This window comes from Dendrobates tinctorius, unplaced genomic scaffold (genome assembly GCF_039654945.1).
Source record: "Dendrobates tinctorius isolate UK_male_01 unplaced genomic scaffold, ASM3965494v1 ptg000245l, whole genome shotgun sequence".
Taxonomy (NCBI): domain Eukaryota; kingdom Metazoa; phylum Chordata; class Amphibia; order Anura; family Dendrobatidae; genus Dendrobates; species Dendrobates tinctorius.
Window position 1 is genome coordinate 9,819,344 of NW_027361912.1, and position 227,883 is coordinate 10,047,226.

Below are 227,883 nucleotides of genomic sequence, written 5' to 3' on the forward strand. Positions count from 1 at the left end.
GAAACCACATGGACAAATATCAGATATTAGAGAACACAAATCAGCAATACAGGCAGGAGTGAGGGCCTGATCCCAGGAGCTTACACTCTGAGAAAATGGCTAAAAAGCCTTCACTAGACCCCTGTACAGCTGTATACTGAGGCCCAGGCTTTATAGTTGAGAGATTGGAGTGATAAAAGTAGGGAAAGTTGCACTTTTTGCAAGAAGAGCCGGCTCTTTTTGGTGAGCAGAGCCGAGTGAGCCAGATCACCAAAAAGAGCCAGATGCCCATCACTAAGGGCCGGGGCCGCATGTGACAGCAGGTGTGTGATGTGGATACTTCCAGTCACATGACGACTAGACGTGCGTCACTCGATTCCTGGCTCCCGGCCCTAATCCTGACACTTGTGACAACTCCCAGGTCACATAGAGCGACTGCAGTGAACCCCGAGCCTGGACAACCCCTTTAAGCCACTTTTCTTGTCTTGCATTTATAGCCTGGGGTTTTTCTTTCCTCCAAATTTTTCAAAATGGCGCTCGGGCTTCATGAATTTTGCAAAAAGTCCAAAAAATGCTCTTTATTATTGCCTTCAACCTTTTTTTGTTTAAGGTAAAAAAATTCACATTTCGCAATATTATTATGCCACAAAAAACAGCGTCAAATCAGTAAGGGAGGCAGAAGGCTGAGGAACATTTACAGCAAAATGGGAAACCATCTGGAAACCTCAAACCTCGTCCGAATATGAAAGACGAACACATATAAAAGAGAATTAAAAAAGGCGAAGACGGAAAAGCCGTAAAACACTAAAAAACTCACCAAAAAACGATGAATCGGGCGTTGACAGAGACTTATCGTATCTTTGTGCGTCAAGCGCCATGTTTTCATTTGTAAGGAACCCCGACTGTAGCAGCAGATGGCACTTTTCCCATTTTATACCATAATTCACCTCAAAAAAATACATTTGAAACTAGTAAAAAATAAAAAAAAATCCGTATTCCCTGACCGGGAATAGAACCCAGGCCGCGGCGGTGAGAGCGCCGAATCCTAACCACTAGACCACCAGGGAAGATGAGAGTGGAAGACTCAAACTCTAACGCCCCTTTAAACAGGAGCTTGGAGGAGAAATTAGCTGTGTCTAGTAGGCCCCCTCCGATAACCACTAGACGGGGGCGTTTCCCGGCCGCTGTGGGCACTGGTTAGCGTGGTGCCCAGTCTGCCGACAACGGAAGCAGACTGGGGGTACCCGCACGGACCGGGCCCTGGACCCTGTGCGGGACACCTCCATGGCCTCTGGAGGCTCAGGCGGTGGGCCGAGGGGTTCCAGCGGTCTGGCAAAATTTGGAGCCAACTTATAGCGTTGGCGGGACCTGGAGCGCTCCAACCCTCGCTCAGTGAAGCGAACGTCAATCCGGGTGGAGACTGTAATGAGCTCCTCTATGGTGATGGGCACCTCCCTGGTGGCCAGGGCGTCCTTGACATGATCAGCCAGGCCTCTCCAGAATATGGGTATGAGCACCTTATCTGGCCACTCCAGCTCAGAGGCCAGAGTTCTGAATAGGATGGCATACTGGCTGACCAAAGACGAACCCTGGGTTAGTGCCAGCAACTGGAGTGCCGTATCGTGTGACCTGAGGTCCCAGGAACACCTGTTTCAGAGCGACCAAGAAGTGGGTGGCACTCTGTACCAGGGGATCCCCACGCTCCCACAGTGGAGTGGCCCATTCCAAGGCCCTGCCCGACAGGAGGGAGATGATAAATCCCACCTTGGCCCGCTCAGAGGGAAATCGTGTAGCTAGCAGCTCTAGGTGAATGGAGCACTGACTCACGAAACCCCTACACGAAGCACTATCCCCTGAGAACTTCTCGGGCAGCGGGAGGCGGGACAAGGTCGGGGCAGGACTGGCCGTGGAGACACGAGCGACAGCCTCTGTAGCTGCCTGAACGGCGACCGAGGTAACATCCGCAGCTGAGGTGGAACGCTCTAGCGCTGCCAACCTACCCTCCAGCTGCTGGATGTACCTATGCAGTCGTTGTTCATCCGCCATTATCGTCCAGACCCTGACGCTAAGATAATGTTAAGGGCTGGCGGAACACACCAAATAATAAGATGGTGTTTAGGTGCGTTCGCAGCCCGAGGTCCACCGTGCAGAGGTGTTAACTGCTGCTCGGTAATGGTGGACGCGATATGGCGGTGAAATAACGGCACACACGGGGTTAACCTCACCCAAGGTGTACCGAGGCGAACTCTTATGACTTAGAGCCGCATTACCGCAAATAATTGATGCCGTAGCCTGTTTTCGCTCACAGAGCTCGGCAGGTTAAGCGCTAGCGTAACGTCACAGAACTCAGCCCTTAGACAGCAGGACTGAAGTCCCTCTAGACCGCTAGCGCCCGGCACCGCGACTGCGATACCAACAGGGATCAAATAAATGGCGTGTGCAAGTGTGCAGACGGCCGGTATGCACTGTGGCCTACAGGCTAGCCACTAGCAGGCGCTGACTCAGTCCCTAAACCCTAACAACAGACGTATCAAAGGGTAGGGGTTTCATAATGAGTCAGACACCAGATACATGCATCCATCATCATACACACGAAACTATTTGAGTCTATCTTAGCGCATGGCCGAGCGGCCATGCGAACCTTTTATAGCCGCAGGCGTCCGTGATCCTCCTTGCTTCTCGGATGGGCCAATCCGAACACGAGCAGGACCTGAGCACATGACCTTTGATCTCCAATGGGAGATCACTCCACAGGCATGCTCAGTGGCCCGATATGAGGACTTAGTCCCTGGAGGATCTTGCTGCTGAGCAGCATGCATTGCCAAAGCTGAACCAGGGGTGGCAACAGCAAGCAAACCCACGGAGCTGGTCTGGACAGAGCACCGGGACCGATGAGTTTGATGAGCAAGCTCCTCTGCGGCTGGGGAGGAATGGGAGACCGTCGGAGGCAAGGCTCGGGATTCCCGCTGTCCAGCGCCGGAAATCCGACGCCTAACAATTTAGGTCCATCAGGGGCTCTCCGAATGTGACATGGCGTCCGATCTGAATTCCAGCAAATTTTGCATTGAAAAAGTCAAATGGCGCTCCTTCCCTTCTTAGCTCTGCCATGCGCCGAAACAGTGGTTCCCCCCCACATATCAGGTATCATCATACTCAGGACAAATTGCACAATAACTTTTCCAGTCCAACTTCTCCTTTTACCCTTGGTAAAATAAAAAAAATTGAACCTGAAGTATTTTTTTTGTGAAAAAAAGTTAGATCATTTTTCTTTTAAATATTCAAAAAATTCCTGTGACGCACCTAAAGGGTTAATATACTTCTTGAATGTGGTTTTGAGCACCATAAGGGGTGCAGTTTTTAGAATGGTGTCACTTTTGGGTATTTTCTATCATATAGACCCCTCAAAGTGGCTTCAAATGTGATGTGGTCCGTAAAAACAAAATGGTGTTGCAAAAATGAGAAATCGCTGGTCAATTTTTAACCCTTATAACTTCCTAACAAAAAAAAAATTTGGTTCCAAAATTGTGCTGATGTAAAGTAAACATGTGGGAAATGTTACTTATCAAGTTTTTTTTGTGCTGTATCTCTGTGATTTAAGGGCATAAAAATTCAAAGTTGGAAAATTGCGAAATTTTCAACATTTTCGCCAAATTTCCATTTTTTTCACAAATAAACGCAAGTTATTTGAATGAAATTTTACCACTGAAGTATAATATGTTATGAGAAAACATTGTCAGAATCACCAGGATCCATGGAAACATTCCAGAGTTATGACCTCATAAAGGGACAGTGGTCAGAATTGTAAAAATTGGTCCGGTCATGAATGTGCAAACCACCCTTGGAGGTGAAGGGGTTAAGCCATGGTGAGTTCCAAATCACCACTAGCCCTCCCACGCTGCTTCCAGGCATCCTGGGCTTCCACATTCTAAGGGCTCAGGAAAGACATAATTTTTGGCAATTACAGGCAGATCGCCTCACTCTCTTCTTCTGCTCCAGGTAACAAACATCAATCCATTGCTGGAGGAAGCAAGCCTTCTCTTCCACACTGGGAGGAGCTAAGGCTCTGTCATTTGCATACCATGGATTGAGTCTCCTGAGAGACGAACAAAAATTGCCAAAGCTGACTGTATTTCAAGTCATCATGGCGGAGTATTGGGAAAAATTTTCAATTAACCCCTTCACCCCCAAGGGTGGTTTGCACGCTCATGACCGGGCCAATTTTTACAATTCTGACCACTGTACCTTTATGAGGTCATAACTCTGGAAAGCTTCCATGGATCCCAGTGATTCTGACATTGTTTTCTCGTGACATATCGTACTTCATGTTAGTGGTCAAATTTCATTCAAATAACTTGCGTTTATTTGTGAGAAAAACGGAAATTTGGCAAAAATTTTGAAAATTTCGCAATTTTCCAACTTTGAATTTTTATGCCCTTAAATCACAGAGATATGGCAACCAAAAAACTTGATAACTAACATTTCCCACATGTTTACATCAGCACAATTTTGGAACCAAATTTTTTTTGTTAGGAAGTTATAAGGGTTAAAAATTGACCAGCGATTTCTCATTTTTGCAACACCATTTTATTTTTACGGACCACATCACATTTGAAGCCACTTTGAGGGGTCTATATGATAGAAAATACCCAAAAGTGACACCATTCTAAAAACTGCACCCCTTAAGGTGCTCAAAACCACATTCAAGAAGTTTATTAACCCTTTAGGTGCGTCACAGGAATTTTTTTGAATATTTAAAAAACAATGAACATCTAAATTTTTTTTTTTAAAAAAAATACTTCAGGTTCAATTTTTTTTATTTTACCAAGGGTAACAGGAGAAATTGGACTGCAAAAGTTATTGTGCAATTTGTCCTGAGTACGCTGATACCTGATATGTGGGGGGGAACGACTGTTTCGGCGCATGGCAGAGCTCAGAATGGAAGGAGCGCCGTTTGACTTTTTCAATGCAAAATTGTCTGGAATTCAGATCGGACGCCATGTCACGTTTGGAGAGTCCCTGATGTACCTAAACAGTGGAAACCCCCTACAAGTGACCCCATTTTGGAAACTAGACCCCCCAAGGAACTTATCTAGATATGTGGTGAGAACTTTGAACCCACAAGGGCTTTACAGAAGTTTATAACGTACAGCGGTACAATTAAAAAATCATATTTTTTCCACAAAAATGATCTTTTCACCCCAATTTTTATTTTCCCAAGGGTAACAGGACCCTAAAAGTTATTGTGCAATTTGTCCTGAGTATGCTGATACCTTACATGTGGGGGTAAACCACTATTTGGGCGCATGGCAGAGCTCGGAAGGGAAGCAGCGCCATTTGACGTTTTTGGCTGGAATTGAGATCGGACATCATGTCGCGATTGGAAAACCCCTGATGTACCAAAACAGTGGAAACCTCACACAAATGACACCATTTTGGAAACTAGACCCCCTAAGGAACTTATTTAGATGTGTGGTGAGAACTTTGAACCCCCAAGGGCTTCACAGAAGTTTATAACATAAAGCCGTACAATTAAAAAATCATATTTTTTCCACAAAAATGATCGTTTCACCCTCAATTCTTATTTTTCCAAGGGTAACAGGACCCTAAAAGTTATTGTGCAATTTGTCCTGAGTACGCTGATACCCCACATGTGGGGGTAAACCACTATTTGGGCGCATGGCAGAGCTCGGAAGGGAAGCAGCGCCATTTGACGTTTTTGGCTGGAATTGAGATCGGACACCACGTCGCGATTGGAAAACCCCTGATGTACCAAAACAGTGGAAACCCCCACAAATGACACCATTTTGGAAACTAGACCCCCCAAGGAACTTATCTACGTTGGAGCTCGGAAGGGAAGTAGTGACGTTTTGGAATGCAGACTTTGATGGAATGGTCTGCGGGTGTTATGTTGCCTTTGGAGAGCCCCTAATGTACCTAAACAGTGTAAACCACCCACAAATGACCCCATTTTGAAAACTAGACCCCCTAGGGAACTTATCTAGATGTAAGGTGAGCACTTTGAACCCCCAAGGGCTTCACAGAAGTTTATTATGCCCGGGCATGAAAATAAAAAAATCGTATTTTTTCCACACACATGATCAATTAGTCCCCAATTTTTTATTTTCCCAAAGGTAACAGGAGAAATTGAACCCCAAAAGTTGTTGTCCAATTTGTCCTGAGTACGCTGACACCCCATATGTGGGAGAAAACTACTGTATGGACACACGTCAGGGCTCAGAAGGGAAGTAGTGACGTTTTGGAATGCAGACTTTGATGGAATGGTCTGCGGGTGTCATGTTGCCTTTGGAGAGCCCCTAATGTACCTAAACAGTGGAAACCCCCCACAAATGACCCCACTTTGAAAACTAGACCCCTTAAGGAACTTATCTAGATGTGAGGTGAGCAATTTGAACCCCAAAGGGCTTCATAGAAGTTTATAATGCCCGGGCATGAAAATAAAAAAATCGTATTTTTTCCACAAACATGATCAATTAGTCCCCAATTTTTTTATTTTCCCAAGGGTAACAGGAGAAATTGAACCCCAAAAGTTGTTGTCCAATTTGTTCTGAGTACGCTGATGCCCCATATGTTGGAGAAAACTACTGTATAGACACACGTCGGGGCTCGGAAGGGAAGTAGTGACGTTTTGGAATGCAGACTTTGAGGGAATGTTCTGCGGGTGTCATGTTGCCTTTGGAGAGCCCCTAATGTACCTAAACAGTGGAAACCCCCCACAAATGACCCCATTTTGGAAACGAGACAACCTAAGGAACTTATCTAGATGTGTGGTGAGCACTTTGAACCCCCAAGGGCTTCACAGAAGTTTATAATGCCCGGGCATGAAAATAAAAAAATCTTATTTTTTCCACAAACATGATCAATTAGTCCCCAATTTTTTTATTTTCCCAAGGGTAACAGGAGAAATTGGTCCCCAAAATTTGTTGTCCAATTTGTCAAGAGTACGCTGACACCCCATATGTGGGAGAAAACTACTGTATGGACACACGTCGGGGCTCGGAAGGGAAGCAGTGACGTTTTGGAATGCAGACTTTGATGTAATGGTCTGCGGGTGTCATGTGCGTTTGGAGAGCCCCTGATGTACCTAAACTATTGAAACTTCCCACAAGTGACCCCATTTTGGACACTAGACCCCCCACGGAACTTATCTAGAAGTGTGGTGAGCACTTTGAACCCCCAAGTGCTTCACAGAAGTTTATAACACTCGGACGTGAAAATAAAAAATTCATTTTTTTCCTCAAAAATGATATTTTTGCCCCCAATTTTTTATTTTCCTAAGGGTAACAGGAGAAATTGGGCCCCAAAAATTGTTTTGCAATTTGTCCTGAGTAGGCTGATACCCTACATGTGGGGGTAAAACACTGTTTGGGCGCATGTCAGAGCTTGGAAGGGAAGGAGCACCATTTGACTTTTTCAACTCAGAATTGGCTGGAATTGAAATCTGACACCATGTTGCATTTGGAGAGCCCCTGATGTGCCCAAACAGGGGAAACCCCCAATTCTAACTCCAACCCAAACCCCAACACACCCCTAACCCTAATCTCAGCCCTAGCCCTAACCCTAGCCCTAACCCTAGCCCTAACCCTAACCGTAATGGAAAAATGGAAATAAATACATTTTTTCAATTTTATTATTTTTCCCTAACTAATGGGGTGATAACGGGGGGTTTAATTTACTATTTATGGTGGTTTTTATGTTTGGCGGCTGTCGCACGCTAAAAGACTCTATTGAAAAAATAGTTCTTGCATCACCACATATTGAGAGCTATAATTTTTCCGTATTTTGACCCATCGAGTCATGTGAGGTCTTATTTTTTGCGGGACGAGTTGATGTTTTTATTGGTACCATTTCCGGGCACGTGACATTTTTGATCGCTTTTTATTCCGATTTTTGGAACGCAGAATGAACAAAAACCAGCGTTTCATGAATTTCTTTTGGGGGCGGTGCGCTTACACCGTTCCGCGTGCGGTAAAATTGATAAAGCGGTTTTATTCTTCAGATCAGTACGGTTACAGCGATACCTCATTTAGGTCGTCTTTTTATGTTTTGTCGGTTTTATGCAATGAAAACTATTTTTTATAAAAAATAATTATTTTTGCATCGCTTTATTCTGCGAGCTATAACTTTTTTATTTTTTCACTGATGATGCTGTGTTGTGGCTCATTTTTTGCGGGACAAGATGACGTTTTCAGCGGTACCATGGATTTTTATATGCGTCTTTTTGATCGCGTGTTATTACACTTTTTGTTTGGCAGTATGATAATAAATCATTATTTTTTGCTTCGTTTTTTATTTTTATTTTTAAGGGGTTCGCTAAAGGGGTTAACTAATGGGACAGTTTTATAGGGCGGGTCGTTACGGACATGGCGATACCTAATATGTGTACTTTTATTGTTTGTTTTTTTTTTATTTTCAAAAAATGGATTTATTTGGGGGAATATTTTTTTTTTTTTTCTAATTTATTTGGCGATTTTTTTAAAATTATTTTAACACTTTTTTTTAATTTTTTTTTAACTTTATTAAATAGTCCCAGGTGGGACATCACTGTTCTGTGACAGATCGCTGATCTGTCACATCACAGATCACTGTGACAGATCAGCGATCTGTCACAGGCAGTGCACAAGGCTTTCTCATGCCTGCGCTTTGCAGGCACTGAGGAAGCCAGCTTCCTGCAGGCCCCCGTCGCCATCTTGGATTCGGGGGCCTGCAGGAAAGGAGCCCCCGGCAGCAGCGCTGCACATTGCGCTGCCGTGGGGGGCTCAGGGAAGCACGGAGGGAGCCCCCTCCCTGCCGATGCTTCCCTTTAACTCCTGGTACACCGCGATCATGTTTGATCGCGGTGTGCAAGGGGGTAATGTGTCTGGGGCGGTACGTGACCGCCCCTGACACATTGTGTCGGGTGTCAGCTGTGATAATCAGCTGACACCTGGCCGCGATCAGCGTGGGCGCCGCTGATCGCGGTAGACGTACTATCCCGTCCATGGGCATAGGGGCCCGGGTCCCAAAGATGGGATAGTATGTCTGATGTCAGGAAGGGGTTAACAATAATCACGCCTCGGTTAAACCTCATGAACTACGATATTGCCACTGCGCAAAGTTGAAGGAACTGAGGTGACCAAGGCCTTCCCGCATCCAAGGCAGAGCTTGTTTAAGCCATGGTGAGTTCCAAATCAAAACTAGCCCTCCCACGCTGCTACCAGGCATCCTTGGCTTCCACATTCTAAGGGCTCAGGAAACACATAATTTTTGGCAATTACAGGCAGATTGCCTCACTCTCTCATTCTGCTCCAGGAAACAAACATCAACCCATTGCTGTGAGAAGCAAGGCTTTTCTTCCACACTGGGAAGAGCTAAGACTGTCATTTGCATACCATGGATTAAGTCTCCTGAGAGACCAGCAAAAATTGCCAAAGCTGACTGTATTTCAAGTTATCATGGCAGGGTATTAGGAAAATATTTCAATTAGCAATAATCACGCCTCGGTTAAACCTCATGGGTTACGAAATTGCCAATGCGCAAAGTTGAAGGAACTGAGGTGATCAATGCCTTCCCGCTTCCAAGGCAGAGCTTGTTTAAGCCATGGTGAGTTCCAAATCACCACTAGACCTCACAAGCTGCTTCCAGGCATCCTGGGCTTCCATGTTCTAAAGGCTCAGGAAAGACGTAATTTTTTGCAATTACAGGCAGATCACCTCACTGTCTCCTTATGCTCCAGGCAACAAACATCAATCCATTGCTGTTTGGGGAGTTCCAAATCCCCACTAGCCCTCCCACGCTGCTTCCAGGCATCCTGGGCTTCCACATTCTAAGGGCTCAGTTAAGACATAATTTTTGGCAATTACAGGCAGATCGCCTCATTCTCTTCTTCTGCTCCAGGAAACAAACATCAACCCATTGCTGTCAGAAGCAAGGCTTCTCTTCCACACTGGGAGGAGCTAAGACTCTGTCATTTGCATACAATGGATTAAGTTTCCTGAGAGACCAACAAAAATTGTCAAAGCTGACTGTATTTCAAGTCATCATGCCGGGGTATTGGGAAAAGTTTTCAATTAGCAATAATCACGCCTCGGTTAATCCTCATGGGCTATGATATTGCCACTGCGCAAAGTTGAAGGACCTGAGGTGACCAAGGACTTCCCGCTTCCAAGGCAGAGCTTGTTTAATCCATGGTGAGTTCCAAATCACCACTAGACCTCCCAAGCTGCTTCCAGGCATCCTGGGCTTCCACATGCTAAGGGCTCAGGAAAGACAATTTTTTGCAATTACAGGCAGATCGACTCACTTTCTCCTTCGCCTACAGGCAACAAACATCAATCCATTGTTGTGGGAAGCAAGGCTTCTCTTCCACGCTGGGAGGAGCTAAGACTGTCATTTGCATACCATGGATTAAGTCTCCTGAGAGACCAACAAAAATTGCCAAAGCTGAATGTAGTTCAAGTCATCATGGCAGGGTATTGGGAAAAGTTTTCAATTAGCAATAATCACGCCTCGGTTAATCCTCATGGGCTACGATATTGCCACTGCGCATAATTGAAAGAACTGTTGTGACCAAGGCCTTCCGGCTTCCAAGGCAGAACTTGTTTAAGCTATGATGAGTTCCAAATCCCCACTAGACCTCCCACGCTGCTTACAGGCATCCTGGGCTTCCACATTCTAAGGGCTCAGTTAAGACGTAATTTTTGGCAATTACAGGCAGATCGCCTCACTCTCTTCTTCTGCTCCAGGAAGCAAACATCAACCCATTGCTGTCAGAAACAAGGCTTCTCTTCCACACTGGGGAGAGCTAAGGCTGGTTTCACATTAGCGCTTTTTAAGCGCACGCACGGCCGGGGGTAGCTCCGCCCCCAAGCCGGCTCTCTGCCCGGCGTGCCCGCCCCTTGCTTGTCATTTAGCATAGGGTGCACAGATCGTGCGCAGGCCGTGCGCTAGTTGCGCTTTGACCTGCGCTGCGCATTTTTGACAGTGCGCCGAGCACGCCGAAATCCAAATAGTTTGATTTTGGCGCGCTCGGCGCACCGTCAAAAGTGCGCAGCGCAGGTCAAAGCGCAACTAGCGCACGGCCTGCGCACCCTATGCTAAAGATAGGGTGCGCCGATCGCAGGCGCCGCTGCGCGCTAGGAGGCGGCGCTAAAAGCAAGGGGCGGGCACGCCGGGCAGAGAGCCAGCTCGGGGGCGGAGCTACCCCCAGCCTTGCGTGCGCTTAAAAAGCGCTAATGTGAAACCAGCCTTAGACTGCCATTTGCATATCATGGATTAAGTCTCCTGAAAAACCAACAAAAATTGCCAAAGCTGACTGTATTTCAAGTCATTATGGCGGGGTATTGGGAAAAGTTTTCAATTACCAATAATCACGCCTCGGTTAACCCTCATGGGCGACGATATTGCCACTGTGCAAAGTTGAAAGAACTGTTATGACCAAGGCCTTCCCGCTTCCAAGGCAGAGCTTATTTAAGCTATGGTGAGTTCCAAATCCCCACTAGCCCTCCCACGCTGCTTCCAGGCATCCTGGGCTTCCACATTCTAAGGGCTCAGTTAAGATGTAATTTTTGGCAATTACAGGCAGATCGCCTCACTCTCCCCTTCTGCTCCAGGCAACAAACATCAATCCATTGCTCTGGAAAGGAAGAATTTTCTTCCACAATAGAAGGAGCTAAGACTCTGCCATTTGCATACAATGGATTAATTCTCCTGAGCGACCAACAAAAATTGCCAAAGCTGACTGTATTTCAAGTCATCATGGCAGGGTATTGGGAAAAGTTTTCAATTAGCAATAATCACGCCTCGTTTAATCCTCATGAGCTACGATATTGTCACTGCGCAAAGTTGAAGGACCTGAGGTGACCAAGGCCTTCCCGCTTCCAAGGCAGAGCTTGTTTAAGCTATGGTGTGTTCCAAATCCCCACTAGCCCTCCACACTGCTTGCAGGCATCCTGGGCTTCCACATTCTAAGGGCTCAGTTAAGACGTAATTTTTGGCAATTACAGGCAGATCGCCTCACTCTCTTCTTCTGCTCCAGGAAAAGAACATCAACCCATTACTGTCAGAAGCAAGCCTTCTCTTCCACACTGGGAGGAGCTAAGACTGTCATTTGCATACCATGGATTAAGTCTCCTTAAAGACCAACTAAAATTGCCAAAGCTGACTGTATTTCAAGTCATCATGGCCGGCTATTTGGAAAAGTTTTCAATTAGCACTAATCACGCCTCGGTTAATCCTCATGGGCTACGATATTGCCACTGCGCAAAGTTGAAGGACCTGAGGTGACCAAGGCCTTCTCGCTAACAAGGCAGAGCTTGCTTAATCCATGGTGAGTTCCAAATCACCACTAGACCTCCCAAGCTGCTTCCAGGCATCCTGGGCTTCCACATGCTAAGGGCTCAGGAAAGACATAATTTTTAGCAATTACAGGCAGATCGCCTCACTTTCTTCTTCTGCTCCAGGCAACAAACATCAACACATTGATGTCAGAAGCAAGGCTTCTCTTCCCCACAGGGAGAAGCTAAGACTGTCATTTGCATACAATGGATTAAGTCTCCTGACAAACCAGCAAAAATTGCCAAAGTTGACTGTCTTTCAAGTCATCATGGCGGGGTATTGAGAAAAGTTTACAATTAGCAATAATCATGCCTCATTTAAATCTCATGGACTATGAGTTGAGGGAACTGTTGTGACCAAGGCCTTCCTGCTTCCAAGGCAGAGCTTATTTAAGCTATGGTGTGTTCCAAATCCCCACTAGCCCTCCCACGCTGCTTGCAGGCATCCTGGGCTTCAACATTCTAAGGGCTCAGTTAAGATGTAATTTTTGGCAATTACAGGCAGATCGCCTCACTCTCTTCTTCTGCTCCAGGCAACAAACATCAACACATTGCTGTGGGAAACAAGGCTTCTCTTCCACACTGGGAGGAGCTAAGACTTTGATTTGCATACCATGGATTAAGTCTCTTGAGAGACCAACAAAAATTGCCAAAGCTGACTGTATTTCAAGTCATCATGCCGGGGTATTGGGAAAGGTTTTCAATTAGCAATAATCACACCTCGGTTAATACTCATGGGCAACGATATTGCCACTGCGCAAAGTTGAAGGACCTGAAGGCAGAGCTTGTTTGATCCATGGTGAGTTCCAAATCACCACTAGCCCTCCCAAGCTGCTTCCAGGCATCCTGGGCTTCCACATTCTAAGGGCCCAGGAAAGACATAATTTTTGGCAATTACAGGCAGATCGCCTCACTCTCTTTTTCTGCTACAGGCAAAAAACATCAATCCATTGCTGTGGGAAGCAAGGCTTCTCTTCCACACTGGGAGAAACTAAGACTGTCATTTGCATACCATGGATTAAGTCTCCTGAGAGACCAGCAAAAATTGCCAAAGCTGACTGTATTTCAAGTCATCATGGCTGGGTATTGGGAAATGTTTTCAATTAGCAATAATCACGCCTCTGTTAATCCTCATGGGCTACGATATTGCCACTGCGCAAAGTTGAAGGACCTGAGGTGACCAAGGCCTTCCCGCTTCCAAGGCAGAGCTTGTTTAATCCATGGTGAGTTTCAAATCACCACTAGACCTCCCAAGCTGCTTCCAGGCATCCTGGGATTCCACATGCTAAGGGCTCAGGAAAGACATAATTTTTGGCAATTACAGGCAGATCGCCTCTCTCTCTCCTTCTGCTCCAGGCAACAAACATCAATCCATTGCTGTGGGAAGCAAGGCTTCTCTTCCACGCTGAGAGGAGCTAAGACTGTCATTTGCATACCATGGATTAAGTCTCCTGAGAGACCAACAAAAATTGCCAAAGCTGACTGTATTTCAAGTCATCATGGCGGTGTATTGGGAAAAGTTTTCAATCAGCAATAATCACGCCTCGGTTAATCCTCATGAGCTACGATATTGCCAGTGCGCAAAGTTGAAGAACCTGAGGTGACCAAGGCCTTACCGCTTCCAAGGCAGAGCTTATTTAAGCTATGGTGAGTTCCAAATCCCCACTAGCTCTCCCACGCTGCTTCCACACATCCTGGGCTTCCACATTCTAAGGGCCCAAGAAAGATGTAATTTTTGGCAATTACAGGCAGATCGCCTCACTCTCTTCTTCTGGTACAGGCAACAAACATCAATCCATTGCTGTGGGAACCAAAGCTTCTCTTCCACACTGGGAAAAGCTAAGACTGTCATTTGCATACAATGGATTAAGTCTCCTGAGAGACCAACAAAAATTGCCAAAGCTGACTGTATTTCAAGTCATCATGGCGCAGTATTGGGAAAAGTTTTCAATTAGCAATAATCACGCCTCGGTTAAACCTCATAAGCTACGATATTGCCACAGTGCAAAGTTGAAAGAACTGTTGTGAGCAAGGCCTTCCCGCTTCCAAGGCAGAGCTTGTTTAAGCTATGGTGAGTTCCAAATCCCCACTAGCCCTCCCACGCTGCTTCCAGGCATCCTGGGCTTCCACATTCTAAGGGCTAAGTTAAGACATAATTTTTGGCAATTACAGGCAGATCGCCTCATTCTCTTCTTCTCCTCCAGGAAACAAACATCAACCCATTGCTGTCAGAAGCAAGGCTTCTCTTCCACACTGGGAGGAGCTAAGACTCTGTCATTTGCATACAATGGATTAAGTTTCCTGAGAGACCAAAAAAAATTGCCAAAGCTGACTGTATTTAAAGTCATCATGCCAGGGTATTGGGAAAAGTTTTCAATTAGCAATAATCACGCCTCGGTTAATCATCATGGGCTACGATATTGCCACTGCGGAAAGTTGAAGGACCTGAGGTGACCAAGGCCTTCCCGCTTCCAAGGCAGAGCTTGTTTAATCCATGGTGAGTTTCAAATCCCCACTAGCCCTCCCACGCTGCTTCCACGCATCCTGGGCTTCCACATTCTAAGGGCCCAGGAAAGATGTAATTTTTGGCAATTACAGGCAGATCGCCTTACTCTCTTCTTCTGCTACAGGCAACAAACATCAATCCATTGCTGTGGGAACCAAAGCTTCTCTTCCACACTGGGAGTAGCTAAGACTGTCATTTGCATACCATGGATTAAGTCTCCTGAGAGACCATCAAAAATTGCCAAAGCTGACTGTATTTCAAGTCATCATGGCGGGGTATTGGGAAAAGTTTTCAAATAGCAATAATCACGCCTCGGTTAATCCTCATGGGCTACAATATTGCCACTGCACAAAGTTGAAGGACCTGAGGTGACCAAGGCCTTGCCACTTCCATGGCAGAGCTTGTTTAATCCATGGTGAATTCCAAATCACCAGTAGACCTCCCACGCTGCTTCCAGGCATCCTGGGCTTCCACATTCTAAGGGCCCAGGAAAAATATAAATTTTGGCAATTACAGGCAGATCACTGTCTCCTTCTGCTCCAGGCAACAAGCATCAATCCATTGCTGTGGGAAGCAAGGCTTCTCTTCCACCCTGGGAGGAGCTAAGACTTTAATTTGCATACCATGGATTAAGTCTCCTGAGAGACCAACAAAAATTGCCAAAGCTGACTGTATTTCAAATCATCATGGCGGGGTATTGAGAAAAGTTTTCAATTAGCAATAATCACGCCTCAGTTAAACGTCATGGACTACGATATCGACACTGCGCAAAGTTGAAATAACTGGTGTGACCAAGGCCTTCCTGCTTTCAAGGCAGAGCTTGTTTAAGCTATGGTGAGTTCCAAATCCCCACTAGCCCTCCCACACTGCTTCCAGGCATCCTGGGCTTCCACATTCTAAGGGCCCACGAAAGACATAATTTTTGGCAATTACAGGCAGATCGCCTCACTCTCTTCTTATGCTACAGGCAACAAACATCAATCCATTGATGTGGGAAGCAAAGCTTCTCTTCCACACTGGGAGGAGCTAAGACTGTCATTTGCATACAATGGATTAAGTCTCCTGAGAGACCAGCAAAAATTGCCAAAGCTGACTGTATTTCAAGTCATCATGGCGGGGTATTGGGAAAAGTTTTCAATTAGCAATAATCACGCCTTGGTTAAACCTCATGGGCTACGATATTGCCACTGCGCAAAGTTGAAAGAATTGTTATGAACAAGGCCTTCCCGCTTCCAAGGCAGAGGTTGCTTAATGCATGGTGAATTTCAAATCACCACTAGAGCTCCCAAGCTGCTTCCAGGCATCCTGGGCTTCCACATGGTAAGGGTTCAGGAAAGACATAATTTTTGGCTGGCAGATCGCCTCACTCTCTCTTTCTGCTCCAGGAAACAAACATCAATCTATTGCTGCGGGAAGCAAGGCTTCTCTTCCACGCTGGAAGGAGCTAAGACTGTCATTTGCATACCATGGATTAAGTCTTCTGAGAGACCAGCAAAAAATTGCCAAAGCAGACTATATTTCAAGTCATCATGGCGGTGTATTGGGAAAAGTTTTCAATTAGCAATAATCACGCCTCGGTTAATCCTCATGAGCTACGATATTGCCACTGCGCAAAGTTGAAGGACCTGAGGTGAGCAAGGCCTTCCCGCTTCCAAGGCAGAGCTTATTTATGCTATGGTGAGTTCCAAATCCCCACTAGCGCTCCCAAGCTGCTTCCAGGCATCCTGGGCTTCCACATTCTAAGGGCTCACTTAAGACGTAATTTTTGGCAATTATAGGCAGATCGCCTCACTCTCTTCTTCTGCTCCAGGAAACAAACATCAACCCATTGCTGTCAGAAGCAAGGCTTCTCTTCCACACTGGGAGGAGCAAAGACTTTCATTTGCATACCATGGATTAAGTCTCCTGAGAGACCAACAAAAATTGCCAAAGCTGACTGTATTTCAATTCATCATGGCGTGGTATTGGGACATGTTTTCAATTAGCAATAATCACGCCTCGTTTAAATCTCATGGGCTATGATATTGCCACTGCGCAAATTTGAAGGAACTATGGTGACCAAGGCCTTCCCGCTTCCAAGGCAGAGCTTGTTTAAGCCATGTTGAGTTCCAAATCACCACTAGCCCTCCCATGCTGATTCCAGGCATCCTGGGCATCCACATTTTAAGGGCCGAGGAAAGACGTAATTTTTGGCAATTACAGGCAGATCGCCTCACTCTCTTCTTCTGCTCCAGGAAACAAACATCAACCCATTGCTGTGGGAAGCAAGGCTTCTCTTCCACATTGGGAGGAGCTAAGACAGTCATTTGTATACCATGGATTAAGTCTCCTGAGAGACCAACAAAAATTGCTAAAGCTGACTGTAGTTCAAGTCAACATGGCAGGGTATTGGGAAAAGTTTTCAATTAGCAATAATCACGCCTCGGTTAAACCTCATGGACTACAATATTGCCACTGCGCAAAGTTGAAAGACTTGTTGTGACCAAGGCCTTCCCGCTTCCAAGGCAGAACTTGTTTAAGCTATTTTGAGTTCCAAATCCCCACTAGCCCTCCCACGCTGCTTCCAGGCATCCTGGGCTTCCACATTCTAAGGGCTCAGTTAAGACGTAATTTTTGGCAATTACAGGCAGATCGCCTCACTCTCTTCTTCTGCTCCAGGAAAAAAACATCAACCCATTACTGTCAGAAGAAAGGTTTCTCTTCCACACTGGGAGGAGCTAAGACTGTCATTTGCATACCATGGATTAAGTCTCCTTAAAGACCAACAAAAATTGCCAAAGCTGACTGTATTTCAAGTCATCATGGCGGGGTATTGGGAAAAGTTTTCAATTAGCAATAATCACTAGAGTTGAGCGACTTTTGGTTTTTTAGGGTCGCGTTTCGTTTCGTGAAACCCGACTTTTCCAAAAGTCGGGTCGAGCAAGATCGTCCGATTATAGGGAAAAGTTGGGGTCGTCCCGAAACACGAAACCCAATGTAAGTCAATGGGGAATAAAAGTCGGCAGTGAGAGGAGGACAGGAAACACACCAACAGTGCCCATTTGAATGCCAAAAGCATCAATTCTTCTTACTTAAGCTTGTCAACCTTAATTAACTTCATATACAAGTTACGCACTGAAAAATGGGGGTTATTTGGCTACAGTCTGTGGGGGGGAGGGCTGGCTCCAGGTTTTCATGTTCCCTGGGCGAAAGAGCGCCCCTTTAACACATACCACAACTCATCATGCTCCGATACGGCAGAGAAATAGCGGTATAGTACAATGAAAAATACTTCACTTTTTACATCTCATGACGAGGCCCATCTATTTCTCCATACAGAATCATTGGTCCCATATAATGTTTGAAACAGTATATGATGAGCTCCACATAATGCTACAGTATATGTTGGTCCCCATGGATGAAGCTCCACTGTCTTATGGGCCCAAATAATGCTCCAAACATAATGGGCCCCATTTCTAATGCTCTAGTGTATAATGGGCCCTGTAAATGCTGCTCCAGTGTCTGATGTCCACCTTTGGAATGTTCCAGTGTATGGTGGGCCCCATCTATCATTCTCCAGAGCATAGTGCTCCCCAAAAATTGCTGTCCCAACATTGAAAACAATCAAATAAGTCTCCTCGCTAGGGAATCCCTGTACTTGTCTGGACTCCTCGTCGTCCCCATCTTCCATCTCACTGCACAGTATTTCAACTTTGCAAGTGCTGTGATCCTGAGCAAGCAGGGGGGGCCCACTCGTTGGCGACGGCACTGGCACAGGGCCCCTGATAGTACGGTGGTGTGTCTGATGGCGGGTGGGCCGAACCTGCACTTTCATCTGCAGCTTCCTCTTTGTCACCGTGTAAGATGGAACTGTATATGGGAAGGGTAACCTGAGTTTCATCAGGGTCAGATTCAGGCCGTGTAGCGTGCGAGGGGAATGTAGTGGTCTGGGTCAATGTACCAGCAGATTCATCGAGCAGTGGCTGGGCATCAGTGCACTTGTGTCGCCCCCAGGAGTACGGTCGCCACAGTGGCATTACCTTCTTCCTAGGGAGTGTGATGTCATGCTTGGGAGCAACGAACGATCTCTCTAGCAGGTTAACTGATTGGGCGGCGTTATTCCCACGAGTCATGACCCTCCAAACAGCGTTCATGAAGGCAAAGTGTTTGTTTTACGTGGGCAGTATGGTTGCAAAGCTGAACCTTAAAGGAATGTCCAGAAGGGCACCACCAGGAGTGGAGCCTATGGTTAAATTCGACTCCACCTAGGAAACCTCAACCATGCCAGCTACAGAACAGATGCACACATTGCAAGCTTAATTCCGTTAATGAACGAGACTCCGTCATGCCCCGCGGTCCGAGTCCGGCTTACTAGAGGGACACGTGAGGCTCTGGCACATGAGATTGGCCAGTAACTGGTGTGTCATGCCCTTACATGTCCGTGGCTGCATGTGCACTACACTGAAAAGGCCAGCGTTTGTCGCTTACAGGTGCAGATAACCCGCTGAACAACGTTAGTGACGGGGATCACTGATTACAATTATTACCCGCGAACAATGATTTCCCAGTAAGTGCAGGTCAACCGCAGTTCCGGAATTAGGCCTAACCGTCATTCCTGAAAAAATGAAAAACTTACGTGTGCAAACCACAGGTGCTGTAGCTTGCTTAACAGCTCACCAGCCATTCTCACGCCCAGTATGGATTACACGTGATTGCACAAAGGTGAGAAAGGGTACCGTATCCCCGGATAACATGTATGGATAGCGTACACATTCAAAATATATGTCTATACATCAGGAAACAGGCTCAGACGGTGTTAGGCCCAGTATGGATTGCACGTGATTGCACAAAGGTTAGAAAGGGTACCGTATCCCCAGATAACATGTATGGATAGCGTACACATTCAAAATATATGTCTATACATCAGGAGGCAGGCTCAGACGGTGTTAGGCCCAGTATGGATTGCACGTGATTGCACAAAGGTTAGAAAGGGTACCGTATCCCCAGATAACATGTATGGATAGCGTATACATTCAAAATATATGTCTATATATCAGGAGGCAGGCTCAGACGGTGTTAGGCCCAGTATGGATTGCACGTGATTGCACAAAGGTTAGAAAGGGTACCGTATCCCCAGATAACATGTATGGATAGCGTACACATTCAAAATATATGTCTATACATCAGGAGGTAGGCTCACACGGTGTTAGGCCCAGTATGGATTGCACGTGATTGCACAAAGGTTAGAAAGGGTACCGTATCCCCAGATAACATGTATGGATAGCGTACACATTCAAAATATATGTCTATACATCAGGAGGCAGGCTCAGACGGTGTTAGGCCCAGTATGGATTGCACGTGATTGCACAAAGGTTAGAAAGGGTACCGTATCCCCAGATAACATGTATGGATAGCGTACACATTCAAAATATATGTCTATACATCAGGAGTCAGGCTCAGACGGTGTTAGGCCCAGTATGGATTGCACGTGATTGCACAAAGGTTAGAAAGGGTACCGTATCCCCAGATAACATGTATGGATAGCGCACACATTCAAAATATATGTCTATACATCAGGAGGCAGGCTCAAACGGTGTCAGGCACAGTATGGATTTGACGGCCCAGACTACACAGCGGAGGAGCAGGGAGAGGTAAAGATTGCAAATGCTGGGGCCCTGCCCAAGCAAGGGGGCCCACTCATGGGCGTCGGTACTGGCACTGGGCCCCTCATAGTACGGCGGTGTGTCTGACGGCGGGTGTGCACCACCACCGTCAGAGACACTTGATTGCACTATGAGGGACCCTGTGCCAGTGCCCGCGCCCAAGAGTCGGCCTACCCACCTGTCCAGGGCAACGGCACTCGCACGGTGTCGTGCGCTAGGTGGTGACCCCGGCCATGGGGGGGGAGGCAGCACAGTTAGGGAGTTTTAGAAAGTGGCATATGTTGATGTTGGACATTCAGCTGATGCAAAAGGTGAAATAGGTCAAGTCCCAGGAAGAGGTGGACCAAAGCAAGCCATTTTTCTGTCACCCTATGTGTCATCAGGGGAAGGTGGGACAAAATCCTTGGAAACCCATGCGTGGTTCATTTTAATGAAGGTTAGATCATCCACATTTTGGGTTGACAGATGGGTCCTTTTTTCTGTCAAGAATGATCCAGCTGCACTGAAGACTCTTTCCGATAGCACACTTGCAGCTGGGCAAGCGAGCTCCTGTAAGGCATATTGTTCCAATTCAGGCCAGGTGTCCAGTTTAGCGGCCCAATAGTCAAAGGGGAATGACTTGTGTGGGAGAACATCGATATGGGAGGAAAAGTAGTTTGTAACCATAGTTGACAACTGCTGTCTCCTGTCACTTTCCATCGATGCAGTATTACCAGTTGTGTGAGCGGTACTTGAAAAATCAGTCCACAACATTGTCATGAAACCCCTGTCTCCAACGCCACTTCTGCTGTGTGCACCATGAACACCTCTGCCAAGCTGCCCCCGGCCCGTACGGCTCGTGTGAGAACCATCACCGCTGCTGTGTGCTGGGAATGCCTCAAGCAACCGATTTACCAGAGTTGCTTGTTTATTAGCCAATATTAGGTCAAGGTTCTCCTGTGGCATGATGTTTTGTAATTTACCTTTATAGCGTGGATTCAGGATGCTGGCCAACCAGCAGTCATCATCGTTCATCATTTTGGCAATGCGGGGGTCCCTTTTTAGGATCCGCAAGGCATAATCTGACATGTGGGCCAATGTTCCCGGTGTCAGTGATGCACTGCGAGTGCTGGTTGGAGGAGCACTTTCTGGCAAATCCACATCCCTCCAGTCACGCACAAACCCTGTACCAGACCTTGCCACGCCAACATTTTCACTTGCCCCACGAGATGCATCCTCCTCCCCTAAGTAATCATCCCCATCATCCTCCTCCTCCTCCTCCTCTTCTTCCTCCACCTCGTCCAGGATAGGTCCCTGAGCAGACAATGGCTGAATGTCATCAAGGATTCCCTCCTCCTCTTCCTCCTCATCAACATTGGCTGCAGAAGCCTGCTCCTTAAGGTGCGTCAAAGTTTGCATGAGCAGACGCATAAGTGGGATGCTCATGCTTAGGATGGCGTCGTCTGCGCTTACCAGCCGTGTGCATTCCTCAAAACACTGAAGGACTTTACAGAGGTCTTTCAGCTTCGACCACTGCACACCTGTCAACTCCATGTCTGCTCTCAAAGTGCCTGGCCGTGTATCCTCCCACAAATGCATTATGGCCTGCCTCTGCTCGCACAGCCGCTCCACCATGTGCAGGGTGGAGTTCCACCTTGTTGCAATGTCGATAATGAGGCGGTGGTTGGGAAGGTGGAGCAATCGCTGCAGCTTCTGCATACGAACGGAGTGTACAGGCGACCGGCGGATGTGCGCGCACAGTCTTCGCACCTTCTGGAGCAGGGCTGTTAACTCCGGATAATTTTTGAGGAAGCACTGCACCACCAGGTTCAAGGTGTGAGCCAAGCAAGGTATGTGGCTGAGTTTTGAAAGGGCTATGGCTGCCACAAAATTACGGCCGTTATCACTAACTACCTTGCCTGCCTCAAGATGTACACTGCCCAGCCATGACTCAGTTTGTCGCTTCAAGTACTCGGCCAGCACCTCGGCGGTGTGTCTGTCGCCCAAACACATCATCTGCAACACAGCCTGCTGACACTTTCCACTTGCTGCTCGATAGGGGGACACCTCGTGTGCAACAGTGGCAGCTGCAGATGGAGTGCTCGTACAACTGCGCTCTGTGGACGACCTTTCGCTTCTGGAGGAGGAGGAGGAGGGTGGAACGCCTACAGCCAACTGTTTCCTATACCGTGGGCTAGGCAGCACTGTCCCACCACCGCTGTCCCCTGTGGACCCTGCATCCACCACATTAACCCAGTGCGCAGTGATGGACACGTAACGGCCCTGGCCATGCCGACTGGACAATGCATCAGTTGTGAGGTGCACCTTTCCGCTCACTGACTGCTTGAGTGCATGGACAATGCGGTCTTTCACATGATGGTGGAGGGCTGGGATGGCTTTGCGAGAGAAGAAGTGGCGACTGGGTAGGTCATAGCGTGGTACTGCATAGGCCATGAGTTCGCGGAAAGCTGCGCTTTCCACCAACCGAAAGGGCATCATCTCAAACGAGATTAGTTTGGCAATGAGGGCGTTCAAACCCAGTGTACGCGGATGAGAGACTGAGTACTTGCTTGACCTACTCATAGTGTCTGGGAGGGTGAGCTGGACTTGAGAGCTGCATATGGTGGAAGTAGCGGTGGACAGGGCGGACTGAGAGAGGGTTGATGATGGTGATGGAGTTGGTGTTCTTTCTGATGGCCTAGAATCAGTCTTTCGTTGATATAACAGTGGGATTCCCTGACTGCTGTGGCCTAGCAACGACACCTCAACAATTGCTGCTGTGCTAACCGGTGGGCTTACAGTGGGGGAAACAAAATAGCGTTGCTGACTACCTTCGTTGTGATCAGTTGCACATGTGGCACTTGAGGTTTGGTGTTGTGTCCACGCTTGCAAGTGCATGGTGTTTAAATGTCTAAGCATGCAACTGGTATTCAAATTTTTCAGATTTTTCCCTCGGCTAAAGGTCTTTGCGCACTTCTTACAGATAACCTTGGCCTGATCATGAGGATTTTGGTCAAAAAAGTGCCACACTGCACTCTTCCTACTTTGGCAGACATTTTGCGGCCTAGCACGCTGTGATCTTTTGACCCTCTGGACAAGCTGTCCAGCAACTCTTTTGATTTTTGGAACCTGTCTTTGGAGTGCTCCGGGCCTGCCAGATAACAGCTGTTGCGATGTCGATGTCTGCTGTGGATGCTCCTCATCTGAGCTATTGGAAGCAGCACCCTCTTCCCCCAGTGGATGCCAATCTGGGTCAACAACTGGGTCATCCATCACCTCCTCTTTATTGTCATGTGCACCTTCCTCTGTGTCACCGTGTATGGTGGTATAGTGTGCGGGAAGGGGCACCTGAGTCTCATCAGGGTCAGAATCTGGCTCTGTACACTGCGAGGACAATGTAGTGCTCTGAGTGAATGTACCAGCAGAATCATCCATCAGCGGCTGTGCATCAGTGCACTCCATGTCAGATTCATCTTGGCCTGGGTAATTCACCATTTGACTTGATAATCCAGGCATGGTATGTGAAAACAGCTCCATGGAGTAATCAGTAGTATGGCCTGCGTCATCCTTCAATCTTGATTGGGGTGAAGGACACAAGGAAAGGTGTGGTTCATGAACATGAGCCTCCAATGACGACTCAGTGCTTTTACTTTTTACAACTGAAGAAGAGGAGGCGATAGAGCTGGAGGCTGAGTCAGCAATGTAAGACAAAACTTTTTCCTGATGCTCTGGCTTTAAAAGCGGTTTGCCAACTTCAAGAAAACTAAGCCTTCGAAGCCTTATGGAGCCAGACGATGACGCAGGCTCAACACCTCCTGCATTCGGTCCTATTTTGCTCTTGCCACTACCATCAGATCCACCACCAACACCATCGTTACCAGCTACCAACCCCCGCCCAATTCCACGGTCTCTTCCACCAGCCTTCCTCATTTTTGGTAGAAATGTAGACAAAATCCAACAAACTATATAGTAATGTAAAACAAGGTACAAGGTGTCTATAGGACAGGGGAGATTTTGAATTTCTGCTCACACTAGTGGATACTGGACACTTTTGGATTGTGTGAGGCCCACTGAATATCTGAGCGCTATGTCACAGGCTCGATGGCACAGCTGTGACCAAAGTGACTAGAGGATAAGTGAGATTTTGAATTTCTGCAGACACTTGTGGACACTGGACACTTTTGGATTGTGTGAGGCCCACTGAATATCTTAGCGCTATGTCACAGGCTCGATGGCACAGCTGTGACCAAAGTGACTAGAGGATAAGTGAGATTTTGAATTTCTGCAGACACTTGTGGACACTGGACACTTTTGGATTGTGTGAGGCCCACTGAATATCTGAGCGCTATGTCACAGGCTCGATGGCACAGCTGTGACCAAAGTGACTAGAGGATAAGTGAGATTTTGAATTTCTGCAGACACTTGTGGACACTGGACACTTTTGGATTGTGTGAGACCCACTGAATATCTGAGCGCTATGTCACAGGCTCGATGGCACAGCTGTGACCAAAGTAACTAGAGGATAAGTGAGATTTTGAATTTCTGCTCACACTAGTGGACACTGGACACTTTTGGATTGTGTGAGGCCCACTGAATATATGAGCGCTATGTCACAGGCTCGATGGCACAGCTGTGACCAAAGTGACTAGAGTATAAGTGAGATTTTGAATTTCTGCAGACACTTGTGGACACTGGACACTTTTGGATTGTGTGAGGCCCACTGAATATCTGAGCGCTATGTCACAGGCTCGATGGCACAGCTGTGACCAAAGTGACTAGAGGATAAGTGAAATTTTGAATTTCTGCAGACACTTGTGGACACTGGACACTTTTGGATTGTGTGAGGCCCACTGAATATCTGAGCGCTATGTCACAGGCTCGATGGCACAGCTGTGACCAAAGTGACTAGAGGATAAGTGAGATTTTGAATTTCTGCTCACACTAGTGGACACTGGACACTTTTGGATTGTGTGAGGCCCACTGAATATCTGAGCGCTATGTCACAGGCTCGATGGCACAGCTGTGACCAAAGTGACTAGAGGATATGTGAGATTTTGAATTTCTGCAGACACTTGTGGACACTGGACACTTTTGGTTTGTGTGAGGCCCACTGAATATCTGAGCGCTATGTCACAGGCTCGATGGCACAGCTGTGACCAAAGTGACTAGAGGATAAGTGAGATTTTGAATTTCTGCAGACACTGGACACTTTTGGATTGTGTGAGGCCCACTGAATATCTGAGCGCTATGTCACAGGCTCGATGGCACAGCTGTGACCAAAGTGACTAGAGGATAAGGGAAATTTTGAATTTCTGCAGACACTTGTGGACACTGGACACTTTTGGATTGTGTGAGGCCCACTGAATATCTGAGCGCTATGTCACAGGCTCGATGGCACAGCTGTGACCAAAGTGACTAGAGGATAAGGGAGATTTTGAATTTCTGCAGACACTTGTGGACACTGGACACTTTTGGATTGTGTGAGGCCCACTGAATATCTGAGCGCTATGTCACAGGCTCGATGGCACAGCTGTGACCAAAGTGACTAGAGGATAAGTGAGATTTTGAATTTCTGCAGACACTGGACACTTGGATTGTGTGAGGCCCACTGAATATCTGAGCGCTATGTCACAGGCTCCATGGCACAGCTGTGACCAAAGTGACTAGAGGATAAGGGAGATTTTGAATTTCTGCAGACACTTGTGGACACTGGACACTTTTGGATTGTGTGAGGCCCACTGAATATCACAGCGCTATGTCACAGGCAGAAATTGGCTAGTATATCACAAACTACAAGGTGTATGTAGAATTGGGCAGAGTAGGAATCTCCCTAGAGTGCAGGTCTGTAAGAACGGACCATGTCCTCGACTTATTCTCACAGAGTGACACAGATAGCTTCACTGTGGCTGTGATAACAGCCCTTACACGGTACTGTGTGAGGAGCGTACACCGCTGTATGGTGTGAAAAAATGCACGCTCAGTACCTCAGCAGGACAAAAAAAAAAATTGGGATTGCTTTTAAAAAAAGCAGTTTGCAGAGCAGTGGGTGAACAGCAATGCAGCTGTCAGGAAGCCTTAGAAGGCAGCCCAACAACCAACACCACTCATACACCACAATATAGCCTCCCCTTGCACTGCACACACAGTGACTGGTGTGTTGTACAGGCACAATCGCTAGCAGCAGAAGCAGTTTTTTTTTCTTCTTCCCTGCCTAACACTCTCCCTACAGAATCAGCATCAACCTCTCCCTATGCTAAGATCGGCAGAAGTAAGATGGTGGTCGGCGTGCACGCCCTTTTATACCCCCTGTGATGCCCACCAAAGCAAGCCAATCACTTGCATGACCTTCTGAAAGATGGTGGTGACCCGTGCCTATGTCATCACGTTGCCCACAGTGTCCGTGGATCCTGATTGGCTGAAAAAGAGCGCAAAACAAACTTTGGAAACGCGACTTTGGCGCGTAAGTCATCGACCTCGTGGCCGACCTCATCCTAAGGTCGGTTTCATTTCATGACACCCGACGCTGCCAAAAGTCTGCGACTTTTGAAATTTTTCGACCCGTTTCTCTCAACTCTAATAATCACACCTAGGTTAATCCTCATAGGCTACAATATTGCCACGGTGTAAAGTTGAAACAACTGTTGTGACCAAGGCCTTCCCGCTTCCAAGGTAGAGCTTATTTAAGCTATGGTGAGTTCCAAATCCCCACTATCCCTCCCACGCTGCTTCCAGGCATCCTGGGCTTCCACATTCTAAGGGCTCAGTTAATATGTAATTTTTGGCAATTACAGGCAGATCGCCTCACTCTCCCCTTCAGCTCCAGGCAACAAACATCCATCCATTGCTGTAGGAAGCAAGGATTTTCTTCCACGCTGGGAGGAGCTAAGACTCTGTCATTTGCATACAATGGATTAAGTCTCCTGAGAGACCAACAAAAAATTGCCAAAGCTGACTGTATTTCAAGTCATCATGGTGGGGTATTGGGAAATGTTTTCAATTAGCAATAATCACGCCTCGTTTAAATCTCATGGGCTACGATATTGCCACTGCGCAAATTTGAAGGAACTATGGTGACCAAGGCCTTTCCGCTTCCAAGGCAAAGCTTGTTTAAGCCATGTTGAGTTCCAAATCACCTCTAGCCCTCCCATGCTGCTTCCAGGCATCCTGGGCTTCCACATTCTAAGGGCTCAGTTAAGACATAATTTTTGGCAATTACAGTCAGATCGCCTCACTCTCTTCTTCTGCTCCAGGAAACAAACATCAACCCTTTGTTGTCAGAAGCAAGGCTTTTCTTCCACACTGGGAGGACCTAAGACTGTCATTTGCATACCATAGATTAAGTCTCCTGAGAGACCAACAAAAATTGCCAAAGCTGACTGTATTTCAAGTCATCATGGCAGGGTACAGGGAAAACTTTTCAATTACCAATAATCACGCCTCAGTTAAACCTCATTGGGCTATGATATTGCCATTGCGCAAAAATGAACCAACTGAGGTGATCAAGGGCTTCCCACTTCCAAGGCAGAACTTGTTTAAGCCATGTTGAGTTCCAAATCACCACTAGCCCTCCCACACTGCTTCCAGGCATCCAGGGCTTCCACATGCTAAGGGCTCAGGAAAAACAATTTTTGGCAATTACAGGCAGATTGCCTCACTCTCTCCTTCTGCTCCAGAAAACAAACATCAATCTATTGCTGTGAGAAGCAAGGCTTTTCTTACACGCTGGCAGGAGCTAAGACTGTCATTTGCATACCATAGATTAAGTCTCCTGAGAGACCAACAAAAATTGCCAAAGCTGACTGTATTTCAAGTCATCATGGCGGGGTATTGGGAAAAGTTTGCAATTAGCAATAATCATGCCTCAGTTAAACCTCATGGGCTACGATATTGCCACAGCGCAAAGATGAAGGAACAGTAGTGACCAAGGGCTTCCCGCTTCCAAGGCAGAACTTGTTTAAGCCATGGTGAGTTCCAAATCACCACTAGCCCTCCACGCTGCTCCCAGGCATCCTGGGCTTCCACATTCTAAGGGCTCAGTTAAGATGTAATTTTTGGCAATTACAGGCAGATTGCCTCACTCTCGCCTTCTGCTCCAACAAACAAACATCAGTCCATTGCTGTGAGAAGCAAGGCTTTTCTTCCACACTGGGAGGACCTAAGACTGTCATTTGCATACCATAGATTAAGTCTCCTGAGAGACCAACAAAAATTGCCAAAGCTGACTGTATTTCAAGTCATTATGGCGTGGTATTGGGAAATGTTTTCAATTAGCAATAATCACGCCTTGGTTAAACCTCATGGGCTACGATATTGCCGCAGCGCAAAGATGAAGGAACAGAAGTGACCAAGGGCTTCCCACTTCCAAGGCAGAACTTGTTTAAGCCATGGTGAGTTCCAAATCACCACTAGCCATCCACGCTGCTTCCAGGCATCCTGGGCTTCCACATTCTGAGGGCTCAGGAAAGATGTAATTTTTAGCAATTACAGGCAGATTGCCTCACTCTCGCCTTCTGCTCCAAAAAACAAACATCAATCCATTGCTGTGAGATACAAAGCTTTTCTTCCACACTGGAAGGAGCTAAGACTGTCATTTGCATACCATGGATTAAGTCTCCTGAGAGACCAACAAAAATTGCCAAAGCTGACTGTATTTCAAATCATCATGGCGGGGTATTAAGAAAAGTTTTCAATTAGCAATAATCAAGCCTCGGTTAAACCTCATGGACTACGATATTGCCATTGCGCAAAATTGAAAAAACTGTTGTGACCAAGGCCTTCCTGCTTCCAAAGCAGAGCTTGTTTAAGCTATGGTGAGTTCCAAATCCTCCCTAGCCCTCCCACACTGCTTCCAGGCATCCTGGGCTTCCACATTCTAAGGGCTCAGTTAAGATGTAATTTTTGGCAATTACAGGTAGATCGCCTCACTCTCTTCTTCTGCTCCAGGCAACAAACACCAACCCATTGCTTTGGGAAGCAAGGCTTCTCTTCCACACTGGGAGGAGCTAAGACAGTCATTTGCATACAATGGATTAAGTCTCCTGAGAGACCAACAAAAATTGCCAAAGCTGACTGTATTTCAAGTCATCATGGCAGGGTACAGGGAAAAGTTTTCAATTACCAATAATCACGCCTCAGTTAAACCTCATTGGGCTACGATATTGCCACTGTGCAAAGATGAACCAACTGAGGTGATCAAGGGCTTCCCACTTCCAAGGCAGAACTTGTTTAAGCCATGTTGAGTTCCAAATCACCACTAGCCCTCCCACGCTGCTTCCAGGCATCCTGGGCTTCCACATGCTAAGGGCTCAGGAAAAACAATTTTTGGCAATTACAGGCAGATTGCCTCACTCTCTCCTTCTGCTCCAGAAAACAAACATCAATCCATTGCTGTGAGAAGCAAGGCTTATCTTCCACGCTGGCAGGAGCTAAGACTGTCATTTGCATACCATAGATTAAGTCTGCTGAGAGACCAACAAAAATTGCCAAAGCTGACTGTATTTCAAGCCATCATGGCGGGGTATTGGAAAAAGTTTTCAATTAGCAATAATCACACCTCAGTTAAACCTCATGGGCTACTATATTGCTACTGGGCAAAGTTGAAAGAACTGTTGTGACTAGAGTTGAGTGAAACGGGTCGAAAAATTTCAAAAGTCGCCGACTTTTGGCAAAGTCGGGTTTCATGAAACGAAACCCGACCCTAGGATGAGGTCGGCCACGAGGTCGGCGACTTACGCGCCAAAGTCACGTTTCAAAAGTTTGTTTTGCACTCTTTTTCAGCCAATCAGGATCCACGGACACTGTGGGCAACGTGATGACATAGGCACGGGTCACCACGATCTTTCAGAAGGGCATGCAAGTGATTGGCTTGCTTTGGTGGGCGTCACAGGGGGTATAAAAGGGCGTGCACGCCGACCGCCATTTTACTTCTGCCGATCTTAGCATAGGGAGAGGTTGCTGCTGATTCTGTAGGGAGAGCGTTAGGCAGGGAAGAAGAAAAAAAAAACTGCTTCTGCTGCTTGCGATTTTGCCTGTACAACACACCAGTCACTGTGTGTGCAGTGCAAGGGGAGGCTATATAGTGGTGTATCAGTGGTGTTGGTTGTTGGGCTGCCATCTAAGGCTTCCTGACATTCCTGCATTGCTGTTTACCCACTGCTCCACAAACTGCTTTTTTAAAAGCAATCCCAATTTTTTTTTTTTGTCCTGCTGAGAAGAAAAAAAAACTGCTTCTGCTGCTAGCGATTTTGCCTGTACAACACACCAGTCACTGTGTGTGCAGTGCAAGGGGAGGCTATATAGTGGTGTATCAGTGGTGTTGGTTGTTGGGCTGCCTTCTAAGGCTTCCTGACATTCCTGCATTGCTGTTTACCCACTGCTCCGCAAACTGCTTTTTTAAAAGCAATCCCAATTTTTTTTTTTGTCCTGCTGAGAAGAAAAAAAAACTGCTTCTGCTGCTAGCGATTTGGCCTGCACAACACACCAGTCACTGTGTGTGCAGTGCAAGGGGAGGCTATATTGTGGTGTATCAGTGGTGTTGGTTGTTGGGCTGCCTTTTAAGGCTTCCTGAAAGGCTGGCATTGCTGTTTACCCACTGCTCTGCAAACTGCTTTTTTAAAAGCAATCCAATCTCCCTTATCCTCCAGTCACTTTTGTCACAGCTGTGCCACCGAGCCTGTGACATAGCGCTCAGATATCAGTGGGCCTCACACAATCCAAAAGTGTCCAGTGTCCACAAGTGTCTGCAGAAATTCAAAATCTCCCTTATCCTCTCGTCACTTTTGTCACAGCTGTGCCATCGAGCCTGTGACATAGCGCTCAGATATCAGTGGGCCTCACACAATCCAAAAGTGTCCAGTGTCCACAAGTGTCTGCAGAAATTCAAAATCTCCCTTATCCTCTCGTCACTTTTGTCACAGCTGTGCCATCGAGCCTGTGACATAGCGCTCAGATATCAGTGGGCCTCACACAATCCAAAAGTGTCCAGTGTCCACAAGTGTCTGCAGAAATTCAAAATCTCCCTTATCCTCTCGTCACTTTTGTCACAGCTGTGCCATCGAGCCTGTCACATAGCGCTCAGATATCAGTGGGCCTCACACAATCCAAAAGTGTCCAGTGTCCACAAGTGTGTGCAGAAATTCAAAATCTCCCCTGTCCTATAGACACCTTGTACCTTGTTTTACATTACTATATAGTTTGTTGGATTTTGTCTACATTTCTACCAAAAATGAGGAAGGCTGGTGGAAGAGGCCGTGGAATTGGGCGGGGGTTGGCAGCTGGTAATGATGGTGTTGGTGGTGGATCTGATGGTAGTGGCAAGAGCAAAATAGGACCGAATGCAGGAGGTGTTGAGCCTGCGTCATCGTCTGGCTACATAAGGCCTCGAACGCTTAGTTTTCTAGGAGTTGGCAAACCGCTTTTAAAGCCAGAGCATCAGGAAAAAGTTTTGTCTTACATTGCTGACTCAGCCTCCAGCTCTATCGCCTCCTCTACTTCAGTTGTAAAAAGTAAAAGCACTGAGTCATCATTGGAGGCTCATGTTCATGAACCACACCTTTCCTTGTGTCCTTCACCCCAACCAAGATTGAAGGATGATGCAGGCCATACTACTGATTACTCCATGGAGCTGTTTTCACATACCATGCCTGGATTATCAAGTCAAATGGTGAAATACCCAGGCCAAGATGAATCTGACATGGAGTGCACTGATGCACAGCCGCTGATAGATGATTATGCTGGTACATTCACTCAGAGCGCTACATTGTCCTCGCAGTGTACAGAGCCAGATTCTGACCCTGATGAGACTCAGGTGCCCCTTCCCGCACACTATACCACCATACACGGTGACACAGAGGAAGGTGCACATGACATAGAAGAGGAGGTGATGGATGACCCAGTTGTTGACCCAGATTGGCATCCATTGGGGGAAGAGGGTGCTGCTTCCAATAGCTCAGATGAGGAGCATCCACAGCAGACATCGACATCGCAACAGCTGTTATCTGGCAGGCCCGGAGCACTCCAAAGACAGGTTCCAAACATCAAAAGAGTTACTGGACAGCTTGTCCAGAGGGTCAAAAGATCACAGCGTGCTAGGCCGCAAAATGCCTGCCAAAGTAGGAAGAGTGCAGTGTGGCACTTTTTTGACCAAAATCCTCATGATCAGGCCAAGGTTATCTGTAAGAAGTGCGCAAAGACCTTTAGCCGAGGGAAAAATCTGAAAAATTTGAATACCAGTTGCATGCTTAGACATTTAACCAGCATGCACTTGCAAGCGTGGACACAACACCAAACCTCAAGTGCCACATGTGCAACTGATCACAACGAAGGTAGTCAGTCACCACTTCTTCTCTCGCAAAGCCATAACAGCCCTCCACCATCATGTGAAAGACCGCATTGTCCATGCACTCAAGCAGTCAGTGAGCGGAAAGTTGCACCTCACAACTGATGCATGGTCCAGTCGGCATGGCCAGGGCCATTACGTGTCCATCACTGCGCACTGGGTTAATGTGGTGGATGCAGGGTCCACAGGGGACAGCGGTGGTGGGACAGTGCTGCCTAGCCCACGGTATAGGAAACAGTTGGCTGTAGGCGTTCGACCCTCCTCCTCCTCCAGAAGCGAAAGCTCGTCCACAGAGCGCAGTCGTACGAGCACTCCATCTGCAGCTGCCACTGTTGCACACGATGTTTCCCCCTATCGAGCAGCTAGTGGAAAGCGTCAGCAGGCTGTGTTGCAGATGATGTGTTTGGGCAACAGACACACCGCCGAGTTGCTGGCCGAGTACTTGAAGCGACAAACTGAGTCATGGCTGGGCAGTGTACATCTTGAGGCAGGCAAGGTAGTTAGTGATAACGGCCGTAATTTTGTGGCAGCCATAGCCCTTTCAAAACTCAGCCATATACCTTGCTTGGCTCACACCTTGAACCTGGTGGTGCAGTGCTTCCTCAAAAATTATCCGGAGTTAACAGCCCTGCTCCAGAAGGTGCGAAGACTGTGCGCGCACATCCGCCGGTCGCCTGTACACTCCGTTCGTATGCAGAAGCTGCAGCGATTGCTCCTCCTTCCCAACCACCGCCTCATTATCGACATTGCAACAAGGTGGAACTCCACCCTGCACATGGTGGAGCGGCTGTGCGAGCAGAGGCAGGCCATAATGCATTTGTGGGAGGATACACGGCCAGGCACTTTGAGAGCAGACATGGAGTTGACAGGTGTCCAGTGGTCGAAGCTGAAAGACCTCTGTAAAGTCCTTCAGTGTTTTGAGGAATGCACACGGCTGGTAAGCGCAGACGACGCCATCCTAAGCATGAGCATCCCACTTATGCGTCTTCTCAATCATACTTTGACGCACCTTAAGGAGCAGGTGTCTGCAGCCAATGTTGATGAGGAGGAAGAGGAGGAGGGAATCCTTGATGACATTCAGCCATTGTCTGCTCAGGGACCTCTCCTGGACAAGGTGGAGGAAGAAGAGGAGGAGGAGGAGGATGATGGGGATGATTACTTTGGGGAGGAGGATGCATCTCGTGGGGCAAGTGAAAATGTTGGCGTGGCAAGGTCTGGTACAGGGTTTGTGCGTGACTGGAGGGATGTGGATTTGCCAGAAAGTGCTCCTCCAACCAGCACTCGCAGTGCATCATTGACACCGGGAACATTGGCCCACATGTCAGATTATGCCTTGCAGATCCTAAAAAGGGACCCCCGCATTGCCAAAATGATGAACGATGACGACTACTGGTTGGCTAGCATCCTGGATCCACGCTATAAAGGCAAATTACAAAACATCATGCCACAGGAGAACCTTGACCTAATATTGGCTAATAAACAAGCAACTCTGGTAAATCGGTTGCTTGAGGCATTCCCAGCACACAGCAGCGGTGATGGTTCTCACACGAGCCGTACGGGCCGGGGGCAGCTTGGCAGAGGTGTTCGTGGTGCACACAGCAGAAGTGGCGTTGGAGACAGGGGTTTCATGACAATGTTGTGGACTGATTTTTCAAATACCGCTCACACAACTGGTAAAACTGCATCGATGGAAAGTGACAGGAGACAGCAGTTGTCAACTATGGTTACAAACTACTTTTCCTCCCATATCGATGTTCTCCCACACAGGTCATTCCCCTTTGACTATTGGGCCGCTAAACTGGACACCTGGCCTGAATTGGCCCAATATGCCTTACAGGAGCTCGCTTGCCCAGCTGCAAGTGTGCTATCGGAAAGAGTCTTCAGTGCAGCTGGATCAATCCTGACAGAAAAAAGGACCCGTCTGTCAACTCAAAATGTGGATGATCTAACCTTCATTAAAATGAACCATGCATGGGTTTCCAAGGATTTTGTCCCACCTTCCCCTGATGACACATAGGGTGACAGAAAAATGGCTTGCTTTGGTCCACCTCTTCCTGGGACTTCACCTATTTCGCCTTTTGCATCAGCTGAATGTCCAACATCAACATATGCCACTTTCTAAAACTCCCTAACTGTGCTGCCTCCCCCCCCCATGGCCGGGGTCACCACCTAGCGCACGACACCGTGCGAGTGCCGTTGCCCTGGACAGGTGGGTAGGCCGACTCTTGGGTGCGGGCACTGGCACAGGGTCCCTCATAGTGCAATCAAGTGTCTCTGACGGTGGTGGTGCACACCCGCCGTCAGACACACCGCCGTATTATGAGGGGCCCAGTGCCAGTACCGAAGCCCACGAGTGGGCCCCCCTTGCTTGGGCAGGGCCCCAGCATTTGCAATCTTTACCTCTCCCTGCTCCTCCGCTGTGTAATCTGGGCCGTCAAATCCATACTGTGCCTGACACCGTCTGAGCCTGCCTCCTGATGTACAGACATATATTTTGAATGTGTACGCTATCCATACATGTTATCCGGGGATACGGTACCCTTTCTAACCTTTGTGCAATCACGTGCAATCCATACTGGGCATGAGAACGGCTGGCGAGCTGTTAAGCAAGCTACAGCACCTGTGGTTTGCACACGTAAGTTTTCATTTTTTCAGGAATGACGGTTAGGCCTAATTCCAGAACTGCGGTTGACCTGCACTTACTGGGAAATCATTGTTCGCGGGTAATAATTGTCATCAGTGATCCCCATCACTAACGTTGTTCAGCGGGTTATCTGCACCTGTAAGCGACAAACGCTGGCCTTTTCAGTGTAGCGCACATGCAGCCACGGACATGTAATGGCATGACACACCAGTTATTGGCCAATCTCATGTGCCAGAGCCTCACGTGTCCCTCTAGTAAGCCGGACTCGGACCGCGGGGCATGACGGAGTCTCGTTCGTTAACGGAATTAAGCTTGCAATGTGTGCATCTGTTCTGTAGCTGGCATGGTTGAGGTTTCCCAGGTGGAGTCGAATTTAACCGTAGGCTCCACTCCTGGTGGTGCCCTTCTGGACATTCCTTTAAGGTTCAGCTTTGCAACCATACTGCCCACGTAAAACAAATACTTTTCCTTCATGAACGCTGTTTGGAGGGTCATGACTCGTGGGAATAACGCCGCCCAATCAGTTAACCTGCTAGAGAGATCGTTCGTTGCTCCCAAGCATGACATCACACTCCCTAGGAAGAAGGTAATGCCACTGTGGCGACCGAACTCCTGGGGGCGACACAAGTGCACTGATGCCCAGCCACTGCTCGATGAATCTGCTGGTACATTGACCCAGACCACTACATTCCCCTCGCACGCTACACGGCCTGAATCTGACCCTGATGATACTCAGGTTACCCTTCCCATATATAGTTCCATCTTACACGGTGACAAAGAGGAAGCTGCAGATGAAAGTGCAGGTTCGGCCCACCCGCCATCAGACACACCACCGTACTATCAGGGGCCCTGTGCCAGAACTGTCGCCAACGAGTGGGCCCCCCCCTGCTTGCTCAGGATCACAGCACTTGCAAAGTTGAAATACTGTGCAGTGAGATGGAAGATGGGGACGACGAGGAGTCCAGACAAGTACAGGGATTCCCTAGAGAGGAGACTTATTTGATTGTTTTCAATGTTGGGACAGCAATTTTTGGGGAGCACTATACTCTGGAGAATTATAGATGGGGCCCACCATACACTGGAACATTCCAAAGGTGGACATCAGACACTGGAGCAGCATTTACAGGGCCAATTATACACTAGAGCATTAGAAATGGGGCCCATTATGTTTGGAGCATTATTTGGGCCCATAAGACAGTGGAGCTTCATCCATGGGGACCAACATATACTGTAGCATTATGTGGAGCTCATCATATACTGTTTCAAACATTATATGGGACCAATGATTCTGTATGGAGAAATAGATGGGCCTCGTCATGAGATGTAAAAAGTGAAGGATTTTTCATTGTACTATACCGCTATTTCTCTGCCGTATCGGAGCATGATGAGTTGTGGTATGTGTTAAAGGGGCGCTCTTTCGCCCAGGGCACATGAAAACCTGGATCCAGCCCTACCCCCCCACAACTTTAGCCAAATAACCCCCATTTTTCAGTCCGTAACTTGTATTATGAAGTTAATTAAGGTTTTAATGCTTTTGGCATTCAAATGGGCACTCTAGGTGTGTTTCCTGTCCTCCTCTCACTGCCGACTTTTATTCCCCATTGACTTACATTGGGTTTCGTGACGACCCCGACTTTTCCCTATATGGAAAAGTCGGTTTTCACGAAACGAAACGCGACCCTAAAAAATCAAAAGTCGCTCAACTCTAGTTGTGACCAAGGCCTTCCCGCTTCCAAAGCAGAGCTTGTTTAAGCTATGGTGAGTTCCAAATCCTCACTAGCCCTCCCACACTGCTTCCAGGCATCCTGGGCTTCCACATTCTAAGGGCTCAGTTAAGATGTAATTTTTGGCAATTACAGGCAGATCGCCTCACTCTCTTCTTCTGCTTCAGGCAACAAACATTAACCCATTACTGTGAGAAGCAAGGCTTTTCTTCCACACTGGGAGAAACTAATACTGTCATTTGCATACAATGGATTAAGTCTCCTGAGAGACCAACAAAAATTTCCAAAGCTGACTGTATTTCAAGTCATCATGGAGGAGTATTGGGAAAAGTTTTCAATTAACAATAATCACACCTCGGTTAAACCTCATGGACTACGATATTGCCACTGCGCAAAGTTGAAAGAACTGTTGTGACCAAGGCCTTCCTGCTTCCAAAGCAGTGCTTGTTTAAGCAATGGTGAGTTCCAAATCCTCACTAGCCCTCCCACACTGCTTCCAGGCATCCTGGGCTTCCACATTCTAAGGGCTCAATTAAGATGTAATTTTTGGCAATTACAGGTAGATCGCCTCACTCTCTTCTTCTGCTCCAGGCAACAAACACCAACCCATTGCTTTGGGAAGCAAGGCTTCTCTTCCACACTGGGAGGAGCTAAGACAGTCATTTGCATACAATGGATTAAGTCTCCTGAGAGACCAACAAAAATTGCCAAAGCTGACTGTATTTCAAGTCATCATGGCAGGGTACAGGGAAAAGTTTTCAATTACCAATAATCACGCCTCAGTTAAACCTCATTGGGCTACGATATTGCCACTGCGCAAAGATGAACCAACTGAGGTGATCAAGGGCTTCCCACTTCCAAGGCAGAACTTGTTTAAGCCATGTTGAGTTCCAAATCACCACTAGCCCTCCCACGCTGCTTCCAGGCATCCTGGGCTTCCACATGCTAAGGGCTCAGGAAAAACAATTTTTGGCAATTACAGGCAGATTGCCTCACTCTCTCCTTCTGCTCCAGAAAACAAACATCAATCCATCGCTGTGAGAAGCAAGGCTTTTCTTCCACACTGGCAGGAGCTAAGACTGTCATTTGCATACCATAGAATAAGTCTCCTGAGAGACCAACAAAAATTGCCAAAGCTGACTGTATTTCAAGTTAACACGGCAGGGTATTGGGAAAAGATTTCATTTAGCAATAATGACACCTTGGTTAAACCTCATGGGCTACGATATTACCACTGCGCAAAGTTGAAGGAACTGAGGTGACTAAGGCCTTCTCACTTCCAAGGCAGAGCTTTTTTAAGCTATGGTGAGTTCCAAATCACCACTAGCCCTCCCACACTGCTTCCAGGCATCCTGGGCTTCCACATTCTAAGGGCTCAGGAAAGATGTAGTTTTTGGCAATTACAGGCAGATCCCCTCACTCTCTCCTGCTCCAGGCAACAAACATCAATCCATTCCTGTGGGAAGCAAGGCTTCTCTTCCACACTGGGAGGAACTAAGACTCTGGCATTTGCATATCATGAAATAGGCTTAAATTCCCCGCACTTCAGCAGTGAGCTGCTCCACACGATCAGACAATTGCTTAATCTCCATTAAGAAAAAATTACCCCTACGGCCTCAGAGAAATAGAGGAAAAAATACACACAAAAAAAAAAATTCTGACACTCTTTTTTTTTTTCTCCCTCCTACAATTCTCTCCTGCTATTGAGTACCGTAGAATCTGCGGTATGGCTGGTGATTCTGTTATGAATGAGTCACCGGAGGAGGAAAAAACAAAAATAAAAGCTACGTCCAGAAAACCGGAGAGGTTGGTAACTAGCGGATTGCAGACCCCTGATCCTATTCACCACAGCTAACAGTAGCCGTGTGGGGTTCCTACGGTGGTCCTAGACCCCTCGTCACAGCCGGAGAACTAAATAAACCTAAAGAAAGAAAGGGGAAATCTAAACTGCCCCAGAGCAGACTCCAAAGCAATAGACAGCCCCCAACATGTATTGTTGGTGAAAAACAGATGAAAACACAAACACAGACAGAAAGACAGGCTGAGCAAATGATGGGGCCCAACTAACTAGATAGGAAAGGACAGAAAAGATGCTGGCTGCAATCCTCAAAAACCCTACCAAAAATGTCCCAACAGTCTGACAGGAAAAAAGGCCCTGAAGTCGCTAGACTTCAAAATCACTATATCAGCACTCAGGTATATTCTGAAAACAGAGCAAAGAGATCAACTGATCAGAGACAAAAATGGAATTCAGCCAGTTACAGCAAGGGCTGGCTGAACACAAACACTAAGTAAACCAGACAAAATCTCATGGAATAATAGCAGGGCAAAAATTTAGCTTTTAGGAGACAGGAACTAAACTGGATGCAAGAGCTCAGAGCAGAAAGGATCACCAGCAACCCTGCAGGGCGGCGGCTGCCTTATATCCACTCAGAGATTCCGGATGTCCAATCACACTCCACCTGTTCAGATGACAGGTTCTTCCCATCCAAATCAATTTCACTACCTCCCTTCACCAGCAGAGGGAGTTCATCAGACATCAAAGGTGAAGGGGAAAATGAACTCACAACAGCTCTCCTCAACTGCAGCCAAGCCTGCTGCACCTGCCAGTGCTCTCTTCAACTGCAGCCAGTCCAGTTGCACCCACCAGTGCTCATCTCAACTGCAGCCGATCAAGTTGCACCTACCCTTGTTCATGTCAACAGCAGCCGAGCCTGCTGCACCCTCCAGCTCTCCCCTTAACAGCAGGCAGTCCAGTTTCACCCACCAGTGCTCACCTCATTGGCAGCTGATCCTGCTGCACCCGCCAAAGCTCTCCTCAACTGCAACTGGTCTAGTTGCACCTTCCAGCGCTCATCTGAACTGCAGCCGGTCCAGTTGCACCCACCTGTGCTCATCTCAATGGCAGCCAAGTCTTATGCACCTGCCAGTGCTTACCTCAATGGCAGCTGGTCCAGTTGCACCTACCAGTGCTCAACTCCATGGCAGCCAGTCCCGCTGCACCCCACAGTGCTCATCTCAATGGCAGCCAAGCCTGCTGAACCCACCAGTGCTCACCTCAACGGCAGCTGTTTCAGTTGCATTAGCTAGTGCTCACCCAAATGGCAGCCGAGCCTGCTGCAACCACCAGTGCTCACCTTAATGGCAGCCGGTCCAGTTTCTCCAGCCAGTTCTCCTCAATGACAGCTGGTCCAGTTGCATCCACCAGTGCTCATCTCAATGGCAGCCAAGCCTGCTGCACCGCCAGTTCTCAACTCAACGTCATCCAGTCCAGTTGCACCCCCTAGGGCCCCCCTCAAGGGCAGCCAATCCAGTTTCACTCACCAGTTTTCATCTCAATAGCAATGGTGGGTGCAGAAGGCTCAGCTGCCATTGAGATGAGCACTAGTGGGTGCATCTTGACTGGCTGCCATTGAGGTGAGCCCTTGCGAGAGCCACATTGGCAATTTTTCCATGGCATGCAAATGACAGTCTTAGCTCCTCCCAGTGTGGAAGAGAAGCCTTGCTTCCAAAGCAATGAATTGATGTTGCTTTCCTTCCTTCCTGGTCCCAGAGCTTGTATCTCAGCCTCTGTACCCGCCAGTGCTCACCTCAATGGCAGCCAAGCCTGCTGCACCCACCAGTTCTCAACGGCAGCGAGTCCAGTTTCACCCGCTAGTTCTCACCTCAACGGCAGCTGAGCCTGCTGCACCTGCCAGTGCTCACCTCAATGGCAGCCAGTTCAGTTGCACCCGTTAGTAGTGTTGAGCGATACTGTCCGATATCATGAAATATTGGATCGGACCGATACCCAAACAGTATCGAATATCGCCGATTCCGATACCGGAAGCCAATGCTAGTCAATGGGACAGAAATATCGGAATTAAAATAAACCCTGTCTTTCCTTGTAGGGTTATTCTACATGAAGGAAAACAACTAAGAATAATGTAGAATGTACTGGGGGAGGTGGAGGAGACATTAAAGGCATAGAGGTTTAGCCCAATCAAATGGAAAAGCTGGAATTAATTTTTTTTTAAGACGTTTGGAGTTACAAAGATATTGACTATGTTAACCTTTTTTATATTTTGTCAGATATGTATGTTTTACTACTTCCATGCTCTTCACCTTCTTTTTTACTTCTCCCACATTTTCTCCTTCATGATCCTCAGCAGGAGCAGCATCTTTTTCATCAACTTCTTCACCTTATTCATCTTCTTCTTCACCTTCTTCCTATTATTCCTTTTTTTTTACATTCTTCATATTCTTCTTATTCAACTATTATTCTTCTTCATATTCTACTTCTTCATCTTCTTCCTATTCTTCTTGTTCATCATATTCTTATTTGTGACAGGCATTCCTGTAGTTGTTATCTATAAAAGTTTGAAGATTACACCTTCCGTTCTGCCTGTCACAAAAGATTTACAACAGGATTTGTCCGCATTCAGTTTGGCCTGCAGCAGCAGGCATTTTCCAGGGGCACCACGAGGAGGAACGGACTCACCCCCATACACTGCTTAGTCTTCTTCTTCTTATAATTTAGATAATATCTTTTGCTGATTTTTAGTCTTATGCTTAATGTTCTTCTGCTTTTTGTTCTTCTGCTTCTTGGTCTTCTGCTTCTTGGTCTTTGGTCTCTTGTTGTTCTGTATCTTGGTGGTTGTCTTCATGTTCTTTGTCGTCTTGGTCATCTTCTTCAGGGTCATCTTTTGGTCTTTTTTGGGGTGGTCTTCTGGGTCGTCGTCTTCAGGGTCATCGTTTTCGTGGTCGTCGTCTTCTTCGGGGTGTTCTTCAGGGTCGTCGACTTCAGGGTCGTCGTCAGGGAGATCCAGAGTGATTACCAAAAACCATTTCCAAAAGCTTGAACTTGGAAATGTAGCAGAAGGTACAAGAAGGCTGAGGAACTGCCGAGAACCAGCTGATGGTACTGGAACCTGGATGGGTAGCAGAAGGAACAAGAGCCAATGGCACTACCGAGGACCAGCTGATGGTACTGGAACCCGGTTACTAAGCAGGAGGTACCTGTGCTAGAAAGCACTACCAAGGACCAGCAGACGTTGCTGGAACTCGGATACCGAGAAGGAGGCACTGCCGAGAACCAGCTGACGGTGCTGGAAACCGGATGGGTAGCAGAAGCTGCAAGAGCCAATGGAACTACCGAGGACCAGCTGGCGGTGCTGGAACCCGGAGGGGCAGCAGAAGGAACAAGAGCCAATGGCACTACCGAGGATCAGCTGATGGTGCTGGAACCTGGTTACTAAGCAGGAGGTACCTGTGCTAGAAAGCACTACCAAGGACCAGCAGACGTTGCTGGAACTCGGTTACCAAGAAGGAGGCACCTAAGCCAAAGGCACTGCCGAGAACCAGCTGATGGTGCTGGAACCCGGATGGGTAGCAGAAGCTGCAAGAGCCAATGGAACTACCGAGGGCCAGCTGATGGTGCTGGAACCCGGAGGGGCAGCAGAAGGAACAAGAGCCAATGGCACTACCGAGGACCAGCTGACGGTACTGGAACCCGGTTACTAAGCAGGAGCTACCTGTGCTAGAAAGCACTACCAAGGACCAGCAGACGTTGCTGGAACTTGGATACCGAGAAGGAGGCACCTAAGCCAAAGGCACTGCCGAGAGCCAGCTGATGGTACTGGAACCCAGATGGGTAGCAGAAGGTACCCAAGAAAAACAAAGTTGCAAGGCCGCGAGCCGGCCGCAGTTACCGAAACCCACAGTCCTACAGGGGGTGCTTATCCTGTTGGCACTACGGAACCAGCCTTTATTGCCAGATCCTGCAGCCCACATAGGAAGCACTTAAACTGCAGGCACCATAGACTCGGCTAACCCGACCGCAACTCGACAGGACAACGTATTGGTGGCAAAGTGACGTTGACACTACCCGGAAACAGCTGGCGTGCTGGAACCAGGCTGGGCAGGAGGGAGTACCCATGCCAAAGACACTGCCGAGAACCAGCTGACGGTGCTGGAACCTGAATGGGTAGCAGAAGCTACAAGAGTCCATGTAACTACCGAGGACCAGCTGAAGGTGCTGGAACCTGGAGGGGCAGCAGAAGGAACAAGAGCCAATGGCACTACCGAGGATCAGCTGATGGTGCTGGAACCTGGTTACTAAGCAGGAGGTACCTGTGCTAGAAAGCACTACCAAGGACCAGCAGACATTGCTGGAACTCGGATACCAAGAAGGAGGCACTTAAGCCAAAGGCACTGCCAAGAACCAGCTGACGGTACTGGAACCCGGATGGGTAGCAGAAGGTAACCATGACAAACAAAGTTGCAAGGCCGCGAGCCAGCCACAGTTACCGAAACCCTCAGTCCTACAGGGGGTCCTTGTCCTATTGGCACTACGGAACCAGCCTTTGTTACCAGATCCCGCATCCCACATAGAAAGCCCTTAAACTGCAGGCACCATAGAGTCGGCTAACCCGACCGCAACATGACATGACAAAGTTTTGGAGGCAAAGTGACGTTGACACTACACGGAAACAGCAGGCGTGCTGGAACCAGGCTGGGCAGGACGGAGTACCTGTGCCAAAGACAATGCCGGGAAACAGCTGGTGGTGCTAGAACCCAGGGAAAATACTACAAACAGAGTGAAGACAGAGGCCTAATTGGAGCAAGTTTAAAATCTGTAGTTGTGTGAGTGTGGACAGAGCAGGAGAAATTGCCGGGCACACAGCTGGGGATCAGATGACAATTCTGAACCCCAATAACACTGGAGCATATGTTGACTGTGCAGATGGCACTTTTGAGCAGCAACTGGTGGTGTTGTAGACCAGGGCCAATCAGGGTGTAGGCTGAGGCCTAATTTCATCAAGTTTAATATTTGTTGTAGACTACAACTGATTTTAAACGTGCTCCAATTAGGCCTCTGGCTCCACTCTGTCTCTAGTATTTACCCTGGCCTCCAATTCTGCCAGTTGCTGCTCAGAAGTGCCGTGTGCACAATCAACACTTGTTCTTGTGTTACTGGGGTTCAGTAACGTCAGCTGATCCCCTGATGTGTGTCCAGCTAAGTCTCCTGCTCTGTCCACATTCCCACTTTTTGTAGCTATTACAATGCAGGAAGGTAACCTACAATGCAATAGATGAGGCTACAAAAAATAGGCTAATACCAATCTGGCTGGGGCTGCAGGCCACAAGCCAGAAGAAAGGGTCCGCTATCTACTCCTATAGTGTTTGCAACAAACCAATGTAGATGGATACGGATGGAATGACACTAATAGGAGAAAAAATCAGGAAAAATGAGGTGCAATAAAACAAAAAAAGGACTATGTATGAGGCAGTGACGCACGCTGAGTGGACTACAACTAGAGGTGGCTGCAGAACACACTACAGCGTGATCTGCACTCACACACAGAGGCCTCACAGACAGCCGTGAACAGTGCAGAGAACTGGGCACTAGCACTGAAAGGCTGCAGAAAGGCTCCGCTATCTACTCCTATAGTGTTTGCAACCTATGTAGATGGATACGTATGAAAGCACACTGATAGGAAAAATCAAGAAAAATGAGCAGCAATAAAACAAAAAAAGGACTATGCATGAGGCAGTGACGCACACTGAGCTGACTACAACCAAAGGTGGTGCAGAACACACTACAGCGTGAGCTGCACTCACACACACAGACCTTGCAGACAGCTGTGAACAGCGCTGCAAGGCAAAAGAAAGCTACAGTGGTTGATAATGTAGCCTGGGTAAAGCACAATATTATATAGCAAATCGCTATCTCTAACTGTCTCTCAGAGTCTTGAACAGCAGCCTGTCCCTAACTGAATTCACAGCACAGTGAACCCAAAATGGTGGCTGCGGCTTTTATAGTGCATCATGACATCATTTCAGCAGCCAATCACAGCCATGCCATTAGTTAACATGCCTACATGCCTAACAGGATGTGCCCACGCTTCTGAGGATTCCTCATTGGCTGAATCAAATCAAACTGGGTAATAGCATTATGGGAACTTCCGATTCCGGTATTCGATATGCAAAAAGTATCGGAACTCAGTATCGGCCGATACCCAATATTTGCAGTATCGGAATGCTCAACACTACCCGTTAGTGCTCACCTCAACGGCAGCAAAGCCTTCTGCACCCACAAGTGCTTACTTCAATGGCAGTTGGTCCACTTGAATATACCAGTGCCCATCTCAACAGCATCCAGTCCTGCTGCACCCTTCCTTCATTCCTTCCTATCAGTTTGTTTTCCTAAGTCTAGTCAGATCTCAGGTTCAAGTGCTTGTATCTCAGCCTGCTGCATCCACTATTGCTCACCTCAATGGCAGCTGAGCCTGCTACACCAGCCAGAGCTCACCTCAATGACAGCCAGTACAGTTGCACCCGTTAGTGCTCATCTCAATGGCAGCAGTGTTAGGGTCGGCGGAACGCACCAAATATAAATAATAGTAGGTGCGTTTGCCGCCCGGGGTCCACCGTGCGGTAGGTGACAAGACCGCTGCTGAACAATGGCAGATGCACCTAGTAGGTGCGGGACTGCGCTCGGGTTAACGTCACCCGAACGCTAAGGGCGACTCCGTACAAACACAGAGTGGCTTGGAGAACACAAAAGCAAAGGCACAGGTCCTGTTAGTGTCACAGAGGCCTGCGTGTGGCGTCGCAGCCGCGAAGACCAATAGTTGCTGTTAATACAGCGCAGCGGCAGAGAAAAGCTGCAAGCGTCGGCGCCGAGGACCGGGCGCCGACGGACGCTAGTGTAGGTGCGGAGCAAGTGGCGTGTAGCTTGCCACAACCCTGGAGCTGACTATTCACACTCGGTCACCACTCGTAATATCAGAGGGTAGGGGTTTCATAATGAGTCAGACACCAGTCCATACATCCATCACCATACACACACAGAATAATATGCTACACTAGCGCATGGCCGAGCCGCCATGCAGGCTTTTTATAGCCAAGCGCTTCCGGGACCTTCCAGTACTTTGGGAAGGACCAATCAGATCCGACATAGGACCTGCACATGTGACCCCTGCTCTCCACTGAGAGGACAAGTTGCGGGCATGCCCAGTAGCACGGCACGAGGACTTAGCCCTTGGAGCAGTTCCCTGCAAAGCAGGTTGTGCTACCATTGCTGCACCAGAGGTGGCAGCAACATCCAGGCTCACAGAACGAGTCTGAGGGGAATGCCTGGCTCGCCATGATTGCTGCGCAGGAGTCTGAGCGGTTGGAGAAGAATGAGAGACCGCAGGATGTCTGCCTCTGGATTCCCGCTGTGCAGTGCCAGGAATCTGAGGCCTAACATTACCCCCCCTCCTAGGGTCCCGCCTCACTGCGCTCAAAGGCCGCAATCAGGAGCGGTGCATGAATGTTTTCCACCGGCTCCCAGGTCCGAGCCTCGGGTCCATGACCCTTCCAGTCCACCAAATAAAATTTTTTGCCATGGACAAACCTGCGCCCCATGATGGCATTAACCTCAAACTCATCAGACGATAAGTCTGATGACCCGGCAGATGACTCAGAAAACCGGACCATGTGAACTAGTTTGAGGAGGGACACATGGAACACGTCCGAAATGGCCAAATGTGGAGGAAGAGCCAGGCGGTAGACCACCGAGCTAAGTCGCTCGAGGACCTTGAATGGTCCAATGTATCGCGGTGCGAACTTGGGAGACTCGACCCGCAGTTTAATGTTTCGGGTGGAGAGCCATACCATGTCGCCAGGGGAGAAGCTTGGCGCGGGGCGCCGATGCGTGTCGGCGGACGTCCTCAACCTTTCTTTAGATGCCCGGATAGCATCCTGAGTGCGATCCCAAATGTCCCGGGCCTCCACTGCCCAGTCTGCCACCCTGGAGTCGGTGGAGGACACTGGCATCGGGACAGGGATGCGTGGATGTTGACCATAGTTTAGGAGAAAGGGCGTCTGACCAGTGGAATCAGCCACCGCATTGTTTAGGGCAAATTCAGCCCAAGGTAGCAAGGATGCCCAGTCATCCTGCCTGGCAGAGACAAAATGCCGTAAATAGGTGACCAAGGTCTGATTGGCTCTCTCAACCAAGCCATTCGTCTCGGGATGGTAAGCGGAGGATAGATTTAGCTCGATGCTGAGTAAACTGCAGAGCTCCCTCCAAAACCGAGACGCAAACTGGGGACCGCGGTCACTCACAATTTTGTCCGGCATGCCATGTAAACGGAATACGTGCTTAATGAACAAGGTGGCCAGACCTCGAGCGAGTGGCACCAGATGCACCATTTTGGAAAAATGGTCGGTGACCACCCAGATGACCGTACTGCCACCAGACTTGGGCAAGCCAACTATGAAATCCATGCCAACCATCTCCCAAGGTCTATCCGCCACTGGCAGGGGAAACAACAGCCCCGCCGGCCTCTGTCTAGAGGGTCTGTTCCAAGCACACGAAACACATGCTTGCACGTATTCCTTGACATCTCGAGCCATATGTGGCCACCAATATGACCTTGCCAGGAGTTTGGTGGTCCGTTTATTACCAAAATGGTCACCCACCCTGGAGGCATGTGCCCAGGCGAGGACCTCCGGCCGTAGCTGAGGAGGCACCAAGGTCTTGCCCGGTGGTACCGACTCGAGAGCAACTGGAGCCACGGTAGTAAAACTCTCCGGCAGGAGAATTAACCGAGGCTCAGCTTCTCCTTCCGCTGAGACCACTGAACGTGAGAGAGCATCCGCACGGACGTTCTTCTCTCCAGAGAGGTAGTGGAGGGTGAAGCGGAATCGGGAAAAGAAGAGCGACCACCTGGCCTGATGGGAATTCAGGCGTTGGGCCGTCTGTAGATAGACCAGGTTTTTATGGTCCGTATATACCTGAAAGGGAAACCGGGCTCCCTCCAGGAGATGTCTCCACTCAGAAAAAGCCAACTTCATGGCTAGCAGCTCCCTGTCGCCGATGGAGTAATTTTTCTCCGCCGGTGAGAAGGTCTTGGAATAGAAGAAGCAGGGATGCTTCCGACCTTGAGCATCCTTTTGATAAAGGACTGCTCCTGCACCGACGGAAGAAGCGTCTACCTCAAGGATAAACGGCTTATCCACATCGGGACGATGTAATATGGGAGCGCCAGCAAAATGTGATTTTATAGCCGAGAAGGCCTTGGAGACATGTTCTGACCAAGCATTGGGGTTAGCCCCCTTCTTGGTGAGAGCAACCAAAGGAGCCACCAGTGTGGAAAAGTGTGGTATGAACTGGCGGTAGTAATTCACGAACCCCAAAAAGCGCTGCACCGCTTTGAGGGAATGGGGCTCCTGCCAGTCCATTACCGCTTGTAGTTTGGCAGGATCCATGGCCAGCCCCTGGGCCGAGATGATATAGCCCAGGAACGGCAAGGACTCCTGCTCAAACTGGCACTTCTCTAGCTTGGCAAATAGCGAGTTCGCCCGCAGACGGTCGAAGACCCTGCAGACGTCTCTCCGGTGGGTGGTCAAATCTGGCGAAAAGATGAGTATGTCATCCAAATAGACCACCACCGAGGTAGAGAGCATGTCGCGGAAGACGTCGTTGACAAAATCTTGGAAGACAGCTGGCGCATTACAAAGGCCAAAGGGCATAACCAGGTATTCGTAATGGCCATCCCTGGTATTAAAAGCTGTCTTCCATTCGTCTCCTTCACGAATACGGATCAGGTTGTATGCACCCCGCAGATCTAATTTAGTAAAGATCCGGGCCCTCCGCAACCTGTCAAATAACTCCGAGATCAACGGTAGGGGGTATTTGTTTTTAACCGTGATAGCATTGAGACCTCGGTAGTCAATGCAGGGGCGTAACTCTCCGTTCTTCTTCTGTACGAAGAAGAACCCTGCACCAGCCGGTGACACAGATTTTCTGATGAAACCCCTAGCCAGGTTCTCCCGGATATATTGGGACATAGCCTCCGTCTCAGGGAGTGATAAGGGGTAAACACAGCCTCGGGGAGGCTCTGTGCCTGGCAGGAGATCAATCTGGCAATCATAGGAACGGTGCGGCGGGAGCGTCTCCGCAGACTTCTTAGAGAAGACGTCCGCGTACTGGTGGTAGGGTTTGGGGAGCGCGGAGAGATCCGCAGGCACTTCAGTGGAAGCCACCTGAACGCTGCCCCTCAGGCACCTTCCCTCACAGTCCTTGCCCCAGCCCAGTATCCTCCCCGAAGCCCAGTCAATATGAGGGGAGCGGCAACGAAGCTAGGGAACTCCGAGGAGCACCTGATCGATGCCATTGGGCATAATAAGCAGGGACAGAGTCTCCTGATGTGAGTGTGAAATAGAGAGTCCGAGTGGGGCTGTCTGATGGGTCACCTGAGACGGTAACGGTGCCCCATTTACCACCCTAATGGTCAGAGGTTGGGAGAGTAACACCAGAGGGATAGCGTGTCTCTGGGCAAAAGTCAAGGACATAAAGTTCCCCTCGGCCCCGGAATCCAGGGTGACCTCTGCCTCCCAGGTGGAGGACCCACTATCTAATGTACCCCGGAACACCGGTTTGGGTGAAAAGGGTCCCACCTTGGATTGACCACCACCTACGGCCACTGAATGTGGTCATCTTTTCGGCCGCTGAGGGCATGTGCCAGCCGAGTGGCCAAACTGTCGGCACTGATAACAGCGCACAGAGCTTCGCATCGGATGCAACTTAGTGCCGGTGCGAAACACCTCCATAGGCTCAGAGGAAGGAAGCTCCTGTGCGGGATATATCAGCGGCTCGGTAAAGGTGGGAGCCAAATTAACCCTACGTCTGGGTTGCGCTCATTCCAAACCGCGCTCCGTGAAGCGGAGATCAATGCGGGTGGAAACGGCGATCAACTCCTCCAGACTTGTGGGAATTTCCCTAGTAGCTAGAGCATCTTTTACATGCTCAGCCAGGCCTCTCCAAAACACCGGGACCAACACTTTGTCCGGCCACTCTAACTCGGAAGCCAGTGTCCGAAACTGGACAGCATGATGGCTAACCGAAAGTGACCCTTGTGTTAAGGATAACAGTTGGAGAGCCGTATCGTGTGTGACCCGTGGTCCCAAGAAGACTTGCTTCAGAGCCGCGAGGAACTGAGCAGCTCCCTGTACCACGGGATCATCACGTTCCCACAATGGCGTGGCCCACTGTAATACCCGGCCAGACAACAGGGAGACAATAAATCCCACCTTAGCCCGCTCTGTAGGAAACCATGCAGCCAGCAACTCCAGCTGAATGGAGCACTGACTAACGAATCCCCTACAGGAGGCACTATCACCCGAAAACTTATCGGGGAGCGGGAAGCGAGACATTGTCGGCAAGGGCAAAAGTGTGGGCGCACGTGAGACTGCCTCAGCGACTGTCTGAGCAGCAGCTAGCGCAGCATTTGCAGCTGAGTTGGTGCTCTCAATAGCCGCCAACCTGCTCTCCAGCTGCCTAATGTAGCGCTGCAGCTGCTGCACGTCTGCCATTGCCAGCCAGACCCTGGTGCTAGTGTAATGTTAGGGTCGGCGGAACGCACCAAATATAAATAATAGTAGGTGCGTTCGCCGCCCGGGGTCCACCGAGCGGTAGGTGACAAGACCGCTGCTGAACAATGGCAGATGCACCTAGTAGGTGCGGGACTGCGCTCGGGTTAACGTCACCCGAACGCTAAGGGCGACTCCGTACAAACACAGAGTGGCTTGGAGAACACAAAAGCAAAGGCACAGGCCCTGTTAGTGTCACAGAGGCCTGCGTGTGGCGTCGCAGCTGCGAAGACCAATAGTTGCTGTTAATACAGCGCAGCGGCAGAGAAAAGCCGCAACCGTCGGCGCCGAGGACCGGGCGCCGACGGACGCTAGTGTAGGTGTGGAGCAAGTGGCGTGTAGCTTGCCACAACCCTGGAGCTGACTATTTACACTCGGTCACCACTCGTAATATCAGAGGGTAGGGGTTTCATAATGAGTCAGACACCAGTCCATGCATCCATCACCATACACACACAGAATAATATGCTACACTAGCGCATGGCCGAGCCGCCATGCGGGCTTTTTATAGCCAAGCGCTTCCGGGACCTTCCAGTACTTTGGGAAGGACCAATCAGATCCGACATAGGACCTGAACATGTGACCCCTGCTCTCCACTGAGAGGACAAGTTGTGGGCATGCCCAGTAGCACGGCACGAGGACTTAGCCTCTGGAGCAGTTCCCTGCAAAGCAGGTTGCGCTACCATTGCTGCACCAGAGGTGGCAGCAACATCCAGGCTCACAGAACGAGTCTGAGGGGAATGCCTGGCTCGCCGAGATTGCTGAGCAGGAGTCTGAGCGGTCGGAGGAGAATGAAAGACCGCAGGATGTCTGGCTCTGGATTCCCACTGTGCAGTGCCAGGAATCCGACGCCTAACAAGCAGGTCCAATTGCACCTGCTAGGGCTCACCTCAACTGCAGGTGGTCCAATTGAACCCACCAGAGCTTATCTCAACAGCAGCCAGTCCAGTTGCTCCCACCAGTGCTCACCTCAACGGCAGCTGAGCCTGCTGCACCCCCCAAAGCTCATCTCAATGGGAGCCAAGCCTGCTGAACCCACTAGGCCGCCAGTGCTCACCTCAGTGGCTGCCAGTCCAGTTACACCGGCTAGAGCTCACTTCAATGGCAGCGGGCCCAGTTGCAACGACCAGTGCTTACTTCAACAGCAGCCAGTTCAGTTGCATTTGCCATTGTTCACCTCAACAGCAGCCGGTTCACTTGCACCCGCCAGAGCTCTCCTCAACTGCAGCTGGTGTAGTTGCAACCTCCACGCTCATCTCAACTGCAGGCGGTTCAGTTTCCCCCACCAGAGCTCATCTCAATTGCAACCGAGCCTTATGCACCTACCAGAGCTCACCTCAGTGGCAGCCGGTCCAGTTGCACCTGCTAGTGCTCACCGTAACGGCAGCCGAGCCTACTGCAACCACCAATGCATACCTCAATGGCAGACGGTCAGATTGCACCCACTAGTGCTCACTTCAAAGGCAGCCAGCCCAGTTGCACCCACCAGTGCTTACTTAAACGACTGCTGGTCCAGTTGAATTTGCCATGTTCACCTCAACGGCAGCCAGTCCAGTTGCACGTACAGGTTCTCACCTCAATGACAGCTGGTCCCGCTCCATCCGCCAGTGCTCATCTCAACGGCAGCCGAGCCTGTTGCACCCACCAGTGCTTACTTCAATGGCAGCCGGTCAAATTGCACCAACTAGTGCTCACCTCAATAGCAGTCAAGCCTGCTACACCCATCAGTTCTTACTTCAACGGCAGCTGGTTCAGTTGCATTTGCCAGTGTTCACCTCAATGGCAGCTGAGCCTGCTGCACCCGCTAGTGCTCACCTCAATGGCAGCCGGTCCAGTTGCACTCACCAGTGCTCACCTCAACGGCAGCCAGTCCAGTTTCACCCACCAGTTTTCACCTCAACAGCAGCCGGTTCAGTTGCACCCACAAGTGCTTACATCAATGGCAGCTGAGCCTGCTGAATCCGCCAGGGTTCACCTCAACTGCAGCCGGTCTAATTGCGGCTACCAGTGCTAATCTCAACGGGAGCCGGTCAGGTTGCACCTGCTTGTGGTCACATCAATGGCAGCCGAGCCTGCTGCAATCACCATCGCTCACATGAACGGCAGCTGATCCAGCTGCATAGGGTAGTGCTCACCTCAACAGCAGCCAAGCCTGCTGCAGCTGCCAGTGCTCACCTCATCTGCAGCCCACCCAGTTGCACCCGCCAGAGCACACCTCAATGGCAATCGGCCCAATTGCATCCACCATGCTTACTTCAATGGCAGCTGGTCCAGTTGCATTTGCCAGTGTTCACCTCAATGGCAGCCGGTCAAGTTGCACCCACTAGAGCTCATCTCAATGGCAGCCGAGTCTGCTGCACTCACCAGTGCTCACCCAGTTGGCAGCCGGTAGAGTTGCACTCACCAGCGCTCACCTCAACGGCAGCCAGTCTAGGTGCACCGGCTAGTGCTCACCTCAACGGAAGCCAAGCATGCTCCACCTGCCAGCGCTCACCTCAACGGCAGCAGGTCCAGGTGCACCCTGTTATGAATGGGTCACCAAGGAGGACAACAAAAAGCTAAGTCCCAGAAAACCAGAGAGGTTGGTAACTATGCAGATTGCAGATCCCTGATCCTAACCACACAACTAGCAGTAGCAGTGGAGCATTCCTACGATGATCTAGAGGCCTAGTCACCACCGGAGAGCTAAATAAGCCTAAAGCAAGAAAAGGGGAAAACTAGCTGCCCCAGAGCAGACCCCAAAGGAATAGACAGCCCCCACACATGTATTGACGGTGAAACACATGAAAACACAAACACAGGCAGGAAAATAGGCTGAGCAAACGATGGGGCCCAAGCTAACTATAAAGGATAGGAAAGGAATGACACTGTCTGCAATCTGCCGAAAAAACTCTACAAAAATAATGTCCAACACTTCTGATAACAAAATTAACCATGAAGTCACTAGACTTCTCCCACTATATCACCACTCTGAAATATTCTGAGACAGAGCAAAAAGAGGCCAATCTAATAAGGGACTAAAAAGCAAATTGGCAAATACAGATAAATAAGAGTAGAAATTCAGCACAGCCCCAGCCGGGGCTGGCTGAACACAAAAAACTGAATAGACCTACAAAATCAAGTGTGAACATTAGCACAAACACTTAGCTTGAAAAGGCTGGAACAGAGTTGAAAACCAAGACCTGGAAAGCAGAAGCAATCACCAGCACTGACTAGGGCGTCGGCTGTCTTAAATCCAGTCTAAGATTCCTGAGGTCCTATAGTCATCCTCATTATCAGGTGGTAGATCTCTACTGATTAAATCAGCCTCACTACCTCCTGTTACCACCAGAGGGAGTCTGGAAGCAGAACTCATTACTGGTGGACCAGAGAATGAACTCACAACAGTACCCCCCCTTAAGGAGGGGTCACCGAATCCTCATCCACACCACCAGGCCGGTGAAAAGCACGAACCAATTTATTGGCATGAATATCAGAGGCAGAGACCCAAGAATTATCCTCCTGGCCATAACCCTTCCATTTGACCAAATACTGGAGTATCCGTCTAACCAAACGAGAATCCAATATTTTCTCTACCTCATATTCCATATTGCCTTTAACAAATACAGGGTCAGGAGGTGCTGCCATTGGAACCACTGGCTCAACAAACCTCTTCAACAGTGATTTATGAAATACATTATGGATCTTGAACGTAACTGGAAGAGCCAATCAAAAAGAAACAGGATTAAGAATCTCCAAAATTTTATAAGGCCCAATAAATCTTGGCTTAAATTTAGGAGATGCATCCTTCATAGGAATATTCTTAGATGACAACCAAACCATATCACCCACTTTAAACCGGGGACCAATGGTCCTACATCGGTTGGAAAATCGCTGGGCCTTTTCCTGAGAGAGTGAAAACTTATCCACTACTTGGTCCCATATCTGCTGCATTCTCTCAACCACAGTGTCCACACCTGGGCAGGATGAAGATTCCACTTGCCCTGAAGAGAATCGAGGATGAAACCCAAAATTACAGAAAAAGGGTGACATCAAAGTGGCAGAACTAGCTCTATTGTTCAGCGCAAATTCGGCCAAGGGCAAAAATGAAACCCAATCATCCTGATCAGGAGATATAAAACATCTTAAATAAGACTCCAAGGTCTGTTTTTTTCTCTCAGTCTGCCCACTTGTCTGGGGATGAAACGCGGAGGAGAAGGATAACTGAATTCCCAGATTGGAACAAAAAGCTTTCCAGAATCTGGAAACAAACTGGACTCCTTTGTCCGACACAATGTTCTCAGGAATCCCATGTAACCAAACCACCTGTTGGAAAAACAAGGGCACCAACTCAGCGGAAGATGGCAACTTTGGGAGTGGTACAAGATGGACCATCTTCGAAAATCTATAACAAATCACCCAGATAACAGTCATTCTCTGAGAAACAGGAAGATCAGAAATAAAATCCATTGATATATGGGTCCATGGCCTCTTGGGTACCGACAGGGGCATCAGCAACCCACTAGAACAAGAACAGGGTTTAGACCGAGAACAAGTCACACAGGACTGCACAAAATTCCTGACATCACGAGATAAGGCGGGCCACCAAAATGACCGACTCACCAAATCTCTGGTACCAAAAATACTTCGATGACCAGCCAATGCGGAGCAATGAACTTCAGACATCACTCTCTTTCTCCACTGGTGAGGAACATACAACTTTCCCATAGCGCAATGCTCAGGATTATCCTCCTGAAATTCCTCCAGGGTGCGTCTCAAATCGGGCAAATGGCAGAAAGAACTACCCCCTCACCTAGGATGGTGGTAGGCTCGGTCACATTAAGAGAATCAGCAAAGAAACTCCTAGAAAGGGCTTCTGCCTTAACATTCTTAGTGCCCGGAAGAAAAGAGACCACTAAATTAAAACGCATGAAAAACAAGGCCCATCTAGCCTGTCTAGGATTCAAGCATTTGGCCGACTCCAGATAAATCAAATTCTTGTGATCGGTGAGGACCACAACTTGATGTCTAGCTCCCTCCAACCAATTTCTCCACTCCTCAAATGCCCACTTCATGGCCAACAGTTCCCGATTCCCCACGTCATAGTTGCGTTCAGATGGAGAGAACTTACGAGAAAAGAAGGCACAAGGATTCAACTTAGAAGTCATAGGGTCTTTTGGGGACAAAACAGCTCCCGCACCAAACTCAGAAGCATCTACCTCCACCTGAAATGGAAGTGAGACATCAGGTTGCCGTAAAACTGGAGCTGAAGTAAATCTCTGCTTAAGCTCCTGAAATGCTGAGACAGCCTCAGGAGACCAATTCAGCACATCAGCGCCCTTCTTGGTCAGATCAGTCAGTGGTTTGACAATACCAGAGAAATTACCTATAAATTTACGATAGAAATTAGCAAAACCCAAAAACTTCTGGAGAGCCTTCATAGAAGTAGGCTGAACCCAATCATAAATGGCCTGTACCTTGGCCGGGTCCATTTCAATAGTCGACGGAGACAAGATAAATCCCAAAAATGAAATCCTCTGTACACCAAAGAGGCATTTCGATCCCTTAACAAACAGGGAATTCTCCCTCAAAATCCGGGAACACAGTCCGGACATGTTCCACATGAGAATCCCAATCACTAGAAAAGATCAAAATATCATCCAGATAGATGATCAAAAACTTATCCACAAAATCTCAGAAAATATCATTCATGAAGGATTGGAAGACAGAAGGGGCATTAGTGAGCCCAAAAGGCATCACCAGGTACTCAAAATGTCCCTCCGGAGCACTAAACGCCGTCTTCCATTCATTCCCGTGCTTGATGCGAATAAGATTATACGCCCCCCTGAGGTCAAGCTTAGTAAACCAGCAGGCACTCTTAACTCTGGAGAATAAATCAGACATCAGAGGTAATGGGTACTGATATTTAGCCGTCATCTTGTTAAGGGAACGATAATCAATACACGGTCTTAATCAACCATCTTTCTTGGCCACTAAAAAAAAAACCAGCACCTAAAGGTGACAAGGATGGTCGAATATGACATTTCTCCAATGACTCCTTAATATAGGATCGCATAGCATCATGTTCGGGTACTGATAAGTTGAAAAGCCGACCCTTGGGAAATTTACACCCAGACATCAACTCAATTGCACAGTCATAATTCCTATGAGGAGGCAAAGACGCAGACTTACTCTCACTAAATACATCAGAAAAATCGGCCAGATAATCAGGAATATCATGAGACTGAGGAGACATGGAGAAAACAGGAGCATCCCTAAGAACACACTGACAGCCCCAAGTCACCACAGACCCAGGTTTCTAATCCAAAACAGGATTATGAGTTTGCAACCAGGGAAAATCCAGAACAATAGTATCATGCAAATTATGCAGCACCAGAAATTTACAATTTTCTTGGTTGTCTGGGGCAACTCGCATTATCACCTGGGTCAAAAACTGAGGTTTATTCTCCACCAAAGGAGTAGCATCAATACCCCTCAAAGGAATTGGCATCTGCAGAGGAGTCATGGAAAAACCACAACGTTTAGCAAAGTCCAAATCCATCAGATTAAACGCTGCTCCAGAATCCACAAAAGCCTTAGTGGAAACGTGGATAAGGAGCAGATCAGAGTAATTGCCAAAAGAAACTTAGATTGTACACCACCTACAGCAAATGTGTGTGCAAAACGTTTCTCTCGTTTAGGGAAGACAGAAATAGTATGAGAGGTGTCTCCACAGAAAAAACACAGCTTATTACGCCTTCTAAACTCCTGACGTTGCGCCCTAGACAAAAACCCCATCACATTGCATAGGTTCAGACATTTGTTCAAAAGGTGGCAGCGCCTCCCGTGTAGTTTTACGTTCACGTGAACGCCGATAAACTTGAATGACAGAATTATCCAGACCAGAGGGAACAGGAAATCCCACCATAACATCTTTTACGGTCTCTGATAAACCCTTCCGAAAGAGAGCTGCCAATGCACTATCATTCCATGTAGTAAGGACCACCCACTTTCGGAATTTTTGACAGTATAACTGCAGAATCCTGACCCTGGTTTAATGCCAACAGGGTTCTCTCAGCTTGATCAACAGCATTAGGCTCATCATACAACAACCCCAAGGCTTGAAAAAATGCATCCACATTAGTCAAAATAGGATTTTCAGGTGTCAGAGAAAAAGCCCAATCCTGGGGATCGCCGCGCAGCAAGGAGATGACAATTTTAACCTGCTGCACAGAGCTCCCCGATGAGATAGGCTTCAAGGCAAGAAATAATTTACAATTATTCTTAAAATTCAAATATTTTGACCGATCCCCAGAAAACACATCTGGAGTGGGGATCTTAGGTTCAGCAGCATGTGACTGAATGAGGTAAGTGGAAATTCCCTGCACTTCAGCAGCAAGTTGCTCCACACGATCAGACAATTGCTTAATGTTCATTAGGAAAAAAAAATCCTCTACGGCCCCAGAAAAAAAAGAGGAAAATATATATAAAAAGAAAAAAAAATTCTGACACTTTTTTTTTCTTTCTTTCTTTTTTTTTAAATGATTTTTTCCTGCTTTTGAGTACCCTAGAATCTGTGGTATGGCTGGTGATTCTGTTATGAATGGGTCACCAAGGAGGACAACAAAAAGCTAAATCCCAGAAAACCAGAGAGGTTGGTAATTATGCAGATAGCAGATCCCTTATCCTAACCACACAACTAGCAGTAGCAGTGGAGCGTTCCTAAGATGATCTAGACGCCTCGTCACCGCCAGAGAGATAAATAAGCTTAAAGCAAGAAAAGGGGAAAACTAACTGCCTCAGAGCAGACCCCAAAGGAATAGACAGCCCCCACACATGTATTGACGGTGAAACAACATGAAAACACAAATACAGGCAGGAAAATAGGCTGAGCAAACGATGGGGCCCAAACTAACTATAAAGGATAGGAAAGGAAAGACACTGTCTGCAATCTGCCAAAAAACCCTACAAAAATAATGTCCAACACTTCTGATAACAAAATTAACCCTGAAGTCACTAGACTTCTCCCTCTATATCAGCACTCTGAAATATTCTGAGACAGAGCAAAAAGAGGCCAATCTAGTAAGGGACTAAAAAGCAAATTGGCAAATACAGATAACTAAGAGTAGAAATTCATCACAGCCCCAGTCGGGGCTGGCTGAACACACAAAAAACTGAATAGACCAACAAAATCAAGTGTGAACATTAGCAAAAACACTTAGCTTGAAAAGGCTGGAACAGAGCTGAAAACCAAGACCTGGAAAGCAGAAGCAATCACCAGCACTGACTAGGGCGTCGGCTGTCTTAAATCCAGTCTAAGATTCCTGAGGTCCAATCGTCATCCTCATTATCAGGTGGTAGATCTCTACTGATTAAATCAGCCTCACTACCTCCTGTTACCACCAGAGTGAGTCTGGAAGGAGAACTCATTACTGATGGACCAGAGAATGAAGTCACAACAGCACCCGCTATTGCTCACTTCAATGGCAGCCGGTACAGTTGCACTCACCACCGCTCACCTCAACGGCAGCCGGTCCAGGTGCAGCGGCTAATGCTCACCTCAATGACAGCCGAGCATGCTGCACCCGCCAGCCCTCACCTCAACGGCAGCCGATCCAGTTGCATTTGCCAGTGTTCACCTCAATGGTATCCGGTCCAGTTGCACCTACTAATTCTCATCTCAAGGTCAGCCTGTCGAGCTGCACACACCAGAGCTCACCTCAATGGCAGTCGGTCACTCTGCTCCTACCAGTGCTCATATCAACGGCAGCAGAGCTTGTTGCACCTACCAGTGCTCACCTCAAAGGCAGCCAGTACAGTTTCACCCACCAGTTTTCACCTCAACAGCAGCCGGTCCAGTTGCACCCACCAGTGCTCACCTCAATGGCAGCCGAGTCTGCTGAATCCACCAGTGTTCACCTCAACTGCAGCCGGCCTAATTGCACCTACCAGTGGTCATCTCAACGGCAGCCGGTCCTGTTGCACCCGCTAGTGCTCACATCAATGGCAGCTCAGCCTGCTGCACCCGCCATCGCTCACATGAACAGCAGCCGATCCAGTTGCATAGGGTAGTGCTCGCAAAGCCTGCTGCAGCCGCAAGTGCTCATCTCATCGGCAGCCGGTCCAGTTGCACCCGCCAGAGCTCACCTTGAAGGCAGCCTGCCCAGTTGCACCCACCAGTGCTTCAATGGCAGCCTGTCCAGTTGCATTTGCCATTGTTCACCTCAATGGCAGATGGTCCAGTTGCACCTATCAATGCACATCTCAATGGCAGCCGGCCCCGCTGCATCCGCCAGTGCTCATCTAAATGGCAGCGGATCCTGCTGCACCCCCCAGTGCTCACCTCAACAGCAGCAGGTCCAGTTGCACCCGCTACTGCTCACTTCAATGGCAGTCGAGCCTGCTGCACCTACCAGTGCTCACCTCAAAGGTAGCCGGTCCAGTTTCACCCGCCAGTTTTCACCTCAACAGCATCCAGTCCAGTTGCACCCGCCAGAGCTCATTTCAAAGGCAGCCGGTTTCTCTGCATCTGCTAGTGCTCATCTCAATGGCAGCCAGTCAAATTGCACCCACTAGTGCTCACCTCAATAGGAGCCAAGCCTGCTGAACCCGCCAGTGTTAACCTCAACAGCAGCTGCTTCAGTTGCACCTACCAGTGCTCAACTCAACGGCAGCCGGTCCCGCTGCATCTGCCAGAGCTCATCTCAACAGCAGCCGGTCAAATTGCACCCACTAGTGCTCACCTTAATAGCAACCAAGCCTGCTTCACCCGCCAGTTTTCACCTCAATGACAGCTGGTCCAGTTTTACCCAATAGTGCTCACCTCAATGGCAGCCGAGCCTGATGCAGCCACCAGAGCTCAGCTTGAAAGCAGCCGGTCCAGTTTCACTCGCCAGTTTTCACCTCAATGGCAGGTGAGCCTGCTGAACCTGCCAATGTTTACCTCAATGGCAGCCAGTCTAATTGCACCTACCAGGGCTCATCTCAATGGCAGCTGGTCCAGTTGCACCCGCTTGTTAGGCTGGCGGAACGCACCAAACAATATAGAAGTTATTGAGGTGCATTCGCAGCCTGGGGTCCACCGTGCAGTGATGAAATCAGCTGCTAGACAACGGCGAATAGTAGCATGCTCAGGTTACCTCACTCAGAGTGTGCGAGGCGAACCCTGTTACCTCAGAAGGTCGCACTAATATAATGTGAGCGCAAGCGATGTGGTCACAGAACTCTGCCCAGAGACATGGAGTCAGAGTCCTGCTAGACTCACTTGCGCACAGAGCTGCTGAAGCGGCGCTAGAGAGTGACGCTAGGAAAGTGCTGTGCCCTGTTAGCTGTCACAGGGAACAGTGGATAAACTCGCACCACCCAGAGGTATGGGAGATATGGTGACACTATGGCGCTAACCTTTGTGCTGGACTGGAGCACTGTGGCACATGCTTTGCCACCATGAGGCTGACTCAGGCTAAACTAACCCTAACACATACGTATCAAAGGAAGGGGTTATTTAATGAGTCAGTCACCAGTTTCATGCATCAGCCATCACTCACACAAGTCTCAACAAAAGTCTATTTTAGCGCATGGCCAAGCGTCCATGTGAACCTTTTATAGCAGTGTCCTTCCGGGACCTTCCTGACCTTCCTGATGGTCCAATCTGAGCTGGAGAAGGACCTGAGCATGTGAACTCCGATCTCCAATGAGAGATCGTCCCATGGGCATGCTCAGTGGACTGACAGGAGGACTTAGTCCCCGGAGTTGCTTGCTGCTGACCAACATGCGTTGCTATAGCTGGACCAGAGGTGGCGGCAGCAACCAAACTTACAATGCTGGTGTGAGCAGAGCGCTGGGATCGACGAGTCCGCTGAGTAGGCCCCACTGCGGCCGGAGAGGAATGGGAGACCGCAGAAGGCAAAGCTCGGGATTCCTGCTGTGCAGCGACAGGAACCCGACGCCTAACACCACAAGTGCTGACATCAATGGCATTTGAGTCTGCTGCACCTGCCATCGCTCACATGAACAGCAGCCAATCCAGTTGCATCGGGTAGTGATCACCTCATCGGCAGCTGGTCCAGTTACACCAGCTAGAGCTCACCTCAATGGCAGCCGATCCAGTTGCACCCGCCAGAGCTCACGTCAGTGGCAGCAGGCCCAGTTGTACCCACCAGCGCTTACTTCAACGGCAGCTGGTCCAGTTGCCTTTGCCAATGTTCTCCTCAATGACAGTGGGTCCAGTTGCACCTACCAGTGCTCATTTCACCAGCAGCTGAGTCTGCTTCACCCTCCAGTTCTCACCTCAATGGCAGCTGGTTAAATTGCACCAACTAGAGTTCACCTCAATAGCAGCCAAGCCTGCTGCACCCGCTAGTTCTCACCTCAATGGCAGCCGAGTCTGCTGCACCCACCATTGCTCACTTCAAAAGCAGCCGGTCCAATTTCACTCACCAGTGTGTGTTCACCTTAACGGCAGCCGGTCCCGCTGCACCCATTAGTGCTCGCCTCAATGGCAGCCAGCCCATTTGCACCCACCAGTGCTTACTTCAATGGCAACCAGTCCAGTTGCATTCGCCAGAGTTCACCTCAACGTCAGCCGGTCCAGCTGACCTACCAGTGCTTATCTCAATGGAAGTCAGTTCCGCTGCATCCACCAGTGTTCATCTCAATGGCAGCTAAGCCTGCTGCACTCGTCAGTGCTCACCTCAATGGCAGCCAGTCAAATTGCACTCACTAGTGCCCACCTCAATAGCAGCCAAGCCTGCTGCACCCACCAGCGCTTACATTAACGGCAGCTGGTCCAGTTGCTTTTGCCAGGTTCACCTTAACAGCATCTGATCCAGTTGCACCTACCAGTGCTCATCTTAATGGCAGTAGAACCCACTAGTGCTCACATCAATAGAAGCCGAGCCTGCTGCACCCGCCATCACTCACATGAACGGCAGCTGATCCAGTTGCATCAGATAGTGCTCACCTCAATGGCTGCCAAGCCTGCTGCAGCCGCCAGGGTTCACCCCATCGGCGGCCGGTCCAGTTGCACCCGCTAGAGCTCACCTCAATGGCAGCCGCTCCAGCTGCACCCGCTAGAGCTCACCTCAATGGCAGCTGGCCCAGTTAAACCCACCAGTACTTACTTCAACGGCAGACGGTCCAGTTGCATTTGCCAGGGTTTATCTCAACGGCAGCCAGTCCAGTTGTACCCTCCAGTGCTCACCTCAACGGCAGCAGGTCAAATTGCACTCACTAGTGCTCATCTCAATTGCAGCCGGCCCAGTTGCACCCACCAGAGCTTACTTCAACGGCAGCCGGTCCAGTTGCACCTGCCAGTGCTCATCTCAACGGCAGCTGAGACTGCTGCACCCGCCAGTGCTCACCTCAACAGTAGCCGGTAAAATTGCACCCACTTGTGCTCACCTCAATAGCAGCCAAGCCTGCTGCACCCAACAGTGCTTGCAGCCGGTCCAGTTGCACTCACCAGCGCTCACCTCAACAGCAGACAGTCCAGTTGCATTTGCCAGTGTTCACCTCAACGGTAGCCGGCTCAGTTGCACCTACCAGTGCTCATCTCAAGGTTAGCCAGTTCCACTGCACCCACCAGTTCTCATCTCAATGGCAGCCAGTCCCGCTGCTTCCGCCAGTGCTCATCTCAATGGCAGAAGGTCCAGTTGCACCCGCTAGTGCTCCCCTCAATGGCATCCGAGCCTGCTGCACCCTCCATTTGTCACCTCAATGGTAGCCAGTTCAGTTGTACCGACTAGTGCTCACCTCAATGGCAGCCGGTCCAGATGCATCCGCCAGGGCTCACTTCAATGGCAGCCGGTCCAGTTCACTTGCCAATGTTCACCTCAAAGGCAGCCAGTCTGTTTGCACCCGCCAGTGCTCACTTCAATGGCAGCCAAGCCTTCTGCTCCAGCCAGTGCTCACCTCAACTGCAGCTGAGCCATCTGCTCCTGCCAGTGCTCACCTCAAGTTCAGCCGGTCCAGTTGCACCAACCAGTGTTCACCACAGCGGCAGCAGGTCCAGTTGCATGTGCCAGTGTTCATCTCTCTGTCAGCCGGTCCTGTCTTCATCTGTGGTTCCTGTCATCTTACTCTGCCTCCCTGAATCTGTAGGACATTCCATCTGGCCACCCCAGCTTCCTGTTCCTAGGGGTCAGTTGCCATCTACCCAAGGTCAGTCCAGGAGTAGCATCTGGACCACCTCCCTTGTCTATCCTCCAATCTCGGTGTCGTTAGCTCCTAGTCATTTCTTGGGCTTTGGCACAGTGGTTCCACTACCCAGCCCGTTACAATGACATATAAAAGGATCATATGCAGTATAACCATACACACTCATTAACAAACAAGGAAACATATATACTGTACACTATATATGACATACACTGTATACATCCACTATCATACTCACATTATTATACTGTATATACTTTCCTATGCTGTAGCAGGGCTTTCACCACCTGCCCCATCAACCCAGGACAGCAAAAAAACAGGGCAAATTTCACGAGTCCCCAGTAAAGCAGAAGACTATGAGCGACTGTTTCATCTTCCAGTGCAGACACTGGTTCACCCCTTCCCCTACCCTGGTCCAGACTGTCTTTGGTGATGTGAGTACGGGAAAATATCTTGCACAGCAGAATTCTAACCAGTACTATTGTTATTCAGGACAGTGTAGGGCAGTGCAGTGCTGGCAGCTTGTTCCCACAGGAATAGTGGGGCCTGGGGGTCCAGCCCTAGTTCTAGAGCTACTAGGAGGCAGCATGGTGACAGCACAGAATTGCTGACCTTTTCTGGCTCCAATCTGTTCTTCCTGAGCACCGGTCGCTGCTGCTGTCGAGGTCAGGAGTAGGAGGAAGGTGAGAGAAGATGGAGGCGGCGTCAAGCTCTGCACAGAATTAGTGTTGAGGACCTTGTGCATGGAGTCTGCTGCAATGAGTGCTGCCATGTCAGACAGGAGTGATACAGCCAGCTCATAATGCCACCTCTGCCCCTGGGGACCGGTGTGTAGAAGTAAAAGAGATGAGGCCCAGACTGTGCGAGACATGCTGCCAGTGTGTCTAAGCCACTCCAGGGCCCCTCCTTGCTTCTGCTGACAGGGCCTCAAACACAAGTAAGGATGGTAATGCTCTGATGGTGGTCCTGAATGTGACATTACATTTCCCACAAGCCCCTGCTTCCTGCTCTCTTTTATGATATTAGGTAATAATTGTAGCTACTCCCGTAACTGCTCTATGTACAGTTGTGGCCAAAAGTATTGACACCCCTGCAATTCTGTCAGATAATACTCAGTTTCTACCTGAAAATGATTGCAAACACAAATTCTTTGGTATTATTATCTTCATTTAATTTGTCTTAAATGAAAAAAACACAAAAAGAATTGTCCTAAAGCCAAACTGGATATAATTCCACCCCAAACATAAAAAAGAGGGTGGACAAAAGTATTGGCACTGTTCGAAAAATCATGTGATGCTTCTCTCATTTGTGTAATTAACAGCACCTGTAACTTACCTGTGGCACCTAACAGGTGTTGGCAATAACTAAATCACACTTGCAGCCAGTTGACATGGATTAAAGTTGACTCAACCTCTGTCCTGTGTCCTTGTGTGTACCACATTGAGCATGGAGAAAAGAAAGAAGACCAAAGAACTGTCTGAGGACTTGAGAAACCAAATTGTGAGGAAGCATGAGCAATCTCAAGGCTACATGTCCATCTCCAAAGACCTGAATGTTCCTGTGTCTACCGTGCGCAGTGTCATCAAGAAGTTTGAAATGCATGGCACTGTGGCTAACCTCCCTAGATATGGATGGAAAAGAAAAATTGATAAGAGATTTCAATGCAAGATTGTGCGGATGTTGGAATAAGAACCTCGACTAACATCCAAACAAGTTCAAGCTGCCCTGCAGTCTGAGGGTACAACAGTGTCAACCCGTACTATTCATCGGCGTCTGAATGATAAGGGACTGTATGTTAGGAGACCCAGGAAGACCCCACTTTTTACCCTGAGACATAAAAAAGCCAGACTGGAGTTTGCCAAAACTTACCTGAAAAAGCCTAAAACGTTTTGGAAGAATGTTCTCTGGTCAGATGAGACAAAAGTAGAGCTTTTTGGGTAAAGGCATCAACATAGAGTTTACAGGAGAAGAAAAGAGGCATTCAAAGAAAAAAACACAGTCCCTACAGTCAAACATGGCGGAGGTTCCCTGATGTTTTGGGGTTGCTTTGCTACCTCTGGCACTGGACTGCTTGACTGTGTGCATGGCATTATGAAGTCAGAAGTCTACCAACAAGTTTTTCAGCGTAATGTAGGGCCCAGTGTGAGAAAGCTGGGTCTCCCTCAGAAGTCATGGGTAGTGTTGAGCATTCCGATATCGCAAATATCGGGTATCGGCCGATATTCGCGGTATCGGAATTCCGATACTGAGTTCCCATACTTTTATCATATCGAATACCGGAATCAGAAGTTCCCATAATGCTATGAGCCAGTTTGATTTGATTCAGCCAATGACAATCCTCAGAAATGTGGGCACATCTTGTTAGGCATGTAGGCATGTTAACTAATGGCATGGCAGTGATTGGCTGCTGAAATGATGTCTTGATGCACTATAAAAGCCGCCGCCGCCATTTCGGGTTCACTCTGCTGTGAATTCAGTTAGGGACAGGCTGCTGTTCAAGACTCTGAGGGACAGTTAGAGATAGCGATTTTCCAAATCATATTGTGCTTTACCCAGGCTACATAATCAACCACTGTAGCTTTCTTTTGCCTTGCAGCAGTGTTCACAGCTGTCTGCAAGGTCTGTGTGAGTGCAGCTCATGCTGTGTAGTGTGTCCTGCAGCCACATCTGGTTGTAGGCCGCTCAGCGTGTGTCACTGCCTCATACATATTTTTCTTTTATTGCTGCTCATTTTTCATTCTCCTATTAGTGTGCATCCATCCGTATCCATATACGTTGGTTGCAAACACTATAGGAGTAGACAGCGAAGCCTCTCTGCAGCCTTTCAGTGCTAGTGCCCAGTTATCTGCACTGTTCACAGCTGTCTGAGAGGTCTCTGTGTGTGAGTGCAGCTCATGCTGTAGTGTGTCTTGCAGCTACGTCTGGTTGTAGGCCGCTCAGCATGCGTCACTGCCTCATACATATTTTTCTTTAATTGCAGCTCATTACTCATTCTCCTATTTGTGTGCATCCATCCGTATCTGTTATGAATGAGTCACCGGAGGAGGAAAAAACAAAAACACAAGCTAAGTCCAGAAAACCGGAGAGGTTGGTAGCTAGCGGACTGCAGACCCCTGATCCTATTCACCACAACTAACAGCAGCCGTGGGGGTTCCTACGGTGCCCTAGACCCCTTGACACAGCCGGAGAGCTAAATAAGCCTAAAGAAAGAAAGGGGGAAATCTAAACTGCCCCAGAGCAGACCCCAAAGCAATAGACAGCCCCCAACATGTATTGTCGGTGAAAAACAGATGAAAACACAAACACAGACAGAAAGACAGGCTGAGCAAACGATGGGGCCCAACTAACTAGATAGGAAAGGACAGAAAAGATGCTGGCTGCAATCCGCAAAAACCCTGTCAAAAATAATGTCAACATGTCTGATAGAAAAGGCCCTGAAGTCACTAGACTTTAAAATCACTATATCAGCACTCAGGTATATTCTGAAGACAGAGCAAAGAGATCAACTGATCAGAGACAAAAATGGAGTTCAGCCCGTCCCAACTAGGGCAGGCTGAACACAAACACTAAGTAAACAGACAAAATCTCATGGAAAAATAGCAGAGCAAAAACTTAGCTTTTAGTAGACAGGAACTAAACTGGATACCAGAGCTCAGAGCAGAAAGGATCACCAGCAACCCTGCAGGGCGTCGGCTGCCTTATATCCACTCCGAGATTCCAGATGTCCAATCACACTCCACCTGTTCAGATGACAGGTTCTTCCCATCCAGATCAATTTCACTACCTCCTTTCACCAGCAGAGGGAGTTCATCAGACATCAGCGGTGAAGGAGAAGATGAACTCATAACAGTATCTCCCCCTTGAGGAGGAGTCACCGAACCCTCATCCACGCCACCAGGGCGATCAGGATGGGCCCGATGAATAGCACGAACCAATCTTTCGGCATGAATATCGGATGCAGAGATCCAAGAATTATCCTCCTGGCCATAAACCTTCCATTTAACCAAATACTGGAGTCTCCGTCTAGCCAGACGAGAATCCAGTACCTTCTCAACCTCATATTCCACATTACCTTCAACCAATATAGGTTCAGGAGGTGCCACCACAGGAACTACTGGCTAAACAAACCTCTTTCACAGAGACTTATGAAACACGTTATGGATCTTGAATGTAACAGGAAGAGCCAATCGAAAAGAGACAGGATTAAGAATCTCCAGAATCTTGTAAGGTCCAATAAATCTAGGTTTAAACTTTGGAGAAGCCACCTTCATAGAGATATTCTTTGATGACAACCAAACCATATATCACCCACCTTAAACCGGGGACCAATGGTCCTATGCCGATTGGAAAACCGCTGGGCCTTTTCCTGGGAGAGAGACAACTTATCCACCACTTGGTCCCAGATCTGGTGCATTCTCTCCACCACAGTGTCAACACCTGGGCAGGCAGAAGACTCCACCTGCCCTGAAGAGAATCGAGGATGAAACCCAAAGTTACAAAAAAAAGGTGACATCAAAGTGGCAGAACTAGCACTATTATTTAAAGCAAATTCAGCCAAGGGCAAAAATGAAACCCAATCATCCTGAGCAGAAATAAAACATCTCAAATACGACTCCAAAGTCTGCTTTGTTCTCTCCGTCTGCCCATTGGTCTGAGGGTGAAATGCAGAGGAGAAGGACAACTGAATTCCCAGCTTGGAACAGAAAGTCCTCCAAAATCTAGAAACAAACTGAACTCCTCTGTCAGATACAATGTTCTCAGGAATCCTGTGCAAGCGAACCACCTGTTGCAAAAACAAGGGCACCAACTCTGAGGAAGATGGCAACTTAGGGAGTTGTACAAGATGGACCATCTTAGAGAATCTATCACAAATCAACCAAATAACAGTCATTCTCTGAGAGACAGGCATATCAGAGATAAAATCCATTGAAATATGTGTCCATGGCCTCCTGGGCAAAGGCAAAGGCATCAACCACCCACTAGAGCGAGAACAAGGTTTAGACCGGGAGCAAGTCCCACAGGACTGCACAAAATTCCTGACAACACGAGACAAGGCGGGCCACCAAAAAGACCGACTCACCAAATCTCTAGTACCAAAAATACCTGGATGACCAGCCAATGCGGAGCAATGAACTTCAGACATTACTCTCTTCCTCCACTGGTCAGGAACATACAATTTTCCAATGGGACAATGCTCAGGTTTGTCCTCCTAAAACTCTTCCAGAGCACGTCTCAAATCGGGCGAGATGGCAGAAAGAAATACCCCCTCACCTAAGATGGTAGCAGGCTTGGTCACAATAGGAGAATCAGCAAAGAAACTCCTAGAGAGGGCGTCTGCCTTGACATTCTTAGTGCCCGGAAGAAAAGAGACCACAAAATCAAAACGTGTGAAAAACAAGGCCCATCTAGCCTGTCTAGGATTCCAGCGTTTGGCCGACTCAAGGTAAATCAAATTCTTGCGGTCAGTAAGGACCACGACTTGATGTTTAGCTCCCTCCAACCAATGTCTCCACTCCTCAAATGCCCATTTCATGGCTAACAGTTCCCGATTCCCCACATCATAGTTGCGTTCGGATGGGGAGAACTTTCGGGAAAAGAAAGCACAGGGATTCATTTTAGATGTTACAGGATCTTTTTGGGACAAAACAGCTCCTGCACCAATCTCAGAAGCGTCTACCTCCACTTGAAATGGAAGTGAGACATCAGGTTGCCGTAAAACTGGAGCTGAAGTAAATCTCCGCTTAAGCTCCTGAAATGCTGAGACAGCCTCAGGAGACCAATTCAGCACATCAGCGCCCTTCTTGGTCAGATCAGTCAATGGTTTGGCAATACCAGAAAAATTAGCTATAAATTTGCGATAAAAATTAGCAAAACCCAAAAACTTCTGGAGGGCCTTCAAAGAAGTGGGCTGAACCCAATCTTAAATGGCCTGTACCTTGGCCGGGTCCATTTCAATAGTCGACGGAGACAAAATAAATCCCAAAAATGAAATCCTCTGTACACCAAAGAGACATTTCGATCCCTTAACAAACAGGGAATTCTCCCTCAAAATGCGGAACACAGTCAGGACATGTTCCACATGGGAATCCCAATCACTAGAAAAGATCAAATTATCATCCAGATAGATGATCAAAAACTTATCCACAAAGTCTCGGAAAATATCATTCATAAAGGACTGGAAGGGGCATTAGAGAGCCCAAAAGGGATCACCAGGTACTCAAAATGTCCCTCCGGAGTATTAAACGGCGTCTTCCATTTGTTGATTCTGCCGCACTAGGGTGTGGCCCGTCTTAATTGTCTGTGGCCAAATTGGATCTTTGGTAGAGATTTTATGTGCACGGAGAAAAGAATACACAAGACAAGGTGTATTGTGTCAGTATGATTCTTCTCTGTCTTTAATTCAGAGTACGCAGCTTTTATAACAGAAATTATGCTATCTCATTGTGTTACATCAACAGTGCATTTCCAAGGTACTGTTTACTGTTCCCATATCGGTACACAATCACTATGTACATCTCTAAGTTACCGTTTACTGTTCCCATGTGTTACACAATCACCGTGTACATAAGTATTGTTCTTTAGCCCGATCCACCCTAGTCCACCCAGTATTGTGGTTTTACATGAAGCCTAGGTGGGTCATACACAGAAATAATTCAGCAGAGAATCAGAAGTATCTTAAAGCAACATGATCCTAATATTCAGCAAATCGTCTATATAGTGGTACAGTTTTGATTCTTGTATACAGTATATTCATGTGCCATATATTCTCCCCTTAACAGTCCCTCCTTTGGAGATATGCAAAATCAAAATCCTAATCTCGTCGAACCTATCGATCTGTCCTCCCGGCCTACCTATCTCAACAATGCCGGAACCTAGCTAACTAATCTTCACTGTATATACGAGACGACCCATCTCTAGTAGATGGACCCCCTCCTAACAGACTTTGCACAGGAGGAAGTCAGATCCTGGACTTTCCCTCGTTGGTTTGCTTCAAGCAGGCATATTCTGGAGGTGGTGCTTGCATGTTTTCATTGGGACATCTTTCATACAGGGGATCTTCAAAATCGGCATGCATGGTCATCACTGTAGTTTCCATAGTTTTCATCATCATTTTCTTAAGGCATGGAGCTATGCAGCATAGAATTAAAGAAGATATGATCAAAGAACATAAAATAACTTTTGCAAACTTAATGGGTCAATAATTGCCTTTATGGCATCCCCAGTGTATTTTATAAACCATTGTTGATTATTGTATAAATAGTTTATCCGCTTTGCATTCTTATTTACGGTGATGGTACATTTAAACACAACTATTGTCTCGTTCTTGACTCTGAATTTGTCAAGTGCTCCCTGTGTGCCCCCACTGGTATCTATACTTCTTAGCCAAAATTTACCTTTTGTGTCACCATTTTCCCTCCCAAGTTTAGTACTTGAGCCTAGTACATATAACCCTTGCTCATTCTCTGAAGGGTTGTCAATAGTAAGGTACAGAACTATGCATCCCTCCTTGGGGCAGTGAGCAGCAGTGACGGGGAGTATTGAATCTGGAAGGCCACTCTGACCCTTAAAATGGGCTTTGGACAGGGTCATGCGACTTAATAGGCTTATTCCCCATTTGTCCCTTCGCTGCAGGGCCTGGACATTCTTATTGTGAGACAGTAGTCAAATTGATATGTTACTCTTGGGGTGGAGACATTATACCAGAAAGTCAGTATGCCCTTCTCATGAGTGACTACCCCTTGGTGACTGACTACCCCTTGAGCTAGGAAAAGGATAAGTGCCAGATGGATGAAGAGTGGCAGCCGCTACTGGACTCTGGATCTGGCATCTCCTTGCAGTGGGAAGCGAGGACCCATGGACTGCTGCGATAGTTGACAGGACTTGGAACAGGCTGTCATCTCTAGGTTCAAGGGTACGTCTGTTGAACCTCTTGGTGATGAGGACTCAGTCACCGGGCAGGATCTGGTGGGCTCCTATGTCCTCAGGATCTGGGATGGATGAAAAGACTCGAAAATGCATTTTAGTCACATGTTTTTAAACTTAGTCTACATATAGGCAATTATACTTGTGCGTGTATGTGACCCAAGGGAAAGACTAAACTCTTATGCTATTCCCTGTTTCCTGTATAGCATCAAGTATGTAGAGTTTTGTTCGAGGCCTTAAATTTTCCTTGTTCATCCTTAGGCGTATTTCATCCTGTATAACTTCATCTTAGGTCCATTTCTTCTTCTCTTCCTTGGATACTTGTTTCTGGAGTGTTATTCCTTTTCCTCTGTTTCCGTGTCAACCGGTATTATTGCTGCTTCTTTTGCTGTTACTTCAGCTAGCCTGTTGCCCACTGCTTCCCTTGAAGTGTCTCCAGTGTGTGTGCTTTTACTTTTACCACCGCAACTCTTCCTGGCATCAACAAGGACTCCATTAATTCTTGTATGGCTTTGTGGTGTCTGACCGGCGTTCTGTTAGCCGTGATGAAGTCTCTTTCCCTCCAGATTGATCTTGATAGCTTCATGTTGAGTGGACCTCTCGTATGCTTCTGTCAAGGCCCGCAGTCCTGCCTTTGGATGTAGGCAGTGGTTTTGCTGGCAGCAAGTTACTTCTGTGGCTACTGCTATACCAGTGTGCGAACGGCCTTCTTGGTCTGCATACCTTGGTCTATCCACAAAGAGCATCAGGTCAGGATCTTCCAGGTGTTCTCTTGCCTCATGACAGCAAGACAATCGCGTTCAGCCATTTCAGAGTCGACTACCTCTTCCACTAATGTGTCAGAGATGTGGTTTTCATCCTCCATCTTCCTCCCCCCTTTGGCAGAGGTAGAAGAGTAGCTGGATTATGGACAGCACATCTGGAGATGGTGACGTTGTCCGGGAGCAGAGTAGGGCATTGCAGACAGGTGCTTTGGGCCAGGATCTTCAACTGGTGACCCATAAAAATATCAGAAGCTTTGTCCAGCACAGGTGGGTTGCAAACACGGTTCTCATGCAGGTTTGGACTTCACGAGTCACTTGGTCAAGTCTTGGAGAGGAGAAGCCAGGAGGGCATTGTCTTCCTCCGTGAAGCTGTGTTAGGACTCCATTTACATGGTCAGGCATCTTCATGACAAACAGACAAAACAGTTCGGTATAGCCTGGCAGTCCTAGTGCTGTGAAAATGTGATTGCAATTTAGCATATAAAATGCATTGATGCCTTCTTTGGTTAACCTTAAAATAGTTATAAAAAGGTTGCATGTGTAGAAGAGCAGTATTGTCTTGGCTGTCATCAGTCAGGGTCAGAGGTCATCCATATGTATTGTAAAACGAAGTGCCTGTGGGATGTATCCTCTTCCAGGGCTCCAGGACCGTGGTCATGGCTCGGGTGAACATAGAGAGGCTATACTGTGCCCCTTGAGGCATCATAGTCCAAATATATTGCTGGCCCTCGTGTGAAAACAAACAGGTACTGGCTTGCAGCATGTAGAAATAAACTGAAGAAAGCATTGGCCAGGTCAATCACCGTAAACCATAGAAACATAAATAGAATTGATTAAAAAAAAAGCATAGTGTGTGGGTTTGGTACCATAGATGTGTTCAGTACTATAACTTCATTGACAGCACACAAATCATGTATCATCCATAACTTCATAGAAATAATTGCAGATTGTGAAATGGAGGGTGAATATTGCAATTTCCTTGGTAGCAGGGCTACTGGCTTTGGCCCCACCTTTACAAACTGGATTTTCAGCCTGCCAATATTGAGTCTGGGATCAGTGCCATTAGTTCAACGCCCACATGATCTACAGATGTGTCCTGTAAAAAAGAAAAGACTACATACTTCTTCAGCAAGTACATCAATATCCCTGATTACTCTTCTGATTGCATCGGGACCCACCAGGAATTTGAGAGGAGTATCCTCAACCTCTGTCTGGGTGAGAGATGTTGTTTCTCTATTGTATTTTTGTGGGGGGGGGGCAACTGTTAAGAGTATATGTACTTTCATGGGTTGTGGAATCAGTATGCCAATACCCTATTAAAATCTGGAGCTCGATGTTGGTGGGTGTCAAGCTTCTTCCAACAGGGAACTAATTTGCATTTCAAATCTGAGATCCAGAAACTTTTTGTTACATCGGTGGAAGAAATTATCCACAGGTTCTCCTTTTCCCTGCATGACATCCTGGAGAATGGGGGTCTGGCAAGCTGCTTACTAGAGTATCTGTCTCCTGGTATTTCCAGGAGTCCTTGCGTGGAGTAGATTGTGTACAAAAGTATGAGCTTTGAGGCTTAAAAGATGATGATGATAATTATGTCCCCCCACCATATAACGATAAATACTGTAGATTATCAGTCTGAGCTATTTATTTCCTGTCTCTTCCTGTTCTGTTTAATTATATACCTCCATGTCATATTCATCTTTTTCTTCATTATTCTTTTCATAAACTACATTAATTAATAAAACTATAATGGATGCTGGACAGGATGTAGCACAAGACGTGCCGTCTATATAAATAGTTGGACAGAGGATAAGACTACTTGGATTGGTCATCTGACAGTCAGAACAAGTTTCACGATATTCTGCATTCTGTGTTTGACGGCTGGCACACGTCCAGTCATCGGGAATGTATATAGAAGTATAAATGAATGTAATGCAGATATTGCAACTGACATCTTCCTGTGTAAATATTTGTTTTGCACAAAATTCAGCAATCTTGTTATATTCCTCTCCTCATCCCTTTTTTCCTAACTTCCTCTGCCATCTTATAAAATGCTTCAGGGTCCTGTAACACCTCATAATACCTGAGGCTGGGACGCTGCTCTCCACTCATTAACACATTCTTCCATCCCTTCTTATCTAATGCTCCTCCCCTCGTGATCGGAGGGTTTCTTAACGTACATTTTCTTCCTCACTCCACTATGGGTCATATCTGTCTTATAGATATTGACTGACTGCTCCCACCCATTCTATCATCTGAATTCTGAGTATATCTGAAAAACATATGTATGTGTGCGTTTTGAAACAAATTCTCACGGGGTTATGAACAGTGGGATATGTGACTGTAAAAGCTGTATGTACTCCTTATGTCTGAGTAAAGGGGTCTTCAGTGAACATAGTGATGTCTAGCTATCTTGAACACAGTAATATAGGGAATTAACCAACAACTAACACCAGAGTATTTCACAAATCTCGTGTATCCAGAAACTGCGTAGTATAAAAATACCTTATAAATTGTTAAAATTTCTGTTTCCTCAAAACTTTCGCTCTAAAACATTGCAAAGAAAACATCTCACAGAGAAATGTAGTGACCTTAGTAAACAATAACTAGAAAGTAACAATAGACCTCGGATCTCACAGAGATATCTGTACAAATCAAGCAATTACCATTCAAGTAATTCTCTTTCTACCTGAAACAACTAACCTTATAATTATAGTATGCAGAACAAAACCAGTTTATCCAATTATCTAATTTCACAACATACACTCACTGGCCACTTTATTAGGTACACCTGTCCAACTGTGTGTTAAGACTTAATTTCTAATCAGCCAATCACATGGCGGCAACTCAGTGCATTTAGGCATGTAGACATGGTCAAGACAATCTCCTGCAGTTCAAACCGAGCATCAGTATGGGGAAGAAAGGTGATTTGAGTGCCTTTGAACGTGGCATGATTGTTGGTGCCAGAAGGGCTGGTCTGAGTATTTCAGAAACTGCTGATCTACTGGGATTTTCACGCACAACCATCTCTAGGGTTTACAGAGAATGGTCCGAAAAAGAAAAAAAATCCAGTGAGCGGCAGTTCTGTGGCCGGAAATGCCTTGTTGATGCCAGAGATCAGAGGAGAATGGGCATACTGGTTCGAGCTGATAGAAAGGCAACAGTGACTCAAATTGCCACCCGTTACAACCAAGGTAGGCAGAAGAGCATCTCTGAACGCACAGTGCGTCGAACTTTGAGGCAGATGGGCTACAGCAGCAGAAGACCACACTGGGTACCACTCCTCTCAGCTAAGAACAGGAAACTGAGGCTACAATTTGCACAAGCTCATCGAAATTGGACAGTAGAAGATTGGAAAAACGTTGCCTGGTCTGATGAGTCTCGATTTCTGCTGCGACATTCGGATGGTAGGGTCAGAATTTGGCGTAAACAACATGAAAGCATGGATCCATCCTGCCTTGTATCAACGGTTCAGGCTGGTGGTGGTGGTGTCATGGTGTGGGGAATTTTTTCTTGGCACTCTTTGGGCCCCTTGGTACCAATTGAGCATCGTTGCAACGCCACAGCCTACCTGAGTATTGTTGCTGACCATGTCCATCCTTTTATGACCACAATGTACCCAACATCTGATGGCTACTTTCAGCAGGATAATGCGCCATGTCATAAAGCTCGAATCATCTCAGATTGTTTTCTTGAACATGACAATGAGTTCACTGTACTCAAATGGCCTCCTCAGTCACCAGATCTCAATCCAATAGAGCATCTTTGGGATGTGGTGGAACGGGAGATTCGCATCAGGGATGTGCAGCCGACAAATCTGCGCCAACTGTGTGATGCCATCATGTCAATATGGTCCAAAATCTCTGAGGAATGCTTCCAGCACCTTGTTGAATCTCTGCCACGAAGAATTGAGGCAGTTCTGAAGGCAAAAGGGGGTCCAACCCGTTACTAGCATGGTGTACCTAATAAAGTGGCCAGTGAGTGTATATATATGTATACACACATAGAATGCATTCAAAAATTTTAACCACATGCTAGTACGCCTCCTGCCGGCAAATCATACACACTACAAAAGACAAAAGACAATGAATTTAAAACTGGTACTGACATCAAATACTGCGAATCCTTGACACCAAAACAATTCGCAATTTACCTATCCATATGCCAGCCTGATTTGTAGAGGTGAAAAATCTACACCTGGGCAAACCATACTTTTCAGGGAGAGAGCAATCACTCAGTCACATCAACACGGTAATTGAAATTACCCTTCCACCCATATAACTTATGAACCTATGCTGCAGCTAAAACACCATCACCTTAGCCAGGTGATGTCCGGTGGGAACCCCGCAAGAAGTCATCAACCACTTAGAGGTTGGAAAATCACTCAGAGTAATCAAGCACCTACTCCCACTTGCCCACTGGGAGAGACACAGTTCAGACTTCTGCGATCATCGGTCAAGCCGAGAGCAGGACCGGAACCAGAGTGACAGTGAATTTGCTCAGTACGTCTCCCTATCTATATTTTTTCCTTTTCAGGCTGGCTGAGGTAACAATCACGTATGCAAACAACCAAAACAGCAAAGCAGAGAGGCAAAGCAGATAAGGCAGACAATTAAGGAAATCGTGACCAGGGTGGGTTTTTGGTGCTAGGACTTGTAGTAAATAGTAGTAATCACCTCTAGATAGGTGGTTGATATTTCAGCAGAGGGGGAAAAATAGTAATCACCTCTTTCCTTAAAAATATATATATATATGCCGTGTCATTCACGTCACCGGGCCCAGTTTATACCGTGGGCATATGGCCGGACGTGAGCACCTATATGTGTATATACACTCACTGGCCACTTTATTAGGTACACCATGCTAGTAACGGGTTGGACCCCCTTTTGCCTTCAGAACTGCCTCAATTCTTTGTGGCAGAGATTCAACAAGGTGCTGGAAGCATTCCTCAGAGATTTTGGACCATATTGACATGATGGCATCACACAGTTGGCGCAGATTTGTCGGCTGCACATCCCTGATGCGAATCTCCCGTTCCACCACATCCCAAAGATGCTCTATTGGATTGAGATCTGGTGACTGAGGAGGCCATTTGAGTACAGTGAACTCATTGTCATGTTCAAGAAACCAATCTGAGATGATTCGAGCTTTATGACATGGCGCATTATCCTGCTGAAAGTAGCCATCAGATGTTGGGTACATTGTGGTCATAAAGGGATGGACATGGTCAGCAACAATACTCAAGTAGGCTGTGGCGTTGCAACGATGCTCAATTGGTACCAAGGGGCCCAAAGAGTGCCAAGAAAAAATTCCCCACACCATGACACCACCACCACCAGCCTGAACCGTTGATACAAGGCTGGATGGATCCATGCTTTCATGTTGTTTACGCCAAATTCTGACCCTACCATCCGAATGTCGCAGCAGAAATCGAGACTCATCAGACCAGGCAACGTTTTTCCAATCTTCTACTGTCCAATTTCGATGAGCTTGTGCAAATTGTAGCCTCAGTTTCCTGTTCTTAGCTGAGAGGAGTGGTACCCAGTGTGGTCTTCTGCTGCTGTAGCCCATCTGCCTCAAAGTTCGACGCACTGTGCGTTCAGAGATGCTCTTCTGCCTACCTTGGTTGTAACGGGTGGCAATTTGAGTCACTGTTGCCTTTCTATCAGCTCGAACCAGTATGCCCATTCTCCTCTGACCTCTGGCATCAACAAGGCATTTCCGGCCACAGAACTGCCGCTCACTGGATTTTTTTTCTTTTTCGGACCATTCTCTGTAAACCCTAGAGATGGTTGTGCGTGAAAATCCCAGTAGATCAGCAGTTTCTGAAATACTCAGACCAGCCCTTCTGGCACCAACAATCATGCCACGTTCAAAGGCACTCAAATCACCTTTCTTCCCCATACTGATGCTCGGTTTGAACTGCAGGAGATTGTCTTGACCATGTCTACATGCCTAAATGCACTGAGTTGCCGCCATGTGATTGGCTGATTAGAAATTAAGTCTTAACACACAGTTGGACAGGTGTACCTAATAAAGTGGCCAGTGAGTGTATATAATATATATATATAACTTCTAAGGTCGGAACCAGGGTGATAACCCAGTGGAAACATCCCCTTTGTACTCTGCTCTGTATGCTTCTAGTAGCCCTAGTGCAGTATGAAATAGTTTTTAACAGATACTTGACAGATTCTAGATACACCCTCTGAATTGGTTAGACCGGACAATACACACAGACAATTAAGGAATTATATACCTGACCGGGTCCATAGGCTCAGGACTTTCAAACGTGGTCAGTTTAAGGGTTCAGAGAAGACAGCCAACTATCTCCTCCCAGCCCGACGTGAATACAGAAGGGTAGGTAAGATGATATATTTTCTCACCTGGTCTCGAGCTGCAGCCTCGTCCTGCTGGAAAGACGTCCGTCCTGGGGGAGATTTTGTTGCGGCTGTGATCGTCTGGTATCGTCCTGAGCCCCACTGTTTGAGCGCCAACTGTTGATTCTGCCGCACTAGGGTGTAGCCCGTCTTAATTGTCTGTGGCCAAATTGGATCTTTGGTAGAGATTTTCCGTGCACGGAGAAAAGAATACACAAGACAAGGTGTATCGTGTCAGTATGATTCTTCTCTGTCTTTAATTCAGAGTGCGCAGCTTTTATAACAGAAATTATGCTATCTCATTGTGTTACATCAACAGTGCATTTCCAAGGTACTGTTTACTGTTCCCATATCGGTACACAATCACTATGTACATCTCTAAGTTACCGTTTACTGTTCCCATGTGTTACACAATCACCGTGTACATAAGTATTGTTCTTTAGCCCGCTCCACCCTAGTCCACCCAGTATTGCGGTTTTACATGAAGCCTAGGTGGGTTATACACAGAAATAATTCAGCAGAGAATCAGAAGTATCTTAAAGCAACATGATCCTAATATTCAGCAAATCGTCTATATAGTGGTACAGTTTTGATTCTTGTATATATTCATGTGCCATATATTCTCCCCTTAACACATTCATCTCTGATGCGAATAAGATTATACGCCCCCCTGAGGTCAAGTTTAGTAAACCAGCAGGCACTCTTAACTCTGGAGAATAAATCAGACATCAGAGGTAACGGGTACTGATATTTAACCATCATCTTGTTAAGGGAATGATAATCAATACACGGTCTTAATGAACCATCTTTCTTGGCCTCAAAAAAAAAAACAGCACCTAAAGGTGACGAGTAGAGTTGAGCAAAACGGGTCGAAAAATTGAAAAGTCGCCGACTTTCGCCAAAGTCGGGTTTCATGAAACGAAACCCGACATAAGCGTGAGGTCGGCCACGAGGTCGGCGACTTTACCATCCAAGTTGCGTTTCAAAAGATGATTGAGCGCCCTTTTTTGCAGCTAATCAGGAAGAACGGACACTGTGGGCAACGGGATGACATAGGTAGCGGTCACCACCATCTTGGAGAAGGGCATGCAAGTGATTTGCTTGCTTTGTGGGGCGTCACAGGGGGTATAAAAGGGTGGGGACGCCGACCGCCATGTTACTCATGCTGATCTCAGAATAGGGAGAGCTGCTGCTGACTCTGTAGGGAGTGTGTTAGGCAGGGAAGAAGATACCAAAAACTGATTCTGCTGCTAGCGATTTTGCCTGTACAACACACCAGTCACTGTGCAGTGCAAGGGGAGGCTATAGTTTGGTGCATCAGCTCTGTTGGTTATTAGGCTGCCTTTTAAGGCTACCTGGTAGCTGCATTGCTGTGTGCCCACTGCTGAGCAAACTGCTTTTTTCAAAGCAATCCAGATTTTATTGTTTTGTCCTTGTGAGATACTGAGCGTTCATTTTTCACACACTGTGCAGTGGTGTACGCTCCTCTCTCAGTACCGTGTAATGGCTGTTATCACGGCCACAGTGAAGCTGTGTGTGACTCTGTAAGGATAAGTCGAGGAGTTGTTCCGTTCTTACAGACCTCCACCTTATAGTTTTGTCTGGTTTTCAAACAGTTTAGTATATTTGCTGTTTGATTACATTCAAAACTATAGAGAGACAGCGTGTGTCAGTCTGTATACTAAAACACGGAGCTTGACAATTTTACATACACTGGACAGCAGTGTACATGCACGCTCCTCTCTCAGTACCGTGTAACGGCTGTTATCACGGCCACAGTGAAGCTGTGTGTGACTCTGTAAGGATAAGTCGAGGAGTTTTTCCGTTCTTACAGACGTACACTGTAAGGAGATTCCAATTCTGTCCAATTCTATATACACCTTGTAGTTTGTCATACACTAGGCAATTTCTGCCGGTCACATTGCGGTGTTAAATAAACAGGGCCTGACTGAATCCCACAGTGTCCTGAAGTGTAGAGACATTCCTATTCTCCACAGTCCTCTATACACCTTTCTAACAGCATAGAGAATCTGCCTGTCATATTGCGGTGTTAAATAAACAGGGCCTGACTGAATCCCACAGTGTCCTGAAGTGTAGAGACATTCCAATTCTACACAGTCCTCTATATACCATTCTAACAGCATAGAGAATCTGCCTGTCATATTGCGGTGTTAAATAAACAGGGCCTTCTGAATCCCACAGTGTCCTGAAGTGTAGAGACATTCCAATTCTACACAGTCCTCTATACACCCTTCTAACAGCATAGAGAATCTGCCTGTCATATTGCGGTGTTAAATAAACAGGGCCTGACTGAATCCCACAGTGTCCTGAAGTGTAGAGACATTCCAATTCTGCACAGTCCTCTATACACCCTTCTAATAGCATAGAGAATCTGCCTGTCATATTGCGGTGTTAAATAAACAGGGCCTGACTGAATCCCACAGTGTCCTGAAGTGTAGAGACATTCCATTTCTCCACAGTCCTCTATACACCCTTCTAACAGCATAGACAATCTGCCTGTCATACTGCGGTGTTAAATAAACAGGGCCTGACTGAATCCCACAGTGTCCTGAAGTGTAGAGACATTCCAATTCTACACAGTCCTCTATACACCCTTCTAACAGCATAGAGAATCTGCCTGTCATATTGCGGTGTTAAATAAACTGGGCCTGACTGAATCCCACAGTGTCCTGAAGAGTAAAGACATTCCAATTCTCCCCAGTACTATATACACCTTGTACCTTGTTTTACAGTACCAGAGAGTTGGTGTAAATTTGGGTAAATTTTCATAAAAAATGTGGAAGTTGGTGGAAGAGTCCATGGAAGTGGGCGGGGGTTGGCAGCAGGTAATGATGGTGTTGGTGTTGGTGGTGGATCTCCTGATAGTGGCAAAAGCAAAATAGCACCTAATACTGGAGGTGTTGAGGCTGCGTCATCGTCTGTCTCCACAAGGCCTCGAAGGCTCCCTTTTCTGGGAGTAGGTAAACCGCTTCTAAAGCCGGAGCTTCAAGAACAAGTTTTGGCTTACATTGCTGACTCAGCCTCCAGCTCTATTGCCTCCTCCTCTGAAGTTTTAAAAAATAAAAGCACTGATTCATCATTGGAGGCTCATGGTCATGAACCACACCTTTCCTTGTGTCCTTCACCCCTACCAAAATTGAAGGATGCGGTAGGCCACACTACAGATTACTCCATGGAGCTGTTTTCACATACCATGCCTGGGTTATCAAATCAAATCGTGAATTATCCAGGCCAAGATGAATCTGACATGGAGTGCACTGATGCACAGCCACTGCTAGATTTATCTGCTGGTACATTCACTCAGAGCACTACATTGTCCTCGCAGTTTACTGAGCCAGAATCTGACCCTGATGAAACTGAGTTGCCCCCTCCCGCATACTATACCACCATACACGGTGACACAGAGGAAGGTGCACATGACATTGAAGAGGAGGTGATGGATGACCCAGTTGTTGACCCAGATTGGCATCCATTGGGGGTAGAGTGTGCCGCTGCCAATAGCTCAGAAGAGGAGGAGGAGCATCCGCAGCAGGCATCGACATCCGATCTGTTCTATCTCTCTCATGCAATCTGTTGTCTCCAGTCTACATCTCTTTCTCCTTCTCTTCCTTCCCTGAGGAGCTCGTTCCACTAAGACCAGTCCTCAGCCTCTCCTGACTGACTGCCTTCCTCCGCCTTGAGCTCCTCTCAGGCTGACTTGCTGTGCTGTCAGCCTGCTCTCTTCTCTGGGTCTCTCCCCCAGACTGACCTTCTGTCAGACTGACCTCTTCTGTGTCTCCCCCCAGACTGACTTGAAATCCTACACTTTCCCTCTCTTTTGTATCATCTCACTCCACCCGCCTCCCAGCACATCTCGTGTTACGAAGCAGGGTTCCATGAAGGGTGCTCTACTAACCCCCAGCCTGAAGCTGTTAGGTGGCCCCACTGAACTCTCCTGTGTGTGGAATGCAGGTGTGGAGCATGGTCAGGAGTTCCCACCTTACCTGGATGGTGGGGCACTACACCTTAGGAGAAGGTGCAGTACCTCTGTGGTGACTGAAGCCTCAGGGGCGCCACATACCCCCCGTTAAACACAGCACGTCCGCGGGCTGCAAGACAACAAAAGGTACAATACAGGAACACACAAAAAAAGTATTTAATGCTATTTAACAATACTTATCTAATCTTCCTAGTATAGGAGGCACATTTCTTAAACGTTACAAACAGGCTAACTTCCTATCTTAATATCAAAAAGTTACTTAAGTGCAATTCTCAATTCAAAGTGCTATACTCAACACATTCTCTTTATTACATTTTCTATCAATTATTCTCTTTTTCTTTCTCTCTACTACTACTGCTACTTCTGGACGCAAGACACTGACCATCTACCCTTGGCTTGTCACTTGCAATTCTTCAATCTTTATTCAACTCTCACATTCTATCTCAAAACTTCCTAAGTCTCTGTATCAAAATATTCTATAAAAGACATTTACTTTTCATAAGGCATAACATTATCAAATATGTTATCAATAAAACATTCAAAATTCTTGTAAGGTGCTGAACACTGCTCCCAGCCGGGATTTCTTGCAGTGTCCCTTGAGGTAGACATCATTCCTTATCTTCGCAAAGAGTCTTTGTGTAACCATTATCTTCACAAAGAGGCTGCATATGTAAAACCAAGAAAGGGGCACCTAAAGAGGTGCAAACTATTTACAAGTACAGTTATGGATCATACAGCGTTCATGATCTCTACAGTTCTATTTTAAAAACAATGCTGCCAATTAAAAACAGGGCAACAAAAGTGCTACCGAAAAAACATGATAGCAAAATAGAAAGGCACAACTGGTGCGAACAAGACCCTCCTGGGTAACAAGAAATTTTGTAAATTGTTCTTTAGTGCTGATCCCCTCCTGGGGTTCGGGTAGCTGCACTGGAATTGTTACCTGATGTGGTATCCTCCTCAATAGGTGGTTCCACTGTTCTGGTACGCGGTCTAGCTCCTAGGGCCTCTGCAGTGTGCTGGTGCTGATGAGCAACTGCCTGGGGATTTAGCAATGAAGGGATCCCAAAACGATCCAGATCCCCTTCTGGTCTGTAGCTGTCGGATCGGGCGCGCCGGCTCCAACCGTACCCCCACCAGCAGGGTCCTTCGCTTCATCAATCCATTAGGAAGGCCGGAATATATACCCAGGAGTTCCCAGGGGTGCGACCTCTGCTCCGGTGTAGACATGGTGGTGGCGGGTGACGGCAGTGTAGTCCATGACAACTCCGGTTCCACGGGAGTCGCCGGCGAGACCAGCGCAGCCGCGCCAGGTCCGGACAGGAGCTCCCCTTCTTCTGCTTCGGCTCCCTCGGCTGCATACAACTCCTCTGGTATCAGCGGCAAAGAAGGGATAGTATACACTGCCGGTGGCATGGTAGCAGCTCCAAGCTTCGCAAGGTCTGCCAGGAAAAGATCCGGTGCAGCAGCGGTGGGTACCGGTGTCTCGGGTACCGCAGGTGTAAGCCCCTCCTGGGTGCGCTGTCGGCTCAGTCTTCCCAAGGCCTCCTGCCTCAGCCGCAGCCGGGTGGTCAGCGTGACTATTTCTTCGGCTATTTCAGCTTCTAGTTGCTGGCGGTTCATGCCAGAGTTCGGGTTGGAGCCGTCAGCCATGGCGCCGGGGGGTTGCTCTTCGCCACGCTCCGCAGGCCTCCTTCCCTTACTCTCCAAAATGGCGTTCTGGCGTTCTTCTCCTTGCTCCGCCCTTCTGCTCACCACTGGATTTCTCTGCTCCTCCTTCCGGGGGCGGCGTCTTCCTCCTGCGCCTCCATACCAAGCCAGTATACGAACCCCTCGGGGGGTGGGCCATGCGTCTGTCAGATAGTAATTCAGGCAGGGATGGCCCAAGACTCTCTGCGGTCTTTTCTTAGGACCTCCCATCTCTTGACGCCCTTCTCCTCCGCGCCAGCGGCCATTTCTAATGTCCATTTTACAGTCTATTAAATTTGGTCTTCTGCACATTTTCAAAAATTGTAAATGCAAGGCACACAGAACCCGATGGCATCGGGCTTCGTCATCCTGTTCGTGATTCCAGAAATTGGGTCACCCCGCGGCTCGCCCAGGGCAGTGGGGTACTCGGTACCGGACCGGTGCACGGGGGATGGTGTGTCACAGCAGCGGTGACCCGGTCCATGGCCCTGGGCCCCAATATCAATGGCGGTGGTGTTAATGGTGTTTAGAGTTTATTAGAATATTTTGTGACGCCACCCGTGGTATTTGGCAAGTATGGTGTTAGGCCAATGCTGCATACAGATCCACTGGGACTGATGATGTGGTGCAGCAGAGATGGTATAGCTCCCCACAGGTTGAGCTGTGGTCCCAGGGCAGTGTAGGTGCAATGGATGAGGAGAGGCACAGGATGGTGTAGACGTTGTTACCCAGGTATAGCGGTGCGGGAATAACTGGAGGACACCAGAGTATGCAGTTCCAAAGCTTTACTCACTGTTTGCAGTTCACACAACTGCCTGCCTCCGTACTGTGTTCTCCAGGTCAGGGCTCCAGCCAACCTCCAGGCAGGATAGACTCTCCTTTCCACACTCCGCCAATATGTACCTTTCACTGAACGACTCCTCAAATGCGCCTTTAGGTGCGAAGCACTCCAGTACTTAGTTACCCTGGAATTCCTCTCTCTAAGTGTTCCTAGTCTCTACTTGTATGACAGACAGCTGTAGACTACTTCGGGGACTCCTCTCCTGAGTCCCAGCTCTCTATCCGTTTCGCTGTTGTGCCCCAAGTCTATGGTGGGAGCAAGGCGTTAGCGGCTCACTACTCCTCCGGTGTCCGTTGCCAGATATAAAGATCCAATCAACCTCGGGGACAGGGCCCCGACCTTTGCGCACTGTGGACAGGAAGGGTTCTCTCTCTTTCTCAACCAGCTTCCCACCGTCCTTCTCTTCTCCTTCATTCCGATCTGTTCTCTCTCTCTCATGGAATCTGTAGTCTCTAGTCTACGTCTCTTTCTCCTTCTCTTCCTTCCCTGAGGAGCTCGTTCCACTAAGACCAGTCCTCAGCCTCTCCTGATTGACTGCCTTCCTCTGCCTTGAGCTCCTCTCAGGCTGACCTGCTGTCAACCTGCTCTCTTCTCTGGGTCTCTCCCCCAGACTGACCTTCTGTCAGACTGACCTCTTCTGGGTCTCCCCCCAGACTGACTTGAAATGCTACACTTTCCCTCTCTTTTGTATCATCTCACTCCACCCGCCTCCCAGCACATCTCGTGTTACGAAGCAGGGTTCCACAAGGGGTGCTCTACTAACCCCCAGCCTGAAGCTGTTAGGTGGCCCCACTGAACTATCCTGTGTGTGGAATGCAGGTGTGGAGCATGGTCAGGAGTTCCCACCTTACTTGGATGGTGGGGCACTACACCTTAGGAGAAGGTGCAGTACCTCTGTGGTGACTGAAGCCTCAGGGGCACCACACCCCCATTGCTAAAATGATGAACGATGATGACTACTGGTTGCCCAGCATCCTGGATCCACGCTATAAAGGCAAATTCCAAAACATCATTGCACAGGAGAACCTTGACCTAATATTGGCTAACAAACAAGCTACTCTGGTAAACCGGTTGGTTGAGGCATTCCCATCACACAGCGGTGTTGGTTCTCACACAAGCCGTAGGGGCCGGGGGCAACTTGGAAGCGGTGTTGGTGGTGGACACATCAGAAGTGTCATTGGAGACAGGGGTTTCATGACAATGTTGTGGACTGATTTTTCAAGTCCCACTCACACGACTGGTAATACTGCATAGATTGAAACTGACAGGAGACAGCACTTGTCAAGTATGGTTACAAACTACTTTTCCTCCCATATCGATGTTCTCCCTCACAGGTCATTCCCATTTGACTATTGGGCAGTTAAACTGGACACCTGGCCTGAATTGGCACAATATGCCTTACAGGAGCTCGCATGCCCAGCTGCAAGTGTGCTATCGGAAAGAGTCTTCAGTGCTGCTGGATCAATACTGACAGAAAAAAGGACCCGTCTGTCGACCCAAAATATGGATGATCTAACCTTCATTAAAATGAACCATGCGTGGGTTTCCAAAGATTTTGTCCCACCTTACCCTGATGACACATAGGTTGCCAGAAAAATTGTTTTCTTTGGTCCACCTGTTCCTGGGACTTGACCAATTTCGCCTTTAGCAGCAGGTGAATGTCCCACATCAACATATAGCATTTTGTAAACCTCCCTATCTGGGCAGCCTCCTCCCCCCAATGGCCGGGGTCACCACTGAGCGCACGCAACTGTGCGAGAACCATTGCCCTGGACAGGTGGGTGGGCCAACTCGTGGGCGCGGGCACTGGCACAGGGTCCCTCATAGTGCAATCAAGTGTCTCTGACGGTGGTGGTGTACACCCGCCGTCAGACACACCGCCGTACTATGAGGGGCCCAGTGCCGACGCCCACGAGTGGGCCCCCCTTGCTTGGGCAGGGCCCCAGCATTTGCAATGTTTACCTCTCCCTGCTCCTCCACTGTGTAGTCTGGGCTGGCAAATCCATCACTGGGACTGGCACTTCAAATTTGGTGAACTGATAGAAGATGATGGTTAAGACGTAGCTATGCCCTGTCCTGCTGGCCGGGATCCAGCTTCAGATGATCAATGGCTTCCATTTCTTATGGACGTCGACTCACAATGAGATGCAGTGGTGGTTTCTCATCAGCTTTAACAGTTTTCCTACCCACGGACGTGTGACATTCCAGCGCACATTTTTAAATGTGCCCTCCCTCTCATGCCAATCCAATTGAATCGCCTACGGCCTGTGACTTCTGTGTTTTGCACTCCAAAGTTACTTGACAGATCATGATAGGCAGTGAGCACCATGTTTACATCTCTCCCTGTGATCAAAATTGGATGGATATGAGTAACGGCAATGGGATCAACGGTACCGCGATACAGCAACACTTTCTTCACAAAGAAAGGTTTTTGCTGTGTCCACACACTAATTAATTGAGGGTCAGCATCGCCTCAGAGACTTGTGATGGAAGTTGTTCCCGTGAATAGTAATTCGTAGATTTCTGCAATCACTAGACTTTAGGTAAATAATTGTATGCATCTAATTTCCTATTGCAGAGAGTCTGGGCTGTCTTACTGAGACAGAAATATAAATGAAGATTTAAAAATACCACCAAAAGTGTATCATGGTGTACGCTTGAAATACATTTCCTTTTTTCTAGTTTTTAGATTGTTGTGTAATCCTTGCAGAGAACACGGAGATTTTAAATGTTTAAACTATGCTCTATATACCTGCTATCCAGTGATAATGTACCCTATCTCAACTTTGTACAATCTGGACTAATCCATACTGGGCCTGAGACCGTCTGAGCCTGCCTCCTGATCGATACACATAGGTTTTTAATGTGTAAACTATGCAACATATATACGTGTTATCCGGTGAAACTGTACCCTTTATCAACTTTCTCGAATCTTGTAGAATCCATACTGGGCCTGAGAACGGCTGCAGAGCTGTTAAGCAAGCTACAGCACCTGTGGTTTGGACACATAATGTTCTGCATTTTTTCTGGAATGGCGGTTAGGCCGAAATCAGGAATTGCTGTTGACCTGCAATTACTGGGAAATCATCGTTCACGGCGAATTATTGGAATCCCAGATCCCCATCACTAATGGTGTTCAGCGGGTTATCTGCACCTGTAAGCGACAAAAGATGGTCCTTTCAGTGTAGTGCGCATGTAGCCCCGGACATGGAAGGCCATGATAGCACTGTTATTGCTCGATCGCGCGTGCCAGAGCATAGCGTATCCCTCTAGTAAGCTGTACGCGTACCGCAGGGGCATGCCGGAGTCTCGTTTGTTAACAGAATAAAGATGACAAATCTCTAGCACAACTACAAATGGACATACCACACCACACACACACAATCGACAAAGCTTTCAATATGTGCATTTTTTTTGAGGTGGCATGGTTGTGGTTTCCCGGGTGGAGTCCAATTAAGCCGCAGGCTCCACTCCTGGTGGTGCCCTTTTGGACATTCCTTTAATGTTCAGCTTTGCAATCATACTGCCCCTAGAAAGCAAACACTTTGGCTTCATGGACGCTGTTTGGAGGTTCATGGGAATAACGCCGCCCTATCGCCAGTTGCCATAACTTATTGGTGGGAAGTACGACGGTATATGATCGTGTTCTTTTTCAGATTTTGTTTTTTGGGTTTGGTTTTTACATTTTTAGACCAGACTTTCTTGACTTCATAAGGGCATGACAAGCCTAGATCTGTGTCTCCTCCACCTCCTCCTTTTACTCCTCCACCTCTTTTGTAAATGTAGTTGCCCTTTTCCATATGTTATTTTTGGCTTCTGAGCATTTTGTCGGCTTTGGGACACCTTTTAATGTGTTTTGTAATTGTTTTCTATGTGTTAGTATGTGTTTGTGTTTGCCTGACATTGTTTTCAGTGTGGTTCAACGAACATTCGACGAACTTGCCTCCTGTGCGACGAACCAAAACACTAGCGGGGTGGCTCAACACTACTCAAGACATATAGGTGTACATTGTTAATGTTTAAACTATGCTATATATACCTGCTATCTGATGATACTGAACACTTTTTCTACTTTTTATATTCTTGTCTAATCCATACTGAGCCTGGGAGTGTTTCTGTGTGACTGATAGAATATATATGGAGATTGACACTTATCCTTTGACAGAATAGAGCTGTACGCTTCTGATACAGTACCCTTTATGTGATGTTATTTTGTGTCTATTTTGTGCTAAATTTGGAAGTTTGGTGGAAGAGGCCGCGGACGTGGGAGTGGGGGGGTCAGCTGGTGCTGATGGTGGTGGTGCATCTGCTGGTAGTGGCAAAAGCACAATAGCAGCTAAGGCAGGAGGTGTTAAGCCTGCATCATGGTCTGTCTACGGAACGCCTGGAAGGCTACCTTTTCTGGGAGTAGGTTAACCGTTTTTAAAGCCAGAGCATGAGGAACTGGTTTGGGCTTACATTGCCGAAACAGACTCCAGCAAATATGCCCTCCTCTTCTGAAGTTTCAAAAATGCAAGCACTGAGTCATCAAGTGCTGGCTCCTGGTCAGGAAGAACCACTTTCCTTGTCTTCTGCACCCCCACCCAAAGTGAATGATGCAGCAGGCCACACTTCACATTAGTCCATGTAGCTCTTTCTATCATACCATGCATGGGTTATCAAGTCAAATCGTGAATTCCCCAATCCAAGATGAATCTGACATGGAGTGTGGGTGGCCAGGCAGGGCAGTGGGGTTAATCGGTACCGGAACGTTGTCTCCCTGGGATGTGTCACAGTGGTGGTGACCCGTTCCGTGGCCCTGGGCGTCCATGCAAAGGGGTGAATTACGTTTATAGGTGAATGATACGTGACGCCACCTGTGGTTTCTGAGTAGATTGACCAGCGCTGCAGTGGCACTTCTCTGAGACAGAAGTTGTGGTGCAGCTAAGATGTAGAAGCCCTGCATAGGTATGGCCATTGTCACAGGGCACATGAAAGAGTTGGTAGATGGTGTGCAGTGCAGAATGTAGCAGCGCCGTGCGCCAGGCGCAGGAGAAAGAGGAGAGACACAGTCATGCAGTTCCTTTACCTGTACTTGGTAAGTGCTGTCCAGGACCCAGAGTACAGATGGAGAAGGAGTTGGTCAGCCTGGAAGCCAATTTGGAATTCTCTCTATGCAGATAGGTAGTGTGGCTTCCGTTCTAGCGCTTATCTGAGGTACTCGCAGTGCTGAGTTCAATGAAGTTCCCACTGTTGACTCTCTCTTGGAACTTTCTCGTATGGCAGGCAGCCGTAGCCTTTTCCTTCTGGCTCCCACACGTCGCTGCTAGGGACTCCGATCCCTAGTTGGGTACAGAACATTTACAGCTGCTACTTCCTCTGGTTTCTGCTGCAGGAACGTCAATGTGATATTCTGATCAGAGAGCGCAATGACATCACGTCTGTACGCCCAGACTAGTACAGGGATTCCCTAGCGAGGAGACTTATTTGAGGAGACTTATTTAAGTGTTTTCAATGTTGGGACAGTAATTTTTGGGGAGCACTATACTCTGGAGAATGATATATGGGACCCACCATACACTGGAACATTCCAAAGGTGGACATCAGACACTGGAGCAGCATTTACAGTGCCCATTATACACTAGAGCAATAGAAATGGGGCCCATTATGTTTGGAGCATTATTTGGGCCCATAAGACAGTGGAGCTTCATCCATGGGGACCAACATATACTGTAGCATTATGTGGAGCTCATCATATACTGTTTCAAACATTATATGGGACCAATGATTCTGTATGGTGAAATATATGGGCCTCATTACTCTGTATAGCGCACTATGCGGTGGCCATAATACTGTATGGAGTAAGATACTGTCCGTTTTTGGAGGTATTGGAGAATTTAAAATGGATATCAGTCATGAGATGTAAAAAGTGACGTATTTTTTATGGTACTATGACGCTATTTCTCTGCCGTATCGGAGCATCATGAGTTGTGGTATGTGTTAAAGGGATGCTCTTTGGTAATGGAACTGGATGCACAGGTAGTTTTTTCTTCTATCCTTCCAGCAGACGGGCATGGCATCAGGAGATGGAACAGGATCCTTGATGCAAACAACTGGCTAAGACGATGGTGCAGACAACAAGGATTCAGATTCCTGGACCATAGTGTGAATTACCTGTACAATGGACTCCTCACCAGAGACGGACTACACCTCAACAAACCTGGGAAACACACATTCGCCAGAAGACTCGCTACACTCATCAGTTAAACTAGAAGAAGAGGGGATGGGAAGAAAAGCATCAGACATGAACTTGAAACCAGATATTATACTGATGAATGATATGAGGTGCGGCAAAGATCCAAGACAACATACTCAGAAGGGAGGTAAGAAGATTTCTAAAACAATCAACAGGGAGGAGATTAGAACAAAGCAAAATTCTTTAAAATGCATGCTCGCTAACGCCAGAAGCCTGACAAACAAGATGTAAAAACTAGAAGCAGAAATATCTACAGGTAACTATGACATAGTGGGAATAACCGAGACATGGTTAGATGAAAGCTATGACTGGGCAGTTACCTTACAGGGTCACAGTCTGTTTAGAAAAGATCGTAAAAATCGGAGAGGAGGAGGGGTTTGTCTTTATGTAAAGTCTTGTCTAAAGTCCACTTTAAGGGAAGATATTAGCGAAGGGAATGAGGATGTGGAGTCCATATGGGTCGAAATACATGGAGGGAAAAATAGTAACAAAATTCTCTTTGGCGTCTGTTACAAACCCCCAAATATAACAGAAATCATGGAAAGTTTACTAATAAGGCAGATAGATGAAGCTGCAACCCATAATGAGGTCCTTGTTATGGGGGACTTTAACTACCCGGATATTAACTGGGAAACAGAGACCTGCGAAGCCCATAAAGGCAACAGGTTTCTGCTAATAGCCAAAAATAATTATCTTTCACAATTGGTGCAGAATCCAACCAGAGGAGCAGCACTTTAAGACCTAATACTATCTAACAGACCTGACAGAATAACAAATCTGCAGGTTGTTAGGCATCTAGGAAATAATGACCACAATATTGTATAGTTTCACTTGTCTTTCGCTAGGGGGACATGTCAGGGAGTCACAAAACACTGAACTTTAGGAAGGCAAAGTTTGAGCAGCTTAGAGATGCCCTTAATCTGGTTGACTGGGACAATGTCCTCAGAAATAAGAATACAGAAAATAAATGGGAAATGTTTAAGAACATCCTTAATAGGCACTGTAAGCGGTTTATACCTTGTGGGAATCATAGAATCATAGAATCGTAGAGTTGGAAGGGACCTCCTGGGCCATCTGGTCCAACCCCCTGCTCAAAGCAGGATTCGCTAAATCATCCCAGACAGATGTCTGTCCAGCCTCTGTTTGAAGACTTCCATTGAAGGAGAACTCACCACTTCTCGTGGCAGCCTGTTCCACTCATTGATCACTCTAACTGTCAAAAAGTTTTTTCTAATATCTAATCTGTGTCTCCTCCCATTCAGTTTCATCCCATTGCTTCTAGTCTTTCCTTGTGCAAATGAGAATAAAGTTGATCCTTCTACAATGTGACAGCCCTTTAGATATTTGTAGACAGCTATTAAGTCTCCTCTCAGTCTTCTCTTTTGCAGACTAAACATTCCCAAATCCTGCAACCTTTCCTCATAAGACAGGGTTTGCAGACCGGTCACCATTCTGGTTGCTCTTTTCTGAACTTGCTCCAGTTTGTTGATGTCTTTTTTAAAATGTGGTGCCCAAAACTGGACACAATATTCCAGATGAGGTCTGACCAAAGAGGAGTAGAGGGAAATAATGACTTCACGTGATCTAGACTGTATGCTTCTGTTAATACATCCTAGAATTGCATTTGCCTTTTTTGCTGCTGCATCACACTGTTGACTCATATTCAGTCTGTGATCTATTAGTATACCCAAGTCTTTTTCACATGTGCTGTCACTTAGCCCTATTCCTCCCATTCTGTATATGCTTTTTTCATTTTTATTGCCCAGATGTAGTACTTTGCATTTCTCCCTGTTAAAAATCATTTTGTTAGTTGCTGCCCACTTCTCCAGTTTATTTATATCTTTTTGAATCCTCTCTCTCTTCTCTAGTATTAGCTATCCCTCCTAGCTTTGTGTCATCAGCAAATTTAATCAGTTTACCCTCAATTCCTTCATCTAAATCGTTGATAAAGATGTTGAACAATACAGGGCCCAGGACAGAGCCCTGTGGTACTCCACTTGAGACATTCTTCCAACTGGATGTGCAGCCATTTATGACCACTCTTTGGGTCCGATCACTACGCCAGTTATGAATCCACCTAACAGTTGCCTTGTCCACTCCATACTTAGTCATTTTTTCAATAAGGATTGTGTGAGAGACTTTGTCAAATGCTTTGCTGAAGTCAAGATATACTATATCTACAGCATTTCCCTGATCCACCCAATCAGTGATTCCGTCATAGAAGGAAATTAAGTTAGTCTGACATGACTTATTAGTTACAAACCCATGCTGACTCTGTTTAATCACTTCATTCTTATCCAGGTATTGACTTACATGTTGTTTAATAATTTGTTCAAAGATCTTTCCTGGTATAGAAGTCAGACTCACCGGCCTATAGTTGCCTGGGTCCACATTCTTCCCCTTTTTGAAGATAGGAACAACATTTGCTCTTCTCCAGTCTTCTGGCACTTCTCCTGTTCTCCAAGAATTTTCAAAGATTATGGAGAGGGGTTCAAAAATTTCTTCTGCTATCTCCTTCAGTACTCTGGGGTGTAATTCATCTGGACCTGGAGACTTGAATTCATTTAGGTTAGCTAAGTGTTTCCTCACTATCTTTCTGTTTATAGATATCCTGCATTCTTCTATTCCCTTAATAGGACAGTGAAGAAGAGTTGATGTTACATTTCTTTTCTGAGAGAAAACAGATGCAAAATAGGAATTTAAAAGTTCAGCGTTCTCAACATCCTGTCTTACCATTTCATCATTTTCATCCTGTAAAAATCCTACAGCATCTTTGACTTTTCTTTTACTTTTGACATATCCCCAAAATCCTTTATTATTGCTTTTGACATCTCTTGCAAACCTCAATTCATTTTCAGCTTTAGATAATCTGATTTGTGCCCTGCAGGTTCTGCAGACAGCATTATATTCTTCTTTAGTTATGCCTCCCTCTTTCCATTTTATAAACATTTTTTTCTTCCTTTTTAGCATGTGCTTAAGTTCTGTGTTCATCCATCCTGGTTTCCTTAAATGCTTCCTATTCTTCCCTCTTTTCGGAATTGTTAACAACTGTGCTTTGAGAATTTCATTTTTCAAGATTTCCCATCCTTCCTGGACATTTTTGTCTTTAAGGATATCCAGCCATTGGATCCCTCCAATTCTCTTTCTGAATCTCTTAAAGGACAAGAAATAGGAAAAACCCAATGTGGCTAAACAAAGACGTAAGAGGGGCAATTAACAGTAAAAAGAAAGCATTTAAACTACTAAAGCAGGATGGCACCGTTGAAGCTCTAAAAAACTATAAGGAGAAAAATTCTTTATCTAAAAAAATAATTAAAGCTGCCAAAAGGAAACAGAGAAGCACATTGCTAAGGAGAGTAAAACTAATCCAAAGCTGTTCTTCAACTATATCAATAGTAAAAGAATCAAAAGTTAAAGTGTAGGCCCATTAAAAAATTGTGAGGAAAGTATGGTTGTAGATGATGTGGAAAAAACTAATATATTAAACACCTTCTTCTCCACGATATTCACGGTGGAAAATGAAATGCTAGGTGAAATGTCGAGAGACAAAGAAAACCCTATATTAAGGGTCACCAATCTAACCCAAGAAGAGGTGCAAAACTGGCTAAATAAGACTAAAATAGATAAATCTCCAGGTCCGGATGGCATACACCCACTAGTACTAAGAGAACTAAGTGATGTAATAGACAAACCATTATTTCTTATATTTAGAGACTCTATAGCGACGGGGTCTGTTCCACAGGATTAGCGCATAGCAAATGTGGTACTAATATTCAAAAAGGGCTCTAAAAGTGAACCTGGAAATTATTGGCCAGTAAGTCTACCTCTATTGTTGGTAAAATATTTGAAGTGTTTCTGAGGGATGTTATTCTGGATTATCTCAATGAGAATAACTGTTTAACGCCATATCAGCATGGGTTTATGAGGAATCGCTCCTGTCAAACCAATCTAATCAGCTTTTATGAAGAGGTAAGCTATAGACTGGACCAAGGTGAGTCATTGGTTGTGGTATATCTTGATTTTTCCAAAGAGTTTGATACCTGTGCCACACAAGAGGTTGGTACACAAAATGAGAATGCTGGGTCTGGGGGAAAATGTGTGTAAATGGGTAAGTAACTGGCTTAGTGATAGAAAGCAGAGGGTGGTTATAAATGGTATATTCTCTAACTGGGTCGCTGTGACCAGTGGGGGACCGCAGGGGTCAGTGTTGGGACCTATTCTCTTCAACATATTTATTAACGATCTGGTAGAAGGTTTGCACAGTAAAATATCGATATTTGCAGATGATACAAAGCTATGTAAAGCAGTCAATACAAGAGAAGATAGTATTCTGCTACAGATGGATCTGGATAAGTTGGGAACTTGGGCCGAAAGGTGGCAGATGCAGTTTAACAATGATAAATGTAAGGTTATACACATGGGAAGAAGGAATCAATATCACCATTACACACTGAACGGGAAAACCCCGGGTTAATCTGACATGGAGAAGGACTTGGGGATCCTAGTTAATGATAAACTTACCTGGAGAAGCCAGTGCCAGGCAGCGGCTGCCAAGGCAAACAGGACCATGGGGTGCATTAAAACAGGTCTGGATACACATGATGAGAGCATTATACTGCCTCTGTACAAATCTCTGGTTAGACCGCACATGGAGTATTGTGTACAGTTTTGGGCACCGGTGCTCAGGAAGGATATAATGGAACTAGAGCGGGTATAAAGGAGGGCAACAAAATTAATAAAGGGGATGGGGGAACTATAATACCCAGAGAGATTAGCAAAATTAGGATTATTTAGCCTAGAAAAAAGACGACTGAGTGGCGATCTAATAACCATGTATAAGTATATAAGGGGACAATACAAAAATCGCTCCGAGGATCTGTTTATACCAAGGAAGGTGACGGTCACAAGGGGGCATTCTCTGCGTCTGGAGGAAAAAAGGTTTTTCCACCAACACAGAAGAGGATTCTTTACTGTTAGGGCAGTGAGAATCTGGAATTCCCTGCCTGAGGAGGTATTGATGGCGAACTCAGTTGAAGGGTTCAAGCGAGGCCTGGATGTCTTCTTGGAGCGTAACAATATTGTATCTTACAGTTATTGTTAGGTTCTTTAGAAGGACATAGATCTGGGGATTTATTCTGACAGAATTTTATAGGCTGAGCTGGATGGACTAATGTATTTTTTCAGCCTTACTAACTATGTTACTATGTTACTATGTTATCCCTGGTTGCCTGGTTTAATTCCTACTATGGGAGTGACACTCCTTTGAAACTAGTTCGCACATTCGAAAGCTGCCCCGTACCTTGTAGATGAAATCAGTTTAGGTAGGAACTATTCTTTGCTGCAAAAATGCTGACCACCACAGCGTTTGGATATTTATTTGCATAACATCACATTTGAGGTCAAATCTCAAGCTATTCTTATCTCTCAATTTTAACTCCTAGGTTTTAAGGGACTCAGCAACCCTTTTTTCCCTGTCTGTCATTAGAGCTATCCACCTTGTTTCAACTGGTTATGTTTTGGTACTGAATGGGAAAAATCTGTGGCTCTCTAGCCAAGATGGAAACAGAATCAATTGAGAAAATGAGTGGCGAGTACCCCGTCTGAGGATCGAACATTCAACATTCAGCTTATGAAACTGATTTGCTTACTACTGTGTTAACGAGGCAAGTTGCGCGAAATGAACTGCAGATGTTCTTTGTGCCAAGTAGAAAACTTATTTTTTTTCATATTGTCACTGAAAAGGCTGTGCATTTTTTCACATATGGTCTAGTGGTTAGGATTCCTGGTTCTCACCCAGGCGGCCCGGGTTTGAATCCCGCTATGAGAATGCACCTTTTTCTGTACTGCCGCCAACATTCAAAGACTGACAGGTGTTTTTCAGACAAAAGTATTTCAGGTAGAATTTGCGCTTAGCTGTCAAAAATTCTGAACACCAGCTTTTGGTCCGTTCGTTGTGATGACCTTTGGCAAAAGATTTAATTTGGTTTCATAGCTCAAATCAATCTCAACTACCCCCTTTTACAGCAAAAGTGTCAAGAGAATCAACAACCCATGTGTCCTGTCTGTCATTTGGGTTCGCAAATCCTTACTTATCAGAAACATTTTAGAACTGAAAGGGAAAGTTCTAAGTTGGTAAAAAAAATCTCTTCAGAAAAGAGGAGACCACTGCCCCATGTGAGGATCGAACTCACGAACTTCAGAATATGAGACTGACGCACTACTGACAGGTGTCAGGGACTCTGTCATGTTACAGACCCCTAGAGAATTCGACACCTTCGGCAAGGTTCTGCAGATCCTAGAGGAGACTCATGGGGACCCGACTGATGTAGGGGAACCTAGGGGTCGCCTGTTCAGCCATATGCAGAGGGAGGATGAAAGAGTGACTCAATATATGAATGCTCTGCAAGAGCTACATACCGCCATTGTTAGGAAGGATTGTGTGGGAGTGGACCCCATAGATGTAACATTGCGATACCTCTGGCTGGACTGCGTGATACCCTGACAAAGCAGGCCCTGTGGGAGCGTGTATGGGTGAATCCTCGCCTGACATTTTCTGAAATAGGGAATAAGGCGCACAGGCAGAAGCAGGAGCAGGGGATGGCAGTCCCGGTGGTGAAGGCTCAGTGCACCGAAGCAACTGTGAGTGCAGTGGCCGAGCCGCAATAGGTTGAAGAGATGAGGAAAGAACTGCAGGACATAAAACGAGAGTTGGTGAAAGTTAAGAGAAAGGCTGAAGCTGGTGCAAATCACTCTGGAGCGTAGCCCCGTCGTGATCCCAGAATGTACTGATAACAGTGAACCCTCACCTGTTATGAGGAGCCAACCCCACCACCTGTTAAACTAGAGAGCTTTGAGCTGGGGGGACGCCGCTTGGAGCTAGAACAGATATGGGGAAGTAGTGGAAGTCCCACAAATTTAGTCTCAATGTGCCCGTTGATCTGAGCAGAATTCGAGGGGTGTGCTGTGTGATGTTTGGTGGACAGAGGCTCCCAAGTGACTACTATGACTGAGGCCTATTAATAACAGAACTTCCCTGAAGCTATGAGATCCGAGCCCCTTAAAAAAAAAATTGATGGCTGCCCCATGGCAAGTAGCAGCACCTGAAACCCTACTTCCTGAAATTTCCAGTGAAGCACATGAAGGTGGAGTGCATTTTGGCCTGGAGAAAACTTTCTGGTGGTTGCAACGATTCATCTACCACCCTCGACTGCGGACAGAGGTTGAGGAAGCCTGCAGGAAATTTTGACAGTGTGAACTGGTAAAGCCACCTAAATAAAGAGCTCTCGTACAAACTATAGTGAAAGTTGCTCCCCTGGAACTCCTGAAGATAGATTATCTCACCATCAGAGCAGCTCACCAGGGATATGAGCATTGGCTAGTGATGATTGACCACTTCACAAAGTTTGCCGTTGTGACTCCCACTCGAGATCAAGCTGCAGAGTCATCTGCAAGAATTTTATTCAAAACTACGGCTGTCCCAAGCAGATTCATTCGGATCAAGGTGCCTGCTTCATGGGGAAGGTAATGGAGGAGTTACATCGCCTGTATGGCATAGAAAAGTCTCGGACTACTCCATACCACCCGCAGTTGAATGGAGCCTGTGAGAGATTCAATCGTACTATGATTCAAATGCTAAGAACCCTGGAGGAAGGCCCGTTGGCCTGAATATGTCTCCGAACTGGTTTGGCTGTACAATAATTGTGTGCATCGAGTTACTGGCTAAACCTCCTACTCGCTGCTGTTCGGTCATGAAGGAAAAGGGATCACTGAGCTGGAGTTTGATCCTGAAGAAAAATGTCCAGGAGTGGAGGTCTCCTCTTGGGTCCGAGAATATCGGCACCGATTACTGACGCTGCATTGGCTGGTATAGACAAGGCTTCGGGAGCTAGAACCCTCAGAAAGGCCCCTTACTGGGCGGCTGAGCTTCAAGTAGGAAATTGAGTACTGATGAGAGAGAAACATCCTCAGAACTGGAACACCATTGGGAGAAGGAACCTTATTGGGTGAAGCGACAAGTCAGTTTTGAGGGACTTGTCTATGAAATACAGTCTGAGGAAAAAGGGAGTCGCATTACTCAGATTGTGCACTGAAATATGCTATGGTCCTGCTTATCTGAAGACCCATCATGACCAGAGCCAGGTCCCAAGACCCCAGAGCTGACTCCAGCAGTTCTAGAAGAAGAAGAGGAAGAAGAGAATGTCCTCGCACCAAGTAACAGCCCTCCAGAAGAGTACACTTCCGGATCCCCCACCATACAGCCGAATTCCACCTACCCAGAGAGCTCCACTATTCCACCCAGCTTACAACACTCCTAACCATCAACAGCTGGCAAACCCCAAAACATTATGGGCAAGACCGATTCGTATGGCAGAAGCAACTCCAGAAAAGGCAAAAGTTTTCTAACGCTCCCAGCAAATCCTAGCCCATGGAATGGCGAGCAAAATGAGTGGGAAAATGTGGGAGGGAGGACCGGAACAATAGAGGCAATGGTGTCTCTGGTCCGGAACCATTGGCACTGCCACTAGTGTTGCAGGGGGTCAGAGAACCTGACCAGGACAGATCTGGAACCCCTGCTGCCAAGTGCCAAGGGCGGGTCTGTTATAAAAAGGGCTGGGCGCATGAACCCGGGGCTTCTGGCAGGAAGACTGGAGGTGCGGCAGATGAAGGTTTGCTCCCTCCCTGACCGACTGCAGACTACGCTTGAGTGTGTAATCCTCAGCATCCAGCATCAGCTCCAGTGACCACTTACCTCTGCCCGACGCCAACCTTACGCAACCACAGGAAGGAAACGCTGACCACAATGCACAATGCTTGATGGCTGACAGCGTAGGGTGCACAGCCCATGTCAGAGACTTCAATTCCACAGCTGCAGCTGTGGCCTTGAGACCAGAACCCTCCTCCTCATTCGTTGAAACAACGGACACTGGTACCTGGACATAAAGCGGCCCACCAAAAGTTCCCAGGCTCTTCGCTGCCGCCCAGAGACAGTGCCTCCGGTACATCCAGGACCACTTCCTCAACTGTGGTTCCATCATGGGATCTTTCAACTACCTCCCTCCGGATGACAAGTCTGATAAGTTGAACTTTATTTTTTCCCATTTACCGCCGTTAGCTACTCTGTTTTTTTTACCAATTTTGACAGATGAAGCCAGGCTGTCACCGCATTATACTGTGCTTTCACATATCTGCCCGTGCAACACTTTTGTGCATTTTGTCTTCATCAACTCCCTCAACTCCCTGCATGGGGAAAGCATTGTTATCTTTTTCCTCTTGTTATATAAAAAAACACTTGTTAAAACTTGCTCTGCCTCCTGCTTGTCACTGCATCCTTACGCACCTGCTAGTAACCTACATAACCATTTATTTTACTGGCATCATAAACACCCTTGAAAACAGTAATGTGGCTGTTGCATGATGAAAGACGTTCAGACGTTCTAGCGGTGGTGTCCAAAGAGACGTGGAGGATGTGTGGTATCCCACAAAGTGGCCATTTCTATCGGATATATAGTGTGTTGTCATATAAAGGCTGTGAATTTTTATGGGGACTGGGAATTTTAAATACATTGTGAGACCTGTTGACAGGCAGCACAAAAACGGTTCATCTTCTCCTCCCAGACTTTATCTGGTGACCCAGCTCTCTTTTAACCCCTTTCTGACATCTGACTTACTATCCCATCCATGGGACCCGGGCCCTTATGCCCACGGACGGGATAGTACATCATAGCGATCAGCGGCGCTCACGGGGGGCCGGGAGTGATCGCGGCCGGGTGTCAGCTGATTATCATACCTGACACCCGGCACGTTAACCCCTGGCACACTGCGATCAAACATGATCGCAGTGTACTGGGGTTTAGGGAAGCATCGGCAGGGAGGGGGCTCCCTCCGTGCTTCCCTGAGACCCCCGCAGCAGTGAGATGTGCAGCGCTGCTGCGGGGGCCTCCTTCCCTGCAGGTCCCCGGATCCAATATGGTGGTGTTGACCTTTGGGGGCCTGCAGGGAGCTGGCTTCCTCAGTGCCTGCAAAGCGCAGGCATGAGAAAGCCTTCTGCAGTGCCTGTGTCAGATCGCTGATCTGTGATGTGTCAGATCAGCGATCTCACACATAACAGTGATGTTCCCCTGGGACAGTATAATAAAGTAAAAAAAGAAAGTGTAAAAATAATTTATAAAAAATCGCTAAATAAATAAAAAAAAAAATATTTCTTAATAAGTTCATTTTTTGGAAATTAAAAAAAAAAACAATAATAAAGGTACACATATTTAGTATCACCGTGTCCGTAATGACCCGCCCTATAAAACTGTCCCATTAGTTATCCCTTTTAGCGAACCCCTTAAAAAATAAAAAACAAAGCAAAAAATAATGCTTTATCATCACACCGCCGAACAAAAAGTGCTATAACGCGCGATCAAAAAGACGGATATAAATAACCATGGTACCGCTGAAAACATCATCTTGTCCTGCAAAAAACGAGCTGCCACACAGCATCATCAGCGAAAAAATAAAAAAGTTATAGCTTGCAGAATAAAGCGATTCAAAAATAATTATTTTTTATATAAAATTGTTTTCATTGCATAAAAGCGCCAAAACATAAAAAAAGACATAAATGAGGTATCGCTGTAACCATATTGACCCGAAGAATGAAACCACTTCATCAATTTTACTGCACGCAGAGCGGTGTAAACGCACCCCCCAAAAGAAATTCATGAAATGCTGGTTTTTGTTCATTCTGCGTCCCAAAAATCGGAATAAAAAGCGAACAAAAAATGTCACATGCCTGAAAATGGTACCAATAAAAAGGTCAACTCGTCCCGCAAAAAATATGACCTCACATGACTCGATGGGTCAAAATATGGAAAAATTATAGCTCTCAAAATGTGGTGATGCAAAAACTATTTTTACAATAAAAAGCGTCTTTTAGTGTACGACAGCTGCCAAACATAAAAACCCGCCATAAATAGTAAATCAAACCCCCCATTATCACCCCCTTCGTTAGGGAAAAATAATAAAATTAAAAAATGTATTTATTTCCATTTTCCCATTAGGGTTAGGGTTAGGGCTAGAGTTAGGGCTAGGGTTTGGACTGAGATTAGGGATAGGTGTGTGTTGGGATTAGGGTTGGAGTTAGAATTGGGGGGGTTTCCACTGTTTGGGCACATCAGGTGCTCTCCAAATGCAACATGGCGTCTGATCTCAATTCCAGCCAATTCTGCGTTGAAAAAGTCAAGTGGTCCTCCTTGCCTTCCAAGCTTTGCCATGCACCCAAATAGTGTTTTAAACCCACATATGGGGTATCAGCCTACTCAGGACAAATTTCAAAACAACATTTGGGGTCCAATTTCTCCTGGTACCCTTAGGAAAATAAAAAAAATTGGGGACTAAAAGATCATGTTTGTGGAAAAAATATGATTTTTTTATTTTCACCCCCGGGCGTTATAAACTTCTGTGAAGAACTAGGGGGGGTTCAAAGTGCTAACCAAACATCCAGATAAGTTCCTTAGGGGGTCTAGTTTCCAAAATGGTGTCATTTGTGGGGAGTTTCCACTGTTTAGGTACATCAGGGGCTTTCCAAAGGCAACATGACACTCGCAGACCATTCCATCAAAGTCTGCATTCCAAAACGTCACTACTTCCCTTTCGAGCCCCGACGTGTGCCCATACAGTAGTTTTCTCCCACATATGGGGTATCAGCGTACTCAGGACAAATTGGACAACAACTTTTGGGGTCCAATTTCTCCTGTTACCCTTGAGAGAATAAAAAAATTGGGGACTGAAAGATTATGTTTGTGTAAAACATATGATTTTTTTTTCATTTTCACGCCCGGGCGTTATAAACTTCTGTGAAGCCCTTGGGGGTTTAAAGTGCTCACCACACAAGGGCTTCACAGATAACGTACAGCCGTACAATTAAAAAATCATATTTTTTCCACAAAAATGATCTTTTCACCCCCAATTTTTTTTTTCCCCAAGGGAAACAGGACCCTAAAAGTTATTGTGCAATTTGTCATGAGTACGCTGATACCCCATATGTGGGTGTAAACGACTATTTGGGCACATGGCAGAGCTCGGAAGGGAAGGAGCGCCATTTGACTTTTTAGGCTGGAATTGAGAGCCGACGCCATGTTGTGTTTGGAAAGCCCCTGATGTGCCAAAACAGTGGACACCCCCCACAAATGACACCATTTTGGAAACTAGACCCCCCACGGAAAATCATCTCAAAATCAATTGACAGAACCATAGACTTCCGTTTCCTTCCCATGCAGTCTCCAATCAAATCCCTTAATAACAATAAGTTATCACTCATACTTCTCCCAGGCACAGTACACACTTGATCCTCACCCACAACACTACCAATCACCTCACGCATACGATTCGCCAACAATTTGCTATAGATTTTGTAATCTGCGTTCAGCAATGTTATAGGTCTCCAATTCTCTAAACACTTTCTCTCACCTTTCTTATGCACAAGCACAACCACCCCCTCTTTCATTGATTCACACAACTTACCACTCTCCCACATATACTTACATATCTCAGTCAAATCAGCACCCAGAAAATCCCACGCCTTCACATAGAATTCTACAGGCAAGCCGTCTTTACCTGGAGTCTTATTCTTTTTAGCACTCTTCATCACATTTTCTACTTCTTCCATAATTACATCCTCATTCAAAATATCACATTCTCCACTATCCAACTTGTTCTCTAACCCATTCAGCACTTCTGAAACAAGACCAGAATCAATCCATTTTTTATCATATAACTTGCTATAGAACCTATTCACCTCCTTTATTACATTGTCACCTGACACACACAAACCATTCCTATCCAGGATTTTATCCATATCAGCCTTTCTCCCATTCATTTTCTTAAAAAAGAACCTCGTGCACTTTTCATCTTTCTCAAGATGTTCTATTTTGGTGCGATAGATGATTTCTTTCCCTTTTTCATCCATAACATGCTTTAATTCACTCTTTGTCTCAGCCAGCAGATCAGACACATCCATGCCACTTTCTCCACACTTCCTTAACCAGTCTAAGCGCCTGTTTAAATCATTAAATCTACTCCGATAAATAGCAGCTTTTTTATAGCCCCACTTTTTGAAGAATTTTTTGCAACACACCTTAACCCAGTCCCACCATTCCAGTACACACGCAAAATCCCTCTTACATACTCTCCACTCCTTATACTTTATTTTTAATTCATTCATCACATCCTCATCTTCTAACAGTCTTACATTCAGCTTCCAAACCCCACCCCCATACACACGGTCATCAATCGCACTAAACACACCTCTCAAACACTCATGATCAGAAAAAGGTACAGCATTTTGTTCAAAATTCATACACAACATATTTTTGGAAAACAACATTTTATCTATCCTGGATGCAATACCACCCCTATCAGGATGATACGTTGGCGGTGGTGGGATGCCAAATTTCAGAGCAGCAGCATCTAGAAGGGAAAAATCAGAAATAAGATCGGATAACTTTTTACCAGTTATGTCACAATTCCCTTCTGTGATGCAATTAAAGTCTCCAACTAAAACTGTAGGCATTTTGCCCGGAAAAAACAAACTTAATTTTTCCAAAAGAGCCAGACGCTCCTTTTTCCTGTCGTGTCCTGATGGACAGTACACATTAATAATTCTAGCCCGCCACCCCCTATAACTAACATGTGCAATTATACATCTACCTACCTCTACCACCGTGTAGCAATCTAAACTAATCTCCCTGTTACCCATTAATATCCCTACACCATCATTCCTATTAACACATGAGAAAGACCATACATGCTGTCCGTAAGGCCAGTCCTTATCGCTTGGCGCGTCCACAATCCCACATTCCTGAAGACAAAAGATGTGAGCATTCATCTGTTTAATATAATCTAGAATGATTGCCCTCCTGAATTTAGATCTAATTTGCCTGACATTCAGGGACACAATGCCTCAACCAGCTTGGGGAGCCATAACATGACTGTGTTATTTACATGACGACAAACACGCCACTTCCTCTTCAGACGTTTTCGTCTTCCATTTGGAAATGCAACTCCTCGAATCTGTTTACGCCTGCGGGAATGCCTAAAAATGCATTGGTGTCTGGAGAGAAGGCATTCTGAGGGTAACTACGTTCACTTACCGGACTTAAACCAACTTCACCGGGGTCTGCCCAATCCGTTCTGGGCTTCTTACAGGAAGTTCCAGACTCCTCGTCCTCAGAAGACCTCGCAAGAGTGAAGTCACCTTGATCTCCACAACTGGCCAACTCCTCCTCAGTAGCAAACCAAGATACACTGGGGGTATTGCCAAAAGTACTCTCCAACTCCCCCTCCCCACAAACATCAGACTGATGAGGGAGCTCACACATTCAACATCAGTAGCTTCCAAAACTGCCACCTCTGGGCTGGGAGACTCCGTTTGGGGCAGGGCCTCCTCATGTGCATCCATTATTTCAGGTTCCTCAATAACTTCTGGGTCTGAAATCTGTGGAATGTCAACAACAGCAGCATAGGGTGTAGCTGCCCCACCTGAGACCTCAGCGTAAGACCTAGGACTGATCCTGGCCTTACAGTCCCGATACTTATGGCCCTCCTCACCACAAGCATTACACATAACAGGATTTGTGCAGTCTTTTGCCATATGGCCAGAAGCATTGCAATTCCTGCAAGTTGGCATCTCCTGGCAACTATCCTGGGTACGCCCAAAATTTTTACACCTCCTGCAATACATCGGGGCATCTGGAAAGAACAAAAAACCAGTATTTATCCCAATTAAAAAATTAAGAGGGGGGTAATGGATGCCTCCCGGGCCTTGGGGATCCATCCCAAATCTCACAAAAAATTTGTACTTCCCAGTCCAGAGCCCTTCTCCATTCAGGACCCTGTGGGAGTACTGAACATAAATGCAATGTCTTTTCAAAAATAAAGCAATGTCCTCCAGGGAAACAAAAGGGTTGTGCATGAAAACTACAAGTGGGATATCTCCCTTAGAGTACAGCATAGTAAAGGCAAGACCTTCCAGCAAAGGATTTGCCACTCCATTTTTCAGGGCAGTAAACAAATTTTGGCAAGCCGCCATAGAAGATAGCACCAGTACATACCTGCCTTCTCTCCTAAACTCCTGCAGGAATATAATATCAGACTTCTGAATCTTCAGGATGTCATAAAACACCATGTTGACCAAATATCCCAAGGAAAAATGCAACTTCTTATCTTCAGCGATGTCAATCCTGAATCCATTTTTGACCCGGCTATCACCGGTCCCAGAGAATTGAAGTCGGATTCACATCATCCACAACTCCAAGGATTTCCTCCCCGAAGCCTCCTGGCTGTCTCCCAAAAGCAGCGACCGGCTTAAGCCACTGAAGTGGCGATGCCAGAAGGCCAAGAGACAACACTCAAGGTATTCAGGAAACCCCACACCTCATCAGTGTGGAGTAGGAAACTGGCTATCAGGAGCAATGCCTAGTAAAAGACTGTGTAAAATGAGGATGAATGAACTCATGGAGATCAACATCCAACACTGCAGAGACACCATCACATGCTTCTCAAAGCAGTGATTCTAGAGCAATGCTCCCATCCCTTATGGGAAATATGCAAAAACATGCAAAACACAAGCCGCGGAGACACCATCACATGTTTCTCAACGCAAGCAATGGCTAGCCAGGTCTTTCCCCGGGAAGGAACAACCACGGGAAGGGCAGTCTCCAATGAAGGAAACCACCTATACCAAAACATGGTATCCATCCACAGACAGCTGTTTCTTTTTTTTTTTTTTTTTTAAAAACCATTCAGGTTAGTTATAAAAAACTCAATATAAGCTCATCAACTTAAACGTCGTTGTTTCAACTCTCATCATCATGGTTCATATTTATTTTAGTATAACAAACCAAGGGTATACACAAAAGACATCCTAAACATCAATAAACATCACTAAAATTCACTGATATTTGATCAGGTGCTGCCATTTTTTAAATTTCCAGACACCCTCTGCATCAGAACCACCACCGCCTTCGCTGTCTAATTTATAAATCAAGTATAATCTAGAAAGGATCAGCCCGACACACTTATTCACAGATACATGCTTCTCTTTGTAAATTCCTAAATTCCTCACATCCCACAAACTATGCATCACACAAGTCATAATTAACCATAGGATTCTATTTTTCACACGACCACATGCACCAATTCCAAACATCGCAACACGCCAGTCAATAAAACTCACACCTGCTAACTCCTTACACAACCCACCTACACACTTCCACACACTGCACTCGTAATCACAGTCCCACATAGTATGCCACACAGTCTCACATCCACCACATCCTTCCCTCGGGCACACATCAGTTCTGGTCAGAATTCATCTTTTCTGAACCTGTCGCACAGGCAAAATATTGTGCAAGGACATCCATACAATATCCCTTTGTCTATTAGACATCCCATGCATTTCCAAACTCTTCCATGCAACCGAAACTTCATTCCCTCTCAACCCCACAATATTACATTCCACATCATTCTTACATATTATTTTCATCACATTCTTAGCCATTCTAAAATCATTCATCGGTACACTCAGCAAATCATGCTTCCTCACAAACTTCTCAATCACCCCATACCAGACCGGACACTGGAAAGCAACAGGCACTCTAGCATCCCTCTTTCTCCAACATAAGCCATATAATATCCATCCAGCAGAAAAACTTGCCATATACGCGCCCTTATTTCCTTTATTCAGCAAAATAACAACAGTTTTGATATACTGAAGCCCCAGAAAAATCTCAATGTTTGGAATGGCCATGCCACCATGGTGACACACCTTAAAAAGACTTTCTCTTTTAAGTTTCTCTATTTTACTGCTCCAGAAAAAAGTAAAAACTAACTTTTCCACTCTTTTTATTTTCCTACATGATGGTGGAAAAACTGTTGCAATAAAAAGCAAAATCGGAAGAATCACGGCTTTTATGACCAAAATCTTACCACTCAAGGTCAAGTCTCTCAGTCGCCAAAAATTTAACTTACGCTCTATGCGCAATCCACACTCCTCCCAGCTCTCCTTACCTTCCAAGTCCTAATTAAATAATACTCCCAGCACTTTGATAGCACCCTCCTCACACTTTACCCCCTCCATTTTAACCCTGTCATCCCAAAACATTTAAAACTACATTTATTCCAATTCACTCTAAAGCCAGATGCACCACAGAAAAACTCCAGAAGCAACTTAACCCTACTCATAGACGCAACACTTTCACTCACAGCCACAACATCATCCATATATCAAAGAACTCTCACATGCTTCCCACCACTCCCAGGTACCAACAAACCTCGCATCATTTTATCACGTCTCACCAAGCACAACAAAGGTTCAATCACACATACAAACAAGACAGGGGACATGGGACACCCCTGCCTTACATCAGACTTAATATTCACTTTCTCACTCAACCACCCATTAACAAGAAACTCACTTGACACACAATCATACAAAGACATTATCCCATTCACAAATTTTTGAGGAAATCCCATTCTATCCAGAACTTTAAACAAAAACACATGCGAGACCCTATCAAACGCTTTCTCAAAATCAATTGACAGAACCATACACTTCCGGTTCCTTCCCATGCAGTCTCCAATCAAATCCCTTAATAACAATAAGTTATCACTCATACTTCTCCCAGGCACAGCACACACTTGATCCTCATCCACAACACTACCAATCACCTCACGCATACGATTCGCCAACAATTTGCTATAGATTTTGTAATCTGCGTTCAGCAATGTTATAGGTCTCCAATTCTCTAAACACTTTCTCTCACCTTTCTTATGCACAAGCACAACCACCCCCTCTTTCATTGATTCACACAACTTACCACTCTCCCACATATACTTACATATCTCAGTCAAATCAGCACCCAGGAAATCCCACGCCTTCACATAGAATTCTACCGCAATCCTTCTTTACCTGGAGTCTTATTCTTTTTAGCACTCTTCATCACATTTTCTACTTCTTCCATAATTACGTCCTCATTCAAAATATCACATTCTAAACTATCCAACTTGTTCTCTAACCCATTCAGCACTTCTGAAACAAGACCAGAATCAATCCATTTTTTGTCATATAACTTGCTATAGAACCTATTCACCTCCTTTATCACATTGTCACCTGACACACACACAAACCATTCCTATCCAGGATTTTATCCATATCAGCCTTTCTCCCATTCATTTTCTTAAAAAAGAACCTTGTGCACTTTTCATCTTTCTCAAGATGTTCTGTTTTGGTGCGATAGATGATTTCTTTCCCTTTTTCATCCATAACACGCTTTAATTCACTCTTTGTCTCAGCCAGAAGATCAGACACATCCATGCCACTTTCTCCACACTTCATTAACCAGTCTAAGCGCCTGTTAAAATCATTAAATCTACTCTGATAAATAGCAGCTTTTTTATAGCCCCACTTTTTGAAGAATTTTTTGCAACACACCTTAACCCAGTCCCACCATTCCAGTACACAAGCAATATCCCTCTTACATACTCTCCACTCCTTATACTTTATTTTTAATTCATTCATCACATCCTCATCTTCTAACAATCTTACATTCAGCTTCCAAACCCCACCTCCATACACACGGTCATCAATCGCACTAAACACACCTCTCAAACACTCATGATCAGAAAAAGGTACAGCATTTTGTTCAAAATTTATACACAACATATTTTTGGAAAACAACATTTTATCTATCCTGGATGCAATACCACCCCTATCAGGATGGTACGTTGGCGGTGGTGGGATGCAAAATTTCAGAGCAGCAGCATCTAGAAGGGAAAAATCAGAAATAAGATTGGATAACTTTTTACCAGTTATGTCACAATTCCCTTCTGTGGTGCAATTAAAGTCTCCAACTAAAACTGTAGGCATTTTGCCCGGAAGAAACAAACTTAATTTTTCCAAAAGAGCCAGACGCTCCTTTTTCCTGTCGTGTCCTGATGGACAGTACACATTAATAATTCTAGCCCGCCACCCCCTATAGCTAACATGTGCAATTATACATCAACCCACCTCTACCACCGTGTAGCTATCTAAACTATTCTCCCTGTTACCCATTAATATCCCTACACCATCATTCCTATTAACACATGAGCCAGACCATACATGCTGTCCGTAAGGCCAGTCCTTATCGCTTGGAGCGTCCACAATCCCACATTCCTGAAGACAAAAGATGTGAGCATTCATCTGTTTAATATAATCTAGAACGATTGCCCTCCTGAATTTGGATCTAATTTGCCTGACATTCAGGGACACAATGCCCCAACCAGCTTGGGGAACCATAACATGACTGTGTTATTTACATGACGACAAACACGCCACTTCCTCTTCAGCCATTTCCGTCTTCCATCTGGAACTGCAACTCCTTGAATCTGTTTACATCTGCGGGAATGCCTAAAAAAGCATTGGTGTCAGGAGAGAAGACATTCTGAGGGTAACTACGCTCACTCACCGGACTTAAACCAACTTCTCCGGGGTCTGCCCAATCTGTTCTGGGCTTCTTACAGGAATTTCCAGGCTCCTCATCCTCAGAGGACCTCGCAAGAGTGAAGTCACCTTGATCTCCACAACTGGCCAACTCCTCCTCAGTAGCAAACCAAGATACACTGGGGGTATTGCCAAGAGTACTCTCCAACTCCCAATCCCCACAGACATCAGACTGAAGAGGGAGCTCACATTCAACATCAGTAGCTTCCAAAACTGCCACCTCTGGGCTGGGAGACTCCGTTTGGGGCAGGACCTCCTCATGTGCATCCATGATTTCAGGTTCCTCAATAAGTTCCAGGTCTGAAACCTGTGGAATGTCAACAACAGCAGCAGGGGGTGCAGCTGCCCCACCTGAGACCTCAGCGTAATACCTAGGACTGATCCTGGCCTTACAGTCCCGATACTTATGGCCCTCCTCACCACAAGCATTACACATAACAGGATTTGTGCAGTCTTTTGCCATATGGCCAGAAGCATTGCAATTCCTGCAAGTTGGCATCTCCTTGCAACTATCCTGGGTATGCCCGAAATTTTTACACCTCCTGCAATACATCGGGGCATCTGGAAAGAACAAAAAAACAGTATTTTTCCCAATTGAAAAATTAAGAGGGGGGTAATGGATGCCTCCCGGGCCTTGGGGATCCATCCCAAATCTCACCAAAAATTTGTACTTCCCAGTCCAGAGCCCTTCTCCATTCAGGACCCTGTGGGAGTACTGAACATAAATGCAATGTCTTTTCAAAAATAAAGCAATGTCCTCCAGGGAAACAAAAGGGTTGTGCATGAAAACTACAAGTTTGATATCTCCCTTAGAGTACAGCACAGTAAAGGTAAGACCTTCCAGCAAAGGATTTGCCACTCCATTTTTCAGGGCAGTAAACAAATTCTGGCAAGCCGCCATAGAAGATAGAACCAGTACATAACTGCCTTCTCTCCTAAACTCCTGCAGGCATATTATATCGGACTTCCGAATCTTCAGGATGTCATAAAACACCATGTTGACCAAATATCCCAGGGAAAAATGCAACTTCTTATCTTCAGCGTTGTCAATCCTGAATCCATTTTTGACCCGGCTATCACCGGTCCCAGAGAATTGAAGTCAGACTCCCATCGTCCACAACTCCAAGGGTCTCCTCCCCAAAACCTCCTGGCTATCTCCCAAAAGTAGCGACCGGCTTAAGCCACCGAAGTGGCGATGCTGGAAGGCCAAGAGACAACACTCAAGGCATTCTTTTTTTTTTTTTTTTTTAAACCATTCAGGTTAGTTATAAACAACTCAATATAAGCTCTTCAACTTAAACGTCGTTGTTTCAACTCTCATCATTAGAGTTGAGCGAAACGGGTCGAACAATTTCAAAAGTCGCCGACTTTTGGCAAAGTCGGGTTTCATGAAACGAAACCCGACCCTAGGATGAGGTCGGCCACGAGGTCGGCGACTTACGCGCCAAAGTCGAGTTTCAAAAGTTTTTTAGCGCTCTTTTTCAGCCAATCAGGATCCACGGACACTGTGGGCAACGTGATGACATAGGCAGGGGTCGCCACCATCTTTCAGAAGGGCATGCAAGTGATTGGCTTGCTTTGGTGGGCGTCACAGGGGTTATAAAAGGGCGTGCACGCCGACCGCCATCTTACTTCTGCCGATCTTAGCATAGGGAGAGGTTGCTGATTCTGTAGGGAGAGCGTTAGGCAGGGAAGAAGACAAAAAACTGCTTCTGCTGCTAGCGATTTTGCCTGTGCAACACACCAGTCACTGTGTGTGCAGTGCAAGGGGAGGCTATATTGTGGTGGATCAGCGGTGTTGGTTGTTAGGCTGCCTTCTAAGGCTTCCTGACAGCTGCATTGCTGTTTCCCCACTGCTCTGCAAACTGCTCTTTTAAAAGCAATCCCAATTTTTTTTTGTCCTGCTAAGGTACTGAGCGTGCATTTAATCACACCATACAGCGGTGTACGCTCCTCACACAGTACCGTGTAACGGCTGTTATCACAGCCACAGTGAAGCTATCTGTGTGTCACTGTGGAGGACTTGTTCCGTTCTTACAGACCTACACTCTAGGGAGATTCCTATTCTGCCCAATTCTACAATTCACTTTTTTCACACCTGTGCCATCGAGCCTGTGACATAGCGCTCTGATATTCAGTGGGCCTCACACAATCCAAAAGTGTCCAGTGTCCACAAGTGTCTGCAGAAATTCAAAATCTCCCTTATCCTGTAGTCACTTTTTTCACACCTGCTGCATCGAGCCTGTGACATAGCGCTGTGATATTCATTGGGCCTCACACAATCCAAGTGTCCAGTGTCTGCAGAAAATCAAAATCTCCCTTATCCTGTAGTCACTTTTTTCACACCTGTGCCATCGAGCCTGTGACATAGCGCTGTGATATTCAGTGGGCCTCACACAATCCAAGTGTCCAGTGTCCACAAGTGTCTGAAGAAATTCAAAATCTCCCTTATCCTATAGTCACTTTTTTCACACCTGTGCCATCGAGCCTGCAACATAGCACTGTGATATTTAGTGGGCCTCACACAATCCAAGTGTCCAGTGTCCACAAGTGTCTGCAGAAATTCAAAATCTCCCTTATCCTGTAGTCACTTTTTTCACACCTGTGCCATCGAGCCTGTGACATAGCGCTGTGATATTCAGTGGGCCTCACACAATCCAAGTGTCCAGTGTCCACAAGTGTCTGCAGAAATTCAAAATCTCCCTTATCCTGTAGTCACTTTTTTCACACCTGCTGCATCGAGCCTGTGACATAGCGCTGTGATATTCATTGGGCCTCACACAATCCAAGTGTCCAGTGTCTGCAGAAATTCAAAATCTCCCTTATCCTGTAGTCACTTTTTTCACACCTGCTGCATCGAGCCTGTGACATAGCGCTCTGATATTCATTGGGCCTCACACAATCCAAAAGTGTCCAGTGTCTGCAGAAATTCTAAATCTCCCTTATCCTGTAGTCACTTTTTTCACACCTGCTGCATCGAGCCTGTGACATAGCGCTCTGATATTCATTGGGCCTCACACAATCCAAAAGTGTCCAGTGTCCACAAGTGTCTGCAAAAATTCAAAATCTCCCTTATCCTGTAGTCACTTTTTTCACACCTGTGCCATCGAGCCTGCGACATAGCGCTGTGATATTCAGTGGGCCTCACACAATCCAAGTGTCCAGTGTCCACAAGTGTCTGAAGAAATTCAAAATCTCCCTTATCCTGTAGTCACTTTTTTCACACCTGTGCCATCGAGCCTGTGACATAGCACTGTGATATTCAGTGGGCCTCACACAATGCAAGTGTCCAGTGTCCACAAGTGTCTGCAGAAATTCAAAATCTCCCTTATCCTGTAGTCACTTTTTTCACACCTGCTGCATCGAGCCTGTGACATAGCGCTGTGATATTCATTGGGCCTCACACAATCCAAGCGTCCACTGTCTGCAGAAATTCAAAATCTCCCTTATCCTGTAGTCACTTTTTTCACACCTGTGCCATCGAGCCTGTGACATAGCGCTGTGATATTCAGTGGGCCTCACACAATCCAAGTGTCCAGTGTCCACAAGTGTCTGAAGAAATTCAAAATCTCCCTTATCCTGTAGTCACTTTTTTCACACCTGTGCCATCGAGCCTGTGACATAGCACTGTGATATTCAGTGGGCCTCACACAATCCAAGTGTCTAGTGTCCACAAGTGTCTGCAGAAATTCAAAATCTCCCTTATCCTGTAGTCACTTTTTTCACACCTGCTGCATCGAGCCTGTGACATAGCGCTGTGATATTCAGTGGGCCTCACACAATCCAAGTGTCCAGTGTCCACAAGTGTCTGCAGAAATTCAAAATCTCCCTTATCCTGTAGTCACTTTTTTCACACCTGTGCCATCGAGCCTGTGACATAGCGCTGTGATATTCAGTGGGCCTCACACAATCCAAGTGTCCAGTGTCCACAAGTGTCTGCAGAAATTCAAAATCTCCCTTATCCTGTAGTCACTTTTTTCACACCTGCTGCATCGAGCCTGAGACATAGCGCTCTGATATTCATTGGGCCTCACACAATCCAAAAGTGTCCAGTGTCTGCAGAAATTCTAAATCTCCCTTATCCTGTAGTCACTTTTTTCACACCTGCTGCATCGAGCCTGTGACATAGTGCTCTGATATTCATTGGGCCTCACACAATCCAAAAGTGTCCAGTGTCCACAAGTGTCTGCAAAAACTCAAAATCTCCCTTATCCTGTAGTCACTTTTTTCACACCTGTGCCATCGAGCCTGTGACACAGCGCTGTGATATTCAGTGGGCCTCACACAATGCAAGTGTCCAGTGTCCACAAGTGTCTGAAGAAATTCAAAATCTCCCTTATCCTGTAGTCACTTTTTTCACACCTGTGCCATCGAGCCTGTGACATAGCACTGTGATATTCAGTGGGCCTCACACAATCCAAGTGTCCAGTGTCCACAAGTGTCTGCAGAAATTCAAAATCTCCCTTATCCTGTAGTCACTTTTTTCACACCTGCTGCATCGAGCCTTTGACATAGCGCTGTGATATTCAGTGGGCCTCACACAATCCAAGTGTCCAGTGTCCACAAGTGTCTGCAGAAAATCTAAATCTACCTTATCCTGTAGTCACTTTTTTCACACCTGTGCCATCGAGCCTGTGACATAGCGCTGTGATATTCAGTGGGCCTCACACAATCCAAGTGTCCAGTGTCCACAAGTGTCTGCAGAAATTCAAAATCTCACAGAAATTCAAAATCTCCCTTATCCTGTAGTCACTTTTTTCCCACCTGTGCCATCGAGCCTGTGACATAGCACTGTGATATTCAGTGGGCCTCACATAATCCAAGTGTCCAGTGTCCACAAGTGTCTGCAGAAATTCAAAATCTCCCTTATCCTGTAGTCACTTTTTTCACACCTGCTGCATCGAGCCTGTGACATAGCGCTGTGATATTCAGTGGGCCTCACACAATCCAAGTGTCCAGTGTCCACAAGTGTCTGCAGAAATTCAAAATCTCCCTTATCCTGTAGTCACTTTTTTCACACCTGCTGCATCGAGCCTGTGACATAGCGCTGTGATATTCAGTGGGCCTCACACAATCCAAAAGTGTCCAGTGTCCACTAGTGTGTGCAGAAAATCTAAATCTCCCTTATCCTGTAGTCACTTTTTTCACACCTGCTGCATCGAGCCTGTGACATAGCGCTGTGATATTCAGTGGGCCTCAAACAATCCAAAAGTGTCCAGTGTCCACTAGTGTGTGCAGAAAATCTAAATCTCCCCTGTCCTATAGACACCTTGTACCTTGTTTTACATTACTATATAGTTTGTTGGATTTTGTCTACATTTCTACCAAAAATGAGGAAGGCTGGTGGAAGAGGCCGTGGAATTGGGCGGGGGTTGGCAGCTGGTAATGATGGTGTTGGTGGTGGATCTGATGGTAGTGGCAAAAGCAAAATAGGACCGAATGCAGGAGGTGTTGAGCCTGCGTCATCGTCTGGCTCCAAAAGGCTTCGAAGGCTTAGTTTTCTAGGAGTTGGCAAACCGCTTTTAAAGCCAGAGCATCAGGAAAAAGTTTTGTCTTACATTGCTGACTCAGCCTCCAGCTCTATCGCCTCCTCTTCTGAAGTTGTAAAAAGTAAAAGCACTGAGTTGTCATTGGAGGCTCATGTTCATGAACCACACCTTTCCTTGTGTCCTTCACCACAACCAAGATTGAAGGATGACGCAGGCCATACTACTGATTACTCCATGGAGCTGTTTTCACATACCATGCCTGGATTATCAAGAGAAATGGTGAATTACCCAGGCCAAGATGAATATGACATGGAGTGCACTGATGCACAGCCGCTGATAGATGATTCTGCTGGTACATTCACTCAGAGCACTACATTGTCCTCGCAGTGTACAGAGCCAGATTCTGACCCTGATGAGACTCAGGTGCCCCTTCCCGCACACTATACCACCATACACGGTGACACAGAGGAAGGTGCACATGACATTGAAGAGGAGGTGATGGATGACCCAGTTGTTGACCCAGATTGGCATCCATTGGGGGAAGAGGGTGCTGCTTCCAATAGCTCAGATGAGGAGCATCCACAGCAGACATCAACATTGCAACAGCTGTTATCTAGCAGGCCCGGAGCACTCCAAAGACAGGTTCCAAAAATCAAAAGAGTTGCTGGACAGCTTGTCCAGAGGGTCAAAACATCACAGTGTGCTAGGCCACAAAATGTCTGCCAAAGTAGGAAGAGGGCAGTGTGGCACTTTTTTGAACAAAATTCTCATGATCAGGCCAAGGTTATCTGTAAGAAGTGCGCAAAGACCTTTAGCCGAGGGAAAAATCTGAAAAATTTGAATACCAGTTGCATGCTTAGACATTTAACCAGCATGCACTTGCAAGCGTGGACACAACACCAAACCTCAAGTGCCACATGTGCAACTGATCACAAAGAAGGTAGTCAGCAACGCTACATTGTTTCCCCCACTGTAAGCCCACCGGTTAGCACAGCAGCAAATGTTGAGGTGTCGTTGCAAGGCCACAGCAGTAAGGGAATCCCACTGTTATATCAACGAAATACTGAATCTAGGCCATCAGAAAGAACACCAACTCCATCACCATCATCAACCCTCTCTCAGTCCGCCCTGTTCACCGCTACTTCTACCATATGCAGCTCTCAAGTCCAGCTCACCCTCCCAGACACTATGAGTAGGTCAAGAAAGTACTCAGTCTCTCATCCGCGTACACTGGGTTTGAACACCCACATTGCCAAACTAATCTCGTTTGAGATGATGCCCTATCGGTTGGTGGAAAGCGCAGCTTTCCGCGAACTCATGGCCTATGCAGTACCACGCTATGACCTACCCAGTCGCACTTCTTCTCTCGCAAAGCCATCCCAGCCCTCCACCATCATGTGAAAGACCGCATTGTCCATGCACTCAAGCAGTCAGTGAGTGGAAAGGTGCACCTCACAACTGATGCATGGTCCAGTCGGCATGGCCAGGGCCGTTACGTGTCCATCACTGCGCACTGGGTTAATGTGGTGGATGCAGGGTCCACAGGGGACAGCGGTGGTGGGACAGTGCTGCCTAGCCCACGGTATAGGAAACAGTTGGCTGTAGGCGTTCCACCCTCCTCCTCCTCCTCCTCCTCCTCCTCCAGAAGCGAAAGCTCGTCCACAGAGCGCAGTCGTACGAGCACTCCATCTGCAGCTGCCACTGTTGCACACGAGGTGTCCCCCTATCGAGCAGCTAGTGGAAAGCGTCAGCAGGCTGTGTTGCAGATGATGTGTTTGGGCGACAGACACACCGCCGAGGTGCTGGCTGAGTACTTGAAGCGACAAACTGAGTCATGGCTGGGCAGTGTACATCTTGAGGCAGGCAAGGTAGTTAGTGATAATGGCCGTAATTTTGTGGCAGCCATAGCCCTTTCAAAACTCAGCCACATACCTTGCTTGGCTCACACCTTGAACCTGGTGGTGCAGTGCTTCCTCAAAAATTATCCGGAGTTAACAGCCCTGCTCCATAAGGTGCGAAGACTGTGCGCGCACATCCGCCGGTCGCCTGTACACTACGTTCGTATGCAGAAGCTGCAGCGATTGCTCCACCTTCCCAACCACCGCCTCATTATCGACATTGCAACAAGGTGGAATTCCACCCTGCACATGGTGGAGCGGCTGTGCGAGCAGAGGCAGGCCATAATGCATTTGTGGGAGGATACACGGCCAGGCACTTTGAGAGCAGACATGGAGTTGACAGGTGTGCAGTGGTCGAAGCTGAAAGACCTCTGTAAAGTCCTTCAGTGTTTTGAGGAATGCACACGGCTGGTAAGCGCAGACGACGCCATCCTAAGCATGAGCATCCCACTTATGCGTCTGCTCATGCAAACTTTGACGCACCTTAAGGAGCAGGCGTCTGCAGCCAATGTTGACGAGGGGGAAGAGGTGGAGGGAATCCTTGATGACATTCAGCCATTGTCTGCTCAGGGACCTCTCCTGGACGAGTTGGAGGAAGAAGAGGAGGAGGAGGATGATGATGGGGATGATTACTTAGGGGAGGAGGATGCATCTCGTGGGGCAAGTGAAAATGTTGGCGTGGCAAGGTCTGGTACAGGGTTTGTGCGTGACTGGAGGGATGTGGATTTGCCAGAAAGTGCTCCTCCAACCAGCACTCACAGTGCATCATTGACACCGGGAACATTGGCCCACATGTCAGATTATGCCTTGCGGATCCTAAAAAGGGACCCCCGCATTGCCAAAATGATGAACGATGACGACTACTGGTTGGCCAGCATCCTGACTCCACGCTATAAAGGCAAATTACAAAATATCATGCCACAGGAGAACCTTGACCTAATATTGGCTAATAAACAAGCAACTCTGGTAAATCGGTTGCTTGAGGCATTCCCAGCACACAGCAGCGGTGATGGTTCTCACACAAGCCGTACGGGCCGGGGGCAGCTTGCCAGAGGTGTTCGTGGTGCACACAGCAGAAGTGGCGTTGGAGACAGGGGTTTCATGACAATGTTGTGGACTGATTTTTCAAGTACCGCTCACACAACTGGTAATACAGCATCGATGGAAAGTGACAGGAGACAGCAGTTGTCAACTATGGTTACAAACTACTTTTCCTCCCATATCGATGTTCTCCCACACAGGTCATTCCCCTTTGACTATTGGGCTGCTAAACTGGACACCTGGCCTGAATTGGAACAATATGCCTTACAGGAGCTCGCTTGCCCAGCTGCAAGTGTGCTATCGGAAAGAGTCTTCAGTGCAGCTGGATCAATCCTGACAGAAAAAAGGACCCGTCTGTCAACCCAAAATGTGGATGATCTAACCTTCATTAAAATGAACCATGCATGGGTTTCCAAGGATTTTGTCCTACCTTCCCCTGATGACACATAGGATGACAGAAAAATGGCTTGCTTTGGTCCACCTCTTCCTGGGACTTGACCTATTTCGCCTTTTGCATCAGCTGAATGTCCAACATCAGCATATGCCACTTTCTAAAACTCCCTAACTGTGCTGCCTCCCCCCCCATGGCTGGGGTCACCACCTAGCGCACAACACCGTGTGAGTGCCGTTGCCCTGGACAGGTGGGTAGGCCGACTCTTGGGCGCGGGCACTGGCACAGGGTCCCTCATAGTACAATCAAGTGTCTCTGATGGTGGTGGTGCACACCCGCCGTCAGACACACCGCCGTACTATGAGGGGCCAAGTGCCAGTACCGACGCCCACGAGTGGGCCCCCCTTGCTTAGGCAGGGCCCCAGCATTTGCAATCTTTACCTCTCCCTGCTCCTCCGCTGTGTAGTCTGGGCCGTCAAATCCATTCTGTGCCTGACACCATCTGAGCCTGCCTCCTGGTGTATTGACATATATTTTGAATGTGTACGCTATCCATACATGTTATCCGGGGATACGGTACCCTTTCTCACCTTTGTGCAATCACGTGCAATCCATACTGGGCCTAACACCGTCTGAGCCTGCCTCCTGATGTATAGACATATATTTTGAATGTGTACGCTATCCATACATGTTATCCGGGGATACGGTACCCTTTCTCACCTTTGTGCAATCACGTGCAATCCATACTGGGCCTAACACCGTCTGAGCCTGCCTACTAATGTATAGACATATATTTTGAATGTGTACGCTATCCATACATGTTATCCGGGGATACGGTACCCTTTCTCACCTTTGAGCAAACACGTGCAAGCCATACTGGGCCTAACACCGTCTGAGCCTGCCTCCTGATGTATAGACATATATTTTGAATGTGTACGCCATCCATACATGTTATCCGGGGATACGGTACCCTTTCTCACCTTTGTGCAATCACGTGCAAGCCATACTGGGCCTAACACCGTCTGAGCCTGCCTCCTGATGTATAGACATATCTTTTGAATGTGTACGCTATCCATACATGCTATCCGGGGATACGGTACCCTTTCTCACCTTTGTGCAATCACGTGCAATCCATACTGGGCCTAACACCGTCTGAGCCTGCCTCCTGATGTATAGACATATATTTTGAATGTGTACGCTATCCATACATGTTATCCGGGGATACGGTACCCTTTCTCACCTTTGTGCAATCACTTGCAAGCCATACTGTGCCTGACACCGTCTGAGCCTGCCTCCTGATGTATAGACATATATTTTGAATGTGTACGCTATCCATACATGTTATCCGGGGATACGGTAACCTTTCTCACCTTTGTGCAATCACTTGCAAGCCATACTGGGCCTAACACCATCTGAGCCTGCCTCCTGATGTATAGACATATATTTTGAATGTGTACGCTATCCATACATGTTATCCGGGGATACGGTAACCTTTCTCACCTTTGTGCAATCACGTGTAACCCATACTGGGCGTGAGAACGGCTGGCGAGCTGTTAAGCAAGCTACAGCACCTGTGGTTTGCACATGTAAGTTTTTCATTTTTTTCAGGAATGACGGTTAGGCCTAATTCCGGAACTGCGGTTGACCTGCACTTACTGGGAAATCATCGTTCGCGAGTAATAATTGTAATCAGTGATCCCCATCACTAACGTTGTTCAGCGGGTTATCTGCACCTGTAAGCGACAAACGCTGGCCTTTTCAGTGTAGCGCACATGCAGCCACAGACATGTAAGGGCATGACACACCAGTTATTGGCCAGTCTCATGTGCCAGAGCCTCACGTGTCCCTCTAGTAAGCCAGACTCGGACCGCGGGGCATGACGGAGTCTCGTTCGTTAACGGAATTAAGCTTGCAATGTGTGCATCTGTTCTGTAGCTGGCATGGTTGAGGTTGCCCGTGTTGAGTCAAATTACGCCGTAGGCTCCACTCCTGGTGGTGCCCTTCTGGACATTCCTTTAAGGTTCAGCTTTGCAACCATACTGCCCACGTATAACAAACACTTTGCCTTCATGAACGCTGTTTGGAGGGTCATGACTCGTGGGAATAACGCCGCCCAATCAGTTAACCTGCTAGAGAGATCCTTCGTTGCTCCCAAGCATGACATCACACTCCCTAGGAGGAAGGTAATGCCACTGTGGCGACCGTACTCCTGGGGGCGACACAAGTGCACTGATGCCCAGCCACTGCTCGATGAATCTGCTGGTACATTGACCCAGACCACTACATTCCCCTCGCACGCTACCCGGCCTGAATCTGACCCTGATGAAACTCAGGTTACCCTTCCCATATACAGTTCCATCTTACACGGTGACAAAGAGGAAGATGCAGATGAAAGTACAGGTTCGGCCCACCCGCTATCAGACACACCATAGTACTATCAGGGGCCCTGTGCCAGTGCCGTCGCCAACAAGTGGGCCCCCCCTGCTTGCTCAGGATCACAGCACTTGCAAGGTTGAAATACTGTGCAGTGAGATGGAAGATTTGGACGACGAGGAGTCAAGACTAGTACAGGGATTCCCTAGCGAGGAGACTTATTTGATTGTTTTCAATGTTGGGACAGCAATTTTTGGGGAGCACTATACTCTGGAGAATGATAGATGGGGCCCACCATACACTGGAACATTCCAAAGGTGGACATCAGACACTGGAGCAGCATTTACAGGGCCCATTATACACTAGAGCATTAGAAATGGGGCCCATTATGTTTGGAGCATTATTTGGGCCCATAAGACAGTGGAGCTTCATCCATGGGGACCAACATATACTGTAGCATTATGTGGAGCTCATCATATACTGTTTCAAACATTATATGGGACCAATGATTCTGTATGGAGAAATAGATGGGCCTCGTCATGGGATGTAAAAAGCGAAGTATTTTTCATTGTACTATACCGCTATTTCTCTGCTGTATCGGAGCATGATGAGTTGTGGTATTATGTGTTAAAGGGGCGCTCTTTCGCCCAGGGCACATGAAAACCTGGAGCCAGCCCTACCCCCCCACAACTTTAGCAAAATAACCCCCATTTTTCAGTGCGTAACTTGTATTATGAAGTTAATTAAGGTTGACCAGCTTAAGTAAGAAGAATTGATGCTTTTGGCATTCAAATGAGCACTGTAGGTTTGTTTCCTGTCCTCCTCTCACTGCCGACTTTTATTCCCCATTGACTTACATTGGGTTTCGTGTTTCGGGACGACCCCGACTTTTCCCTATAATCGGCCGATCTTGCTCGACCCGACTTTTCGAAAAGTCGGGTTTCACGAAACGAAACTCGACCATAAAAAAACAAAAGTCGCTCAACTCTACTCATCATCATTGTTCATATTTATTTTAGTATAACAAACCAAGGGTATACACAAAAGACATCCTGAACATCAATAAACATCACTAAAATTCACTGATAATTGATCAGGTGCTGCCATTTTTTAAATTTCCAGACACCCTCTGCATCAGAACCACCACCGCCTTCGCTGTCTAATTTATAAATCAAGTATAATCTAGAAAGGATCAGCCCGACACACTTATTCACAGATACATGCTTCTCTTTGAAAATTCCTAAATTCCTCACATCCCATAAACTCTGCATCACACAAGTCATAATTAACCATAGGATTCTATTTTTCACACGACCACATGCACCAATTCCAAACATCGCAACACGCCAGTCAATAAAACTCACACCTGCTAACTCCTTACACAACCCACCTACACACTTCCACACACTGCACGCGTAATCACAGTTCCACATAGTATGCCACACAGTTTCACATCCACCACATCCTTCCCTTGGGCACACATCAGTTCTGGTCAGACCTCGTCTCTTCTGAACCTGTCGCACAGGCAAAATATTGTGCAAGGACATTCATACAATATCCCTTTGTCTATTAGACATCCCGTGCATTTCCAAACTCTTCCATGTAACCAAAACTTCATTCCCTCGCATCCCCACAATATTACATTCCACATCATTCTTACGTATTATTTTCATCACATTCTTAGCCATTCTAAAATCATTCATCGGTACACTCAGTAAATCATGCTTCCTCACAAACTTCTCAATCACCTCATACCAGACCGGACACTGGAAAGCAACAGGCACTCTAGCATCCCCCTTTCTCCAACATAAGCCATATAACATCCAACCAGTAGAATAACTTGCCATATACGCGCCCTTATTTCCTTTATTCAGCAAAATAACAAGTTTTGATATACTGAAGCCCCAGAAAAATCTCAATGTTTGGAAAGGCCATGCCACCATGGTGACACACCTTAAAAAGACTTTCTATTTTAAGTTTCTCTATTTTACTGCTCCAGAAAAAAGTAAAAACTAACTTTTCCACTCTTTTTATTTTCCTACATGATGGTGGAAAAACTGTTGCAATAAAAAGCAAAATCGGAAGAATCACTGCTTTTATGACCAAAATCTTACCACTCAAGGTCAAGTCTCTCAGTCGCCAAAAATGTAACTTACGCTCTATGCGCAATCCACACTCCTCCCAGCTCTCCTTACCTTCCAAGTCCTTATTAAATAATACTCCCAGCACTTTGATAGCACCCTCCTCACACTTTACCCCCCCCATTTTAACCTTGTCATCCCAAAACATTTAAAACTACATTTATTCCAATTCACTCTAAAGCCAGATGCACCACAGAAAAACTCCAGAAGCAACTTAACCCTACTCATAGACGCAACACTTTCACTCACAGCCACAACATCACCCATATATCCAAGAACTTTCACATGCTTCCCACCACTCCCAGGTACCAGCAAACCTCACATCATTTTATCACGTCTCACCAAGCACAACAAAGGTTCAACCACACATACAAACAAGACAGAGGACATGGGACACCCCTGCCTTACACCAGACTTAATATTCACTTTCTCACTCAACCACCCATTAACAAGAAACTCACTTGACACACAATCATACAAAGACATTATCCCATTCACAAATTTTTGAGGAAATCCCATTCTATCCAGAACTTTAAACAAAAATACATGCGAGACCCTATCAAACGCTTTGTCAAAATCAATTGACAGAAACATACACTTCCGTTTCCTTCCCATGCAGTCTCCAATCAAATCCCTTAATAACAATAAGTTATCACTCATACTTCTCCCAGGCACAGCACACACTTGATCCTCATCCACAACACTACCAATCACCTCACGCATACGATTCGCCAACAATTTGCTATAGATTTTGTAATCTGCGTTCAGCAATGTTATAGGTCTCCAATTCTCTAAACACTTTCTCTCACCTTTCTTATGCACAAGCACAACCACCCCCTCTTTCATTGATTCACACAACTTACCACTCTCCCACATATACTTACTTCCTATCCAGGATTTTATCCATATCAGCCTTTCTCCCATTCATTTTCTTAAAAAAGAACCTCGTGCACTTTTCATCTTTGTCAAGATGTTCTGTTTTGGTGCGATAGATGATTTCTTTCCCTTTTTCATCCATAACACTCTTTAATTCACTCTTTGTCTCAGCCAGCAGATCAGACACATCCATGCCACTTTCTCCACACTTCCTTAACCAGTCTAAGCGCCTGTTAAAATCATTAAATCTACTCCGATAAATAGCAGCTTTTTTATAGCCCCACTTTTTGAAGAATTTTTTGCAGCACACCTTAACCCAGTCCCACCATTCCAGCACACACACAAAATCCCTCTTACATACTCTCCACTCCTTATACTTTATTTTTAATTCATTCATCACATCCTCATCTTCTAACAATCTTACATTCAGCTTCCAAACCCCACCCCCATACACACGGTCATCAATCGCACTAAACACACCTCTCAAACACTCATGATCAGAAAAAGGTACAGCATTTTGTTCAAAATTCATACACAACATATTTTTGGAAAACAACATTTTATCTATCCTGGATGCAATACCACCCCTATCAGGATGATACGTTGGCGGTGGTGGGATGCCAAATTTCAGAGCAGCAGCATCTAGAAGGGAAAAATCAGAAATAAGATTGGATAACTTTTTACCAGTTATGTCACAATTCCCTTCTGTGGTGCAATGAAAGTCTCCAACTAAAACTGTAGGCATTTTGCCCGGAAGAAACAAACTTAATTTTTCCAAAAGAGCCAGACGCTCCTTTTTCCTGTCGTGTCCTGATGGACAGTACACATTAATAATTCTAGCCCGCCACCCCCTATAGCTAACATGTGCAATTATACATCTACCCACCTCTACCACTGTGTAGCTATCTAAACTAATCTCCCTGTTACCCATTAATATCCCTACACCATCATTCCTATTAACACATGAGCCAGACCATATATGCTGTCCGTAAGGCCAGTCCTTATCGCTTGGAGCGTCCACAATCCCACATTCCTGAAGACAAAAGATGTGAGCATTCATCTGTTTACTATAATCTAGAACGATTGCCCTCCTGAATTTGGATCTAATTTGCCTGACATTCAGGGACACAATGCCCCAACCAGCTTGGGGAACCATAACATGACTGTGTTATTTACATGACGACAAACACGCCACTTCCTCTTCAGCCGTTTTCGTCTTCCATCTGGAACTGCAACTCCTTGAATCTGTTTACGTCTGCGGGAATGCCTAAAAAAGCATTGGTGTCAGGAGAGAAGACATTTTGAGGGTAACTACGCTCACTCACCGGACTTAAACCAACTTCACTGGGGTCTGCCCAATCTGTTCTGGGCTTCTTACAAGAATTTCCAGGCTCCTCATCCTCAGAGGACCTCGCAAGAGTGAAGTCACCTTGATCTTCACAACTGGCCAACTCCTCCTCAGTAGCAAACCAAGATACACTGGGGGTATTGCCAAGAGTACTCTCCAACTCCCCCTCCCCACAGACATCAGACTGAAGAGGGAGCTCACATTCAACATCAGTAGCTTCCAAAACTGCCACCTCTGGGCTGGGAGACTCCGTTTGGGGCAGGACCTCCTCATGTGCATCCATGATTTCAGGTTCCTCAATAAGTTCCAGGTCTGAAACCTGTGGAATGTCAACAACAGCAGCAGGGGGTGCAGCTGCCCCACCTGAGACCTCAGCGTAAGACCTAGGACTGATCCTGGCCTTACAGTCCCGATACTTATGGCCCTCCTCACCACAAGCATTACACATAACAGGATTTGTGCAGTCTTTTGCCATATGGCCAGAAGCATTGCAATTCCTGCAAGTTGGCATCTCCTTGCAACTATCCTGGGTATGCCCGAAATTTTTACACCTCCTGCAATACATCGGGGCATCTGGAAAGAACAAAAAAACAGTATTTTTCCCAATTGAGGGGGGTAATGGATGCCTCCCGGGCCTTGGGGATCCATCCCAAATCTCACAAAAAATTTGTACTTCCCAGTCCAGAGCGCTTCTCCATTCAGGACCCTGTGGGAGTACTGAACATAAATGCAATATCTTTTCAAAAATAAAGCAATGTCCTTCAGGGAAACAAAAGGGTTGTGCATGAAAACTGCAAGTGGGATATCTCCCTTAGAGTACAGCACAGTAAAGGTAAGACCTTCCAGCAAAGGATTTGCCACTCCATTTTTCAGGGCAGTAAACAAATTCTGGCAAGCCGCCATAGAAGATAGCACCAGTACATAACTGCCTTCTCTCCTAAACTCCTGCAGGCATATTATATCGGACTTCCGAATCTTCAGGTTGTCATAAAACACCATCTTGACCAAATATCCCAGGGAAAAATGCAACTTCTTATCTTCAGCGTTGTCAATCCTGAATCCATTTTTAACCCTGCTATCACCGGTCCCAGAGAATTGAAGTCGGACTCCCATCATCCACATCTCCAAGGGTCTCCTCCCCGAAACCTCCTGGCTATCTCCCAAAAGTAGCGACCGGCTTAAGCCACCGAAGTGGCGATGCCGGAAGGCCAAGAGACAACACTCAAGACATTCTTTTTTTTTTTTTAAAACCATTCAGGTTAGTTATAAACAACTCAATATAAGCTCTTCAACTTAAACGTCGTTGTTTCAACTCTCATCATCATGGTTCATATTTATTTTAGTTTAACAAACCAAGGGTATTCACAAAAGACATCCTGAACATCAATAAACATCACTAAAATTCACTGATATTTGATCAGGTGCTGCCATTTTTTAAATTTCCAGACACCCTCTGCATCAGAACCACCACCGCCTTCGCTGTCTAATTTATAAATCAAGTATAATCTAAAAAGGATCAGCCCGACACACTTATTCACAGATACATGCTTCTCTTTGAAAATTCCTAAATTCCTCACATCCCACAAACTCTGCATCACACAAGTCATAATTAACCATAGGATTCTATTTTTCACACGACCACATGCACCAATTCCAAACATCGCAACACGCCAGTCAATAAAACTCACACCTGCTAACTCCTTACACAACCCACCTACACACTTCCACACACTGCACGCGTAATCACAGTCCCACATAGTATGCCACACAGTTTCACATCCACCACATCCTTCCCTTGCGCACACATCAGTTCTGCTCAGACCTCGTCTCTTCTGAACCTGTCGCACAGGCAAAATATTGTGCAAGGACATCCATACAATATCCCTTTGTCTATTAGACATCCCATGCATTTCCAAACTCTTCCATGCATCCGAAACTTCATTCCCTCTCAACCCCACAATATTACATTCCACATCATTCTTACGTATTATTTTCATCACATTCTTAGCCATTCTAAAATCATTCATCGGTACACTCAGTAAATCATGCTTCCTCACAAACTTCTCAATCACCTCATACCAGACTGGACACTTGAAACCAAAAGGCACTCTAGCATCCCTCTTTCTCCAACATAAGCCATATAACATCCAACCAGCAGAATAACTTGCCATATACGCTCCCTTATTCCCTTTATTCAGCAAAATAACAACAGTTTTGATATACTGAAGCCCCAGAAAAATCTCAATGTTTGGAAAGGCCATGCCACCATGGTGACACGCCTTGAAAAGACTCTCTCTCTTAAGTTTCTCTATTTTACTGCTCCAGAAAAAAGTGAAAACTAAGTTTTCCACTCTTTTTATTTTCCTACATGATGGTGGAAAAACTGTTGCAATAAAAAGCAAAATCGGAAGAATCACCGCTTTTATGACCAAAATCTTACCACTCAAGGTCAAGTCTCTCAGTCGCCAAAAATTTAACTTGCGTTCTATGCGCAATCCACACTCCTCCCAGCTCTCCTTACCTTCCAAGTCCTTATTAAATGATACTCCCATCACTTTGATAGCACCCTCCTCACACTTTACTTCCTCCATTTTAACCCTGTCATCCCCAAAACATTTAAAACTACATTTATTCCAATTCACTCTAAAGCCAGATGCACCACAGAAAAACTCCAGAAGCAACTTAACCCTACTCATAGACGCAACACTTTCACTCACAGCCACAACATCATCCATATATCCAAGAACTTTCACATGCTTCCCACCACTCCCAGGTACCAACAAACCTCGCATCATTTTATCACGTCTCACCAAGCACAACAGAGGTTCAATCACACATACAAACAAAACAGGGGACATGGGACACCCCTGCCTTACACCAGACTTAATATTCACTTTCTCACTCAATCACCCATTAACAAGAAACTCACTTGACACACAATCATACAAAGACATTATCCCATTCACAAATTTTTGAGGAAATCCCATTCTATCCAGAACTTTAAACAAAAATACATGCGAGACCCTATCAAACGCTTTCTCAAAATCAATTGACAGAACCACACACTTCCGTTTCCTTCCCATGCAGTCTCCAATCAAATCCCTTAATAACAATAAGTTATCACTAGAGTTGAGCGATACCATCCGATACTTCAAAGTATCGTATCGGATGGTATCGGCCGATCTTTAAAAAAAGTATCGGTATCGCCGATTCCGATACCGGAAGTCCCATTCAAGTCTATGGGACTTCCGGTATCGGAATAAGAAAAACCCTTTCCTGCCCTTGTACAGCCTCTCTGGGGTCTGTACGGGCCTTTCGGGGGGCTGTGCCGGCCTGCCAGGGGGTCTGTGCAGGCTCCGGTGGTCTGTGCCGGCCTGCCGGTGGTCTGTGCAGGCTCCGGGGGGCTGTGCCGGCCTGCCGGGGGGCTGTGCCGGCCTGCCGGGGGGCTGTGCCGGCCTGCCAGGGGGTCTGTGCAGGCTCCGGTGGTCTGTGCCGGCCTGCCGGTGGTCTGTGCAGGCTCCGGGGGGCTGTGCCGGCCTGCCGGGGGGCTGTGCCGGCCTGCCGGGGGGCTGTGCCGGCCTGCCGGTGGTCTGTGCAGGCTCCGGGGGTCTGTGCAGGCATCGTCCGATGGGACTACAAGTCCCATCTGGCGATGCCTGCTACCATGACAGTGATTGACACATTAGCCAATGATGGGACAGTAGTAGTCCCATCATCCGGCTAATGTGTTAAATGTAAAAAAAAAAAAAAAAAAAAATTACATGCTACATTCATACTACATACTACATACATGCTACATTCATACTACATACTACATACATGCTACATTCATACTACATGCAACATACATACTACATATATACTACATGCATGCTACATATATACTACATGCATGCTACATACATACTACATGATACATACTACATATATACTACATGCATGCTACATACATACTACATATATACTACATGCATGCTACATACATACTACATGCATGCTACATACATACTACATACATGCTACATATATACTACATACATACTACATATATACTACATGCATGCTACATATATACTACATGCATGCTACATACATACTACATATATACTACATGCATGCTACATACATACTACATGCTACATGCATGCTACATATATACTACATACATGCTACATATATACTACATACATACTACATATATACTACATGCATGCTACATACATACTACATATATACTACATGCATGCTACATACATACTACATGCTACATGCATGCTACATACATACTACATACATGCTACATATATACTACATACATACTACATATATACTACATACATACCACATACATACTACATGCATGCTACATATATACTACATGCATGCTACATACATACTACATATATACTACATGCATGCTACATACATACTACATGCTACATGCATGCTACATACATACTACATGCTACATACATACCACATATATACTACATACATACAATACATTCATACAATACATACATAGACATACAGTACATATAACATAGAGTAACATACTTACCAATACTTGTCACATTGTTCCCCGAAGCCATTGTCGTCTACGGAATAAATATTAACATAACAAACCACAAAAATACTCACCCACGATCCGAAGCAGTCCACGAGTGTGTCCCACGACGATCTTGGGTAGAGAACTGCAGCATCAGCTGATGCTGCCGTTCTCTACGGGCTGCAGGAATCCAATGACGGAAGGTAGGTATCCTTCCGCACTGTATTCCTCCGCCACTTAAAAAAAAAAAAAGTCCCTAGTCTCACTTTATGCCATTGCTGTGTGGGAATTTCCCACACAGCAATGGCATAAAGTGAGACTAGGGACTTTTTTTTTTTTAAGTGGCGGAGGAATACAGTGCGGAAGGATACCTACCTTCCGTCATTGGATTCCTGCAGCCCGTAGAGAACGGCAGCATCATCTGATGCTGCAGTTCTCTACCCAAGATCGTCGTGGGACACACTCGTGGACTGCTTCGGATCGTGGGTGAGTATTTTTGTGGTTTGTTATGTTAATATTTATTCCGGAAAGACAATGGCTTCGGGGAACAATGTGACAAGTATTGGTAAGTATGTTACTCTATGTTATATGTACTGTATGTCTATGTATGTATTGTATGAATGTATTGTATGTATGTAGTATATATGTGGTATGTATGTAGCATGTAGTATGTATGTAGTATGTATGTAGCATGCATGTAGCATGTAGTATGTATGTAGCATGCATGTAGTATATATGTAGTATGTATGTAGCATGCATGTAGTATATATGTAGCATGTATGTAGTATGTATGTGGTATGTATGTAGCATGTAGTATATATGTAGCATGCATGTAGTATATATGTAGTATGTATGTAGTATGTATGTAGCATGTATGTAGTATATATGTAGTATGTATGTAGTATATATGTAGCATGTATGTAGTATATATGTAGTATGTATGTAGTATATATGTAGCATGCATGTAGTATATATGTAGTATGTATGTAGTATATATGTAGCATGCATGTAGTATATATGTAGTATGTATGTAGTATATATGTAGCATGTATGTAGTATGTATGTAGCATGCATGTAGCATGTAGTATGTATGTAGCATGCATGTAGTATATATGTAGTATGTATGTAGCATGCATGTAGTATATATGTAGCATGCATGTAGTATGTATGTGGTATGTATGTAGCATGTAGTATATATGTAGCATGCATGTAGTATGTATGTAGTATGTATGTAGTATGTATGTAGCATGCAGTATGTATGTAGTATGTATGTAGTATATATGTAGTATGTATGTAGCATGCATGTAGTATGTATGTAGTATGTATGTAGTATGTATGTAGTATATATGTAGTATGTATGTAGCATGTAGTATGTATGTAGTATTTTTTTTTTTTTTAACATTTAACACATTAGCCGGATGATGGGACTACTACTGTCCCATCATTGGCTAATGTGTCAATCACTGTCATGGTAGCAGGCATCGCCCGATGGGACTTGTAGTCCCATCGGACGATGCTTGCACAGACCCCCGGACATCAGCACAGCCCCCCGGCAGGCCGGCACAGCCCCCCGGCAGGCCGGTACAGACCCCCACAGGGTGCACAGCCCCCCGGCAGGCCGGCACAGCCCCCCGGCAGGCCGGCAGAGACCCCGGGCAGTCCACACAGCCCCCCGGCAGGCCGGCACAGCCCCCCGGCAGGCCCGAAATGACGGCGCATCATGATGCGCACACACCGCGCATCATGATGACGTCAGGCCGTCAATCAACTGAACTTCCGATTCCGATGCCGAATTCCGATATTGAAAAAATATCGGAAGTCGGTATCGGAATTCCGATACAGCAAGTATCGGCCGATACCCGATACTTGCGGTATCGGAATGCTCAACACTAGTTATCACTCATACTTCTTCCAGGCACAGCACACGCTTGATCCTCATCCACAATACTACCAATCACCTCACGCATGCGATTCGCCAACAATTTGCTATAGATTTTGTAATCTGCGTTCAGCAATGTTATAGGTCTCCAATTCTCTAAACACTTTCTCTCACCTTTCTTATGCACAAGCACAACCACCCCCTCTTTCATTGATTCACACAACTCACCACTCTCCCACATATACTTACATATCTCAGTCAAATCAGCACCCAGAAAATCCCACGCCTTCACATAGAATTCTACCGCAATCCTTCTTTACCTGGAGTCTTATTCTTTTTAGCACTCTTCATCACATTTTCTACTTCTTCCATAATTACGTCCTCATTCAAAATATCACATTCTCCACTATCCAACTTGTTCTCTAACCCATTCAGCACTTCTGAAACAAGACCAGAATCAATCCATTTTTTATCATATAACTTGCTATAGAACCTATTCACCTCCTTTATCACATTGTCACCTGACACACACACAAACCATTCCTATCCAGGATTTTATCCATATCAGCCTTTCTCCCATTCATTTTCTTAAAAAAGAACCTTGTGCACTTTTCATCTTTCTCAAGATGTTCTATTTTGGTGCGATAGATGATTTCTTTCCCTTTTTCATCCATAACACTCTTTAATTCACTCTTTGTCTCAGCCAGCAGATCAGACACATCCATGCCACTTTCTCCACACTTCCTTAACCAGTCTAAGCGCCTGTTAAAATCATTAAATCTACTCCGATAAATAGCAGCTTTTTTATAGCCCCACTTTTTGAAGAATTTTTTGCAACACACCTTAACCCAGTCCCACCATTCCAGTACACATGCAAAATCCCTCTTACATACTCTCCACTCTTCACGCTTTATTTTTAATTCATTCATCACATCCTCATCTTCTAACAATCTTACTTTCAGCTTCCAAACCCCACCCCCATACACACGGTCATCAGTCGCACTAAACACACCTCTCAAACACTCATGATCAGAAAAAGGTACAGCATTTTGTTCAAAATTCATACACAACATATTTTTGGAAAACAACATTTTATCTATCCTGGATGCAATACCACCCCTATCAGGATGGTACGTTGGCGGTGGTGGGATGCCAAATTTCAGAGCAGCAGCATCTAGAAGGGAAAAATCAGAAATAAGATTGGATAACTTTTTACCAGTTATGTCACAATTCCCTTCTGTGGTGCAATTAAAGTCTCCAACTAAAACTGTAGGCATTTTGCCCGGAAGAAACAAACTTAATTTTTCCAAAAGAGCCAGACGCTCCTTTTTCCTGTCGTGTCCTGATGGACAGTACACATTAATAATTCTAGCCCGCCACCCCCTATAGCTAACATGTGCAATTATACATCTACCCACCTCTACCACCGTGTAGCTATCTAAACTAATCTCCCTGTTACCCATTAATATCCCTACACCATCATTCCTATTAACACATGAGCCAGACCATACATGCTGTCCGTAAGGCCAGTCCTTATCGCTGGGAGCGTCCACAATCCCACATTCCTGAAGACAAAAGATGTGAGCATTCATCTGTTTACTATAATCTAGAACGATTGCCCTCCTGAATTTGGATCTAATTTGCCTGACATTCAGGGACACAATGCCCCAACCAGCTTGGGGAACCATAACATGACTGTGTTATTTACAAGACGACAAACACGCCACTTTCTCTTCAGCCGTTTTCGTCTTCCATCTGGAACTGCAACTCCTTGAATCTGTTTACGTCTGCGGGAATGCCTAAAAAAGCATTGGTGTCAGGAGAGAAGACATTCTGAGGGTAACTACGCTCACTCACCGGACTTAAACCAACTTCACCGGGGTCTGCCCAATCTGTTCTGGGCTTCTTACAGGAATTTCCAGGCTCCTCATCCTCAGAGGACCTCGCAAGAGTGAAGTCACCTTGATCTCCACAACTGGCCAACTCCTCCTCAGTAGCAAACCAAGATACACTGGGGGTATTGCCAAGAGTACTTTCCAACTCCCCCTCCCCACAGACATCAGACTGAAGAGGGAGCTCACATTCAACATCAGTAGCCTCCAAAACTGCCACTTCTGGGCTGGGAGACTCCGTTTGGGGCAGGACCTCCTCATGTGCATCCATGATTTCAGGTTCCTCAATAAGTTCCAGGTCTGAAACCTGTGGAATGTCAACAACAGCAGCAGGGGGTGCAGCTGCCCCACCTGAGACCTCAGCGTAAGACCTAGGACTGATCCTGGCCTTACAGTCCCGATACTTATGGCCCTCCTCACCACAAGCATTACACATAACAGGATTTGTGCAGTCTTTTGCCATATGGCCAGAAGCATTGCAATTCCTGCAAGTTGGCATCTCCTTGCAACTATCCTGGGTATGCCCGAAATTTTTACACCTCCTGCAATACATCGGGGCATCTGGAAAGAACAAAAAAACAGTATTTTTCCCAATTGAGGGGGGTAATGGATGCCTCCCGGGCCTTGGGGATCCATCCCAAATCTCACAAAAAATTTGTACTTCCCAAGTCCAGAGCGCTTCTCCATTCAGGAGCCTGTGGGAGTACTGAACATAAATGCAATATCTTTTCAAAAATAAAGCAATGTCCTTCAGGGAAACAAAAGGGTTGTGCATGAAAACTGCAAGTGGGATATCTCCCTTAGAGTACAGCACAGTAAAGGTAAGACCTTCCAGCAAAGGATTTGCCACTCCATTTTTCAGGGCAGTAAACAAATTCTGGCAAGCCGCCATAGAAGATAGCACCAGTACATAACTGCCTTCTCTCCTAAACTCCTGCAGGCATATTATATCAGACTTCCGAATCTTCAGGTTGTCATAAAACACCATCTTGACCAAATATCCCAGGGAAAAATGCAACTTCTTATCTTCAGCGTTGTCAATCCTGAATCCATTTTTAACCCTGCTATCACCGGTCCCAGAGAATTGAAGTCGGACTCCCATCGTCCACAACTCCAAGGGTCTCCTCCCCGAAACCTCCTGGCTATCTCCCAAAAGTAGCGACCGGCTTAAGCCACCGAAGTGGCGATGCCGGAAGGCCAAGAGACAACACTCAAGACATTCTTTTTTTTTTTTTTTAAAACCATTCAGGTTAGTTATAAACAACTCAATATAAGCTCTTCAACTTAAACATCGTTGTTTCTACTCTCATCATCATGGTTCATATTTATTTTAGTTTAACAAACCAAGGGTATTCACAAAAGACATCCTGAACATCAATAAACATCACTAAAATTCACTGATATTTGATCAGGTGCTGCCATTTTTTAAATTTCCAGACACCCTCTGCATCAGAACCACCACCGCCTTCGCTGTCTAATTTATAAATCAAGTATAATCTAAAAAGGATCAGCCCGACACACTTATTCACAGATACATGCTTCTCTTTGAAAATTCCTAAATTCCTCACATCCCACAAACTCTGCATCACACAAGTCATAATTAACCATAGGATTCTATTTTTCACACGACCACATGCACCAATTCCAAACATCGCAACATGCCAGTCAATAAAACTCACACCTGCTAACTCCTTACACAACCCACCTACACACTTCCACACACTGCACGCGTAATCACAGTCCCACATAGTATGCCACACAGTTTCACATCCACCACATCCTTCCCTTGCGCACACATCAGTTCTGCTCAGACCTCGTCTCTTCTGAACCTGTCGCACAGGCAAAATATTGTGCAAGGACATCCATACAATATCCCTTTGTCTATTAGACATCCCATGCATTTCCAAACTTTTCCATGCAACCGAAACTTCATTCCCTCTCAACCCCACAATATTACATTCCACATCATTCTTACGTATTATTTTCATCACATTCTTAGCCATTCTAAAATCATTCATCGGTACACTCAGTAAATCATGCTTCCTCACAAACTTCTCAATCACCTCATACCAGACTGGACACTTGAAACCAACAGGCACTCTAGCATCCCTCTTTCTCCAACATAAGCCATATAACATCCAACCAGCAGAATAACTTGCCATATACGCTCCCTTATTCCCTTTATTCAGCAAAATAACAACAGTTTTGATATACTGAAGCCCCAGAAAAATCTCAATGTTTGGAAAGGCCATGCCACCATGGTGACACGCCTTGAAAAGACTCTCTCTCTTAAGTTTCTCTATTTTACTGCTCCAGAAAAAAGTGAAAACTAAGTTTTCCACTCTTTTTATTTTCCTACATGATGGTGGAAAAACTGTTGCAATAAAAAGCAAAATCGGAAGAATCACCGCTTTTATGACCAAAATCTTACCACTCAAGGTCAAGTCTCTCAGTCGCCAAAAATTTAACTTACGTTCTATGCGCAATCCACACTCCTCCCAGCTCTCCTTACCTTCCAAGTCCTTATTAAATGATACTCCCATCACTTTGATAGCACCATCCTCACACTTTACCCCCTCCATTTTAACCCTGTCATCCCCAAAACATTTAAAACTACATTTATTCCAATTCACTCTAAAGCCAGATGCACCACAGAAAAACTCCAGAAGCAACTTAACCCTACTCATAGATGCAACACTTTCACTCACAGCCACAACATCATCCATATATCCAAGAACTTTCACATGCTTCCCACCACTCCCAGGTACCAACAAACCTCGCATCATTTTATCACGTCTCACCAAGCACAACAGAGGTTCAATCACACATACAAACAAAACAGGGGACATGGGACACCCCTGCCTTACACCAGACTTAATATTCACTTTCTCACTCAATCACCCATTAACAAGAAACTCACTTGACACACAATCATACAAAGACATTATCCCATTCACAAATTTTTGAGGAAATCCCATTCTATCCAGAACTTTAAACAAAAATACATGCGAGACCCTATCAAACGCTTTCTCAAAATCAATTGACAGAACCATACACTTCCGTTTCCTTCCCATGCAGTCTCCAATCAAATCCCTTAATAACAATAAGTTATCACTCATACTTCTTCCAGGCACAGCACACGCTTGATCCTCATCCACAATACTACCAATCACCTCACGCATGCGATTCGCCAACAATTTGCTATAGATTTTGTAATCTGCGTTCAGCAATGTTATAGGTCTCCAATTCTCTAAACACTTTCTCTCACCTTTCTTATGCACAAGCACAACCACCCCCTCTTTCATTGATTCACACAACTTACCACTCTCCCACATATACTTACATATCTCAGTCAAATCAGCACCCAGAAAATCCCACGCCTTCACATAGAATTCTACCGCAATCCTTCTTTACCTGGAGTCTTATTCTTTTTAGCACTCTTCATCACATTTTCTACTTCTTCCATAATTACGTCCTCATTCAAAATATCACATTCTCCACTATCCAACTTGTTCTCTAACCCATTCAGCACTTCTGAAACAAGACCAGAATCAATCCATTTTTTATCATATAACTTGCTATAGAACCTATTCACCTCCTTTATCACATTGTCACCTGACACACACACAAACCATTCCTATCCAGGATTTTATCCATATCAGCCTTTCTCCCATTCATTTTCTTAAAAAAGAACCTTGTGCACTTTTCATCTTTCTCAAGATGTTCTATTTTGGTGCGATAGATGATTTCTTTCCCTTTTTCATCCATAACACTCTTTAATTCACTCTTTGTCTCAGCCAGCAGATCAGACACATCCATGCCACTTTCTCCACACTTCCTTAACCAGTCTAAGCGCCTGTTAAAATCATTAAATCTACTCCGATAAATAGCAGCTTTTTTATAGCCCCACTTTTTGAAGAATTTTTTGCAACACACCTTAACCCAGTCCCACCATTCCAGTACACATGCAAAATCCCTCTTACATACTCTCCACTCTTCACGCTTTATTTTTAATTCATTCATCACATCCTCATCTTCTAACAATCTTACTTTCAGCTTCCAAACCCCACCCCCATACACACGGTCATCAGTCGCACTAAACACACCTCTCAAACACTCATGATCAGAAAAAGGTACAGCATTTTGTTCAAAATTCATACACAACATATTTTTGGAAAACAACATTTTATCTATCCTGGATGCAATACCACCCCTATCAGGATGGTACGTTGGCGGTGGTGGGATGCCAAATTTCAGAGCAGCAGCATCTAGAAGGGAAAAATCAGAAATAAGATTGGATAACTTTTTACCAGTTATGTCACAATTCCCTTCTGTGGTGCAATTAAAGTCTCCAACTAAAACTGTAGGCATTTTGCCCGGAAGAAACAAACTTAATTTTTCCAAAAGAGCCAGACGCTCCTTTTTCCTGTTGTGTCCTGATGGACAGTACACATTAATAATTCTAGCCCGCCACCCCCTATAGCTAACATGTGCAATTATACATCTACCCACCTCTACCACCGTGTAGCTATCTAAACTAATCTCCCTGTTACCCATTAATATCCCTACACCATCATTCCTATTAACACATGAGCCAGACCATACATGCTGTCCGTAAGGCCAGTCCTTATCGCTTGGAGCGTCCACAATCCCACATTCCTGAAGACAAAAGATGTGAGCATTCATCTGTTTAATATAATCTAGAACGATTGCCCTCCTGAATTTGGATCTAATTTGCCTGACATTCAGGGACACAATGCCCCAACCAGCTTGGGGAACCATAACATGACTGTGTTATTTACATGACGACAAACACGCCACTTCCTCTTCAGCCGTTTTCGTCTTCCATCTGGAACTGCAACTCCTTGAATCTGTTTACGTCTGCGGGAATGCCTAAAAAGCATTGGTGTCAGGAGAGAAGACATTCTGAGGGTAACTACGCTCACTCACCGGACTTAAACCAACTTCACCGGGGTCTGCCCAATCCGTTCTGGGCTTCTTACAGGAATTTCCAGGCTCCTCATCCTCAGAGGACCTCGCAAGAGTGAAGTCACCTTGATCTCCACAACTGGCCAACTCCTCCTCAGTAGCAAACCAAGATACACTGGGGGTATTGCCAAGAGTACTCTCCAACTCCCCCTCCCCACAGACATCAGACAGAAGAGGGAGCTCACATTCAACATCAGTAGCTTCCAAAACTGCCACCTCTGGGCTGGGAGACTCCGTTTGGGGCAGGACCTCCTCATGTGCATCCATGATTTCAGGTTCCTCAATAAGTTCCAGGTCTGAAACCTGTGGAATGTCAACAACAGCAGCAGGGGGTGCAGCTGCCCCACCTGAGACCTCAGCGTAATACCTAGGACTGATCCTGGCCTTACAGTCCCGATACTTATGGCCCTCCTCACCACAAGCATTACACATAACAGGATTTGTGCTGTCTTTTGCCATATGGCCAGAAGCATTGCAATTCCTGCAAGTTGGCATCTCCTTGCAACTATCCTGGGTATGCCTGAAATTTTTACACCTCCTGCAATACATCGGGGCATCTGGAAAGAACAAAAAAACAATATTTTTCCCAATTGAAAAATTAAGAGGGGGTAATGGATGCCTCCCGGGCCTTGGGGATCCATCCCAAATCTCACAAAAAATTTGTACTTCCCAGTCCAGAGCCCTTCTCCATTCAGGACCCTGTGGGAGTACTGAACATAAATGCAATGTCTTTTCAAAAATAAAGCAATGTCCTCCAGGGAAACAAAAGGGTTGTGCATGAAAAATACAAGTGGGATATCTCCCTTAGAGTACAGCACAGTAAAGGTAAGACCTTCCAGCAAAGGATTTGCCACTCCATTTTTCAGGGCAGTAAACAAATTCTGGCAAGCCGCCATAGAAGATAGCACCAGTACATAACTGCCTTCTCTCCTAAACTCCTGCAGGCATATTATATCGGACTTCCGAATCTTCAGGATGTCATAAAACACCATGTTGACCAAATATCCCAGGGAAAAATGCAACTTCTTTTCTTCAGCGATGTCAATCCTGAATCCATTTTTGACCCGGCTATCACCGGTCCCAGAGAATTGAAGTCGGACTCCCATCATCCACAACTCCATGGATTTTCTCCCCGAAACCTCCTGGCTGTCTCCCAAAAGCAGCGACCGGCTTAAGCCACTGAAGTGGCGATGCCAGAAGGCCAGGAGACAACACTCAAGGTATTCAGGAATCTCCACACCTCATCAGTGTGGAGTAGGAAACTGGCTAGCAGGAGCAATGCCTAGTAAAAGACTGTGTAAAATGAGGATGAATGAACTCATGGAGATCAACATCCAACACTGCGGAGACACCATCACATGTTTCTCAACGCAGTGATTCTAGAGCAATGCTCCCATCCCTTATGGGAAATATGCAAAAACATGCAAAACACAAGCCGGGGGTAAAGGGGTTAATATGTAGAAGTTTCTTGAAAAATGCCTCAGGGCACTCAGCCAATGACAGCAGCTCTAGCATAACATAGAAGGGGGATGAGCCAAGTCCTGGGAGTGAGTTTTAAAATTTGAAGTGGCCTTTGGTGGTCAGACATTTTGATAAGACGAGGCCATTTTGTAGGTGAAGGAATTACCTATTTGCTCCCTTCCGGCTTTGCTTAAAATGTGTACTGGCATGAAAAGGGAGTTAAAAGTCTTCATATGAGGAAGACTACCATTGCACCTCTAGGAGGAAGAATTACCTCAGGGAAGAAACAGAGCACAGTGCTGAAGATGAGATATTCAGACTTAATTAAAACCAGAGGTTACTAACATCTGCCTGTCTGCTGATACACAAACGTGAGTGTAATCCCATACATCAGTTTACTGCTGTTTGTAAATAATAATTTGCCCCATTACTTTCAGTAAAATGACTTCTGTTTCAAATTCTTAAGGCTGCTTCATGACTGGGACTCAAACACACCAACTACTACAACCATCATCATCTTCTCCAAGTTGTGTTGATGTCATCAAAGCTTAATCTTAAATGCAGGTGGTTTGATGACTGCTGATGTCCCTGAGGATTTAAAGAGTGCTTTTAAGATAGTATCAGGATCAATGTCAGCTGGAGGATTTTAAGCAACACTGGAGGAGGAAGTTGTATTTAATCTAGATTCACCTTCCTTATTTGATGGGGTGTCACTTAATCTTAGAAGTATGGGCTGGTCTGATGTTATCATACTACCATTCAAAGGAAGATTGCATTTCATTAGTTGTCCATCTAGGTATTTGTTGTATTTTTTGTAGGTATCAACTGCACCTAACTTTCTTACAAACACAACCTCTGCAACTCCAGAATTCAACAAGCAGGTGCACTTCAAGGCACCGCTCCACGATATCTTCCTCTGTGACTCTTGGATGCAAGTTATTAATGGTCATTTTTTTTGCCTTCTAAAGGGCTAAATACAGACTTCTTTGGAGTTGGTCCCACTGATGAACAGGCCTCCTTTGTGACAAGTGTCTGTGCCATGTTGGTCAGAGCCTTTATGTGCAATAAAGTTGTCGAAATCTCATGCTGCATAGACATGTGAGCTGTATATGCATCATTCTGTACCACTTTAGTAAAACATAAAGTTTGACCAAGAGAAAATAAATTTCCAGACATTCACAGACTTTTTTGCACATTGTTGGCACCTGTGATCTTCATCTTCTTGGTGGAGATGTGGGAAAGTTTCAAGTCATCATCAATACCATCATCATCCATATCTTGTAAAGAGGAAATCTGTTGTTTCCGGGGGTCTTGGTTAACAATTTTTATTGGCATTCCTTTAGCAGTGTTCGTTACACCAGAACAAATAGTTTTCGGCTGTGAAATATGGATATTCTTGGTAATATGTATGGGTGAAGATGGAGAACCTTGTGCCACGGGTGTGTTGATAGTTACGGCCAGTGCACTCCTCTTAAACCTTAGTTTTTCATGAGCATCCATCAGTTTGTTTGGTTTTCCTCCAACACTGATCTGCAGCTTTCTAGAATTAAGCATCTCACGAGCATCTTGCGCTTTACCCATTATACAGACACATGCGGCATCTTTGGCAACTTATTTCTCACTGTGATATTTTATGCCAAGCTTCTTTAGATGTGGATGTTACATCTATCTTCTTACAGGCATCAAACGCATTCTGGTAATTGGTGGTGGGTAAACGACTAATCATTGTAGGCTTGATCCTGGATCTCATACCTCCTATAGCCCCCCTGTTATTAACCCTGTACATTCCCATTCCTGCCATCACCATGCCCCTTTTCCTGATCACTTCATCCAATGACTTGTCCGCCATATTTATGCTAAAAACCTGCACCTTCCCAACAGCAATTGTGTGGGAAACCACATTATTGTTTTCAAGGGTGTTTATGATGCCTGTAAACAAAAAAGTTTACACACTATGTAGATGTGTACCCCCAGGGGGAAACGTTTGTCAGACCATACTAAAGTGTATGGGCATTACAAGTATAGGTGACCTGCTCCTTTTTAATGGGAATTTTTGTTTATGAGGCCCTCCTCCATGTTATTGGGGTGTGTGTAACTTTAGAGGAGGGCAGACCTTGCATTCACTTCATGGGCAAACTTTATGAGAGTACAAAATTCATAATAATGTGAACTTTGGTTTCATGCGGCCATCCAGGACGTCTGTTACAAGTGTTAATGGGGTGTGCGTAACTTTGTTGCAGGGAAGCCTTGCAATCAATGCATAGCCTAATATTATGGCAGTACAAAATGAAAATAATGGCAACTTTGGTTTCATGTGGCCATCCAGAGCATCTGTTACAAGTGTTTTTGGGGTGCGTGTAACTTTGGGGCAAGGCAGGCCTTGTATTCAATGCATACGCTAACAGTATGGCAGTACGAAATGAAAAAAATGGCCACTTTGTTTTCATGCGGCCATCCAGAATGTCTGTTCCAAATTATATTGGGGTGCGTGCAACTTTGGGGCAGGGCAGACCTTGCATTCATTTCATAGGCAAACTTTATGGGAGTACAAAAATCATAATAATGAGAACTTTGGTTTCATGTGGCCATCTAGTACGTCAATTCAAAGCGTTATTGAGGTGCGTGCGTTACAAGTGTTAATGGGGTGTGTGTAACTTTGTTGCAGGGCAGGCCTTGCAATGAGTGCATAGGCTAACATTATGGCATTCCCTGCATTTTGAAGTCCGCTTGCCCCCTGCTTGGTCCTGCATCATTCAGATAAGTTATTTGCTGGAATCTTTTTGCATTTGATCAAGTTTTTTTCCTTTCTCTGCTTTGCTGTGTGGGTTCAGCATTGTTCCCTGCTGGGACCAGTGCTGGACCCAATTCCATATGTCACAGCTTATGTCAGTCTGTTCAGTATTGCGAGTCCCCTGTTATATCAGTATCTTTTGTTTTGCTTCCAGTTCACACCAGAATGCTGATCTAGTGGGAGAGAGGTCATGTGGCCTCAGTATTTTTGCATATCAGACGTGTTGGATTTTTCTTAGGGTTTTTTGCATGATTGCAGACAGTATCTTTCCTGTCCTGTTCTATCTAGACAGTTTGGGCCTCATCATTTGCTTACTCTATTTTCTGCCTGTGTTTGTGCCTCATCTTGTCTCACCGGCAATATATGTTTGGGGGCTATATATTCCTTTGGAGTTCTACTCCGGGGCAGTTTAGCTTTCCCCTTTCTTGCTTTAGGCTTAGTTCACTCTTTGGCTGTGCCGAGGCGTCTAGGGCATCGTAGGTACGTCCCACGCCTAATTCTAGTTGTGTTGTTAGTTTTATGGGTTTGCAATCTGCTTAGTTACCAACCTTTCTAGTTTTCTGGTTGCCTAGCTTCTTCTGCCGGCTATCCTCCTCGGTGACGTAATCATAACAGCAAACCTTGCATTCATTTCATAGGCAAACTTTATGGGAGTACAAAAATCATAATAAAGAGAACTTTGGTTTCATGTGGCCATCCAGTACGTTGGGTCAAAGAGTTACTGGGGTGTGTGTAACTTTGGTGCAAGGCAGGTCTTGCATTAAATGCATAGGCTAACAGTATGGCAGTACCAAATGAAAAATAATGAGAACTTTGGTTTCATGTGGACATCCAGGACATCTGTTCCAAGTGTTATTGGGGTGCATGCAACTTTAGAGGAGGGCAGGCCTTGCATTCACTTCATTGGCAAACTTTATGGGAGTAAAAAAATCATAATAATGGGAACTTTGGTTTCATGTGGCCATCCAGGACGTCTGTTACAAGTGTTATTGGGGTGCGTGTAAGTTTGGGGCAGGGCAGGCCTTGCATTCAATGCATAGTCTAATAGTTTGGCAGTACCAAATGAAGAAAATGGCAACTTTGGTTTCATGTGGCCATCCAGAACATCTGTTACAAGTATTATTGGGGTGCTTGTAACTTTGGGGCAAGGCAGCCATTACATTCAATGCATAGGCTAACAGTATGGCAGTACCAAATAAAAAAATGGCAACTTTGGTTTTATGTGGCCATCCAGAACGTCTGTTAAAAGTCTTATTGGAGTGCATGTAACTTTGGCGCAAGGCAGGCCTTGCATTAAATACATAAACAAACACTATGGGAGACCCATTTTCTTATAATAGGAATATTTTTTCATGAGGCCTTCCTGTTGTTCTCATCAAAGAGGTATTGGGGTCCGTCCTAATTTGTCAGCCCAGACAGTCACTGCATAGGCAATAACAGTATAGGAGACCCACTGTTTAATAATGGGAACAACAAAGCATAGCCAGCTGATGCCCCTTTAAGAATATTAATGACGCCTGATGCACTACAAAAATAAGATTTGTGACTTTCAGAGTCCCTCGTTCATAAATGAAACAGGATGTGTCTGATGATGTGTCACACACCTTATGGCCAGCTAAGGTTGTTAAATGTTAAAATGATATTTCCCAGTGAATGCATTTGAATTGGTTGAAAGCAATGCTACTGTTGAAAAATGCATAAAAAACGCTACATGTGAACATAGCCCAAGTGGTGGACGTACATTTTTTTTATTTATTTTGCTTTACATGCAAATCATTACCCTGGAAAGGATGTTCCTTAACGTATTTCCCAGAAAAACCCATTTTGGCTTTGTTTTTGTATATTTCAGTGTGCGCCTGTAAAAGCGGCATAACACTCTGACATTGTTCACAGCTGTGAGCTGGGAGTCAGACCTTTTTAGACACTAAAATGACCCCCTCGGGTCACGGCAAAAATTCTCAGTTTTCCCATAGACTTACATTGGGCTCATTGCTGAGGTCGAGCAAACGAGCATTCCAATTTGCTCGACACTAGCAACGAGCACCCGAGCATTTTAGTGCTTCCTCATCGCTAATACTTACTGGCTGCTGTCTCCTGTTTTTCCCAATCCACACTGGCCCCGATCGGATCATGTGTCATTTTTAATAGAATAGTCTTTTTTTTCTGACAGAGGACCTTTGTGAGTTCTCAGATGACTATTGCTACCTCTGCATCCTCTATAACAATGTTCCCTTCTAGATTGATAGGCATTGCGTGCCGGGTTGCCAACCGTCCAGAGATTCCAGGACAGCCCATAACAATAGGACCATTTTTTTCCCCGACCATAAAAAAAATTAACATGTCCTTGATTTTTCTACAGCTGGATGAACTTACACAGATTTTTATGACTGTAGTTATCGCCCGTTTACAGTGACGGCAGCTCATGTCTTTATATAGTCTAAGTGTCTGTCTAGGGTGCCAGGGGCCCACCAGTAACCAACTCCAAGGCCTTACTTTTCAGCTACATCCAAATGTGACATTATCCTCAATCACAAATATATATATATATATATATATATATATATATATAAAATGAATGAACTGAGCAGATTGATGCATGAATAAGATGTCGCCTTTGTCTGTTCATAGTGATTCAAGTATATTGTGCCAAGTGCTGCTCATATTAGAGGGTGGTAGCTCATTCCTGCAGAGGAGACTACCGGAGGATTCTCTTGTTCTCCTGTGGGCCAGTCCAGGCCTATTAGTATTTATTGGTCTGTAGACATACAGTATATCACTTATGTTAATGATTTATTATGATCATCAAATGTATCCACAAATAAAGCAGTCTGCTCAAGATTTTTTAAGAAGTGTCCAGAAAAAAGGAAAAAATAAAGTTGGCAACCCTGATTGTGTGTTTTGCCCGCTGCCTTTTTCCAGTTCCAGTGTTGGTATTGGCAGCAAGAACAGGAGCCATCATGTCTTGGATAGCTTTGTTTCTCAAGTTGTGCCTTGATTAGTGTTGAGCATTCCGATACCGCAAGTATCGGGTATCGGCCGATACTTGCTGTATCGGAATTCCGATACCGACTTCCGATATTTTTTCAATATCGGAATTCGGCATCGGAATCGGAAGTTCAGTTGATTGACGGCCTGACGTCATCATGATGCGCGGTGTGTGCGCATCATGATGCGCCGTCATTTCGGGCCTTCCGGGGGTCTCTGCCGGCCTGCCGGGGGGCTGTGCCGGCCTGCCGGGGGGCTGTGTGGACTGCCCGGGGTCTGTACCGGCCTGCCGGGGGGCTGTGCCGGCCTGCCGGTGGTTTGTGCACCCTGTGGGGGTCTGTACCGGCCTGCCGGGGGGCTGTGCCGGCCTGCCGGGGGGCTGTGCTGATGTCCGGGGGTCTGTGCAAGCATCGTCCGATGGGACTACAAGTCCCATCGGGCGATGCCTGCTACCATGACAGTGATTGACACATTAGCCAATGATGGGACAGTAGTAGTCCCATCATCCGGCTAATGTGTTAAATGTTAAAAAAAAAAAAAAAAAAAAAAAAAATACTACATACATACTACATACATGCTACATACATACTACATGCATGCTACATACATACTACATGCTACATACATACTACATGCATGCTACATACATACTACATATATACTACATACATACTACATACATGCTACATACATACTGCATGCTACATACATACTACATACATACTACATACATACTACATGCATGCTACATACATACTACATATATACTACATGCATGCTACATACATACTACATGCTACATACATACTACATATATACTACATACATACTACATACATGCTACATACATACTGCATGCTACATACATACTACATACATACTACATACATACTACATGCATGCTACATACATGCTACATGCATGCTACATACATACTACATGCATGCTACATGCATGCTACATACATACTACATGCTACATACATACCACATACATACTACATACTACATATATACTACATGCATGCTACATACATACTACATGCTACATACATACCACATACATACTACATACATACTACATACATACTACATACATACTACATGCATGCTACATACATACCACATACATACTACATACATACTACATGCTACATACATACTACATATATACTACATGCATGCTACATATATACTACATGCATGCTACATACATACTACATATATACTACATGCATGCTACATACATACTACATGCTACATGCATGCTACATACATACTACATACATACTACATGCTACATACATACCACATATATACTACATACATACAATACATTCATACAATACATACATAGACATACAGTACATATAACATAGAGTAACATACTTACCAATACTTGTCACATTGTTCCCCGAAGCCATTGTCTTTTCCGGAATAAATATTAACATAACAAACCACAAAAATACTCACCCACGATCCGAAGCAGTCCACGAGTGTGTCCCACGACGATCTTGGGTAGAGAACTGCAGCATCAGATGATGCTGCCGTTCTCTACGGGCTGCAGGAATCCAATGACGGAAGGTAGGTATCCTTCCGCACTGTATTCCTCCGCCACTTAAAAAAAAAAAGTCCCTAGTCTCACTTTATGCCATTGCTGTGTGGGAATTTCCCACACAGCAATGGCATAAAGTGAGACTAGGGACTTTTTTTTTTTTAAGTGGCGGAGGAATACAGTGCGGAAGGATACCTACCTTCCGTCATTGGATTCCTGCAGCCCGTAGAGAACGGCAGCATCATCTGATGCTGCAGTTCTCTACCCAAGATCGTCGTGGGACACACTCGTGGACTGCTTCGGATCGTGGGTGAGTATTTTTGTGGTTTGTTATGTTAATATTTATTCCGGAAAAGACAATGGCTTCGGGGAACAATGTGACAAGTATTGGTAAGTATGTTACTCTATGTTATATGTACTGTATGTCTATGTATGTATTGTATGAATGTATTGTATGTATGTAGTATATATGTGGTATGTATGTAGCATGTAGTATGTATGTAGAATGTATGTAGCATGCATGTAGCATGTAGTATGTATGTAGCATGCATGTAGTATATATGTAGTATGTATGTAGCATGTAGTATGTATGTAGCATGCATGTAGTATATATGTAGTATGTATGTAGCATGTAGTATGTATGTAGCATGCATGTAGTATATATGTAGTATGTATGTAGCATGTAGTATGTATGTAGCATGTAGTATGTATGTAGCATGCATGTAGTATGTATGTAGCATGCATGTAGTATGTATATGGTATGTATGTAGCATGTAGTATGTATGTAGCATGCATGTAGTATATATGTGTTATGTATGTGGTATGTATGTAGCATGCATGTAGCATGCATGTAGTATGTATGTAGTATGTATGTAGTATATATGTAGTATGTATGTAGCATGTAGTATGTATGTAGTATGTATGTAGCATGCATGTAGCATGCAGTATGTATGTAGCATGCATGTAGTATATATGTAGTATGTATGTAGCATGTAGTATGTAGCATGCATGTAGTATATATGTAGTATGTAGCATGTAGTATGTATGTAGCATGCATGTAGTATATATGTGTTATGTATGTAGCATGTAGCATGCATGTAGCATGCATGTAGTATGTATGTAGTATATATGTGGTATGTATGTAGCATGCAGTATGTATGTAGCATGCATGTAGTATATATGTAGTATGTATGTTGCATGTAGTATTTATGTAGTATGAATGTAGCATGTATGTAGTATGTAGTATGAATGTAGCATGTATGTAGTATGCATGTTGTATGTATGTAGCATGTAATTTTTTTTTTTTTTTTTTTTACATTTAACACATTAGCCGGATGATGGGACTACTACTGTCCCATCATTGGCTAATGTGTCAATCACTGTCATGGTAGCAGGCATCGCCCGATGGGACTTGTAGTCCCATCGGACGATGCCTGCACAGACCCCCGGAGCCTGCACAGACCACCGGCAGGCCGGCACAGCCCCCCGGCAGGCCGGCACAGCCCCCCGGCAGGCCGGCACAGCCCCCCGGAGCCTGCACAGCCCCCCGGCAGGCCGGCACAGCCCCCCGGCAGGCCGGCACAGCCCCCCGGCAGGCCGGCACAGCCCCCCGGAGCCTGCACAGACCACCGGCAGGCCGGCACAGACCACCGGAGCCTGCACAGACCCCCTGGCAGGCCGGCACAGCCCCCCGAAAGGCCCGTACAGACCCCAGAGAGGCTGTACAAGGGCAGGAAAGGGTTTTTCTTATTCCGATACCGGAAGTCCCATAGACTTGAATGGGACTTCCGGTATCGGAATCGGCGATACCGATACTTTTTTTAAAGGTCGGCCGATACCATCCGATACGATACTTTGAAGTATCGGACGGTATCGCTCAACTCTAGCCTTGATAGCTCACCCTCTCCAAACTTTTTGTAGTCAAACCAAACCAGCCTTCGAATACAAATATGATGATATTTGCCCTCAATTTTTTGTTCTTTTGATAGTTTCATTTCTTAGATTACTATGATATTATTTGAATTATCATAAAAGAGTTTTTGTTCTTTTACATAGAGCACAATGAGGTCTATTTATCCCTCTAGATACATTTTATTTTGAGCTCCTGTTGGATTGAGATATCATTTGTAATAAGATATGATAATTTTATTGACCTGCAAACCCAATATGTTCTGAATATTATCACTAATTGTAATCCCGAGCAAAAGTGTAAGGCAAATATTAAGCATGAAGCAAAAGGCTTGTCGGATCCTACATAACAATGCTTTTAAAGAATATACAACATTTACCTGTTTTATAGATATTACTACATGTGTGATAATACTTGGCACAAGCGGGTGAGCAAATATTGTCATTTTATGCAACCACCAAGATAACGTCACCTTCCACATGCATATAAGCAAAGCTTCTTCCGTTATAGGTTCACTCACGAAAATCCTGTCGGACAGTAAGTAATACAGACTAGAGTTGAGCGAAACGGGTCGAAAAATTTCAAAAGTTGCCGACTTTTGGCAAAGTCGGGTTTCATGAGACGAAACCCGACCCTAGGATGAGGTCGGCCACGACGTCGGCGACTTACGCGCCAAAGTCGCGTTTCAAAAGTTTGTTTGGCTCTCTTTTTCAGCCAATCAGGATCCACGGACACTGTGGGCAACGTGATGACATAGGCACGGGTCACCACCATCTTTCAGAAGGGCATGCAAGTGATTGGCTTGCTTTGGTGGGCGTCACAGGGGGTATAAAAGGGCGTGCACGCCGACCGCCATCTTACTTCTGCCGATCTTAGCATAGGGAGAGGTTGCTGCTGCTTATTCTGTAGAGAGAGCATTAGGCAGGGAAGAAGAAAAAAAAAACTGCTGCTGCTGCTAGCGATTTTGCCTGTACAACACACCAGTCACTGTGTGTGCAGGGCAAGGGGAGGCTATATTTTGGTGGATCAGCGGTGTTGGTTGTTAGGCTGCCCTCTAAGGCTTCCTGACGGCTGCATTGCTGTTTACCCACTGCTCTGCAAACTGCTTTTTTAAAAGCAATCCCAATTTTTTTTTTTTGTCCTGCTGAGGTACTGAGCGTGCATTTTTTCACACCATACAGCGGTGCACACTCCTCACACAGTACCGTGTAACGGCTGTTATCACAGCCACAGTGAAGCTATCTGTGTGTCACTCTGTGAGAATAAGTCGAGGACATGTTCCGTTCTTACAGACCTGCACCTTCTAGTTTTGTCTAGCTTTCAAACATTTAAATATATTTCCTGTTTGATCACATTGAAAACTATAGAGAGACAGCGTGTGTCAGTCCGTATACTTAAAAAACACGGAGCTTGACAATTTTACGTACACCGGACAGCCGTGTACGTGCACGCTCCTCTCAGTACCGTGTAACGGCTGTTATCACGGCCACTGTATACACACCTTGTAGTTTGTGATACACTAGCAAATTTCTGCCTGTGACATAGCGCTGTGATATTCAGTGGGCCTCACACAATCCAAAAGTGTCCAGTGTCCACTAGTGTGTGCAGAAATTCAAAATCTCCGTGATCCTGTAGTCACTTTTTTCACACCTGTGCCGTCGAGCCTGTGACATAGCGCTCTGATATTCAGTGGGCCTCACACAATCCATAAGTGTCCAGTGTCCACAAGTGTGTGCAGAAATTCAAAATCTCCCCTGTCCTGTAGACACCTTGTACCTTGTTTTACATTACTATATAGTTTGTTGGATTTTGTCTACATTTCTACCAAAAATGAGGAAGGCTGGTGGAAGAGGCCGTGGAATTGGGCGGGGGTTGGCAGCTGGTAATGATGGTGTTGGTGGTGGATCTGATGGTAGTGGCAAAAGCAAAATAGGACCGAATGCAGGAGGTGTTGAGCCTGCGTCATCGTCTGGCTCCACAAGGCCTCGAAGGCTTACTTTTCTAGGAGTTGGCAAACCGCTTTTAAAGCCAGAGCTGCAGGAAAAAGTTTTGGCTTACATTGCTGACTCAGCCTCCAGCTCTATCGCCTCCTCTTCTGAAGTTGTAAAAAGTAAAAGCACTGAGTCGTCATTGGAGGCTCATGTTCATGAACCACACCTTTCCTTGTGTCCTTCACCCCAACCAAGATTGAAGGATGACGCAGGCCATACTACTGATTACTCCATGGAGCTGTTTTCACATACCATGCCTGGATTATCAAGTGAAATGGTGAATTACCCAGGCCAAGATGAATCTGACATGGAGTGCACTGATGCACAGCCACTGATAGATGATTCTGCTGGTACATTCACTCAGAGCACTACATTGTCCTCGCAGTGTACAGAGCCAGATTCTGACCCTGATGAGACTCAGGTGCCCCTTCCCGCACACTATACCACCATACACGGTGACACAGAGGAAGGTGCACATGACATTGAAGAGGAGGTGATGGATGACCCAGTTGTTGACCCAGATTGGCATCCATTGGGGGAAGAGGGTGCTGCTTCCAATAGCTCAGATGAGGAGCATCCACAGCAGACATCGACATCGCAACAGCTGTTATCTGGAAGGCACGGAGCACTCCAAAGACAGGTTCCAAAAATCAAAAGAGTTGCTGGACAGCTTGTCCAGAGGGTCAAAATATCACAGCGTGCTAGGCCGCAAAATGTCTGCCAAAGTAGGAAGAGTGCAGTGTGGCACTTTTTTGAACAAAATCCTCATGATCAGGCCAAGGTTATCTGTAAGAAGTGCACAAAGACCTTTAGCTGAGGGAAAAATCTGAAAAATTTGAATACCAGTTGCATGCTTAGACATTTAACCACCATGCACTTGCAAGCGTGGACACAACACCAAACCTCAAGTACCACATGTGCAACTGATCACAAAGAAGGTAGTCAGCAACGCTACATTGTTTCCCCCACTGTAAGCCCACCGGTCAGCACAGCAGCAAATGTTGAGGAGTCGTTGCAAGGCCACAGCAGTCAGGGAATCCCACTGTTATATCAACGAAATACTGAATCTAGGCCATAAGAAAGAACACCAACTCCATCACCATCATCAACCCTCTCTCAGTCCGCCCTGTCCACCGCTACTTCCACCATATGCAGCTCTCAAATCCAGCTCACCCTCCCAGACACTATGAGTAGGTCAAGAAAGTACTCAGTCTCTCATCCGCGTACACTGGGTTTGAACGCCCACATTGCCAAACTAATCTCGTTTGAGATGATGCCCTATCGGTTGGTGGAAAGCGCAGCTTTCAGCGAACTCATGGCCTATGCAGTACCACGCTATGACATACCCAGTCGCCACTTCTTCTCTCGCAAAGCCATCCCAGCCCTCCACCATCATGTGAAAGACTGCATTGTCCATGCACTCAAGAAGTCAGTGAGTGGAAAGGTGCACCTCACAACTGATGCATGGTCCAGTCGGCATGGCCAGGGCCGTTACGTGTCCATCACTGCGCACTGGGTTAATGTGGTGGATGCAGGGTCCACAGGGGACAGCGGTGGTGGGACAGTGCTGCCTAGCCCACGGTATAGGAAACAGTTGGCTGTAGGCGTTCCACCCTCCTCCTCCTCCTCCTCCAGAAGCGAAAGCTCGTCCACAGAGCGCATTCGTACGAGCACTCCATCTGCAGCTGCCACTGTTGCACACGAGGTGTCCCCCTATCGAGCAGCTAGTGGAAAGCGTCAGCAGGCTGTGTTGCAGATGATGTGTTTGGGCGACAGACACACCGCTGAGGTGCTGGCCGAGTACTTTCAGCGACAAACTGAGTCATGGCTGGGCAGTGTACATCTTGAGGCAGGCAAGGTAGTTAGTGATAACGGCCATAATTTTGTGGCAGCCATAGCCCTTTCAAAACTCAGCCACATACCTTGCTTGGCTCACACCTTGAACCTGGTGGTGCAGTGCTTCCTCAAAAATTATCCGGAGTTAACAGCCCTGCTCCAGAAGGTGCGAAGACTGTGCGCGCACATCCGCCGGTCGCCTGTACACTACATTCGTATGCAGAAGCTGCAGCGATTGCTCCACCTTCCCAACCACCGCCTCATTATCGACATTGCAACAAGGTAGAACTCCACCCTGCACATGGTGGAGCGGCTGTGCGAGCAGAGGCAGGCCATAATGCATTTGTGGGATGATACACGGCCAGGCACTTTGACAGCAGACATGGAGTTGACAGGTGTGCAGTGGTCGAAGCTGAAAGACCTCTGTAAAGTCCTTCAGTGTTTTGAGGAATGCACACGGCTGGTAAGCGCAGACGACGCCATCCTAAGCATGAGCATCCCACTTATGCGTCTGCTCATGCAAACTTTGACGCACCTTAAGGAGCAGGCGTCTGCAGCCAATGTTGCCGAGGAGGGAATCCTTGATGACATTCAGCCATTGTCTGCTCAGGGACCTCTCCTGGATGAGGTGGAGGAAGAAGAGGAGGAGGAGGAGGATGATGATGGGGATGATTACTTAGGGGAGGAGGATGCATCTCGTGGGGCAAGTGAAAATGTTGGTGTGGCAAGGTCTGGTACAGGGTTTGCGCGTGACTGGAGGGATGTGGATTTGCCAGAAAGTGCTCCTCCAACCAGCACTCGCAGTGCATCATTGACACGGGAACATTGGCCCACATGTCAGATTCTGCCTTGCAGATCCTAAAAAGGGACCCCCGCATTGCCAAAATGATGAACGATGAAGACTACTGGTTGGCCAGCATCCTGGATCCACGCTATAAAGGCAAATTACAAAACATCATGCCACAGGAGAACCTTGACCTAATATTGGCTAATAAACAAGCAACTCTGGTAAATCGGTTGCTTGAGGCATTCCCAGCACACAGCAGCGGTGATGGTTCTCACACGAGCCGTACTGGACGGGGGCAGCTTGGCAGAGGTGTTCATGGTGCACACAGCAGAAGTGGCGTTGGAGACAGGGGTTTCATGACAATGTTGTGGACTGATTTTTCAAGTACCGCTCACACAACTGGTAATACTGCATAGATGGAAAGTGACAGGAGACAGCAGTTGTCAACTATGGTTACAAACTACTTTTCCTCCCTTATCGATGTTCTCCCACACAGGTTATTCCCCTTTGACTATTGGGCCGCTAAACTGGACACCTGGCCTGAATTGGCACAATATGCCTTACAGGAGCTCGCTTGCCCAGCTGCAAGTGTGCTATCGGAAAGAGTCTTCAGTGCAGCTGGATCAATCCTGACAGAAAAAAGGACCCGTCTGTCAACCCAAAATGTGGATGATCTAACCTTCATTAAAATGAACCATGCATGGGTTTCCAAGGATTTTGTCCCACCTTCCCCTGATAACACATAGGGTGACAGAAAAATGGCTTGCTTTGGTCCACCTCTTCCTGGGACTTGACCTATTTCGCCTTTTGCATCAGCTGAATGTCCAACATCAACATATGCCACTTTCTAAAACTCCCTAACTGTGCTGCCTCCCCACCCCATGGCCGGGGTCACCACCTAGCGCACGACACCGTGCGAGTGCCGTTGCCCTGGACAGGTGAGTAGGCCGACTCTTGGGCGCGGGCACTGGCACAGGGTCCCTCATAGTGCAATCAAGTGTCTCTGATGGTGGTGGTGCACACCCGCCGTCAGACACACCGCCGTACTATGAGGGGCCCAGTGTCAGTACCGACGCCCACGAGTGGGCCCCCTTGCTTGGGCAGGGCCCCAGCATTTGCAATCTTTACCTCTCCCTGCTCCCCCGCTGTGTAGTCTGGGCCGTCAAATCCATACTGTGCCTGACACCGTCTGAGCCTGCCTCCTGATGTATAGACATATATTTTGAATGTGTACACTATGCTATCCATACATGTTATCCGGGGATACGGTACCCTTTCTCACCTTTGTGCAATCACATGCAATCCATACTGGGTCTAACACCGTCTGAGCCTGCCTCCTGATGTATAGACATATATTTTGAATGTGTACACTATGCTATCCATACATGTTATCCGGGGATACGGTACCCTTTCTCACCTTTGTGCAATCACGTGCAATCCATACTGGGCCTAACACCGTCTGAGCCTGCCTCCTGATGTATAGACATATATTTTGAATGTGTACACTATGCTATCCATCCATGTAATCCATACTGGGCCTGAGAACGGCTGGCGAGCTGTTAAGCAAGCTACAGCACCTGTGGTTTGCACATGTAAGTTTTTCATTTTTTCAGGAATGACGGTTAGACCTAATTCCGGAACTGCAGTTGACCTGCACTTACTGGGAAATCATCGTTCGCGGGTAATATTTGTAATCACAGATCCCCATCACTAACGTTGTTCAGCAGGTTATCTGCACCTGTAAGCGACAAACGCTGGCCTTTTCAGTGTAGCGCACATGCAGCCACGGACATGTAAGGGCATGACACACCAGTTATTGGCCAATCTCATGTGCTAGAGCCTCACGTGTCCCTCTAGTAAGCCGGACTCGGACCGCGGGGCATGACGGAGTCTCGTTTGTTAACGGAATTAAGCTTGCAATGTGTGCATCTTTTCTGTAGCTGGCATGGTTGAGGTTTCCCAGGTGGAGTCGAATTATACCGTAGGCTCCACTCCTGGTGGTGCCCTTCTGGACATTCCTTTAAGGTTCAGCTTTGCAACCATACTGCCCACGTAAAACAAACACTTTGCCTTCATGAACGCTGTTTGGAGGGTCATGACTCGTGGGAATAACGCCGCCCAATCAGTTAACCTGCTAGAGAGATCCTTCGTTGCTCCCAAGCATGACATCACACTTAGGGATGGGCGAGTCTACTCGCTAGGACTCGTTACTCGGCGAATAGTAAGGGACTCGCTGGACTCGTTACTCGCCGATTCTCCCAGTGATTACTCGCACAGTAACGAGTCCAATGCAAGTCAATGGCAATCCTAGTTTTGTCAGAGTTTTTTTTCTCACTCGCTAGACTCGCTATATCACATCGCTGTCAACAGTGAGTCTGAGCGAGTCTGAGCGAGTCTGAGCGAGTCTACGATTCCGAGTCCTGTATACTGGATTCGGGACTCGCTTATACAGAATCTGTTATGTTCCTACAAGTTTCCAAGACAGCCTATGTCAACACACAGCGATTGTGAGCGAGTCTGAGCGATTCTACGAATCCCGAGTCCTGTATACTGGATTCGGGACTCACTTATACAGAATCTGTTATGTTCCTACAAGTTTCCAAGACAGCCTATGTCAACACACAGCGATTGTGAGCGAGTCTGAGCGAGTCTACGAATCCCGAGTCCTGTATACTGGATTCGGGACTCGCAAATATAGAATCTGTTATGTTCCTACAAAGCTTCCGAGACAGCCTAGCGTGTTAGGTCAGAAAACTTTTTTAGATGGACAAGCATGTTAGCCAATCATATTCAGTAATGTTGGTTGTGGCAGGACTATGATTGGCTTCTGTCCATCGTGATGCCTATGTCATGTATGAGAGGCGAGGCTGTATATAAGCCTTTTCCACCGCCATTTCCTTTACATTCCTGAGAGATCTGAGATAGAGCAGGGTGAGGTAGATGCATGAGCAGATCATAGGGATTGTCAGTTAGTGTAGGGAAACTTCAAGATTCCTTATATTAAACCCAAACAGCTCTTCTGAGAGCTACCAGGAGGACAGAGGAGTACTGTGTAGACTGTAGGCAGGCAGGCAGGGAGGATCAAGCCTTACAGTGCAGTGCACAGTGCAGGGACTAGTGTGCAGCTTCACTGCTAGGTGTCAGCACACACACTTACCCCGCCAGCAAGTGACGCCTACAGCACCACCTAACTCCATCTCGGTGACTGTGCATTTGTCAACAATGTCACAAAAACCACAATTTCCCAAAAAAGAGGTTGCAAAGGGACAAGGTCGTGGCCGTAGCAGTCGTGCCCAAGAAGGCACTGGTACAGGTAGACAGATGAGGATTGATAGAGCTACCTTTCTCCTGTCTAGAATTCCCAGTACTCAACAAAAACGTGTCTTGAGGCCGGAAGAGCATGACCAGATAACATCTTTGATGGCTGATAAGACCTCGACCACTGGTTCTGGCAGTACACAATCGTCCTTGCCAACACAGTCTTTGTTTGTAAATCGCACATTACTCGCTAAGACTCGCTTCCCCATTCATTAACATTGGACTCGCTAGACTCGCAACGAGTAGCGAGTCCCGGGCTTGGACTCGCTAGAGTCAAGCGATTCCGAGTAATTTAGTACTCGCCCATCACTAATCACACTCCCTAGGAGGAAGGTAATGCCACTGTGGCGACCGTACTCCTTGCGGCGACACAAGTGCACTGATGCCCAGCCACTGCTCGATGAATCTGCTGGTACATTGACCCAGACCACTACATTCCCCTCGCACGCTACACGGCCTGAATCTGACCCTGATGAAACTCAGGTTACCCTTCCCATATACAGTTCCATCTTACACGGTGACAAAGAGGAAGCTGCAGATGAAAGTGCAGGTTCGGCCCACCCGCCATCAGACACACCACCGATCTTGCTCGACCCGACTTTTGGAAAAGTCGGGTTTCACGAAACGAAACTCGACCCTAAAAAACCAAAAGTCGCTCAACTCTATTACAGACTTTAAATTTCTTCGGACATATCTTCTTTGCTAAGATTTAACACTTTCACAAGCTTTACATGTGACTTTATTTTTTACATTTTTTTGCATTAGAATATTTTAGCATGTATTGCAGACACCCAGAACTCCTTACCTTGCTCTTAACCTGAGTTACAGGATTTATCAAAATCCAAAGTTGCTTTAATAATTCTGCAAGCTTCGGAGCTGATATCTCCTAGAATGTTTAGGCTACTTTAACATATCTTGTAAAGATCTATTAAAATTGATCCAGCAGCAATCCATTGAAAAAAAAACACAACAGACACAACATTTTTGTCCATAAATCAAATAGACAGCATCTAAAATCAGATGAAAAAATCCCAAAAATGTATTTTATTCTGCCATAGATGCAACCTATCAACCTGCTATAGGTCTTTTTCGAGCATCTGGTCTTGCCTAAGGTCCTTTACAAGTATGCTTGAAAAAGACCTATGGCAGGTTGAAACATCACATCTAGGGCAGAGTAAAATAAGTTTGGGGGATTTTTTCACCTGATTTTGGACACTGTCTATCTGCATTATTAATGTATTTTGCCAAGTGGCCTCCTTGGGACTTCTCTGAGGGTGCATCTACACTTGGGGTTAGGTGCCCAGTATAAGTCTCCATATTGGAGTGCTGCGTGGTTGTACTGTTTCCAGCCTGTATATCCACTCAACTTCTATTTGAGCTAGTTTTTTCCTCCAATTTCCACCACGCTGGTCAATATAGACTTTGTCAATACCACAGACCTTGAGCAATTTAGGATTACTATAATGGAATAACTTAAAATGTCTCAGGACTGGATTGAGAGTAGTGTTGTCCTCAATCTTAAGGGCATTTTTAATATCCCTATAGTGTTCCCTTACTCTAGTTTTTAGAGGTCTAGAGGTCATGCCAACATAAATTTTCTCACACGGGCACACGGCATAGTACACTACACCAATGGAATTACAGGTGATGTGCTGGGTGATGTTATATGTTTTGCAACCATCACTGGACAAGAAGAAAGATGCCTGTATCATATTGGGAAACGCAATGCATTCTCTGCAGGGAAAAAATCCCCATTTAGGACCCTTTGACCCGAATATTTTCTCAGGTTTTTGGCCACCATGATAACTATGAACTAATTTATCCCGGAGGTTGCTCGATCTCCTATATGTAATGGAGGGATGTCTGGGGATAAATTTTAAGAAATTAAAATGATTTTGGAACAAACAGATCGGTGGATACCCTTGGTTGCACTGATCTCTCATATATCATGGTTATGCGATGTATGTGTTCTATGCATACGTAAACGCAGTATGTTTATGCAAGAGGGACCCCTGATTATTGGTACAATCGATTTAATAATATTAAGTTCATTTAATTTTTGTGGGATTACATCATGTACATTACACATGTAAACCTTGGAGGGGTTGGTTTCCTCACCATGCTATATTATATGAGCCATGGGACCTTTTAATATACTGAGTACTGATCTCTCATATATCATGGTTATGTGACTAATGTGCCTTATATATTTGCACATACAATGTGTTTATTATTGGTGTAAATGACATAATAATACTGATTCCTTTGAATGTTGCCCCTTTCCCCTAACAAAGTAGCCATCTGTGCACACTCTGCGTGGATATGTTCTTTGGATAGGCCGGGACCGCCTCTCTGCCCTGACACGCCAGGCGGAGGAGTGGCTTGGCTGTCAACGACGTCATCCTTCAGCGTGGTGCGTTGCCTTGGTGACGCGCCTTTCCTGGCCTGACCCTGCTGCCTCCTCATCATGACGTGTCTGATGTGGGAGTGGCTGGATGGCCGGGAGACGCGCTCCATGATGACGTCACACGCTGGGCGCTGTGCGATTACAGTTTCACACATGTAAGAGATCTGTGTGATTATGTCATTATATATGTCCATGCTTATCTTGTAGCCTCATTCACTTACTTCTCCAGGACTAAGCTAAGGCGAAACACGCGACGGAGACTCCGATATTACAGGTCATATGCTTGCTACCTTACTTCCTAGGGGTTGTTGCCACACATTTGGGATAGGGGGACTAATGTCATGTGAGAACTTAAGCTGATATTTCAATGCTTAGTGTCTTGGCACTAGTTACATTTAATTCCTGTTACACACTGTCATATACCTCCGGTGTCATTTGATTAAATTGGCATGGCACCGTTGCCAAGTACTACATTATAAGCTCTCTGTTTGGAATCCTAAATTTATTGGCACAGATACAATTTAGTAATAGGTACATATAACTTGCAGAGTTTTTTCATCTTTTTACTGGTGATATTTAATTTGGTGGTATTTGTCTGCAGTGTAGATTTTGTACAAGTCACATGTTTGGTGCCCCCTTCAATTTATACAAGGTGCATTTTACTATGACTTTTCAAATGTATTGAACACACATGATTGTATCCCCTTATGTACTTTTGAACACTGCATGTAGGCATATGTACGTGTGGTATCTAAATTGAATATCCATCTCTTTTTATAATTGTCTGTGTCTTTTGTATGAACTTTAATAAAGCAATGTGTATTTTATGGCTATATGCTTCCTTGATCTGTTCGGTATACATATTTCTTGGGAAGTGCCATTTTCTTTAGGCCTAATTTGTGGAATTATATTAGCAAATTTAATCAGTTTACCCTCAATTCCTTCATCTAAATCATTGATAAAGAGGTTGAAGAATACAGGGCCCAGGACAGAGTCCTGTGGTACCCCACTTGAGACATTCTTCCAACTGGATGTGCAGCCATTTACGACCACTCTTTGGGTCCGATCACTAAGCCAGTTATGAATCCACCTAACTGTTGCCTTTTCCATTCCATAGTTAGGTTATTTTCACTAGAAGGTTGAAACAAAAGCGCAATAGGGTCTTATCCGGGTAAAATGCTCAATTACTGAATGTATTAAACTCACCTTCTCAAAAAAAAAAATAAAGCTTGTATAGTGAGTCAGCCTGCTGCACGTCCAACGGTCCACAGCGGAACCGTACCACAATTCAATAAGGAATAAATTCTTGGACTTTGAGTGCGCTGCCAGACGAATTCAATAACCACACAAGGTTAAAAAAGTTAACCCTTTAATCCCTACGCGTTTCGAAGCGTAACGCTTCTTCTTCAGGGGTAGATACATGACTACAGAGAGCTGTCATCACATTTATACATACAGGATTCAAATTTGGCGCCCTCAGAAACACGAGGAGCGCCGCAAAGGTCAAAGATCAAAGTAATTCAAGCATCAAGAGTTCATAAAGGTTAAACATTCTCTAATTAAAAATGATTAAAAATAAATCTTTATTATGTTTTACAGATAAAAGAAAAAGAAGAAAAGAAAAAGGATGATAAAAAATATATATAAAGAAAAACGAGAAAAAAATGTAAAATGAACCCACGACGTGATGAAGAAAGAAAAAAGGGATCAAAGTCCAGCGAACACACCGCTACACCAGGGAGAGTGTTTGAATTTAAAAGAAAATTTGTAATCCGACCATTGGTATGAGTCTCACAGAAAGATATTTATAAAAGTGATAATTAAATAGTAAATGTATATGTATGAATAAAAATACGCTAATGAAATTGATGTGAAAAAAATTAATAAAGATGAAAATAATAATAAAAATAAAAATAAAAATAAAATGTGTCACTAGTTATTTAATTCAAATTCCATGAGAAATCCGTGGCGTGAACTGGAAGACAAAAGGCAAAAAAGGAACAAAGAAAAAAGAAAAAACCGCAAATGGAAGAAACATGATCGAATACCGCTGAAGAAATATTAAAAAATATTGTATATATTAAAAAGAAGTCACCCAGAACAAAAACTAATTATTATAAAAATCTGTATGCATGAAGATATTTTTTGAACAGAAAAACGCATAATTAATTTCATTTCAGCAGTCTATTCGAGATGCGAGGTTCCAATAACACGAACCAGAGGAACAGAGAAAAATTGTAAGAAACGAAAAAATGCAAAATAATGACCAAAAAAAGGGAAATTAACACCTTAGTTTCCAGAACAATGTCCCATTGTAAGGAATATGAACGAAAACAATACGTAAAAAGTAAAAATTACGTCAAAAATGAATGAAAATATTATTAAATAAAAATATTATTATTAATATGAAAAAAAAACGTGTAATAGATAAAATAATTTGAAGGATATATACACCCGTATTGGCCATAATAAATGAAGATTATAGTATATATAGGTAGGATTAACCCACTAAGAGGGTGTAGAAAATGTACAAGGAAAAAATATACATATATATATAAAATATATATATACCTAAAAAGAGAGAAATTATTTAATATTATAAACCATTCACCCCCAAATGAAAGAAAGGGGAAAAGACCACATATGTGAAACGTGTAGGAAAGGAATACACACCAAAATCAAAAATTAATAAAATATATGAGACATATAAAAAACAATAAAAACTCATAAATGTACCTGATTACAAAAGACAATAGGTAGATTAATAAATTAGTGAACATTTAGGGATAACTAAGAAAATATCAAAGAAACACTTCAGAAATTTCATTTAACCCATTAGGTTTCAGAGTGTTCAACCTATAAATCCAGAAGATTTCTTTCCTGTTGAGTTGTCCTATCCTATCAGGATGGTTGAAGGGAATCTGCTCGATGGGACTAATTTTTAATCCATGAGGGTTTTTATCATGTTTTAATGAGAAATGTCTAGACAGACCATGCAAAAGAAAACCCTTTTTAATATTATGTCTATGGGAGTTCATTCTAAGATGTAACGGTTGTGTGGTTCTCCCCACATATTGTCTCCCACAGTCACACTCAATTAGATAAATGACATATTCAGAAGTGCAGTTAAGGAAATCACGGATAGGAAAAGATTCATCTGTAGTAGTGGATCTAAAATATTTCATTCTATGTGTAATATTAAAATAAAGATTTATTTTTAATCATTTTTAATTAGAGAATGTTTAACCTTTATGAACTCTTGATGCTTGAATTACTTTGATCTTTGACCTTTGCGGCGCTCCTCGTGTTTCTGAGGGCGCCAAATTTGAATCCTGTATGTATAAATGTGATGACAGCTCTCTGTAGTCATGTATCTACCCCTGAAGAAGAAGCGTTACGCTTCGAAACGCGTAGGGATTAAAGGGTTAACTTTTTTAACCTTGTGTGGTTATTGAATTCGTCTGGCAGCGCACTCAAAGTCCAAGAATTTATTCCTTATTGAACCATTCCATAGTTAGTCATTTTTTATGAGGATTGTGTGAGATACTTTGTCAAATACTTTGCTGAAGTCAAGATATCCTATATCTACAGCATTTCCCTGATCCACCCAGTGTTTCTGTCATAGAAGGAAATGAAGTTAGTCTGACATGACATATTAGTTACAAACACATGCTGACTCTGTTTAATCACTTCTTATCCAGATAATTACATACATGTTGTTTAATAATTTGTTCAAAGATCTTTCCTGGTATAGAAGTCAGACTCACCGGCCTATAGTTGCCTGGGTCCACCTTCTTGCCCTTTTTGAAGATAGTAGCAACATTTGCTCTTCTCCTGTCTTCTAGGACTTCTCCTGTTCTCCAAGACTTTTCAAAGATTTTGGAGAGTGGTTCAAAAATTTCTTCTGCTCTCTCCTTCAGTACTCTGGGGTGTAATTCATCTGGACCTGGAGACTTTAATTCATTTAGGTTAGCTAAGTGTTTCCTCACTATCTTTATGTTTATAGATATCCCTTAATCAGAGAGTGAAGATCAGTCGATATTACATTTCCTTTCTGAGAGAAAACAGATGTAAAATAGGAATTTAAAAGTTCAGCCTTCTCATCATCCTTTCTTACCGTTTCATCATTTTCATCCTGTAAAAATCCTATAGCATCTTTGACTTTTCTTTTACTTTTGACATATACCCAAAATCCCTTTTTATTGCGTTTGACGTCTCTTGCAAGCCTTAATTCATTGTCAGCTTTAGATAATCTGATTCATGCCCTGCAGGTTCTGCAGACAGCATTATATTCTTAAGATATGTCTCCCTCTTTCCATTTGATAAACATTTCTTCCTTTTTAGCATGCGTTTAAGTTCTGTGTTCATCCATCCTGGTTTCCTTTAATGCTTCCTATTTTTCCCTCTTTTTGAATTTGTTAACGATGGTGCTTTGAGAATATCATTGTTCAAAATTTCCCATCCTTCCTGGACATTTTTGTCCTTAAGGATATCCAGCCATTGGATCCCTCCATTTCTCTTTCTGAGTCCCTTAAAATCTGCCTTTCTGAAATCTAACCTTGATGTCTTCACAGGTCTTCCTCCTCTAGTTATCCAAAATTCTAAAATAGCATGGTCACTACCTCCTAGGGTTTCAGACACTCTTACCTCCTCAACCATTTCCTCCCTATTTATAAGGATTAGATCCAAGGTAGCAGTTCCCCTTGTTTTCTCTCCTACCTTTTGGAAGATAAAGTTGTCAGCAAGAGAGGATAAGAATTTACTTGACCTGTTAGTTTTGCCTGAGAGAGATTCCCAACAAATGTCTGGATAGTTGAAATCTCCCATGACAACTATGTCATATTTTTTGGAGAACTTGGTCATTTGATGCATGAAGAGTTCATCCATATCTTCAGCTTGCACTGGCGGCCTGTAGTAAATGCCTACAATGGTGTCCTTTCCATTGTTCTGTCCTTGTATTCTTACCCAAACAGTTTCCACAGAACTCCCAGTCTCTGAAGCTTCAATCTCTGTGCAGATATACGCATTTCTAACATACAATGCGACACCTCCTCCTAGTTTATCAAGTCTGTTTCCTGCAAATAAGTTGTATCCTTCTAGCCTTGTATTCCAATCATGTGTATTGTCCCACCAAGTTTCAGCGATTCCAATGACATCATATTTCTTTTCCTGCGTTAGTAGTTCCAATTCTGCTTGTTTGTTGCCCATGCTTTGTGCATAGAAACATTTTAGTTTGTGATTGGTTTCTCTTTCTCCAATATTTTTATTATTTAGATTATACAACAGTCTTCTCAGGATGGTGGTTACAAGCTTTACGATCTTATCCTATATTATGTGTTCATTATTCTACACAATATCAAGCTAATAATATAAATAATAATAATGGTGTCTATAAGTTTCAAGTTACACCATTGCAGAGAAAGATTTCCAGTTTGTCAAGGAGCGCTTCCGGCTGATTCATTAATTACTCCGAGTATTTCAAGGAATATCCAGAAAAAGAAGGTGTCAGGAACCCTGCACTGCACTTGCTCACTGAGCCAGTGCGGGTGTCCTGAGTACAAAGACAGTGCTCAAAGATACCTGTGGAGCAGGGCAGCAGCGGTGACGATGCGTGCTTCAGAGTATCAGGACCTGAAGCACATGACTTCTGGGGGGCGTGGCCTAAGCTCCACAGATCTAGGAGCTGAAGGGAAACTCCTAGAAAGGTAACTACAGGACAATGTTACCAAGGGGCCTAGATAGAGACAGAAACCAGATGAAGCCAGAGTCAAAGCACAAGTTAGCAATACAGTACCAGAGGGTTTAGAAAGAAAGGGTAGTCAGGACGTAGCAATAAGTCAGAAAACCAGAACGGGCAATAGACGGTACAATAGGGACAAACTGTAACGGAGTAACGATAGCCAAGCCAGGAGGTCAGAACCGGAGAAGACAATAGTACCAAAACGAGAGACAGAGAACAGAGTGAGGGAACAAGCCGGGTCATACACGGGAAGCAAACAAGCATCTCAGAATACACGCACACCAGGGGTCAGACACACCAGAACAACAGTATAGCTGACAGAGAACCCTGGCAAAGAGTGAGTAAAAATACCCCTCCCAGATCCAGAAAGAGGCCACGAACACTTAACCCTGTAAGTGCAGGGCAAGAACGCTGTTCAAACCATGACAGTACCCCCCTTTTAATGGGGGGCCACTGGACCCCCAGGCTTGTCTGGGTATCTGGCGTGGAAAGCCCGCACCAGACGATCGGCATGCACCGAACTGGCCGGAACCCATGACCGATGATCGCCTCCAGAGAGTACCCCTTCCAGTGTATCAGATGCTGGAGTCTCCGGCGCACCCACCGGGAGTCAACAATGCGCCCTACTTCATACTCCAGCTGCACCTCTACCAGCACTGGCGCAGCATTAGATGAGAGATCCTCTCTCACCGTCCCCACAGGCTTTAACAGGGACCTGTGGAAGACATCAGAAATTTTAAAGGAGGTGGGCAGCTGCAGTCGGTAGGCTACTGGGTTAACAACCTCCACAACTTTGTATGGGCCAATAAACTTGGGGCCCAGCTTTATAGAAGGTATCTTAAGCTTGATATTGCGGGTGGATAGCCACACCTTCTCCCCTACTGCAATTGCTGGACCTGGCCCCCTCCTCCTGTCAGCAAACTGCTTATAGTTTTCCTGTGCCTTGGAAATATTACTCTGAACCTCCCTCCAAAGAATTCTAAGACGTTGTGTCACATCCTCAGCACCAGGACAACCTGAATCCATGCGGGAAAACTCTCCAAAATGTGGGTTAAACCCATAGTTGACCTGAAAGGGAGACTTCCCAGTAGATTGACTCACACGACCGTTGAATGCAAACTCTGCCATGGGCAATACCTCACACCAGTCCTCCTGCCTGGAAGAGGCCAAGCATCTCAGAATCTGCTCCAACGATTGGTTCGTGCGCTCCGTCTGTCCATTAGACTCTGGGTGGTAGGCAGAGGAGAAGGACAATGAAATCCCCAGCTTTTTGCAAAAGGCCCTCCAGAACCTGGCTACAAACTGTACCCCTCTGTCTGACACCACATTCATAGGCACTCCATGCAACCTAATTATATGCTGCATAAATAAGCGGGCCAGGGTTTCAGCAGATGGTAACGCGGGGAGAGGTACAAAGTGAGCTTGTTTTGAAAACCTATCCACCACCACCCATATCACCGAGTTGCCCCTGGAAGGAGGAAGATTTGTGATAAAATCCATGGACAAATGTGTCCATGGTCTATCCGGAATTGGCAAAGGCACCAATTCCTGGGCCGGCCGGACCTGAGAACTTTTAGAACGAGTACACACCCCACATGCAGTCACAAACTTTTTAATATCTGTTACCATAGAGGGCCACCAGAAATCCCTCGCAATTGCCCCCCCGGGTAGCTGCAATCCAAGGATGAGCACTCAACACAGAATCGTGAAATTCCTGCATAAGTCCGAGACGGAAACGTTCCGGTACAAACAATTTACCTGGGGGTTTACCACCAGGAGCCCGAGCCTGGGCCTCCAAAATCCCTCTCTGTAACTCAGATGAGATTTCGGCCACCAATACTCCTGGCTGAAGAATGGAGGAGGGAGGTTCTGGAGGGGACACTGAATCAAAGCTTCGTGATAAGGCATCAGCCTTGATGTTTTTAGATCCCGGGCAGAATGTGATGGTAAACTGAAATCGAGAAAAAAAAAGCACCCACCGAGCCTGTCTGGGGGTCAATCTCTTGGCAGACTCGATATAGGCCAAATTTTTGTGATCGGTGATGACTGTAATGGGATGAACAGCCCCCTCCAGGAAATGCCTCCATTCTTCAAAAGCCAACTTTACCGCCAACAACTCTCTATTGCCGACATCGTAATTTCTCTCGGCAGAGGAAAATTTTTTAGAGAAGAAGGCGCAAGGCCTCAGATTAGTAAGGGTAGGAGGGCCCTGAGACAAAACTGCCCCCACCCCTACTTCCGAGGCATCAACCTCCACGACAAAATGTCTTGACGGGTCGGGTTGTGCCAATACAGGGGCTGAAGAAAAGCACTTTTTTAATGTCATGAAAGAGTTTTTTGCAGCTACAGACCAATTTTTTACATCAGCTCCCTTGAGAGTGAGGTCCGTTAGAGGCTTTACCACCTGTGAGAAGCCCTTAATAAATTTCCTATAAAAGTTGGCAAAGCCCAAAAATCGCTGCAACCCTTTCAAGTCATGAGGCGGCACCCACTCCGTAACAGCCTGGACTTTCTTAGGATCCATGCGGAACCCCTCCCCTGACACAATCAACCCCAGAAAGGATACTTCTTGCATGAAAAATGAGCATTTTTCCAACTTGGCATACAAATGATTCTCCCTCAGTCTCATGAGAACCATCCGCAAATGGTGCAAGTGAGATTGACTGTCCACCGAGTACACCAGAATGTCATCCAAATAGATAACCACAAAACGACCAATTAAATCAGAAAAAATTACATTAATACAATTCTGAAAAACAGCAGGAGCGTTGGTGAGACCAAAGGGCATAACCAAGTTTTCGAACAGCCCTTCAGTTGTCAGGAATGCTGTTTTCCATTCGTCCCCTTCACGGACTCTTATAAGGTTATATGCCCCACGTAAATCCAGTTTAGAGAACCACTTGGCCCCGGTGAGTTGGTTACATAGATCAGGAATTAGGGGGAGAGGGTATGTATTTTTCACAGTAATTTTGTTTAATTCCCGAAAGTCGAGGCACGGCCGCAAACCACCATCTTTTTTCTTAACAAAAAAAAAACCTGCTGCCACAGGTGAAACAGAAGGCCTAATATGCCCTTTGCGGAGAATCTCAGTAATGTACTCCTTCATGGCTAGACGTTCGGGCCCGGACAAATTGAACAGGCGAGCCTTGGGTAACTTGGCTCCAGGGACTAGATTAATGGCACAATCAAAGGGTCTATGTGGTGGTAGCGCCTCAGCCTCACTTTCAGAAAATACATCTTCAAAATCTTTCAGGTACTCCGGAATACCTTCCAGATCGACAGACGACACTGACACAGATTTTACTGGGGTGACAAGGGTTGTCAAGTTACAACATAGACCGTTAGCCATACAACCCCACTTATTGATCTCCCCTGTGACCCAGTCAATAGTAGGATTGTGACGTTGAAGCCAAGGCATACCCAGTACCAGTCCAGCCGGCAGATTATTTATAACAAAACATCTTAATTTTTCCACGTGAGTGGAACCCACTTTCAGAGAAAAGGTATCAGTCATGAAACAAATTCCCTCCCGGGTGAGAGGAGAAGAATCAATTGCCACGATTTTAACAGGATTTTTTAACCTGACTGTCCCTATCTTATGAAAAGTCACAACTTTGGCATCGATCAGATTAATAGAAGAACCACAGTCAACAAAGGCGGTAGTCCTAACTGGACCGCCTGTAAGTTCCAGTTCCACTGGAAGCAGAATTTTAGCAAGTGAGAAAAAGGGTACCTGGGAGTCTGGGCAACCTCCTCGATTGTTACCCAGACTCAGTCGTTTTCCTGACGGCTTCACTGAAGAAGGGCAAGAAGGACAGTTCCTTCTCCAATGTCCAGCGGATCCACAGTAAAAGCACAATTGGTTGTTTCTTCGGTGTCTCCTCTCTTTTTCCTCCAATGACGTGGCACCAACCTCCATGGGCTCAGGACTAGATGCAGAGTCTCTCAGATTGGAGAATAAAGGGGTCTCCTGCAGCATGACCCCTCTTGCCCGCAGCCTACGGTCCATGCGGACAGCCTGGATCATAGCGTCCTCTAAAGAATCCGGTGGAGGATGAAGGGCTAAGGCATCTTTCAAACGTTCGGACAGGCCTCTACAGAACAAACCCCGGAGGGTAGCATCATCCCAGGAGACCTCCGCTGCCCAGCGTCTGAACTCAGAGCAGAACCATTCAGCAGAGTTCCTCCCCTGTGTCACACTCATCACCATATCCTCTGCCAGATGCACTCTATCAGGCTCATCATAAATGTGCCCCAGAGCCTCAAAGAACAAATTCACAGACATACGTTCAGGAGCAGAGGAAGAGAAAGAAAAAGCCCATGCCTGTGGAGCCCCTCGAAGTAGGGAAATGACAACCCCCACCCTCTGGAACTCATCCCCGAGAGGAGCTGGGCCTCAGAGAAAAAAAAAAGCTTGCATCCTTCTCTGAAAGACCTGAACTCCTTTTTATCCCCTGAGAAAAGGTCTGGCAATTTGACCGGAGATTCAGGAATGCCAATGACACATCTCTATCCCCAGCACTAGGAGCCCCTGCAGCGACAGCCCCCTGCACAGTATCCACCAACTGTTGCTGGGTCTGGGCCATCGTGCGCTGTTCCACATTAAGTTTGTGGAACATTTGGGTCAGGTGCTTGACCTGATCAGCCAAAACTTGTATGGGATCCATGAGGATAACACTTTTTTTTTTTTTTTTTCCCCTTCAGAGAGAGAAAAAAAAAAAAAAAACTGAAATGGTCAGCTATAATGTCAGGAACCCTGCACTGCACTTGCTCACTGAGCCAGTGCGGGTGTCCTGAGTACAAAGACAGTGCACAAAGATACCTGTGGAGCAGGGCAGCAGCGGTGACGATGCGTGCTTCAGAGTATCAGGACCTGAAGCACATGATTGCTGGGGGCGTGGCCTAAGCTCCACAGATCTAGGAGCTGAAGGGAAACTCCTAGAAAGGTAACTACAGGACAATGTTACCAAGGGGCCTAGATAGAGACAGAAACCAGATGAAGCCAGAGTCAAAGCACAAGATAGCAATACAGTACCAGAGGGTTTAGACAGAAAGGGTAGTCAGGACGTAGCAATAGGTAAGAAAACCAGAGCGGGCAATAGACGGTACAATAGGGACAAACTGTAACGGAGTAACGATAGCCAAGCCAGGAGGTCAGAACCGGAGAAGACAATAGTACCAAAACGAGAGACAGAGAACAGGGTGAGGGAACAAGCTGGGTCATACAAGGGAAGCAAACAAGCATCTCAGAATACACGCACACCAGGGTCAGACACACCAGAACAACAGTATAGCTGAGAGAGAACCCTGGTAAAGAGTGAGTATAAATACCCCTCCCAGATCCAGAAAGAGGCCACGAACACTTAACCCTGTGAGTGCAGGGCAAGAACGCTGTTCAAACCATGACAGAAGGGAGGTGCAGAACTAAGTGCAGAGTTTTAATTATGTCAGAAAGAAATAAAAAATTCTTCTAACCTTTTTGGTGTCTTGTTGCTCAGCATATAACCCTGTGTAACGGGTACTGGAGTAATCGTCTGGATCTGCTGGCCTGCAGCTCAAAACAGGTGGAACGAACTACCTTGTAGGAGATTCATCAGAGAATGCAGAAAAGGATTTCCAGTTTGTCAAGGAGCGCTTCCGGCTGATTCATTAATTACTCTGAATATTTAAAGGAATATCCAGTTTATTATTAGACATAAAAACACAACGCGTTTCGGCTATACATAAAATTAGCCTTCATTAGGTAAAATCATATATATCTTTAAAAGACACATTTATATAGGAAAAAAAAAAGGTTCCACCCTTCAATCAATTATCATCGATTGAAAACACAAGCACACCTCTCCAAACTGTTGGGAGGCTAGTTGTTGGTGGAATCTATATTGCTTGGAATCTATTAAAAGAAAAAAAACAAACATTTTCTATGTGTTTTTTTTTTCTTTTTTCTCTTTTCCCCTTTCTCCCTTTTCCTCCCTCTTCCTTCCCTTTCCTTCTCCTTTTTCTTTTCTTTTCTCCCTTCTCTTCTCATTATACATATACTTCTTCCATGTTTAAAATTAATAAAATTAATAAGGTTATTTATCATTTAGCATCCATATTAAAGAATTTATATATATATCTGATGAGTCAAAAGATATATATTTCTTTAATATGGATGCTAAAAGGGAGAAAGGGGAAAAGAGAAAAAAAAAAAAAAAAGGTAAAAAAAAAAACACATAGAAAATGTTTTTTTTTTTATTAGATTCCAAGCAATATAGATTCCACCTACAACTAGCCTCCCAACAGTTTGGAGAGGTGTGCATGTGTTTTCAATCGATGATAATTGATTGAAGGGTGGAACTTTTTTTTTCCCTATATAAATGTGTCTTTTAAAGATATATATGATTTTACCTGATGAAGGCTAATTTTATGTACAGCCGAAACGCGTTGTGTTTTTATGTCTAATAATAAACTAGATATTCCTTTAAATATTCGGAGTAACTAATGAATCAGCCGGAAGCACTCCTTGACAAACTGGAAATCCTTTTCTGCAAATTACACCATTGCTCCTTTATGTAATGATCCTAGGAAAATGCAGTAAAGCTGAAAAGTAAGGCTTCTGTTCTGAATATAGATGCATAGAAGCCTTATAGTCTGGCAGTAATTAGTGTATAAAAATTCAATCATTTTTTTTCTACTCTTTAATATTTTACCAGATCCTTGACAACTTGCTAAGCAAATATGAAGGTCTTTCTCTGCCTCGGTCTCCTTCTGTGCATGTATCTCAGCTCGGAAGCAAAAGTCTATTCCCGTTGCGAGTTATACAGACTTTTAAAGCAATCTGGTCTGGCTGGATATCGTGGCTACAGCGCTGCAAACTGTATGTATAAAATAACCTGAACAGAATACTGCAATGTGAAGTATCATCTATCACTTGTACTAACCTAACATTTCTTTAGAGACACTTGAAGTCTAGTATTGGTTCTGTAAGCTGCACCCTCTGCAAGCAGATGTAACAATATGCAGATGCAATGCCAATGTATGACCATCTGCGCAGGGACATATCTAGAGGTGCACATGAAGAAGTTGCATCCATGGTACCTAATGGGAGATCTAGGGTGCCTCTGACATATTAATTGACTGAAATCAGTATTATCACTGGCACATGGTAGGCACAGATTTTGTATTGCTTTAAATTAAACTACAGTTTCCACCTTCATTGAATAAAGGCAAGAAAACCCCAACAGGAGCAAAAGGTCCTGGTAGATTCCTACAGCTACAGAAACCCAACATTACCATTTTTACATGCACCTGTGAAATGGGAGGACAAAAAGTGCCGTTACCTGGCTGTAAGGCTAAGTGCACACGTACCGGAACTCTCGCGGAAATTACCGCGAGAATTCCGGAATTCCAGTCCGCGGGAAAATCGCATTTTAAATTCCCGCGATTTTCCCGCGGAAAAACTAGCATTTTGCAAGCATATTTAGCTTGCAAAATGCTAGCGTTCTCCAAGCGATCTGTAGCATCGCTTGGAGAACTGACTGACAGGTTGGTCACACTCGTCAAACATAGTGTTTGACGAGTGTGACCAACTTTTTACTACTGAGGCTGCCTATGCGGCATCAATAGTAAAAGATAGAATGTAAAAAAAAAATAAAAAAATGCGTTATTCTTACCTTCCGACGTCCCGCGCAGGCGTTCCCAGTAGTCCTTTGTGAAAATGCCCGCAATGACGTCAGTTCTCGCGGGAACGCGACATCTCGCGGTAATTCGCGATGACGTTGCGCGAATTACCGCGAGACTTCGCGATCCCGCGAGATCGGACGCCATCACGGGCATTTTCGCAAAGGACTACTGGGAACGGGAGCGTGGAGAGAGGCGGGAAGGCTGCGCGGGATGTCGGAGGGTAAGAATAACAATATTTTTTATTTTAAATTCTATTTTTTACAGGGATATGGTACCCAAAGCCTGGAGGACAGTCTCCTCTCCTCCGGACCGTGGGTACCATCCGCAATTGTTCTGCTTACTTTCCGCATGGTGTGCACAGCCACATGCGGGAAATAAGCGGAACAATGCATTCCTATGGGTGCGGGATCGCCGCGATTCCGCAAATTAATGAGCATGCTGCGGTTTTTACCGCGAAGCGATTCCGCCGCTGTAAAAACCGCAGCATTAGTACAGCATTGCGGAATCCCATAGGAATGCATGGGATGCTTATTTTTCGTGTTTTCGCGGCAAAATCGCGCGGTTAAAACTGCCGCGGAAACGCGAAAAAAACGCCACTTGTGAACTCAGCCTAAAGCTCACTTACCACTATTGCTGTTGGCAAAAGAGGACATTTAAGTCCCTCACCCTTTCCCGCCATAGCTACTGTTCTGCTACCTCCGCTTGTTTGATTTGGGTCTACAGAAGCCCTTATTCTGTTTCAGACCAAATTGCTAGGCTAGTTTATGAAAAATCTGGGTGGCTGTCAACTACGGTAGACCTCCAGTACAACCTGGAGACACATTTGATGCTTTAAATATGTAAGTCATGTGCTAGAGTTTAGCAAAAAGAGTTAAAGGACCCTGGTCCAGCGTCCATGTCTGTACTCCACGGCAGCCAGACGAGAGCATTGTGAACTTCCAACCACATCCCAGCATCCTGGGAGTCTGTCCTGATTAGGGAGAGTGCCAGGTCATGATGTTGTTGTTACATTGCAGAGGTCATGTAATTAGAAGTGATGCAGAGTATAATGGCAGGTTGTAGGAGGTTCACAGCGCTTTGGTCTCGCTGCCATGGAGCATTAGTGCATGGGATAACTGGAGAACAAAAGAAGCGCAATTGGGTCTTATTCGATAAAAGAGGAAGTGTAACAGGGAAACTGATCACTTAGGCTAGTTTCACACTTGCGTTTTTTAGCACTGCACCTCGTGCGCTATCGTGCGCATGCGCATTGCTCCCCTATATTTAACATGGGTGCGCATGGTCTAGCGCATGCACGCGTTCGTATGCGTTTTCGTGTGCATGCAGTTTTTTGTAGTGTGCGCCTAGGTGCAGCGGACGCAACCTGTTGCATTTTTGGTCCATCCGACCTGTTTCAAAAAAATGCATGCGCACGTTAGCGCACAGAATGCGCAAAAAAACAGCATTACAGTCTATGGGAATGCACGCATGCGCTAGGATATGCGCATGCATGCGTTTAAAATCGCATGCATTTTTTGAGTTAACATGGTGACAAACTGGTTAAATCGCATGCACAAAAAAACAGCAAATGCATGCAAAACGCATGATGCATTTTTTGCATGCGTTTGGTATGCGCATGAGGCGCAGCGCAAAAAAACGCTAGTGTGAAACTAGTTAGCACAGTTATGTGTCAATCAACAAATTAAAGAGCACGGATAAATCAGCTGCTGCAGATCCACGGGTAAGCGAAAAGAAGTACTGATAATATGTGGTTCCACTGCGTGGCTGAAGAAGATCTAAAGTAAAATTCCACAAGACACAATGAAACCTGATGAGGTTTTATTATCAATGAGTTTCCAAGTCATCCGACTTCTTCATCAGGTTCTAACCACACTGAACTCTGGAAATATCCTGATGACAAAGTCAGATGACTGTGAAAAACATTGGATGTTGATCCTAATGGGACAGGTGGGGTGACACACCATTTATTACAAAAAGCGGCACAGATCAAATAGGGAGCAAGCTTTATCTTTTACTTCTTTTTTTCACCTCCTTGAGCTATTAATAATGGCTTGTCCAAAAGTGGACAACCCATAAGCTCACCACCAGCAGAGGGATGCACACATGCCTGAACTGTTTCTAGCTGGGTTAGTCTGGGTTCACATTGCGTTTGTGGGCAGCGTTTAACACATCCATTACATAACGGCATTAACGCTATGTAACGGATGCGTTTGCGCACCCATAGACTGCAATAGACGAGCGCATCACCAACATATGACATAATCGGCATGTGTTCGTGATGTACCGTCATTCTGTGACGGACCCTCGGAAGCTGTGCTAGACGTGATCACAATATGACAGCAGTGTTAATGCAGTCCGTCAGTGCTATGCGTTGAATGGACTGCATTAACGCAATGTGAACCTAGCCTTAACCCAACTATTTACATATGCAAATTAAGGACTTGCCAGAACAACGTGTGATTGGATGATCCTCCTGAGTTTAAAATCCAAGAAAATCCTTGCTCATCATATCTGTTTTGCTGTCTATGCTCAAATAAAATGTGCAACCCACAAAATTATTAGAGATTGGATGACGGTATGAGTATGCTGAAATATTATTGTATTCCTTCACAGGGACATGCCTTGCCTTCTATGAGAGTAACTATAACACAGCTGCTGTAAACAACAACGGTCCAAGCCGTGACTATGGAATATTTCAGATCAACAGCAAATGGTGCAATGATGGAAGAACTGCAGGAGCAGTAAATGCTTGTAACATCAGTTGCCAAAGTAAGTATAGTCATGGTGGCTCAGACTTGCAGTGCTGGGATCCTATGTTCAAATCCCACCTAGGAAAACATTTTCAAACAGTTTATATGTTATCCTCATGTTTGTGTGGGTTTTCTCCCATATTGCAGATATATACAGGGTGGGCAATTTATATGGATACACCTGAATAAAATGGGAATGGTTGGTGATATCAACTTCCTGTTTGTAGCACATTAGTATATGGGAGGGGGGAAACTTTTCAAGATGGGTGGTGACCATGGCGGCCATTTTGAAGTTGACCATTTTGGATCCAACTTAATTTTTTCCAATGGGAAGAGGGTCATGTGCCACATCAAATCTATCGAGAATTTCACAAGAAAAACAATGGTGTGCTTTGTTTTAACATAACTTTATTCTTTCATGAGTTATTTACAAGTTTATGACCACTTTTAAAATTTGTTCAAAGTGCTGCCCATTGTGCTGGATTGTCAATGCAACCCTCTTTTCCCACTCTTGACACACTGATAGCAACACCGCAGAAGAAATGCTAGTCTAAGGGAAGTTATGTTAAAACCAAGCACACCATTAATTTTTTTGTGAAATTCTCAATAAGTTTGATGTGGCACATGACTTTCTTCCTATTGGAAAAAATAAAGTTGGATCCAAAATGGCCAACTTCAAAATGGCCACCATGGTCACTTCCCATCTTGAAAAGTTTCACCCCTCCCATATACTAATGTGCCACAAACAGGAAGCTGATATCACCAACCATTCCCATTTTATTTAGGTGTATCCATATAAATGGCCCTCCCTGTACTTATTTTATGCATACCAATCTTCTTCAGTGCTGTGTTTTCACATATGTAGTTTCTTCAGTATTTTGGTTTTTTTTCCTCCATATCCATATCGCTATGCATGAAGCTGTGATGTCCTCTCACTATTAGGGATGAGCGAGTATATTCACAAGTATTTGGTACTCGGCGAGTAATGAGGTACTAGGAGTATTTTTTTTTTTTTTCCTCCCTATCCATATAGCTATGCATGAAGCTGTGATATCCTCTCACTATTAGGGATGAGCGAGTATATTCACAAGTATTTGGTACTCGGTGAGTAATGAGGTACTAGGAACATAGCGAGTATTTCACTACTCGCCTCACAATATTCGGATCTCCCGCCTAACATGTTAGCCCATCACAGTAATGCCGCAGCCATCTTGCTTGTGACATTACTAAGATTGGCTGGCCACGCAGCGTCATAAATCAGTCACAGCCAATGACTCATAGGCTCTATATAAGCCCTGCAGCTGCCATTTTCTGCACATTGCATCCAGAACACAGCTAGTGCTAGCATAGGGAAAGTGTGAACAGCTGCTAGGCAGAGTTGCGCTTTTGTAAATCATCCATAAATCATGTCAAAAACACAAAAGCTCTTGTGAGAGCTACCTGGAGTATTTTAGTAGTAGGTGACTGTAGTGCAGGGAGACAGGCAGGAGCGTTAAAATACATACGTAGTACCTCAATATCTCATCTCTTCTGAGAGCTGAAAGTACTGTATAAGGTCGGGGAGTAGTGACAGTTTTCCCATCTATTTTTGGGGTCACATTTACCCCTGCAGGCCTATTTTTTTGCCCTTGCGGTGCTGTTAGCACACCGAATAGCACACACAGTACTGCACAACTGAGACGCAGCCAGCACTGCTGGATTCTGTGGTGACTGTCGAGCTAAATCTTCGGCTTTAATCTCTGGCCAATTTATTTGCTCTTGCGGTGCTGTTTGTAAAACACAAAGCAGTACTAGGCTGTAGTGCTACATTCCACAAAGCACGAACTGCTCCTTGTTCCCCAATATCTGCATATAAACATCTGCATATATGTCACATAAACCCCCAATTCCCAAAAAACCTGTTGTGAAGGGATGGAGACAAGGATATGGACGTGAGCATGGGGCTTTCATTGGTGCCCAACATGGCACTGAGTCTGGGAGACAGAAGAAGGTTGATGCATTTATGCTCCTGGTGAAAACTCCAGGTCTGGAAGTGGAATGTAAATGTGTATGAAAACCAGAAAAGCAAGAGCAGATACTGTCTTGGATGGCAGATAAGGGCTCAACGAAATTTTCTAGCAGCACCCAATCTTCCATGACCACACAGTCTACTGTGGATACACAGAACGCTGGGTCAACCAATCCTCAACCTGTTCCTACTTCCTCCCCCTCAGCAGTCACAGGAAACATTTGACCCCAAGCTTGGCCACTCCAATGATCTGTTTGGTATATATGATCCTTTAGTTGCCTCTGGCCTCTCAACATGCAACATTGAAGAGGAACGTCAGGCGGTATCATCTGTTCATGGTCAAATATTTGAAAACCCATGGCCAGAAGAAAGCCACTTTCAGCCACGTGATATATCGGCTCATGAGGTGGAGGCAGATGATGATGAGACACTGTTGCCATCTGGCCAGCCGACAATATCAACATGGAAGGAGGATGACATGGACGACAAGGTGGTCGATGATGAGTCCACTGATCTGACCTGTTGGTACGCATAGCCAGCACAGCAGCACAAAGGAAGAAGGTTAATATGTAGCACCAACAAAGGCACCAAGGGCTACTGGTTTGAGCAGTGTGCGAAGTGTGCCAAGACTGTTGCCAAGAGCAATCCCTCTGTGCCCCAAGTCAAGTCAAGGGGGCGTTCATCCTCTGTCTGGAAATTTTTTTCGGATAGTCCTTCTGAACCAAACATTGTCATATGTAGGATCTGCCATACGAAGCTGAGCAGAGGCCAGGGAAAAGGCAACCAGAGCACCACCAGTATGCGGAAACACATGGCAGTCAAGCACCCTAGTCGGTGGGTGGAACAACAGGGTACCATATAAGTGTCTGACCACTGCCATGTCGCCTGTGATCCGTCCTTCCCAATCTGCTGGACAGGAAGCAGGTTCCCATACCTGCTCACAAGCTGAGGTTGCAGAGACACAGGACACAACAATCCCATTCACTTGTTTGTCCCAGCCAAGCATCCAGTTGTCTGTGCCCCAGATCTATGAAAGGAAGCGTAAATACCAACCCACGCACCCACAAGCACAAATACTGAATGTGCACATTGCCAAGTCGCTAGCCGTGGAGATGTTGCCGTTTAGGCTTGTGGGGATACAGTCTTTCTGTGATCTCTTGGCTGTGGCTGCCCCACGATACTCTGTTCCCAGCCGGCACTATTTTTCCAATTGAGCTGTCCCCGCATTACACCAGCACGTCTTAAACAATCTCAAGTGTGCTCTCACCAACGCCTTAACCGGGAAGCTCCACCCAACTACAGACACGTGGACACGTAGTTGTGGACAGGGATGAAACATTTATGTCACGGCACACTGGCTGAACCTGGTTGAGGGTGGGAAAAAGTTGCAAACTGGAACATCACATATCCTACCCACGCCACAAATAGCAGGCCCAACCTCAATCATAGTTTCCCCCTCATCATATACATCCTGTCTCCCCTCTTCCTCCTCCTCCTCCTCCACCTCATCCTATGCTAAATTACCCTCCACATCGCTCCAAAGTTGGAAGCTGTGCAGCAGCGCATTGGCAAAGCGGCAAAACGCTCTGCTGAAGCTGATCTGCTTAGGTAAAACACCACACACTGCAGTAGAGCTGTGGCAAAGAATAAAACAACAGACCGATCAGTGGCTCTCCCCACTGCAACTCGAACCCGGTCTGGTTGTCTGCGATAATAGGCATAACCTGGTGGCGGCTTTAAAGCTCCGGAAGCTGGTACAGGTGCCATGCATGGCTCACGTGCTGAACCTAGTGTTTCAGAAATTTATCAAAACACAGCCTGACTTGCCGTACCGACTTGAGAAGATGTGTCGTATTTGCACCTATTTCCGCCATTCCTCTACCACTGTTACCCATCTTGCAGCGCTTCAAAAGCAATTTCATTTGCTAAATCACCGACTCATTTGTGGTCTGCCCTCACGGTGGAACTCAACAGATCATATGTAGGCAAAGATTAGTGAGCAGCAGAGGGCACTTGCTGAATACCAGCTTAAACATGCCCGTCAGACGGCGACTCAGCCAAGACTCATAACAACTGCCGAGTGGGTGTGGATTGCTGACATTTGTGAGGTGCTTGATAACTTTAAGTACTGCACCAACCTTGTGAGTGGTGATCAGGCTATTATCAGCATAACCAACCCTATGCTATGTACGTTGAAATACTCGCTGCATAATCTAAACATGGAATCTTTGAGTGCCCATCAGATGTGTTTGGAGCAAGATTTCACACTGGGTGATCCAACTCAGCCCAGCCAATATCATGAGGCAAGATTGGGTGATGAAGATGAGGAGGAAGACAAGGAGGGAGAGGACTTCTTTTTCTGTGGTACCGAGGGGACCCCTGATGCTACAGAGGGGACTCCCAACCCCAGCTTCATATCTGTCCAGCATGGATGGGCTGGAGAGGAGGAGGTGGAGGAGGAGTGTCATTGTGAGGAGAGGGTGGGTATTGTTCCTCCTTCTGGGGCCACAGAACATTGCCTCTTTGCAGCTTGGCACACATGGCACAGTTCATGTCTGTCTGTCCCAAGACCCTCGTGTGATCCACATTTTCAACAGCAACCTATACTGGTTGGCCACCTTTCTCAAGCTACGGAACAAGGACAGGAAGGAACAATACCCCGAAACAGCTGTCTGTGGATGGATACCATGTTTTGGCATAGGTGGTTTCCTTAATTGGAGACTGCCCTTCCCGTGGTTGTTCCTTCCCGGTGAAAGACTTGGCTAGTCACTGCCTGCGTTGAGAAACATGTGATGGTGTCTCCGCGGCTTATTTATTTGCATGTTTTACATATTTCCCTTAAGGGATGGGAGCAGTGCTCTAGAATCACTGCGTTGAGAAACACGTGATGGTGTCTCCGCAGTGTCGGATGTTGATCTCCATGAGGTCATTCATCCTCTTCTTTTCATCTTCAATAAACTGGCTCATCAGCAAGGGCTAGCTGGACCGGTAACAATGTCAAGGAGGCAGAAGTTGAACAACATGATCAATGAGTATCTAAGTGACCATACCTGCGTCCTTCCTGATGCTTCTGTTCCATTTAATTACTGGGTGTCCAAGCTGCACAGTTGGCCAGACCTCTCCTTATATGCTTTGAAGGCGCTGGCCTGCCCTGCTGCTAGTGTGATGTCAGAGCATGTTTTCAGTGCCGCTAGGGCAATCATCACAGACACATGCACAGAGCTGACTACAGAGAATGCAGACAGGCTGACTCTGATAAAATTTAACAAGGACTGGATTTTGCCACAGTATTTAAGCCCTCCAGATGAAAGCATCCCAACCTAAAGTCACCCAAAACGTTATTTTATGCTACTAGTGATCACGTCCAACCCTTCCCATACAAAACCCTTTCCTTCTTCTTACATGTGTATCCTACTCCTGCTTCTGCTACATGTACCTCATGGTCAACAAGCTAGAAACAATGTTCCATTCATTAATACTTCCCATCGTAGGCACTTGTGGCGAGACCTCCTTCCTGTGTCAACCATGATACAGCCCTTTGAAAGCACTATGTCTATACCTGCACATTGGGCACTGGAACTACTGTGCTAGTAGACCTAGCTTCATAATTGTCTGGCCCTTGAGGCTTCCTTCCTGCATCAACCATGATACAGTCCCTTGGGCTGACTTTTTGGAGACACTATGCCTGCACATTGTGCAGTGGCAGTGGAGCAAGAAGGACAGTAGTCCAACCTTTATAATTGTGAAGCCCTTGTGATGAAGATGGGTGGCTTCTGTCACGCTCACGCCTTGGCTGAATGGCGTGAGTCGGGGGGTTTGTGACCCCACTGTGCCACAAACCAGACTACCCTGGAAGGGGCGTGACTACAACAGCTACCTTGGTCTTCACTGGAGCCTCTGATGGTGAGGTCAGGATTGTGCGGCAGATAGCTGTCGGGTGCCACTCCAGGGTGGCGTCTGGCAATGGCTGCTGGTCCCACTCGGGGACAAGTCACCTTGACACAAGCTATAGACAGGCAGGCAGGTAGACACGACAGGCCCGGCTGAGACACTGGGCAATCAGGCGTGGCTTGGAGACACAGAGCAAGCGGGCACGGCTTGGAGACACAGGGCAGGCAGGCACGGCTTGAGACACAGGACAGCCGGGCACGGCTTGAGACACAGGACAGACTAGTGTGGTATGAGAAGGGACAGGTAGGGACCTGTTCACACAGCAGGTGCAGGTGTAGGCAGGAGGGAGTGGTGTATGTTGGAACAGGATTCGGACCTGTTCACACAGGAGATGCAGGAATGGTTATAGGCAGGAGTGCGGAGTAGTTGGAGCCGCAGGAGTGCAGAGTAGGCGGAGCCGCAGGAGTGCGGAGTAGAGCTGAACCACAAGGTCTGTGGAGAAACTGCAGCATGAAGTTCTGCAGTAGCAGAGAAGACAGAGCGGCAAGGGTGCAGATGCACAGACAGAGCAGCAAGGGTGCAGATGCACAGACAGGGAGGACACAAGGAAAGACACAGCAAGGAAGGAAGCCACAGACAAGGAGAAAGGGAGACTAAGGTAGGACAGAGTACAGACAAGGTACTGGGACCAAGACTCAAGGGCCAGGATATTCAGCCTCCTGGCAGGCAGACAAGGTACAAAGTAAGACAAGAAGTATTCCTCCAGAGAAGGAGGAAATACACAGGACAGGGCCTGGCATCCTCAGCAGCAAGATTAACTGAGATTAGACATTGCACAGGCCATGTTTCAGTGGGTGTGGCGGAACCAAAGAGTCAAGGGCTCTAGGTGATTGGTTAGGGAAAGATTAGACAGGTGCACACTGACTGCATAAGAACCAGAGCGTTCTGGCGCCGCCCCCTTATACACACAGTCAGGAAACATGGAGAGCAGAAGCACGGAGCACAGGACTGGCAACAAACAGATTTCACAGCATGGCTTGAAGCAGAAAGTAAGTTGGTGTGCGGGGGATGGGAGGCCATGCAGTGATGCCAGCAGGGTTTTTACAGCTTCTTCCTACGTTAACCAACACACAGCTTTCTACCGCCTGCTTTTAAACAATCATGCACCCATTTCAGCCTTTTCCTCAGGCCCCCAGACCGCTTTGTAGTGTCCAGTAGAAAATTACTCGCATTTCCCATTGACTTGCATTGGACTCGCTACTCGTTACGAATACCCGATTATTAGGACCTACTTGTTACGAGTATAGCGAGACGGAATATTTGACTACTCGCTCATCCCTATTCACTATCTAAATTCATGCTAAAAGTACTGCTGCATTGCCTGATTTTGCTTTTATACATGCTACAATAGTTTCTCCTGATTGGCCTTGATTTACCATGTAGTGTGATAGCTGCAAGGCATTATAGGGAACCTTTCTGGCCTTGCCCAAGATTCTGTGATCTTTCTCTGGCCATTTTAGGTGATTTTTGCTAAAGAATCATAAATTGTTCACATTCACTGGGAAAGTCCCAGTCCTAAAAATTTGACATAAATTCAATTTGCATCATATCAATTCACTCACCTCTAATGCTTAATAAACATTTTACCCTGATAACCCAATTTCAGCATAATTAAATTAAAAGTTTTCATGGTAATTTACATATATCTATTTTTAGGTCTGTTGAATGATAACATTTATGATGACATCGAGTGTGCTAAACGAGTTGTCAGAGACCCCAATGGCATCTCAGCTTGGTAAGAAATTCTTATATATTCTAAGAGATTTTCTATGTAAAGTTAAAGGGTTTCTCTGTGTCTTTAGAGGAGACCTGAATCTCTATCAAACAATTCAATGAAATGAGTGTAGCAAGATAACTAAAAATCAAATAAAAAATATTTATGCTTCATTGTGAATTGTTCAACTTTTGGCGGCAGAATTGCTGTTTTTCACACTCATTTTGGTGGCAGAATTGCTGTTTTTCACACTCATTTTGGTGGCAGAATTGCTGCTTTTCACACTCATTTTGGAGGCAGAATTGCTGTTTTTCACACTCATTTTGGAGGCAGAATTGCTGTTTCTCACACTCATTTTGGTGGCAGAATTCCTGTTTTTCACACTCACTTTGGAGGCAGAATTGCTGTTTTTCACACTCATTTTGGAGGCATTATTACTGTTTCTCACACTCATTTTGGAGGCAGAATTGCTGTTTTACACACTCATTTTGGAGGCAGAATTGCTGTTTTTCACACTCATTTTGGAGGCAGGTTTGCTGTTTCTCACACTCATTTTGGAGGCAGTATTGCTGTTTCTCACACTCATTTTGGAGGCAGTATTACTGTTTTACACACTCATTTTGGAGGCAAAATTGCTGTTTTTCCACACTCATATTGGAGGCAGAATTGCTGTTTCTCACACTCATTTTGGAGGCAGAATTGCTGTTTCTCACACTCATTTTGGAGGCAGTATTACTGTTTCACACACTCATTTTGGAGGCAGAATTGCTGTTTTTCACACTCATTTTGGAGGCAGAATTGCTGTTTTTCACACTCTACCCATAAAAATTACATCCCAATGAAAAATTGAAAAACAAAATCCTGACATAAATTAAGTTGTCAAAAGGACTCTAGATCTCACTTCCTAATAACTTGAGTGTCAGAGGGCTTAGCCACTTGCTTCTTTGCAGTGAGACAGCGCATGCATGAATGCACCATACTCAAGGCACTGTGCGCCCACCCGTCAGTGGAGGAGCAGCTCTACTCTAACTGTGCTGCTAGGATGTGTAATAGAAAAAGCAGAGCAAGAGCAGGGGTATCAGCGACTTAACCATCCAGGGATTTCTCATTTAAACCGTGAATATTTTTGTCCATATTTGTTATAATTGACGCCTCCTATCTATAAACATAATGTAAATATAACCGGGCCTTTATCTGTACTGTCTAATAAGAGAAACTGTTTATGCTGCCGGCAGCAACCAATCAGAAGTCAACTTTAATTTCAGAAACAGCTCTGGAAAAATGAAAGCTGCACTGTGATTGATTGCTATGGAAACAAAGACAGGTTTTGGAGAAAGGACAGGACATATAGTAGGAAAATACCTAATATACTCCAGGTTAGGGCAGAGGAGATGGGGAAGAATTACCGTATTTTTCAAGATAATATGACGCACCTTACCATAAGATGCAATCCATGATTAGACAGCATAAAATAGGAAAACATTTTTAATACTAATTAAAACTTCCCTTTTGGTGTAAATTGGAGAGGTCATTCTATTTCATTTTAATACACTAAGGTAGAATAGGGAGGCAATAGATCAATTGCTAGTGCTTCTCTTCAGCATGTGCGTCACACATACACAGCTCAGCTACATGAATAATTTATCAACACATAGACACAAAGCTCTGCCACATTCAAATTTATATGCACAATTCAATTATAGATACACATAGCTCTACTTCATGCACATTTATAGATACAGAGCTCTGCTGCAGGCATATACCATACCAGCAACCCCAACACGCGTTTCATGTAGGCTTCCTTGGGGGGTTGTGACATACTGTATTGTGTGTCAGGCCTATATAGTACCACTAAAGGTGTATAGTAGTCCAGCATGATTTGCGGAGCATGCGTTGGTGTCACAAGCGCCAGAACTTACATCACTTCCTGACTGCCCATGTGATGCAGCGGCTCACTGGGAAATCCCCTTTGACCGCATCACACAACAGGCGGCGTCGGCGATGCCCTGAAGCACACTGCATCACAGGCATGCACACAAGTCAGACCACATAGTAGTCATGGGCACAGAGAAGGGGAACAATGCAGGATATATAGAACTGCATGTAATACGTTGTATAATATAGAGACGAATCACTTAATAATGATCCATATGATCATAAAACTAAAGTGATATATGTAATACAAGTGATAAGAGTGTGCAGCATAACAACAACACATATTGAGTCCAGTTCCAATGATAGGAATGGAAAAGGAGAATAATAAAATGAAAAACATACATAAGTGAAATTATTATGTGTAATAAGCAAATATCAGTAGCACATATAATACTACTGCCAATAAAGTGACAAGTGCAAAAATGTGTATAAAAAAATCTAATATTGCAAAGATCACATCAATATAGAATAAAACAAGTTGGTATAGAGCTATAACTCTAGATGGATATAGAGTATACTAGATGGAGGCCCGATGCTATCGCATGGGGAGGGCAGTAATGTCAAGATGGGGGCAGGCTTTGCAGTATTGAGAATCTCTCCCCCTATGTTCTCACCCACCTATCCACTCTCTCTTTCCCCATGTGTTGACTTCTCCGGTCTGTGCTCTCTTCTTTCACCTGTCTATAATACATCTCCTGGGCAGGGGAGGAAGCAAAAGACAATACCGACATTACAGCAGGAGATCGCAGAGCATACATTTTGTGAGTTAAAATATTTTTTCAAAACAGTCAGTGAAATATTTTACCTCACAAAATGAATCCTCTGTGATCCCATGCTGTAATGTCGGTATTGTCTTTTGCTTCCTCCCCTGCCCAGGAGATGTGGTATTCTCCGTACACATTCATAGTCTGAACTTTCGTTAGCGGGAAAACCCCTTTAATGTGACCGGCTTCCTCTGCCTGTAGACTCGTCGCTCATCTGCCACCGGGATCAGCTGAATGATTCACTGCACCTGCGCATAATTCACGCAGGCGCAGTAAATCAGACCACCGCCTTCTTTGTGCAGACAGATAGTGGCCGTCACATTAAAACTGCGCATGTGTGAGTATCGTGCGTATGGAGTATAGAGTGTGTGTGGTGCGGTGCGACGGTGTTCCGCTGGTGGTACCACGTAATAGGTTGGTACCAGCAGTTTCCATATTGAGACACCCATCACTTGGGTGTCCTAATATGGCGATCGGTGAACTTCCTCCGCTTGGAATTCTGGGATATGGTGACATCTGGACAGAACAGGAAATGAAAACATTACAAGGCAATTACCGTATATACTTGCGTATAAGCCGAGATTTTCAGCCCATTTTCTTGGGCCTGAAAGTCCCTCTCTCAGCTTATATGCGAGACATATACCAGGGGTCGACCGGGGAGGGGGAGCGGGGGGTGTCGGAGATCATACTCACCTCTCCTGGCATGTTTCTGCAGCCCCCCGTGCTTGTTCCATGTTCGGCACGCTGTTCTTCCTGCCTTCAGCGGTCACGTGGTGCCGCTCATTAAAATCATGAATATGCGCATATACATGATTTTAACAAGCGGTACGACTTGACCGCTGAAGGCAGGAAGAACAGCACGCCGAACATGGAACAAGCACAGGGGGCTGCAGAAACATGCCAGGAGAGGTGAGTATGACGGGGGGAGCTATATTCAACTGTCCCCCGTTCCACCGCTGTGCGTCGCTCTGCTGTATTGCATCCTCTGGCAGTGACCTTCAGGTCATAGGGCGCCATGACGTAGTTAGCAGGCGCCCTCTGCCTGAAGATTCACTGCAGAGCAGCGGCAGCATCGACGAGGTGAGTATATATTTTTTTTTAATTGAGGCAGAGTCAGCGGCAGCAGCATAATAAGGGGCCACTCATCACTGTGCAGCATTATAAGGGGCCACTCACTGTGCAGCATTACCTGGGGCCACTCATCACTGTGCAGCATTATAAGGGGCCGCTCACTGTGCAGCATTATAAGGGCCGCTCATCACTGTGCAGCATTATCTGGGGCCACTCATCACTGTGCAGCATTATAAGGGCCCACTCATCACTGTGCAGCATTATAAGGGGCCACTCATCACTGTGCAGCATTATCTGGGGCCACTCATCACTGTGCAGCATTATTCATATCTATTTTTATTTTTGAAATTTACCAGTAGCTTCGGCATTTTCCACCCTAGGCTTATACGCGAGTCAATAAGTTTTTCCAGTTTTTTGTGACAAAATTAGGGGGTCGACTTATATACAGGTCGGCTTATACACGAGTATAAACGGTAATTAAATAGATATGATTATAACTATGTACACTATCGTTCAAAAGTTTGGGGTCACGCAGACAATTTTGCGTTTTCCATGAAAACTCATACGTTTATTAATCAAATGAGTTGCTACATGAATTTAAAATCTAGTCCAGACATTGACAAGGTTCGAAAAAAAGATTTTTATAAGAAATAATAATTTTATCCTTCAAACTTTGCTTTTGTCAAAGAATGCTCCCTTTACAGCAATTCCAGTATTGCAGACCTTTGGCATTCTAGCAGTTAATTTACTGAGGTAATCAGGAGAAATTTCACATCATGCTTCCAGAAGCCCCTCCCACAAGTTGGTTTGGCTTGATGGGCACTTTTTGCGTACCATACAGTCAAGCTGCTCCCACAACAGCTCAATGGGGTTGAGATCTGTTGACTGGGCTGGCCACTCCATTACAGATAGAATACCAGCTGCCTGCTTCTTCCCTAAATAGTACTTGCATAATTTGGAGGTGTGCTTTGGGTCGTTGTCCTGTTGTAGGATGAAATTGGCTCCAATCAAGCGCTGTCCACAGGGTATGGCATGGCGTTGCAAAATGGAGTGATAGCCTTCCTTATTCAAAATCCCTTTTACCTTGTACAAATCTCCCACTTTAGCAGCACCAAAACAACCCCAGACCATCACATTACCTCCACCATGCTTGACAGATGGCGTCAGGCACTCTTCCAGCATCTTTTCAGTTGTTCTGCGTCTCACAAATGTTCTTCTGTGTTATCCAAACACCTCACACTTGGATTTGTCTGTCCATAACACTTTTTTTCCAATCTTCCTCTGTCCAATGTCTGTGTTCTTTTGCCCATAATAATCTTTTCCTTTTATTAGCCAGTCTCAGATATGGCTTTTTCTTTGCCACACTGCCCTGAAGGCCAGCATCCCGGAGTCAGCTCTTTACTGTAGAAGTTGACACTAGCATTTTGCATGTACTATTTAATGAAGCTGCTGTCATGGTCCAGTCCGGAGTTTATTTTCTGCTGTCTTCACTCCGCACTGGTCATGCGGGAGTTAATCTCCTCAGCCTCATTCTGGAGCTAGCTGGGCTATTTCAGTCTCACAGCCTGCTGACCAGTGTTAGTGATAGCTCAAGTATACAGTTTAGAGCCTCTGACCCTTGTACCTTGGTGATCCTCCTGCCTTTGACTGATATTCACGTGTATGACCCGGACTGATTTCTGACCCCGTCTCTTGGTATTCGTCTCTGCTGTTACGTTCCCTCTCTGGCATCTGACTCCCCGGCTTGTACCCCGACCACGTATTTCGTCTCACGTTTTGGACTCTGTGCTCTTGTTCTGGCTTTCTTACTCTCGGCTTGGTACTTTGACTACGTGTATTGCTGCTCCTTCTGGTATGTCTGCTCCTGCTAGTTTCTGACTTGGTTCGTCTGACAACTCTCTCTCGTTACCTGTGGCACCTGTGCTGTTGCTCAGGGTTGCTGCTCTTAGTGTATAACCTCTCTTCCCTCACCAGCTCCCCCTGGTGGAGGTTTCACTACAGCTGCCAGTTGAGGACCTGTGAGGCGTCGATTTTTCAAACTACAGACTCTAATGTACTTGTCTTGTGTTGCTCAGTTGTGCAGCTGAGCCTCCCACTGCTATTTCTACTCTGGTTACAGCCTGTTTGTGATCTCCTCTGAAGGGAGTAGTACACAACGTTGCAGGAAATCTTCAGTTTCTTGCCAATTTCTCGCATGGAATAGCCTTCATTTTTAAGAAAAAGGATAGGCTGTCGAAGTTTCACATGAAAGTTCTTTTTTTCTGGCCATTTTGAGAGTTTAATGGAACCAACAAATGTAATGCTCCAGATTCTCAAATAGCTCAAAGGAAGGTCAGGCTTATAGCTTCTCTAATCAGCCAAACTGTTTTCAGCTGTGCTAGCATACTTACACAAGGGTTTTCAAGGGTATTCTAACCATTCATTAGCCTTCTTACAGTTAGCAAACACAAAGTACCATAAGAACACTGGAGTAATGGTTGTTGGAAATGGGCCTCTACACCTATGAAGATATTGCATTACAAACCAGACGTTTGGAGCTATAACAGTCATTTACCACATTAACAATATATAGAGTGTATTTCTGAATCATTTAATTTTAGCTTCATTGGAAAAAACTGTGCTTTTCTTTCAAAAATAAGGAAATTTCTAAGTGACCCTAAACTTTTGAACGGTAGTGTATATACCACACAGTGATAGATAAAACCAGACAGAAAAAACATAATGTACACTTGTATCAGAGACTACATTAAAAGAAGAGCCCAGCAGGTCACAAGCCCAGAATTCTTTTCCAAAAATCTTAAGGAATCCATCAGCATGGAAGGATCCTATTTGTCTGTGGTCATTCATGTTTGGAAAAGAAATCAACATCGTCAGTGGTAAAGCATCATCAGTAGATTATTAAAAAGATATAATAATAAAGACACACAAATTAAAAATCAAACCCAGGAAACCAAAATTATAGAAAAGAATGAAGCTCAAATGTTCATTCAAACCATCTGGTCCCATTGTGCCTAATACAGCAATTCACCTTTTTGGGCTAATAGACATTTACGGTCTCCTCCCCTTATGCCAAAATGTATCCTATCAATACCCCAAACTTTTAAGTCATTAGGGTTACAATTGTGAGATACCTTAAAATGCCTTGAAATTGTCTTTGAAGCGCTCACATTATCTACATCACCGGTGGCCATAATAACCCTCACATGTTCAAGTCTTCTGAAGCATAGTTCCCGGGATGTGAGGCCAACATAAATAGCCATGCATTTACTGAGGTCTCCTTCCTGTATATGTCCATGTGAATAGACCCATCAGCTTGCACCTTCAGCCTGACATCTAGAAATTAGATGTCTTGGTGAAGGTAAGTATATGTGAGCCTAATGTTGGAGTCGTTGAGGTTTAACATAGGCATATAGGTCTGTAAGTCACTGGCAGAGCCCTGTCAAATGAAAAGAAAGTGGGAAATATAATGAAACCATCCAAGGATCTGATCTGGGAAGCGACATGTGCATCATTGGGGAAGATAGTCCTCACTCAAAATCCCAGAAACAGATTAGCATAAGATGGTGCATATGCTGCCCCAATTACTAATCCATGTCTTATCCAAATTACTCGACTCAAGAAAAAAAGTGAACTGCCTCCAAACTATCTTCATGATGAATACAGGTATAGAGTGACTTAATGTCCATTGTGATGTTTGGGCTTTTTGTCTCTTTGAGCTGTGCCATCATCTTTAGTTTGTTGCTAAATCTTCCCCCTTTAAGCCAATCATCCCATTAACCACTTCACTACATGCGCCTTACATGTACTGCCCATGTCGTGTCTCTCCCTTTGATGTGGGCTCTGGTGCCGAGCCCACATCTTTCCCGGCTGATTTGAACAGCTGACATGTGCCCCTAACAGCTGTGGGTGGAATTGCGATCCACCTTTGGCTGTTAACCTGTTAAATGCTGCTGTCAATCTCTGACAGCGCCATTTAATGTGAGCATGCCAAAAGCGCATCACAAATCCCGCCCATTGGCTGCCATGTCACATGACTGTGGGTCACCGATGGGTTGGCATGACAACTCTGGGTCTGCAGCAGACCCCTAAGGTTGTCATTGCCGGATTGCCATGAGCGCTGAAGCCCTGATCTATGTAGCCCAAGATATGGGATGATCGCAGCTTCTAGTCACCCATGGAGAAACCCATGAACTGCAATGCTTGAACATAAGGAAATAAGACATAGTGAATCAGAAAAACGATACTACATTTCTAATCAGAGGTATTTGCTAATATTATTATTATTACACCTATTACCTAGTGAGATAGGATTTTAGAGATGTGAATACCCTTTAGTAGCTGCTGAATCAAAATAAAGGATTGCACACAGACAGCAAACGGATGACATGTGAGAAAAAATTTTCAATTTCATGGGTGAGAATGGGACTGATTATTTATACACAAGTGTGAAAGAATCCTTATAGACATACACACAGCTCTGCTACATACACATTTATATACATGCACACTTCTTTGCTACATGCACGTTTATAAACATAAGCACACATAGTACCATATTATGTAGTTCCTTCCAAGCATGTGATTCATCATATGACCTGAAAGGTCCTGGAACTAGTGAAAGGTCCATCAGCTGCTCCGGATATGCAGCCTTTGTGCAGAATCCAGTAGAATCCTCTCTTACGCTGCCCTGACCAGATAGATCAGTATGGAGCTGGAGGAGAGAGAACAGCGCTCTCAGTGCTCAGGGTGGTTGAGGCGTCGGTGATCTCTTCTCTCACGGGAAGCTGTCTCCTGACTATGAGACACAATATTTAGCAGGATTTTTTGTTTCTAGTAATAGCCCTAGTAATAGCCCAAAACATACTATACATTTATTGATATATTGTATACTGTGCACAGAACCATGGTCTTGTCAGCTCTAACCAAGGGACCATTAGCAGGCCATAGAGCACCTACAAATATTATCTATGCATAAAAGAGAGCAGGAGGCAGGGGCTTGGGGAAATGTAGTATCACATTACATTAAAATTCACAATTATGGAGATGTGGAATCAGAAAATTATGTAAAATATAGTCTACTGATGAGTATGTAGCTACATGCATCACACTTACATATCTGATCCCTTATAAAGGGATTTTTAAAAATTGCTAGATTGGTGCTTTAAATCAAATAGGATGTATTTCTTTTGTCAGTAGAAAGGTCATATAGGTGTTTGTTAACATTTAATTCTTCTTACTCACAGGGTTGCTTGGAAGAATCACTGCAAAGATAAGAATCTGAGCCGGTTTTCAGCAGGATGCTAAATAGTTCATCATATTTCATTACCCATCATTACCATGACTTGTCTGTGCTTGGGTATTACACAATAAATACTGAATGGCAAAAAATTTGTAAAGGATCCTATTTATCTGTCGTCATTAGTGATGAGCAAACACAGAAATGCTCGGGTGCTCGTTGCTTGGGTCGAGCATATTGGAATGCTCGGGTGCTCGTTGCTTGGGTCGAGCATATTGGAATGCTTGGGTGCTCGACCCGAGCAACGAGGCCAATGTAAGTCTATGGGAAACTCGAGCATTTTTCCGGCGCCCCCCCGGTCTTTAGAGGGTCTAGAAATTGTGGAAATCGATGGGATCAGTGCTCAATTGACATGGGAACAGCATGGGGAAGACCCCTGGAAGCATTTCTGACTTCAAGGTCACTGCAGTGAACAATGTTGTCAGAGTCTTACGCCACTTTTACAGACTCACAATAAAACATACAAAATCAAAACCAAAATGCATTTTCCTGGGAAATATGTTAAGGAACATCCATTCTAGGGTAATGACTTGTATATAAAGCAAAATAAATAACCAAAAACAAAAATGATCCTCCACACCTTGGGTTATGTTCACACATAGCGTTTTTGATGCATTTTTGAACTTTAGCATTGCTTTCAACCAAGACAAATCTATTCACTGGGAAATGTCATTTTAACATTGTACAACCTTATCTGGCCATGTGGCACATCATCAGACACATCCTGTTTCATTTATAAAGGAGGGACTCTGAATGTCACAAAGCCTATTTTTATATGGATATCAGGCAATCTTTACTATTCATCCATCAGCCGGCTATGCTTTGTTGTTCGCATTATTAAACAGTGGGTCTCCTACACTGTTATTGCCTATGCAGTGAGTGGCAGGGCTACCAAAAATTAGGACGCACCCCAATGCCCCTTTGAAGAGACGTACAGGAGGGCCTCCTGAAAGCAATGTTCCCATCATTAGAAAGTTGGTACTCCCATACTGTTTGCCTATGCAGTGAATGCAACATTTGCCCCAAATTTGGACGCACCCCAATAACACTTTGAGGAGATGTACAGGAGGGCCTCCTGAAAGCAATGTTCCCATTATTAAGAAATTGCTACTCCCATACTGTTTGCCTGTGCAGTGAATGCAACACCTGCCCCAAATTTGGACGCACCCCAATAACCCTTTGAAGAGACGTACAGGAGAGCCTCCTGAAAACAATGTTCCCATTATTTGGAAGTGGTTCTCCCATACTGCTTGCCTATGCAGTGAATGGAAGGCCTGGCCAAAATTTAGATGCACCCCAATAACCCTTTGACGAAAGGTACAGGAGGGGCAACTGAAATCAATATTCCCATTATTAGGAAGCTGGTACTCCCATACTGTTTGCCTATGCAGTGAAAGCATGAATTAGTGTATGGATGAAATTTAACTTTTAATTAATTATATTAAAAACTGACAATTACACAAAGAAACCCAAGAGCAAACTAGGGGACCCTAAACCACATACAAAAACGTGAAGTACAATGTTAAAAACATATACTCCCAGGTGATTAAACCTGCTGTAATGAGTGTAAAGCCTCTTGAAAGGACAGTACTTGATGCTGATCGGCAACAAGGTGCAATGCTTTACACACTTGACAATCTGTGACAATCCACCAATATCAATTCACTGTCCTACAATATTATTTCGATTCTATAACCAGGATCCAAAATCACAGAGTATTCCAGTTGGTGTAATACAATGTAGATCATGAAGACTGCCATTAGTCAGCAATATATGAGATAATAATAAATAAATTATGGTGCTAGCAGCACACATTAAAAATCACCCTTTAGAGGCCATGAAGTAAACAATAGAAATACAATGACAGCAATGACAAAAGCAACAGTCATGAAAATCCTCATCACACATATCATCACAGAATAGGAATCATGCTTCCCCATCTAACGATGAGCATTCACTGTGGACATTATGATGCAAAACGTTCTTAATAGCTTAATTCAACACATGTAAATGAATTCTCAAAATACAGCCAGCATTGTTAGATCTCACCCGGCACAAGAGGAATCTCGTGTAGTACATCGTCACAGAGAGCCTCCAGCCTCAGCTGTCATACTGATACCTAATCACTAACCTCAGGGGGTTAATCAGTTTACAGGCGGCGCGCTGCTAACACAGCCGTTCCGACTGTAAACTACTGTAGAATGAATGGAAGCAGAGCCAGACTCAGTGATGAGCGGTGAAGTCACCGCTAGTTAATGAGCTGCTTCCATTCATTCTACAGTAATTTACAGTCAGAGCGGCTGTGTTAGCAGCGCTCCGCCTTTAAAATGATTAACCCCCCCCGAGATGGATTACGCCGTGGGACGTGACTGAGCACCGGACAGGTAATGTATGTTTGGTTTATTATTTTAACCTTTTTTACAGGAGAACAAGGACGTCGCTATGGAATTAGGAGTGTAATAAAGAATTAAACAATGTGTGTAGTGTATTATTTCATTAACATACTTTGTTCTAATTGTGTATGTGTTTTTAACCCTTTAATTACTGAAGGATTAGTAATGGATAGGTGTCTGATTGATACCTCTCCATTACTAACCCGGGCTTAACGTCACCTTCCAATAGAAAGGTGGCACTAACCCCATATTACCCCACTTGCCACCGCTACAGGGCAAGTGGGAAGAACGGGGCAAAGCACCAGAATAGGTGCATCTAACAGATGCGCCTTTTCTGGGTAGCTGGGGGCTGCGTTTTTAGGCTGGGAGGACCAAGATCAATGGCCCCTCACCAGCCTGAGAATATCAGCCCTCAGCTGTCAGCTTTAGTCAGGTTGGTTGTCAAAAATAGGCGGGACCCCACGCCTTTTTTTAAAATTATTTACTTAATTAATTTAAAAAACAGCGTGGGGACCCTTCTATTATTGATAGCCAACCTTGCTGAAGCCACTAGCTGTAAGTTTCATTTGGTTAGTTCATAAAATGAGGGGGACCCCACGGCAGGTTTTCATTCTTTCTTCTCTCCTGCTCGCTGTTGCCGGCAGAGCAGGAGAGAAGAATGACAGAAACGTTCAGCACCAGCCACAGGGTAACAGCGCTTACTGTAGTGCTTCGTTCCGGCAGCCGTCTGTGTGGTCCTGATGCGGCACACATGCAGCACATGGTTGCCACACGTGGGCCACACAGAGTTACCACGTGTCCACACGGACATGGATAGCTCCGGTACCGTATTCTCCTGTACCGGAATTATCTGGACGTGTGAGACTGGCGTTAATCTGAGAAATTAAGTAATCAAATTTCCTCTTCAAAGGGAAAGAGATCTTGAACTCTAGTGCCACATATTTTAAATTGCAATCCTAAAATTCCACATCAATTCTCTATTGAGTCTTGCACAAATACTCAGAATAAAAACCAAACCAGAAAATACATTTGCAAAAAGGAGGAACGCATCAGCACTCTGTAGAGACCAATATATATGAAAACACAAAATCTATCATAATTGCTGAGTAAACTGTAATAAAAAGTAAAAAAAAATAAAATTACCTAAAAAAGTGAAAGTTCTTAGTGCATAAATTGGCCAATTCATGTGAGCTCATCAACCGCGACAAGGCGACACTTCTCTGATGGGTCTTATCATTTAAAACATGCCTCTCTTGATTGTGTTTGCATATATATTGGTCTCTACAGAGTGCTGCTGCGTTCCTCCTTTTTGAAAGTTATGTACTCTTTGCAGCAGGGACCTGTTCACACTATATGGAGGAGCTGGCCAGATTTTCTTGTTCTATGCAGAAAACAAATTTGCAGAAAGGTGTTTTGTTGTGTTGCGCAATCTCACTGCAAAGCATGAAATCTGAAATACCTGTAGGAGAGGTTTCTGGCTGGGGTCTAAGGTGTTGTGACATAATGCATTGCACTGTTTAAATGTGATTTTAGCTGTTTGATAATTTGCATGCAATAATTGGGGGACAGATAGAGTTACTAATTGGGACTAGCCTAGAACTTGTGGGGCTATGTGGGAAAACATAACAGGATTTAATGATAGTATGTCAGATAGAGCCCAGCATTCATCATAGAAAGACCTAAGGACTGACATGTAATAGTGTGTTGTGTGCAAAGAGGCAGGAAATCGGATAATAATCCTATGAACCAAACTTAACAAGACATTTGACAGATTGGAATCCTGGCCAAGGAAGCCACTTAAATGGAACTTAATCAAAGGGGAAGTAGAAGTCCTACTTAACCCCTTCCTGACATATGATGCACTATCCCGTCCATTTGTCCTGGGCCTTAATGCCCATGGACGGAATAGTACGTCATCTCGATCAGCTGCGTCCATGGGGGGAGCGCAGCTGATCGCCGCCAGGTGTCAGCTGATTATCACAGCTGACACCCGACACTATGTGCCAGGAGTGGTCACGAATTGCTCCTAGCACATTAACCCCCGGCACACAGCGATCAAGCATGATCGCAGTGTATCGGGGGCATAGGGAAGAATCACACAGGGAGGGGGCTCCCTGTGTGCTTCCCTGAGATCCTCGGAACAACGCGATGTGCTTGCGTTGTTCCGAGAGCCTCCTCCCTGCAGGCCCCCAGATCCAAGAAGGCCGCGGGGGCCTTCCGGGTCCTGCAGGGAGGTGGCTTCTCGGTGCCTGCTTAGAGCAGGCGCTGAGAAGCCTCCTGCACTGCCTGTCAGATCGCAGATCTGACACAGTGCACTGAAAAGTGTAAGATCAGCGATCATCATCTGACACTATATAGTGTGGGACAGTGTAATAAAGTAAAAAAAAGTGTAAAAATAATTTTTTAAAAATTCCTAAATGAAGGAAAAAAATATATTCCCCATTAAATTATTTTTTTTGTAAGTAAAAAAACAATAAAAGTACACATATTTAGTATTGCCGCATCCGTAATGACCCGCCCCTTAAAACTGTCCCACTAGTTAACCCCTTTAGTGAACCACTTAAAAAAAAAACAAGGCAAAATCCTTTATCATTATACTGTCAAACAAAAAGTGCAATAACACGCGATCAAAAAGACATATATAAATAAATATGGTACCACTGAAAACGTCATCTTGTCCCGCAAAAAAAGGAGCTGCCACACAGCGTCATCAGCTAAAAATAAAAAAGTTATAGCTCGCAGAATAAAGCAATGCAAAAATAATTATTTTTTATATAATATTGTTTTTGTTGAATAAAAGCGCGAAAAACATAAAAAAACGACATAAATGAGGTATCGCTGTAATCGTACTGACCCGAGAATAAAACAGCTTCATTAATTTTACCACACGCGCAATGGTGTAAACTTCCCCCCAAAAGATAATCATGAATTGGTGGTTTTTGTTCATTCTGGGTCTCAAAAATCGGAATAAAAAGCGATCAAGAAAATGTCACGTGCCTGAAAATGGAACTAATGAAAGTGTCAACTCATCCCGCAAAAAATAAGACCTCACATGACTCGGTGGGTCAAAATACGGAAAAATTATAGCTCTCAAAATGTGGTGATGCAAAAACTATTTTTACAATAAAAAGCGTCTTTTAGCGTGTGACAGCTGCCAAACATAAAAACCCGCCATAAATAGTAAGTCAAACCCCCCGTTATCTCCCCCTTAGTAAGGGAAAAATAATAAAATGTAAAAAAAATGTATTTATTTCCATTTTCCAATTAGGGTTAGGGCTAGGGTTAGCGTTGGGATTAGGGTTAGGGGTGTGTTGGGGTTAGGCTTGGAGTTAGAATTGGGGGGTTTCCACTATTCAGGCACATCAGGGACTTTCCAAATGGCGTCTGATCTCAATTCCAGCCAATTCTGCGCTGAATAAGTCAAACGGTGCTCCTTCCCTTCCAAGCTCTACCATGCATACAAACAGATGTTTACCCCCACAAATGGGGTATCAGCCTACTCAGGACAAATCCCACAACTTTTGGGGTCCAATTTCTCCTGTTACCCTTGGGAAATAAAAAAAATGGGGGCAAGAAGATCATTTTTGTGGAAAAAAATATGATTTTTTCATTTTTATGGCTGTACGTTGTAAACTTCTGTGAAGCACTTTGGGGTTCAAAGTGCTCACCACTAGAGTTGAGCGAAATGGGTCGGTCATATTCAAAAGTCGGCGACTTTCGCTGAAGTCGGGTTTCATGAAACGAAACCCGACCATAGCGTGAGGTCGGCCACGAGGTCGGCGACCAGAGCGCCAAAGTCGCGTTTCAAAAGATGCTTCCAGCGCCCTTTTTCAGCCAATGATGGAGGATGCACACTGTGGGCAATGCGATGACATAGGCATCGGTCACCACCATCTTTGAGAAGGGCATGCAAGTAATTGGCTGGCTTTGTGTGGCGTCACAGGGGCTATAAAAGGGCGTGCACGCTGACCGCCATCTTACTTATGCCGATCTTAGCATAGGGAGAGCTGCTGCTGATTCTGTAGGGAGAGCGTTAGGCAGGGAAGAACCAAAAAACTGCTTCTGCTGTTAGCGATTTCCACTTACAACACAATACTTTGTGTGCAGTGACAGGGGAGGCTCTATTTTTGTGCAACAGCTCTGTTGGTTATTAGGCTGCCTTATAAGGCTCCCTAATAGCTGCATTGCTGTTTGCACACTGCTGTGCAAACTGCTTTTTTAAAAGCAAAAATACTTTTCTTCCTCTTTTCTGCACAGTTACCAAGCGTTCATTTTTCCACCCTTTTGTGTGTGCAGCAGTCCTGCTTATTAGGCTGCCTGCGTCCATACTTGGACTGAGAGCATCATTGTCAGCGTCCACAAATCTCTAGTGAGATCCAAATTCGTACCGATCCTATAGACACCCTGCACCTTGCCATACACCATCCAATTTCAGCCTGTTACATTGAGGTGTAATCTCTCCTGGGCCTGAGACAATAGTTCTGCGTCCTGAATAGTGTTGAGCATTCCGATACTTAATTCCGATACTTTTTCCATATCGAATACCGGAATCGGAAGTTCCCATAATGCTATGAGCCAGTTCGATTTGATTCAGACAATGAGAATCTTCAGAAGTGTGGGCACATCCTGTTAGGCATGTAGGCATGTTAACTATTGGCATCGCTGTGATTGGCTGCTGTGAGAATCATGTGGGAATAGTGGATGAGGGCAGGTATATCTCGCCCAGATTCCTTTCCTATGTGGCCTAGTCTGGTCAGTATCGCACCTGCTTACTAATGAATAATGGGAGGTGGATATAAAAGGATGCCAGGTGGTTGTGTGAGTGTCTCAGCCTGGGAACACAGAGAGCCTGTCTGTGTGAGAGACACACGTGAGTGAAAGCAGTGCCCACTGCAACTGTGGTTTGGCTGGACGGGAGAAGCCCGCCAGTTGGTAGTTAGGTTGTCCATTGTTTAGTTAGTGCCGGACAGGCAAGGATTTGTTTTATGTTTTATTTCTTTATGCATTGCTTTCACCGTTAATAAACCCGACCCAGTGTCAGTTACACCCGAATCCCAGCTCTATGCTTGAGTTTCATGCTGAACGCACGTGACCTTTGACCCCAGCAAAGCCGATCCAGGAGTGTTTTATCACACTGCTGAAATGATGTCATGATGCACTATAAAAGCCGCTGACAATTCTTTTCACTCTGCTGTGAATTCATTTAGGGACAGGCTGCTGTTGAAGACTGTGAGGGACAGTTAGAATTAGCGATTATCAAAAAAATATTGTGCTTTACCCAGGCTACATAAACCACCACTGTAGCTTTCTTTTGCCTAGCAGCAGTGTTCACAGCTGTCTGCAAGGGCTGTGTGAGTGCAGCTCACGCTGTGGAGTGGGTCCTTCAGCCACATCTGGTTGTAGGCCGCCCAGCATGCGTCACTGCTGCCTCATACATATTTTTCTTTTATTGCTGCTTATTTTTCATAAATTCTATCTAGTGTGCTTCCATCCGTATCCATATACGTTGGTTGCAAACACTAGTAGTAGACAACGGAGCCTTTCTGCAGCCTTTCAGTGCTAGTGCCCACTTATCTGCACTGTTCACGGCTGTCTGAGAGGTCTCTGACTGTGTGGGAGTGCAGCTCACACTGAGTAGTGTGTCCTGCAGCTACGTCTTGTTGTAGGCCGCTCAGCGTGCGTCACAGCCTCACACATATGTTTCTTTTATAGCAGCTCATTTTTTATTCTCCTATTAGTGTGCATCCATCCGTATCCATATACCGTGGTTGCAAACACTATAGGAGTATATAGCTGAGCCTTTCTGCAGCCTTTCAGTGCTAGTGCCCACTTATCTGCACTGTTCACGGCTGTCTGAGAGGTCTCTGTGTGTGAGTGCAGCTCACGCTGAGTAGTGTGTCCTGCAGCTACGTCTGGTTGTAGGCCACTCAGCGTGAGTCACTGCCTCACACATATTTTTCTTTTATTGCAGCTCATTTTTTATTCTCCTATTAGTGTGCATCCATCCGTATCCATCTACATTGGTTGGTTGCAAACATTATATAGGAATAGATACAGGAGCCTTTTTTCTGGCTTGTGCCCTTCAGCTGCAGCCAGATTAGTATTACCCAATTTTTTTGGAGCCTCATCTTTTGCATTGTAGGTTACCTGCCTGCATTGTAATAGCTCCAAAAAGTTTGTGATACTATCACTTTCAAATCTTTGGTCACATCCTTTTAGTTTTTTTTCAAAAAACAAAACAAAATAAAGTTCACCAAACACTACATTTGACAGTTGTGTAGGCCACATTAGCTCCTATAAAAGTCTAGTCCACACACACACACTTCATAAAATTAGTGTTTCTTATACCTGTTACCAGCTGTTCAGGAGTAAGCACACTAAGCCCCCCCTTTGTACTTTTCTGCCTATCTTTATCAGTCTAGGAAGATGAAGAAGGCAGGGAGTAAGGCACGTGGGCGTGGGCGTGGAGTTTCAGCAGGGAGAGGACGTGGGGATTCTGCTGGGAGAGGACGTGGGGATTCTGCAGGGAGAGGACGTGGGGATTCTGTGCCTGCTGCGGGCACCAGTGAGTCAGCATCCCCCAGTTTTAGCAGGCAACAGTCCTTTATGCACAGCTTTGTAGGACCTCGCCGTACCCCACTGCTGCGGGAGGAACAAATTGAAGCCGTTGTCGGATGGATGACAGCTAATGCATCAACTTCCATGACTTCCACATCCTCTCAGGGCCCGAGCACCGAAGAGCAACCATCTGTCTCTTCACCACCTGCCAAAGTGCCCAGGCAGTCAGAGAGCCCTGGACAGGAGCCATCACAGTCTCTACTTCTGTTATCTGAATCTGTTGGCTTGGAAAGAGGGCGACAGCCAAGCAGCATTCCAGAATGTGAAGAAGAGGGAGTATGCAGTGATGCGCAACTTCTTTGTCCCTCGGAATCTGAAGAGGTGGGTGGGCCAGTGCCTATGGTCAGCACACCTCAGTACGCATCAGATGATGACGAGACTCAGGTGCCACTTTCTGGTGTGTATGGTGCTGGCGAGACAACCCAGGAGAAGCAGGTGTTTGAAGAGGGGAGTGTAGATGATGAGGTCCTTGACCCATTATGGCGTAAGGAACAGGAAGGTAGTGGGAGCAGCTCTGAGGAAGAGATTCCCCGAACGGCCAAAACAGGAGGGAGAGGGAGGGGGCAGACTTGGTTGCCTGTAGCCTCCATTTCGGCACCCGTTAGGAGCATTCCTCTTTCAAAAGGCAAAACGGGTGCTCCCAAGACTAGTGCATTACTAGTAGTGGGAATGTGGACAGAGCAGGAGACCTTGCCGGACACACATCAGGGGATCAACTGACGTGACTGAGCCCCAGTAACACAGGAACAAGTGTGGATTGTGCAGACGCCACTTCAGAGCAGCAACTAGCGGGGTTGGAGGCCAGGGGAAATACTAGAGACAGTGGAGCCAGAGGCCATAGTGGAGCACGGTTACAATCAGTAGTAGTCTACAACCTATATCAAACTTGCTGAAAGTTAGCCTCCGCCTGCTGCATGATTGATCCTGGGCTTCAACACAGCCAGTTGTCGCTCGGAAGTGCTGTCCGCACAGAGAAAAACACTAGCTCCTGTGTTAGTGGGGTTCAGTAACGTCTGCTGTTCCCCTGCTGTGTGGACGACAAAGTCTCCTGCTGCCTCCACATTAAAAAACCATCAGGCCTCTGCCTGCTCCATGCTTGATCCTGGGCTCCAACAATGCCAGTTGGTGTTCAGAAGTGCCGTCTTCACAGAGAAAAACACGAGCTCCTGTGTTAGTGGGGTTCAGTAATGTCAGCTGTTCCCCTGCTGTGTGGACAACAAAGTCTCCTGCTGCCTCCACATTTAAAAACTATCAGGCCTCTGCCTGCTCCATGCTTGATCCTGGGCTCCAACAACGCCAGTTGGTGTTCAGAAGTGCCGTCTTCACAGAGAAAACACGAGCTCCTGTGTTAGTGGGGTTCAGTAACGTCAGCTGTTCCCCTGCTGTGTGGACGACAAAGTCTCCTGCTGCCTCCACATTCAAAATCCATCAGGCCTCAGCCTGCTCCATGCTTGATCCTGGGCTCCAACAACGCCAGTTGGTGTTCAGAAGTGCTGTCTTCACAGAGAAAAACACTAGCTCCTGTGTTAGTGGGGTTCAGTAACGTCTGCTGTTCCCCTGCTGTGTGAATGGCAAAGTCTCCTTCTGCCTCCACATTCAAACACCATCAGGCCTCAGCCTGCTCTATGCTTGATCTTGGGCTCCAATAACGCCAGTTGGTATTCAGAAGTGCCGTCTTCACAGAGAAAAACACAAGCTCCTGTGTTAGTGGGGTTTAGTAACGTCTGCTGTTCCCCTGCTGTGTGGACAACAAAGTCTCCTGCTGCCTCCACATTCAAAAACCATCAGGCCTCTGCCTGCTCCATGCTTGATCCTGGGCTCCAACAGCGCCAGTTGGTGTTCAGAAGTGCCGCCTTCACAGAGAAAAACACGAGCTCCTGTGTTAGTGGGGTTCAGTAACGTCAGCTGTTCCCATGCTGTGTGGACGACAAAGTCTCCTGCTGCCTCCACATTCAAAAACCATCAGGCCTCAGCCTGCTCCATGCTTGATCCTGGGCTCCAACAACGCCAGTTGGTGTTCAGAAGTGCCGTCTTCACAGAGAAAAACACTAGCTCCTGTGTTAGTGGGGTTCAGTAACGTCTGCTGTTCCCCTGCTGTGTGGACGACAAAGTCTCCTGCTGCCTCCACATTCAAAAACCATCAGGCCTCTGCCTGCTCCATGCTTGATCCTGGGCTCCAACAACGCCAGTTGGTGTTCAGAAGTGCCGTCTTCACAGAGAAAAGCACGAGCTCCTGTGTTAGTGGGGTTCAGTAACGTCAGCTGTTCCCCTGCTGTGTGGACGACAAAGTCTCCTGCTGCCTCCACATTCAAAAACCATCAAGCCTCAGCCTGCTCCATGCTTGATCCTGGGCTCCAACAACGCCAGTTGGTGTTCAGAAGTGCCGTCTTCACAGAGAAAAACACTAGCTCCTGTGTTAGTGGGGTTCAGTAAGGCCAGCTTCTCCCCTGCTGTGTGGATGACAAAGTCTCCTGCTGCCTCCAAAATCATACTACTTCTTATTTTCTACTCGCTCCAAGTAGGCCTCAGCCTGCTCCATGATTGATCCTGTGCTTCAACACAGCCAGTTGTTGCTTGGAAGTGCCGTCTGCACAGAGAGAAACACTAGCTCCTGTGTCAGTGGGGTTCAGTAATGCAAGCTGGTCCCCTGCTGTGTGGATGGCAAAGTCTGCTGCTGCCTTCACATTCAAAACCATCAGGCCTCAGCCTGCTCCATGCTTGATCCTGGGCTCCAACAACACCAGTTCGTGTTCAGATGTGCCATCTTTACAGAGAAAAGCACAATAGTTCCTGTGTTAGTGGGGTTCAGTAACGCCAGCTGCTCCCCTACTGTGTGGACGACAAAGTCTCCTGCTGCCTCCAAAATCAAACTACATCTTATTTTCTAGTCGCTCCAATAAGGCCTCAGCCTGCTCCATGATTGATCCTGGGCTTCAACACAGCCAGTTGTTGCTTGGAAGTGCCGTCCGCACAGAGAGAAACACTAGCTCCTGTGTCAGTGGGGTTCAGTAACGCCAGCTGCTCCCCTGCTGTGTGGATGGCAAAGTCTCCTGCTGCCTACACAGTCACACTACTACTGATTTTTAACTGAGCTCCACTTAGGCCTCTGGCTCCACTGTCTCTAGTATTTCCCCTGGCCTTCAACCCCGCCAGTTGCTGCTCTGAAGTGGCGTCTGAACAATCCACACTTGTTCCTGTGTTACTGGGGCTCAGTCACATCAGTTGATCCCCAGATGTGTGACCGGCAAGGTCTCCTGCTCTGTCCACATTCCCATTACTAGTAGTGGGAATGTGGACAGAGCAGGAGACCTTGCCGGACACACATCAGGGGATCAACTGACGTGACTGAACCCCTGTAACCCAGGAACAAGTGTGGATTGTGCAGACGCCACTACAGAGCAGCAACTGGCGGGGTTGGAGGCCAAGGGAAAAACTAGAGACAGAAGAGCCAGAGGCCTAAGTGGAGCACGGTTACAATCAGTAGTAGTGTACAACCGATATAAAACTTGCTTCAAGTAGGCCTCAGCCTGCTTCATGATTGATCCTGGGCTTCAACACAGCCAGTTGTGGCTCGGAAATGCCGTCTGCACAGAGAAAAACACATGCTCCAGTGTGGGGTTCAGTAACGCCTGCTGCTCCCCTGCTGTGTGGACGACAAAGTCTCCTGCTGCCTCCAAAATCACACTACATCTTATTTACTACTCGCTCCAAGTAGGCCTCAGCCTGCTGCATGATTGACCCTGGGCTCCAACATCGCCAGTTGCTGCTCATAAGTGTCTTTGGCATGGGTACTCCCACCTGCCCAGCCTGGTTCCAGCACGCCTGCTGTTTCCGGGGATTGGCAATGTCACTTTGCCACCAAAACGTTGTCCAGTCGTGTGGCGGTCGGGTTAGCCGAGTCTATGGTACCTGCAGTTTAGGTGCTTCCTATGTGGGCTGTGGGTTCTGGTAATAAAGGCTGGTTCCGTAGTGTCAATAGGACAAGCACCCCCTGTAGGACTGTGGGTTTCGGTTACTGGGGCTGGCTCGCGGCCTTGCAACGTTGTTTTTCAGGGGTAGCTTCTGCTACCCATCCGGGTTCCAGCACCGTCAGCTGGTTCTTGGCAGTGCCTTTGGCCTAGGTGACTCCTTCTCGGTATCCGAGTTCCAGCAACGTCTGCTGGTCCTTGGTAGTGCTTTGTAGCACAGGTACCTCCTGCTTAGTAACCGGGTTCCAGCACCGTCAGCTGGTCCACGGTTGTGCAATTGGCTTTCGTTCCTTCTGCTGCCCCTCCGGGTTCCAGTACCGTCAGCTGGTTCTCGGCAGTGCCTTTGGCCTAGGTGCCTCCTTCTCGGTATCCGAGTTCCAGCAACGTCTGCTGGTCCTTGGTACTAGTGCTTTGTAGCACAGGTACCTCCTGCTTAGTAATCGTGTTCCAGCACCGTCAGCTGGTCCACGGTTGTGCCATTGGCTCTTGTTCCTTCTGCTGCCACTCTGGGTACCAGCACCGTCAGCTGGTTCTCGGTAGTTCCATTGACTCTTGTAGCTTCTGCTACCCATCCGGGTTCCAGCACCGTCAGCTGGTCCTCGGCAGTGTCTTTGGCACGGGTACTCCCTCCTGCCCAGCCTGGTTCCAGCACGCCTGCTCTTTCCGGGTAGTATCAACGTCACTTTGCCACCAAAAGGTTGTCCAGTCGTGTTGCGGTCGGGTTAGCTGACTCTATGGTGCCTGCAGTTTAGGTGCTCCCTATGTGGGCTGCGGGTTCTGGTAATAAAGGCTGGTCCCGGAGTGCCAATAGGACAAGCACTCCCTGTAGGACTGTGGGTTTCAGTAACTGCGTTGGGCTCACGGCCTTGCAACGTTGTTTTTCAAGGGTAGCTTCTGCTAGCCATTCGGGTTCCAGTACCATTAGCTGGTTCTCGGCAGTGCCTTTGGCCTAGGTGCCTCCTTCTTGGTATCCACGTTTCAGCAATGTCTGCTGGTCCTTGGTAGTGCTTTGTAGCACAGGTACCTCCTGCTTAGTAACCGTGTTCCAGCACCGTCAGCTGATCCACGGTTGTGCCATTGGCTCTTGTTCCTTCTGCTGCCACTCTGGGTACCAGCACCGTCAGCTGGTTCTCGGTAGTTCCATTGACTCTTATAGCTTCTGCTACCCATCCAGGTTCCAGCACCGTCAGCTGGTCCTCGGCAGTGTCTTTGGCACGGGTACTCCCTCCTGCCCAGCCTGGTTCCAGCACGCCTGCTCTTTCCGGGTAGTGTTAATGTCTCTTTGCCACCAAAACGTTGTCCAGTCGTGTTGCGGTCGGGTTAGCTGACTCTATGGTGCCTGCAGTTTAGGTGCTTCCTATGTAGGCTGCGGGTTCTGGTAATAAAGGCTGGTTCCGTAGTGCCAATAGGATAAGCACCCCCTGTAGGACTGTGGGTTTCAGTAACTGCGTTGGGCTCACGGCCTTGCAACGTTGTTTTTCAAGGGTAGCTTCTGCTAGCCATCCGGGTTCCAGTACTGTCAGCAGGTTCTCGGCAGTGCCTTTGGCCTAGGTGCCTCCTTCTCGGTATCCAAGTTCCAGCAACGTCTGCTGGTCCTTGGTACTAGTGCTTTGTAGCACAGGTACCTCCTGCTTAGTAATCGTGTTCCAGCACCGTCAGCTGGTCCACGGTTGTGCCATTGGCTCTTGTTCCTTCTGCTGCCCCTCCGGTTTCCAGCACCATCATCTGGTCCTCGCTAGTTCCATTTGCTCTTGTTCCTTCTGCTACTCATCCAGGTTCCAGTACCGTCAGCTGGTTCTCGGCCGTGCCTTTGGCCTAGGTGCCTCCTTCTCGGTATCCGAGTTCCAGCAACGTCTGCTGGTCCTTGGTACTATTGCTTTGTAGCACAGGTACCTCCTGCTTAGTAATCGTGTTCCAGCACCGTCAGCTGGTCCACGGTTGTGCCATTGGCTCTTGTTCCTTCTGCTGCCCCTCTGGGTTCCAGCACCATCATCTGGTCCTCGCTAGTTCCATTTGCTCTTGTTCCTTCTGCTACTCATCCGGGTTCCAGTACCGTCAGCTGGTTCTCGGCAGTGCCTTTGGCCTAGGTGCCAACTTCTCGGTATCCGAGTTCCAGCAACGTCTGCTGGTCCATGGTAGTGCTTTATAGCACAGGCACCTCCTGCTTAGTAACCGTGTTCCAGCACCGTCAGCTGGTCCACGGTTGTGCCATAGGCTCTTGTTCCTTCTGCTGCCCATCCGGGTTCCAGTACCATCAGCTGGTTCTCGGCAGTTCCTCAGCCTTCTTGTTCCTTCTGCTACTTTTCAAAGTTCACGCTAGTGGAAATGGTTTTTGGTTCTCACTCTGGATCTCCCTCACGACGACCCTGAAGACCTCACCGAAGAAGACCAAAAAGATGACCCTGAAGAAGATGACCAAGAGGACAAAGAACATGAAGACAACCACCAAGATGCAGAACAACAAGAGACAGAAGAGCAAGAAGCAGAAAAACCAAAAGCAGAAGAACATTAAGCATAAGACTAAAAATCAGAGCAAATGATATTATCTAAATTATAAGCAGAAGAATACTAAGCAGTGTATGGGGGTGAGTCTGTTCCTCCTCGTGGTGCCCCTGGAAAATGCCTGCTGCTGCAGGCCAAACTGAACGCGGACAAATCCTGTTGTAAATCTTTTGTGACAGGCAGAACGGAAGGTGTAATCTTCAAACTTTTATAGATAACAACTACAGGAATGCCTGTCACAAATAAGAATATGATGAAGAAGAAGAATAGGAAGAAGATGAATAAGAAGAATATGAAGAATGTGCAAAAAAAGAATAATAGGAAGAAGATGAAGAATGTAAAAAAAAAGAATAATAGGGAGAAGGTGAAGAAGAAGAAGATGAATAAGGTGAAGAAGAAGTTGATGAAAAAGATGCTGCTGCTGGGGATGATGAAGGAGAAAGTGTTGGAGAAGTAAAAAAGAAGGTGAAGAGCATGGAAGTAGTGAAACATACATATCTAACAAAATATACAAAAGGTTAACATAGTCAATATCTTTGTAACTCCGAACATCTTTAAAAAAAAAAATTATTCCTGCTATTCCATTTGATTGGGCTAAACCTCTATGCCTTTAATGTCTCCTCCACCTCCCCCAATACATTCTACATTATTCTTAGTTGTTTTTCTTCATGTAGAATTAAACTACAAGGAAAGAAAGGTTTTTTTTATTCCGATATTTCTGTTCCATTGACTTGAATGGAGCTTCCGGGATCGGAATCGGCGATACCGATACTTTTTTGATATCGGCCGATCCAATCCGATCCGATATTTTTCAATATCGGGTGGTATCGCTCAACACTAATTACAACACAATCTAAAAAGCCATAAAACGGTAATGGATCTCAAGAGTACAGCTGTACACAGTGTAGGTGTCATTGTTGTCAATTTCAATATTTATTTCCACAGTCAGAAAATAACTCTCACTTGGTCAGTTTGCATTAGACCAGAATATAACAAGCAGTAAATGGGTAATGTATCCCAAGCATAGAGCTGTATACAGTGTTGGGGTAATTTTTAAATGTACATCTAAATTGCAGGAGTAACCCATAGACACTCACATGCTCAGGATAGATCACACCACAATATAGCAAGAAGATCCGCAAGAAATAATCACACATGTGGGACAATATTCCAGGTGTCAATGATACACTTAGAGTGTTGGTTGGAGAACTTCCTGGCAGAAAGGGTACAGTATCACCAGATACCAGGTATATATAGCATAGTTTAAACATTAACAATGTACTTCTATATATCAGGAGTAGTGTTGAGCCACCACGCTAGTGTTTTGGTTCGTCGCACAGGAGGCAAGTTCGTCGAATGTTCGTCGAACGTTCGAAGAACACTGTCGAACCCCATTGAAAACAATGGCTGGCAAACACAAACACATACAAACACATAGAAATCAATTACAAAACACCTTTAAAGGTGTCCCAAAGCAGACAAAATGCTCAGAAGAAAAAAAATAACATATGGAAAAGGGCAATTACATTTAGAAAAGAGGTGGAGGAGTGAAAGGAGGAGGTGGAGGAGACACAGATATAGGCTTGTCATGCCCTTATGAAGTCAAGAAAGGCTGGAATAAAAATGTAAAATACAAACCAAAAAAAAAAATTCTGAAATCGAACACGATCGTATACCGTCGGACTTCCCACCAATAAATTATGCCAACTGCCGATGGGGCGGCGTTATTCCCACGAACCTCCAAACTGCATCCATGAAGGCAAAGTGTTTGGTTTCCGGGGGCAGTATGATTGCAAAGCTGAACCTTAAAGGAATGTCCAAAAGGGCACCACCAGGAGTGGCTTAATTGGACTCCACCCGGGAAACCACAACCATACAAGCTACAGAAAAGATGGACAGATTGCAAGGTTTGTCGATTCTGTGTGTGGTGTGGTATGTCCGTTGTAGTTGTGCTAGAGATTTCTCAGCTTTATTCCGTTAACGACCGAGACTCCGGCATGCCCCCGCGGTACGCGTCAAGCTTACTAGAGGGATACGCGAGGCTCTGGTATGCGAGATCGAGCAATAACAGGTCTATCATGCCCTTACATGTCCCGGGCTGCATGCGCGCTCCACTGAAAGGACCAGCTTTTGTCGCTTACAGGTGCTGATAACCCGCTGAACATCGTTAGTGATGGGGATCTGGGATTCCAATTATTCCCCGCGAACGATGATTTCCCAGTAAGTGCAGGTCAACCGCAATTACGGAATTAGGCCTAACTGGCATTCCTGACAAAATGAAAAAATTACGTGTCCAAACCACAGGTGCTGTAGCTTGCTTAACAGCTCGGCAGCCATTCTTAGGCCCAGTATGGATTCGACAACGTTGTAGAAAGTTGATAAAGGGTACATTTTCACCAGATAACACGTATATATATAGCATAGTTTACACATTAAAAACCTATGTCTATAGATCAGGAGGCAGGCTCAGACGGTCTCAGGCCCAGTATGGATTAGACGTGATTGGACAAAGTTGAGAAAGAGTACATTATCACTGGATAGCAGGTATATATAGCATAGTTTAAACATTTAAAATCTCCGTGTTCTCAGTATGGATTAGACAACAATCTAAAAAGTAGAAAAAAGGAAATGTTTTTGAAGCGTACACCAGTATACACTTTTGGTGGCATTTTTAAATCTTCATATATATTTCTGTCTCAGTAAGACAGTCCAGCCTCTCCACAATAGGAAATGAGATGCATACAATTACTGACATAAAGTCTAGTGATTGCAGAAATCTAGGAATTAATAATCATGGGAAAAACTTACGTCACAATTCTCAGAGGCGATGCTGACCCTCAATTAAATTGTATGTGGAGGCAGCGAAAACATAACTTTGTGAAGAAAGTGTTGCTGTATCGCAGTACCGTTGATCCCATCAGCGTTACTCATCTCCATCAAATTTTTATCACAGGGAGAGATGTAAACATGCTGCTCACTGCCTATCATGATCTGTCACGTAACTTTGGAGTGCAAAAGACAGAAGCCACAGACCGCAGGCGATTCTATGGAATTGGCATGAGAGGGCACATTTAAAAATGTGCGCCGGAATGTCACAAGTCTGTGAGTAGGAAAACTGTGAAAGCTGATGAAAAACCACCACTGCATGTCATTGTGAGTCGACGTCCATAAGAAATGGAAGCCATTGATCATCTGAAGCTAGAGCCCGGCCAGCGGGACAGGGCATAGCTACAACTTAACCATCATCTAACAGTTCAACAAATTTGTAGTGGCAGTCCCAGTGAAGGATTTTACAGCCCAGACTACACAGCGGAGGAGCAGGGAGAGGTAAACATTGCAAATGCTGTGGCCCTGCCCAAGCAAGGGGGGCACACTCGTGGGTGTCGGCACTGGCACTGGGCCCCTCATAGTACGGCGGTGTGTCTGACGGCGGGTGTGCACCCCCACCGTCAGAGACACTTGATTGCACTATGATGGACCCTGTGCCAGTGCCCGCGCCCAAGAGTCAGCCTACCCACCTGTCCAGGGCAACGGCACTTGCACGGTTGTGTGCGCTAGGTGGTGACCCCGGCCATGGGAGGGGGAGGCAGCCCAGTTAGGGAGGTTTACAAAATGGCATATGTTGATCTTGGACATTCAGATGCTGCTAAAGGCGAAATTGGTCAAGTCCGAGGAAGAGGAGGACCAAAGCAAGCCATTTTTCTGGCAACCTATGTTTAATCAGGGTAAGGTGGGACAAAATCCTTGGAAAGCCATGCATGGTTCATTTTAATGAAGGTTAGATCATCCACATTTTGGGTCGACAGACGGGTCCTTTTTTCTGTCAGGATTGATCCAGCTGCACTGAAGACTCTTTCTGATAGCACACTTGCAGCTGGGCAAGCGAGCTCCTGTAAGGCATATTGTGCCAATTCAGGCCAGGTGTCCAGTTTAGCGGCCCAATAGTCAAATGTGAATGACCTGTGAGGGAGAACATCGATATGGGAGAATTAGTTTGTAACCATAGTTGACAACTGCTGTCTCCTGTCACTTTCAATCGATGCAGTATTACCAGTCGTGGGAGCGGGACTTGAAAAATCAGTCCACAACATGGTCATGAAACCCGTCTCCAACGACACTTCTGATGTGTGCACCACGAACACCTCTTCCAAGCTGCCCCCGGCCCCTACGGCTCGTGTGAGAACCATGAACGCTGCCGTGTGCTGGGAAAGCCTCAACCAACCGGTTTACCAGAGTTGCTTGTTTGTTAGCCAATATTAGGTCAAGGTTCTCCTGTGGCATTATGTTTTGGAATATTGCCTTTATAGCGTGGATCCAGGATGCTGGCCAACCAGTAGTCGTCATCATTCATCATTTTGGCAATGCGGGGGTCCCTTTTTAGGATCTGCAAGGCATAATCTGACATGTAGGCCAATGTTCCCATTGTCAATGATGCACTGCGAGTACTGGGTGGAGAAGCACTTTCTGGCAAATCCACATCCCTCCAGTCATGCACAAACCCTGTACCAGACCTTGCCATGCCAACATTTTCTCTTGCCCCACGAGAAGCATCCTCCTCCCCTAAATAATCATCCCCATCTTCATTCTCCTCCTCCTCCTCTTCCTCCACCTCGTCCAGGAAAGGTCCCGGAGCAGACAATGACTGACTGTCATCAAGGCTTCCCTCCTCCTCTTCCTCCTCATCTACCTCGGCTGCAGATGCCTGCTCCTTAATGTGTGTCAAAGTTTGCATGAGCAGACGCATAAGTGGGATGCTCATGCTTATGATGGCATCATCTGCGCTTACCAGCCATGTGCATTCCTCAAAACACTGAAGGACTTTACAGAGGTCTTTCAGCTTCGACCACTGCACACCTGTCAACCCCATGTCTGCCCTCAAAGTGCCTGCCCGTGTATCCTCCCACAAATGCATTACGGACTGCCTCTGTTTGCACAGCCGCTCAAACATGTGCAGGGTGGAGTTCCACCTTGTTGCAACGTCGATAATTAGGCGGTGCTTGGGAAGGTGGAGCAATCGCTGCAGCTTCTGCATACGACTGGAGTGTACCGGCGACCGGCGGATGTGCGAGCACAGTCTTCGAACCTTATGGAGCAGGCCTGTTAACTCCGGATAATTATTGAGGAAGCACTGCACCACCAGGTTCAAGGTGTGAGCCAAGTAAGGTATGTGCCTGAGTTTTGAAAGGGCTATGGCTGCCACAAAATTACGGCCGTTATCACTAACTACCTTGCCTGCCTCAAGATGTAGACTGTCCAGACATGACTCAGTTTGTCGTTGAAAGTAGTCGGCCAGTACCTCCGCGGTGTGTCTGTCGCCCAAACACATCATCTGCAACACAGCCTGCTGACGCTTTCCACTAGCTGATCGATAGGGGGACACCTCATGTGCAACACTGGCAGCTGCGGATGGAGTGCTTGTGCGACTGCGCTCTGTGGACGAGCTTTCAATTCTGGAGGAGGAGGAGGGTCGAACGCCTACAGCCAACTGTTTCCTATACCGTGGGCTAGGCAGCACTGTCCCACCACCGCTGTCCTCTGTGGACCCTGCATCCACCACATTAACCCAGTGCACAGTGATGGACACGCAACGGCCCTGGCCATGTCTACTGGACCATGCATCAGTTGTCAGGTACACCTTTCCACTCACTGATTGCTTGAGTGCATGGACAATGCGGTCTTTCACATGAAGGTGGAGGGCTTGGGATGGCTTTGCGAGAAAAGTGGCGACTGGGTAGGTCATAGCGTGGTACTGCATAGGCCATGAGTTCGCGGAAAGCTGCACTTTTAACCAACCGGTAGGGCATCATCTCTAACAAGATTAGTTTGGCAATGTGGGCGTTCAAACCCAGTGTACGGGGATGAGAGGATGAGTACTTTCTTGTCCTACTCATAGTCTCTGGTTAGGTGAGCTGGACTTGAGAGCTGCATATGGTGGAACTAGCAGTGGACATGGCGGACTGAGAGAGGGTTGATGATGGTGATGGAGTTGGTGTTCTTTCTGATGGCCTAGATTCAGTCTTTCGTTGATATAACATTGTGATTCCCTGACTGCTTCGGCCTTGCAACGACACCTCAATATTTGCTGCTGGTGGTGTGCTAACCGGTGGGCTTACAGTGGGGGAAACAATGTAGCGTTGCTGACTACCTTCTTTGGGAGCAGTTGCACATGTGGTACGTGAGGTTTGGTAGTCCGTCCACGCTTGCAAGTGCATGGTGGTTAAATGTCTAAGCATGCAACTGGTATTCAAATTTCTCAGATTTTGCCACAACCAGCAGAAGCACCAACACCACCATCAGGATGAGCTGGCAACCCCCACCCACTTCCACGGCCTCTTCCACCATACTTCTTCATTTTTTGAAAAAGGTACCCAAAATAACAACAGCTATATGGTACTGTAAAACAAGGTAAAGGGTCTATAGAGTCTTGGTGAGAATTTGAATCTCACTGTAGATTGGAGGACGTTGAACTATTGTCTCAGGCCCAGTAGAGATTACACCGCTATGTGACAGGCAGAAATTGGCTGGTGTATGAGAAGGCAGAAGCTGTATAGAGTATTGGTGAGAATTTGAATCTCACTGTAGATTGGAGGATGCTGAACTATTGTCTCAGGCCCAGTAGAGATTACACCGCAATGTGACAGGCAGAAATTGGCTGGTGTATGAGAAGGCATAAGCTGTATAGAGTATTGGTGAGAATTTGAATCTCACTGTAGATTGGAGGACGCTGAACTATTGTCTCAGGCCCAGTAGAGATTACACCGCAATGTGACAGGCTTGGCTGGTGTATGAGAAGGCAGAAGCTGTATATAGTATTGGTGAGAATTTGAATCTCACTGTAGATTGGAGGAAGCTGAACTATTGTCTCAGGCCCAGTAGAAATTACACCGCAATGTGACAGGCAGAAATTGGCTGGTGTATGAGAAGACAGAAGCTGTATATAGTATTGGTGAGAATTTGAATCTCACTGTAGATTGGAGGACGCTGAACTATTGTCTCAGGCCCAGTATAGATTACACCGCTATGTGACAGGCAGAAATTGGCTGGTGTATGAGAAGGCAGAAGCTGTATAGAGTATTGGTGAGAATTTGAATCTCACTGTAGATTGGAGGACGCTGAACTATTGTCTCAGGCCGAGTAGAGATTACACCGCAATGTGACAGGCTTGGCTGTTGTATGAGAAGGCAGAAGCTGTATATAGTATTGGTGAGAATTTGAATCTCACTGTAGATTGGAGGAAGCTGAACTATTGTCTCAGGCCCAGTAGAAATTACACCGCAATGTGACAGGCAGAAATTGGCTGGTGTATGAGAAGACAGAAGCTGTATATAGTATTGGTGAGAATTTGAATCTCACTGTAGATTGGAGGACGCTGAACTATTGTCTCAGGCCCAGTAGAGATTACACCGCAATGTGACAGGCAGAAATTGCCTAATGTATGACTAACTACAAGGTGTATATAGAATTGGGCAGAATTGGAATCTCCCTAGAGTGTAGGTCTGTAAGACCGGACAAACTCCTCGGCTTTTTCTTACAGAATCACACACAGATAGCTTCAATTTCGCCGCTGAACTATTGTCTCTGGCCCAGGACAGATTACAACGCAATGTGACAGGCAGAAATTGCCTAGTGTATGACTAACTACAAGGTGTATATAGAATTGGGCAGAACTGGAATCTTCCTAGAGTGAAGGTCTGTAAGAACGGACAAACTCCTCAGCTTTTCCTTACAGAGTTACACACAGATAGCTTCAATTTGGCCGTGATAACAGTTGGTACACGGTACTGTGTGAGGAGCGTACACCGCTGTACGGTGTGTGAAAAAATGAACTCTCAGTAACTCACCAGGACAAAATTTGGATTGTTTTGAAAAAAGCAGTTTGCTCAGCCGTGTGAAAACAGCAATGCAGCTATCAGGCAGCCTTAAAAGGCAGCCTAATAACCAACAGAGCTGATGCACCAAAATATAGCCTCCCCTTGCACTGCACAGTAACTGGTGTGTTGTACAGGCAAAATCGCTAGCAGCAGAAGTAGTTTTTGGTATCTTCTTCCCTGCCTAACACTCTCCCTACAGAATCAGCAGCAGAAGCTCTCCCTACTCTGAGATCAGCATAAGTAACATGGCGGTCGGCGTGCACGCCCTTTTATACCCCCTGTGACGCCACACAAAGCAAGCCAATCACTTGCATGCCCTTCACAAACATGGTGGTAACCGCTGCCTATATCATCACGTTGCCCACAGTGTCCGTTCTTCCTGATTGGCTGAAAAAGGGCGCAAAAGCATCGCGACTTTGGCATGATGGTCGCCGACCTCGTGGCCGACCTTACGCTAAGGTCGAGTTTCGTTTCATGAAACCCGACTTTGGCGAAAGTCGGCGACTTTTGAATTTTTTCGACCCGTTTCGCTCAACTCTAATAATAAGGTGTAGTTCAGAATAGTTTAAGCTATGAAACAAAATGAAATCTTGTTCAAAAGGTCAGTAAGAGCCACAAATACCCTGATGTTCAGTATTTTGACTGCAAGGTACAAATTCTACCTGAAATATTGTTGTCTGGAAAACACATTTCTGTCTTTGAATGTTGGCAGTAGTACACAAAAAGGTGCTTTCCCATACCGGGAGTTGAATCCGGGTGAAAACCAGGAATCCTAACCACTAGACCTATCGCTGTTAGGTAGGGATCTCCTAACTAGGGATTCCAGTTTTGAGATCCTCTTCCCTCCTTTTTTCCCTAAAATTAATTGTTTTTTTCAGCTACTGGTTGAACCCATTTTTCATATTTTGCTGTGGTCATTGGTAGTTGATTTTTGATTGGTTAAAATTTTTATCCCTGGACTGCTCTAAAATATTGGACCAAACATCATAGTTATCTAGTTTTATGTTTGGTGACATTTGTCCTGAGAACAGGAGTTAATAGGGTGATTAGGGACAGCCACCGTGGAGCGGGGGCGCCTTTTGCGTTTCAAGAGGGTGTCAACCTCGGCTGTCAGGCAGGGACCACTGGTAGGGCCTGTTAGGGATACATAGGTTCCCTATCTGATATCCCCTAAGCGCCAATTCTCTTAATCATTTGAGATTTTGATCAGCAAATGGTTGCTTGTTTTTTTCACATGCTCTATGGTTTTTAAAAATTGAATAATAAAGGATTTTTTTTCTAATTAGTTTTTTTTATGAGCCATCACATAACTAATTCATCTGAGAGGAAAGACGAGGGATTGGCTTTTGAGCCCGAAAAAACGTTGAGGAGCCACATCTGTACACCTTATTCCAGCAAGGTGTCAAAATTCAGCTCCGGTTTCAGTGGTTGTCATGTGACCGTAAATATGCGTTTCGCATGCTTCCTTTCATGTTCTCACTAGACTAGTAGCCGCGATTCGCAATGTGAGACACGGCCGAGTCTGGCGCAACTACAGCAAGCGGAGACGAATCCTAATGGTGTCTGCATTACACGCTGGAAAAGGTGGAGAGTACGTTTACATTTAACCTGCCAAGGTCCCAAATTTAATGAGGTTGTCCAGGCTTGGGGCTCAAGTCTGAAATCGATCTACATGGCTGCAGGCTTGTGAGTAGAGTTGAGCGACTATTGGTTTTTTAGGGTCGAGTTTCGTTTCGTGAAACCCGACTTTTCCAAAAGTCGGGTCGAGCAAGATCGGCCGATTATAGGGAAAAGTCGGGGTCGTCCTGAAACACAAAATCCAATGTAAGTCAATGGGGAATAAAAGTCGGCAGTGAGAGGAGGACAGGAAACACACCTACAGTGCTCATTTGAATGCCAAAAGCATCAATTCTTCTTACTTAAGCTTGTCAACCTTAATTAACTTCATAATTCAAGTTACGCACTGAAAAATGGGGGTTATTTGGCTAAAGTTGTGGGGGGGTAGGGCTGGCTCCAGGTTTTCATGTGCCCTGGGTGAAAGAGCGCCCCTTTAACACATACCACAACTCATCATGCTTCGATACGGCAGAGAAATAGCGGTATAGTACAATGAAAAATACTTCACTTTTTACATCTCATGACGAGGCCCATCTATTTCTCCATACAGAATCATTGGTCCCATATAATGTTTGAAACAGTATATGATGAGCTCCACATAATGCTACAGTATATGTTGGTCCCCATGGATGAAGCTCCACTGTCTTATGGGCCCAAATAATGCTCCAAACATAATGGGCCCCATTTCTAATGCTCTAGTGTATAATGGGCCCTGTAAATGCTGCTCCAGTGTCTGATGTCCACCTTTGGAATGTTCCAGTGTATGGTGGGCCCCATCTATCATTCTCCAGAGTATAGTGCTCCCCAAAAATTGCTGTCCCAACATTGAAAACAATCAAATAAGTCTACTCGCTAGGGAATCCCTGTACTAGTCTGGACTCCTCGTCGTCCCCATCTTCCATCTCACTGCACAGTATTTCAACCTTGCAAGTGCTGTGATCCTGAGCAAGGAGGGGGGGCCCACTCGTTGGTGACGGCACTGGCACAGGGCCCCTGATAGTACGGTGGTGTGTCTGATGGTGGGTGGGCCAAACCTGCACTTTCATCTGCAGCTTCCTCTTTGTCACCGTGTAAGATGGAACTGTATATGGGAAGGGTAACCTGAGTTTCATCAGGGTCAGATTCAGGCCGTGTAGCGTGCGAGGGGAATGTAGTGGTCTGGGTTAGAGTTGAGCGATACCATCCGATACTTCAAAGTATCGTATCGGATGGTATCGGCCGATCTTTAAAAAAAGTATCGGTATCGCCGATTCCGATACCGGAAGTCCCATTCAAGTCTATGGGACTTCCGGTATCGGAATAAGAAAAACCCTTTCCTGCCCTTGTACAGCCTCTCTGGGGTCTGTACGGGCCTTTCGGGGGGCTGTGCCGGCCTGCCAGGGGGTCTGTGCAGGCTCCGGTGGTCTGTGCCGGCCTGCCGGTGGTCTGTGCCGGCCTGCCGGAGGTCTGTGCAGGCTCCGGTGGGCTGTGCCGGCCTGCCGGGGGGCTGTGCCGGCCTGCCGGGGGGCTGTGCAGGCTCCGGGGGGCTGTGCCGGCCTGCCGGGGGGCTGTGCCGGCCTGCCGGGGGGCTGTGCCGGCCTGCCAGGGGGTCTGTGCAGGCTCCGGTGGTCTGTGCCGGCCTGCCGGTGGTCTGTGCAGGCTCCGGGGGGCTGTGCCGGCCTGCCGGGGGGCTGTGCCGGCCTGCCGGTGGTCTGTGCAGGCTCCGGGGGTCTGTGCAGGCATCGTCCGATGGGACTACAAGTCCCATCGGGCGATGCCTGCTACCATGACAGTGATTGACACATTAGCCAATGATGGGACAGTAGTAGTCCCATCATCCGGCTAATGTGTTAAATGTAAAAAAAAAAAAAAAAAAAAAAAAAAAATTACATGCTACATTCATACTACATACTACATACATACTACATATATACTACATGCATGCTACATATATACTACATGCATGCTACATACATACTACATATATACTACATGCATGCTACATACATACTACATGCTACATGCATGCTACATACATACTACATACATGCTACATTCATACTACATGCAACATACATACTACATATATACTACATGCATGCTACATACATACTACATATATACTACATGCATGCTACATATATACTACATATATACTACATGCATGCTACATACATACTACATGCTACATGCATGCTACATACATACTACATATATACTACATACATACTACATATATACTACATGCATGCTACATACATACTACATATATACTACATGCATGCTACATACATACTACATGCTACATGCATGCTACATACATACTACATACATGCTACATATATACTACATACATACTACATATATACTACATACATACCACATACATACTACATGCATGCTACATATATACTACATGCATGCTACATACATACTACATATATACTACATGCATGCTACATACATACTACATGCTACATGCATGCTACATACATACTACATACATGCTACATATATACTACATACATACTACATATATACTACATGCATGCTACATATATACTACATACATACTACATATATACTACATGCATGCTACATATATACTACATACATACTACATATATACTACATACATGCTACATACATACTACATATATACTACATGCATGCTACATATATACTACATGCTACATACATACCACATACATACTACATGCTACATACATACCACATATATACTACATACATACAATACATTCATACAATACATACATAGACATACAGTACATATAACATAGAGTAACATACTTACCAATACTTGTCACATTGTTCCCCGAAGCCATTGTCGTCTACGGAATAAATATTAACATAACAAACCACAAAAATACTCACCCACGATCCGAAGCAGTCCACGAGTGTGTCCCACGACGATCTTGGGTAGAGAACTGCAGCATCAGCTGATGCTGCCGTTCTCTACGGGCTGCAGGAATCCAATGACGGAAGGTAGGTATCCTTCCGCACTGTATTCCTCCGCCACTTAAAAAAAAAAAAAGTCCCTAGTCTCACTTTATGCCATTGCTGTGTGGGAATTTCCCACACAGCAATGGCATAAAGTGAGACTAGGGACTTTTTTTTTTTTAAGTGGCGGAGGAATACAGTGCGGAAGGATACCTACCTTCCGTCATTGGATTCCTGCAGCCCGTAGAGAACGGCAGCATCATCTGATGCTGCCGTTCTCTACCCAAGATCGTCGTGGGACACACTCGTGGACTGCTTCGGATCGTGGGTGAGTATTTTTGTGGTTTGTTATGTTAATATTTATTCCGGAAAGACAATGGCTTCGGGGAACAATGTGACAAGTATTGGTAAGTATGTTACTCTATGTTATATGTACTGTATGTCTATGTATGTATTGTATGAATGTATTGTATGTATGTAGTATATATGTGGTATGTATGTAGCATGTAGTATGTATGTAGTATGTATGTAGCATGCATGTAGCATGTAGTATGTATGTAGCATGCATGTAGTATATATGTAGTATGTATGTAGCATGCATGTAGTATATATGTAGCATGCATGTAGTATGTATGTGGTATGTATGTAGCATGTAGTATATATGTAGCATGCATGTAGTATGTATGTAGTATGTATGTAGTATGTATGTAGCATGCAGTATGTATGTAGTATATATGTAGTATGTATGTAGCATGCATGTAGTATGTATGTAGCATGTATGTAGTATGTATGTAGTATATATGTAGTATGTATGTAGCATGTAGTATGTATGTAGTATTTTTTTTTTTTTTTTTTTTTTTTTTTTAACATTTAACACATTAGCCGGATGATGGGACTACTACTGTCCCATCATTGGCTAATGTGTCAATCACTGTCATGGTAGCAGGCATCGCCCGATGGGACTTGTAGTCCCATCGGACGATGCTTGCACAGACCCCCGGACATCAGCACAGCCCCCCGGCAGGCCGGCACAGCCCCCCGGCAGGCCGGTACAGACCCCCACAGGGTGCACAGACCACCGGCAGGCCGGCACAGCCCCCCGGCAGGCCGGCAGAGACCCCGGGCAGTCCACACAGCCCCCCGGCAGGCCGGCACAGCCCCCCGGCAGGCCGGCAGAGACCCCCGGAAGGCCCGAAATGACGGCGCATCATGATGCGCACACACCGCGCATCATGATGATGTCAGGCCGTCAATCAACTGAACTTCCGATTCCGATGCCGAATTCCGATATTGAAAAAATATCGGAAGTCGGTATCGGAATTCCGATACAGCAAGTATCGGCCGATACCCGATACTTGCGGTATCGGAATGCTCAACACTAGTCTGGGTCAATGTACCAGCAGATTCATCGAGCAGTGGCTGGGCATCAGTGCACTTGTGTCGCACCCAGGAGTACGGTCGCCACAGTGGCATTACCTTCCTCCTAGGGAGTGTGATGTCATGCTTGGGAGCAACGAAGGATCTCTCTAGCAGGTTAACTGATTGGGCGGCGTTATTCCCACGAGTCATGACCCTCCAAACAGCGTTCATGAAGGCAAAGTGTTTGTTTTACGTGGGCAGTATGGTTGCAAAGCTGAACCTTAAAGGAATGTCCAGAAGGGCACCACCAGGAGTGGAGCCTACGGTTAAATTCGACTCCACCTGAGAAACCTCAACCATGCCAGCTACAGAACAGATGCACACATTGCAAGCTTAATTCCGTTAATGAACGAGACTCCGTCATGCCCCGCGGTCCGAGTCCGGCTTACTAGAGGGACACGTGAGGCTCTGGCACATGAGATTGGCCAATAACTGGTGTGTAATGCCCTTACAAGTCCGTGGCTGCATGTGCGCTACACTGAAAAGGCCAGCGCTTGTCGCTTACAGGTGCAGATAACCCGATGAACAACGTTAGTGATGGGGATCACTGATTACAATTATTACCCGCAAACGATGATTTCCCAGTAAGTGCAGGTCAACCGCAGTTCCGGAATTAGGCCTAACCGTCATTCCTGAAAAAATGAAAAACTTACGTGTGCAAACCACAGGTGCTGTAGCTTGCTTAACAGCTCGCCAGCCGTTCACACGCCCAGTATGGATTACACGTGATTGCACAAAGGTGAGAAAGGGTACCGTATCCCCGGATAACATGTATGGATAGCGTACACATTCAAAATATATGTCTATACATCAGGAGGCAGGCTCAGACGGTGTCAGGCCCAGTATGGATTGCACGTGATTGCACAAAGGTGAGAAAGGGTACCGTTTCCCAGGATAACATGTATGGATAGCGTACACATTCAAAATATATGTCTATACATCAGGAGGCAGGCTCAGACGGTGTCAGGCCCAGTATGGATTGCACGTGATTGCACAAAGGTGAGAAAGGGTACCGTATCCCCGGATAACATGTATGGATAGCGTACACATTCAAAATATATGTCTATACATCAGGAGGCAGGCTCAGACGGTGTCAGGCCCAGTATGGATTGCACGTGATTGCACAAAGGTGAGAAAGGGTACCGTATCCCAGGATAACATGTATGGATAGCGTACACATTCAAAATATATGTCTATACATCAGGAGGCAGGCTCAGACGGTGTCAGGCCCAGTATGGATTGCACGTGATTGCACAAAGGTGAGAAAGGGTACCGTATCCCAGGATAACATGTATGGATAGCGTACACATTCAAAATATATGTCTATATATCAGGAGGCAGGCTCAGACGGTGTCAGGCACAGTATGGATTTGACGGCCCAGACTACACAGCGGAGGAGCAGGGAGAGGTAAAGATTGCAAATGCTGGGGCCCTGCCCAAGCAAGGGGGGCCCACTCGTGGGCGTTGGTACTGGCACTGGGCCCCTCATAGTACGGCGGTGTGTCTGACGGCGGGTGTGCACCACCACCGTCAGAGACACTTGATTGCACTATGAGGGACCCTGTGCCAGTGCCCGCACCCAAGAGTCGGCCTACCCAACTGTCCAGGGCAACGGCACTCGCACGGTGTCATGCGCTAGGTGGTGACCCCGGCCATGGGGGGGGAGGCAGCACAGTTAAGGAGTTTTAGAAAGTGGCATATGTTGATGTTGGACATTCAGCTGATGCAAAAGGCGAAATAGGTCAAGTTCCAGGAAGAGGTGGACCAAAGCAAGCCATTTTTCTGTCACCCTATGTGTCATCAGGGGAAGGTGGGACAAAATCCTTGGAAACCCATGCATAGTTCATTTTAATGAAGGTTAGATCATCCACATTTTGGGTTGACAGACAGGTCTTTTTTTCTGTCAGGATTGATCCAGCTGCACTGAAGACTCTTTCCGATAGCACACTTGCAGCTGGGCAAGCGAGCTCCAGTAAGGCATATTGTGCCAATTCAGGCCAGGTGTCCAGTTTAGCGGCCCAATAGTCAAAGGGGAATGACCTGTGTGGGAGAACATCGATATGGGAGGAAAAGTAGTTTGTAACCATAGTTGACAACTGCTGTCTCCTGTCACTTTCCATCGATGCAGTATTACCAGTTGTGTGAGCGGTACTTGAAAAATCAGTCCACAACATTGTTATGAAACCCCAGTCTCCATCGCCACTTCTGCTGTGTGCACCATGAACACCTCTGCCAAGCTGCCCCCGGCCCGTACGGCTCGTGTGAGAACCATCACCGCTGCTGTGTGCTGGGAATGCCTCAAGCAACCGATTTACCAGAGTTGCTTGTTTATTAGCCAATATTAGGTCAAGGTTCTCCTGTGGCATGATGTTTTGTAATTTGCCTTTATAGCGTGGATTCAGGATGCTGGCCAACCAGCAGTCGTCATCGTTCATCATTTTGGCAATGCGGGGGTCCCTTTTTAGGATCCGCAAGGCATAATCTGACATGTGGGCCAATGTTCCCGGTGTCAATGATGCACTGCGAGTGCTGGTTGGAGGAGCACTTTCTGGCAAATCCACATCCCTCCAGTCACGCACAAACCCTGTACCAGACCTTGCCATGCCAACATTTTCACTTGCCCCACGAGATGCATCCTCCTCCCCTAAGTAATCATCCCCATCATCATCCTCCTCCTCCTCTTCTTCCTCCACCTCGTCCAGGAGAGGTCCCTGAGCAGACAATGGCTGAATGTCATCAAGGATTCCCTCCTCGTCAACATTGGCTGCAGACGCCTGCTCCTTAAGGTGCGTCAAAGTTTGTATGAGCAGACGCATAAGTGGGATGCTCATGCTTAGGATGGCGTCGTCTGCGCTTACCAGCCGTGTGCATTCCTCAAAACACTGAAGGACTTTACTGAGGTCTTTCAGCTTCGACCACTGCACACCTGTCAACTCCATGTCTGCTCTCAAAGTGCCTGGCCGTGTATCCTCCCACAAATGCATTATGGCCTGCCTCTGCTCGCACAGCCGCTCCACCATGTGCAGGGTAGAGTTCCACCTTGTTGCAATGTTGATAATGAGGCGGTGGTTGGGAAGGTGGAGCAATCGCTGCAGCTTCTGCATACGAACGGAGTGTACAGGCGACCGGCGGATGTGCGCGCACAGTCTTCGCACCTTCTGGAGCAGGGCTGTTAACTCCGGATAATTTTTGAGGAAGCACTGCACCACCAGGTTCAAGGTGTGAGCCAAGCAGGGTATGTGGCTGAGTTTTGAAAGGGCTATGGCTGCCACAAAATTACGGCCGTTATCACTAACTACCTTGCCTGCCTCAAGATGTACACTGCCCAGCCATGACTCAGTTTGTCGCTTCAAGTACTCGGCCAGCACCTCGGCGGTGTGTCTGTCGCCCAAACACATCATCTGCAACACAGCCTGCTGATGCTTTCCACTAGCTGCTTGATAGGGGGACACCTCGTGTGCAACAGTGGCAGCTGCAGATGGAGTGCTCGTACGACTGCGCTCTGTGTACGCGCTTTCGCTTCTGGAGGAGGAGGAGGAGGGTCGAACGCCTACAGCCAACTGTTTCCTATACCGTGGGTTAGAAAACACTGTCCCACCACCGCTGTCCCCTGTGGACCCTGCATCCACCACATTAACCCAGTGCGCAGTGATGGACACGTAACGGCCCTGGCCATGCCGACTGGACCATGCATCAGTTGTGAGGTGCACCTTTCCACTCACTGACTAATTGAGTGCATGGACAATGCGGTCTTTTACATGATGGTGGAGGGCTGGGATGGCTTTGCGAGAGAAGAAGTGGCGACTGGGTAGGCCATAGCGTAGTACTGCATAGGCCATGAGTTAGCGGAAAGCTGCGCTTTCCACCAACCGATAGGGCATCATCTCAAACGAGATTAGTTTGGCAATGTGGGCGTTCAAACCCAGTGTACGTGGATGAGAGACTGAGTACTTTCTTGACCTACTCATAGTGTCTGGGAGGGTGAGCTGGACTTGAGAGCTGCATATGGTGGAAGTAGCGGTGGACAGGGCGGACTGAGAGAGGGTTGATGATGGTGATGGAGTTGGTGTTCTTTCTGATGGCCTAGATTCAGTATTTCGTTGATATAACAGTGGGATTCCCTGACTGCTGTGGCCTTGCAACGACACCTCAACATTTGCTGCTGTGCTAACCGGTGGGCTTACAGTGGGGGAAACAATGTAGCATTGCTGACTACCTTCTTTGTGATCAGTTGCACATGTGGCACTTGAGGTTTGGTGTTGTGTCCACGCTTGCAAGTGCATGCTGGTTAAATGTCTAAGCATTCAACTGGTATTCAAATTTTTCAGATTTTTCCCTCGGCTAAAGGTCTTTGCGCACTTCTTACAGATAACCTTGGCCTGATCATGAGGATTTTGTTCAAAAAAGTGCCACACTGCACTCTTCCTACTTTGGCAGACATTTTGCGGCCTAGCACGCTGTGATCTTTTGACCCTCTGGACAAGCTGTCCAGCAACTCTTTTGATTTTTGGAACCTGTCTTTGGAGTGCTCCGGGCCTGCCAGATAACAGCTGTTGCGATGTCGATGTCTGCTGTGGATGCTCCTCATGTGAGCTATTGGAAGCAGCACCCTCTTCCCCCAATGGATGCCAATCTGGGTCAACAACTGGGTCATCCATCACCTCCTCTTTAATGTCATGTGCACCTTCCTCTGTGTCACCGTGTATGGTGGTATAGTGTGCGGGAAG

The 227,883-nt window shown here is 45.9% G+C and overlaps 1 protein-coding gene, 28 non-coding genes and 3 pseudogenes across 30 annotated transcripts; 1 reads left to right on the top strand and 31 right to left on the bottom strand.

Annotated features, from left to right (window-relative positions):
- Positions 1-974: 974 nt before the first annotated feature.
- On the bottom strand, positions 975-1,046 carry TRNAE-CUC (transfer RNA glutamic acid (anticodon CUC)). Its single transcript has one exon. It is a non-coding gene; the product is annotated as a tRNA-Glu (tRNA).
- A 7,989-nt stretch (positions 1,047-9,035) lies between these two features.
- LOC141062787 (U4 spliceosomal RNA) lies at positions 9,036-9,096 on the bottom strand (annotated as a pseudogene).
- A 283-nt stretch (positions 9,097-9,379) lies between these two features.
- On the bottom strand, positions 9,380-9,520 carry LOC141062591 (U4 spliceosomal RNA). The gene has a single exon (XR_012224344.1). It is a non-coding gene; the product is annotated as a U4 spliceosomal RNA (small nuclear RNA).
- Positions 9,521-9,966: 446 nt separating this feature from the next.
- Positions 9,967-10,107, bottom strand: LOC141061958 (U4 spliceosomal RNA). Its single transcript, XR_012223771.1, has one exon. It is a non-coding gene; the product is annotated as a U4 spliceosomal RNA (small nuclear RNA).
- Positions 10,108-10,388: 281 nt separating this feature from the next.
- LOC141062254 (U4 spliceosomal RNA) lies at positions 10,389-10,529 on the bottom strand. The gene has a single exon (XR_012224039.1). It is a non-coding gene; the product is annotated as a U4 spliceosomal RNA (small nuclear RNA).
- Positions 10,530-11,255: 726 nt separating this feature from the next.
- On the bottom strand, positions 11,256-11,396 carry LOC141062516 (U4 spliceosomal RNA). The gene has a single exon (XR_012224276.1). It is a non-coding gene; the product is annotated as a U4 spliceosomal RNA (small nuclear RNA).
- A 285-nt stretch (positions 11,397-11,681) lies between these two features.
- On the bottom strand, positions 11,682-11,822 carry LOC141062612 (U4 spliceosomal RNA). The gene has a single exon (XR_012224363.1). It is a non-coding gene; the product is annotated as a U4 spliceosomal RNA (small nuclear RNA).
- Positions 11,823-12,104: 282 nt separating this feature from the next.
- On the bottom strand, positions 12,105-12,245 carry LOC141062358 (U4 spliceosomal RNA). The gene has a single exon (XR_012224133.1). It is a non-coding gene; the product is annotated as a U4 spliceosomal RNA (small nuclear RNA).
- A 283-nt stretch (positions 12,246-12,528) lies between these two features.
- LOC141062775 (U4 spliceosomal RNA) lies at positions 12,529-12,650 on the bottom strand (annotated as a pseudogene).
- A 285-nt stretch (positions 12,651-12,935) lies between these two features.
- On the bottom strand, positions 12,936-13,076 carry LOC141062568 (U4 spliceosomal RNA). Its single transcript, XR_012224323.1, has one exon. It is a non-coding gene; the product is annotated as a U4 spliceosomal RNA (small nuclear RNA).
- Positions 13,077-13,334: 258 nt separating this feature from the next.
- On the bottom strand, positions 13,335-13,475 carry LOC141062186 (U4 spliceosomal RNA). The gene has a single exon (XR_012223977.1). It is a non-coding gene; the product is annotated as a U4 spliceosomal RNA (small nuclear RNA).
- A 283-nt stretch (positions 13,476-13,758) lies between these two features.
- LOC141061640 (U4 spliceosomal RNA) lies at positions 13,759-13,899 on the bottom strand. The gene has a single exon (XR_012223482.1). It is a non-coding gene; the product is annotated as a U4 spliceosomal RNA (small nuclear RNA).
- A 283-nt stretch (positions 13,900-14,182) lies between these two features.
- LOC141061635 (U4 spliceosomal RNA) lies at positions 14,183-14,323 on the bottom strand. The gene has a single exon (XR_012223477.1). It is a non-coding gene; the product is annotated as a U4 spliceosomal RNA (small nuclear RNA).
- A 285-nt stretch (positions 14,324-14,608) lies between these two features.
- On the bottom strand, positions 14,609-14,749 carry LOC141062693 (U4 spliceosomal RNA). Its single transcript, XR_012224436.1, has one exon. It is a non-coding gene; the product is annotated as a U4 spliceosomal RNA (small nuclear RNA).
- Positions 14,750-15,032: 283 nt separating this feature from the next.
- On the bottom strand, positions 15,033-15,173 carry LOC141061262 (U4 spliceosomal RNA). Its single transcript, XR_012223139.1, has one exon. It is a non-coding gene; the product is annotated as a U4 spliceosomal RNA (small nuclear RNA).
- Positions 15,174-15,451: 278 nt separating this feature from the next.
- On the bottom strand, positions 15,452-15,592 carry LOC141062354 (U4 spliceosomal RNA). The gene has a single exon (XR_012224129.1). It is a non-coding gene; the product is annotated as a U4 spliceosomal RNA (small nuclear RNA).
- Positions 15,593-15,875: 283 nt separating this feature from the next.
- On the bottom strand, positions 15,876-16,016 carry LOC141061136 (U4 spliceosomal RNA). The gene has a single exon (XR_012223026.1). It is a non-coding gene; the product is annotated as a U4 spliceosomal RNA (small nuclear RNA).
- A 276-nt stretch (positions 16,017-16,292) lies between these two features.
- Positions 16,293-16,435, bottom strand: LOC141062367 (U4 spliceosomal RNA). The gene has a single exon (XR_012224141.1). It is a non-coding gene; the product is annotated as a U4 spliceosomal RNA (small nuclear RNA).
- Positions 16,436-16,718: 283 nt separating this feature from the next.
- Positions 16,719-16,859, bottom strand: LOC141062502 (U4 spliceosomal RNA). The gene has a single exon (XR_012224263.1). It is a non-coding gene; the product is annotated as a U4 spliceosomal RNA (small nuclear RNA).
- Positions 16,860-17,142: 283 nt separating this feature from the next.
- LOC141061836 (U4 spliceosomal RNA) lies at positions 17,143-17,283 on the bottom strand. The gene has a single exon (XR_012223660.1). It is a non-coding gene; the product is annotated as a U4 spliceosomal RNA (small nuclear RNA).
- Positions 17,284-17,566: 283 nt separating this feature from the next.
- On the bottom strand, positions 17,567-17,655 carry LOC141062779 (U4 spliceosomal RNA; annotated as a pseudogene).
- Positions 17,656-27,354: 9,699 nt separating this feature from the next.
- LOC141062625 (U4 spliceosomal RNA) lies at positions 27,355-27,496 on the bottom strand. The gene has a single exon (XR_012224374.1). It is a non-coding gene; the product is annotated as a U4 spliceosomal RNA (small nuclear RNA).
- Positions 27,497-27,779: 283 nt separating this feature from the next.
- Positions 27,780-27,921, bottom strand: LOC141062629 (U4 spliceosomal RNA). The gene has a single exon (XR_012224377.1). It is a non-coding gene; the product is annotated as a U4 spliceosomal RNA (small nuclear RNA).
- Positions 27,922-28,202: 281 nt separating this feature from the next.
- LOC141061152 (U4 spliceosomal RNA) lies at positions 28,203-28,343 on the bottom strand. Its single transcript, XR_012223041.1, has one exon. It is a non-coding gene; the product is annotated as a U4 spliceosomal RNA (small nuclear RNA).
- A 282-nt stretch (positions 28,344-28,625) lies between these two features.
- Positions 28,626-28,766, bottom strand: LOC141061968 (U4 spliceosomal RNA). The gene has a single exon (XR_012223780.1). It is a non-coding gene; the product is annotated as a U4 spliceosomal RNA (small nuclear RNA).
- Positions 28,767-29,048: 282 nt separating this feature from the next.
- Positions 29,049-29,189, bottom strand: LOC141062063 (U4 spliceosomal RNA). Its single transcript, XR_012223866.1, has one exon. It is a non-coding gene; the product is annotated as a U4 spliceosomal RNA (small nuclear RNA).
- A 283-nt stretch (positions 29,190-29,472) lies between these two features.
- On the bottom strand, positions 29,473-29,614 carry LOC141062574 (U4 spliceosomal RNA). Its single transcript, XR_012224328.1, has one exon. It is a non-coding gene; the product is annotated as a U4 spliceosomal RNA (small nuclear RNA).
- Positions 29,615-29,895: 281 nt separating this feature from the next.
- Positions 29,896-30,036, bottom strand: LOC141062654 (U4 spliceosomal RNA). Its single transcript, XR_012224400.1, has one exon. It is a non-coding gene; the product is annotated as a U4 spliceosomal RNA (small nuclear RNA).
- A 7,365-nt stretch (positions 30,037-37,401) lies between these two features.
- On the bottom strand, positions 37,402-37,542 carry LOC141061987 (U4 spliceosomal RNA). Its single transcript, XR_012223797.1, has one exon. It is a non-coding gene; the product is annotated as a U4 spliceosomal RNA (small nuclear RNA).
- Positions 37,543-37,825: 283 nt separating this feature from the next.
- Positions 37,826-37,967, bottom strand: LOC141062435 (U4 spliceosomal RNA). The gene has a single exon (XR_012224203.1). It is a non-coding gene; the product is annotated as a U4 spliceosomal RNA (small nuclear RNA).
- Positions 37,968-38,248: 281 nt separating this feature from the next.
- LOC141062684 (U4 spliceosomal RNA) lies at positions 38,249-38,389 on the bottom strand. Its single transcript, XR_012224427.1, has one exon. It is a non-coding gene; the product is annotated as a U4 spliceosomal RNA (small nuclear RNA).
- Positions 38,390-73,412: 35,023 nt separating this feature from the next.
- On the top strand, positions 73,413-193,931 carry LOC141060814 (lysozyme C-1-like). Of its 2 annotated transcripts, XM_073557192.1 has the most exons (6): positions 73,413-73,583; positions 162,534-162,716; positions 173,370-173,533; positions 176,953-177,108; positions 184,705-184,783; positions 193,776-193,931. In XM_073557192.1, the coding sequence occupies exons 3-6, from the start codon at positions 173,395-173,397 to the stop codon at positions 193,834-193,836; spliced, it is 435 nt and encodes a 144-aa protein (XP_073413293.1). In that variant the 5' UTR covers positions 73,413-73,583; positions 162,534-162,716; positions 173,370-173,394; the 3' UTR covers positions 193,837-193,931. The 2 variants fall into 2 exon arrangements, with proteins under 2 accessions (XP_073413293.1, XP_073413292.1); XM_073557191.1 differs by lacking the exon at positions 162,534-162,716 and having other exon boundaries at positions 73,416-73,583.
- Positions 193,932-227,883: the final 33,952 nt, after the last annotated feature.

What these genes read in the sequence shown, in the direction of transcription:
- LOC141060814 (XM_073557192.1), top strand. Translation starts at nt 173,395, where the DNA reads ATGAAGGTCTTTCTCTGCCTCGGTCTCCTTCTGTGCATGTATCTCAGC. An exon ending in TGGCTACAGCGCTGCAAACT is followed by an intron (nt 173,534 to 176,952) that starts GTATGTATAAAA and finishes ATTCCTTCACAG; the next exon opens with GGACATGCCTTGCCTTCTAT. An exon ending in CCCAATGGCATCTCAGCTTG is followed by an intron (nt 184,784 to 193,775) that starts GTAAGAAATTCT and finishes TCTTACTCACAG; the next exon opens with GGTTGCTTGGAAGAATCACT.